This window comes from Alnus glutinosa, chromosome 14, assembly GCF_958979055.1.
Source record: "Alnus glutinosa chromosome 14, dhAlnGlut1.1, whole genome shotgun sequence".
Taxonomy (NCBI): domain Eukaryota; kingdom Viridiplantae; phylum Streptophyta; class Magnoliopsida; order Fagales; family Betulaceae; genus Alnus; species Alnus glutinosa.
Genome location: NC_084899.1, coordinates 6,421,000 through 6,673,005, shown reverse-complemented (window position 1 = coordinate 6,673,005; position 252,006 = coordinate 6,421,000). Strand labels below are relative to the sequence as shown.

Genomic DNA, 252,006 nt, shown 5'->3' with positions numbered 1-252,006 from the left:
ATAGTCTTTGATCTATGACTCATTTGAAACGAACGAATGGAAGGTAAATATATACTCTTAAAGTGATTGGTTAATATATATATATTAGAACGGCACGCAACCCCAATAGAACAAATGTTATGTTTTCCAATTTAGGTTGGTTTAAGAGTTTTTTTAGCAATCCAGCTTGTTAGGTTGCTCTGATGCTGAAAATCATGTTCTCATTATTCTTGATAGCAACAAATGCATGGGAAATTTTAGAACATAACGCTTCTAAACTCTTCTCACCTTTTTGTTCGAATTTAGACTTCCCATTTTAAAGGATTTCAAATATAAATTCACTATAATACCTGATAACAATAGAAAATAAGTTTACATGAATGAAATTTATTTATAGAAGCGAATTCAAAAGAGAAACGGAAGTTTTAGCCTAAATAGTTAACTATCACTACAAATAAAAAGCAGATCGATTTATCGGCGGCTTTAGGGCCTTAGGCCGCCAACAAATCTACATAAAACGCCGGCCAAAAGAAAAATACACGTGATCTTTTACAAGCACTAACTTGCAACGCTAACATTTGCTTTGTAGAAAACCAACACAATGCTTCACCCAACCACAAACAAAAAATTGGACAAAATTTTTTTATAAACTGGTTTGTATGAAATTTCCTACAACCTACATATAAAAATGACATGTGTCCTTTAAACATATGAGAAGTACATGTTTTTTTATTAATGCTATTAAAAAAGTATGTAAGAAGCATATGCTATTTAAATAACATGCATTTCTCACATGCCAATGAACATGTCAATCTGATATATGGGTTGTAAGAAATTTCTTACAAACTAATTTGTAGGAAATTTTTTATCCAAAAAAATTTAACTGTTATAAGCCTAGGTTGTCTGAGTCGAAATGGGAAGAAAAAGGGTGAATTAAGTACAGCATCAAAAGGGGCAAGAATTCATGAATGGAGTTTTGCATTTGGGGCTTGATACTTGCACAACAGGTTGTGCACAACTGTGCACCAAGCTTTTTCCTTCGCATTTTCTTGCTACCACAGTACCGCTAGCCTGTTAAATATTTGACTCAACACTGACCGAGTTTAAGACTAAAATGCATTGTTTGTAAAGTCTACTGAACCAACACTTGGTCCAAGCCTTTCGACGGACTCGTTTGAGTATACGATTTTATTTTTTTTGTATTGTTTTTCAAATTACGAATATCGAAAAAAAAAATTACGTTGAACGATTTTAAAAAAAAAAAAATTGAGAAAACATGTTTAGGTGTGTGAATTAAATTCAATATAATTCAAAATATATGTTTGGTAATAGTAGTTTTACAAAATTATGTGTTGTTTCTCTTCATCCAACTAAACGGCGATGATGAATTTGTATTTCAACTAAAATTGTCCTTCAAACTTTCAGATTTGAAAACGTCACACACCCAATACACCTCCCATCTTGTTTTTGAGAAAAGTCTGACGGTAACTAAGAGCATTCCTGTGGGACTAGTCAAACTCATTTTTCACCTACTCTATCGATGGTATATTAGGATCTCATTGGTAAGGTCTCAGCCCATTGGTGCTCGACATATCTACTTATCCTATGGTGTACTTACTAGGTTTTACCACCGGGACAATATACTCAAAACAGACAATTAGTCCATCAACATGTTGTGTTAGGATCGTAAGAATCTTCTTTCAGTTCTTTGATTCACCTTGGCACTTCTCAAACTGAGGGAGCTCCACATATTGCTTCACACATCTCCTCCTTAATTAGCACGCTACTGCATGCTTTTCTTCTTCCACCTCTTCTCTCTTCTACAAACTTCTTCTATCCTCGATCTTCTTTCTTCTTCATGCCAGAGAGAGAGAGAGAGATGCAGACTGAGAAAATGAGAGAGAGCTTCCGGTGGCGAGGAAAAAGAAAAAGAAGGAGATGCTAAGGAGGAGGTCCGGCCGTTTGGAGCTGGCGTCGCGTGTCTAGTATGTGCACCTTATCGAGAACATTGTTGGCTTCAATCTTGAGGCTACACGCTGTGGAATGCTTTGAGCTTGAGTTGAGTCGAGCTTGTCGAGTACTCAGCTCAACTCTACTAATCGTTTTCAACGAGCTTGAGCTCGAGTTAGGTTAAGCTCCTAGCGAGCCGAGCTCGGACAAGCATTTCTTAGCCTGGCTTGAGCTCGAGCATAACTCAATTAGGGGCCTTCATAAATGCATCAAACCCGAAAATTCAAAGCTCGGCCCTATTCAGCTCGATTACAACGGTAATTGAATGTAACCAATAAATAAAACTAACACAACCAACCAAATAACACGAGGGTGATGGGGAGGTGCACTCGCCTCACTTTTACCTCCTTCCACTATCCCTCGATCCCTCCACCTAATTAATGTGAACTTCTAAGAAATAGAGATCATTAAAGAAAACAGATGCAGTTCCTCTTATTGAACAAGCTAGTAGTTGTTCCACAACAGAAATATATGTGTTACAAACATATATGGCCGGGGAATGTACCCAGGAAATGAAATACTTTTCACTTTCACGGGCAAAAAGGAAAATAACGTTGGTTTGACTATTATAAAATGATATTTGTACATACATATTTTATACACACATCGTACACAAACTCAAAATGGATGTAGGACCATGCATGTAAGACCTATCCTACATGGATTTCACATATATGGGTCCCACACTCATTGTGAGTGTATGTACAATATATGTACAAGATGAGTATGAACAAATAATATAACTATTGACTATCACACTTTTTCTTTACCATTTATCTTCAGATGAGCATCTTCAACAGGATTTGGCTTATACCATGATGCCAAAACCAGATAAAATGCCAAATCGATACACCCTAACACAGCCAGCAGTGCATAGAAACAATCCAATCTGCTATCATTTAACCTGGAGAGTAGCCAACCATGCCCAACTTTTTCCCCTGTGACATTCTTTATGATTGTGACCAAAATGCTACTTCCAAAGAAACCAAGGGCGTTGGTTGTGAGGAACAGGCCGGTGCTGATTGCTTTCATCCCTTTGGGTGACTCGGTTATGAAGAAATCAAGCTGACCAGTGTACATAAACCCGTCCCCGATACCAACCAAGACGAATTGTGGAAGCAAGTAGAAGGCAGTTATTGGTAGAGTACTCGAGGTGCTACCTCTATTGGCTCTAACAACATCTAATCGTTTCATTTCCGCAAATGATGCAGCTGCCATTCCTAAAATGCTTAAGAATATGGCTATCCCTATTTTTTGCAAATTTGTGAAACCTGAAAATGGAAAACAATTTACTTTACACCAAATCTTCAAATTTTCCGTTTTTCAATATTAATTTAACTTTTCCACCACACAATGGAAATAATATGGGGTGTAGGGTATAGTATATGATTAAAAAGCATGCATGTATTAATCAGACTTGATCCTACTAATCTTTTAAACATATACATAAACAAGTTCACAAATTGATTTCATAACAAATTTTTCCTTTAAATTGAGCTGGAAAAAATTACCTCAATCAAACTAAAATTTTTCCTTAAAGCATGTGATTTTCACATGCATTTTTAATATGATTAACTAAGCATGTAATTCTCAAATGTTCTAAGAACAAATTAATGTCAATGTAATCGCTAGCATCCTCTAACTTAATTTGAAATAAACCTTTGTCAGGAAATTATACTAAAACATAAACACACGTCATGCATGCAAATTAAAGACTGAAAAAGTTTTCAATACACCCAACAATATGCCATTTTCTTTGTCAATAAATATCAATTTGCCTATATAAGTTGTTCTTTTCATTTTTTAATTAGAAGAGTGTTTTAAAAATTTTCTCGTACCGTGAACCCCTTTGGCTGATTGTCTCCAGAAAGGCAGTATGCGGTCATATATGATGAGAGTGATAATTGTGGATCCAACGAAGAAGCCGTTGAATGAAGCTGGTGGGATTGGGAAATTTCCGATCGATCTCTCCATGGTGGCAGCTTGTTGCACTGAGAAGCTCAGCAGCTGTGCACGTATTGTCCAAAAGATTATCGTTGCAACCATTATTGGCAATATTTTTATCAACATTTTTACTTCTTCCACCTTGGTGACTGTACAAAGTCCCCATGGATTGGAAATCGTTAACCCGTCAGGTCCGCGATCCATGCCGGTTATGATTGCTCCCTTGTCTAAACAACTGTCATTAAAATGTTAAAATATAAATTAAATGATTAAATTAATTTATTTTTATCAACTTAAATTTTTTAAATAAGTAATAATTTAATATGATGTCTACTAATTTCGAACCTTAACAATATTGTCAAAATTTCAATCAATACGCATATATAGTCAGCATACCAATATTTATTTGTATGAGAGATCGTTGATTCGTTATCAGAAGCTTTCTCATACAAGAAGCTAAGATCAGGTGGAAACTCGGCCTTCCTTTTCCTTATAGCAGCCACAATAACTTGTAGAATTTGAATGATAGGGCTTCCGGTACACTCCCTGTACCTATATCTTTTAGTCCCGATAAGGAAGGCAAATATTGAGAGAAACATGGAGGCCGAGCAAATCCCATATCCCCAGCTCCGTCCCACTTGGTCTTGTACATAAACAAGCACGGTAACGGCTAGTAGGGTTCCGAAGCTGATGATGAGGTAAAACCTGTTGAAGAAATGGGCCATTTCAGCCAATTCTTTCTCATCGTTTTGATCAAACTGGTCTGTTCCAAACCCTGAAACACTAGACTTTATTCCACCGACTCCTAGAGCCATTGAGTAGAGAGCAGTATACAAAATGCCCATTTGGAAGCTGCTGGGCTCTTCACATTTGAAAGGAAAATCATGGTTGCAAGCAGGAGGGCGTAGCTCTGGCAGTGCTGCCGATATGGCCAGCATGCATGTCCCCTAGTCATCAATTCCAGCTGCCAATCTTAGTATGATTATCAAATAAAACGACGCAGTAATTGACTGATATATATTCTGGAGGAATATTACCCACCAGTGCATGAATTACAGAGAAAATGGCGATTGTCCAATATCGGCCAAGGAAAGAATCGGCGAGAATCCCTCCAAGCAAACACAGAAGAAATGATGTACCTGCTACATTTGATGTGATAGTTGAGGAGGTTGTACTAGACTGATGCATTGTGCCATACAGATACGTCACAAGGTTCACAATTATTCCCATTGTTGACAGTCTCTCGCTTACTTCAATAACTACACAAAATGATGTCCCACCAAACTTAAATTAAATTAGTGCACAAACTCGTAATCAATATATATATATATATATATAGGAAATTAAGTTATAGAATTTAACTAATTAAGGATGTGTCTGAAAGGAAAATGATCAACTGCGGCTTTGTCGCTTTCTTCTTACAAATAAATAGTAAATTAATGCGTCAAAAATTCTATCCTTTTTTTTTTATATACGAAAAATTCTAACCATTTCTCTATTCTTTCCTGCAAAATTTCTGCAGCTGTATTCTTTGATTGGCCTTTGTTGTTTGGTGCCTTTTAGGCTTGCTTGGGCGTGTATTTGCCCTTTGTGCAGTTTGAGTTTTGAGCTTGGGCTTGTGTGTTGTTTTTGTTCCCCTTTGCCAGTGAGTGGCTTAATTGTTCCTATTGGTGGGATACTGTTTTGGTGTTTGGTTTTATAAAGGTTTCTTTCATAAAAAATAAAAGATAAAAAATTATAAAGTTCATGAAAAGCTGTAAGCACAGGATATATAGAGGAGGCTGGTCGTTCGAGTAATTCTACATGTCATATAAATGTTCATCAAGTGTTCATTAAATAATGATGTGGCTTTTAAAATCACTATTAGACATGAGATTGATCAAATAGTGATTTTAAAAGCCACTTCAATATTTGATGGACACTTAATTAACATTTATATGACATGTAGAATTACTCGATCCGGTCGCTCAAGGTTTAATTATATAATACATCAAAATAAATAAAGACTATGTTTACTAGTATATTTTCATAATGTTTTTTGTTTTCAGTTTGAAAAACACACATTTTTTCAAATACGTTAAGAAACAACTCAAATATATATATATATATATCTTTTCAAAACACAAATTAAACATTTTACAAATCTTTTCACGCTTTCTTGTAGTAATACTTTGACAAAACATGTGCTTAACTATTGTATGATGGGAGCCAACTTATTATTATTATAATAAAAGAATAATTATTCAAGTAGCCATGTGGCCACCCAAACTAGATCGGGGTGGGCACACAACCATCCCTCTCCTCCATTGAGTGGCCATACAACCATTCTTTTTCAATGATCTTTTTAAAATTTAAGTAAAAAGCCAAATCTACATGTATTTTTCTTTTTTCAAAATAAGCAGGTGTATTTTATAAAAAGATATTTTCTCAAATGTAAATCGTACCAAGAAAACACTAATCACCCATTTTTTTTCAAACACTACCAATTAGCCATAGGCTACTTCTATTCAATTTTCTTTTTTCTTTTGTTCCTTTCTTTTTTTTTTCTTTTTTTTTCTTTTTTTTTTTTAATCTTTATATGTACTCCGGCTTGTTAAACTCTTTATTTATCATATGTAAAGTATGAGTAATTATTTATCATATGTAAAGTATGAGTAATTATAAATGTGTATTAACTGTCTATCAAATGTCCATAAAAAAAAATGAGATAGCTTTTAAAATCACAATTTGATCAATCATACACTCAATTGTGATTTTAAAAGCCACCTTAATTTTGTATGGATACTTAATGAACAATTAATGTACATTTAAAATTACTTGTAAAGTATGACAGAAATGGAAACAATTAAGGGAGTAATTCTACATGTCATATAAATGTCCAGAAATGAAAACAAGTATGAGGTGGCTTTTAAAATCAATATTGGGCATGTGATTGATCAAATGATGATTTTAAAAGTCACATTATTATTTGATGGATATTTATATGACATATAAAATTACTCCAATTAAGGCTATATTATGTTCCTTAATTATTTTTTCGAATTTGCAATTGAGATCCAGCAAAGTCTCCCATTTGTATAAACCCCCAAACAAACACTTTAGAAACTGAAAGAACCACCGTAAATATATATATACTTATAATTTCTCAAGCTTGCCTTCCCCCTCCCCTCCCCTCCTAGAAAAAAGATCCAGTACTATTGGACTTGTACCTGCTTCATCATTGATCTTCGGTTTGCAATTGAGTATATGCATTATATGAAAAGTAGATAAACAATTCATCCAAAAAACAGAAAAGTACATAAAGAAATTTAATCACAGGAAAAATAAATTTTCGGGATTCACCTACGATTAGAGCCGCAGGCACCCAACCACCCGTTGTGTTCCTATCGGCAGGGTCACCCTTGTAGTCAACTCTATCTAAGATGAAGGAATTCTTCTTGCTTTCCTCCATGAAGAACTATCACAAAGAAAATTGTGTCACGTTTAGCACAGCCAACTTCATGCAACCCAATTTATATACATTTTTAAATATCCAAAGAACCTTAAACTAATCAAAAAAATCCTAGGATATGTGACATTTTTTTATCAGAAGTCGTAAGAGGTACAGTGCGGAGAATCTAATTATTCACGTCCCTTACTTGATCATAAGATGAGGTCCGATCCTTGCAAGTGGGTCAATGCTATCCCTTGGAGTTCTGATAATTAACATTTTCTTTTAAAAAATGAAACTGACAAATATATCTCTAAAATTAATTTCGACAAGGAAAATCAGGTAAGTGGTACGTTCTTGGTTTTATATATACATTTTATTTTACATTGTCTTTTCATAACTTACATAAAAATAAATAATAAAAAAGATTACCATATATAATTGTTTTCCCAGCCAGCCATCCAATTCATTTTGATATGAAATGTCCAGTGGAGTTGTCAAAGATTGTCATTATGTTTGCATTGGCTCTTTATTATTATTTTCTTTCTATTAATATATTTCATTGTAAGCTTTCAGTTCATCTTAAAACTATCCTTCCAACGGTGGATCAGCTCAGCCACCACAGTCAAATAGCACGTTTAAGTATACTTTTACTGCAAATTCAGTTCATGATCATAAATCAAAATTTTGGACGTAGTAACAAATTGGCCGACCCAACTTTTTATGGTAAGGGACTTTTGGGGGCTGCTTCTTTTTCTTTTTTTCTTTTTTCTTTTTTTTTTTTTTTTCTTTTTTTTTTTTTTTTTTTTTATTCTTCTTCAGGAGGAGGCTACCAACTGTGACCTACTCTACTTGGACATTACTACAGTAGCACACCTATTCGCTAGAAATTATATTGTTCGGGATGGGCCTAGACGGTGAAGAACCGCAGGCACCCCCTCAAGACCAATTGAGTCATAGTCTGACTCAACCCCACCAGGACATCAGATGACTAACACTAATAAAAAATAGGGAAAACTGTAATCTACCCCCCTAATGTTTACATCAATTTGCAATTCTGGTACCAATGTTTAGATTGCTTTAATTGCACCCAAGAAAGTTGCAAAAATTTGCAATCCACCCCCTTTTGTCCAATTGCTCCGTTTGATGAGACGGAAATGCACCCACGAGCGCGGCACGTGAGTTTTTTGGGCCAAACTTGACGAAAATGCCCTCATCAAAACACCGCGTTTTGGTCATCTCCTTCAACAAATTTTCTCGAAGGTGTTGGTCGCCGATGGGTTCCTTGAGCTCGACTGGGCCAAATCAAAGGATCGGCTACACAAGCCAAACACTCTTTACTGATCAAACCCATAAAACACTCATAATCAATCCATCAAACACCACCACCATTCGACCATCAACACACACACACAAACAAACACCACCGTTCGGCCATCAGTACACACACACGTCACTGGCTGGAAAACAGAGGTACACGGCCAAGAACAAACGACAACCCATAAATATCCATCTTCAAAAATCAAGCATATAATTGGTCAAAAATCAAGCAATTCCCAAGGTTTAATCACATTAAGGAATTCTACCAAAATCCACCAGAAAAATCCTACTAAAATGGCCGAAATCCGTGCTCTTCGACAGTCCACCGTTGACCTATCGGAAAACCCAGCTTTGTCTTGCCGGAAATCGCTCTGGGTTTTGCCGGCGACCCCTGGTCCTGCTCGGGTCCTCTACGATCAACCCCTCTCGACCCTCGCCCGAGCCAGCTTCGATCTCCACCGTTCGCTCACGCAGGAGCTAGACGAGCCACAATCCTACGGCTTCAGAGCCATCATCACTCTCATCCTTTCCGTCACCGAGTCCCCAAACCCTCTCCCTCTGGTTCCTCCAATAAAGTCTCAAATTGGGTGACCATCGGAACCTCAATTTTTGCGAAAATTCGTTGAAGGAGATGAGGGTATTTTCGTCAAGTTTGGCCCAAAAAACTTACGTGCCGTGCGGATGGGTGCATTTTCGTCTCATCAGACGGAGCAATTAGACGGAAGGAGGTGGATTGAAAATTTTTGCAACTTTCTTGGGTGCAATTGAAGCAATCTAAACATTGGTACCAAAATTACAAATTGGTGTAAACATTAAGGGGGTAGATTGCAGTTTTCCCTAAAAAATAAGTGATTTCCATTGCTAAATTTGAACTCATTTCCCAATGCTTGCCTAACATCACATGGATTCTTTGAGACACTAGTGGTACTTTTGGGGACTGTTAATTCGCTCATCAAGGTCACATTCATCGATGTACTGTACACCCATAGTACTTTTCATGCATTTGAATTCTCTTTAGTTCTGTCAGTTTAAGTGAAAGGGCAAAAGTGTAAAAAAAAAATATGAAATAACAATTTTACCCTTATTTTTATGCTAACTGTAATCGTCATCGACTTTATATGGTAGTTCTTTGTTTGTTGCCATATTAATGTTTGAAAACCATTGTGATGACTTTTTTTTTTTTTCCACATCTTTAATTTGATTAAGAATCTAGAGGTACTTGGAAAGCCATTTGTCTCAAGGAAGGACGAAAGGGTAGTGAATTTTTTTTTTTTTTTTATTTTTTTTTTTTAAAATAATAATCTTTTAGCTAGGAAAAAAAAAATTAAAATGATTTTGCTTACATAGCCCTTGGCGCTAGTAAATTAGCACAGTGAAATTTTTTTAAAAAATATATATATATTAATTGTACTAGTGTAGCTGATTGTTACATGTGATCATCCAGAAGTTTTTTTTTCTCCCAGTTAGCATTCAACTCCACGTTCTTCCTTCCCATAATGTTCTGGAATGAAGGACGTTGGTGGACAACATCTTGTAAAGCTCGAATGCCCTCATCAGTATGGTCTGAAAATAGGCCACATGCTCTTCATTCATGAATTCTCGCCCCTTTTAATGCTGAACTTAATTGACCCTTCTTCTAGGGTTAGCAATTTTTGACACGACCCGCGAACCCGACACGAATACGACACGGAAAAATAGGGTTAGGGTTTACTGTAATCAGGTTCAGGTAATAATCGGGTCAACCCGGTTAAGTTTGAAAAAAAAAAAAAAAAAAAAAAAAAAAAAAAAAACTAGTCTAACTCTAACACTAACAGTCTAACACGCTAACCCGACTAACCCGACTAATATGAATCTCTGATATTCTGATTTCTGACTTCTGAGAAGTAAGAAGTGAGATTCGAGAAGTGAGAAACAGAGAAAGGGCCGAAAGTTCGAAACGGTGGAACCCTAGCCTAGTAGCCTGTCTCCCGCCCGCCCGCCCACCGCACTCCGCACGCCCGACCGGCGCGACTACCAACCATCCGGCCTTTTCCCCCTCTTTGGTTCTTTCTACGCCAAACTTTTCAGTTCCTCCTCAAGGTATGGGTGTTTTGGTTTGGTTTCCTTTTGAGATTTAGGTTTGATTGGTTGGTTGAAGAAGCTCTAACCGAATGGTGTTTAAACTTTAAAAGAAAATATTGTGGGTTCACTAGGTTGTCTATTAATTTGATTTTTCTTCCCTGTTTCGGTTGGAAAAAATATGACCACTAAGTATCAGTGTATCACCGACACCGATTCACCATGTTTTTTTTTTCGCTTAATTTATCCTATGGATCTGATTTGTTCTTGTTCTCTTTAACTTGAATTTCGTGGCATACTACACTGTAAATCAGCTGGCTGCATCTTTTGAACAGAGGTAGACTGTAATTTAGTTCACCATTGCTCTGGTTTCATGTCATATCCTGCATTTCAATACTTGAGATCAGTTGAAACAAAAGTGGCAGAAGAATGCACATTGGAGGCCTGCATGAGGTTGAGTTAGGAATATTTAATCAGAGGGGGAAGAGAGAAATTCTTGCCGAAGATCTTATGATCTTTGCCCCTGGAGGCTGGAATTTTCCTTTTTCATTTTTCTTTTCTCTTATAAAAAATCATAGTTTAAAATTGATACCTTGGGGTCAGCCCTTCCATCACAAATATCTGTTCCTTTTCAATTGCAGTATATATGTATTATGACAGCTAAAACAGGAGCTCTTTTGGCTTTAGAATTTTCCATTTAGATCTTAACAGTGTAAAAGACTAAAAGTTGGTCTTCATTTGACATTGATATATACCACAGGTTGTTTGCTGGTTCTTCTGTTTGTCTATGTGTTTTCTGTGTGAGAATTGCTAGACATTTCTTTATAGCAGATGGAAGTTTCACCTGCTTAATTCACTGAGCTTAGTTGCTTGGGAATGCATTCAACTTTTTAATTCTACAAAAACTGTGGAACTTGATATGTTATTTGCAAAAGCATTAAGCTAGGGGGCTGTAAAATTGTTTTATCTTCTTTATCTTCTTTATCTATTTTATCTCACATTAGTCCCAGTTGAAAACTCCTTGTTGCTCCTTCCTTCAGTTAGCTCTCGGATCCTAAAAATTGTCAACCCAGAACTAATGTGTCAATGCAGAACTGGTTTTGTCCAGTTGATTGTTGGTTTGTTTAGGTTTTGAGCTAGTTTGCTCTTTAGTTTTGTTGGTTTGAACAATTTTGTACAATTGCTTTGTTTTCAATATAGATCATTTGAATATAGCTTCTTTCTTTTTTCTTTTTCCAATAGAACTTGTAGATATACATAGAAAACGAAATGATTCTTAAGTTGTGCATTCACTCATAAAACAAATAATTGAACTCCATTGAACATATCTGCAATTCACATAGACACATAAAAGGCCCATGTTCAATGTTTACATCCACTTGTAAAAATGTTTTCAATTAATTTCATCCAACTAATGGATTCAAAAATCTTGGTTTCTGAAATATCAGGTAGACTAGATAGTATGCACTCTTCATATAGATATATGAGTCTGTGGCGCACTAACCATGACCTTGGTATTTGATGAAATTTTTGGCAGGTTTCAAGTCTCTTTGTACTTCTTTCGATCGCTAGCTTATAGACGGTCATCTATTGTGTGACTTGTGTCCAATCATGAATCAAGATCAAGAGCAGCCTGAGCAGGTAAAATTATTAGCCTTTGAAGTTTCAAGTTGTCTTTGTGAGCTAGATTTTATGTACTATCTAATTTGGATTGAAGAACTAATTTACTAATAATGATATCTGCAGATGAGTAATGAAGTACTTGGTGATGATGATATTGTTAGAGACTTTGAAGATGATGTGATTGAATTGACTACGATAGAAGAAGAAAATGACTCTGTTTGTGCGGAGAAGAAGGGAAAAATTTGAAAAAAGGCCACAAGAGTAGAAAGACTTCAGCCGTTTGGGATCATTTTGATGCCATTCATGGTAAGGATAGTGAGAAGTTAAAGGCAAAATGCAAGTTGTGTGGTACTGTATACTTGGCTCCAAGTACTTATGGAACTGAAAATTTAAAGCGCCACATAGAAAATTGTCCGAGGAGAAGCACTTGTGATGTTGGGCAGATGCTCTTATCTAGAAGTCAGGGATCTCTGTCTGTAAGTAACTCTAAATTTTGTCCCAAAAAATTTAGAGAACTGTTGGTTGCTTTGGTCATTAAGCATGATTTGCCTTTTCAATTTGTTGAGTATGATGGTTGGAGAGAGATAATAAAATACCTGCATCCTGATGCACCTCTTATCTCTAGGAATACCCTTAAGGCTGATTTGAAAATTTTGCATATGAGGGAGAAGCAAAAAGTTAAAGTTATGTTGAATGGTTGTCCTGGTAGGATTTGTTTAACATCTGATTTGTGGACTTCTTTGACTACTGATGGATATATGTGTCTCACAGCACATTTTATTGACAAGAATTGGGTTTTAACTAAAAGGGTGTTAAACTTTTCATTCATGCCCCCACCACATAATGGTATATCTTTGTGTGAAAAGACGTATAATTTGCTAGAAGAGTGGGGGATTGAGACCAAGGTTTTCAGTATAACATTGGATAATGCTTCTTCTAATGATGTTTGTGTTGGTTTATTAAGAAATCAATTGAACATAAAGATAGCCCTTGTTTGTGAGGGCGGGTTTTTTCACATTCGTTGTTGTGCACACATTCTTAATTTGATAGTTCAAGATGGTTTGAAAGAGATTGATAGTGCTCTTCAAAAGATCCGTGACAGTGTGAAGTATGTTAGAGGATCACAAATGAGAAAACAAAATTTCCTTTTGGCTGTGAATAAAATGTCATTGGATAATAGAAAGGGGTTAAAACAATATGTGCCAACCAGATGGAATTCTACATATCTTATGCTTGAGACTGCTATTCATTATCGGAGTGCTTTTAGTTATTTAGAGATGATTGACTCAAACTATAAGCATTGCCCTACTGCACCTGAGTGGGAACAAGCGACTCATATATGTTGTTTTTTGGCTCCTTTTTACCATGCTACATGTGAGTTTTCTGGTACCAAGTATCCCACAGCCAACCTCTACTTTCCTGTGATCTATGACATTTATGTAACCTTGAAGGAAGAAGTTGAGAGCGAAGATGAATATAAGAGATTAATGTCAACACAAATGCTCTCTAAATTTGAGAAATATTGGTCAGAATTTAGTGTAGTATTGGCTATTGCAGTTGCGTTGGATCCTCGTTACAAGCTTGAACTTGTAAATTTCTGTTATACGAGGCTTTATGGAGTTAATAATTGTAGAGAGTATTGTCATGTTCGTGATAAAATGATCTATCTTTTTTTGGAGTACGGTGGTTCCTCATCTACATCTTCAAGTGCCATATCTCTTGATACAAGAAATGTTAATTCTCAAGCATCCCAACCACAAGTCAAGGCTGTCAAGCGGACTTCTGCAACGATGAAGGTAAAATTATATGTTTATGTTGTGATTTATGTGTTATTGTTAGTAACTTAGAATATAATATATATACTTTTAACTACTTAGTAAATTATGTTCACGTTATCTTTTTAATTGTAAGCATTTTTTAATTCTGGCGGGAATAATGCTCAAGCAAATAAGAGTCAATTAGAAATTTATTTCGATGAACCCAGACTGATAATTGCTGAGGATGGAGATTTTGACATTCTTTCCTATTGAAAAGGAAATGAATGTCGTTATCCTATAGTAGCTGCTATGGCTCGTGATATTTTGAGTATTCCTATTTCCACGGTTGCTTCAGAATCTACATTTAGTGTTGGTGGACGTGTAATTGATCAATATAGGAGTTTGTTCAAACCTGATATTGTTGAGGCACTAATATGCACTCGGGATTGGTTATTTGAAGAGGAAGGTAATATTTGTTATTTGTATATTTATTTTTTTCATTAACTTATATTATTATTTTTTATTACACTAATTCCTCTTATCTTTTGATGTAGAATTGACACAAATGAATGTTGAAGAGCTTGAAGAAGATATTTTGACTTTGAATCTCAATTCCAATGATGTTCCAATTCCAAGTTCATCAGGAACAGCTTCTATTAATATTCCTTGACATTGGCTTATATGTGGATGCGTTCTTTTTATAGGGTTTGTTTTAATTATGGGTTTTGTTTTGCCCTTACGAACTGAAACTGAATTATGTAACTTATGTTTTGCCCTTAGTAGTTGTAAAAATTTTAGTTATGTTTAGTTAACTTAAGTTTAACTTGAGAGGAATAGCTTAGCATTTTTCTTTTTGTATTCCTCTTAAATTTTAACAAAATATAGATAATTAAATATTAAATATTTGATAAAGAAACTTAAATATGGTTGATGGGGATATAGCCGATTATTAACCCAGAATTGGCCCCCCTAGTTGGTAGATTCACTACCTAATGTTAGTAAAAGAAAATGCAATTAAGTAGAGTAGGTTTCAAATTTTTTCATTTTTTGGTAGTTGGTCACTTTCACAAGGCATGCAGAAATTTGGTAAGATAAATATGACAACTTATGCGTTATATTTTGTGTAAACCATATACTACAATTCTCGTAATATTCTAACACTATGGGTTGCTTGAGAAAAATTGATTAATTTGTTGGACAATTGAAGTAATGGAAATAATGTTGATTTAATTTGATGACTAATTGACTAAGAAAGAGCGAGAGAGCAAACAACTGAAACAAGTAAGCACAACTATGATTGATTTATCTTCCTTGGTAAATGTAGGACAGAAGAGAAGCTTATTAGTTATTACATTTTCCTAATGAAATAGACATTCTGCAAACCAAACGAGGCCTAAGTGATCCCTATAAAGTTTGAATAATTCCAAACATAGATTATTTCAAAAAAAAAAAAATCCAAATATTGATTAGAAAAAATATAATCCTAACATTGATAGATCATAATTGATTGTAATTTGTTGATTGAATTGTAGTTTGTCCAATTCCTACATTAGAGAGGGCTCTAATGAGACATACCATACTCGACCTCAAACGTGTTGGTCATGTTGGAACTAATGAATCCTATCAAAACTTAACCTCAATTTAACTGCTCAAATTAAAAATTTCGATCCATACCAATGTGACACGACACATGTAAAGTAATGTATGGTTTACCAGAAAAGAATGGAATTTAGTAATTTACAAAGAAGTTTTACCAGAAAAGATTTGAAGCCAATTATACTGATGTGCTTTCTATTGAAGCATTACAAATCTTTTCTTGAAAAGTGACCTACTCTATTTCTTTTGGTAACACTTCCAAACACATATACTATCTATCAATGTCATATAAATATGTTTTCCTACCATTTTTTTTAAAGAGAAATGATACTTTTACATTTTTTATATATTTTTTTATATCTTATTTTTAAATCCACATTTAAATTTATAGGACCGATGTAAAGTTTCGCAAATTCAATAATAAATTTAAAACTTAGTTGTATGGAGACATATATATATATATATATATATATATATATATATATATATATATATATATATATATATATATATATATATATATATATATAAGAAAGTAAGTGTATTTTTTTTTTTTCTAAATGGAGTGCTAAGATCTCGGGAGAATATGAAGTCTAAAGATGGATCTTTGGAGAAACTGTTTAGCTACCTCAGTTTTTATTTTTCCCTTTTTTTGTTTTGTACCTTTTTGCTAACCAAATTTCAATTTAGGAAATTGATGTCGGGTAAACGGGTGACACGTTTATTAGTCGTGTTTGTCGGGTCTTGTTCGGGTCGCGTGTCACAACCCGATTAATAATCGGGTCGGGTTCTTGTCGGACCCGTTTATGTAATCGGGTCAGTCGGGTCGACACGAACCCGGCCCGTGAACCCGAATTGCCAACCCTACCTTCTTCTTCCTATTTCGACTCAGACTACCTAGGCACATAACAGTCAAATGTCTGCGATTGGGTGAAGCATTGTCGTTGGTTTTCTACAAAGCAATTGTTACTGTTGCAAGTTAGCGCTAGTAAAATATCACGTGTATTTTTCTTTTGGCCGGCGTTTTATGTAGATTTGTCGACGGCTAATCTGCTTTTGAAGGCGGAGTCAAGCGAAAGTATCAGAGATACTTCATCATTGATCTTCGGCTCCAAAGACAAAGAACATCTCTTGATCATCTTCAAAGACGAAGAACTTTTCGTCTTCGACAAATCTCATTTCTAGAACCTACACAGAGGTGGGGAGATGGCGTCGACTGATGAAAAAAGAAGGTTCGAGAGAATAGTACTTGAGCTAGGACTGCGAGGACCTTGATGAGATGAATGGATATGCCCACAAAAATGATGTTGTTATCTTAGTTGAGTCAAAACTAATGTACAAAATGAAGTCGTTATAGTAATTTTTTTTGTTTATCAAATTTTTTAATGTTGAAAATGCGGATTCGGATGTAGTTATTAGTAATATTCGCATATGTATCAGTATAATGCGGTCATCACTTTTAAGTATCCATATCCACATGTTTATTACGGTTATTAAATATAGTTATTATCCACTATCTTCATATGCGGTAATGACTATTTTGAATTACTATCATATATATGCAAACTTAAATGATGTGGCATGGTTATTACTATATTCAAAATTAAATAAATTAATATTTCACTTGGTATACAATTCATGATTATTAGCCATATAGAGGGTTATTGTTTCATAAGTAAACAAAATTTGAATTACTCAAAGCAAATACAAATAAAAAAGTAAATGTAGTTAAAGAAGCGGCTGACGAGCGTCGAGCGATCAGCTAGATTCACTTGAAAAGAGCTTTCAGGAGGAGAAAAAACTGGACCCTGACAAGAAGATGAGGCTTATGCTTCTCGATCCCTTGGAGAGCTTCATCTTCCAGTCGCTCGTCAGCCGCCTCTTCTTATTCTGGCAGCTCCCATAGCTATTGTTCTTGTCCATTCCCGGCACAATCATGTGCCCTGAGTCCACCAATATTGCCGAGTGCTTCACCTCCATTCCTGAAACAAGGAAAGCAAATTAAAGGTTTGCTACCTAGGAAGTTGAAAATAATGCTTTTCTTAACCCCAAGGGGTTGGCCTAATGGTTAAGCTTATGCTTTCAAGAGAATATCACCTCCCGAAGTCCCAAGTTTGAATCCATTCAAGTGCAAACAATCTCTTGGGACCAGGCACCCCAGTTGTGTGTATGTGTGTGTGTGTGTGTGGGGGGGGGGGGGGGGGGGGCGGCGGTCTTCAGGCCTCTAACCATCTGCTGGTGATTTAAGGCTCAATGCCTGGTGTGGCGTCGGACATTGTGCCGAAAATTAGTCATTGGTTTCTGGCAAGCAGTCACTACGCTTGAAAGGTTTGACTACCACCTTGGCGGGCCAGTCGTTCAGCGAACGAGGTACATTGCAGCTATAGGGACCGAGAGATACCTCGCATGAAAAAATAAAAATAAATAAATAAATAATGCTTTTCTTGCATGCCCATATTTAAGCAACACAAAATTTGAAGTAATAAAGGTAAGCAACTATAGTGAAAATTCAAAGAAACAAAGAAGACCACGATTGAGAAAACAGTCAACACTAAGAGAGTACTGATGAGTTCACCGGGATATGGGTTGTAGTTATAGCTGTAGAGGAAGCTTAAAAAAGATTCTAGTCGAGAAACAAAGGGTCTTAAGCTCCCATTCCAGTCCATTTTTGCCTCCACCTTCTGTCTCTTAAGCAAATGGCTAAATCGCAACTCGACCTATAAAATTGCAATTTAACTTTTAAAATTGTATGTTTTCAAAAAAAGTACATATTGCCTACGATTTGAAAAGGCATAATTTTTTTGTGTTTTCAAATCGCAATTTTTTAAAAACCCAATTTCAAATGATTCAGCTTCTGCAATTTAGTTTAAAATTGTATTTTTTATCTACAAAATCGCAATATCAAATGCACTCTTAATAGAAATAAGTTTTATATATATAGTATGTTATATTATAAGGAAAAATACAATTTAGCCCCGCCCCCCACAAAACTACTACTCTTTCTTCGGATGGCCCCCCAAACTACCAAAACCTTTGAAAAATGTCTCTTTTGGCAAAATATCCCCATAATACCCCTGTCACGTGCCATTTTTAATTAAAAAAACAAAAAACAAAAGATTAAAAATAAATAAATAAATAAACAAAAAATTTTATTTTTTTATTTTTTTTTAAAAAAAAAAAGGTGTTTGGGGTGGCGTTATTTCCCAGTCGTGACCCGATCTTCCAGACACCCCTCCGATCACCGTCCATTTGCAACACCGTGATGACCGATTTTATAGCCTAGCTCGACAAATTCCGATTCGCAATCATTAGCTCACCCCGCTCTAGAAAATATCATCCACCTGAGAGAAAAGCTTGTGATCCTTGAGCCCTAAGTAGTTATTGGCCAACGTTTTGAATGGCAAAAAATCACAGAGTAGAAAATGGGTATGAACATCAACGAACAAGCTCACGGCCCTTGATTTCTCTGTCAGAAACCAATCGAGGTCTTCCACAACGATGATATACTTGCTCGTCATTTGTAATAAAACAAAATTCAAATTGGAATCATTCATAACCTTCTAAAGATAAATATCATAGACATCGAAGGATAGAAAATTAGTCATGTCCGCGTTCAGAGAGGCGGGGATGAGTTGGCCAAACTACAGGCGTGCATCGATCGTGCCCAACAACGATGCTTGAAAGAAGCAGTACGTCTTCCGATCAATCGTATTTTTTTTAAAAATAAAAATAAAAAAATAAAAATAAATAAAAGAAAAAATTGTTTTTTTATAATAATTTTTTTAATTTTTTGAATTATTTTTTAGGGTTAAATACTCCATTGGTACCTAGGTTTAAGCATTTTTAAATTTAGTACCTAAATTTTCATTTGTATCATAGGCGGTACTTGAGTTAGTGGTAAAAACTCATTTGATACCTCTGTTAGATTTTTCGTCCAAATTTTAACGGCTCGCCACGTGTCAACAGCTGAGGTTGATATGTGACACTATATAAAAATAAATAAAAAATAAAAATCCTTAAAAAATAATTTAAAAAAGAAAAGGAAAAAAAGAAGAGAGGTGGCTGAGCCACCCGCCTTGGCCAGCATGGGAGTGGCCGGCCACCCCCATTATGTGTCCAAAAAGTATTTTTAAGTTTTTGGAGATTTGGTAGACTTGTACTTAGGTTTGCAATTGAAGTCTATGAAGAATTGCTGCAAAAGACAATTACAAGAAAAGATGTCTGGACAAGTATACATGGGTCCAGACATCGTAGCTTCAAGGAGTTATTGTTCCCTAAGTTTTGACATATCAATGGCAATAACCCTATTAGGTAGGTTGATGTCCGAATAGGTGTATGAGTGTCTGGACACATTGAGCCGCATAAAGCTTATTTTTTCTTGGACATTTGGATGGTGCTGCAGACAGAAGCTCTCCGATTATGTTGTTGTCTGAACATACCAAATATTGGTCCGAACATGAACCTAGTCAATATGCGTATTTCGAAGGAGATGTCTAGACATCAAGGATGTCAGTCAGGACATGGAACGCGATTAGGGTTTCTAACCTACATGTTCGGATGCCGCCGCGTAGATTACTCATTTTCCTATTTAAAGCCTATTTTGTGAAGCTCTCAATATCTCTCAAAGACACAATTTTTCGAGCCTCCATTGTGAGAGTTGAGAGATCAATCCCGAGAACTTGATACAAGTTCTTGAGTGTGATTCAAGAGTTTGTTCGTGTGAAAATTCTTGAACTGGATTCAAGCCAAAATGTTGTGACTGCACTTTTGAAGTTACAATGTAAGTCTATTGATGGTCATCGATAAGGGGTTCACTCATTGAAGAATAACCAACTGGGGAATTGGAGCCAAGACACGTGAGAAACAGGTCGTCCTATAGATTGTCTTGGTAAAATTTCATAGGGTTGTAAGTTTTACTGTTACCTATAGTTAGTTCTTATTTTAATTAAGTGGAATCATAGGTTTGGCTACTCGGAGAAGTTTTCCATTGGTGCAACGTTTTTCTCTTTGTGAATAAAAATCTTGTGTTGTGATCGCTATTTTAGTTTTTGGCTTGATTAATTATAGCTACAATAGTTTTCATTCATTATTATTAATAATTGTTATACGTTGTTTGCTTTCTCTACTGTGTGTGGGGTCAAAATTGGTTGTTTGCTATTTCTAGGGTTGTCTTCGAGCCTAGCCTACCTGAGCCAAGTTTGAGGTTGCCAAACTCAACCCGAGCTCGAGGCAATTTCTTAAAACTTGTTCGAACTCGGCTTGTTTACAAGCTACCCATGTTTGGACTTGGCTCGAACTTCGCTAAATCCACAAGCCAAGCTTCCACTCAAGCTCGAGTGGGTGAAGCTCAATTGTGAAAAGTTATTTTTACTCAATTCTCACCAGTCAGTGTGGACTTACGAAAGTCGAATGTCAAATCCTTAATAAGAAATTTTACTTAGTCTCATTTTGTCAGCCTAAACCATGACATGAGAGGCAATGTGTACAAAAAGCACAAGCATCCTTTGTATAGATTAAGGGGGTGGAAAACTCTTTGTTCATTTTGGTATGGAAGAAGAAGGCATTAGTTGGTAAGCTAAAAAGAACTTGAGTAGAAGGCGTGAATCCCTTTTCAGATGTTTGGCAAGTGGCAGGTATATTTCATTTGTTATAATTTTTTTTTCTGAAATTAAATATTTCATTTTTCATTGTCAAACAAATTTAAACAAAGTTCATTTGTTCCTCTTGGCTTTAAAAAGTTCATATTGTTCAATTGTTAAACAAATACGTTGATACATACTAACATCAATCACGTGAATTCTAGCAAGTGGAACTTCAAGGACTTCCCATGGCCACAAACAAATTTACATGTAACCTATTTGATTACCACGAAATCAACTTGCAAAAGTATTTCCTTGATTTCAAATAAACTATATGCTTATGCACCCATATTCAAATTGACTAATGCTCTAGTCAAAACTAGTTCCTACTAATTCTGGCACTGTCATGTTGGATCTTGAGCACTATTGTTAAAAATGACGATTCCAAAAATTTGAAAAAATAGTGAAAAACTATGTCTTGTATTGTTCTTGTCATGTCCATATAGAAGAGTCATGACCACATTCATTTTGAAAGTAAACAATCACATGCTTAAGCTTTGTGTTAAAGTTTAGGGAGAGTGTATTGGATGAGGGTGTCTAGGACTTAGCAAAAGGGTTTGAATTTTGGCTAGATAGCTTGTCAACCTTTCTCATGAGGTGTCGTATTGCATAGTCTTTTTTTTTCTTTTTCTTTTTTTTTTTAAGAAAAGACGAGATCACATGTCCAATAGTGATCCCGGCCCAAATTTATTAGATAAAAGCCTCACTTTTGGCGGAGGAATACCATGATAACATCCAAAAATCACAGGATTTACAAAGAAACTATCCCATGAAAGACATAACACAACTTACTTTATTCTAAAGCAAGGTAAACCACATTTATCTACCCGTAAAATCCCTTTGAGTTCCTTAGGAATATTATTCGAATTATAATCATGCGTAATCCCCGCACTACCACGTTTACTGAGCCAATCCGTAGCTTGGTTACCCTCTCTAAACACATGGTTAAACCGAGTATTCAGGCCACTGAGGAGAAGAACTATTTCCTCCCAAAAATCCTCCAAGTACCAAACCCGACAACTACCTTTCTCGAACCAAGTCACAATCAGAGATGAGTCAAGTTCAACAACAATATTACGTAAACCGCCTTACATTTTCGTAAACCAATTAGAACCCCCAATAATTCTACTTTATTATTAGAACCAATACCATTATACTCCGAAAAAGCAACAATTAGATTACCTTTATGGTCTCTAATCAATTCCCCCGCACCTGAAATCCCCGGATTCACCAAACTACTACCATCCATATTTAATTTGAACCAACCCAGCTCTGGCTTCTCCCAAGAAACTGCAATGAAATTACTTTTCGAAAGAGAAATAGCCGGCAAATTTAAATCTTTAAGAATTGCATGATCCCACATGTATAAGATATACATGTGGGATCATGCACACACTCACAATTCATGAATCATTTGATTACATCATAATTACTTGTGTGCTTAATTGAAATTGTCATATCATTTTTCCTCACGTGTATAAAATTGTTATGTGATAATATTCATACTTGATCATTGACATGTTGATGTGATATTTAATTGTGCATGTTGTTGAGGGTATTGCACTCGGGGGGAGAGAAGTTTTTTTTTTTGGAAAGAAACTGAGTGAAAAATATTTTATGGGCACTGATTTTCAAAAAACTCATAGATGTGTCCGGACAGGGCATTGTGATTGAAGTATGAGGTTGTGATTGTTTGTTTGTCTTGATTCAAACATGTATAAAGGATGCTTTAAATGATTTCACATGATATTGTTTGGTTTATATTTTGTTATCCTCATAAGGTGCTCGATAAAATGTTTTAATGAGGTATTTGCATGAGTTTGGTTCCATAGTTTTTTTGGTATCAACCATATATTGTCCTATGTTGATATGTGATTCCTTTTGAGCATTATGAAATCATCAAAGTGTAATTTTTGCTTAAGGATCTCACAAATTTCTTAAGCATAATGTTTGCATGTTAAGAAATTCTTGTGAGGAATGTAGTTGTTTGATGGAAGAAATAGGCATACGTAATTGCTTGGTTGACATGTCATGCATAGCATCTCATGTTCATGCATCTCATTCCTCTCATTTTCTAGGATGGGAAGGTGGGTGTGAGTAAAGAGTACACCATATGATAGCATGTTCTCCTTGTGTATTCTTACTCACTAAGTCGTAAACTTACACTTGCATATTTTCTATTTGTAAAATATGTGTTGTTTTATAGTTAGACTACCTTTACATGTCAAATTCAAGAAGGATCTCGAGGCAATTTCAGCTGTGATAGTGATCTAGTCAATGCTTGAGGACTTGTTGCAAGATTTGTTGACTACTCATAGTAATTAGTACTTTTGGGTGACGTTGCAGACTTAGTATTTTAGACATGTTTGTGTATTAAGGTTTAGTTTGGCTCTTTATCAATGACGTGTATAGCATAATTTCAGTTCATGACATGGTTCTTAGTAGATGCTCTGGTTGAAATGATTAATGTTCATAGAATAAAAGGAAGAAAAAAAAAAAAAAAAAACATATATTTTCGCTACTTAGTACTCTCTTTTGAGAAGTAGCAGATCCCTTATAACTTATTTACTTGATAAATAGCTTTGGAGGCACACGGGAATTAATTACAATTCTTAAGTGTGATTCAAGAGTTTGTTCATGTGAAGACTCTTGATCGGGATTTAGGCCAACGTGCTATGCGTACACTTGTGAAGCTACAACAGAAGTCTACTGGTGGTGATCGGTAAGGGATTCACTCATTAAAGAACGGCCAACTGGGGAGTTGGAGCAAAAACATGTGAGAAGCGGGTCTTCCTACAGATTGCCTTAGTAAAATTATATTGGGTGGGTTGTAAATTTTACTATTGCATGTAGTTGGTTCTTCTTTTGAATGAGTGGAATTTTGGGTTTGGCTACCCTGGAGAGGTTTTTCCTTATTACAAGGTTTTTTTTTTCATCAATAAAAATCTTGTGTTGTGTTTTCTATTTTTCTTAGCTTGATTAATTATAATTGCAGTAGTTTTTTTTTCATTATTATTATTAATTTTTTCCGTGTTGTTTGTTTTTTCCACTACGTGTGCGGTCAAAACCGGTTGTTGAGATTATATATAAATATATAGACACACACATATATAAGTCACCTTTATAAATATAGTTACTAGTTCCTTACATATTATTTATTATAATAGCTATTGTATAATATATGTACTAGTAAGTAGTAACCATATGTATATTGTACAATATGTATACTAATACTATCATATAGTATGTATACTATATATATATATATATATATACTACCAGTCATTTTCAATAAAGCCCCACAAAGTGACAGGCGTGACAGTTTGATACATCAAACTATCATTTTGTATATAAAAAAATATATTAAAAAAAAAGCCACTTTTCTATCATTCTTCCTAAAACACCCCTACTTTCTTAAAAAAATAAAATAAAAAATGAATTTAAAAACTAAAATCAAAATCATAGTAAATAACTAAACAAACAAACGAAATTGAAAAAGAGGCCTTTTTATTTTGTTTTTTAAATTATTTTTTGTTTTTGTTTTTAAGAAAATAGAGGTATTTTAGGAAGACTGGCAAAAAAGTAGCATTTTTTCCATATAATGGTAGTTTGATGTATCAAACTGTTATGCTTGTCACTTTGTGGGGCTTTATTGAAAATGACTGACAATTGAGGCGGCTTTATATATATAATAGTGCCACATATTAACTAGTAAATAGCATATAACTAGTTACCCTACATGACTATAGTCATATACGATATAATTATAGAACATATATTAATAAATTAGATATGGAAGATCTGAGGTCTAGGGGTGGTTAAGACGTTTTTATGGAGGACATGTAACAATATCATTCCAACTAAAGAAAAACTCTTCAAAAGGACAATAGTTCAGGATCCTTTGCACCCCATTTGCGGTTTGTCAGCAGAGACCATTGGTCATATTCTCTAGAGTTGTATGTTGTCTAAAGATGTGTAGGCTAAATGCAAGAGGAAGATTCAGAAGTGCTCCAGTGACAAAGAAGATTTTCTAAGTATCCTTGAGAAGCTGATGGAAGATTAGATAACGAGGAGTTGGAATTGGTGGCTATGGTAGCAAGGAGAACATGACTTCAGAGAAACACAGTGGTCCACAGGGGTGGTTTCTTTCATCATTCTCATCTACTTAGTTGTACAAGGGTCGAGGAATAATGTGATGAATGACCAAGCAAATAGGATGTTGAATTGGGAAAAGCCTTCGAAAGGAACGATAAAAATTAACTGGGATATTGTTGTAGACAAAAAATAAAATTAAAGATGAAAAAGAAGAAAATGGGAGTGAGAAGAATAGCTAGAAACCATGAAGGGAAAGCACTAGCATCAATGTGTGATACAAAGGCGTAAATTTCTGACCCGTCTACATATCATGCATAGGTTGTGGCGGCTTGAAATGTTGTGGAATTCAATAGAGATATGGGGTTCCAAAATATTATTATAGAAGGCGATGCGTTGGAAGTAGTTAATGCCTTGCAGAAAGGATATTGTTGGAGCAAGTATAGGCAACTAATCGAAGATGCAAAAGTTATCCTAAATAGTCTACAGTCATAGACAGTAGGGCACATAAAAGCAAGCGAATGAAGCTGCACATAGACTAGCAAAGGTGGCCATTCATCAAGATTTGGAACTGGTTTGCATAAAGGACTTCCTTGCTTTTATTTGCGACATTGTACTTGATGAGCAAGATGTTTTTCTTGATTGAATAATGAGAATCTATAATACTTCCTTCAAAAAAAAAAATTGACGATCAACCCCAACAAACTAACTAGTCATATAGTTAGCGCATTCGTTATCTTTTTCTGCCATTTTGGAAGGAATAGAGAAAAGAAACATCGGAGAAAACTGAGATTGAGTTATGTTGGGAATAATCCCACTTAGACCGGCCCATCTAGAGAGTCATGGGCCTTTGGGGCAGAATTGGCCCAAAGAGAGCTGGCAGTTGTAAAGCCAAGACAACAGTTCTCCCGGTTAGTCCTGTCCCAAGAGATAGACGCCGAGTCAGCAAGAATTCTTGGTAGTCCTATTCCCAGGACACGAGACAGGAGGTACATTTTGATGGAGTCTCGAGAACGCAAACATCCTTGGAACAAGAGTTAACTTAGTCAGCTAAGGCCCGGGACAAGCGTATCACTGGAACTCAGTTGTCTAGCCAAGGCTCTTGCACCTGCAAGAGCAAAGGAATAAACAGGGAATAAAGATGCCTTTCTCGATACTTGAAGGGCACAGCTCTCAAACCTAAAGGTAGGGAAGGTTTCTTGCTTCCCACCCCTAAGTCAAAATGAGTTCTATAAATACATCCCATACCCCAGGTATAAGTGGGGACTGAATTTTTTATTCATAAATAGCAAACTATATTTCTCATATACTAACTTAAGCATCAGAGTGAGACCCCCAGAAGGGTCTCCTAACTCTAGTTGTTTTACAGTGTCCCTAAAAGTGTGAAGAACATCAAAGAACGTGCTGATTTACACCATATCAAAAACTGTGCCAACAGTTTGGCGCCGTCTGTGAGAACGACTATTCATTTCTCATAACAAAAAATTTGTCATGGTGATGAACACATGCTTTGAAAGCCAAGCTAACCGGAAAAGGAGGTCCAAGTCGAAGCAGATTCTTTAGCCCAACCTAAATCCAAGAGTTCAGAACAATCAACTACCTCCATCATTCCCTCTCTCGGGGAACAATCGGGATGAGCAAGAAGAAGAGCATAACAGCCATGCCAATGTCCGCGATCTTTGGGAGGACAATCGCAGAGAACAAAGAAACGGAAGGGCCAATCATCATGGAGGTCAACAGGAAGATGCAGGAGATCTTAGCAGGATTGTTGCCGAGCTGGAAAGAAGGTGCACGTATATGGAGATGGAATAGGAGGACAAAAGCAAGTCCATAATGGTAGACAAGCTCTTGTCAGGTACCGGCTCACCCTTTACCAGCCGGGTAGCAAACTATTGACTACCCGAGAAGTTCAAAGTCCCTCCGATCCTGAGTTATACTGGAGAAGGGGATCCGCTTTATCACTTGGAGAATTTTCTGATACATTTAGACCTTTACGGGACACTCGATGAAGCAGCGTGTTAGGTTTTCCCACTTACTCTCTCTGGAATGCCCAGGACTGGTTCAGAAAACTGCCCCCCAACACTGTTGACAAATTTAAGGAGTTGAGCAAGATATTCTTGACGGAATTTATGGCTTTCCGGACACTATAGTGCCCTAGATTTTAAGACATAAAATATAATGCCTTAAATTAGAATTTAAGACCTGATAATAATAAGGCAAAAGAATATATATAAATATTTATGAGAATAAATATTCATTGGTATTTGACTTTACTATATGAATATTTATAGGATTAAATATTCATTAATATTTGAGGCATATTTATAATTCCAATTTGATAATAAAAAATAAAATTTTAATTTTTTTTTTTTTTAAAAAAAAAAAAAAAGATGCTTATTGGAGCTTAAACTTTGGAATGATGAAAATAGGGTCAAACAAACTCCGTTTTAATTGATTCGAAAAATAAAATCTCTACTCGGAGTCCTCTATCTACCCTCCAAATTTCATGATTTTTAGACTTTGTTAGGGATGTGAAAACACCCGCGAAATATACCACCCTTGGACTAAACGAAAATACAGCATGAAACAGTGTTAACGTCCAGCACTATTATTCTTATTGGACCTCTGATTTTTACTAAAATCATCATTACCCATTGATAATTTTTAGTCTACGTATGAACACAGCCCGTCTCTTAAATATTATGAAGAGTAAAACAATTAAACATAATCTAGTTAGTGACTTAACGTTCGTATTGTTAGAAACTTATTTAAACTCAATTTCTAGTTACATAAAGACATGAGATATTAAAATAGTGATGACTTACCTTGAGATAGAAAGCCTAACCTACACGTTGAACCCATCTTACACGCCCAACTTAGCTTGACTGACCACAAAGAGACCTTAGATATGTTTAGTTAGCTTCCTAAGTGAGAAGAAGGAGGAGGAGAAAAAAAAAAAAAAAAATCAGTTACTTATAGATAATGGATATTTTAGAATGATGATTACTTCATAGCTGGCCTTGAGACTCATCAAACACTGTAGACTTCCCCAACCTTCGATCAAGTGCAACCAAGTAAGATCCTAACCCTTGTAAACTCTTATAAATGGAGGCCTGCACTGATCATCCATCTCACTTGGAAAACAAAATTGGAATCTCTCTCAATCACTCTCTGCATCCCTTCCTCCATCACGGTCCCTTGCAGCAAAACAAAAGAAGCAAATAAGCTCCCTTTCTCTTTCTCTGTTTCTCAGTTGACAGTAGAATTTTCTAGCTATGTTTCCAGCATCTCTACCTTGTAAACAGCAGCTGCTTCCTCTCTTCTTTCTCTAGCTTTCATTCGGATAGCCTTGTTTCAGTTCAGCACCCTTCCTTTAAAAGCAAAGCTGCAAAAATCTCCCTCTCTTCCTCTTTGTTTCAGTCATTCCAAAGAAAAAAGAAGAGTCTCTCTTCTTTCTCTGTCCCGTCTCACTTCTAGAATCCCAAATGGTAAAAAAAAAAATAGCCGTTATGATGCCCCTTTAATTAAAAGGCATTCTAAATAAATATAGTGGAAATATCTATATTTAAATATGTGGTGAAAATACCAACATAGTTTATACACCAACCTAATGTTTATGGATCTATAAATTAATTAGAAGCCCAAAAGTGGTAAAAAAAATTAATAAAATAACCTTCTTAGCATTTTGTGCTAATTTGATATCGCATGTATATAATTGTGCAGTCAATAATTGTGTGGAAATCCTTTTGAAAGCAGAAAATTGCATAAGTATAAAATCATTACTAAGAGTAATGCTGATTTCTATAATATCACGTTTTCAAGTTTATTTATTTGTATTTGTGTGAATGAAACATTGCATATTATACAGTAAGTATAAATTACTTACTGAGAGTGATGCTGATTTCCATAATATTATGTTTATAGATTTGTTGAATTGTATATGTGTGAATGGAACATTGCATTTTATGCATGCTGTTGTGATTAATGAATTGCTAAATGAAAAGACCGGCGGTTAAAGTCTACGGCATCAATAAATGGAAAGATCGGAGGTTAAAGTCTAGGGCATCAATAAAGAATAAGACCAAAGGTTATAGTCCACGACACTAATAAATAAAAAGACTGGAGGTTAAAGTCCACGACACCAATAAAGAATAAGACCAGAGGTTAAAATTCATGGCACCAATAAATAACAAGACCGTATCATGGGTTAAAGTCCCACGACACCAATAAATGAGACCGTGCATATAGAACTGTAATAATATCATTGCATTATGTATTTTTAAAGAAATCGTAATCATTATATTGTTGAAACAATTGACTCACTTATATGTATATGGGATTGTGGTTTTGTTCATAATCTTATAGATGAATGTGCAGAAATGGAAGGAGTGGAGTACCAAGAATGTCAGGATCCTTTTACCAACCCCAATATATGTAGATGAGGCTATCTACTGTCTCTTTTGTGTGATGGACTACCTTACTTAGTCTATCTTTTTATATTTATGCCAAGACTTATCTTTATGATTTTCTTTGGTATGTAATAATTTGCATTATGGTTTGTGTTATATTAAAACAAGGGTTACGTAGTATTACTGCTACATGTGGCACATATGTTACTGCTTTAGTATGTATTTATTATATAAGAATACGTTGTTCGCATTTATTTATATTGAGATATTTTATACAAGCTCTAATGTGTTATAAGGGAATCGTCCCTCTTGTTTAAAAATAAAAATAAAAAATAAAAAATAAAAAATAAAAAAAAAATAAAAAAAAATAAAAAAAAAAAGAAGAAAAGATGTAATGTCACGTGACTTATTAGATATAACCATTTACGCCTTTTTGTAAAAGGTAGGGTGTTACAAACATGAAAGAAGCCGTCCGGATATTTATTAAGATTGCACCAGAGTAGTAACGAAACTCTTAAGGTGTTTGTGACCCAATTCAATCGAGAGAAGATGGCGGTTGAAGATCCAACCGAGGATATGGTTTATGCTGCCCTCTATTAGGGCATTTCACCAGAGGAGCTTCTGATGAAGAAGTTGGCTCGAAAGCAACCGAGTACCCTGCAAGGCCTGATGGATAAAGTAGAGGAATACATCAATCAGGAAGAGACACTAAAGGCTATGGCCAGCTCAAGGTTGTCCCGAGGTAGGTCCTATGAAAGAAGAAGGAAAGAGTTCAGGAAAGTTGATGGAGAAGAGCATAGGTCGGTAAAGAAGTTTAAAGATTACAACTTTACACCTCTCAATGCTGAGATATTAGAAGTCTTCATGGAGATCATAAGAGATTCAGAGTTCCGCTGACCGCCAAAGATACCCGATAATCCACCTCAAAAGAATGAAGGCAAATATTAAGATTTCCATGAACAGGTAGGTCATCACATCGAAGGGTGCATAGCCCTAAGTTTGTTAATCGATGAGCTTATCAAAAATGGCAAGTTGGCTTAGTTCTTGAGAGAGCAAAGGAATCGGCTAGGGAATAACAGGCCCCAAAATCGTACTGACTATCAGCCCTGGGGCTAGCAAACTCGGGATTATTATCCATGAGACCGTTAGCTAGAAGAGATGGATCGAGAGAATGATGCCCGAGAGTATGAAGAAAGAAGGGAGGACCGGAGAAGCAGGAGTCCACGACATGGAGAGCCAAGGCAACAGTGTATTATAGCCGAAATCAGGTAGTCAGGCTAGTCAAGAGCCCCAGGTGAGACTTTTATTTTTTTCGCATTTATGTTTGCAAAGAACTAGGCTATTGTTTTTAAACTCAGGTTAATTATATTAAAGACAAAAGATTCCCCATATTTTAGGAGTAGGTATATTCTGAATAAAATAATAGACCTGACTTAAGTATCGGAGCATTCCTAATCTAGAGACGGGGAACCCATTGATGTCACTTTTTTTTACAGGAAACGAAGATGGAAGAAAACTCTAAGACAAATCCAGGGAGACAACCCTGCAAAGAAAACAAGGAAGCAAGACTCCCGGCTAGTCCTATACCAGGAGCCAAGGAGACAATCCTGCAGAGAAAACAAGCAAGACTCCCGGTTAGGCCTATACCGGGAGCTAGGGAGATAACCCTGCAGAGAAAACAAGCAAGACTCCCTATTAGTTCTATCCCTAGAGCCAGGGAGACAACCCAGCAAAGAAAACAAGGAAACAAGACTCCCAATTAGTCCTATCCCGAGAGCCAAGGAGACAACCCTGAGAAAAAACAAAAAGATATGGGGGGTCCATCCCTAGAGACAGTGAGAAACAAGAAGGCATGGGGGATCGAAGTCAACCCTTAGGTTTGCAGGTTTCTGGTTTTTCAAAAATCACAAGGAAATTCAGGGGTAACTATTGGGAATAATCCCACTCAGAGCAGCCTATCTAGAGAGTTATGAGCCTTCGGGTCAGAATCGACCCAAGGAGAGTTGGCGGTTGTAAATCCAAGATAGTTGTACTCCCAGGTAGTCCTGTCCATCCTGAGTAGTCCTATTCCTGGGAACACGAAACAAGAGGTACATTCTAATTAAGTCCCGAGAACGCAGACATCTGGGGACCAAGAGTTAACTTAGTCAGCCAAGGCCCGGGACAAGCGTGTCCCGGGAACTCAATTGTCTAGCTAAGGCTCAAGACAAACATGTCCTAGGAACTCAAAAAACTCATTTGGCAATGCCGAAATACAGGGGGGGCAGCGATGGTGCAGAAAGGATGTAAGCGCCACAATGCCACATGCAGAGCACAGAGAATATTGGCATCGATATACCACCTGTGGTGTGGGTGCTAAGATGCCTCCTGCACCCGCAAGAGCAGAGGAATAAACAAGGAATAAAGATGTCTTTCTCAGTACTTGAATGGCACAACGCCCAAACCTAAAGGTAGGGTTGGCAATTTTTGATACGACCCGCGAACCCGACACGAACACGACACGGGAAAATAGGGTTTGGGTTTAGTAAAATCGGGTGTTCGGGTCATAATCGGGTCAACCCGGTTATGTTATATAAAAAAATAAATAAAAATAAAAATAAAAATGAAAGAAGAAGAAAGAACTAGAAAGTAGAAAGTACCGGAACGGCGGAACACGAAATGCCAGAACCAAAAAGCAAAAATCGAAAAAGCTTTGAGACTCAGAGAGACTGAGAGAGTTGCGAAACTTACGATCGCTACAAAGTACAAAGCCTACAATCACAAATCAAAATACTTCCGCAGCCTGCAAGTACGTCTCTATTTCTCTCTGAGATTTCTTTCTTCAATGCGTTTAAGATCCTCTGTTTCGGTTCGATTCTTGAAGGTAAAAAGCAAAACTGAAAAGTGAAAAGGTCAAAAACAGCAACCATACTATGAAATTGATGTCGGGTCGTGCATGGTCGTGTCGGGTTAACGGGTTACACGATTATTAATCGTGTTTATCGGGTCGTGTTCGGGTTAACCGATTATTAATCCGGTCATGTTCAGGTCGCGTGTCACAACCCGATTAATAATCGGGTCGGGTTCGTGCCTGACCCGATTATGTAATCGGGTCGGCCGGGTTGACTCAAACCCGACCGTGAACCCGAATTGCCCACCCTACTTAAAGGTAGGGAAGGTTTCTTGCTTCCCACTCCTAAGTCAAAATGAGTTTTATAAATACATCTCATACCCCAGGTATAAGTGGGGACCGAATGTTTTATTCATAAATAGCATACTATATTTCTCAAATACTAACTTAAGCATCGGAGTGAGACCTCCAGAAGGTTCTCCTAACTCTAATTGTTTTGCAGTGTCCCTAAAAGTGTGAAGAACATCGAAAAACGTGTTGATTCACACCGTACCGAAAATTGTACCAACAAGGTAAAAGAAATCTCAAACCACTATATTGATATACATACTTGCAGGAAAAAAGAAACCAAACCCAAGCCATTCCTTAATGTACAACATTAACTAGGAAGCAAAGAGCCATAACATGCTTAATTAACCCTAACGACTCACTAGCACTTCTCCTCCCCCTTAACAATATTCCCCATCTGCAAAGAAGATTTAGGTTTCGCTGCCGTGTACCAAGCCGCACAAAAAAGATAGACTACAAAATTTATGATACCAAGTACGGCTAGGAGTGCATAGAAACAATCAAGCCTCCCATGATTGATGTTGTCTGCCACCCATCCTTCCTCATCCTTGCTTCCAGTTATCCTCTTCACGACCGAGACCAAGAAACTACTGAAAAAGAAACCAAGCGACAACGTTGTGAGGAAGAGACCGGTGCTCATGGTTTTCATTCCTTTGGGTGATCCGGTTATGAAAAAATCTAGTTGGCCAGTGTATATGAAGGCTTCACCAGAACCCACCAACACGAATTGTGGGATTAAGAAGAAGACGCTTATAGGCAAAGTGGCACCCGCGGTGGTGCCGCCTGCGGCTTTTGCCACCGACAGCCGTTTTCTCTCGCATAGGACCGCAGCTGCCATTCCAAAAACTGACAAGGCGAGTCCTATTGCCATCCTCTGAAGATTCGTAAAACCTGTTAATTAAAGAGAGAGCCATAAATCATATGAGCAAGAGAAAACGATTTCAAGAGTTATTATAGTTTTAATTTATAATAATCGAAAGTTATATTAGTTGGATACTAATATTTAACCTCTATGGTAATTGATAGACTAATATGGAACCTCATCAACTAAAGAAATTAAGAAACTCAGCTAAAATTGATCTATAACTCCTATTTTATTATAGAAATGAATAAAGATATAATTTCAACCAAATTGGATGAAAATCAGCTCCGATATTCTTGAACCATGTGAAAATCCCTTCCTTTTATACTTTCACGGTCGGAAATCAGAAGAAAATCTACTCAAGCAGCACTGCATATGGATTGTCGTGATCGCACTCCTATTCGACTATTTGAACGTGGGTACGATCGAACAGTTCGGCTTTGACTCCCAAACGTACCGATCGCACTCTCGTTCGAATATGAGTGCTATCGGCCTTTAGACCTTGTCTTCTAAATGTACCAATAGCACTCTCATTCAAGCATGGGTGCGATCGGGCCATTCTACCTCGTCTTGGGGGGAGGGCAGTTGCTGTCCTACATCACTAAGATTATAATTTGAGAGGTAGGGTAAAATTTAAACTTGCATAATATCTATATACATAACACTTGGGACTTGGGAGGCCATACTCATAATAAAAATAATATTGGGCGGCCTGGGGACAAGTAACAGATTTTGTGGAGGCCATGCGGAAAATCAAGTAATCTATAAAAGGAGTTTCAAATCATTAATATATACCTAGAGTACTCAAGATCTGTATATAATAATATAAATATAAATTAATCGAGATTATTTATTACTGCATGTAGATTCTTTAAATATTTAATTATACCTGGTTTCCCAGTCCATGTCTTCCAGAGAGGCATGATGAGACGATCATAAATAGCCAAAGTGATCATTATGGCAGCAACAAAGAAGACAGTAAGCGAGCCTGCTGGAATTTGAAAATTCCCAAACGATCTTTCCATAGTCGATGCTTGCTCAACTGAGAAGGTGATCATCTGCGCGTACGTGGTCCAGAATATGATGGTTGTGGCCCATATTGGTAATAGTCTTATCATCATTTTCACCTCCTCCACCCTTGTCACAGAGCATAGCTTCCATGGATTTGGAGCAGATCCAGCGTTCTTCTCATCATAGTCACCTTCCGCAACAATGGACGCCTTGTCCAGCACACTATAACATGACAAGAAAATAGCCGTTAAGATTTTGGAATATAAAATCATACAAGGAAAAACTCCACATTAATCATATATATTAACCTCCAAAGTATAAGCGCTTAATTTTACGCTACACGTGCAATCATACTGTCGAAATTTAAAAATTTGCAACATGGTATGTATCTCAAGAATTTTTTTTCTTTTTAATTTACCAATTTTTTGTTTATTTGCCCAAAATGCTCCTTAAAAAAACAAAACAAAACAAAACAAACAAACAAACAAACAAAAACAAAATTTCACCACATGCATGGGCTGCATGGCTGTGGATCTCCTAGCAGTGGATAACTAACCCTTAGGAACTTTTAGGTTTTTCTTTTTTGTTACAAAAAAAAAAAAAAAAAAAAAAAAAAAAAAATGGAGTATTTGGGACATTTTTCACAAAAATAATTTGGTGAAATTAATAGGAAAAAATTCTTTTGATACCGATATTACAAATTTTTAAACTTTGAGGGTACAATTGCAAAAACGCCTATATTTTTTGGGGTGTAAGTAAAGTTTTTCATATAAGAAACAAAGAGTAAGGAAAACTTCACTTAATTTTCCTGAACTTTCATCACTTTTGTATGCAATCCCCCAAAAGATATTTAAAAACATTCAATTTAGTGTATCGAACTTTTAATTTTTGCAATCTCACCCTTCCCGTTAAGATTTGAAGCTAAGTCAAACAGTCAAAGGGTAAAATAACCATTATGCCCTTATAAACTTTATAAAATTACAAAATTACCCTTTAATTACATTTTTGTTTAAAAAAAAATAATAAAAAAAAAAAAAGAAGTTAGTTTTGAAATTTCTCACTTTTCCATTAGGATTTAACAGAAAATCCTAACAAATGTGTAAGATTACAAATTTTTGAAAGTTCGATAGGCGAAATTGAAAGTTTTTAAACATTGGCGAGAGATTACAAAAGTGATAAAAGTTTAAGGGCGGTTAAGTGAAGTTTCCCTTAAGAGTAATTCTAAATACACAACTCTTATTTTACTTGGCTGATGTGGCAGTACTGATCATCAACCTTAAATTTATTTTATTTTTTTTAACTGAATAAATAAAACAATTTTTTTTTTTTTTTTTAAAAAAAAAAAAAGGAGGTTACCGGAACTGCTCCGTGTGATGAATTCTTGAAGCCTCAGGAGAATTGTCGTATAACAAGTCAAAATTAAAAGGAAGATCCATATTTCTTTTCCTTGTAGCGGCTACAACAACTTGGAGAATATGAACAACGGGGCTTCCCGAGCTTTTCTTGTATCTGTATCTTCTAGTCCCAGATACGAATATTATGATGGCTATGGACATGGAAACGGAGCAAATCCCATACGCCCAGCTCCGACCCACTTCATCTTGCAAATAGACAAGCACCGTCACCGCAGTCAAAGTTCCGATGCTAATGAAAAAGAAAAACCTGTTGAAGAAGAATGCCATCTGAGCCTTCTCTTTCTCATCTTTCTCGTCGAATTGGTCAGTTCCAAATCCTGATACGCTTGATTTCAGGCCGCCGGTCCCTAATGCGATCATATATAAGGCCATGTATAGAATTCCCATTTGGAATCCGTTGGCTTGTTTGCAGTCAGTGCCAGTTGCTCCGCAAGGAGGTGGCCGTAGCTCTGCTAATTTTGTTGCTATTGCTAATCCGCCAGTGCCCTAAATCACCATGCATGCTCATCATAATTCACACCATAAACAAAAAACAAACAAGTAGTACTATACACGTTCACACACATTTATACATTTTTCATACTTATTTTACACCTGTGTTTTAAGCCGATGAGAGTGATGAGTAGCATTACTCTTTTTCTTATATTTTTGTTTTTTATAAGTGGCTAAAATGGAAAGCCACTTAAAACACGTCGCATCAACTTGTGTAAAATGAGTGTGATAAATAGGTGTAAAGAGAGTATTATTCAAAAGAAACTCATTTAAAACACGTTATGTCAGCTGGTATAAAATGTGTGTGAAGAATAGCAACATTACTCAATAAATTTAGGGTGAATATTGATTGCATTCACCGTGAAGGCAATAAATATGACGAACATAACATTAATAAATAAATAAATAAAGTATAGTCCGTACTTGGTGAAATAATTAAGAGTGTATGATTGACGAGATTTTATGCTTAGTTACTTATATCACCAATATTTATGGACCTCGCATCAATTTGTAAAAAAATAAATAAATAAATAAATTAGGAAAAACTTCATTTACCCCTAATTTTTCATATCCTTAAACTTTTAAAAAAAAAAAAAATCAAAATTTAAAAAAAAAAAAAAAGAAAAAAAAAAAAAAAAGAAAGAAAGAAAGAAGTGTCAATGTAGTGTATATATCAATCTTTCAATTTTCTTCAATTTTAACCCACTATTAGGAATTTATGTTAAATTCTGTCAAAATTTTCAAAATAAGCCTGTGTTTTTTTAAAAAAAAAAAAAAAAAAAATTATAAAATTTTTCAAAGATTCAGGCATGGGTAGTTTTGCAAATTCTGTTAAATCCTAATCAACTCCTAAATCCTAAAAAAGTGGGGTATTTTAAGAACTTTGACTCCCCTTATTAGGAATTAACGAAAAATTCTAACAGACTGTAAAAAAAAAAAAAATTTGAAAGACGTATACATTAAATCAACACTTTTTAAAGTTCAATGATATAAATATTATAAACGTGATAAAAGATCAATAATAATAAATGAAATTTTTTCTAAAATTTATAATAAAAAAAAAAAATTAAAAATTGTAGTACCCCTTCCCCCCTAACACGTACGACTCTTAACTAATTTAAACTTACGAGGGCTTGAATTGCAGCAAAGATTGCAATTGTCATGTATCTGCCGAGGAAAGAATCAGCGAGAAAGCCTCCAAGCAAGCACAGAAGAAATGAGGTGCCCATAAAGTCCGTAACGATATTGGCGGAAGTGAAACTAGGCAGATGCATTGTTCCAATCAAGTAGGTCACTAGGTTAACTGCTATTCCCATTGTTGAAAGCCTCTCACATACTTCAACAACTGTACGTACAAATTCAGGAATTAATTAGTAGCTAGCTAGCTTTAATTTAGATATTTTAATTATAAATGATCGAATTCTTGATTAAAGTAAGATTAATGGAAGGAAAAAAGTTCTACTGCCACTACTCATAACAAAACAGATTGTGATTATTAATTAACTTTGATGCTAGCTAGCTAGCTAGAAAAGGTTCGCTAATAAATAAATTACTATTGAAAAGGTAAAACTTCAAAGTTTAAGTAAAATGAAACGTGTTTTCTATGTACTAATGGACGTAAATTCAACTTACAATATTCTATGTACCAGGAAATATCTTTTACCATGAGCTTCTAATTTTATAGGAAAAATTTTACTTATAATTTTTTGTTTTCATCACTTTTAAAATAAAGTATTCAAACTTTAAAACGTGGCAATTTAAAGTATCAATCTTTCAATTTTTTTCAACTTTAACCTTCCGTTAAAAATTTCTGTTAAATCCTATCAAAATTTCAAAAATACTCCTATGTTCTGTTTTTAAAAATATTCAAAAATTCAGTCATGAGTATTTTTGCAAATTCCGTTAAATTCTAATTAACACCTAAGTCCTTGCAATTTTTTTCTTTTTTTTTTTTTTCCTAAAAGAAGGGGAGGGCTTTTTTGGGATTTTTGACAAAATTTAATGTAAAATTCTAACAGAGGGTTAAAATTGAAAAAAAAAAAATTGAAAAATTGATACTCTAAATTAACACATTTTAAAGTTAAGTATATTATTTTAAAAATGATGAAAGATGAGAGATTATAAGTGAAGTTTTTTCTATTTTATTTTTATTTTTTTATGACAGAAAATTCATTCAAGCGTGGTCACTTTATTTACTATTCCCATCATATAAACTCATAGATGATCTATGCAAAACGCCCTGGCCTCCACACGGCTTCGCCGGTGAGCTAACCCAAGGAATTGTTTGCATCCATAGGCTTTTTTACATCTAAAAATAGTAAGTTAATTGGTTCAAGAAATGAGGTGGGGGAAAACAATGGATCAGAGTGAAAACAGTTGAGGGGAACCCTTGAAAACAAACCTAGAATAAGTGAAGCGGGCACCCAACCGCCAGTTTTAGATTTGTCAGCAGGGAAACCCTTGTAGTCCACAGCATCAGCTACCCTCCAAGTCATCTTCCCCTCCTAAGAGATTGAGAAACAAATATTTTCGAAAATCGTTAATTAGTACTACGTAGTAAAGAGGGAAAGATTTCCAACTGCCATTGACAAAACTGTCTAAGAAACTACAGGTCAAAATTACTTCAATACCAACCATTTCCTACGTCTTTTTTAGCAGGGAAAAGAGCAAAAAAGAAAACCAGGAAACAAAGAAGTTCCCACTCACAACTTAGCTGTGTCTTTGGAGCTCTAGATCCTCCCCTTTTATAGGCAAACAGTCTAAGTGAACCCTCGTTATAGAATTGATAAAGGTAGGGATTAGGTTTATCGCACATTCAGTGGAAGGCCAGGGTCTACGACTGTTTGAAACTTTGTTTTTCATAAATATTGGGCTTGTTTGACAAAGACATGTACAGAACAGAACAGAGTAGTGGATTATTAGTTTTAAAATTAGTAAAAAGTGATGATGTGATATAAAAATAAAAAGAATTTGTATAAAAAAGTAAAAGAAAATTGTATTGTAGTGAATTTTTTTATTTGAATAATAATAAAAAATTATTGATATGATATAAAAAATTAAAAAAATAAAAATATTTTAATATCAATTAATGGTAAAAAATATAAAAAAATAAACAGTAAGAGCATTGTGCTATTATGTAACTTATCAAATAAGCCCACCGTTTAGAAATTAAAACAAGAACGGTACTGCAAAAGTTGATGTTGATTGAGGATGCATGGTTAGATGAAAGTTGGAATCGGGGACATGAAACGACAACAGCTTTTTCTGTCTCAGCTCTAGTTAATTTGTGGTAGGCCATATCAATAGATAGGTTTCGGTTACAAAGGTCGTGAACCACAGCAACCTGGGCATTCCAGCCTTTGTAGGTGCTTTTACTACCCCACAAGCAAAGCCTCCACCTTTTGCTTTTTTTCGTTTTCGGTGCCAATTACAGGCATCTTTATAATAAAAGCAGTGGAAAAGAAAATTAAAATACATGAAAACAACTTTATCAATCCATACGATCGATAGATCATCCGATCGATCATGATCGATCATTAAGATTAATAGATCATTCGATTGATCGTGATTGTATCGATCAATAGTATTGATAGATTATCCCATCGAAAGTGATAAATCAATAGAATTGATAGATTATCCGATCGATCGTGATCAATCAATAGGATCATTAGATCATCCGATCGATCGTGATCGATCCATAGGATCGATAAATCATCTGATCGATCGTAATCGATCCATAAGATCGATAAATCATCCGATCGATCGTGATCGAACAATAGAATTGATAGATCATTCGATCTATCGTGATAGTATCGATCCTATCCGATCGATCGTGATAGTATCGATCCTATCCGATCATCGTGATAGATTAATAAGATCGATAGATAATCCGATCGATCGTGATAGATCAAAAGGATCGATAGATCATTTGATCGATCGTGATCGATCAATAGGATCGATACATCATCCGATCGATCGTGATGGATCAACATAATCGATAGACCATCCAATCGATCATAGTGCATTAATTAGTCCGATCGATCGTGATAGAGTTCGATCAATCGTACTTGACATAGTGAATATTCGATCTAACGTGCGATTGATTCTAATAAGTACTAGTCCAATCGATCATGACAGGATGGGTCATAGGATCAATATAATATCTGTCACTAATTAGTGATGTGTCAAATGTAAAACATCACTAATTCTTTCATTTATTTTTATTTTTTTCTTCCTCCTCCCGTTACAAAAACGTCTACAATTGGATGTCTAATCAATCGTAATAAGATCAAATGATCGATCAAACTTGACACAAGTGAAGGTTTGATCAAATATCTAATTCATCCTAGTGCATCGGCCCGATCTATTGTGACAGGAACATCCGATCAATCAAACTTGACACAGTTATAGGTTCGATCTAACGTGCGATCGATCGTGATCGATAAATTATTCGATCGATCTTGATAGACCAATAGAATCGATAGATCATTTGATCAATCGTGATAGAGGTCGACTGATCAGACTTCACACAATGAAGGTTTGATCGATTAATATGATTGATAAACCATCTGATTGACCATAATGCATTAATTATGAAAACAATTTTTTTTAAAAAAAAAATTAAAAAAAAAACTAGTTTTCTATTAAACTTTTTTTAAAAAAGAAAAAAGAATGATTTTATTTTTTTTTTTTGTTGAAAGAAAAACCAAAACTTAACTTTTTTTATTTATTTAAAAAAAAAAAAACCAAATTCTCGAAAAACAAATTTAGCTTTTACAAACAAATTAAAAAAAAAAACTGGAAATTTTGAAAACATAAAATAAAATAAAACGAAAAAAGTAAAAATATTATTAGCGGCCACTTTTTTGGCCGCTAATTGTTTTATTATTAGTAGTTACTAATGAAAATGATTTTTTTTTTTTAAATAAAAACTGGAAATTTTGAAAACATAAAAAAATAAATAAATAAATAAATAAAATGTAAAAATATTATTAGCAGCCATATAAAAAAGTGGCCGCTAATAATCAATTATTAGCGGCCACTTTTTTGGCCGCTAATAGTTTTATTATTAGTGGTTGCTAATGAAAATGAATTTTTTTTTTTTTTAAATAAAAAATGGAAATTTTGAAAACATTAAAAAAAAAAAAAAAACACGAAAAAAGAAAAAGGTAAAAATATTATTAGCGGCCATATAAAAAAGTGGCCACTAATAGTTTTATTATTAGTGGTTACTAATGAAAATGATTTTTTTTTAAATAAAAAATAAAAACTGGAAATTTTGAAAACATAAAAAAATAAAAAAAAAAATAAAAAACGGAAAAAGTCCTCGAAAACAATTTTTTAAAAAAAAAAAAAGAAAAACTAGTTTTCTATTAATCTTTTTTAAAATATATATATATATATATATATATATATATATATTACAAAAAAAATTAAAGAAAAACAAAAAAAAAATTAAGAATGAAATATATATATATATATATATAAAATAAAAACAAAAAAAAATGAAAATTTTGAAAACATAAAAAAAAATATTAAAAAAAAAAAACGAAAAAAGAAAAAAGTAAAAATATTATTAGCGGCCATATAAAAAAGTATTAGTCGCCGCTAATAGTTTCCCGGAATTTCCCGCAACTCCCCGCCAAGTTATTAGCGACCACAATTAGGTGGCCGCTAATAGTTTACAAATAACGGCGACTATTAGCGGCCAATTATGTTTGGCCGCTAATAATATGATCATTAGCGGCCACTATGCGTTGGCTGCTAATAATGTGGCCGCTAATGATCAAATTTCTTGTTGTGAGAGAAAGTAAACATAATCCTAATAGTAATAGTAAACCTAATCCTAACAAGGAAAAGATAAATCAAGTCCTAGTAAGTAAAGAAAATAAGTCTTAATTGTAAATAAGAAAATAAAATCTTAGCTTGGCGATCAAGTATTTTCTTTTATATTTCCATTTGTTTGAAAATAGGTAAACTTCTAACCAAACAGTGCTGCTCCAATATTATTTTTGACATTTTTTCTATTTTCGTTTTCACCGAAAATATCAATAAATTCCATCTTACATCAGCTCATAGCACCCATTAAATCAATCTCACTTATACTCCTTAATTAATACACGTATTGGTTCTCTAATCATGGTTTTCTCTTCAGGAATGTCAACAAGCTCTTCAACCAAATTGATAGGTCTTCTCTAACACCCCGCCCTAAATTCAAGGGCAGAGTGAAAAAATTTCTGAATTATCGACGATACGCTACCACAAAATCCTTAAACAATTATCGCAACAAAAATACCTATAATAACTTTTGCCTTTAAGTTGACCTAATAAACATATGAAATAAACTAACCAACACTTTTATATCACTACTCAATATCAATACATCTTAAATTACTATCACAGTGTAAAAGTCACTACCATAATGATGTTTAGTAAACATTTACATCAGTCAACAACATATAGAGAGATTGACTTAAATCAAGCGAGTGCCTCACCAAACAACAACATGAAGGAATCCCTTCAATGACCTCTATGCTCGTACACGATCTATGACATTAGACGACAAATCCTGCAATCACGAGCAACATCTGCAACTCTTATGAGTCCACGGTCTCAGCAAGTATAGAAATTACAAAGTTTTCGCAATGAGTTGACTTTTATTTCTTTCTACCATGTGTTTAACAACTACTTTATGGATTAATACTTCTCTTTTAAAAGGTTTTGTAGTTGATGAGGTAAACACTAGTTACCTCACCTAGATATATATGAGCACCGGCCCCGGCCGTTGATACAGTTACCATGCTTACCAGCTCTTACCATTGTCGCCTATAGATATAGATGAGAGGTAGGCGAAGGTAGCTTGCTTCTCACCGCGGAGTCAAGATGAGAACGAGTTCAGTCGAATAGTGTATATTGTAAATAGAAGTTGAAGAGTGTTTCGTTTAGAGTCGTTTAAAACGAAATGAGCCACCACAGCTGAAAAACTACAAGGGCAGGAAGAAAACTTCTTGCCTAACAAAAGCTGCAACCTATTCCTTCTCTAATGCGCTTATCCCATCTTGTTTATGTCCTTCCTTGATAAGGGATAGGATTGGTAGGGAAAAAAAACCTTGCATTCGTCTATTCTGTTGCATATTTCTGCAACTCAACAAAAGAAAGTAGAGGTGTACAAACGGAGCGGTTATAGGGTTTGAGAAAAGCAGTTAATAACCGCTAGCCGCTTATATATATATTTAAAAAAAAAAATTAAAAACCTGGGAGGCTGGAAGAGGGATGTCATTTTGGGCATTGCTGAATACCCAAAACGACGCCGTTTTTTAGAACATATATAAGCATCTTTTAGGTTTTAGGGTTTCATTGACTCATTTAGATTCATTTCCTTCAAAAATCAATCCAGTCCGCTGCTCGCCCACGACACCCAACCTCTGCCTCTCGTCTCCCCTCCATTCTCCAACACTGTTCGAACCTCTTCGCCCAACTCGTCTCCACTGCCACTCGTCTCCACCGCTGCTACACTGTAAGCTTATCCACTCTTTCTCAGTTTCTCTCGCTTTTGTCTCGGCTTTTTTAAGGTGTGTGACTGTGTGCGATTTTTGTTTGTTTTAGGGTTTTGGTTTTTCATTTTGGATTGATTTTAAACTTTGTGTATACACTATATAATGTTCTAATTGTTCTCTATTTAGTATTTACTGGATGTTGGAAGAGATTATTTCTTCATTCTAGGGTTTCAGTTTTTCATTTTGGGTTGTTGTTTACTGGAGAATGATCTGATTAAGACTTTGAGGCAAAACAAAAACTACAAAACCAAGTAACTAATTGTATAAGGGGTACTCTAATTGGCATTCGGGAGCTTGAGGAATTTGTGGAAAGCTTTGATGAAGGTAAATATTTGTAAATTAGTTGAAACTTTTCATTTGTGCAATTATTATTTTTGAAACTTATTTTTCAATTAACTAAACCTTCTTCTTTTGTAGATGGCGCTCAATCAAAGACCGAAGCATCCTTGGACTTCTAGAGACTTTATATCTAGAAGGATGTATGCAATGAAGGGTTATTGTAATGTTTTGGTTTTGGTTATTTGGAAATTTGTATTTTGATTTGTGATGTTTTGGTTTTGGTTTTGGATTTGGAAGTATTTGGTTATTTGGATTTGTAATGTTTTGGAATATTTGGTTATTTGGATTTGTTTGGTTTTGGAGGTTTTTTTTTTTTTTTTTTTTTTTTTTTTTTGAATAATGGTTTTGGAGTATTTGGTTATTTGGAATTGTATTTTGTAATGTTTTGGAGTATGTGGTTATTTACTTGTTTGGGTTTGTATTTGGATTTGTAATTTTTTGGTTTTGGATTTGGTTATTTGGATTTGTAATGATTTGGATTTGGTTATGTGGTTATTTGTTTGTGTTTTGGATTTGTATTTTTTTTTAATAAATATTTTGGATTTGTATTTAGATTTGTTAATTTTGTACCAAAAGGGAAAATGTCCAAAAATTCTGCACAAAACAAGCCCAAATTAAGATGATAACCGCTAACCGTCGGTTATAAAAATAACCGCATCCGCTTAGACAGTTAGCGGTTGCAGTTGGTAAAATGAAATAACCGCTAGGCAGTTAGCAGTTAGTAGTTTTAGCCAATAATTGCCGGTTATAACCGTTTGTAGACCCCTAAAAGAAAGGCTTTTGTGACAAGAAGCTTAAGTTGCTTTTTTTTTTTTTTCTTTTAGTTGCAATAGCTTCCACGCCAGCAAGATACAGACGGCGAAGCCAAAGCAATACTAAGAGCACTAGTAGTAGATGCCCTATAATGGTTTCCTTCCCTAAATATAGGAAAAATTTCAGAAAAAATAAAAATTCAAAATAGCTTCCACAGCAAATGTCCTAAATATACATGTTTCCTTTAGGTAACTACAGTGTTTCCCTATGTATTGGGTAGCACTGTAGCTACCCAATATACTTTATAATAATAAAAAATTGATACAAAGTAAGAAAGAGAAAAAAGAGTTGATTAGTTGAATAAAATGACAAAAAGTAGGAAAGAGAAAAAAGAATAAAATAAGAGTAAAAAGTAGTATTTAATTGATATAGGGAAAGATAAGGAAATCTATTGTGAAATGTTTTTTTATAGGGAAGCAAAAAGTAATTTTGTTCCCTAAATTTAGGGAAAATGGTTAGGTAAGAGCACTAGCAGCAGATTCCCAACCATTTTCCCTATATTTAGGGAACAAAACTACTTTTTACTTCCCTATAAAAAAATGTCTCACAATAGATTCCCTTACTTTTCCCTATATCAATTAAATATTATTTTTTTACTCTTATTTTATTCTTTTTCTCTCTTTCCTACTTTTTCTCTCTTCCCTATATCAATTAATTATACTTCTTTTATATTAAAATAATACATAGGGAATGAATAGTAGACATGTATATATAGGGAATCACTATTCATTCTCAACTCCCTCATCTAAATATAGGGCATCTGCTGTGGGAGGTTTTTTGATGTTTTTCATGAAATTTTCCCTAAATATAAGGAAGGGAACCAATATAGGGTAACTGCTACTAGTGCTCTAACTGCTGCTAATGCTCTAATAATTGGTCAAAGTACCGCCCTGTCAAGGCAGAAGCTGTGGGTTCGAGCCCCGACGGATCCAAATCCAATAAAAAAAAATACATGAATTCATCTATGCATTTGCTGCGTTTCCCATTTTTATAAGGACTTCTATACCATAAACAATGGTATCTCCAATTATAGCCCCTCTAGAATGTAAAATATATCTTTTCTCACCATCCCCATAGTGTATCAGACAAACGTATGCATTTCAATTAGGGTCGTATTCTATGGTTACGATTATACCAGGGAAGGGGTCAAATTTATCCTGATGGTAGCAAGAGTAACAATAATGTTTATAATGCTACAACAGTGGGTATAGTAAGCAAAATTATACGAAAAGAAAAGGAGGATACGAAATAAACATAGTGGATGCATCAGATGGACGTCAAATGGTTGATATTCATCAAGACGTGTCACCCCTATTCCCTCTAAAGCCCTTGCCTTAAAGCACTTTCAGATTTCCTGCTAAAGACAGATCATATTCAGTCCTTAAGTCCGAGAAGTTTGCTAAAGAGAGGAGAGGTCAGATTTGAAAACACAAAGAAGAGTCCTTCCCCCCAAGCCCTGGGCCCTGGGTCCTGGCCTCTAAAGTACTTCCTTGTCGCTCCAATCCTGTAATTTGCACAATTAAGGCATTCATCCTATGGCTGAAACAACATCACGGCATTCAAACTGAGACAGACCCAAACACCCTACCTCAGGAAAAAGCTCCAAAAGAAGTTGTTGAAGATGGCCTTACGAGAGCTAATCCTAGCTTCGACTGCTCTTTTACCCTAGCTCTAGAGAAAGAGGTTTTATTCCTCAACTGGATAGAGAGAGGGAAGAAGAAGCTGCAAAGCTCTGCTGGTAATTAGCAGATGATGCTCGATTAGGTATGCCAATCCGACAACTTGAAGGCGCATGTCTGATGTTTCGGTAGGATGTTGCTATGTCCGCTTTCAGCCCGTAAATTGAGGGTTATTCTTCCCATTTCATAGAAGTTCATTGATATCTTCTTTTTATAAAGCAAATCGACTTCGATTCTTGAATAACCCACATCACTTCTGCTTCAATTGTAACAAAAGATTCCCCTTATATGTGGGAAAGGCCCGTGTCAATAATTATGATTTTACCTATGGACAATTCCTCAATATCTTGTTCATTCGCAACTTGCCAGTTTTATAATAGGATTTGGCATTCTCTTTTGGGCAAGTGTAATTTGCCCTGTTCTTATTCCTGTTGGGAGGATTTGTTTCTAGATGTCGCCAACAGATTTAAAGGTAAGTCTCTCAGTGACCTTATCGTTAAACTCATGTTGGCTGCTGGATGGGATCGGATCCTACTCGAAGCACTCCACCACGAATAAGAGTCTTCGAGTTAGATAGGCAGTAGAGATAGGAACTCTTATCTGTAGGGAGGGCTTTCAAGACAGAGATGCACTACTCCAGCTGGAAAGGGCTTTCCCTCATGGTGAAAGAGAAGAACCTCTTATTTAAAGGTAAAGGGGATGGTGGATCAATAATAGGCCTTTCTGAAGGCATAGAAACTACATCTAAGGAAGATGCAGATATACAAATAAGGTAGAGGAGCTCTACCCGGCGGGGTTGGCGTTCATCCCGCAGTTGGAGCGAATCACCTTTATTAGCTTAGTTCGAAATCCCCTTCTATTGGTTTGAGGGTGCGCCACATGGGAGGCCTTACCGCTTGGTCGGTCAACAATTCTTTTATGTAAATGTGTTTGTTGTCCCGGAGCCAGTAAAGGGCATTAACATCCTAAAAAATTTACTTTTTTGAAAGTGTAGAAACACACTTCGCAATCAATGAAAAAACTTACTTTTTTGGGAAAAGTACACATAACCCCTTCAAACTACTACCCCATTGTCAATATCCTCCCCAAACTACTAATTGTGTCAATGTCCCCCCCTAAACTACAAAAAACTGTCAATGTCCCCCTAATGACAAAAATGTCCTTAATAAAATTATTAAAATAAAATAAAAACTAAAAAAATATTTTAAAAAATATAAAATAACAAAAATTTATACAAAAATAAAAATTAAAAACTGGTTTTTTTTTCGTTTTTTTTTTTTTTTTTGTTAAAACAAATTATTTTTGTAAGTTTCAGTTGTTTTTTCGTTTGGTCTTTTAAAAAAATAAATCATTCTTTTTCGTTTTTTTAATTTAATAAAAAACTGGTTTTTCCTTTTTCTTTTTCGTTTGTTTTTTTTAAAAAAAAAAAAAACTTTCTTTTTCGTTTTTTTATTTTTATTTTTCGTTTTTTATTTAATTTATTTAATTTGTTTTTTAAAAAATAATTTTTTAGTTTTTATTTTTAGTTTTAGTTTTTTTTTCGAATTTATAAGGATATTTTTATCTTATTCAAAAAAATTTATGGTTATTTTTGTCTTTTTGTTAGTATTAGGGGGGACATTGACATTTTTTGGTAGTTTGAGGGAGGCAATTGACACAATTGGTAGTTTGGGGGGTACATTGACAATTGAGTAGTAGTTTAAGGGAGATATGTGTACTTTTCCCTACTTTTTCCTACTTTTTTTTATAAGACCAAATGCTATCTCAAAAGAGTACATAATACTGGAAAGCAAAGATGGAAAAAACAATCAGTATCAGTACGAGTGGGGGGCCGAAGATGATCAAAAGAAGAGTCCCTACAAGAAAAGAAAGAAGTGCAATATTGGATGATCAAACTAATGCTTCTACGCCGTAGAAAAGAGAGAGAGAAGGCACGAAAGCTGGCCGAGAAAAGAGGTCCGGCCATGGATAGGCGTAACCTTTGGCATGAGATTTATCAACTAAGCCTGGCTATTTGCACCCCTTGTCTTAAGGTGGCAGTAAGCGGGTGCCCTTGACCCTCATTTGTTATCATACTAGTGCACTATTGGGCCTAATATATGTTCTCTTAGTTTCATAAAAGCCCTTTCTACTAGTAGGATAGGAATGATGTGTGTGTGTCTATATATATATATATATGCTAATCTCCTGCTTGAAAGCATACACGTATAAATCCATCTACATTATACATATTTGTATATCATATAAATTAGCTATACTCATTTTCAAGCAGTGCATATTCCAATATCCCGCTTGAAAGCATACACATATAAATCCATCTACATCATACATATTTGTATATCATATAACTCAGCTATACTCATTTTCAAGCACTGCACAACCTTCAGGGAATATAACCATACATGCACATCTAAACAAGAAACACATAGAAATCATCATATGCAAACCTTTTGTAATGGCATACATATGATTTGTCTCATTCAAGCACATTTGCATACTAATACATCTAGCATGAAATACCATATAAAACATGTCACATAAATCATCATCATAAAACTTCATCATAAAATTATGCCATGCATGTTGTCATATTATGGCACCTTCGGCTTCTATTATTTATATTATGGAGGCACCTTCAGCTCCTATACTTTCTTTATGAAAACATCTTCGGCTCCCTTTACATCATACTTTGGAGGCACATTCGGTTCCTTATACTTTTACTATGGAGACACCTTCAACTCCCTTTACATCATACTATGGAAGCACTTTCGGCTCCTTATACTTTTATTATTACTTGTCATAAAGGACGTGTGGGGCGGCAGAAAAGAAGGAGATGCGATTTTAAGACCTATAGGATACACGTCCGGACGCACAACTTACCCTTCCGGAAAATCACTGCCATGTCAACCCTTGGCAAAACCGCACATGTCCGGACGTGTCACTTGATCGTCCGGCCGTCAGAGCCGCACTTGTTCAGAAGCAAGAGAAGAACGTCCGGACGTTTCACACTGAAAAATAGAAACTGAAGGAAAATTTGCAGAAAAATTATTTTCCCTAAAGTTAGTTTCAGAACACGCATGTATAATCAACTGATAAAACAGTTAAATAGCATTTCAAAAATATGCAAAGACATAATTGAGAGTTAAGAGTTTAATTAGCACAAATTTTCCTACATATAGAAATTTTAAATAGATTACTCAACTCATACAATGCGTGTGTGTGTGAAAACTTTCTCCATAAGGTATGAAGTTCACTAATATGACTTAAAGCAACTGAATTTTCTAGGAAAGAGAGAAAATCAAATAGATCACTCAAAAGTCAAACCTTATTTTACTAGGGCCTAGCCACCCTCATCTGATACACTCCCCCTAAGATGCAGTACTTTTCTTTTACTTAGTCCTTTAGTGACCGTCTATTTCCGCAATGATTTGGTCACTGACTATTTCTATAGGGACAAATTTAAGAACAGATTCACTTATCCATATTTATTGATTTTTGAATGTTTTTTATCACTTGGTGCTACAACTTAGAAAGAATGCCATAATTTTTAGGTCCTAGGTTCAACTAGCGAGTTGGTCAATTTGACCATCTTAGCAAAAAAAATCTCTCATCGAAATTTTCAGAAGCAAAACGTCTGAGAAAAAAAAAATGTACCTTAAGGAAGCCTTGAATAGTGCAATAAATTATCGCATGAGAAAAGTAACTATCTAGCATTAAGATGCACATGAAAACTTAGCAGATATCAGTTATAAACTCTCAATCATATATAAGCATAGTCAATCAATGCACAATGAACTGAGATATCAGGTAATAATACATACAATATCTGCAAAGCTGTCAAAAAAAAAAATGAATTCTACATCTTCTCTCCCAATTTTTTTTTTTTTTTTTTGTGTTGAAAAAAATCCAGAAAAACAACAAAAATATGCTAGATGATAATAAACACAGAAACACCTCCTAGCATGTTTGATAAAATCAAACTTGTTCACACGAAAGGTTTAGAATTTACCAAGATAGAAAAACAGTAGCCTGATGTGCTTTTTCTGTCATCCACAAATAGTGCCTATAGAAATTTCTCAAACAACAAGAGAAAATATGGGGGATAAAATAAGATGGTTCCTCAAACAGAATGCAAGGCATGGTGTGATATGATAAACAATGCAATGCAAACATACCTGACATGCACTATGATTTATGAACCAAAATCCTAGGCATGGTGAGACTTCATCTTTAATTTACTAGGTGAGTCCACTCCCCCTCAAGGGGTGAATGGTCTCATCATTCTTAACCCATACCTGCTTGACCCGTGGAGGTGATTTGTGGGTCTTGTCCATGTTGTCCATTCTTCTTAGCATACCTTGCATCAGGCTCAGCAATCCTTCATAGCCATGGTTGCTATTGAGCTTCTACGGCTTTCTCTTATAGCGCCTTGATTTGTTCTTCTTTGGTTTGCCACTCTGATTGGTAGGAACAAACTTCTGTTCATGCCGTAGAGCTTGTTGTATCGTCGAAGGTAGAATGCATGATGTAGTTCTTGTTGGCAGCTCCCTCTGAACCTTCGACTTCTAAGCTTGGAGCTGTAGACATTTGGGTCGGATGTGACCGGTGATGCCGCAGTGATGACAGGTGGGCAGTCTTTTTATGATTGAATGCTTCTTGACAGTTTTGCAGATTTTAGGTTAGCATTTTTACAAATAACAGTCCTTACCTTTTATATGTCTCATATGTGGAAGGACATATTTGGATGAGGAAGGTTCTTCAACTTTACCTTTCCTCAGATCATCCTGCTTAATCCAAGATCTGTGAACTTTTAACATAAAACAATTTGGTCTAATATAACCAATCTTCCCACAATTATGACAAGTAGGGACAAACTTATCATGAGCTTGTGTACCTGTATCTTTGGATTTAGGTTTCACACAATTTTTTAAGCAAGAATTTTCATAATTATCCAAACAAGCAATGTCTACTATCACATCCTTAATAACAATAGAATCTAATTCAGAATCAAAAGCATGTGAAGTAGAAGCACTCAAATCATCAACAATTAAGTCGGGCTTGTTAGAAATATCTGAATGAATACAAAGCATGCTTTTTAAATTATCACTAGAGATTTTTTTTTAAGAGATCTTCAGATTCTTTTAATTTATTCTCAAGAATATCAATGATGTCAAATAGTATGGTATTCTCTGATTTTAAAGAGTCACTCAAAGCATGTGATTCAGACAATTTAATAATTAAAGACTCTTTTTCTTACTTAACCTTTTTGAACTCTTTATTGGAATTTTTACTCAATTTAAGAAATTTCTCAAGAAGCTCATTATCATAATTCTCTTCAGACAATTTAGAAGAATTCATAATAAAAGAAGTCAATAGAAACAAAGGATCACACTCAGGAAATTAATCCGAACACAAGTGAACCTAGCTCTAATACCAATTAAAAAAATAAATGACTTCTAATTTACCGTGTGTGTGTGCACAATGTGTAACAAAATATTATAAATGCGGAATTTAAATGACACAAATATTTTGTTAACAAAGTGAAAACTCAATGAAGAAAAAAACTATTCCGGGGCAGCCAAACCCAGGAAATCCACTATCATAAGATAAAGCTAGTACATAGACAATGACACTCACATACCCAATACAGCGATCGTATCTAGCACTGTGACACGTAACCTAACGTGAACGCCTCCCAACCAAGTCTCCTACTTGAAGGGGTCTTCTATGGATTCATTTACCTTAGGGGTCCTCCCTAAGATAGACTTCAATAACGATCACAACAATAGCACAATGGCAACCCTTAGAGAGCTAGCAGATCTTCACAATATCTACCTAAACACCTTCGCTAAGTACAGAAGAATTCAATACTGAATTCATGATTATTACATGCCTAGAGGTCTCTATTTATAGGCTATAGAAAACCTAAATCGACTTTGATTCAATTTCCCTAGGCAGTGTCCAGACACAAGCTAAGGCCGTCCAGACGATGAACTGTGAAACCGGCTTTCCATAAAGCGTTGAAAATCTTTCCTGAATAAGGCCGCGTCCGAACGGTGTTGCCCTATCGTCCGAACGGTTGAACCTCTGCTGCACGCAATTACCATAATAAGGACTAGCGTCTGGACGGTGTTGCCCTGACGTCCAGACGGTGTTGCCCTGACGTTCGGACAGTTACAATTCTTCTCCACGTCTTGCCTAATTAAGGATGGCGTCCGGACGTGTGGACAGTATAGACCTGGCGTCCGGACTTATGCAGCTATCTTCCTATATTCGTGTCTAAGAAGGAAAACCTAATTCTCCTCGAACTCTTACTGGCGTTCGAACAGTATTGCCACGTCGTCCGAACAGATTCACTGGAACGCTGAAAACTTCTCGAACTCTGATGGGAGTCTGGACGGTATTGCCACATCATTCAGACGAATATTGCTGACGAGCGTCCGAACTCTAGACATGGGTGTCTGGACGGAATCTTGGGATCCGACTTCTCTGAGTTGGAATCTACACATAATCTTCCTAGAACTTCTGAAATAGCCTTTTTCATGCTTGTGACACTGAATTTGTCATAATAAGGCTATTTCCATCTTTAGAGAAATAAACTCCAATAAACTGAAGACTCTGAAAAATACGGTATCCCTGTGAGAGTAGCAACAATACATGATAGTGATTTTTGTCAACAGAATGTTGCCAATCAAAAACTAACATATTTTTCCAACATCCGTTAGGGTGAGTCACCATTTATCCATGTAGGCATTGACACATCAAGTAAAACGACGTCGTTTTAGAATACAAATTTATTTGCAAGCTTTTGGCTTTACACGTCAGTCCCCAATCATGCGAAATTTCAAATGGGCGGCAGTTTGAAATTTTTTCTCAAAATCGAGGAGGAAATATAGAACAATCTGGAAAAAGTAAGGACCTATCCTATACATTCACCCAAAAAATTTGATACCTAATCATCGTCTCCGTCGTCTTTGGCGTTGATGTGGAAAATCTCGTCGTAACCATTCAGTTCTGTTCCTATTGCGAGTACCAAAAATCTCATTGTCTCTGTCATCTCTGGCATTGCATGCGTTGAAGGTAATATCTTATTCATTCACAATTTTTATGTTGTTGTTTCCCCAATTTAGGGTTTTGGGTTATTTTGTTCCAAAATTATGAAAATGATGTTGTTATCATGGAATGGCTAATTTCAAATCCGCAGCAAACTTATGCAGTAAAATTTGATTTTTAAACAGTGAGGAATTGATTTCAAATCGCGGGTTAACTCAAGGATTTATTAAACATTTACCCCCTTTTTTCTATGGCTTGCAATTAGAAAAATGCTACCCAAGATAGATTGGTCGCTATTGGCTTACTTCAAGAGATGAAATGTGTTTTATATGTAAGGAGAATATTGACTATCTTTTTGTTTGTTGCCTATTCTTATAAAGTATTTGGTATAATATTTGAAATATATGTAACATTGCTTGAGCTCGTAGGAACTAGGAGGGTTTATTCGGTGGATCGCCTCCTGCTTCAGACGCAAATCTTTTCTCTTCAATGTGGTTTAGAATTATGATGGCTGCTACAAAATACGCTCTATGGCTTAATAGAAATGCTAAATTGTTTTACCCACTTTCCAGATGCATTGTTTCAGATATTATATTTTGGGTTAGATCCAAATTAAGTCAATTCTTTTAAGAGCGTTCATGATTTTCTCGTTAATCACTCTCTAGCTCGATCTTAAGATTTTTTTTGATATAATCTTCTACTTTTATGTGCCCATGTTTACCTCCTTGTAGGTGCATCGTACGTAGAGAATCCATTTATAGCTTTTGGAGTGCAAATGAGGCAATGAATGAGATTGAACAAGGAAATTATTGAGAATTGGGGTTGAATAAAAATCATTATAATAAACTCAGGAGAATAAAGATCAGTTGGCAAACACTCCCATATTGGACCATGTGCTCTTCACGTGCGTACGTGCCAACTGACACCACTAAGCTTAATCATACCCACCGGCACCGGCCATTTAGGCATTATATCAAGCACGTAACATGGAAAAGGAAATCCCCCCAATGTACTCGGGAAGAGAAAAGCCAAACATTACCCGAAATGGCCATAACCTCACAATCCATATGTGGGTCCGTCGATCTCTTCCCCCTTCCTTCCACTAACACGCAATGTGCAGCCGACCTTTCGTTTGATTCCTCCGGCTCTTAACGATTACGTAGGGCCGACATAAAAACTGTGTGTTTATCTTATCTATTTCTCTTGGCTTAAAAGAAAGTGCTCGTCGTTTGAATCTGAAAGGGAAAAAAAACGACCAAATGGAATTGGCATGAATGATTCGCAATTATTGGGGTTGTTTGTCGAGGAACAATACATTACAGTACTGTTCATGTACTTTTCTTTTTTTTTCATTTTTCTATACTTTTCACTACTAATCAACATCAAAGCATTCCCACTTTTTTCACTTTTTTATATCACATCAATAATTTTTTATTACTATTCAAATAAAAAAATTCACTACAATACAAAACTTTTTACTTTTTTATACAAATTCTTTTTATTTTATATTACATCATCACTTTTTACTAATTTTAAAAACTAACAACCCACTACTCTGTTCTGTAATGTCACTTGCCAAACAAGCCCATTGTTTCATCTTAAGTCGCCAGGGTACGTATCTTTTTGTCTTTTCACCAATTTGTCTCTGTTTGACTGTTTCTACTTCCTTTTCGGCCACCCTGTGGGACCAAATGGCATGCATATCACCCCCTTAATATTTAGGATAACCCCCTTTTGATTATATGGACAATGATCATCTCAATTTCTAAGTTAAATGGATAAAACTATTTTATATATATATGATCGAGATTTTATTTTGTTTCATCGAATGGTGTATATGATATACTACATAAGAAATTGAGAGTTTTCAAAAACTCAGCATCTTCAATTAATGTTGTGCCTAACCCTTTTTATAGAGTTGATAATTTTTTACACGACCCTTGAACCCAATACAAAATTAAAGGGTTAGAGTTAAGGAGTTTGACATGTTTAATTAAATGAGTCGAATTAGAATTGACTTTGTAGTCTTATACGCATATTTTGACATGACGTCACATAAGAAATTAGGAATTCAAAAACCCAGCATCTTCAATTAATGTTGTGCCTAACCCTTTTTAAAAGACTGTCAATTTTTGACACCACCCTTGAACCCAACAAGAAATTAATGAGTTACGATTAAGGGTTCTGACCTGTTTAATTAAATAGGTCATGTTGGAGTTAACTTATATAGTCTTATACTCATATTTCGACATGATCAAAACCCAACATGCAGCATTTAAAACTAAACATTGTTTACATGACCCGCGTATCCGAGACAAATCCAACACGTAATTAGTAGGTTAGGATTAAGGGGTCTAACATATTTAATTAAATAGATCGGACTAAGATTAACTTATATGGTCTTATAATCATGCATTTACACAACTCAAACCCTACACACAAAGATGAATATTTGCCGCCCTTACCTTTTTGGTCATCTTAGCCATGGTTATATTTTTGGGAAAAATTTACTTATAACTCCTGATCTTTCATTACTTTTGCAAAAATGTATCCAAACTTTAAAAAGTGTCAATTTAAGATATCCGTCTTTCAATTTTTATTTTTATTTTAATTTCAACTCTATGTTAAAATTTTCCGTTAAATCATCAAAATACCTATGCATTTATTTTTTTTAAAAAAAAAAGAAAAAAAGAAAATTATAAAAATTTCAAAGATTTAGGCATAGGTAATTGTACAAATTTCGTTAAATTCTAATCAACACCTAAATCTTAGCAGTTTTTTTATTTTTTTCATTAATTAAAAAAAATAAAAAAAGATATTTTAGAAGTTTTTACCTGATTTAACGAAAAATTGTAACAAATAGTTGAAATTGAAATATAAATATCATAAATTAATACTTTTTAAAGTTTAGGTACTTTTTTATAAAAATAATGAAAGGTCTAAAGTTTTTTTTTTTTTTGAAAAAAGAAAGATCTAAAGTTATAGATAAAGTTATCATCACCAATATTAAATTTCGTATTTGTTTACAGCGATGCACATGCAATTATATATGAAAGAGACCAAAACAATCGGCGTGGACGAATGATTAAGAAGCCAAATTCAAGCTTCTAACTTGCCTTCACCTTTTAACTCTAAAGAAATGCACATTAAACAAAGATGCCAGCACTAATGATGGTGAAGTGAGCGGACCGAAGAGATAGGAGATCTTGCTATTTTGCGCTTTGATCTTACTTTGTAGGCTCCTGTAATCAAATTTATGTTCATTCTTTTTAATTTGTTGTTGGAGAACTCTGAACTCACTCCATTTTTATTTTTAGGATCACTAATTTCTTTTCGGATCAGAGGTGAAAAAGATCTTCCCCGATTTACTCTTTTCTTATTCAAAACAAAAAAAAAAAAAAACAAAAAAAAAAAAAAAAAAAAAAGGGAGGGGAGAAAAAGAAAAGGAAAGAGGAAAATAAATAAGAATAGAAAAAAAAAAAAAAAAAAAATTAAACGGGCCATACCACTCAACTCTTACCTGATAATTTTGTTAACAGACCCATCAATCTTAACTTAATAATTTTGTATTGAATTCATATCAAGTTTATAAGTCGTATCAAAAATTGATCAGATTAGTTGTGTTTATCCATTATGCGGATTAAATATATATATATATATATATATATATATTAAAAAAAACAAGAGTCATGTCATGTTAAATAAATAGATTATTTGACCAAGTTGGTGGTGGGCAAGCAAGAAAAAAACTGTTCTTTAGTGCGATATGATTCGCAGTGAAGATGCGCAATCAGAGGCCTGGATCATGCGTTATGGTGCAACATGTCTGGATTGTTCTTTCTGCCCGACGACATGTATAGTTAATTTTATGTGCTCCATGATTGTGACAAAATCTTTGAAGAGGTCGAAAAGCCTTGGCGGCTACCATTATTAGTCAAATGTTTAGCGTTTAGCGTTAATGACCCCAATTTCCAAACCCTTTTTCAACGATACCTTCCATGAGGACGACGTCGTTGATCTTTTACGATGTAGGAAGGCCAGAATTAGAACAAAATGCTCTGTTTCAACCCAGGTTCGGGTTGAAAATGGGACAACCGACAATTTGAGCCCAGTAAGAATGCTGTGTTTGAAATTACGTTTGAAGGTGACTGCAAACACAGACATTTTGAACTGAGACAGAATGCACTGTTCGAATCTTGCAAATGAGATAAGGCAGAATGCTCTGTTCCAATTAGGTTCGAACGGGACTGCAAACGCGACATTCTAGAAATCGTAACGTCAATTAAAAAAAAAATATATATATATATATATATAAAGAAATCGAACAATTTGGATCGAACGAAAACAATATCTCCGTGTGGGATTAGGTAGGACGAGACATCGTCTGACAACTAGCATTTAATGTGCGTTCGATCAAACGAAAATAATATCTCTACGTGTCACACGACATGTGGAGTTCGGTGAGACACAACGTTGTCTAGCGTCATTTAATGACAAATTCGATCGATTGAAAATTGTTTTGATCGCACGGACTGAACAGTAATCGTACAAAAACGTCTATTTAAAGGGCAGAAAATGAAGAAAAGTACATTTGGTTAACATTTTGTTTCGTTCAGTGACATTCAAAACGTCCGTTGAACTAACAGGGGGATACACAATGAGGATCAAACTTGATTCTCTGTAGCTTAGAGTGATAAGTCACATATCATAACATAATATGAATTATAATAAAATCTACAATTTTAAATGAACTATTAAATATTAATTTTAGAAAAAAAGAACAAAAGAAGTGAGAACATTAACATCAACTAAAAAAATAAAAAAATGTAATATGACGAAAAATGGTTCTCTTTCAATCACAAGGCAATGAATGTTAAAGCCTTAAAAATCTCAGCAGACGCCAGACGGTAGAAAAAACGTGGGCGGCAGGATTCGAACCTGCGCGGGCAGAGCCCACATGATTTCTAGTCATGCCCGATAACCACTCCGGCACGCCCACTTGAATGATGATTATGCTTGATAACCTTTTATAAATATTACTATTATAAGTCCACCACCCCATTCATAATGTTACACATACCCTTCAAATTACTACCCTATTGTCAACAGAGAAATGATTATTATACAACTCTAACAATTTTTTTTTATAATCAACCATTAGATCTGTTTTTCTACATGTTCTTGTCAAAGTACTGTTATTTCTTTTCCTTTTCCCTTTTCTTTTTCTTTTCCTCCAAACAAATATGGTATTCTTCATTTTCTTTCATATTGAGGGGTGCTACACATGCACCCCTCATCCCCCTCTCATCCTCTCTTTTCATTAAACAAATTAATTTTAATGAAAAAGTAGTCTCTGATGTCATGAAGGCATGTTTTTTAGCATTTCCCATTTTAAGGTTAAGTAGAATTGTAAAATTTTATGGATGAAAGAGTAATTTGGGAGACTTTTAAGGAAATGTGTTGATATTTATGGTGATGGTTTTTAGTTGGTAGATTTTAGTTTATAAGCTTTGATTTTGTTATTAAGAAATTTATCCTAGGTTTTAATTTTATAAAGGAGGATTTGAGGATATTAGGGGATTTTATTTCGACTAAGGGAGATTTTCAGAAGTTTATTTTATATTTTAAATAACTGAGAGATAAAATCGAAATAATAAAATAATAATAAATAAATAAAGGCACCTATGTGGATGTGGTTTGATGGAGAGAAGATATTGGGGTGTTCAAACTTCAAAGGCGGCTTCAAAAAATAGGATATGAGAGGAGGAAAACAATCGGAGAAGAGAGGGGGAAGGGGGATGCTAGCGGTCGCCGCCCTCGGCGTGGACCGCCCCTAGAGAAGTGAGAAGGACAAGAGAGAGAGAGAGAGGAATGAGCTATGTTTAACCAAAATTGCCAATTCCTAATCCTAAATGACGTTTCAGAGATTATAGTTATTGATAATGTCATAATGATTTTTTATTTTTTAATGTCTATGTATTTCGTTCAATTCCGTTTGTGTTATTATTTTTATTCTGAATTAAATTTGGGAATCACTAAGCTGAGTCTTCTAAGAATGTTGTTGATTGCATACTTTGTATTGAAATGTGTTTTGAGAAACTATAGTTATTTGGTTGCATACTACAATGTATTTTTTTTTTTTTCTAATTTACTACAATGTATTTTAATTGTTATTTGATAACAATAGTAGTTTTTAGTTCTCGAGAAACAACCAAAATAAATAAATAAAATTGAAAAATGGCAAAAAATTGAGAAAAAAAGAAAAAGAAAACTCAGAGAACTGCAAATTAAAACACCAAGAAACTGCAGAAAAAAAAAAAAAAAAAAAAAAAAAAAAAAAAAAAAAAAATTATACACAAAAGCCAATGCTATTATATTTTGAAAATAACTTTTATAGGAACTTAGCATAAACCAAGCTCTTTGTACCCTCCAATGAGAGAATGACACGTCAACGTGGACCACCAACTCATCCTCAAAAATACTGTCCAATACCTCCAATCATATTGTGTGTGTGTGTGTGTGTGATGAGAGCCCCTATTTACTTTAAAATGTTTCTCTCTTTTTGTTTATCAAAATCCTTTAAAATACAAGTCGGTTCTCAAAACCAAAGTAAACTTTTTCTTTCATAATAAACACATTTCTTTTAGAAAATTATTGTGACAACTCACATTTGCAGAAACGTTAGTGTAAAAACTCATATCTTAATTCTTAACGTTAAAATTGGAGAGAGACTTTTCTTTCGTAATAGATTCTAAAACTGGAAATCCTTAGCATTTTCTTTTCCAATATCACATCAGCATAATGTGTACATATTCATTTGCTAACAAATAATAATGAGAAATCATATAGAAATCAAATCATACTCGTGGTACAATTCATATACATAATCTGAAATTCTGAAATATAGTCTTTATCTGGTATTTTTGTTATCGAAATTATACTGAAATATACATAATAGTCATTGTGAAATGATCACTGCCAACCGACAAAAACATAGCCTAGGCAGTTCCACAACCCCCACCCCTAAATATCTTCAAACCCTTTCAAGTCCCAACCCAAATTTTTTCTCTAGTTTCGACGCTTGATTGCTAAAAGCCTCTTAGATTATGTTACCAGCCCTGCTTATGAAGGCAAATCCTCTTACTAATACTATTTAAAATTGGTATAAATTGCTCTCGAGAGTATTTAAAGAGATGAAAAAGATTCATCTTTCTAATGTAATAGATATATGTGTTTATTTATGAACATCCATATATCCTAAAAGAATATACTTATATAAGCACAAGATTAGATCCTTTAAGATTATAAGGTCATAAGATTTTAATATAAACAATATATTTCATAAAAGAAAACTGTAATCGATTTGTTACATATACAAAATTGGTGAAATTAATCTTTATAAGTTCATTATTAAAAAATTAATTTACCTAGTTAACTCAAACTACATAAACTTAATAACAATAAAACAGTGTGGTGAATAAAACGATTGCAAAAACATCAAATTAATTAAACGATTGCAAATACAAATATGCCAAACTGAAATATATAATCTAAGATAGGTGATAAACTCAAATCCGACTCCTACTTGAAACAATGAAATCAAAAGCTTAGTTCAAATTAAGTGAATAAAAAAATGTTAAATACCACACAAATATTTCACTTTATATATATATATCAAATAGCTACTACTCTAACAAGTCAAGATAATAAGAAAAAAGTGTGTATTGAGTTACTCATAACATAATAACAATAATAATAATAATAAAACAGAGGGAAAAAAAAAAAAGGGACGAAACTCATTGGGCTCTTTAAACTGCAGCCACCAGGCAAACAAATTACATTAAACACGTTGAAACAGTTCCCGCAAACTACTAGCAAATATAATTTTAAGAATATTTTGCTCACAATACATAGAACTAAAAATCTTAATATACGTCACTAGTAGCACAACTTCATCAGTCAAAGCCTCTAAAGGAGCGACCACTATGATCCAAGAAGCCCATCATACCGAACATGCACGCCATACCACTCAGATCAAGAGCTTCTCAATGGCATCCTGCATTTTCACAATCAAAATCTCAGAATCCATGACCAAATTGAACAATGAAAGGACACAAGGCATTATTGAAGACAACATGTCAGAAGGCAAACAGTACAATAAGTACCTTGAGTTGTTGTATTTGGGATTTCAATTGGCTTCCCTCATTTGTTGTGACAGAACAGGCAATAACAGGTCTGGTGACTCCACAAGCTCGGCCAAGAGCTTGTTTTGAACTGACAAATACATAGGGCACATTCTGCCAAATTCAAGTAGAATTGTTACATGGATCTGAACACATTGAAGGAATCAAGGAAAAAATCCAACAATATATATAGTAAGCTATAAAATCCTAAAACTCAATTTTTACATTTTTTTTTCTTTTGCTTTAGGAAATAAACCAAAGTAGCTAAAGGTCAAGCTCCATGTCCTCGACATGAAGCAAAAGTTGTAGGGATTGGTGGGAGCACGTCTCAAACTAAGCCCACAACTCAAGTCAAGCAAGAAAGGTATGAAAACCTCTTTATTAGTAGCAAACCAGGATGGAAGGGTTACTGTTAATCAAGACTGCAATATGCACATGACCTGTGCCAGGCAGCTCATGAATTACTTCACTTTGTAAACTGAGTCCAATAGCAGCCATTCTAGAATCAACAGCATATATTTAATTTGCATCTTAATAACATAAAACTATAAAAGAAGTTCATAGTTCATAACCAATGCAAGTTAGAAGTCACAAAAAGCCACCATAAATACACAAACCAAATGACCCTTGAAAACAAGAGCTCAAGAATCCATTAGTATTATCTTCTGGATGTAGGGTACAGCAGATGATAAAGATATGAGTGACCATTAATAAAGTATACCGTATCTTTATATATAAACAAAATGAAAGCATCCAAAAGATTAAACAAGTTAGCTGCCACATTAGTGCTGCAGATGCAACCAGGCACACAAATTCAAGATCCATAAACCTAATAGGTTAAAAAATCTGGTCTGGAGCCATTTCTAAGTATGATAAATCCTGGGTTAACACACTTGCTTTCAAAGACCATTTTTCGGCACATAATATAATATATCTTCAAAATAAACACATTACATCCATATAAAAGAAAAGAAAAAGCCCTACCTTTTTCTTTTCCTTTCAATAAGAAAGATAGCTTATGACCATGTACCAACCTAGAGCCAGAAATATACTTCTTCCAGGTCTTTTGCCCAATGCCCCACCATTCACCTTGTTTTTTTTTTTTTTTATAAGTAAGAAAATTTCATTAAAAAAAGCGTAAGGCGCCCCTAAGTACACAGGAAGTATACATAGAAGCAAACTCAGCTAACCCACATAAAAACCCAAGAAAACCCACAAGAAACCCACAGGAAACCCACAAGAAAACCCCTAACAAGCATATAAGGAACACCGAACCCAACCCCAATACCCCAACAGGACCCCCAAAACCCAAAGGAAAAACCCCAGAACCCGAGAAAAACCCAAGAGAAACACTCCTCAAAATAAACCAAGCAAAAACCGAACCCGATGGATGACCCACAAACCCACCCAAGCAATAAAGGCACACAACTCTACAACATAAAGTCCTTTCCTATCCTACACCTAGCGGAAGATTTATCGTCGCCATAGTTGATAGAGCTATGCAGATTTAGAAGCTCCCTCTTTCCTTTAGACTTTTGGCGCGATATCATCTTGTCACGCTGAAATTCTTCTTCCATGGCATCCCGAATAGCCAACGCCTCGTCCCCAAAAGCATCCTCTAGCGCCCAATCCAAAGGCGACACATCCCAAAGATCAACGTCCTCCTCCCAAACCACAATCTCCCCGTTATGATCAAAACCGATCGGCCAATTCCGAGATTGGGAGAAGCTATTACCCTCAACGGATGAAGAAGTGGAGCAACCTCTAGGGGGGGAGGAAGGCCTGACCATCCCTACATCGATAACCTTCCGAGGCAAATCCATAATGGCTGGCTTATTTGGGCGGGGGTTAAGAAACCCTTTTTTGAGAATGCCCGTCTTCACTGGAAGCTCTGCAACTTTCTTCGTTGGAGTCTATCTTAATGGAAATATTTACCATTGTATAGCCTCTGTTTAGATGTAAGAACCTTCAAAGACAAAGTTCTTTAGAATGAGGCAAACTGAAATATAGAGTGGGAACGTGTCCCATGACTTTGCAGCCTGGTGGTACTCCCCCTAAAAAAGGTGAAGTTTTTGGGTCCAAACCCCTCCCAGGTGTGAGATTTATGGGGTAACGGATTATTCTATTGTCAAACCAAACAAGAAAATTAGCAGTGGAAAAATAAAGAACATTATTTTCCCTGTGATTAAAAAGTATCAGGAAAAGCAGGAAATAATGGCAGAAAACTGTCAAGGATAATGTTGAAAGGAGGGAATCAGGGAAAATCAGAACAGGAATTAAAGATGAAAAACTAGATATCCTAATTCAAACAACTGATTTTTTTTTTGAACCACATGAATGATCTTCACACTAATCTCTTTGCACTGCCTCATTCCAAAAGCTTAACAGCTTCTTTCCCCCAGACATTACCCAAAGAAACCATAATCATAAAACGTGACAACACTATCAATTACAGGGAACTATTTGCTAAACTCATACCTAAATCAGTCACAAAGTTAAATTCCACCAAAAGCCCATGACATATCATAATTAAACACTTCAAACGAGTACATATTCCATGGGGATTAAGAATATAAAAAAGCTACCTTATCTTCAGCAAGCAGTGGAAGATGGAGAAGGATCTCAAGCGGCTCGGTGTCAGCGGCCATGACTACGAACTCAGAAATACCCCTGTTCAGTGTCTTCGTAGCTGAAACCCCAATATAAAAAGCAAACCCAATATCAACAAAATATACCCAAAAGCCAAATATAAAACGAATCGTTCGTCTAGCACCTTATTATATCATCCCCATCATTAGAAATCAAATAAAAGTTCTCTTTCTTTTTTTTCTTTTGTATCCAAAAAGTGCAAAGCAAACAGCCATCAAAATGGTGAGAAAGCAGAGACCTTCATTAGCGCCCTTCTTGAGCTGCTTGTAGTGGGAGGCTTGTTGAATAAGATCCAGTATTGTGATTGTGAGCTGCGAATCGGCCAGAGGGTACGCCTTTGGATTCACTGCCTCTCCTGTCTGCAAAATGTATATCAGAACACTACGCATAAGCAACGATCAGATCGTATATCAAATTATTCACACAGAGCAATAGAGAGAGAGAGAGAGAGAGAGAGAGAGAGAGAGAGAGAGTACCATTTTTGGTGCGGACGATTGGTGCGAGGAGAGGAGGGGGCTAGGGTTTTTGCTGAGACGAAAAAGGATGCACACAGATTAGGGTTTAAGAGGAAGCAAGATCAAATATATAGTGAGAGACTGAGAATTGAGAGTTGAATTTTCTTACAAAATGACGTCGTTGGGGCCCTACCCTACTCAACGCCCTAGAAGAATAGGGCCTAGAAACCTGTGGCCCGTGGGATCGAACTTTTTGGGCCTAGACTGAGATATGGAATTCAATTACGCCTTGCCCGGCCCGCACCATAAGGCTTAATTTGTAAAACAACATAATTATTGACCCAAAGTTTAATTCTCGACCAAAAATAAAACAAAAAATAAAAGTTTGATCTTCTAAAAAAAAAAAAAAAATTCTTTAAGTTTTTCCATCTTCATCTTCCAAATAATTGTTATAGATGTTCCCAGAATTTTAACAAAACAAAAAAAAAAAAAAAAAATGTTTCCCCTGTTCAGCCACAGTGGTTGTGGCCTTTTATTTATTTTTATTTTTAGCACTTTACCCAAAAAGTCTTAGGCCTCGTTTTGTTTGCGGAAAGATTTTTTTTATTGAGAAAGGGAATAGTAATTATTGAGAATAAAAGAAAGTGGAATAAAATAGTTATTCATATTCCTTAGCTTGGTGAGAACACATATACTTTAATTGGAATCAAATCAAAATTACTAAAAAAAAAAAAAAAAAAGGTGAAAACTAATGGGTTGTCAGCCACCCCTAAAGCCCATCGGGGGTGGCCCAGGCAACCCCCAATGCTCTGGGGGTGGTGCGACTACATTTGGCTCCATATGTGCTTGGTCAGCCATCCATTGGGGTGGTCGGCCAGCCACAATATCACGTTGGTTTGTTTTTTTTTTAAAAAAAAAAAAAAAAAAAAAAAAAAAAAAAGATTAAAAGAAAATGCAAAAATAATATGAGTGATTTTTTCTAAAAAATAGTTTATTCCTTTAGGAATAGTTATTCATCTCATTCTTTTTAGAGTAATAGGTTGGGTGGCTAACCGGCTACAGTATCACATTGGTTTGTTCTTTTAAAAAAAAAAAAAAAAAAAAAAGATTGAAAGAAAATACAAAAATAATATGAGTGATTTTTTCTAAAAAATATAGTTTATTCATTTAGGAATAGCTATTTCTTTTATTTTTTTAAAGGAATATGTATTCATCTTTATAAGGGAATAGAATAACTATTCCAAAGAATCGACCCCTACCAAATAAATGAATGATTATTTCATTCCAGTGGTATATTCTATTACAAATATATCTTAAATTTATTATTTTATCCATAAATATTACAATTATGCCTAAATCTCAAAATTAAACCCCGTCCCAATTTGAAGATTTAGTAAAATATGAAAGGATAAAAGAGGAACAAAAAAAAAAATCATATAGTCCTTAGAACTAGCTTCATCAGATTTTCTTTTCTTTCTTTTCTTTTTTGTCTTTTTTTTTTTTTTAACAAATAGCATGTGCTATTATAAAATCTAAAAAGCATACATCTTGAGAAATAAATGGACAAGACCCCCTACACTCTAAGCCAGAAGGATCTGACTTAAAAAACAGCTGTCTGTGCAAAGACAACAAACCTTACCAGAATTACATTTGAGTCTCTCTTACATTACATTAACGCACACTCTCAAATAAAAGAGGGTCGATCAAAATCTAGCCAACTAAAATTTCAATAAAATTTGAACAATACACAAGCATACTATACATAAAAAATAAGAGGAATACACAACACAAAAGCACAAAAAAAAATCCCAAAAAAGGCTACTGGCAAAAGAGACAGGGGTGGAATCCGCCAGAGACGGCGGCACGTGGAGGACACACACCGTCACTAGCACTATCCAACCGTAAATCGACCACCGTTGACCCCATCTCCCACCGTGCACGGCCAGAAAATGCGAAGCGTGGCCATCACGCGTGCCAAAGAGCAAAAGGCTTTCTAGCGCATGCAAGCCACGCGCTGGGCACCGACGACCGACGTGGCCTGTGCTTCCGGCGGCTGGAGTGGACAACGATGGGGAACGCAGCTGAAGGGCGCATATCTTGAAAAAAACAACAGAGGTGTGTAGATCTAGCTCCAAAAGTCGAAGAAAAACGTATGAAAAACCAGCCAAAAAAACCATCTTTAAACGACACGATCCGCCACTCCCCCAAACTGGACACCTAGATTTGAGCCTTCCTACCTGAACAAAAGAAAGAAAAAGAAAAAAAAACATACAAATACAAGCTACCATAGCCTAACAAGGCTAGGGGAAAGTGAGCCACCACTGGATCTACCGGGGGAACAAAAGCTTCACAGCCCTAATGGCTAAGAAAAATCTAACCTCCACTGACAAAAACTCAGGAAGGAAACAAAACACATCTTGGAAAGACAAGAGCCTGGAGGGAGGGAGGCTAACCCCCTCCCCCTGGGCAACAAGAAGTTTTTTTGGGGGGTTCTCTGGAGAAAGTCGAGAGAGAAAGAGAGAAGTAAACTAATTAGATTTTCTTTTAATTCCCCGACAACAAGAAGTTTTTTTTTGGGGGGGGGGGGGTTCTCCGGAGAAAGTCGAGAGAGAAAGAGAGAAAGGTAAACTAATCAGATTTTCTTTTAATTCCAAAAAAGAGTTCAAGTGATAAACTAAATATCCATAAACATTTTTCATAATATATGTCAATAATTCACCACTCTAGGGTCCGATATGACCTGATTGTCTGGTACATATAAGACAGGAGAATTAGGTGTCCCCGAAAGAATAATTAGGGCAAAAATATAATTTACTTTTCTAATTTTGCTTTATTTTTTAATGTAATTTGCTCGTAAATAGTACGTATTTGAGGAATTTTATGAATAAAATTGGTGTTAGTTATGACTAATTCGAGATAGTCAATCTCCAAAAAAGGATTCTTGATTACATTGGGCCTTTGGGCCTTTTATACAAGAACTACAAAACAAACTCTAACCTTTTGTCACCAACTAAACTAACTCGTTTATTACAAGTGGGCTTCAGCCCAACAACCCAACTACTAATGTAATGCCTCCAAAATAAATACATTTATTTAAACGGTAATAGTAATTTACAAAAACCAAAAGACTCTTAGTTTAAACCAAGTAGGAAAGATTTCGAATAAAGTGTTTATAATACGGGAAATAATAAATATACAACACCATCACAACTTTGGCACAACTCCCACTCACAATGAGGTAGGGTCCACGTGTATGAGCCCCACCTCATTGTGAGTGGGTTGTGCCAAAGTTGTACAAAGGGGTTGTACCCCAATCATCTCCCTTATAATACTCTCAATTAAAGCCCTCACAAATATTTTAGCGAAATATATGTTTTAAAGTAAAATCCTAATTTTCAAATGTTCAACTTTCCTCTCGAACGAACGGACTTTCCTACCAAATGTTCGACTTTCCTCTTGAACAATAAACTCTTAAGTCTCATTTTCGTCACATTTCGCACACCAGAGAGAGAGAGAGAGAGTGTGTTCTTCAGAGAAAATGTGAGTCTTGAAAGACTTTATCTTTAAGAGAAGGTAACCCTTAAACCCAATTTCGTTCTTGTATTTATATTAGCCATTTATCCTATCAATAATTTATTGTTTTTATGATATAATAAGCATCATGTAGATTTAAAGCATTTGGATTTACTATCTTAGGGTCTTATGTTTGATCATGTATGGGTATAACATAGATATGGTTGGATGTGTTTGTAAGAAGTTATTTTTGTTCGTTAAGCCTTTTAGGATCATTAGGAGCTGTGGTTAAGATGGGTAGTAGTTTTGTGTAGGAGATCTAAGTTATTCGTGCATTCTGGCCGTCATCGAACATTCCAACCTCAAGATCGAACAATCGACCTCAACGCCAAATGTTCGATGTAAGCATTAATATGCATGATTAGGGTTTTATTACGTGATTAGGGTTTTACATGTTTTATTGAGTCTAGTTTAGAGTATATCTAATACTAAAGTATAATTGCAGTGACGTGAAGGTTAAGATGTCTGAGAGTAAGGAGAATCGCCCAAAGTAAGTAAATGCTTATAGAATTATACTTTTCACCATGCGATGTGTTAATATATTGAGCATGCTTTACTTTTCAATATAAATATGTCATGAGCCTTATAATAATATCAAATGTTTATAAATGTTTCTATGGGATAAATTGTATCGTATGACTCGATACACTAGAACTTGCGGGATAATGATCATGGGCTACCATTATATGTGCTTCCTTATGGTCAAAGAGATTTATTTTATTATTTGACATTTGATCCAATAGTTTTTTGTGACGGGCACACCATGTACTGATTGGTTACCATTACGACTTTGTTACTAACATGGGCCACCCGATGTTAGATTCAATCGGACTGCTAATATATGACAGTGCGCTGCAATATCCAAGGCACCAGAATTGTACTATAGGCCTCTCAGAATAGAGCAACCCTATGAATAAGGAATTAAGGACTTGGATAGAGTACACAAAAGATAGCTATGAATACTTATATTTTAATATTACATAATTTCTCAGCATTGAAATGAGTCATATGTTGCTAGGATTATGTCTACCCTATTTCAAAATAAACCAATTTCTTTGTACTGACATAATAACAAAGGCAACACATTATATTTTGTAAAACACCATAATGTTTATGAGTTACCAATTTTGAAAACCCGAAACGTTATTAAAAACTCTTTTTATATATATATATATAAAGCATATGTTGTCAAAAATTAAGAATAGGAATAGCCATTATACTCAACATTCTTCCATCCTTAGTAACGGCTATTCATTATCCTAATGAAAAATACTATTTTAAATTCTCATCCTTCACATATCTTTCTTTTACTATTGTGACATTGTAAATTCACCATTGATTTTTTTTTTCTTTTTAATTAAGATTAATCTAAAGGTAGATTGATAATGTCACATCAACAAAAAATGATAAAAAAAAAATGATATGAAAATACCAAATAACATATCTCTTTTCCTAATGAATTGTTAGGGTTGCGCTATCCAACCTGCCCCAAACGATATGCTATTTGGGGCAAACGTGCCCCAAGTAAATAGCTCATGTATTTTCCACCTTAATCTCAAAATGAATTGTTATAAAAGCAGTTAATAACGTAACTTGGAAAAACTATTCCCAGTTGATCGTAATACGACAGTCATTTTTCAGTACTTTCATTTTGTAGCACATCGTCCTCCGCTTGACCAAAAGAAAAAAGTGAGGCCAAGCAAATCAAGACATCTGTAAGGATGAGACCCACTACATCGAAAACAAACTTTGGAGCAAATAACCCCCATACCTGTAAAGGATATTAAGCACTAAACATCAGCATGGCATTATATATATACACAGATAGATAATAGATTGATACAAATTAAACTTGCAACATTCACCATTAAATGCCGCCTGTGAATCGTGACACATAACATCGTTACAGTAACCGTTGCGGCCGTGATGAGCCCATACATCATATACACCTAATACATTAAAAGCAATAATCAATCACCATTTACCAATTAAAACAATTCTCTTTTACCAAAATCTATATATATATATATATATATATATATAATAAAATAATAAATAAATAAAGACCAGGTAATTTGACTTACTTGAGATAACCGCATTAAAAATGATTTTTTCTTACTCAACGTATATTGGTGAGCAACAAGAAATGGGAGTCCAAGTATCGGAAGGACGTGAGAAAAACCAAATGTGTCAATTGTGAGAAAGATTGCTTGGCGAACTAGGATAAATTCATCAAACCTGAAAGCGAATAAAGTGTCAAATCATTCATCAACATGATAATGGCAATTATACCAACCATTTCAGGGCTATAACATTGGCATAAAAACTGCATCAACAGTGGGGGGAGTCAATCATTAATGAAATCTCATGCTCAAGAAAGCCCCTGACTCACCCGATAAATGCAGCACCATATCGAAGGCCATCGAAAGCACACCTAAAGAAAAATTTATCGCAGGTTATGCAATATAAATTCATGAATGAGTGAATACTCGCCCGCACATCTATTTATGTAAAAAAAAAAAAAAAAAATGGCCTATTGGTGTGCAAGCAAATGAATTTCTAGACAAAACATAAAGCATACCAGAAGTAGAAAAAAGTGGAGAACAAGCAACATACCAGTGACCGGTGCAGAAAAACAGACACACAGCTAAAAGGTTCCATTGTGTTACAGGAAGAGGATCAACGGCCAAAACGTCACTGATTCCATCCTGCTCTATATTGTCCAACCTAATTATACAATAACCTGAAAAGACATAATCTACATATAAAAAATTCTTTGAAAAAGCATGCTACAGTTGAAAAGCTCATGACACCTAATATGCACAGAAGTATTATCCTCAGAAAGAAAATTCTATGACTAAACAAATACAAATTCTCTAAACTCAAATAAGCGGAAAATCCCTTAAATTAATGTGAATATAAAATTGTAAAAAGCATCTTTCTAACCCGAGTATAATACAACCTAGGGCAAGGAGAAGCTACAAAAATAACAATCACCTGCAATTATGGAGGCTAAAGCAACCAAGGCACCTTGTTTCCCTGAGAGAAGAATGACTACTGGACTCCAAGTAGATAGCATCCCCACAGTTTTAATAACTAAGTTTTTCTTGCAATCTAAACATTTATCTCTGTTGAACATCTGACCAAATGCCAGTAGTAACAATTGTCCAAACCCAATAGCATAAATAATTTGTGGAATGCAATTTCTGCCAATGCCATAAGAAACCAGAGGCAGACTCCATATGCTACTTTCCGAGGCCCAATGCACTGCTATGAGCATATAACTTAAAATGGCTCCCATGATCACGTACTTCGAAACACCTTCAGAAATGATGCTGGAAAAAGTCTTGTATAGCAAGTATGCCAATAAAATCAGCACTAGCAATGGCACAACTTCGGCTGCATATATCCAAGCAGGAATCCCTGAGGCAATACTCATCATCCATGAAGGATATACATTCAGAAATTGAGATGTGGCAGCCTGCTTTGATAGCCCAACTTCAATAGTAAATCTGCAAAAGGTGATCAAGAGAAGGAAGACAACTGCCTGCAATACATACCTGAAACATTAGCTTCAAACGAAACAATCTCAAATAACCTTCCAACCATACATTAATCACAATCATCAAATAAGTATGGGGGTGTCTGGTGAACCACATAAGCGAGGCAAGCATAATTTCAGTAACTGATTTTAATTTACTATTACTTAGTAAACTTTCTAAAATCATGAAACAGGTTCGTAATTTGACATTTTTTTAGTGAAAACAAAAAAACAAAAAAACAAAAAACAAAACAAAAGACCTTCTTAAACAAAATGCTTAGTTTGTCAAACACCAAACTAGTTCACTATCCAGTCTTGACCAAATGCATGTAAAATTGTGTGTTTAAGTTTGACTTTTTCAGTATGGGCTCAGGACCAAATTAATCAAAATCCTATGCTTTGTGAACACACCCCAAAAGAAAAAAGGTTACTGTAAAATGAAAATCACAAGAAAAGCAAAATACCTACTTCTAATAGCATCCTCTTCTTCATGATGGAATACCGTAACTTAACAATGCCAGTTGTAGCCAAAAGAAAACTTGCAACTTTTCCTTCCTCCACTGATCCCAAGGTTCCCACAATAAAAAGAAAAACAATTGCAAATGTCAGCATACAAAACAGAACATGCAACCATAGAGCATTGCAAATTCAGAAACTGAGAGCTTACAAATATAACTATTTGAGAGGAAGCTGGCTGCACGTATAACCACTACAAAACATGCAACAATTAAGCCAAAGGAAATCCCAGAATCTCCACATGAAGTTAAAGAAGCACCATGCTGCCTTGTCACCCGCTTGATAGAAAATAAATGGATAAGGAGTGATACTAACATGATGCCAAAACCAATACCCATCATCTTTAGATTAAACTCGGTCCATTTTGAGCGCGCTAGCTCAGCAACCCTTGTTTGGAAATTAACAAATAAATCAATTTGCGTCTTAAGAGCAGGCAATAATGAATCACTGCATTCATTTTTATTTAACAATCTCTTTGTACTTTGTGACCAATTCTCCTCTGCTTGAGCATATATGTCTGCAATTTGCAACAAGTCTTCATTCGAAAATCCAATGACAGATGAAGCTGAATATACATCAATATACCTTTTCACCTAAACAAGAAGAGTCCTTGTGTTTCTGAGAAGAGATAATGAACCCAAAAAAATAGTGTCTAAATGAAGAACTTCTAGCCTACTTATCATTCAGAAAATAAAGTAAAATAAAATTTAAAAAAATAGGCCACAAAACTTTGGGCCTTATTAATACATAAAGGTCTGAAACTAATTTTTTAAAAAAAAGAAAAGAAAAGAAAAAAAGATATAGATCTTTATGCATTTTGAAGATATTTTGGACACTTGGTTTTTTTTTAAAAAAAAATTACATGTTCTGTCAATCCTTTCACATTCCTTCCTAACTCTCTTGCAAAAGGTGCAATAGTTTTGATGGCATAACAATATTAGAATTGGAGGCATTTGGGAATGAACAGGAACAGGATGGCTGGACTAAGTAGTGCTTAGGAGCATGCAAGTTAATTCATATCTCTTTGTACAATCTCAAGCCTGTAATCAAGAGGTTGGAAAAGCTTATCATAGACATTCTCTTGGCTCATAAAATATGAATTGAAGTACCATAATGTGGTGTGTCAATGATGGTGTGCACCACCACATGGGTCTTGATGTAATAGCTCAAGAAAAGCATTAGTCACATCTGTGCTATAACTCCAGAAGGACTGGTCAAGTTACAATTGGAGGTCCCTAGAATCATTTATAAAGCTCAGTCTCACCTAATAAGGAATAAATGTTGAACTTTGCACCCATAAGCACCTTTATAATCCACCCACTCAATGTGGGCAACCCATATTCCTAATGTGGGATTAACTTTCTAGGGTGTCACAATCTTCCTTGATCAAATCCCTGATGTCCTCGTCGGAGCTCAAGGCATGCAGTAGGTTGCTCTGATACCATTTGTATCAACCCAAAAAAAAACACTAGCCACATCTACACTACCACTCCAAAAAGACTAGTCAAGTTGCAATTGGAGCTCCCTAAAATCACTTATAAAACCCAATCGCACCTAGTAAGGAACCAATATAAGACACCCATGACCATGAGCACCTTTACAATCTACCAACTCAATGTGAGCAATCCATCCTCCCAATGTGGGGCTACCTTTCTAGGGTGTCACACTTGCAGTGAAGAGCTGGTTGAGAATCAACTTGTCTCATAAGCATGATACCAAGATTGGGGGGATGCTGGACAATTAAGGTGCCACAATATGTGCAGGATTAGCCTTTGTAAATTTGTTGTTAACGGTCATAATGATTGTGTAAAAGGGTTAGGGTTCAAAATGGGAGGTGAAGGTTTCTAGAAGAAAAAAGAAAAAAGAACACCGGAAACTCTCAACAGGGAGAAGTTACCAAATCTTTCAGGGATCTCAGAGGACAAAGAGCTCAAGTGTGGAATAACAAAAGAGTTAGGGGAGGTGGGATAAGATTGATTGGAAGCTTTTTCCAATATAAATTTCCATGCCAAGAACTAGAAAGTGTACTACCTTTCTTCAAAATGCTTTACTTGAAAGTCATGTTGTGAATACCAATAGCATCCACAAAATAATTTGTTAAAATCTTTTCCAAGCTAAAACTCCACCATCTTGATTACATTTTATAACCCATTGAATCATTCATCAAAAAAACAATTTTATAACCCATTGATTAAATTGAAAGGAGATGAATCATTAAATCTTCATTAATGATCTCAGTGCAACAAGATAAATACCTGCCAAGAATTGATGCAGAGCACATTGACATAATTTTGCATCCATTGTTCCAATTTTGAGTGATTTTCACAATTTTCTGTATTAGTGCCTTCCAAGTTCAATGTACCAGCACCTAAAGCATATAGATCGGCATTAACACGCCCAATGCTGGACAAAAAAAGAATGTCATGAGTATTATTCCTAAAAGAGAATTTTTTTTTTTTTTTTTTTTTTTTTTTTTTGATAAGTAAGTTTATTAAAAAGCGTAAGGCGCCCCTAAGTACACCGGGGGTATACACGAGCAGCCAAAGCCAGCACAAAAAAAGAAAAAAACCCAAAAAAAGAGAAAATTTCCAAAATAACATGAAAGCAAATTATAAACACAATGTATTAGAGGTGAGGTAATGGTCAATAATACATTGACTATTGTCATATATATTAACAAGTTTTATGAGGAATAAGAGAAAAACAAGATAAGGTTTTGAGCAAATGTAAATTCAAATGGCTACTTCCACAAATATATCAATTTAGGTTGGCCAGCTTCACTCTCAAAAAGAATTGTCTTCACAGGGACACAAACTAAAAGTCATATTAACAACATATAGCACTATCATAAAAGTAAGCTAATATGGACAAACTATTGTGGTTGACTCATTCCATTTCCCAAAAACTCATCTAAAATTAAAAGAGCCCCTGTAGAATGCAACGCTGCACATCTGTGGACATCATAGAAGTTCGCCACATTGACAGCTTTGTCTCATTAGATTACAGAAAAGGTATTTTGCAGTTTCAGAAAAGAGAGTGAATGCTATTACAAGTATGAGCACCAGGGGGTAGATTAAGATAAACAATTGAAGAAAATAATACAAAGAGAGGGAACTAATCATGTTTTAAGAACATCCTTTTAGCATATCACCGATGAAAGTATCCCACAAACATTATTGACTAGCAGATGGAGCATGGATTGTCGTGATTAAGTGTAATTCATATGACTTCTGATTCGCTGGAAGCAGTGATCCAACCTGAGTTTTCAAAGGAAAATAAGGGGTAAAGAGAGAGAGAAGCCTCAGGTAATCAGTCCTTAAATACACCTTCTAGCGAAGCTTCTAAGCTCCAGGAAGTTGGTTTTCCTTGTTTATTGGACTAGGATTCCTGAACTTGAAACTAAAAGATCTTAGAAAGTTTGATTGTTAAAACAAGCTCTAAACCACTATAGGCTGGACATAAAGTCAATCAATCACACATAGGAGAAGAAGAAGAAGAAGGATAAAAGCCTCAGGTCATCAGTCCCTGGTTTCCTAAGCAATCACACATCGGAAAAGGAGGCAATAACACCTTCTAGCAAAGCTTCTAAGCTGCAGGAAGCTGATTTTCCTTGTTTATTGGACAAGGATTCCTGAACTTGAAACTAAAAGATCTTAGAAAGTTTGATTGACCCATTCCTGCCCTCTTAATGTGGAGCATTTGGAGAGAAAGGAATCGTCGTATTTTCAAGGATAGTAAGACAAACGTGCTCTTTCTAAAATCTTCTTTTTTGAGATCTCTCGAGTTGGGTTCTTGTTAATGTTCCTAACTTTGTCTCTACAAATATGGTTGATTTGATTTGCTTTTAACATTGTAGCAGGTTATAGGGTTAAGTCCCTTTTGTATACTTTTCGTGTACGAGGGTTTAACCTTTTTTTCACAATAAGATCTGAATTATTCAAAAATAAAAAAATAAAAACAAAGTTTGATTGTTAAAACAAGCTCTAAACCACCATAGGCTGGACATAAAGTCATGGGCTATTACTAGAGCCCGTTCTAGTAAATATGGAAGTTATAACCGCTAACACAATGAAAAATAGTTGGAACCTAGTTGGCTTTATATCATCATTATCTATCCCAAACTAAAACTTGAGTGTTGGGACCAGTCTTTGCCCCTCTCTCAAAAAGTCTTGAATGGGTTGCCAGAAACATTCTATGTCAAAACTCTACCCCACCAAACTGTAACAACCCAGCCCCTCTACATCAAACCTAAACTTTTAATATCCAATTTATAGTTCTTAATCCAACGGATCCTGCATCACTGGCCCAAAGCATATTAGAATGAAGTGAGGAAAGGTGAAGTTGAGGTTAGCAATCCATTACAAAATTCATAACATAAGTGTTCGAAAATAAAATGAACATATAAAAAAATTGATGTTCACACGATGCTTACACTGCACCTTCCAAAAGGAAAGGGGACACCAAGCAGCGCAGACAGTGTTACTGCAAAGTCAAGCTGCAGAGAGTGACTTAACTAAATAAAGGTCATAAGAGAAATATATAATTATATCAAGAGAAAAGATGTTCCAAACATATGCCATCAGAAAGATAAACCATTTCAACCTGTTGGATAGAGCTGATGCACATCTTCCTCCTATCCTGAAATTGGAAGATGAAAAAAAAATTATTCAGAAAAATTAAAAAAAAAAATCACGAAGAAGAAAAAACCAAGGGCCTTGACTTGTAAAAACCCAATATTTTTTATCTGCTGATTCATCAAAGAAGTTTCATATTTTTTAAATTCAGCAACAAATAATAGGGATTGGCGCATCATATAAATCAACCTCTATATGGAGAGGCATTGTATAAAAAATAGAAAGGCGTTTGGCTAGTTGGAAGAGGTTTTATTTGTCAAAGGGAGGTAGGTTGACCTTGATTAAAAGTACATTGTCCAATTTGCCTGCGTACTATTTGTCCTTATTTTCCATTCCGATTGTTGTGGCTAAAAGGCTTGAAAAACTTCAGCGAGATTTTTTTATGGAGAGGAATAAATGATGAGTTTAAGTTTCTTTTAGTAAATTGGTCAAAGATTTGTTCTTCAAAGCAAACGGGTGAATTGGGGGTAAGAAATCTGTCTCAATTTAACCAAGCTCTTCTAGGTAAACCGTTATAGCGTTATGCTACGGAAATGAAGGCGTTGTGGAGATTGGTGGTGGAAGCAAAATATGATAGCATGAGTGGAGGTTAATGTTCTAAGGAGGTAGTGGGACCCTTTGGAGATAAGAGTGTGGAAATATACAAGGAGGGAGTGGGGAGTTTTTTCGAGATTTGTTAGATATGAAGTGGGAGATGGAACCAAGATAGTGTTTTTGATTTATGGTGAGGGAACCAGCCACTAAAGGAAGCTTTTCCGAAGTTCTCTAGTATTGCTTGTTGTAAGGAGGCGTGGGTGGCGGATCATTTGCAGTTTTCTAATGAAAATGTTTAGTGGAATTTATCTTTTATCAGACCTGTGAAAGATTGTGAGGTAGACTTGGTGACGACGGCATTTTTTACTGTGTGATACTCTCTCAGAGTGAGATAAGGTGGTGAGGATAGTATTTCGTCGATCACATTCAAAGGGCAAAAGATTGAAGTAAAGTCGTCTTATCAAGTGATATCCATCCCTGACGGTTCATCATTTCCTTGAAATAGTATTTGGAGAGTTAAAGTTCCATCAAGAGTGAATTTCTTTGTGTGGACAATAGCTCTAGGGAGGATTCTGACTTTCGATAACCTAAGAAAGAGGAAAGTCATAGTGATAGAATGGTGTTGTATGTGTAAAAGGAGCAGGGAATCCATAGATCACCTTCTTCTCCATTGCGAAGTGGCAAGAGTATTATGGACTTGGGAATCCATAGATCACCTTTTTCTCCATTGCGAAGTGGCAAGAGTATTATGGACTTCTATTTTTCGTGTTTTTGGAGTATAATGGGTCATGCCTAGAAGGGTGATAGAGTTGTTGGCTTGTTAGAGAGCTCAGTCAGGAAGTCGTACCATTTTATACGCTTGAAGAGATCGAAATGCTTAATGTGGTGCATATGGAGAGAATAGATTGCAAGGTATTTTGAAGATAGATAGATTTCGATGGAAGAACTAAAGAAGATCATGGTCAAATCGCTTTATACATGGACATGGGCATATAATATCTCATATTTTTTTAACTTTTCTGAATTTGTGGATTTTTGTTCTTCTTTTTCTTCTTAAAAGAGATTTTATCTTGTATACTTCCTTTGTACTAGGGTTGTGCATCTTTGCGCTTTTAACGAAATTGCATTGCTTATCAAAAAAAAAAAAAAAAAGGGATTGGAACAGATACATATTCTCTATGACTCTACATAAGCCACATCTAATTATGTTTCATCCATCCATGCAACTTTCTTTGTTTTCTCTTTTCTTATTTTCAGTGTCTTATTTTTGGCAGAAGAAACATGAGCATAGAAAAGAACCAACACAAAAATTGAAGATATTCCTAATCCTGCTAAATTAAAGGACAAGCAAGCCAAGTAGAAGCAACAAATTGAGGTGAGAATTCTTGAGGCCATCAGCATGTAAGAGAGGCAATACCAAATCTTGTTCACAAGATGAACTATCAAACTCAAATGGTATTGACAATGGAGGCTTCTTAAAATTCATGGCGAATATTGATGTTTCCACCTGCACTATGTGACAGGAGTCAGCATGAGCAAAAGATTTAATAACTGTAGATTAAATTTTGTAAAATAACATGATATATATTACACCTCTTCAGGACTCCCTCCACCATGATCACCATTTAGGGTTTGTCCGTGGTCACCCATCACAAGAAGAAATGTATTATCATGTAAGTCACCTGGTCCAGACTGGTTCTGCAGCACTTCAATTACTTTCTGAAACAAAATAAGTGATGGGTCAGTTGATGTAAGTGAAGACAGAAAGAAGATGAGGTCAAACTAAAGCAGGATTTGAGGTAATTTAAGAATGATAACAGCAAAGTATAACCTTACAAAATAACTTCGTTTTTTTTTTATAAGTATAAAATAACTTCTTATGCTCCTAAAACTTTATATTCCAGGAAAAGCAACCCCTGAATAATTTAATCATGCAAGTATTTAACAAACAAAAGAGAAAAAAGGAGTAAACGCTCCACTATTTCCAATAGTTAATTGTAAAGTAACATCTACCAGTATAAGAACCAGGAATCACTTCTCTGACTCTGGTGGGAAAAATTATAACTTTAAAAAACATGAAAATCTTTGTCACAGCGACTTGACGTGTGCCAACAGCAAACAGAACATGGACCCAGAATTCATGGAAGCAAAATGCAAGATCAAGAATAAACTACATATGTATACGTTAAACAAACATTATGTTCATCAAACATACCTCCAAAATGTCATTGTATTGCTCCAACTTTTCTATCATTGGACTGGAATCAACACCAAATATGTGGCCTGCATGATCCTGAACCACATAAAATATCATGAATATAAGTTTTCCCATACAGCCTGCAACAATATGAAGCTCCAAATGACTTGATGCAGCTCTTTAGGAAAATAAAATAGTAAACATCACATCATTTGCATCAGCGCATTATAACAAAAAGGTTGAGAAAAATGTGGGGTCTAGGAAAAGATGATACTAAATGACAACATATCTTTCTTCCAGCTCTTTAAGGGTGAGCAATCTGATCGACTAAGCACCAAGTACAAACCAGGTAAAGCTTGACTTCAACCCTCAAAGGGAATTGCAACAATCACATATGAAGATAGCAACTACTGGTAGTCCAACATCCCTCCCCAAAAAGCATAGTTGGTCCCATTAAACCTTTAAGTGGCTTTCAGTTTATTTTAGAAATCATGCAGAATGTGAAATTTCAAAGTAAAATTCCCTTTTTAGCCACGCATCTCTAAAGATATAAGCAACACGATATGGCTTTATTTATTGCACCTTCTTGGCAAGGTTGGCTTTGACATGATGTCCATATGACAGTCACGTTTTGATCATTATAAGAGGCTAGTGTTCATGTCTGGTAATAAATATCAATAGTATGCAGCTTGGACCATCACCCATCAAACTTTCTTTCAGAGTGATAATCCTAGTACACTTCCTAACAACCTTGTTCTCACCGTACAATCACCAATGTCCTATTCTTTTCAGAACACCACCATCACTAATGCAAGTTTTGACACAATCAACAAATTTAATAAGTTATCAAGGCTCAAGCCCAGGGTCATATTGCAGCATCTTTGAGCAGATATGTTCAATAGTATGAGAAAACTTCAATCAGGTAAAAACTGATTTCCCAGTTAAAATATGGTCAGCTAGTCAATACCCACCAATATTAATCCTAATTGTGCCCATAAGATTAGGAGGATTTTTTTCTTTTTTTAAAAGTAATTCAATCTTATTAGAAAGCGCAAAAGGCACAACCCAAGTACACAGAAAGTATGCAAGAGAGACACCCAATTAGGAAGAGAAAAAAGAACACAAATCCAAAAATTCTAGAAAATTAGAAAAGCGAGAACTGTTGTAAGCAATCATCCAAACATAAAGAGATTTGAACATAATAGCTTTTAACTCTATCACCGTTCTCTCACAATCTTCAAAATTTTGAGTATTGTGTCCTCTCCAAATACGCCACATTAAGCACAGAGGAACCATGCTCCAGACTTTTATATTGCAGTGGAGACCTCCCCAACTAGCCAACAGCTAATACTTCAAGAGATTTTACCAAACTGATCTCAGGAGGAAAATTAAACACGGAAACAGAGATTTTACCAAATACCTTTAACAGCAGTTTTACAACCACACACACAGAAAAACAGAAGATATCGTCATACCACACCAAGAAAATGTGCTATAAGAACATCCCAATCTTCTTCATACAAGGTTGGAAGTAGGTGGTCAATGCATCCATTGTCTACCTGGAAGACAAATTTCATTGACTTTTAGCAAGTGTAATAATTCATGAACAACATATTACTCAATCAAATATTACAGGGAAACTTGAAACTCAAACATGCATGGAGAGCTGATGCATACGGTATGTAGATCTTTAACATTAAAAGAGGGGTACGGATAAGACTTTTTGAAATGATTAGGGAACAGCTGTGTCCATGTATCATCGCCCATCATCACTACTCGCTTTCCATTTTGAACCAACTGCAAGTGGGCCTCATATTAGATTTACATCATGGTAAAAGTTAACAAACAAAATAATTTTAACACTAAGAAAGCCAAATTAGCAAATAAACATGTGCAAAAGAAATCAAAAACCCAACCTGATGTATAAAGTTATCTTCAACAATTGCTGGAGCACCAAAGCTATTCCCAACATCAACAAAAGTTGGCAGTCCACCGGTTGTCAGGCCCTAAAAAATCTCAAGAGGAACAAGATATCATTAGAGACTAAGCTCATGCTTCACATGAACCAGAATGTAATGCCAAAACATAAAAACTCTAAACTTTGCCCGCGTCCTTCATAGTTGGAAAGAAGTATGAACTAATGTATCTGAAAATATTTACTGCTGTAAAGAAAATCTGATTTCTACATGGTTGAATTCCAATAATAACGATAAAATGCACAAAACCAAAATTAGAAGGAAAAAAACTCACTTTCAAACGCTGCAAACTCGTGGTAGGTGGATCTGCTATAGCTTTGAAAATCCTGGCAGATGATCCTCGCTCAGAAGCCAGCTTTTGTAGCACTCGTAATCTGTCCATCCATGGTTTCGACTCTGTCAAATTTACACGCACTCAATCAATCATTAACTATTCACAGGTTAGTCACATAAACCGAAACACGAGAAAATGCAAACCTCCGAAAAATGAACTGGGAGCAACGAAGTCAAACCTAAAACCCAAAAATATAAACAAACATAAATAATAAGAGTGATTCAGAGACAAACGGAGAGGAAATAGAAAGGGAAGGATTGGAAGTGCCTGAGGGCGTCGAGGACAATGATGACGACACGATCTACAGCAGGCTTGGTCCAGCAACGCGAAGAGTTAGAAGAAGAAGAAGAGAAGCAAGGTGACTGGGAAAGATCGGAGCAATGGCTGTAATAGGGGAGCTCAGTCCGGGTGAGTAGAAAACCTCGGGTGAAGATAAGAATGGCCGCGACGTGAAGAAGTAGTATCAACCATAAGACTCGAGTCTGCTCCCATTTCCGACTCCGCCACCATTTCTGCATCTCGCCTGCCTTCGTCTGGAATAGTGAGTCACCTTAACTGGGCTTGAAGAAACCGAATTTCATCGAGTCGCCCTCAAAAGGTTGGAAATTTTCAGACCGAAGAGAAGAATAGTCTCATAGGATCTCTAGCAACATAAATTATAAATATTCATACTTTTTTTTTTTTTTTTAAATGGTAAATATTTAAACTTGCCATTGAAAAAGTAAAATTATCTATTTTTTCTTTGTTTTTTCTTTTAAGATAATAAAAAATAAAATAAAAATAAAAAAAGTTGTAACTCTCTGCTTTAAATATTTTTTTCTATTCTACTCTTTACTTGCATTTAAATATTATTTTTTATTATATTTTTGTCAACACTCAATGAAATAGAAAATATTAAATTTTCACATATTATTTGAGCTACACCATACGAATGTTGTATCAGTTCAATATTTTAGCAAAATTACATAATTTATGAAAGCAAAGCAACCAAAAACAAAGCAATTGATCATTTAAAAAAAAAAAACAAAACAAAACAAACAAACAAAAAACAACAATGCAAAAATGAAAACATAACGGTAACTAAAAACATACAATAAGATCAATAATTCTTAAGATTGATTAAGCAATTGCCATGTGTGCTTAATACAATCAAATTGTAGCTGAGAATGAGTTTTACCGTCTTTAATATTCATACGTCTTTCATTGAACTCTATAAATCCAGGGATAAGCTTGTGAGAAATTTGTACATAAGGAGTTTCATCGATTGGTTCATATTCAATGTCACTAGTATCTTCAGTATTTCGTTCATCTTCAATAATCATGTTATGGATTATTATGTACGCTTTTATAATGAAAAGTGTGTGAGAAAAAGAGTGGGATACATGAGTATCATATTGTTTTAGTTTAATTTTTTTAAATATTTTATTAGCTATATAATGAATAGTGAATAGGCTATAAAACCTATTCTCTATTATTCTATAAGGAAAATAGTCACTTTGTCTCATTTAGATTGAAGAACAAAAAAAAAAAAACTTGATAATAGTCAAATTTGATTATTTTGAGGCTTTTGACTAGCATGCTTATAGCATCTCCAGGCTAAAATAGCTACACAAAAAGTAAAATTGTATACTTTAACTACTTATTTTTTTATAAACACTTACATTTTTTAGATTATTTTATATTTTCTTTAAATATTATTTTAGGTACGAGGGAATGTGAAAGAAACAAAAAGAGAAAAAATAATAAAAAAACTTTTTGTAGTGTGAATAATGAATAGATAGAAAAACCTATTTACTAGACACTGTAAATATTGTTCATGCAGTAAAAATGTTAAAGTAGCTACCCTGCTGGACACAAAAAATAGCTCATAATAATCAAATTTGTCTATTTTGTTGAATATTCTCTAAACAATAGGTTTTACGAACGAGCAATTAATGCTACGTATGATCGTTTTGTTATCTTCTTATTTTTAAAATAGTGATAATCTATAATCAAATAGTAGTTTTAAAAGCTACATAAATTATGTAGTATTACTCTTTACTGACTTGCACATAAATCAATGTCGACTTTAGCTTTAGGCGAATTAAGTGGCCGCCTAAAGCCCCCAATTAAGAAACATTAATGGAGATTTATTTCTCAAAAAAAACAAAAAACAAAAAATGAAGGCAATATTATTTAATTAAGCCCCAAAAGTATGGTAAAAAAATAATTAAGAAATGCATTAATATCATTGTATGATATAAGGATTTGTTTATCTCTCTTACATATGTTGCTTCAGTACACACACAATGTTCAAAAATAATGCATTTATGATTGATGTCTAACGTTCAAAATAAAATGGAAAAAAAATAATAATAATAAAATAAATGGTAAGAAGATGGAAAATCTCTAAATATTTTATTCAATTACAAACCCCTCTCTTTATAAGTTTCTATTTTTCTCTCAATTTCCATTTTCAAGTCTTATTCAAATTTGAATTATTCTATTATTCTGAATTTCATTATTTCCTAATAACTTACTACAAAAGTCCTTAAAATCATTCCATATGATTAAAAAAAAAAATGTTAATTACTTAAAACTCAACCAATCAATTGCATTAAATTTTTTATTTGATTTTATGAAATATTTTTGCACTAATTTGCCTTTCTTTATTTAAGTTAATTTTTATTATAAATCATGTTTATTTAATTTATAAACATTTTTAGTTATAGATGTATATTATAAAATATGCTTATGGATATGAGTACCTTTTTAATGAAATTATAAATGTAATTAAAAATTTTGAACGGAATATTAATGATATATGAGGAATAGGATACCATAATGGGTCTAATATGAAATGAAAAGAACTGACGGGTACAAAAAAGACATTTTGATATTAATCCTAAAGCGTTTTACACATCATGTGATTGTCAGTCTTAACCTTGTAATAAGTGATATGACCAATTTTTGTTCTAAAGGTCAGTTTAGGTTTGCGTTTTCAAAAATTACAATTTTAGAATGTGCTATTTGAAAATGTAATTTTTAAATGCAATTAGGGTGCATTTGGGATTGCGACTTCGTAGACAAAAAGTATGATTTTAAATCAAATTGCAGAAAACAAATCATTTGGAAATTACATTTTTAAAAAATTGCAATTTAAAAAATGTAAAAAACTTATTTTTCAAATTGCAGTCAAAAAACGCAGAATTTTAAAAGTTAATTTGTGATTTTAAAAGTCAAACTGCGATTTTGTCAAACGCTTAACTGTATTTTTAAAAATCACTTTTTCAAATCACATATTTTAAAATTATATTTTTTGAAATTATAAACCTAAATGAATCTTAAATCTCAAAATGTGTCGAGCGGGCCCCACGTATTGTTGAGGTTAACTGTTTTTTTAAGGAAAAAATAATAATAATAATTGAGTCGGCAAATTGGCTCATATTTCCCACCAGAATCCACGTGTCTCAACAGCACTCGCTGTGTGACGTCCGACGTTATGGACCCCCCAGATTCTACGACTATATAAGTACGAAACCTAGGACTTTCAATTTTCAAAAAATAACCCTCCGCAGTCCGCACCTTATATATATTTAAAATAATCTAACGCGTCCTCACGCAAGCCATTCAAAAGTCTCCAAAGAGCGCTTCAATTAACTAGGAAGGACATGGGATTGATCGGAGACACCGTCGACTCTGTCAAATCCATTCAGATCAGACAGCCTCTCTCTCAGGCCGTCAATATTGGTCCGTGCGATCCCTGTGTATCACTACTGAAACTGGTTCTTGAAATTCTTATAGACTTATATTTTATACAAATATTGCTTATTTGAATTCCTTTGAATCTTGAAGAGGAGCTTTACAATAAAATTTTTGTTTGTATAGGAATCACCAAAGATACTCTCTCTGTTTGTGCTTTAATGCAGTCATATAAGTGAGAAACCAAACTGTAATTATGGCTGATTCTAACTCAAACAAACAAGAAGAAAATAACCAAACAGTGTCATACTATCGTTCTATTTGTTGCGTATTTTCAATGGACTACTTCGTTTTTAGGTGGGCTTGGGATTGTCCATCTCAGTTATTTTTTGAGGGGAAAAAAGAGACATATTCTTCAGTTTTGCTAAGGTTCTGTTTGATATATATATATATATATATATATAAAAAAAAAAAAAAAGGTTTTTGTTGTAAATGATGTTCAATTTACAACCAATATGATACAGTTTTTGTTTACTACTTGATGTTCTAAGGGTCGTGTTTTTTTCCAATTACAATCTTTCTTTTTTTCTTTGTTTCTTTTTTCAGGCATACTTGTTACGTCGGCGCTAATTATATGGAAAGGACTAATGTGTATAACTGGTAGTGAATCACCTGTTGTGGTTGTGCTCTCCGGAAGCATGGAACCCGGCATCAGAAAAGTGAGTCCTTTAATTAGTAGAACATGACACTTTCTGTTTCTGCGCAATTTGATTTGTAGCAAAGTGCTTGATGTGTCTTGATCTCTCTATTCTGATCCAATGCAGCAGCATTTGAAAGCTGTGCATCTAATAGTTCGTTGTTAAATGATGACAATTTCTTGCTATAAAAATCGTATTGCTTCAGTTTTGCTTCTGTTGTATAATGATCAAACCGTCTAGAATGGCTCTTGTGTCACTTTAAGCCTGTTCATAGACAAAGAACTTGTATCTAATCTTAATTAAACTTAACTTTGCATAATTATGGATATGGAAAGATTACTAGTGTTTATGAAGTTATGATAGGAGTTACTGGCAGGTGATGGCCATGCTTTAGCAGTTGTATGAGTGATAACTTGTTGTTTTAGCTAATTCTATTATTTGTCTATTTGCTGAAAAAGATGTATAAAAGGTTTATTGGATGATGTATAATTGAAAGTAAAAATCTAGGAGTGAATACCTACATTCATGTGATGGTGGAGGTTCTGAATACTTTTATACATGGTGCTTAGTTCTTTGTGGTAGTTTGTTTCATTATTTATTATACCATCCATATTGAAGATATGTACTGAAGGGCTTACATGTGAAATCCGTGTATTTGGCTTAATTTGGTTTATTGGCTTAACTTTCTGAATCTCTTGCAGGGTGACATTTTGTTCTTGCATATGAGTAAGGATCCCATTCGTGCAGGAGAAATTGTCGTGTTTAATATAGATGTATGTTCCTTTTTTCTGCTACCTATTCATTGTTCTTTAACTCTACTTGACATTCTCGTTTGTGTCTACTTAGTTTGAGTCAGTCAGACCCGTCTATCCGTTAACCATAATTAGGTTCTATTTCTATTTAGGCATGGACTGGACTTGAATGGGGCTATTAGGAGAAGTTCCATATTGGTTGCATATTGTAAATTGATATGAGTTTATATGCTAGTTACTGTTAGTCCCACTTACAAGATTAAGTTTTTGGATTCGATTCCTCTAAAAGTATTCTTTTGCACATTGTCCAGGGACGTGATATTCCAATTGTCCATCGAGTAATTACGGTGAGAATTTTCTGTTGAAATTTTGTTTGCCTTTCATTTCTATGTTTGTTTTATTCAAATGTCACCCGGACCCTTCATTTTGCCCTGCTATACTTGTATCGACCCAATATGACATAGTTAAGACATAAATGCCTCCCAGACACTCTAGAATGGTTGAAAATCTTTGGGAAAACAGGCAAATCTGACACTTGGAACATTCTTGCACCAAATACCAATACCAGAGTCCATGTAACATGAGTTTAACTGTTTTAAGTATAAAATGTCTTTCACAAAGGATGAAGCAAAGCTAACTTTTAGGAAGAAGGTAAGACCAAACCAATCATATTACCTACTGTTGCAATTTCTCAAGGACTTGTGCTCTATCTCTACCTGCAGTTGGCAGTTTGTGATTTTTTTTTTATAAGTTTTTTTAAACATTTTTTGTTTTATTTTTTTTTATAAGTGTAGGCAGTTTTTTATTTTGTATGAAGTTGTCAACTATTGTTCCCAAATTAATCTTGAAAACCACTCAGAATGGAAGATTAGCTAATATGTCGCAATAAGTTTCAAATCTAAACCATACGGAATTTTATGGGAATATCTTGGTATGGTTTGTAACCAATTTCTTACTAGGGTTAAATCCTATTTTGGTCCATGTACTTTGGACCATTATCAAAAAGCTACCTAGGTTTCCAAAAGTATTATAAGTGGTACCTGAGGTTGTCTAATTATCGTGTTCCGTCCAAAAACTTAACGGTCTACCATATCAGGGCCTCTTAGAGACCAACAAGTGTCCCATTCGTCACATCAATTTGCCACATCATCATAATTTAAATAAATAAAAAAGTAAAATTTTGTTTTTTTTTTTAAAAAAAACAAGGAAGGGGAGATCATCCCTTGCCTGCCACCAGCGGAGGAGGTCACACCTCTGGTGGGTGGAGGAAAAGCCACCTGGGGGTGGGATATGCCCTCGGACCCACCCTAAGCGTGAGATCCCACCCGCAGGGAAGATCTCCCCTGCCGGTGGCAGGCAGGGATGATTTCCCCTACCCTTTTTTTCTTTTTTGTTACTTTAAATAATGTTGATGTGGTGAATAGGACACTTGGACGGAGGGACTAACACCGATTATAAAACAATCTCAAGTATTACTTATGATACTTTTTGATAATCGTCCAAAGTACAGGGACCAAAATAAGAATTAACCCTTCTTACTATTATGAATAAAATTTTACTCTTACATCAGTTGATGAATGCTTTTAGGGTTGCTTTATGGTCGGTCGGTCAGTCAGTCGTTCCTGTCTCAATATCTTAACATCATTAACTTTTTCTTTGATCAATTAAGTGCATAACTTATTGCTTCTGCTGCCTCAGGTCTTATTCCTTCATTGTTGTTTAATTTAATTTTAACAATGTGTCTGTACTTTTGATGCATCTTATATACTCTGTTAGGTTCATGAGAGGCAAGATACTGGAGAAGTTAATGTCCTAACAAAAGGTATTATATTCTTGACAATGCTCAATATTAAAAATTTTCTTAACGGTCTTCATTTATCAAAGAATGGAAGTGAAGGATATAATTAATTCCCTCGAGTTCATTAAGGGATTGCATAATCTTACACCAATCATAATTAGGAGGCTCATTCAAGTTGAAATTTAGTTTGTGAATTTAATTATTACGGTTCTTGTTTTAGCAATTACCACTCGCTTAGTAACTTTGACTTCTCTTGGCCAATTTTATCAGGAGACAGCAATAATGTGGATGACAGGATGCTGTATGCTCAGGGCCAACGTTGGTTGCAACAACACGATGTCGTGGGGAGAGCTGTTGGGTAATGTTCATGTGTCGAATAAGACTTTTTTCTTTTAGTATGACCTTGTCAAAATATCAGAGCAATTCCAATATGTTACATAGATTTTAGTTGTGTGCAGCATAAAGTTTTAGAATTGATGAACATTACGTCACAACTAAACTTATTTTATGAGGCACCATAAGTTGATTTATATGCATTTCAGCTTATGCCGATGTCTGCCATTTATCTCATGTCATGTAACTTGATGGGTAGGCTTAATAAAATTAATTAGCATATCCATTTCCTTAGAAGTGTGTCTTACAAAATTAATCATTCCCCATCAAATTTTCTGTGCCTATATGCCTTTTAATTATGTCAAACCATAGCCTGTTTAGTTAAATGTCTCAATTATCCATGAGGTTTGATCATTCTGCCATTTGGATCCATGTGAAGCGTACACATGCTAATTTTTTTTACTTAAAATGCCCTAATTACCCCCACAAGCTATAAAAATGAAACAAAAAAAAATCAAGAAAAAGAAAAAAAGAACGATGAAGGGGTGGCAAGGCTGTTGGTGTGGTTCAGCCATCCTTATACTAGCGTGTGGAGGTAGTTCGGCTACCCTGTCAGCCTTCCTCTTTTTCTCTTTTTTTTTTTTTAAATTTTTTTTTATTATTATTATCTTTTGGGGATAATATAAGTATTTCAAGTAAAAAATTAACACCTGCTCATCATATGTGGCATTGTTGGTTCATTTTAACGTCAAATGCTTAGGAAGGTGTAATTTGCAACAAAGTGGTAGGTTGAAAGAGTCAAGTATCACTTTTTAAAGTTTGGTTGTATAAGTGCAAATGGGGTATAAATTCAGGGGATTAAGTGTATTTTCCATTAAAAAAACATATACTGAATGAATGATTGCCTTTGATATGAAATTATGTTTCTTTTCCACGCAGGTTCTTGCCTTATGCTGGTTGGGCAACAATTATCATGACCGAGAAGCCCATAGTCAAGGTTTGCTTGTGTTGAAATTTCTAAGATTTTGCACCATGCTAATTTTTATTTCCACAAAAGTTAGAAACAGTCCCCCAGAACTCCTTTGAATCATGCATTTCTCCTTTTATAGAACTGTTGGATTATGTGAATATTTCTGCAGGCTAGGCACTTGTACTGACATTAAATTGTTTCTTTGCATCTCTCTCTCTCTCTCTCTCTACCCATCCGCTTACCAGTAGAAACTTGTACATTTTGATGGTAATTTGTATTGTTTGCTTGCAGTATATACTTTTAGGCGCATTGGGATTGCTGGTCATAACCTCAAAGGATTAGGGTTACAAATTTACAGTTTCACTACATGGTTCTGATCATAACAGATTTTCCTTCCTAAACAGAGATTGAAAAAGAAGAAGGATAGTTGACATAGTCATACTCATACAAATTTTATAGATCAGAGTACCCTTCCTGTTCTGTAAACCGACTCTCAACACATAATGTTTTATCTGCAAATTGGATTAAGTACTTGTTCAGATATTTAATATCAATTGGATGAAATGTTTCTTTTGTTGATTCAGCTCAGTGCCTTTGATAAAATGTCTTGTCTGCAAATTGGATTAAATGTTTGTTTTTGAGATTATTCATTGTTGAAGGTGTGGATCTAATCTTTTGTGCTTACGAGCACCAAGCTCTTCCTTCTCGGTGGAGCGGTAAGCAATGAGCATTCACAATTTCCCTAGCACATTCGTAGGAAGCTATTACATAAAACTCAAATCACATTCAAGATGCCATTAGCAAAATAATGCAGGAAATGAAAATATTGGAAAGGGAAGCTGAAATCAAAAGACCACCCCCACAAACCCCCCACCCAATATTAATAAACAGTTCAACGATTAACATTGACACAAAAGCATCTCTCTCTCTCTCTCTCTCTCTCTCTCTCTCACCAATTGGATTGGCCCTGCTTTGCCTTCTTTCGGTTCGTGAACCCTAGGTTTCGTCGCCGTTTGATCGGCGACTTGTGCTTTTACAGGCAAAGAAGTAAATTGGGATGCAAAAACCTAAAAAGCATATCCTTCATAAGAAAACCCTCAATTGAAACTTCCTAATTTCACGGAATGACCCGCATGCTTTCCTCCGCTAGAAACCAATTTCATATGGATTACAACCTCTCTCTCTTTCTCTCTCTCTCTCTCTAAAGAAGTACTTCCAGTTGACGCCCCTCACTTTTGATTGGTGGTGTTAACAGTGAATTTGTCAAGGTTGTTGAAAGACTGAAGAGATTAGGGATTGAAAATAATTGGATTGGAGGGTATTTATCTGGTAAAAGCACCTACAACTGGAATAGAATGTGTATTTATCTGGGAAGAAGGTGTATTTGACTGGTGGTGTTAACAGTGAATTTGTCAAGGTTGTTGAAAGACTGAAGAGATTAGGGATTGAAAATAATTGGATTGGAGGGTATTTATCTGGTAAAAGCACCTACAACTGTAATAGAATGTGTATTTATCTGGGAAGAAGGTGTATTTATTTATTGTTTGGTCGATTACTCAAATTGGATCTCAAGAATACTCAAATTGGATCTCAAGAATCCTCAAATTTTGTCAGGTGAGCTTGTAAAAAATCTTCTACTAGCAGTTAATTTCCTGCTATATATTGAAATGGGGTCAGAGGACATTGCAAGCAAGCACCATATCTGCCCATATATCCAAACAACTCTTGGGGTTCTAAAGCGAAAATGAAGGAATTGAACATGATGAAAGTTGCATTACGAGCAGGATTCGATGCTTGAATTTGATTATACTGGTTATCCTCGCGTGGCATTAATTGAAAAAAGAAAAAAGAGTTATAACATAACCGTTGATGTTTTAAAAAATAAAAAATAAAGAAAAAAGTCCATAAAAATGTAAATTAAAATTGTGTTATAAGGGCGTTTTACAAAATTTGATTATAACATGATTCAATTAAACAACATATTGCACTATACCAAACAGTAAAAAATACATATTCGGGATTCTATTCAAATATTACAATCAAATTAATGAATAAGAACAACTATTTTATTCTTAATAATAGCTATTCTTTTTCCTGTCCGAAGCTTTCAATTCTGGGAGAGAGAGAGAGAGAGAGAGAGAGTAATGAAAAAAACTATAGCCAACATCGTATGTATAGAACCTTAAAAATGGATTAGGTTTTAAATTCGCTGGATATGTTTATGGCATTCAAAGAGAGTTAAAGACAATAATATTACAAAATTCATGGCGCATGGTATAATTACACCAGAAGCTTGTGGCACTAGATATAAAAAGCTAAAGGCGGGCAACTGAAATGTCACAACCATAACCCTTCATCTCTTGTGCAGTTTCCAGTCCCCAAGCATTCTTCAGAGTAAGAAATATTAATTCTAAACCAGTGGCAATGAACAAACAATCTGCAAAAAGAGAAACAAATGACTCTCCTATATTTTACTCATTTGACCATAATAATGCAAAACCAAAAAGTATTAAGTGAAAATTTTGAAAAAAGAAAAAAAGTAATGATAATAAAATAAATCCTATGAGAGCCATCAAGAGCAGGCCAAAGAGAAGACAGTCATACGTCTATGGCAACCCCAAGCAACTAACACCGTAGACTGCATGGTTAGAATGTAATGGTCATTTCAACGCGAAGACCAAAGGCACAAAGATGTTGCGTAATTAATCTTCTTGCAAACTTATCTCATCCTTCTAGCCATAATCATTTTTTCTTTTTCTTTTATAAGTGACTGAAATTTTATTAAAACGAGAGAGCACAACCCAAGTATATAAGAGAAAGACATAATTAGAAAAAGAAAAAAGATCAAGGAAAGGAACTCATAATATCTAGAAATATGAAGACAAACATAGGCGGTTGTCCATTGGTAAAGGGTTTTGAAGAAGGTCTTCAGATCCGCCACTAATCTCTGGTCATTTCTTTCTCTCCAGATATACCACATCAAGCAAGACAGAATCATCTTCAACAGGGCTACCTTTTGAGAAGAATCTCGCTGCCCTCTCCAAAATGCAAAAAGCTCCACTATCCTCCAAGGCATAACCCACTCGAGCCTATAAAGGTCAAAGATAGAACTCCATGAGGCATATGCAGTCTCACAATGGAGTAAAAGGTGATCTATACATTCCCAACTCTTCTTGCACATACATCAATTTACCACTATTAAATTTTGTTTCCTAAATTGTCCATGGTGAGGATTTTCCCTAAAGCAGCCAACTGAGCAAATAACGCCATTTTGGAGGAAACCTTATTCCGCCAAATACTCCTCCAAGGGAAGAAGTCACTATCATGGATTGTAAGGGCATTATGAAATGATCGGACATCAAACAACCATCTCTTGAAAGGGACCCAACACAACTTGTCTTTCTCCACCCCATCTTCATCTGATGGAGTACAAAGATCGAAGAACGTGGTAAAGAAATCAACCTCTCAATCCTGTGTTGCTCTGATAAAACTGACATTCCAGTAATGAGAGTCACTAACAAGCTGTAAATGATCTGTCACATAAGCATCTTTGAAGCGGGCTACACTAAATAACTCCAAAAAAGCTACCTTAAGGATTTTCTCCTCACATAACATATCATGCCAAAATCGAATCTTAGAGTCATCCAACACTTCAAATCTAGGATTAATGTCTTGCTATCAAGAAATTCATTAGTAATGAGAACATAATCTAGGATTTGCCTTCCCCCAACGAATGCATTCTGAGAGTTTGATCTTCTCCAGAACCATTTTCAACCTGGTGGCGTGAACTTTGGCTACAATTTTGTAATCTCCACCCACAACACTAAAAGGGAAAAAGTCCTTAATATCAATATCTCCTAATTTTTTCAAAATAAAAGCAATAAAGGTGGAATTAAGACTTCTTTCAAACTTACCTCTAGCATGGCAATTATGCAAGACCTTCATTAAGTCATCTTTTAGAACATCCCAGCAAGCTTGGAAGAAAGACATAAAAATGCCATCATGGCTTGAAGCCTTATCATTGTTCAAGGCGTTCACCACCTCAAGAACCAAACCCTCCTTAAATAATCTCTCCAACCAATCGGCCTAAATCTCACCAATGGAGTCGAAAGAAATACCATCTAGCTTAGGCCGCCAACCGAACAATTCAGTATACAAACTACTGTAGTACTGCACAACATGATCTCTAATCCCACCATGATTTGTAGAAACTATACCATTAACAATTAAAGACTCAATGGAGTTATTTCTTCTATTCGAGTTGGGCACTCGATGAAAAAACTTCAAGCAATTGTCACCTTCTCTTAACCACAATGCCCTCGATTTCTGCCTCTAGCTCATCTCCTCCATAAGGGCGGACCTCTCCAAATCGCTGATAATTTTAGCCTTCCCCAACTTCTCATCACATAACGTTCTCTCTTCTTCCAAAAGATTGAGATCTCGTAATTCTTCCAAAAGCTACCTTTGTCCCTCTATATTGGCAAACACCTCCTCATTCCAAGCTTTAAATCAGCTTTCAAAGCCCTTAGTTTACTAGCTATAATGAAGCTGGGAGAACCTTGAAAGTGATAGGATGTCCACCATTGCTTCAACTTATCCACAAAACCCTCTGCTTTCAACCACATATCTCAAACTTAAAATACCTTTTACCCCTGTGGAAGTCTCCGCAATCAAGAAGTAAATGATCTGGGCATAGCCTTTACAACCTCTTCTGAGACACTTCAGGAGATTGGGCTTCCCAACCAAGAGAGACAAGAAATCTATCTATTTTGGACCAAGAGGAGGGATCCCGGTTGTTCAACCACGTAAAAGCTCTGCCTACAAGAGGAAAGTCCATAAGACCCTCATAAAAAATGAAATATGACAACTCACAAACGGGCTTCACCCAATCTCTCGCTAGAAGAACGTGTGACGTTGAAATTTCCCATAATGCACCAAGACAAGTTCCACCAATTGAGTAACTCATCCCATAAGAACCTTCCATCACAATCATAATTAGGACCATAAACACTAGCAGAAGCCCAAGTAAATTGATCTTCAACAACATGCAACGTATACTCCCCCACACACTCCTTCACTTTCTCCACCACCCTCATATCCCACATAAGCACAATCCCACCTAAAGCCCCACTAGTGTCTAGAAAACACCAATCCACATGTCGGCATACTCATAAACTACTCACAAGGCTACAAGACATGTGACCCGATTTAGTCTCCTAAAGACAAATAACATCAGCCTTCTATTCTCTAAGCATATTTCTACCCTTAGGCGTTGATCCCCCTCTCACATTCCAAAGAAACCCCTCCACTTAACTCTGCCTCGACTGGCACTTCTACCATTGGAATCATAATTAATGGAACATGATAATCATTTTAGTTCCCTGTTCCCTCTATTATCGTTTGGAACTAGGCACCGAACCCTCTTGGCAACGACTCGCTTCAATGGCTGTAAAAGCAAGGCCATAAACTACTCTTCAAAACCCTCACACGATAGCCCCACTATATGGCGGAAACCCTTCACTCTCCGCAAAACCCACTCGGAGATCATTGATCCTAAACAATCCAGCACCTCATGCACAACAGGGCGACAAGAACTCAACAGCTTACAACAGATTGGTTCCTCCCTTAAAAGATCCACATCCCAACCAAGTGGGGACATACTTTCAAGGATATTAAGCCCTTCTTCACTAACCACCTCAAGACCTGCCACAACCAAGGATTCCAAGCCATCCCCTTTAGAGGGTACTTTGTGTTTTTTGTTTGAATTAGTTTTTTTATTTGACATAAAAGCTAAAATAGTTTTGTGAGTTTTTGTGTTTTGAATTGTTTCTTAATGCTTTTGTTATTTTGTTAAAAAGCAAAAAATTTGGGCAAAAAGCCTTACCAAGTGGACCCTTTGTTTTTGCATTCATCCCAACACAACACCCAAACTCAAAATAAAAAACAGAGCCTACGCTACAAATAACCTGCCATTCAGCACCCTAAACCCTAAACTTAGAAGCCTCTTCACTTGATACGGGGCCCGGTCCATGAGCCACATGCTTCTACGATAACCCAGCGCCTATTTCTGCCACCAAACCCTCACAACCCACTTGCTCAGTTACCACGTCAGTGCCAATGCTACATCCAACCTGATCACCTACCTCAGGTAGCCCAATGCTGAAAACAGCCATAACAACATCCCCATCAGCGAAATCTGAGTATAAAGATTAGGGAAATAGTTTCTATTCGTTGTTTGGCAACAAAACCGAGGACGGGAAACCGCCACGACTCTCTCTCTTCCCTTCCGATTAACTTCCACACAGACGGCGGGGCTAGACGAAGGGACAAGCGGAGATCCAACACGTTGGGCTACACTTGGGCCAGCACCCGCAAAGCCAAAACCCATACCTAAGTCCTTCCCCGACGAAGGTTTCCATCCCGCTTGTGTTTTCTTAACCCACTTAGGGGTGGATTTTAATTTGGGCCACCTTCTCACCTGAGAGGCACCTGGGCCTTTGCCCCTATTAAACACACCCACAACTCATCCTAAAAGTTTTGGGCCTTTACCCATAACAGATTTGCGAACGTGAACAACCCTCTCTGAACGAATGGGCTTTGACACAACTGCAGCCCGCTTTAGGCCAGCTTTGCTCACCAACCCAAATGTCTTTTTACCAGTCACCCCATCTTGCTCTTTGCTACCTGACCCAACTGGCTCCGGACCCGGGTCTAGGTCCACACCTAAACTTACAATGTGTCGATCCACATCCCCTCTTAAACGATCTAGCTAGCCTTTCAAATCCCGAAGAGCACTGATGACGTCCACGTCTTTCCTCAATTCACACAACAAGACTACACCACAAATTGAGCTGGCAGAAGGCCTGGAATTCGTACCTTTCCCAAAAGTTACATGACCATTGCCATATTGCCCTTGTGGTACAGAGCCTTCGAGCTTTGCAAAACCATCGCTATGAGATGAGGTATTAACCAGTCCCAACCCCTGCCCAACCAGAGCGTTTGTGTATGACCGATAAGGAGTATCCTTGGTCAGCAAGCAAGGGGCTTTAGGAACTACACCGTAGGATATCTGAAAAACTTCTAAAATCTTCCACAACTTAAGAGTGAACCCCAACTGACCCTACCGCCTCAAAACCCTCTTGTCCACTACCACCGTATTCCGCAACTACCAAGAAACGACTGTGACAATTCGAACAGTGCTAGGCAATATAAGCTTTGGCACCTACCCTAGATGATCTATAGAACTCCTTCAAGCCCTCTGCTAGATGCCAAGCTTCCATGGTCTCCAACAACCATTTCACACTAACAAAGCCCAAAGAAACATAATGCACAAGATCCCTGTGCTCGTTTCGAAAACTCAAGCAACTGATACCCCCTCTTCACAACTAAGCTTGAAAGACTTAGCTTCCACGTAAATTCTACTTGAATATTCCATTGCACAACCCAACAGGATGACTACGCTTACAACAATACCGAAACAACCAACATACAAACTATAAAAGACGAGACACGCCCAGGCGCGCCGTCAGTAGATTGAGACTGATGATGATCATTATGCTAACCTTCTAGCCATAATCTATTTGGATTACTTGTCATATCTGATAACCAGCTTGTAGTTTAGACAAGAAAAATCCATTTTGTAGTTACAATGTTGTGCTAGCTGCGCACTATGTTAAAGGGATTATCTAAGACTTGAGCAAGCAACTAACCATTACAGTTAACCAGGCCCCATTTTGGTCTCAACGGTGTTGTTTCTTTATCCAAAGTTAAGCCTCTATAGTAGCAAGTTTAGGAATTGCATTTCTAATCATTATAACCGTTATGCCTGCAAGCTAACCCCTCACCCCTCCAAAATTGGGCTGAAATAGCTCTAAGCCACTTGAAAGTAAAGCATATCTTAAATCAATGTTGTAATATATAATACCATGTAGTCAATTGCTCATGCAGGTGTTGATCGTACCAGAACAGGGTACTGAAAGGGGAGGGTGAGAAAGGATCCTAACCTTCACCATTTTTGCATGTAATAGCGGTTCTTAAGAATCAAACTTGACAGCTAAGACATTAAACATTGCAACAATCAAAAGCTTTCCTAGATTAGCTTACATGATAAAACAATAATTATTGTTTTGAAGCACCATATTCAAAACTTTGATTAAACAGATATCCAAACTGGCCCTCAACTAGCTGCCTTCAACCACTTTTAGACAATATAAACATTGTGTGAACTATTGCCTACAAACTTACCCAACAAGATACCACAGCTTTTATTTTAACTCATTGAAAATAGTTCCTTCACATAACTACAATCAACAATTGGCTAACCTAGGATGTGGTAGGTCACAGCCCTTGAAAATTCACCAGAACCTTTTTACCTGCCTTATGGTACAACTTCCCTTTTAAAATATTACTTCAGAAGCATTAAACAATTGCATCTCTCTAAATTCCAGACAAGTTTAGCAATTGATAACTATCTAGTTACAGAAATTCAAGGACATGTAATTTATCTACCTAAGGTAATGCATTTGCCAATGCAGAAAAGGAGAGCTAAGGTCATTGCTTTTGATGAAAAAATTATCTATAACTTGTGGATAAAACCACTTCCAACAATTAAAACAAATAACTCGACAAGTGTACAACATTTAATAGCAGAATACTGAAAGTTACAATCCTTTTATGTCTCAAAACAAATATTTTGTCATACAAAAGCACATTAGTGAAATATCTATTCCAAATTTTCCTGCTTATAGTCTGCCTAGCAAGAAGAGGCACATAATGACTTATTCAGCATTGCTTTAACTAATATTCCATAGACTGATCCAAAACCTATGTAATACAGTAAATTTGAAACAAAGCATAAGAAGAATAACAATAACCTTGATCCAATTCGTCAAGCCACAGTCTCAAACTGCTGTAACCTGTCACAATGCGGTGTCTCACGAATAAATCCCCACTGGCGACGCTGAATCTCAAGCCGGCAATTCTGCGCCAGTAAAGCAAAAAACTCCCTCTCAACCTTCCCTTCAAAGGACACACGTTCCCCGCTGCCCGAGGGGTAATCCTGCTCAAACTTGGTCGACTTAACATAATAATTGACACCCTTTTGCGTAGTAAACCGGTACTCATATGGATAAGACCGCGTAAGCGCATAAATGGGGTCGGACGATGGCAAGAAGCTGAGAAGCACAATAAGCAGCACGGGCAGCAACTGAATTAGCATCCTCACATTGAACCCACCACCAGAGCCGTTATCAGCGGTCCTAGGCCCCGTTCCAGGCCCGAAACTAAACCCGCGAAACTGTGTGGTCGCTGGAGCCATTCCTCCAAAGAAGTTCCTAAAGATCTCGTCCGCATCAAACTCATCATAGAACCCATTGTACCCTTGCGGAGCGCCACGATGGGCGGCTCGCCGCTCGTAGACGGGCTCGTCGGACCCGGAAATGTCGTACTTTCGCTTATTCTCTACGTTGCTGAGACACTGAAAGGCCTTGGAAACGGCCTTGAAGGCTTCCTCTGCACCCGGGGCCTTGTTTTTATCGGGGTGGACCTTCAAAGAGAGTTTTCGATAGGCTTTTCGCACGTCTTCGACGGTGCAAGTCCTCTCCAACCCCAGAATCTCGTAGTAGTCCTTCTTCTTCTTGATCTGCCTCACCACCGCGATTTGCTCCTCCGTGTACGAGGCCGAGGCGGACGAAGACGGCCCCGCCGGAGGCACTCGGTGGCGGAGCGAGGGCTGATCGGCCGGCTTCGATGATGGCGGCGACTCGGATGGGCCTTTAGCGGGTCCATTAGAGTATTGGGCCGGTCGATCGGCAGGCCCATTGGATTCGTTCTCTATCGCCGATAAGAGATCGTCGACGGGCAGCGCGGGATCGAGACGGCGAGCTTTGGTGATGAATTTGAGGGCCCGCGTTCGATCGCCACCTTCCAACGCTTGTTTCCCGATTTTCAAGCACTTCACAGCCTCGTCTTTGTTTCCGTCCATTTCGAAATGGAAGAAAACCCCAGAAATTTAAGGGCAAAAGGGAAAGAAGAATTGGGGATATTGACTCTTTGAAGAGTATCAACGGGTATTCATTCAAATCGATGAGAAAGAACAAGTAAAATCAAGAAATTTGTGGCAGGGGTTTTTACTCTTTGTTCTATTCTGTAAAATATCATTTGCTCAGGAAGAAAAGAAAACTAGGGGTTTCTTCCGTTGCCAAACACTCCTTTGACAACAAGTAGTTCTGCTCTTTCCAGGAAACTGTTGGAGACAGTGAAAAGTCGAGATAATGGGGTGTTTGGTAACCAACACACCATTCTCCTCCCCTATTTTCTCTTTTTCTTTTTCTAAATAACCAACTTCAAAACATTTTAATTATTTTCACTTTTTATATCATATTAATAAGTTTTTATTATTACTTAAATAAAAAAAATTCACTACAATATAATTTTATTTTATTTTTTACTTTTTCATACAAATTTTTTTTACTTTATATCGTATCAATTACTTCTTACTTCTATTAAAAAAAAAAATACCAACTCAACATTCTTTAACAAACCCACCCGCCGTTGCACTTGTATTTCTTTTCTTTCAAAACTATAAATTAATTTTTAGGGAGAACTTTACTTGTAAACTTATCATCTTTCATTACTTTCAAAAAAATGTACTTAAATTTTAAAAAGCGTCAATTTAGAGTATTCATCTTTTAATTATTTTCAATTTCAACTTTCTGTTAGAATTTTTTATTAAATCCTATCAATATCTTCAAAAAAGCGCTATCTTTTTTAAGAGTAAAAAAAGAAAAAGAAAAAAATTGTTAGAATTTAAATGTTTGTCAGAATTTAATGAAACTTGCAAAAATGTCTATACTTGAATTTTTGAAAATTTTAATTTTTTTTTAGAAAAATAAACACATAAATATTTTATAAATTTCGATAAGATTTAACAAAAAAAAATTGATATTTTATAAAATATCATATGCTAAAAAAAAACTAGGTGTCTCTTCCGTTACCAAACACTCCTAATATTATTTTTAACAAGTAGTTTTGTTGGAGACAATGAAAAGTCGAGATGATGTTGCACTTGCACTTGTATTTCTTTTCTTTCAAAACTATAAATTAGTTTTTTTACATGTTATATCAATATATCTTCTATACTCTGTTTTTTTAAAAATTAATTATTGGATCCGTAAATTTCATACGCTGCCAATTTTGATGGTTATTTTTTTTAAAAAAAAATGTAAAAAATAAAAAATTATTTATCTTAGTTTTTATCTCAAGTCTGTTAAAAGTCCGCGGCCGAGTCAAACCCGGGTCTCAAGGTGAGTGGCTCACGGTGAACACGTTTGAATGGGAATTGTTGTTGTGTCATGACTCATGCGGCTCTTGGCCTTGTCGGTTGTTATATCTCACTTTTAAGGTTATTCTAACTTTTCTTTGGTAAAATCTGCATACATCACTCAAACTACTATTCAATTGATAATATTTTTTATAAAACTTTTAATTTGAACAATATCTCTTAAATTATCAAAAATTGTCAATGTTTCCTAAAAACAAAAATATTGGGTGACAATATTTTGATAGTTTGAGAGATATTGTCAATTGCAGGTAGTTTAAGAGGGGGTATATGAATTTTCTCCCTTTTTGTTTTTTGTTCTACCTTCAAAAATAAAAGGGAAAAATATATTAATTTTTTTTTTTTTTTTTTTTAAAAAAAAAGGCCCACTCAACTAACAGCCGATTTTAAAATAGTCCCATAAATTTTCAAATGTGTCTTAAAAACTTAAAAAAAAAAAAAAAAAAAAAAAAAAAAAAAAAAAACTATTTTTTTTTCAAGATAAATGCATAATCAGTCAATGTAATTGACATAAATCACAAATCGCTCCCTACTGTATTAAAAAAGAAAAATTTAGAGGTCATCTTGGTATGCCAAAATAACAATTTAGTTCATCTAGTCAAAATACTTGACAGATTCTGTTAATATCCATATCATCACCAATAAAATGATGACATATGTCACTCTTAGTAAAAAAATATATATATAAAATTAGTTAATGCCTTATTTATAATTAACTCTATGCAATATCAAAATGAACTCATAGGTTCATGTGGTATGCCAAAAATATAATTCACTCCCTCCAATCAAATCTGCCAAAACACTTAATGGATTCCGTTAATGTGTCACATCAACGCCAATACAATGACAACATGTCACTGTAAATAAAAAAATATAAATATATAAAATGAAAAAAAGTTAAAGAAGGGAAAAATTCATCGTCAGTCCATGTTGTTAACATAATTTACAAATAACTCCAAGTGGTATCAAAGTGAATTCAGAGATTCTTATAGTTAGCTTAATTTACAAATTTGTTAAATACCACAGTGATTAAATATCAACAAATTTGTTAATCACGATAGCAACTAGTAAATTCTTTAACCTAAGTGACAATTGGAATAGATAAGTTCTTTTTAGCTATTTTTTACTATAGAACTTCCTATTTCTTATCCAATTTGTAAGGTATAACTTATATATATATATAGACACACACATAGAGATTATATAATTTTTTATTATTATTATTTTTTATAAGTACAGTATCAGGAAAAAAAAAAAAAAAAAAACAAAGCAAGGGAACAAAGAAAATGAAAGGGAAGTCTTTTCCAAAACAGGGAGGAAAAGAACCAGATAAATGAGAGAGAATGAGAATGCAGTCGAAATGTAGTCTGGTTGTGGCCCAATTTGTCACACGATGAGTACAGAAGTTTATATCGTGTACAGAAGTTTATACTTTAGTTAATGTGACTAGCTGTCCAACTAGCTATTAGTGGAATAATGGAATGAATACGAGAGATGGTGGAAGCACTTCTCCAATCTTGTATGATGGCCGGCTGTTAAAGCACAAAGGAGGATTATATAAAGTTAAATGTCTGCAAACTGTGTTTTGGACAAGTTAGGTTAATTATTTGATTTAGTTGTGTGGAGAAGGGTCATAAACCTTTGAAGAGGGATAGTTCCATACATGTGTTTCGCAAAACTTTAGTGAATTTCTGTATGAAATGCAAAGAGATTGAGCTTGTGAATACGCATTCAATGATATTCCTAAGAGAAACAGGGCTCTCTTAGATAAACGAAACATTAATAAATAATTTAATCACAAAATACTCTTAAAAACATAAAAATAGTTTTAATATTTATGTCATAGCACTTTTTCAAAAAAAAAAAAAAATAAAGAACCCTCAAGGAACATTAATAAGCAAAGTGTATGTGGAATATGATGATTAATTGTATGCGAAAATTGGTTTGAGTAATGACAGGGGCTGCTCAATAAATATTGGATGAATGTTACATATCACTCTTGTGTCTCTCTTTTCTCCTCCAAAATTGATATGACTCTTAAAATTACCATTAAATTTATGATAAATCATTATTATGAAAAATGTTAGATTTACAACACCAATACAACAACTGCACAACAACCCCTCATATGAAGGTGGGTCCTACACACTGGGGCTCACCCTAATGTGAGGGGTTGTTGTGCAATTGTTGTAATGGTGTAGTACAATAATCAAATCCCATTGGATTTTAATCCAAGAGAAATGATCAAAATACTCACAATGTACAACAATGGTACAACAACAAGACACATTGGGGTGGGACTCAATATACAACAACAATTGTTGTACCCCATTAAAATTACCAATGTGTCTTGTTGTTGTACCATTGTTGTACCCCAAGAGTGTAAGTATCATTTCCCTTAATCCAGTTGTGATTTTAAAAGCCACATCAATTTTGGGGGGACAAAAATGAGACACAAGGGTCATATGTAGCATTATTGAGGCTTTAGGCAAAAAGGTTAAAATGGGCCATTTTTATTTTAAAATTTTAATATTAAATATTTAATTTAAAAATCGTTCTTTTAACTTTTTGAGATGTAAAATTACTAATCAAATTTTTATATTAATGTTTTGTTAATAATTAATATATTATTCTTAATAGATAATATGATTAATCTATTTTATTTTTCTTGTAAGGTAAATGATTGTAAGTATGATTTAATTAGTTGTGTACTTAATATTTTTATATTAATGATTGTAAGTATGATGAAAGAAATAAGAGAAAAAATAAATACAAAAAAAAAAGTTGGCCGTGCTTTGGTTTTGAATCTTTTAAGATTTTAAATATACTACCTCATTTTTTATTTTTTATTTTTTATTTTTAACCCTCGTATAGGGATGTAAAATAAATCAGTCTGTTCGACAACCCACTCGGTTTACCCCGATCCAAACTTGAGCTCGATACTGTAGAAACCCACTCGATTAGTAAATGATACATACCCGGCTCGCTCAACTAAACTCGATTGGGGCTCGCGAGCTCAGCTCGTTTATAGTTCGACCAGTTCACTCGCCCGACTCGTTAGCTCGTTCATATCTCTTATATATTACTAAAAATAAGTTATATAAATTTAAACATGTATATTAGTAATTAAGTAATATATGTTATATATGTTACTTAATATTTATATGTATGTGTGTTAGTTAACATACTAACATACTTCGGGTATTCCTCTTGAGGTGTGGAGCAAACTAAAGATGGGATGGATAAAGTTAAATTGGGATGTGGCCTTGGACATTCTAGCAAAGAAGTTGGGCCTAAGAGTGGTGGTGCGTGATAGCTGTGGTGTTTTTGTGGTAACAAAGGCAGCAGTTATCCCTTTTATTAGCGACCCAACTATAGGGGGAGAGCTTCTACACATCCTCCCCTCATCTCCCCTTATCACCCTTTTATAATAAAAATCAATTTTTTTAAGGAAAAGAGGGTGATAAGGGGAGGATGAGGGGAAGATCTTTAGCATTTCTCCTACAGGGAAGGCTTTGGCAGCATGGTCGGCAATAACTTTGGCTCATGATTTGGACTTACAGAAGGTAGTTTTAGAGGGAGACTGTCAACCTGTGATAGCTGCTATTTGCTCAGATTCTTTTAGCTGGAATAGTTGGGGTTAGATCATCCATGATATCAAGTCCCTGTTGGTTTTTTTCACAGACTCACAAGTATGTCATGTACGCAGATTAGCCAATCAAGTAACACACTTGTTGGCTAAAGCTGCCCTTAATTTGTCTATTGATTGTGTATGGATGGAGGGATGTCCTCCTTATATCCACAATGTTGTACTTGCTTAGCAAGTTTGATTTTCGTGATTAATGGAATGCTTTCCTTGATTCAAAAAAAAAAAAAACTAACTAACTAGCTAGTTCATAAACTAACATATTATCTAGTTTATTAACATATACTAAGTAAATGTAATTAACTATATGTTACTCGATATTTTTTTGTATATCACACACACACACACATACACACACAAAATAAGCATATAGTATACTAGCTAAGTAAATATTGTATTACATATTAATTATAATACTTTGATAATAGTATTTAGTATGTTAAACTAACATATTAAGTTATTAATAGTTAGTATGGAGGTTGTTCATAAATTCGGGTTTAAACTCCGCTTTGATCATACATTGAAAAATTTAATAGCCTACTTCGAGCTCTAGTTGAACCGAGCTTGTCGAGTAACCTAGCTTGGCTCGAATGTCACTCTTAACGAGCTTGAGCTCGCCCAAGTTTTAAACGAGCAAAGCTTGAACACGCATTTTATAGCTCGGCTCGAATTTAAGATAGACTATTTAAGCTCGATTCATAAACGAGTCAGTCTTGAAATCTTAAAACTCGGCTCGATTAGATCGCTATGACCTCGTAGCATGCCGAACAGCCTCATGTTTTATTTTTCTAAGATATTTACTTTTTATTTTTAATTTTTTTTGTCCGATTTAATATAAAAGGCTTTTTTTAAAAAAATAAATAAATTGAAGACCTTTAACGAGGCATCCATGGTTAGTAGGGCCGACTTAATAAATTTTGAGGCTTAAGGCGATAATTTTAGGTGATGCATTTTTTATATTTAAATGATTTTGATTTTAAATCATTCTTTTTGCTTTTTTCCTTTATTTTATTTTTCAAACATCTTGCAAATTTATTTTTGTTAGGAGTTCAACAATATTATATTTTGTATTGAGTTACATATAATTATTTTTCTGTAGAATTTAATTTGCATAAAACGAAATTAACTTTATTCTAAAAAATTATGTTAATAAACAATCTTAGTCAATATGTTGGTTTTAAGTTCATGTGAAATTATGCATGTAAAAAAAAAAAGTTATTGTGAAATTATGAGTTAGTAAATGTTTCAAGGGTGCAATTAATGTAACTTTCTATTTTTATTTATTTTCCTCCGTAATATCTTAGAATTTAATTATTTGTATTTATTTTTTACGTAATTGAGGCATTAATTAAAAAGCACCGACTACATTTTTTTTTCTTTATAATATTATTTATTTACCATAATTGAGGCGAGTATTGACTAATTTTTTTTTTTTTGGGTCATAAATAAAGCTTTAATTTTTTTAATAAAAAGTTTAATTATACTATATTTTATTTGGGGCCTTATTTAATTGGGCCTTAAGATTGTCTATTTTGCAATAGCAATGAGCTGGCATTGATGGTCAGCACCGACCATTCCCAAGTCATGGTAGTTGGGGAGATGATAGTAATTAGTAGATAATTGAGGGATGGATTGGTGGCATTATGAGTTGTTGAGTTGGAGAAACAGAGCGAGTTAATTTTGGTCCGTTAAATTTGTGATTTAAAAAAAAAAAAATTAAAAACATGTTATTTAAAAACATAGTTAAATGATTGATAAAATTAAATTTTTAGTCTTTTAAAAAATCATACATTTTTAAAAATACATTCTCTTACTTATTATTTAAAAACACACATTTTTCTAAATTTTTAAAAACGCAATACATTAATTTAGACAGTTGGATTAAATTTTAATGACGTCAATTAGATGTAAACCATCCCCTTTGGAGATCAATTCAGATTTTTTTTTCCTTTACTCTTCGATTTTTTGGACAGTTAGGTCAAATTCTCAATAGTGCTTCCAAATTGGCGCTTCTAGTCCACATAAGACTGACTCTTCTTGCTCACAAAGGGACAGCTTTTGAATGACAAAGCAATGCTGGTAGAGTATTGAAGATTTCGCCACCCTTTCTCTTCTCTGCACAGAGGCAGATAAAACCATCTGCTGATCTCTATAAATCGAATATTTTAGATACCTTTATTCATTGTTCTCTCTACTGGTACGATTATTTGCTTCATATTCTCCAAATATTCGTTTTTTGGCCAATTCTTTTGATACCCACTTCCTAAAGTTGCGTTTTTTGGTGCCCATTTGATTAAAAACCGCTCATTTCCTTCTCAAAATTCAGACTTTTGCAGTGCTATAAGCAAAAGTGGTTCTGGGTAGATTGAATACCTTGGGAAAAAATAACTTTGTTTGATATTCATGGGTAGAAGAGGATTGCAAAGTTTTGTACGAAGTAACAAAGATGTGGTAGTTTCTAGTTCCGGAATTAAGATTCAATGGAGTTCTCAAGAGGGTAGTTCTCGTTCTTGTGGCATATTTGCAAGCGTTGGTCAATCAGGAATGGGGTTTGGGATTCCATCAAATCCTAAGAATTCTATAGAGAAAGGCATTAAGTTCCTGTATAGTACTTCACACATGATGTATGTGTCAATGCCTGAATCAGGGTTTCGGTTGTGTGGGCTTCCGGAATTGGTGACAGGCGAGTCATTGGAGATTGGAGAGGAAGGGCTGGTGAAGAAGAAGAAGAAGAGGGGTGGTCTTAAACTGAAAATTAAGGTTGGTAACCCATCAATGAGGAAGCTGATCAGTGGGGCAATCGCTGGTGCGGTATCAAGGACTGTGGTTGCACCACTGGAGACAATAAGGACACATTTGATGGTTGGAAGCTTAGGACACTCGACAACTGAGGTGTTTCAAAACATCATGGAGAGTGATGGATGGAAGGGCTTGTTTAGTGGTAATTTGGTTAATGTGATCCGAGTGGCTCCAAGCAAGGCTATTGAGGTATGCAGTTGATAACTCTTAAGTTTTATATTTGGTTATTGATGCATGGAATGATATTTTTGAATGTTATATAATATATACTGATAGTTGTTTTGATTGCTAAATTTGGCCATTGCTTTGCCGGCTAAATTTTTTTAACCATTATCTGTCTTCTTTCGATATATGTATGATTTTTTTATTATAAAATATTGACTTGAATTTTAGGTCTTCTGTTTTGGCCGTCCGGGACACTGTAGGGAAATTTTCAGCTTGAAACTATTGGTTGATTCACTTGCTTGTTTCATTCTATCATGGGTTTTGAATGATTTACTACATTGTTTGTGGTCCAACAATATCCCTATATCCCAAAAGGATGAAGGTGACTGCCTTCTTTGGGAAATAGGGAGGCTTCGGCGGTGCTACTTAACCTCAAGGTCCCTATGACCTACTATGGCACTAATTAATTGATGCTTTACTATGCTTGCTTTTGGGCACCATTCTCTCTTTAATATATAACCACAGATAATTCATTTGTTTGTTCTTGTGTTCGTAAACCAGGTTATCTCATTGCATACCTGGTTTTCTCCATTAGTCCAGGATAATTCTTCATACCTTGCTTACTTTTTCTGAATCAGTCTATATATACATACTGTTTAGCTCCCTCTTCCCTACCCTGATCCCCCATGAAATAAATGTAGTTGATTTTGTGCTCCTTCCTTTCATCAGTTCTATTTCACTTTCCATTCTCCCTGGTAAAAATTAAATGGATGCTGAACATCACCCTCTATGCATCGGATAATTCAGATTTTCTTCAAATTAGTTGGGTTTGTCTCCTAATATGCTCTTAGTATTCAATTTCAAACAAGGTGCAAGTCCTGTTGGTGTTTTTTTTTTCCTCTTATCTTTTCTAGTCTTCTGCCTTCTCTATTGATTGGAGTACATTCAGCAATTTAACAATGCCCATGGAATTGTTTGGCAGTTGCTCGCTTTTGAGACGGTTAAGAAGCACTTGACTCAACCTGGGATACAGCCCAAAATCCCAATTCCTGCCTCATTAATTGCAGGTGCTGTTGCTGGAGTTAGCTCTACCTTGGCTACATACCCTCTTGAGTTACTCAAAACCCGATTAACTGTCCAGGTAACTCAAGCCTTTAAAAACAATTTAGGAAAACTACTACACATAATCTTCTTCAATTGGAGTCATTCTAATCATTATCTAATATTTCTTATTTTAACTAATTCTAGAGAGGAGTGTACAAGAATCTCTTGGATGCATTTCTAAAGATTGTGCAAGAGGAGGGGCCTGCGGAATTGTATAGAGGCCTCACCCCGAGTATAATTGGAGTAATCCCATATGCTGCCACCAATTATTTTGCTTATGATACGCTACGAAAAGCTTACAAGAAAGCTTCCAAGAAGGAGGAAATTGGGAGTGTTATGACTCTCTTGATTGGATCAGCAGCTGGTGCAATTTCCAGTAGTGCAACTTTCCCTCTTGAGGTGGCTCGGAAACATATGCAGGCCGCCGGAGCTATCAATGGAAGGCAGTACAAAAGCATGCTTCATGCTCTTGTGAGCATACTTGAAAATGAAGGGCTCCCGGGTCTGTACAGAGGATTGGGTCCTAGCTGCGTGAAGTTGGTCCCTGCTGCTGGGATATCTTTCATGTGCTATGAGGCATGCAAGAGAATACTGATTGATAAAGAAGAAGATGATTAACCTTTGCAGGAAAAATCTATGGTCGTTGAGTTCATACAGTTTCAAGATAAGAGGAAAGTTCAGTTTTACTTTCGGCGAAATTGGCCTACATTTTCCATTTTTTTGAATTGCGTTTATTTTGAGGCTTTAGCTGCAGGATCTTTATTTGAGATGATAATCAAAGTGATTTTTTTAGCATTACTGTTTCTTAGAATTGTCTTTGGTTTTTACTTTGTATTGTGGTCAGGGAGCCACGGTTGAAAATTGAAACTTGGCTGGTTTCCGAATTCCATTATATCCAAGACTGAGAGCTCATTTCGTTCCCAGGGGTTGGTGAATAGCTCCAGTTCGATCCCATTATGTAGACAATACAAATAAGAGACTGGTTTCAGGACGTCATGCTGGGAAGAGCTGAAAGCCATATGAGCATTTCAAACTTGTGTCCCTTCAAGCATATATCCAATTGGATTCGGCTTAAGTGCCGAAATATATATATATATATATATATATATTTTAACGGTCCAGATTTAATCCCTCTCTTTCTTTCCCCTCCACATGCCCCATGAATACGTTTGAAGGACTCAGAAGCAGAGTCACTAAAGGTTCCACCAATGGGCCGTTATAACCAACTTTGCTGGCAACATTTCTGCTCGATTTTTCACCAATCGACAACTCCCTTTAGGGCAGTGGGTGGTTAGCCTTCAAGATTGAGTTTTTCTATATGGTTTGTATTTGGCTATGGTGTTTTCTGGTTTTTTGTTGTGCTGTACGTAGTTTTCTGTTTGTAGTTTCGTCTGATTTACTCAAAAAAAACACACACAAACAAGTACATTCTCTGATTATCATTTATTTCTACACATGTTTTTATTTCTCTTTTTTTTTTTTTTTAATTTTTTGCCGTACATCCAGGCCTCACCAGTGAAGAATCTACCGGTTTTCATCACAGCAAGATGGACTAGAATTAAAGTGAGAAAACTAGTCTTCGGTGAATAACCAAGCATTGAGAAACATGTTGAATTTTAGTTCAATGAGATATCCATTGCATTTTGAGATTATTGTTTTCCTTACAGATGAATAAAATCTAATTAATCCCATCCTTTTGGTGATTGTCAACCTCGTTCTGAGTTTCACTGCAATTTACGTTGCAATAAAAGAAACAAATTTATAGGAGACATTTGCATCCAGTCCCAGGGATGTACAAACAATAAAAACATTGTAAAATCTTATAGCAAAATCAACAGCATTGCCCATACTAGGGAAGAAGTAAGGCCTTGTTTGGTTCGCAAAGGGGTGGGCAAATTATCCGATTACTGCCTATAGACCACTTACCGAACCGCAACCGAATCGACATCGACTGCCTACCGACTCTATTGACAAAGTTGACTTAACCGACTCAACCGCCTACCGAACTGACGCCCTCCCCTATTTACGGAATACAAAAAAAAAAATTACTATTTTTTATTTTCTTTCAATTTTTTTTTTTTTTAAAAGAAGAAGAAAACGAAACCCAATCCCCTACACAGTGGCTGACCGACCACCCATTGAGGTGGTTGGCCAACCACAAAGGGCGCCAGAGGTGGCCGCACCACCACCAAAACGCCTCGTGGTGGGATGGTTGCGGCCACCCACCATTTTTCAATTAATTTTTTTTTATATTTTTTTTTTATATAATTTAAGTTTTTATATATATATAACATGAGATTTTTTTAATAATTTTGATTAGATTTCAATTAAAGTGTATATGTCAAACTAAATATTAGGAATAATCATTCAATTCCACTCTCTTTTATTCTTGAGAATAACTATTCATTTTCTCAATAAAATACTCGTTTCACAAACCAAACAAGGCCTAATACTCTATACAACAGTCTAAAACTTTACCACCATTCAATGTCCACGATGTAGACATCAAACCACACATATAATAGAAATGACAACATCATCGATCCCTCTTGTTAAAACACTATCAAAGAGCATGTGCAGAAAATTCCCCTAAAGAAAAACCGTGTGAAATGCATGTTAGTATCAATTTAATCTCAACCACTGAACCTAGAACTAGTTTGGGGGTGTAGATGCGAAGCTTTGAAAACCCAGATCAAATTTCAAATACATTACTTCTATTAACCCAAAAGAAACCTCAAGTAGCAGCAGTTCATAAGCTTTTTTCTTTTTAATGCTCATCTTGTTGGGTTCACAAAGTAAATATTAATTCACCATAATCTTTCAAATGTGATGATATTTCAAACAGCATAGACACCAAAAATTCTGGTGAAAAAAATCGAATTTTGAATAACAAACAGATTTGGTTTCTACACTCCAAAACAAAATTTTCACGTTTACCAAAATCATTAGGACCAGAATATCTTAGATAGCTACAAATCTCCTGTAAATAAAAATGACTGATTAAGTGCATTCACCAGTACTAGGACGACAAAAACAAAACAGAACAAACTAACTCTGACACAACCCCCTTCAACTTTGCTCTTCAACATCTCCTCCAGCTTCCCTTTCCTCTGCAGCAGCCGCCATCAATTCATCGAAGTTTTCAGTCTTCCCCAGCAATATTTCGATCTGATGGCAGAACAAATATTAGCCATCTGTAACCAACCTCTCAATGGAGATTCAAAAAATTTCCAAAATTACAGTGACTATACATTGTGGGAAATTCACCAAGATGACATATCGATACAAAGTATACACGTGTGTGTGGTGTGTTTATGCACACACATGTTTCACTAGATCTAACACCCAACCCTCCCCACCTGAATATAACAATGTAGCAGAATAACTACAAATACCCAATTTGATTCCTTTGTGGCTAAGACAAATGCATTAAAGGGACCTCACTCTGCAACCCCCACTTGACATGTATGTTGGGTAAAGTATTGGAAACAGGAATTGTGAAAACATATTCATATCAATTTTACCTTTGCTTTTTGGATGGGTCTTCCCCTAGAGTCATCCTTTATATCGACAGTTGAGGTCATGATCTCTGCAGACAGTGAAAGTTATTTTCTATGTGAATTAGAAGTTCACTGTATACTTAAAATATTACACAAATATACCAAAGACAGAAAATATTACTCTTCTCAATAGCCAATCCGTTATTTTTCAAAATTTCTGCTATAGTAACGACCGTGGCAATAGCTGCAAATATAACAAAATAAACACATTAACAGATGCACGGCCGCAATGAAGTACTAAGATTTGTCATTTCAAAGCAGAAGAAGCAACATCCTAACACATACCACCAAGGACAGTTACATGCAAATTATCCACATAGAAAGAATTTCAACAACTTAAGCTGAGCAAAGCATATCACCATCAGTTCTATTAAAATTTGGATCACCGATCAAGGAATATAACACATCGGATGATATTTAGCTATACAAAAGGCATATCAAATAAACATGATCATAGCCCAAGAGTAACGGAGCAGTCCCTTGAACATAGATCTGGTAACTGTTACCAAACCAGTAGCAGCAATCATCAGAAGCAAAAAAGGATTAAAATAACAAAGCAGAAAAAATCTTTCTTCCCAGAAACCAAGGCAGATAATGCTTAAAGGCATATGAGAAACTATATGCCAATTTATTACAATTGAATTACATTACTACTTTTCTATATAAGTAATTAGCCCCAAGGGGAGGGGGAGGGGAGAGGAGAGATTCGAGCTACATAAATATCAAGAGGACAACCCCAAAACTACAGATGAACCACGACCGTAGCATCATATTTAGACAATGAATCCCACTCTCTTACACCTCAACCTATAATTAGGTAAACGAAAAAAAATCAGAGCACAAGGAGATTCATTATCAATATGATAATGGGAATGGGAATGGGAAGCAGAACCACCCATGCTTTTTATGCTCATAATCAGGCCCATATAAATAAGCATCTACTAGTCACTATTTACTAACTCAGAAATAAACATTTCGCAGTTTCTACGAATATACATATATTTACACACAGACATAGGATTACATAGTTGTGCCATTTGATTCCCAGGAGAGTTGAAAATAAGTGAAGGGGGTAATTTAGGAAATGAAGAAAACAGAATAAATAGGTTTTCAGAAATATGGATATAACGAAATGCAACATTACCCATTCCAAGGGCAGACAGCTCAACCTCGTTATGCTGTTGCATATACCTCTGCAACACAAAATTGAAGATCAACGACACCCATCATTAATCGAATATAAGAGGCAAATCATAAACTACATTCCAATAGTCGCAAAAAGACAATAAAAAGCACCAAGTTATGCAGATTTAGTAACCGTACCAAATACCTAAAACCCAGATCGCAAAAGGTACATGTACTTAACGAGAGAGAGATAGAGAGAGAACCTTGGCGAGATTGACGTAGAAGAACAAGGGTTTCTTGGTGTTGGAGACTTGGATCCGGTTCTTCTTGTGGGAGTCTCCGCCCAGGTTTATGGCATTCACTCCCTCCGTGATATCTTCCATTGAGCTCCGCTGACCTAAACCCTAAACCTAAATTTCTGTCTTTATCCGATGAGATTCGAGATTGGAATCAGAGGGGAAAGGAACAACGCTAAAGCTAAGCAGTTGAGTAAATAGGCCAAAAGGTCCCCCTTTTTGGAACACGGGTTTGGTTATATTAACTATCGAGCGAACGGAGGATAAGCTAACCGCCCTATTCCTAAATGTGTCATAAAATAAAGGGTTAAATACATTTTTGTCCTTCAATTTTAAAATCTTTATTTTTTTAGTTCTTAAATTTTAATGCAAATTATATGATACTTCAGTTTTAAAAAAAAATCAAATTAATACTTCAGTCAAAAATTATAAAAATAAAAAATCTTTAAAAATTAATTATAATAAAAAAATTATTAAAAACTTAAAAAAAAAAAAAAAAAAAAAAAAAAAAAAAAGGAAGAAGAAGAAGAAGAGGGTTCCCTTGGCCACCATGAGGGTAGTTCGGCCACCTCAGACTGGTTATAGGGGTGGCTATGGGAGTGATTCAGCAACCCCATGAAAAAAATAATAATAATAATAATAATTGAAGCATTTTGGCCCATGGGGGTGGCCAAACCATCTAAAAAAATTTAGAGGGTTTTGGCTCTTAGGGGCCAAAACCCTTGAATTTTTTTTTTATCAAAAAAGAGGGCATGTCTTGCATTTATTATGGAAAAACTCTGTCAATAGAAAAATGAAAGATAAAACACGCGTCTCTCTTCATTTAATTTATTCTCACGTTTTGTCTATAAAATGGACATCCTTTGTCTATGTTTTGATAAACTCAAAGTATGCATACCACCTATAGGTAAGATGAGAAATAAAAGATAGGCTGCATTAAATGTTTGGTAACCAAAGAAGCCAAAAAAGATCAAATATAGGAGGAACAAATCTAAGTAAAATCGTTCAATAATTCTAAGCCCTTGGCTATAAGAGTAATTGTTGCCTTTTCCTGTATTGACCATCATTTGTTTGGCTTTTGAGTGTTCTTTTTTCAAGATACAAAACAAAAGTATTTCTTTTCTTTTCTTTCATCCATTGCACACACAAATAAAAAAAGTAAGATAAAGGAACGAAAATGAGTAGTGATTCTTTTAGTAATGGAGAGTACGTAGTAAATATACAAGGGATCATTTCAGGATAAAACTTATTGACCCTACACTTGATGTTTTATTGCATAAATTGTACAATATTTTTAGTGTAATTATAAGCCTATATATTTTGGAATATAATTATGATAAATTATGCTGATATGATATATTTCATGTGTTTAAAGAAACATAATTTTTAAAGGAAAATAAATTTCAAAAGAAAATGAGATAGGATTATATGTGATATGTGAAAAGATTGTAAAAGATGGGCACCCGGCGATTAAGTGAGGTTATACACTTAGTACCCCAATGCTAGTAAGGGGGAAATAAAAATGACTAGTAAACCCAGTAGTTAAGTGGGGTTATACACTTAGCACCTCGAAACTATAAGAGAGATAAATTAGTAGTAACCTACCAGTTAAGTGAGGGTATACACTTAGAAAACTTCAGTGGCCAAGTGGGAGTATACACTTGACTTATGGAAAATATGAAATGAAAAATGAATATTTAAATGTCTGAAATGTAATAAATAAATTTGTTAATGCATTTATTATGTGAATCAAACATGTGATATAATATATACTGTTTTATGTTTTTAATTATCGTTTTTCATTAACTTGTTATAAATTGTTTTAATATTCCATGGTATGAGATTTAGGTTTGATATGTATTAAATGCAAATAAAAACATTTGGAGTGTTTATTAAGTATGCCTTAACAAAAAAACTATAGGCTTAATTTACAAAACGACTATGAAATTTTATAAAGTAAACACTTTTGTGAAAACGTTACAAAAATAATTATTTAGTAAATTTAAGATATAAATTTTCAAAGGAAAAAGTATGCTCACATCATACATGTATGGTCAAGATATTTTATACTTACTGAGTGGTGGACTCACATTTTCCCCGTAAATTTGTGGTAATTTTACAGATACTGCTGAGGATGAGATATATGATAACCCTTATACTTGTCTAGGATTTTGTTCATGAGGCATACAGGAGGCCTCTCACCTTTTGAATGACTGACTCATGTTGAGTCAATATTTAAAATTAGGAGTAAAAATGACATTGTGGCATCTTTGATTTTATCTCAAAATAATAGTAGTTTCATGTTGTTGTAATAATATTATGTTTTATTTATAACATGTTATTTTAGATAGAAGCTCCGGTATTATGTGATAGAAGAATGAAATGTGATTCCTTTTAAAAAGGAAAAAAATTATACATGTTTTTTTTTTTTCCCGCTATGAGTGTATGTAAAGGTAGTAGCGCCATGTGGAATTATAATATTTTTGCTTTACGACTTATATAAAATTCGAGGAGTTACACCTAGCTTCAGGTTCAAGTTGGAATCCCTACAACACATCAAGAAAATTGTTGGAAGTTATAAGAACACGACATTTAGTTTGAAGCTTGCACATTAATGTTAAAGCTGAAAGTTAAAGAACACAACGTTTAGTTAGAGTCTTTTACCTTTGAAGTTCCAGCATTTTTTATTTTTTGGCCTTCTACTTATTTGGCTTTCATCTATTTCGGTCTGGTTCAAAGGTAGATGACAGCCTTTATAATTGTGACTTGCACCCCTACAATTTCCAAAGCTCACAGCATATCCATTACATCGTATCTTATACGAGTTAGAGGGCTCATTTGTTGTCATTCTCCTAGAAATATTTGGTCTATCAGGAACCCCTTCTAACAATATGTGGTTGAATTTCGTTGTCACTTGCATCATCAGCTGGCCATGTATTTTGGACCTTGCATTGCGTGTACTAAAGGTGCATATAACTGCATGTATTTCTCTTGTGTATGTATATTGCATAACAAGCATGTGCGCAAGGAATTTGATTTATCTACCATCTCCCACATGTGCATGTATTCTCATCCAATCTGACTATTTGTCTTGCGTTGTAAATGTGGCCTGCCTCAAACTCTAATTCATTCTGCCATCGACCTATACAAATTATTGCATTACTTTTCAACCTCTCCAATTTCTTCTAAATCTTTGGGCATATTGAGTTTTGTGATGCTTGGATCCCATCCTCTCTTTTTTTTTTTTTCTTTTTGCTGAAAGCGTGCCATTATTTGCTGCTGATAACTTCTAGCATAGTAAGGATAGGCTTGTCCCTAGCATATTTGATTCAGGCATTGAAGGTCTTTACTAAGTTGTTCAACAGTATATTTCTTTTGTTGTAACTTCTGAAAGCATGTCTTGACTAGCTTGCACAAGGTACATCACTAAGGTACTTGTGTGCATCATCATCCATCTCCATTATTTTCTTAATGTGGTACTCGAATGCATGAACATTTGATGCCCGTGCAGCTTTCCACAACTCATCTTTGACGGCTTTCTCCTTGTAGCATTTTCTTTTAAAATTTGTATGTAGGTGCCTCACACAAAAACAATGCTCAGAATGTGGCAACACAAAGTCAACTGCATCTCCGAGCCCCTGCACACATACAGATAACAATCCATATTCTAACAAGTACTTATATAATAAAAATAAAACCATAGTAGGAGTGGATAAATTTGAAATACACACCACCTTCTGTCTAATAAACATAATAGTCCAACCACATCCCCCTTCAGATCCAGCATATATATCTTCAACTAGAATTCATTTTGCACAACAAAAGGGGATTTTCTCGTCCCCCAACAGACCATTTGTTTTTTTAATAAAAAGAGGCCGACAGAGGACGGTAAGTGTATCAACTCTCCAACAAAAGTTTTAAGCACCCTCTTAAAGGCACAAGAATTTGTAAATAACAACCCGCACTCCAACTCAATTGGTACTTTCAAGTCATGAGGCTCATGAAACTCCCTATACCTCTTTATTTTAGTGACTGCATCATCATCACCGCTGCTGGCTAGACTTCTCAACTCATTATTGTCTGCATACTGTGACTCATTGTCATTACCGACTCCTTTAAAATGTGTGGTACCCTCAAACTTACTCCCACCAATTATCTATGTATTTCTTATCTGAGTTGGGCAGGTCAGAATAAAACAAGTCATCATCAGTCTCATTGAAGTCACTCAACTGCAATTCTTGGTCGTCATCAACAAAATCATTGATAGCTCTGCTTCATCTAGCACCCCTCTCCCATCGAGCCTACCAACACCTCTCTTACCATACCTACCACTACCTCTTTTTTCAACTAGCCTCGGTGTCAGCAATTCTACGAGTGGCACCATCAAAATCCTCATTATCTTCATCAATCAAATCAAGGGCAGTGACATGAGCACTTCTTTTTCTTTGTCCAGTAGTGGCAGCCCTGCTACAAGTTGTACCCTTGCTAGGAGTGGCAGACCTAGTAGCAGTCCCTTTAATAGTAGAGCTCCAAGTTTGCCAACCTTCTATTTGGTTGAAGTTTCAGCACTACTAGTGGATTTCCCACCCCTTTAATCTCTACCAACCCTAGACCTTGGTATTTTTTGCCCCGCGGGGGTTTATCAACCCTTGCTGATTTTCCACTCTTAGACCTACCAACACTTGTTAGGTCATCCCTATTCCTCAAAGTATCTGTAGCATGTCCACCACGTTCCTCATGTCCACCATCCCCACAATGTCCCCCAACTCCACCAGGTCCACCATTTTCCACATCTCTGATTCTCCACCATATCCATTAGGAGCTGGCAGCAAGAAGATCTCATATACCACAATAGCTTGATCCACCATATGTTGAACATATAAATGAAGTTCTTGTCAATTGTTCCTTTCTAAGATGTTAACCAAGTCCACCACGTTTGCATCTCCTCTCAAAGGTCGAGCCTCCAAATCATCCTCGTCGAAATTGTACCAATATCCTCTCTCATTTCTATATCCTAGATCTCGCACTAGGTCCTCAATTTCTCACTCACTAAGTTAGTCCATATCATACTCTTCGACCTTATCAACTTGACTCTAATATAGATTGAAGAACAAAGACAAAGATCAATTATAACTTGTTTCTCACAATAACTAGGCAATTATTTGAACAAAGTAAAATACTAGAAATTTGCACACCAATTAGCACTCATAAGAAAAATAAAATAATAAATACAAACAAAAGTGGTCCGTAACATTACTCGATGTGAAAATTGGTTGGGGGTGGGGCGTTGACACCCCACGTGATATTTTATTTTATTTTATTTTTTACTGTATATCCAAAATCACGTCCCATTAGGGCCTGTTGTATTCCAATTTTGCCTCTTCAACTTTCCCATTCAATGCAACATTTTCCAAATCTCATTCAATTTCGACATACTCAAGATTACTCTTCATTTCTCACAATTTTCAATTTCCTCTTCATCTACTAGCGATCCTCAGCATTTTCACCACCATATACCACCGTTCTACCGATAGACCGAAAACCGTGGCCATACAGAAGAAGGCATTGAGGAGAAGCTGTTGCCCTGCGGTGGTGGTAGTTCAAGGCTACTTTCGTACACACCCTGTGTAGTAGTCGTTTATGTAAGTTTTTATTTTTAATCTTGTAAGTAATTCAAGTTTTTTAATGAAATGAGTTAATGCTTTTCTTAATTTGTATTATTTAAAATATGTTTATTAATTTTTATTTTGTTAACACATTTTTAACTCCGCTCGACTTAATACTCGGAAAAATTACTAAAAATAAAATGGAAAATATAAAAATACTTACGGTACACAAGAAGTGCACAACAGTAAGACACAATGAAGTGGAGCTTACACATTGAGCTCCACTCTATTGTGTCTTGGTGTTGTGCACCTGTTGTGCACTTTGAGTGCAAGAATCATTCTTCAAATAAAATTAGTGCACAACCTCAAGTCAAGACCCCAAGTACATCGGGGAGAAACCACATATTTTAAAGTTGTGCATTAATTGTGCATGTATCATAAACCCTAATAATCGAAACTAGTCGAGTTGACCTTATCGAGTACGTGGCTCAGCTTGATTACGGTCCAGGGCCTAGGATCTCCTCACAGCCGTCCGATCTAGGGCATTAAACACTCAAACCCTCGCATATATTTGTCGCAGTTCCAAGCCTCCACCTCTGCCATCGCCCAAAGCCCTAGTAGAGAGATTCTCAAAGATGGTTCAACGTCTCACATATCGCAAGCGTCACAGCTACGCCACCAAATCCAACCAACACCGTATCGTCAAAACTCCCGGTACGCCGCCCTTCATCTCTCCTTCATCCTTGGTCTATTTATTTTTCTAGGTTTTATATATTCAGTGTATATGCTAGGGATTTGGTTTGGGATTTTGATTTTCTTTGTTGGGTTTTTGTGTTCGATGTTTTGGGTGTAATAGGAGGGAAGCTAGTGTACCAGACCACTAAGAAGAGGGCGAGTGGGCCTAAGTGTCCTGTTACTGGCAAGAGGATCCAAGGGGTATGAAGGCCGTCTCTATTTTCTCCAATTTTTTCTTGCTTTTTTGTTAAATATAGAGATCTGCACCTGTCATTTTGTGGAGTTTATGCTGCATTAATGTGATTCCTTCCTTGTTTGGGTGAAATCTTCAAAATAGAAATAAAAATTGATTAATGTGTGAAAGCAATTGAAGATGTAGAGTCCGAGTCCTTGCTAATCTTGGGTATTGCAAAGCTGTACCAATTTAACGGTTTTATTGTTAGGTTGGTCAATAGATGAACGAGCAGTAGCACAGTTGAATTGTTTGTTTGATGACAATTTTTCAACAATTGATAGTGTTTGCTACGTTTCTTCATTATTCTAATAGGGTTCTGTTTTGCAATGTTGCATGATCTCTGTACTTTGTTGAGAAAAGAAATTATTTCTTTCTTGAATTTAAGCATTTTTACTTTATAGGCAGTTAATGGCCAAAAAAGCATGAAACTCATCTTTATGGTGTGCAAACATATGAATTTATCTCAAATCACATATTTTACTAAATGGGATAATTCAAGTTCTGTAGAGTGTGTTGATACTATGCTTTGTTTTTTTTTTTTATTTTTTTTATTTTTTTATTTATAGCAAGTTATGATTGATATTGTTATAATGCAATTATGGAGATAATGTGTGATTTATGTCTGCATCCATGCATAAAAAATTACTAAGTAGGGTCCTCGAAGCCCGCCCGCCAAAGGGCCAAGTCAAGTGATTCCTCTTGTAGGGGATTGTAACTAGCTATAGTATCACATGATTCTTTCATCTTCTTTTCATATTCATTCTCGGTGCAAAACCGTGACCACCTGAATTTCATTTTCTGCTATAATACAAAGCTTGCTGCTGTGTTTGCAGATTCCTCATTTGAGACCTGCTGAGTATAAGAGGTCCAGGTTATCTAGGAATCGGAGGACTGTTAACAGGGCTTATGGCGGAGTTCTTTCTGGTGGTGCTGTAAGGGAAAGGTTTGTTTTTTCATACAGTTACTCTCTTTCTTTCTTTCTCTTATGCGAGTGCTTGGGTTGTATTAATATTAAATGAGCATTCGAAATTTGTTCCAACTGTTTTGTAGGATTGTTCGAGCCTTTTTGGTGGAAGAGCAAAAGATTGTTAAAAAGGTCTTGAAGATTCAGAAGGCAAAGGAGAAGCTAGCCTCAAAGAGTTAAGAGATTCAAGAGCTTATTGAGTGTAGTTTTTGCTATGGCTGAGCATTTAAAAGTTATTAAGAGATTTTCTGATCTGGATCTTTTATCCTTTTTGTGCGTTTTGCGTCTTAAACCATGATTTCTATTACCCACCCCATTTTGTCGACAAATCCATTATGCTAAGATTTTTATTGTTTTAATTATTTTTCTGTTGGTGATAATATATATATACTTCATTTTAGATTGTTATTATGTGGCCAGAATGACCTTGAAGACCTTTTATGGTCTTGACTAGACCCATGGCTACCGTTGCATCCAAAAGCTTTAAACGCCTGTTGAAACCCTCATTGGAGAAGAAAGATGTTCTTGGTTGGCCCAAGATATCATCTATTCTTTGAGAGGGATTGTTTAGGTCATTCATAAAATTAAGATCAAGTTTTGATAAAATTATGTGAGACATGGTGATGATCAGGAGAATGAGGGGCAGATTATTATGAGTTGGCAAATACTGAATTAATGTCGGGGAAATATTTTCGCATATAACACTATAAAAGAACATCTGGCGTTTTTAAAACATGTAGAAATGATAAGAAAGGTTTCTTGGCTTTTAATCCACGTTCAGACATTCATTCGTAAAAGAAAAAAAGAACAATAAAAAAAAAAAAAAAACTCGTGAAAACATAAATATGATATTCAAATATTCAAACTCAGTGCCTAAGTCGATCTAAACATTGACAAAGTCACAAAGATACCAAATATGCATTTCAAACTCACTAACAAAGATACCAATAACTGCTACGAATTCTTGGTGTTTTTCTAACTAATTAAACGCCAGGATTTTAGCATATATTTTTGCTGTGTATATATATATATATATTGTTGAAGTCAAATTTTGGCTAATGACGTGTCAACCGGTACCTGGATTGTTGAACCGAGATTGACACGAAGATTGAAATCTTCGATCCTCGTCTCCGGCTCCAAATCTGCAAAATAAAGGTGTGCTGGAGTTGTGCTGGCGACGCCTCCTCCGACGATTAAGTTAGATAGCGATTGTAGAAAGATACTATTTTTTTTTTTGTCTTCTTTTTACTTTTAATAAATGCTTTCCTTATATATCACCTGCACTTCTGTACTCTCATTTATGGCTGGCGAATATTCTGAATCTTCTCCTTTAATGTTTTTCCATACAAATCGCTTTGGAAGTGAAGATCCGATGCCACTTTAATTTTCAGTCTTACTTTCGAGAATAAGTCGAAGATCAAATCATTTGCTCCCGGTTGTACTTGTTTTTTATGTCCAATGACAGGAAGCAATAAATCCTTAAGATCTTAATAAATGAAGTAATCTCTTATCATTAACACTCATGTCCTTCTCGGTAAAAGTCACCTTTTTACTGGCATCGAATTATGGACCCGGATTCCGGTCGATTAATTCCATAGCTTTATTTCATCAAATTCTATTTCTTTTATTACGAACAAAAGGAAAGGAGTCTCCCCAACATATATATATATATATATATATATATATATATATATATATATATATATATATATATATATATATATATATATATATATATATATATATATATATATATATATATATATATTATTCTTGGTGTTTGCTTCGTTACATTGGAAATTTTACTACTGGCTAACAATAATGTCGAGAAACCTAATTTTAGTGGGGTTTTCAGGAAACACAAATAAATTAAACACTAGGAATCACCGTGCTTTGTTTTGTTGTGTTTTGTGTGTTTTTTTTTTTTTTTTTTTTTTTTTTTTTTGGTAGTGGAATACTAATACAAGAATGCACAATTTGGTGTGCAGTAAAACAGGCATAACTTTTGCTACAAATATTAAAATTGTGCATGAGACTCTGATCAAGAAAGCTCTTTTTAGCACGCATGGCGAATGAGCATAGTTCGTTAAGCGTGATTTTTGGGCTAAAAATTCACTATTTTCCCTTCAAATCAGCTTTTTCAGGTTTTTTTTTTTTTAGTAAATATTTCAGTTTACGTTTTAGTAGTGATTTAATTACTGGACTTCGCTAGATTTTCGGTAAAATATTTATTTTGATTTTATGTAATAATTAGATTTTCGCCATTTTTGGCAAAAGTCGGTTTTCCTCGGCTAAGGGTGCGTTTGACATTGTAATTTTGTGGATAAAAAATGTGATTTTTAAACTAAATCCCAGAAAATAAATTTTTTAAAATTGAGTTTTTAAAAAATTACAATTTGAATACACAAAAAATATGTATTTTTCAAATCATAGGAAAAGAGTGTTTTGAAAACATATAATTTTAAAAATCAAATTATAATTTTGTTAAACACTTAAAAAAAACGTTTTTAAAAATCAAATCACCCTTTTTAAAATTACCATAGTAAAATCCGGCTTATATGCTTAGTTCAGTACTTTTGATTGGAGAATAATGTTTTCGAAATTTCAGAGCAAACCTCTGCTTTTCTTAGGCAGCTAGGGTTTTTGCCTACCCTATCACTATTTGCAACCTTCGATCCATATTTTGTGTCCAATTTTCTATGCTGTTAGAACAATCTCCGATCTGTTCAGCGTCACATGTTTCTATGCATCCAATAAAAATTATAAAATAGAGGTATAAAATTAGGAAAAGAATAAATAATTATTAGTTTTCATCACAAAATTGAAAAATAAATATAAAAAAGACCGGTAGCTATACGTGGACATAGGGGTGTAAACAAGCTGAGCTACTCGAGATTGACTTGAATAAACTTGACTCGTGTTCGAATCGATTATTATATGAGCTACTCATGAACACGAATCAAACTTAATTATTAAACGATGCAAACTCGTATAAACTCGGCTCGACTCGATTAAAACTCGTGAATCTGCTCGTATAAGGATCGACTTATATATATATATATATATATATATATATATATATATATATATATATATATATATTAATTTGTTAATATATAACTTATTTATATAATATAGTATATTAATAAACAATATATTATATGTAAGCATACATTAAGTAACAAATAAAAATTGTCAGTAAGTAGTAATTGGTTATACTTGCTTGGTTATATAAATATGTATATAAAATAATAAAAATGAATAATATCAATATTTAATTGTTAATCACTTAAACATATGATACAATAACAATTTAGATACTTAAACATAGGATTCATATTATATCATTCATGTAATATAATAGGATTATATGATCATATAATAATATAACATCGTGTCATATGACATGTAATCACTAATACACTATATCTAATGTTATAATTTATAAGTATTATCATTCAATACTTATGAATCATTACATCACCGTCATCACGTGGTCTAAGATTTAAGATCAAATGAATTGTTAAATTGCATGAATCATATGGTCATACATTCATACGATAATACTTATATCATACGATATAAATGTGGATTAATTATTTTTAATTGCTAAAATAAATAATTTAAATTGTATGATACAGGTTGAGCTCGAGCCGAGTACTTGAGCTCGGGATCGACCAAAATGACCGAACTCGAGCTCAGATAACAAATTTTTTGAAACGAGTCGAGCCCGAACAGTCAATACCCGCTCAGAATCAGCTCGTTTACACCCATATGTAGACAGAAGGCTAAGAAAAGAAAGAGCTGTAAGAGTACCAATAGTAAAGGATCCGGTTTCCCAATTCTGACTCTTCATTTTCTAAAGTTCATTCAATTTCAACAAACACGAGATTATACTTGTGAAAATTCACGCATACTTATTTTCTCGTCATTTTCAATTTCCTCTTCCGCTACAAGCGATTCTTACCATTTTCACCACCTATAGACCGAAAAAAAGTAGCCATACGATACGGAGGAGAAGTTGTTGTCGTGTAAGGGTGGTAGTTCAAGGCTACAGTCGTACGCTGAGTACTCATTTATATTTTATTTTTTATTCTTATCTTTTATGTAATTCAAGTTTTGTAATGAATGAATTAATGATTTCTTAGAGGGAGAAAGTGTCTCCATTTGAATGCTTCTTCGCCGGGGGAGGGAGGCTACTTTAGGGCTATAGAGTGTCTTTGTCCTTTTTTTGTGAGAACCAATGGAGGTTATGTCTCTACCAGCTATTAGGGCTGTGGAGTTTTGTTCTCTCGATAAATCTGATAGTGGCTAATCTTCCCCTAGTCCTCTCAAAGTTATGGTGGTTTGTGTTTGTGGTTTTTTTTTTTCTTTCTATACTTTCGTTCATGTAGGAAGTCTCTCTTTGAGACGTCCAATGGTGGAGAGTTGTTCTGGTGCGTGTTGTCGGCGAGGTGCATGGCCAAACGTTCATATACTTTTCTATTTTTTGAAGCCCTATTTACGCATTTTTGTCTATTTCTGAGAGACGCGCTCCTCAAAAGTCATTTTGAAAGAAGTCTTCTCCATCGTCTTTTGAATATCGATGTTAGAGAATTTGTGGTGACTTTAGAGTTTTATTTGTTTGCTAATGATATTTCAACTCCTTACTCAAAAAATTAATGATTTCTTAATTTGTATTATTTATAGTATTTTTATTAATTTTTTTATTTTGCTAACACATCTAAAAAAAAAAAAAAGGAAAAAAATTCACGTACCCCTCAAACTACCACTCAATTTGACAATGTCCTCATAAACTTTCAATTGAGACAATGTCTCTTCAAATTACTAAAACATTGTCAATATATATCTCAAAGCCAATAAAAAAACAAAAATGACTTTACAAATTTTTCAATAAAACAAAAATACCCTATAAATTCAAATATATATATATAAATGAAAATTATAATTTTGTTTAAAAAATGATTTATATCTTATTTTCTTAAAAAAACAAAATTTTAATTTAAAAAAAAGGAAAACTTTTTAATCGTAAAATTTGGCTGTCATTGATTTTATTTTATTTTTTAATTATTATTTATTTTATTTTATTAAGGATATTTTCGTTATTAGGAGAACATTGACAATTTTTAGTAGTTTGAAAGGAACATTATCCAAATTGAAAGTTTAGGAGAATATTATCAATTTGGTGGTAGTTTGAGGGGTACATGAACTTACCAAAAAGAAAAAATGAAAAAGATAAACGAGCCCAAGGTGAGCCAATTTACACTCTAACGGACTTTTTAACTCGGCTTGGCTTATGCTCCGTTTATTTCGACGTAAAATGATTTTCTTCGTAAAATATTTTTGGCAAAATCATTTTAAAAGAAAATAATTTTCTCGAAAATAGTTTTCAGTGTTTGGCTCGCACGAAAAAATTACGAAAGGTGAAAATCAAAGTCTGGCAACGTCCAATCGCCACTGCCGGATTCCGGCGAGCATTTTTTGCCGGATCCAGCAGGATTCCGTCCATTTTGGTCGGATCCGGCCGGAATCTAGTCCGCCAGCTCTGGCGACGTTGACCGAATGTCGCCGGATTCGGGCGTCGTCAGGTTCCTTGTGGCCAGATGTTGCCGGATTCCAGCGCCGGCTAGATTTCGACAATTGATTCTTGTCAGATTTCGGCAATTGGATATTAAACGTGCTTGCAATGATGAAAAGTTTAATTTCGGAAAACGATTTACGATTTTTTTTTAAAAAAAATTAAAGAAGTTTTTACGGTCAAACTGAAAATGATTTTTGTTGATCATTATTTTCACCTCTACCAAACATCATAAAATGTCAAAATTATATTTTAAAAATTATTTTACGTCAAAATAAACGGAGCATTAATATACTCGAGCCCTAGTCGAGCCTACCTGACTCGGCTCAATAATACTCTCCTCCAGGGTCTCCTCACAGCCGTCCGATCTAGGGCATTAAACACTCAAACCCTCACCCATATTTCTCGCAGTTTAAAGCCTCCCTCCTCTGCCATCGCCCAAAGCCCTAGTAGAGAGATTCTCAAAGATGGTTCAACGTCTCACATATCGCAAGCGTCACAGCTACGCCACCAAATCCAATCAACACCGTATCGTCAAAACTCCCGGTACGCCCTTCATCTCTCCTTATATTTTTCTAGATTTTATATATATTCAGTGTATATTCTAGGGATTTGGTTTGGGATTTTGATTTTATTGGTTGGGTTTTTTTTGTTTGATGTATTGGGTGTAATAGGAGGGAAGCTAGTGTACCAGACCACTAAGAAGAGGGCGAGTGGGCCTAAGTGTCCTGTTACTGGCAAGAGGATCCAAGGGGTATGAAGGCCCTCTCCATTTCTTCCAATGGTTTCTTGTTTTTTCGTTAACTACAGAGATTTGAACCTGTCATTTTGTGGAGTTTATGCTGCTTTAATGTGATTCCTTCCTTGTTTGGGTGAAATCTGCAAATAAAAAAAAAAAACTGATGTAATTTGTGAAAGCAATTGAAGATGTAGAGTTCGAGTCCTTGCCAATCTTGGGTCTTGCAAAGCTGTACCAATTTAACGTTTTATTGCAAGGTTGGTCAATAGATGAACGAGCAGCAGCACAGTTGAAGTGTATGTTTGATGACAATTTTTCAACAATTGATAGTGTTTGCTACGTTTCTTCATTATTCTAATAGGGTTCTGTTTTACAGTGTTGCATGATCTCTGTACTTTGTTGAGAAAAGAAATTACGTCTTTCTTGAATTTAAACATTTTTACTTAATAGGTAGGGAGTTAATGGCCCAAAAAGCATAAATCTCATCTTGATGGTGCACAAACATGAATTTATCTCAAATCACATATGTTGCTAAATGGAATAATTCAAGTTCTGTAGAGTGTGTTGATACTATCCTTCGAGTTTTTATTTATTTATTTATAGCAAGTTATGATTGATATTGTTATAATGCAATTATGGAGATAATGTGTGATTTCTGTCTTCTCCATCTGAATTACATTTTCTGCTATAATATAAAGCTTGCTGCTGTGTTTGCAGATTCCTCATTTGAGACCTGCTGAGTATAAGAGGTCCAGGTTATCTAGGAATAGGAGGACTGTTAACAGGGCTTATGGCGGAGTTCTTTCTGGTGGTGCTGTAAGGGAAAGGTTTGTTTTTTCATAGACACAAGGATTAACAGATTCTCTCTCTTTCTCTGGTTGTATTAATTGAGCATCTGAAATTTGTTCCAACTGTTTTGTAGGATTGTTCGAGCCTTTTTGGTGGAAGAGCAAAAGATTGTGAAAAAGGTCTTAAAGATTCAGAAGGCAAAGGAGAAGCTAGCCTCAAAGAGTTAAGATTCTAGAGCTTATTGAGTTTCAAGCAGCTTTAGTGTAGTTTTTGCCATGGCTGAGCATGTCAGAACCATTTAAAAGTTATTAGAGATTTTCTGCCATCGATAATTTCTATCTTGTAGTGTTGTGATTTGTGATGAAAAGTAATCTAACAGTGCTGTAAAGGTAATGGTTTCCACCTGTAGTACTTAATTTACTGTAAATAACCATCCTAGGTCCACTTTTGCAGTCTCTACTTTTCAAGACCACCCCTTATCACTTTTTCTTTTTCTTTTTATTTTAGATGACAGTTAAGTTAACCAACTACAAACAAACCAAAAAAACAACCAAACAACTCTAGATAATTGTTTTATGTTCCTGTAACTCTTCAAATGAATAGGCTCTAAGTCAGATTGTAAGGAGAAAATTTCATGCGGATGATTGAGGTCGACGTTCACCTTGCATACATTGGAGTTACAAGTTTTAAAGTTGTAAAATATTAGGCTCCAAAAACCCTTCATGATTACAATATTAGAACTATCAAAATTTAAGGGAGACGTATAGAGTTCCACCCTTGAATTGCTTCAATACTTGGTCTGTCTCTTGCTACATATTATTTGTATGCATTGAAGTGTGCCGCAGGTAGACATGGCAGGTTCCCAACTCAAGAAGTTGGAGTACGGCAATAAAACTACTCCAGAATAATTGGGATTGAGCGACTCTTTTGGGGGGCTTTTTTGCTCTTTTTTATATTCTTGACGTGACTCGTTCCCAATCTTTCATTACAAATGAACGGTTGAGATCGAGAGAATTGCAAGATATTGAGATGGAGAGAATCCTTAAAAATTGATCTCAATCCTTGTTTGCCTAAACTATGTCTAAATGGACTATTTTTTTAATAAGTAATAAATTGGTCTTATTAAAAGCAGAAGGCGCCTCTAATACATACCTAGACTTGAGTAGCATATAGATTACTTCAATTGCTTGACCGTACTTTGAAGGAGAGAATTCAAGGATTTGTGGATGAAAACAATTTTGTTTTCATTTATTAAAAAAAAAAATTGTTTTCCAGAATGGACAAAAACTAGTTGGGATAATTCTTAGGGATAATTGCACCATTGTTCTTGTGGTATGCCATAATTATTTTTCACTCTCTATGGTTTAAAAAGTGCATGGGAGGTCCTTGTGGTATGCAATAATTACAAATCGATTCTTGGCGTCAAATTCTGTTAAAATTTTTATTAGATTCCGTCAAATACCACGTCTGCGCCACGTGTCCCCATCTTATTGCCCAATTTTTTCTTTTTTTAAAAAATAAGTATATTTATTTATTTTTTTAATAAATTTATATTATTTTATTAAGATGTGCATGTCAGCGCTACGTGTCGCCAATAAGATGACGACACGTGGCGCTGACGTGGTATTTGACGGAATCTGTTAAAAATTTTAACAGAATTTGACGTCAGGGATCGATTTGTAATTATTGCATACCACAAGGACCTCCCATGCACTTTTTAAATCATAGGGATGAAAAATAATTATGGCATACCATAGGGACCAACGGTGTAATTATCCCTAATTCTTATATATAGATAATCAGTATCCACCCCTTTTTTTTTTTTTTTCAATTTTTTATTTTATTTTAAAGCTGGACAGAAAGGAAAACAACAAATATAAAAATAATTCTTACGTTAATTTAAAGTCTTATCAAAATAACAATAATAAATGATTGAACCAGAGTCTCACTGGCCTTAGTAGCGTTTTACCACCAAAAGAGGAGCAAACAAAACATCTGTAATCCTATGAAGGTTGATAACGGGGATGTTGGGTCTCAAGGGGGGGTGATTGTAACGTCTCATATCCATTGGATATGGGAATGAAGGTGTACTTATACACATTAGGGTTATAATTTATTTTCAGTCTCTATTTTAAAATGCTCTTTGTACTCCTATGGAGACAGATTATGATGAATGAAAAACAGTTGTTTTGTTTGAGAGTTATTATTGCTCATCTTTTAGTGGTGAGACTCTGCCAAGAATTATCTTTATTTTCTATTATCTTCCCTTCTGTCCTGTATCATTTTTATTCTCAATTATCCCCTTGCATATATATATATATATATATATATATATATGCTTTGTCCTCATTCTTGGGTGACCGCTAGATTGAGAAACGAATATTATATATATTTTCCCTGGTGACTAAATAACCAACATGGCTTTTAGATTAGGGTAAATGTATGATAAATTTATGAGGAAACATACGATTTGAATTCACTCTCACTTTTTAATTTAAAAATTAAATGCATGAGTTGTAGGTTATTCGCAATAGATCCCTCCGTGAGTTTTGCCTTCCAAGTTTACTCTAGACCATTAGTGTCATGCCAACATTTTTGCTTAAAATAATATTTTTGTTATTTTATTAAAAATTAAAATCTAAAATAAAAATAAAACCTACAAAAAGAAAAATGCTAAAAAGAAAAGAAAAAGTCCACACCCAACTCTCATCTTCTTCAACCTGATCAATTTGTCTCAAATGTTGTTCAGAAGTTGTTACCTCTACCCACAAAAACGTAAAAGAAATCAGAGCCCAACATTGAGAACCACTTTCAGGAAATCAGGAGTGAGCAAAAAAAATTAAAAACAAAAATTAGTTCTCTATGTTTCATAATTTCTCTCATTATTAAAAATTAGGATTTATGAAATATAGAAAACTAAAATTAGGATTTAGAGAAATATAGAGAACAAAAATTAGGATTTCAAACAAAGCAAGATTCACACTAAATTATTAAAATATATATATATATATATTAAATTTCCTTTAGCCTCTGTTCTTTGCTCAAAAAAAAAAAATGGAAACAAAATCTTGGAGATCCGAATGGCAACAAGCTGAACAGTACAGAACCCCCAAGATTAAGAAAAACACCCACCGGATCGCAATCCTCATCACACTCCATGGTCTGTCACTTCTGCTTGTCTCATCTCAGCCGTTGCACCATCAATCTCCAAAATCAATTTTTGGGTGAAAACTACAGGCGGCTGTATTGGCGAGATCCAACGGTGAACAGCTGCCACTTTTTAGTTTTTATCCCAAGGCCTCCTTTTCGAGGGAGGCCCATAATACCCCCACGCCACTTTGCAACCCCCCTTAGACGCATCAACACCCTTTCAAAGAAAAGATCACGCCCCTTTGGCAACTCCCTTCACTTCTCCTTCTCTTATTTTTATTTCTCTCAAAAAATATTTATTTTAAAACACTAACTTTTTTGACTTTTTATATGCATCAATAATTTTTTATTACTTAAACAAAAAAAACTTGCAATCCAATTTTCTTATTTTTTATTTTTATTTTCCATATAAATTATTTCTACTTCATTTCATATCAATCACTTTTTCTACCTTTAAAAAAAAAATATCACCTGAAGTATAAGGGAAAACAGTTGCCAAACGGGAAATAAAACCTGCTCAATACCCGATCCCCATCGTCACTGTCACCTGCAATGTCTTCAAAGATAAACCACCAAATCAATGGCCAGATTTTTCCTCAAACTTATCCCCCACCTCACTTCTACCATGGGCTGACTCAAGGGTTGAAGAAGTGGCTTAAAAAAAATAAAGTGACTTTCAAAATCACAAGCTCAATAGTAATTTTAAAAATCACATCATTATCAAGACATACAAGAGAAACTTATAGCATTACTCATATACGAAAACTTTTGCACCCAAGAATCTAGAGGCATGGAATTTGAAAGATGCGTGTGATGGGTTTGGGAGGAATACGAAATTCTTGCCGTCGAAAAATATAAAATTGCCACTAGAAACAAATTTACCAATGAGAAGTTGATGGAGGAGTTCTGAGGTTGGGGTAGATAGAAGGGTCCTCAAGGTTTGGATGCACAGCAGCAAGAATCCTTTTGAGGCCGAGAGAGATGGGTTTCGGTCACAATGGTAATGGGAATGGTGACAGTCAGCTTTGAGACCAATGCCTATTGCTGCAAGAAAGAGGGCGAGTACAATGGAGGTGGCAGTGTAATCTTCGTGATTCTGCTAATGGGTCTTCTTCTCCATCTTGATCAGGGGAGGGAAAATGTGGAACAGAGAAAACCGCATCACCCCAAGCCCGGATAACATGCCTTGAAAATCCCCACACAAGTACCAATTCAACCGTGCAAATGTGTACTGCAGTAAATTGCATACAAATGACAAGTCTAGAATGAAAACACAGACCACCTGGCAGAAGACGTTAGTTTAGAAGTTCATATCCAAACAAGAAGGGAATCAATCATCCAACCCAAATGACATTTTGGCTGAATTTCCAAATTGGTTGCAGGCGAATACTGATACTGAAGTCAATACAAAATTAACAAAGATGAGGCTTTACTTGTATTGCAAAAACTTTCGTCATTACAAACAGCTATAAGGAGAAGCTTGATACCCAACTGGTGAGAAATTAGTTGAACAATGAAAAGATATCCCTGATAGGCAGAGCATTTAATAAGGTCAAAACCTGACAAGTAAGAACTAGGACGCATCCCCCAACCAAAAAGCTTCAACTACTTGTATAGAAAAACATCAACTAGATTGCGGTTAGTCTTCAGCAACTATTTCTATGTAAACGTAAAGATATATTATCATATACCATATTAAGAGGGATGAGGCTCTACTCAAAACCACTGGCACCAACAGATAGTGATGAAATCCATATCCATAAGAACCAGCAGAATAAGAATCAACACCAGCCAGTGGCATAGGAATCAGCACAAGTAGCTGCACAATCACCACTGCCAGCAACAGCGTGAGAAAGAGCATTAGAGGAAGCAGCATAAGCGTCCACATTAGGGTCAGTATTGCCATAAGTGCTTGAATGATAATAGTTGTCACTCTCAGATCGGAAGTCATTGCCGCCAAACCTGCTGCCCCCAAACCGCTGGGACTGACCACCATTGCCAGTAGTAGATGCTCTCTCAGCATAATTGCTGAGCCATAGCGGAACTTCTTGATTTGCTTCCTGCATGAGTTCAACAAGTGCCTTTGCAAGAGGCAAGTTCTTGTCACCAAAGAAAGCAGTTGCCAGACCAGAATTACCAGCACGACCTGTTCTCCCTATCCTGTGGACATAGTCGTCTATATCTTTTGGCATGTCAAAATTGATGACATGGGCAACATGCGGGACATCCAAACCTCGCGAAGCAACATCTGTTGCCACCAGAATGGGAGTAGTACCACTTTTGAAGGATTTCAAAGCCCGTTCTCTCTCCTTCACAATTAATAAGTAAACATGAAGATACAAGCCAATATATAAATAAAAAATAACTACAAAGTCAACCAAGATTCATCAAGCTAGTTTTTGACAAGTATTATAATTTTATTTTCATCCTTTCTGTTATAATGTTGGGATGTATATTTAGGTGAGTAACCCTCTACTGCAAAAAGATGAATAAACAAATTTTAATTTTGTACTTAAAAAAAGAAAAGAAAAAAGAATAAGACTTTAAATACAACACAAATTACAGTAATTCAATATTGAAGTTTAAAGATAATGTAGCGGTATTCTCTCCCTCAATCACATGGCTGGCACTCAACATATGGGAGCCAAAACCAGTCAAAAGAGTTCAAATTTGCATAAATATGAAGGAAATCCATATCTATGCTCAACATCGAAGTATAAACAGTAATGCTGCACCGAATTTATGCAACATAGCCATAAGATAACAGATACAGATATTGCTGATATACAAAACATTGTAAACGGGGCACAGAGAGAGAGAGAGAGAGGGAGAGAGTATCACCCAACCATTTGAACTTTGTCACCATGTATTGCAATTGCTGGAAACCCATTATTGGACAACCAGCGTTCTAATGCATCTGCTCCTTTCTTTGTCTCCACAAATACTAAGGTCAAAGCATACTGTATAAAAAATACATAAAATAATGATTTATGATCATTAGCTCATGATAACAGACAAGATCAAATATAAACTATAAAAATTAATGAATTTAATCATTCAAATTTATATTTTAACATTTTTCCTCATGTGTGGACTCAAACTCTATTAGTAAGTGAAGTCCAACACGTGAAATATTTAATTAAAATAAGAGGTGAAAGACAGAGATAAGGTTTGAACTCATAACATTTGCTTTGATATCATGTTAAATCACCACTTATCTCAAAAGCTTAAGGTTGACTGGGAGGAATAAATTTACTCATTTAATTTATATTTTAACAAATAATACGGCTATACTTTACACATATGTGCATGAAACCAAGGCCAAAACTGGGCAACTACGAATCAAAGGAATATGTAATTTGAAAAGAACAAAAAACTGTCAATCCACCTTGCCATGGGTTCCATTTTCCCTTTGGCCTCGAAGAAGGTTCATAAGATGACGCCTTTTGTCCATATCCTGAACAAATTCGACTCTTTGAGCAATAAGATCAGTGCTGGAACCAACTCTTCCAACAGCCAGAAATATGTAGTTTGAAAGAAAATCTGATGCAAGTCTCTGCAGATGAAGCAAATTATAATTGTTATGAATGATGAGTTCCCGAGACATTCTAAAATTAATGAAAAATGATATTTAACTAGAAACCAGTCCTGGACAAACTAAGATTAAAAATGCATAATTAAGTATGGAAGTAGTAGTCAACGGATCAGCCTCTGACTCTTGAAAGAGCAAGCAAATAAACAAGAACCAGAAAAGATCACAACATGCTCATTTTTCTAGAGGAAAACCTTGCATTTAACCCAAATAGATAAAAGAGATTTTCAAGCAGATCAGACATACAAGAGAATCTTTGGAATTCTGTGTTTTATCTGTACAAAAAATTATCTGATATTGCTTACATATGTCAGCATTATGCAGAACATGAATCATCTGATTCACTGCCCACATGGAAAGACATCAATGGCAAGATATGGCCAAAAAAAAAAAATCAAGGGAAGATATGGCCAAAAAAAAAAATCAAGGGAAAGAGTCAAGTGACCTGTATCTCATTTGGGAATGTAGCACTGAAAAACATTGTTTGTCTTGCACCACTTGGAGGCATGTCCATTTGCTCAACAATCTTCCGGATCTGGGGCTCAAAGCCCATGTCCAACATCCGGTCAGCCTCATCTAATGCCAAATACTTTATCATCCTAAGTGAAACTTTTTCTTTTTCAATCATATCCACTAACCGCCCTGGTGTGGCCACTAAAATGTCAACGCCTCTTTCCAAGTTACGGAGCTGCAGAGTCAAAAGTTAGAAGGAAAGCAGAAGTAACAAACACAAGGAATTGAACTCATTTTAACCAAAGATTGGAGGAGGGCTACCTCCTATGGTTGTAGCCCATGGAGGCTTCTACAATTGAGAAAAAGAAAACGAAATACAGGGCAAATGATTGTAAGTTCAGAAGTCTTGTGATAGTGTTAAATGAATTGAGAACACAAACAGAATAGTACATGTGACAGACACAAGGAATGTACAGAACATGTGTCAATAGAAACACATGGACTTGATCCAACTCACAATCTGACTAGATAAACAATATAACTCATTTGCAAACTATGACAAATTGGAATAGAAAGTGAAATTAATCACCAACACCATCACCAATACAATAAAAACTAACAAGAGCTCCCTATGACAAAGCATGGTAGGACATGACAACAAACATATAAGAGAATCTATGAAAATATTAAAACAAAATGAAAATTGAACAAGGAAAAATAATTCCTTATTTTCTGTTAGAATTTTATACATACCAGCTGTTTGCAATGTGAGATTCATTAATGGCGGGGAACAAGGCAAAGAGGAAATAAGATACAAAAACTGGGACAGCATGTAACATAATTACACCTTATATCCCATCTCCAAACATCCACAGTTAGCAATCGTTTATATATATATATATATATATAAAATAATAATAATAATAATAATACTAAAAAAGGTAATAGAATAACACACCCACTCACAACACTTCCTAAACCCCTCATCTGGAAATCTACAACTACAATATATTGGCAAACCAGGTCATGTAACGGGCCAAAAATGGATTGGACGGGTTAAAACCAACGGAAAAGCAATCCATAGGAGCGTAGCACTTAGCCCTTCATGGGTGATGATTACATGACTTCTAAATCATCGTAAAAGATAAGAAACCTTGAAATTGTATGTCAACAGAAGCTCATCCTTCACACATATACTAACACAATAAAGTCAAAACATAACATTCAAATTTCTGAGATATTTTTTTTCTTTTCCTACATTTTCCCACCAACCAAAAAGAGGGCGATACAATAATACTATAATCGACAAAGTAAAGAAAAACCAAAAAAACAAACAAACAAACAAACAAACACAACGTGGTAAATACGCATGTACATCACCATTATATGAAGGACCAAAACAAGCTTAAACACAACCAAGAAGTACCAAAACATGGAAATTTTTGAAGCAGCAAAACCGCGAGAATCTACGCACCTGGCGAAACATCGGAGCCCCGCCATACGCAACAACAATCTTGAGCCCGGTTTGATCCGAAAACTTCTTAGCCTCCTCATGTATCTAGCACACAAAATACAAGAAACCCAAACTTAATATTCAATCTCGAATCCAAACACCGGAACCAATTTCACATAGAACAAAACGAAACGCAAAAAAAAAAAAAAAAAAAAAAACCTGACTAGTCAACTCTCTAGTCGGGGACAGAATAAGCGAAAGCGGGCACGCGACCGGACCCGGCCTCGAAAAATGGTTCCGTTTCAGAATCCCACAGATGATTGGGAAGCAAAAAGCAGCGGTTTTGCCAGACCCAGTCTGGGCACAGGCCATTAGGTCGCGCCCGGCCATGGCAATGGGAATGGCGTGGCGCTGAATTGGAGTGGGCCTCACGTAGTTGCACCGCTTGATGTTCCGGTTCAGACCCTCGCCTAAGTCGATTTCCGCGAAGCTACTGACCGGTGGAGGTACGTCCGAGCCACTGGCCTGGACCGGAATGTCGTCGTACGCCTCGAAGTTGATCGACCCGGACACGGTGTTTGTCTCCTCTTCATGATCAACGACCTCTAGCTCGTCGAATCCAAATGGGGCATTGCTTTGGTTTGGGGTCCAGCGCTCGTTTTGGTTAAACCAGCCACGCCAACCTCCACGTCCACGTCCACGTCCACGGACTCTGCCGCGGCTCGCACCGGTTCGACCGAGCCTGGGTTGATCCCAGTCGGCGGGGACGGAGACTCCGTTGTTTCTGAGGTGTGGAGGGACGTAGGTTGGTCGAGACGGGCGAGTTGGCTTGTGGGTTGACTCAGCGCCAGCATCAGACCATGTCATCGTCGTTGCTCTCAGTGGCTCACCTTCTAACACACTCAAAACAGTGAAAACCAACCTAAAACCCTAAGCACAAAAGCGCTCTCCCTGTAAAACGGACAAACAAAACGAAAGTATGATCACATAGAAGTACCCTTTTACAACTTGAAAGAACAGAGAGAAATGCGTCGGTTCATTCTGTGAGTGTCAGGTTATGTATAGGCGTAGGCATGGGTGGAAAGCTGCAAAACCCTAATCACTGAAGAGAGAGAGAGAGAGCTTGCAAATTCCAATGGAGCAGAAGATACTCACGTTCAATGACGAAACAAACGCATGGACATTTTGCTGGACCAAATTGTCCTCGTAGTTAACTTTTATGTTGAAAATGTCCCGGGATAGTGCGACGTGGGGAGCGGGGAGCGTGTGGGGGAGGGTTGCACGAGGTGCAGAGAGGAGGTGGTCGCAGAGGATACAAGTATCAGAGAAAATATCTTGCGGTTGGTGAGGACGTGGTGAATTGGTATTTGTTGGAAAGCTGGTACGTAGTGGGCCCTATGGGGGGAGTGGGGATTGTCGTATCGTGGGCTGTGAACACGCGCAAATCATGCGCGTGGACTGGTACCTTTGAGAAGCTCAACGGCCGCGAGGGTAGAATCGGAATGTGCGAGGGGTGGTAACGTAACGACCAAGTTAAGTCCAAGATTTTTTCTATAAAAAAAAAAAAAAAAAAAGTCCAAGATTTTTCGTTATCGTAAAATTATGGGCAAATTAGGGTCCACCAACAAAAAGGCTTTGCAACGAGAAGGGTTGTTCTTTTCGTTAATTTATTAGCACTTTTTTTTGTGAGGGATGGCAATGAAAAATTGAAAAGTGGCATTTGGATCCTCTCCGGAGATCCGATTAGTGTGTTATTTAAGGGCCAACACAGGGAGGTTGGGGTAACGGACCGGATGGTCCTCCTTCCATTTTCTATGGAAAAAATATGTCTGTTTGTCAGTTTATTAACTGTGACCCCGTGTTACAGTTACCAATAAGCTTCTTTAAATGTCATTTCTATTTTTATAAATAGAGAAAACAAATCATAATTATGAGATACCATTTTCGAGACCTACTTAATAAGTGGTTGGACCTTTTATTTGGTCGTGTGAGTCTCATAAGTGAACTATTACAATCACATTTCTAAATTCTCTTAAATTCGACAAATAATTTGAGAAAATCTTAATTCGGAGAAAATTCTTAAAAAATCTCATTGAATTTAATTTCCTTATTGAAACTCAAGAACCTCTCATATTATTTTACCGAATTTAAGAACTATTTTAAATATTCTTTAAATCAACAGGGGATTTACAGACTGAGTAATTCTATATATATATATATATATATATATATATATATTAAGTGGTCATCAAATGTTCATAAAAAAATGAGGTGATTTTTAAAATTATAATTTGATTAAAATCATCGTTTGATCAATCACACGTCAAATGATAATTTTAAAATACACCTCATTTATTGATGGACACTTGATAAACACTTAATATACATGTAGAATTACTCTTCATAAACCTATCGGCACAAAAAGTGGGTTCCACCCTAATTCTAGGTATACACACTAAATGTCCATCAAGTGTCTATAAAAAAAAATGAAGTGACTTTTAAAATCACAATTTAATCAAAATCATCATTTGATCAATCACATACTCAATAGTGATTTTAAAAGCCACCTCATTTTTTTTATGAGCACTTAATGTACATGTAGAATTACTCAGTTTAATGATGTCAATCCCATATCAGCCTTTTGTCTATGTCCAATACATAAATATGATTAATATTAGGGTTGTACAAGCGGTTACAGTTAGCAGTTATTGGCTAAAACTGCTAACCGCAACCGCCTAAGGCGGTTATTGAATTTTAACAACCGTCTCTACCTATGCAGTTAGCGGTTATTTTTATAACCGCCGGTTAGCGATTATTATGTTTATAACCATTGGTTTGAAAACTTCTTTTTAATTTGGGCTTTAGGTCGCTTTTTGGGCAGGTTTTAATTTTTTCGGGAAAAAAAAAAATAATAATTTTTAGACATTTTGGTACAAAATTAACAAATCTAATTACAAATTCAAAACACTACAAATCTAAATAACCAAATACAAACAAATCCAAATAATTAAATACAAACAAATTTTTAATATGTGTATATTAGAAATGTCTCCTGCACAACAGAAATCATGTCTCTATGTATATATTTTTTTTTCAATATATTTATATTAAGGTAGACAATTAATAATTACTAACTGTCTCCGCGTATCTTTAAAATCGCTTATATGGTTAGCGGTTATAACTGCCGGTTCATACATGCCTAATTAATATCCCATATCAGCTTTAATACGCCAATCCCATATTAGGGTAAAGTGGTAATATCACCACCCTTCGCTCGCATCAGCTTTTACATGAAAATGAGGGGTCACTTCAACTATACTATAAAATTGTTTCTTTATCGCCTAATTGTCATCACATGATAAATACCACTTTACCCTTCTTCCCCGAATAAATTAATAATGATTAAAAAAAGGCCTAAACTGCTGTTCCCTAATTTATCAACTGTTATTGATCTGGGATCGCTTTTCCACCGGAAAAACATGCATATGCTCCATCCTCTACTTTCTGCCACCCATGCTCAACCTCACACTCTCGCTAATTATTATTATTATTTGAAAAAATTTATGTAACTCTCTAAACAATATTGATTTTGCAATCTCTTCTCAAAGTTTAAAATTTTTTAATTTAGTGTATTTAACTTTCAATTTTTTACAATCTCACTCATCCATTATGAATTTCTATTAAATCCTAACTGAGCACATGAAAATTACTAAAATACACTTTTTTTTTTTAAAAAAAATAGTTATAATTTAAGGCTAATTTTGTAATTTCATTAAGTTTATAGGAATATAATGGTCATTTTACCCTTTGATTATCTAATTTAACTCCAAAACCTAACGGGATGAGTAAAATTACAAAAAATTGAAAGTTTGACACATTAAATTGAGTTTTTTTTTTTTTTTTTTTTTTTTTTAGGAAAATATTGCAAAAATGATAAAAATTCAAGGAGATTAAGTGAAATTTTTCTTTTTATTTTAAAAAAAGAAAGGCTTAGGACCCTTGCGGTCACTACCACCAAGAAGCCGCGTAGTCTAATCTGAATGCGCATAGGCATGCATGTATATATTTGAGAAGTAATGTTATATTACACCTTCATCTAACTCTTATCTCTTTAAATTAGTGTGACAATATCCATAAACATTTGAATATATATATATATATATATATATATATATATATATATATATATATATATATATATATATATATATATATATATATATATATATAAAGTTTAAAATGTTTTGAAATTGATGATTTTTAGGAAAAGTGAAAATAAGAGACGAGAAGAAGAGGAAATTACCAAACGGGCCACTAGTATATCACATTACTCATATTTGAGTGCGAAGGTGTGTGAGTTCCGGTACAAATAACCCTAAATGATATATTGTTTTAGATATTTAAAACCATCCAAGAAAAGGTGTAGTCTAGATTATCACATCATTAGATGCTTGCTTCATTAAAAAACCATAGTAGCAACAAAAGCTATTCATCTTCTTCGTTGACAAAAATGCCTCTATGTATCACCAATTAGTACAACATCAAATCCAGTGTTCAACAAGACAGTTGAGTTCCCCTAGGCACAAAATGGAGTCATTTCCAAACCATATCTCTTATTTCAAGATTATACAAAAGATTAAACTTTTACACGAAAGCAATGCTTCCCTATCAAAATATCCATGACAGCTTGTTACTCTAGCCTAAATGATAACAGGATTATCTGAGTCATGTACAGCTCAGTATGTCATCCAGCAAGTATACGTTTCTCTTCCTCCTCAAGTCTATTCAACCATTTCAGGCCAAGATCACATCCCGCTTTTGCTGCTATCTGGAACTGTTCTTTAGCCATCTCTACTGGATCCATCACAGGGCTTTCTGCATTCTTCCTTGCTCTGGTAGAGGAGGAGGCCCTCTTCGAACTGAGTTTCGCAAGAGATTCGGGGACTTGAACACCTGTTACATGCCAGTATGCTCTTAAAGTGAAAGCTTTCAAATCGGAAAAGAAATTATTTATTTTGAATAGTGGTGAGCCACCATTGTGTTCATCTGAAAGATTTCCCAAAAATAAAAGAAAAAGGGAAGAAGGGCGACCCCAGCAACTGCAACTGCTGACACCTGCTGGATTGGGGTGTTGTGAAGGTTTCAAAACAGATAATAATGTCTTTTTCTTTTTTAGGCAGCTAAAATTTATCATTTTTAATCTGAGTGATCTTCGAGGAGGAACCTTATGGTGATTAGTCTTCCAATAACTCCGCCACCCACAATTGTCAACTGTATTAGATGATCCACAAGTCTACATATATAAGGTATGATCCACAATCCAATAAATGCCAATCACAAATGTGGTCACTTGTTAATCTTCATTACTAGTGTATGCAAAAATAGAATTAACTATGAACATAAAATCTCAATCTGAAAAGAAACCTGTATATTAAATGAAATCCATTTGAAGTAAATATTCAAAGATCTTAAAGGATTGAGATAATTAACGTAACATGAGAAGGAAGGGTGGGAAGAACTAACCTCTAAGCAAAAGGGCTCCATATGCTATAGCAGCACCAGCATGTCCCTGCACGTGAAGTACAAAACTGAGAACAGTTCAACATAGATGTGCTAGTTTAAACCATATATGTGGGTTAATAGTAATAATGAGATCTCAAGTATATGGTAAACTTCTGCATTTTTCAATTTTTGCTCATAAGACAATGAAACGATTATATATCTACTTTTGCAGACATTACAGTCTCCTTTGGGCAAAGAGCATCACAACCGGCTTAGCCAGGAAGGATTCTGGCAAAATCCTTCAGAATTATCCACAGGAAAACACCCTCAGCATACAATCTTCCATAAAAAAGAAATTTTGTCAAAACCTATCTAAGAACATACCTCATATCTATATCCAGCCAAATAACCAGTACCTATCAATTTCTTGAAGGATTAAACATTCTGCAGAAAATTATATAGAACTTTTTCTTTTTTTTTTTGATAAGTAATGTATATTAAAAAAGCGCAGAGGGGCGCAACCCACGGTACACAAGAAGTATACATGGAACTCCTAATTTAAAGAAAAAAGAGCACCTATCTAGAAATTCATAATAAGAACACTCAGACATAGACTGTAGTCTCTCTCCACAAAAACAACGTTTGCATCACTACCTTCTTCAAGTTCATCAAACCAATCTCACAATCTTCAAAACAGCGTACATTCCGTTCTCTCCATACACACCACATCAAACACAAAGGAATCATACGCCAAATCAATATCAACGTCCGGTTGCCCTTTTGCCCCCTCCAACTCCCCAACATATCTTTCACCGATCACGGCATTACCCATACCACCCCAAACAATTGCAGGATCATACTCCACAACTCTGTAGCAACCATACAATGCAGAAAGAAATGATCAATGGACTCTCCAGAAGTCTTACACATATAGCACCATTCCATCACAATAATGTTTCTCTTTCGTAAATTGTCCAAAGTTAGGATTTTTCCTAAAGTCGCCGTCCACACAAAGAAAGCCACTCTAGGGGGAACCTTCACTTTCCAAACGTCAGCATGTCGTATTATATTTTTAATGGCGCTTGATACGAAGTAAGATCAAGGAATTGGTGTTTATAACCAATTTCATAGTTTAATCAATTACCCTTCAATGTATCATATATTTGATTTCACTAGTTTTCAAAAGAACAAATTAACTACAATTAACAAAGTGATAAGGTCTGAATTTCTCAGCTTCACAGCAAAACATACTACCATGTCGAAAAGTCAGCAGTCTCAGTCAACTAGTTTTACATATATAAAAATCTCTACGGACTAAACAAATGGCACTCAAAAAAAGCCAATGCAGACTTACCTTCCCAAAAACATTCGCATAGCTGAATAGCATCCAATTTAACTAATTAATCTGGGTGTTTCTATTTCAAAGCTCGCCAGTTTTGACCAAGCAATCTGAAAGACTAATTTGCCACAATTTCTACTTTCAAATATTATAAATACGAGTGCACAATTTTAAGTATTAAGCCCGAGAGCAAGTTGTCTCCTCTTCAACATTTCCACTACTTCCTTGCCTACCCTTATCAGAGTTTCGCACCTAATAGATAGTTTTCACCCACACAAATATTCCCTATTTGAAATTCATTGATCCATGAAAATGAATGCCATTACCTTCTCGGATGCCCTGTGGAAACACCATAGTGCTGAGGCAATATCTTTTTTCACGCAGTCCCCAGTTAAATATACCGTACCAAGAAGATAAAGAGCACCTGGATGCAACTAGAACGTAGCAAGCTCCAGTTAAGTTTTGAAACATATTCTGAGAAAGCATCATTGAAATGCATCTGCCTTCTGAAAACATACCTGGTCAACAGCCTTTTCCAAATAATAGAAGGCTTGCTGATCCGATTGGACATAATCATTCTATCCAAAAGACAAGCCAAAGAACGTTACAAAACAATAGCAAAAGCATTTAGAAACTCAACTGAACCCAAATAGACCTCAACCCCAACCACTTAGGTCAACTATATTCAATTTCATTATAGTTCAAGAGGCTCAACTAATTCCATGGCACTGCAGGCTCAACCAAATCCATGGCACTGCAGGCTCAACCGATTAGGGTCAACTATATTCACATATTTACATGCAGTGCAAAGTGCAGGCAGCCTAACCTCTACTCTCAAACGACAACCCAATTCGTACTGAGCATCTGGATTACCCATATCTGCAGCTTCAACTAACAATGCGGCCCCTCTGTTATGATGAAAATTCAAACAGTAGCAGTAAAAGCACATTTAGATAATATAAACTGACGACAAACAAATAAAGAAAGTGTTCTGAACCCAAACAAACTAACAGAAAAAAAGTGTTAAAGTAACATTAGATAATAACACTGCATGTCATCAATGAAAATCAAGATAGATAATTGAAAAAATAAAAAATAAAAGTAATAACTTGTCTCCGATTGATAGCACTAAATTAACTTTAGATAATAATACTGCTTGTCACCAATGAAAATCAAGATAGACATTCCAAAAGCTTTGGCCTGGTGTTTTAATGTGCTAGCGACAGCCAGAAAGTTCACGCTAAAGCTAAACTGATTCCAATTCCCTAATTTCATAAACTAGGTATGCAGCTCGGTTCAGATCGTTTGGTTCTAGGATACTTAAGAATCAACCAAACTAAATTTTGTTCCATAAAGTTTAACCTAGAATTACAAAACAAAAAAAGTACTACAGAACAGAACCAACCAGACCAAATATCTTTGTGTTAGTTCGATTTGGCTCTATGGGTCTCTTTTCACTTAAAAAACAAAACAAAAGACTATGCAACAGAGAAAAGAGGGGGAATGATAAATGTAGAGGAAAAATGAAAGATAATGCAGATTGTTTGAAGAGATGTAGGGTTTTTTTTGGTTGAGAAAAAGTGATGCATCCATACCTTCATATCCCAATAATATATAATAAAATACATTTTTTTGGTTGAAAAAAAGTGATGCATCTATACCTTCATATCCCAATAATATATAATATAAGACATGTACATGATTAAGATATTACACAAACAAATTTCGTTCGAGTTAGATCGGGTAACACAACTCTTAACCCGAGAGCTGAACCAAACCGTTGGGTCTAAAAGTTTGGATCCACAACCAGTGGCAGAGCCACATACTCACCAGTGGGTGGAATTTTAAAAAATGCTTGGGTATATGTAAAATTTTATAAATTTGTGAAATATTTCTAATACTGAACCTGCTAAAACAATTTGTGGAGTCAATTATAAGAACCCTTTTTATAGTTGCAGGCGCACACAAAAAAAAATTGTGGGGTCAATTATGAGAATTGTAAATGAACAGAGTCGCTCATGAACATGCTTGAGCTCGACTCGGATAGCTCTAGCTCAGTTCATTTATTAAATGAACAGAGCTTGAACAAAAAATTCAAGCTCGTATAAATTTAGGCTCGGCTCATATAAGCTCGTATAACTTCATTTTTATTAATTTTATAATATTATTCTTCACTTTGTAATGAGAACATGTCAAGTATTTTAAAAATTAAAAAGAAATGTTCTTCATAATGTAATAAATATAAGTTGAATTGTTGTAATAGTAAGTTTGAATATAGATATATCATATATGTGTCTTTGTGTGTATATGAGTGAGTTCATGTGTATGTATATATATACTATAAGATAAACATATAAAATTGAGATTAGATTATTTAAGACTTGAATTAATTTCTCTAGTTACTCAAACAATAAATCTTAACCATAATTAAATAACTAATAATTAGTATGAATTAAAATAATTAAAAAAAAAGGCATGAAACAATCATGACATTTAATTTATATATAGAATGGCTATATAAATTGAGTAGCTGGTAAATAAGCTCAAGCTCGTTCGAAAAATAAATGAACAGAGCTTGAACATATTATTTAGCTCGGTGATAAGCTCGAGTTTGACTCTTGTTCGAAAAAAATTAAACGAACCGATCTTGAACATTCAGTACTTAGCTCGGCTCGGCTCGATTACAGCCCTATTAAGAACCCTTTTTAAAATTTTAACCATTAAAAAATTGTTCTCTCACAAAACAAAACAAAAGTAAAATTTATTTACTTAAAAGTAGTCCCACACTGTCAAAAAAAAAAAAAAAAGTAATCCCAACTCCCAAAACACCCTAACCGATTAAAAAAAAAAAAAAAAAGATTTTCCCTACCCAAAACAAGAGCACCGCCACGGAAGCCAAACATAGAAATCCTTGCACCAAATCATTTCGGCTTCTCTCAAAAACTTTCAGCTTTGCTATTCAATAAAGGTTGATCCATCTTGCTCATTTATTTATTTTTTCATGAATTTTCAGCAATAGATCTCATGGAACTTAATAATCAGCTGGATACATATATCCTTGATGTGCACTCCAACAATGAGTTTTCAGAACTCAAAGGGATAGGTGGCCTTGCTAAGAAACTAATCCAAAAAAAAGAAAGAAAGAAGATATTGTGTACCCATTGGTGTATTTGCTTGTAAAGCTGCCATTGATTTTACCAATATCGACTGGAACTGTAGAAAGGGTTGTTTCAGCATTGAGTATTGTAAAGTATCGGTTCAGTAACAGAATGGGGATGGTTGGATGAACAATTGTCTTGTTACAAATGTTGAGAGAGATGTTTTTGATAGCATTAGTAATGAAGTGAATATTTCATTATATGAAAACTTGTAGAGGAAAATTGTAATGTTTTTTTATTGAAGTAAGAAGTATACCACAAAAAATAGTATCCTATCAATTTTTTTTTTTACTTATTTATTTTAGTTAGACTTTGCACCCACTGACGTAAAATCTTCGCTCCATGCCACTGCCCACAATCAATCCAACTTAGTTAAGAACTGAATCAAACCAGGTCTACAAGCACCCAAAAACCTAGTTGAACCACTAACCATAACTTTTTTTTCTTCTTTTTTGCAAAACTAGGCACCCTTTGATAATTTACAGCAAAAATGATTTCTGGAATGAACACCATCATCAGGGTAGTAATCAAAAAGAATGAAGAAATTAGTTACTTTAGGAAACATTAAAAGTTCACTTACATAGCTTTACATTGCCCTGGGACATGGTATTTCAAATGCAATTTGGACAGCCAATACCTCGCATGGGTGTTTAAGTTATCAGCCTCTAGAGCCAACTCAAAGTTCTCCTTTGCCGTCTGATATGAAACACACAAAAAAAATAATTTTTTTTATAAGTACACAAAATAATAATAATAATAATAATAATTTATATAAGATAAGCACAATATTGCCATATCATGTTTGAAATTCTCCATATGAAAGTCAACAATCTAAAAAAAAAAAAAAACTAATGATCTGAAACCTGTATAACTCATTTATCTGGTTAAATTCTCTACTAAACTCAATATCAAAGCAAAGCAACCAAGTTGATAGAGCAGCAATAGGATTTAAAATTAGGAGCTCTTATGCACATCTATGTTGCTTGACTTCCAAAGAAATGAAGACCATTAAAATAAGTTTGGCGGAGTCTAGTATTGTAATAATTCAAATGTTAATTTGTTCAAATTCAACCGAATCAAACACATAATCCTAACCCTCTTCATTTAATGGTACATAGGATTCCTGACTGGATGACTGAACTTTAAGACGCTTCCCGTTTCCTTTCCTTCATTTTCTCATAAACCAAATAGATAGAGAGGAAAATGAAATAAAGAATACTAATGAGAGCGTGGATTGTTTCTAGCTATCAATTCATATATTCAGTACCCTAAGGAGAGGGATGAGACGACGATCATTGCGCTCGCAGTAATCAATGACTCTATCAACTTCCTTGAGAGCACTCCACCCTTTGGCTATGAACTCCATTGCCTTCTTGTTCCTACTGTGCAGCTGTCTCTGAAGGAGATGACCAAAATGTAAATAGCACTAATGAATGAGGGTATCTTGGGAAACTCGGCATGACTTACCTGTTGATTGAATTGAAGAAGAGCAAGAGCAGTGCCCTTCCCAGTAGGCTTCTTGAAGAGCGGGCTCAGCATCTTTTCTGCATTCAGCGATATGTTACTTTCTTTTTTTGTTAACCATTTTCTCAGCAACCAAACAGAGAGAAAATGATTTTACCGGTTCCTCCTGGAGCTGGGAAAGAGCTCCGTCTGATTATCTGTTGGAATGTTTCTTCGGCAGCAGCAAGCGCTCTTGAGAACGCTTTTTCATATAGAGCATTCACAATGAACTAGCTATTTTTTAGCTAAAATTTGGCTAGAAAACTCACATTTTCTAGTTAAGCTAGCCACTTTCCAAAAGCACCCCTTTACACCCTTAGCCCAAACTAAATCAACTGTATAGTCTTCTAGTCCTGCTTTCAGTCACAATTCGAGGGCAGCAATGGGTTCAGTGGCAGAACAAAATGGACTGAAGAAACAACATTCTTTCAGTCAAAAGAACAGACCAGAATCGGATAGTGATAAAACCCATTCACAGATTGAACCCAAAACAGACATTGATATTCCACACACAATTTGAAACAAAACTCTTGACATGCAATGTGTGGGTACACGGGTTTCCTTTCCAATTTCACCAATTCCCTAAACAATTTGTTAAATCTTGAATTAATCATCAAAATACGATTATCCATTCATTAGTAATCTTCAAAACTCAAACTTGAAACAAATATTGGGAGAGAAACGGAGCGAGTGAGCGTGAGGGAGAGAGAGAGAGAGAGAGAGAGAGAGAGAGAGAGAGAGAATACCTCAAGCAGTTCCCCACCGATTCCTCTTGGTTGTCTGCCTACTGGAAAGGAGAGAAGAAACTTTGTCTTGTTGAGGGGGGGAGGGTGAAAATGAAATTCATAGCGGCACACGCTTTTTTTTAATAATAAAAAATAATAAATAACCTCATGCTTATTTTCTTACATTTTACTGATGAGGTGGTACAAAAATTTTGGGCCTCTTTTGGGCAAACTCAGCCCATAAGAAAAAGATTATCTCCTCCATGTTTGCTTTAAAAAAGTTTTATGGTACCAATATAAAAATAAATAAAAAATACACATAATTATCTCAAATTATCACTTCATTATTAATGTCTTCACAAACTACTAATTATGTCAATTTTCCCTCCTAAACTACTGAAAAATGTTAATGTCCCCACTAATAATAAAATACGCTTCATAAAATTATTAATTTAAAAAAACTAAAATAACAAAAAGTTATAAAAAAAAAAACCAAAATTTTTTTAAAAAAAGTAAACAAACGGGTTTTTCTTCTTCTTTTTTTTTTTTTTGTTTGTTTGTTTTTTTTTTATTATTTTTTTATAATTTCAGTTATTTTTTGTGTTTTTATTTCTTTAATTTTTCATTCTTTTTCGTTTTTTTTTTTTTAAAAAATTCCTTAATTTTTTTTTAAAAAATTATATTTTTGGTTTTTGTTTTTATTTTTTGTTTTTAGTTTTTTTTTTTTCGAATTTATAAGGACATTTTTGTCTTATTAAAAAAAATGATCATTTTTGTCTTTTTATTGGTCATAGGAGGACATTGACACAATTGGTAGTTTGGGATGAGACATTGACAATTGAGTGAGATATGTATACTTTTTTAAAATAAAAAAGTTTTATCGGCATTCTAAACTTCAGTGATTGATCATTGGGCTACAATAATCGATCACAGCCCTCTAGTGATCAATCAGGGCTTGTTCCAAACCTTATTTTAGGCTTTCCTTAGCCCCTAAGCACTCAATCTAACCAAATTACTGATTGTATGCTGTCCTAAAGTCCCCAAAACATGCACTCAACAAATCTAAAACTCATATAAGTATCAAAAGTTCTACCTTTAATACAAATTTCTTAGCATTTTATTTTTTCAATATTATATCAAAGCATAATATGAAAAATAAAATGCCGAGAAATTTTCAATTTTAGAATATACTATAAAAGAAATGTCTCTATATCATTTTGACATTTAGAAAAGGGTTTTAAACTGATGTTTCCACAAATGCACGTTGTCGCAATGATTTTCTGAAAACAATGCATTTGTTATGAAATAAAAGTTTATCTTGATTTTGAGGACCAACTTGTATTTTAAACAACTTTATTAAACAATAGAGATATAAATTTTAAAGTAAATAGGGACTCACATTATACACAAAATATTGGTCAGAAGTATTTGCTTAATGAGTCATAGACTCACCATTTTCACTTCTAAAATTGTTTGATTTTACAAATATAGTTGTTGTAGGCAAGGAAGGGCCCAATAAGCACTTGAACTACTATCCTTAGGATTTGAGGTGGTTCAACTTTTGAGGTCTTAGCTTTTGGAGGTCGGTCTAGGCTTTTGTGTAAAGTATTTTGGGCTGAGATATGCTAAACTATACACTACCATCCCGCTCTAATCCCACCCCTTCCTACTTGGACAAAAAAAAATGCTAAAAAAATTGGCTCTCTCTTTCTCTCTCTCTCTCTCTCTCTCTCTTTGCTATCTCTTTGCTACCTCTCACAAAAAAACTCAAAAACCAATATAAAACAATTCAAAGCAAAAATCGGTCCTCTCTCTCACTTTTCGCAAGAAAAAGGTCTTCATTTTCGCCGGGAAATCTCTTTTTGAACTCTCTCTCACTTTTTGCCGGAAAAATGTCTCCATTTTTGCCGAAAAATCTCTCCCTCGCATGAAACGCTCATCTCTTGCCAGAAAAGCTCTCCATTTTTGCCAGAAATGCTCTCCATTTTCACCGAAAAATAACGCCCTCGTCGAAAACGCTACTCTCTCGCCGGAAAAGTGCTCGTTCTCTTTCTTTAGATGAATATTTATATTGATTTCTTTTCCAAATATAGTCTTAAAAATTGCCAACATGTTGAAATTTTTTTATCAAACGTCTCTATGTGTGTGTGTACGCATGTTTCTGTGTTTGCTGGAGACCATGCCCATGTCAATGGATATCAGAATTTTTTTTTACTTGCTACTATTTGAAGGACTTTTTGAATTTTTCATTGTTTACATAGTAATATCAAACTTGAGTTTTCTTGTGACAACCCAGTTGGGTTGACTACAAAGAAGGTCTTTTAGTTATATCATGGTCCATGTTTGCTTAAATAGGAGGTCAGTAGTTCAGTAGTTATAGTGAGTTAACAATTTCTCATCTACCATTTTTGTTCGCCCTGCTATCCCTTTTTTCGAAATGCAGTTCCCCACCCCTTTCTTTGCACTCTAGATGTTCACAATTTTGGGGTTGTCTTGTTTTCAGTTTGCTTAGGAGCTTCTTTTATAAACATTAAATGTTCATGGATTATGTTTAATTTTGGCACATTAAAGTATTAAACTTCACAAAGCCTCGATTTTCTACTTTTTAGTAGCTCTATATGGATGATCATACAATATATGATCCACATAATGAGCATAGAGTTGATGAATAATTTGGTGGGTTAGTTTTTTGCTAAGGTCTTGTAATTAGGACCAAATTCTGGTTTGAAGCCCACTTGTCTCCTAGTCAAGTGCTATTGCTTTCTATTTAATGTGGGGGAGGGGGGGAGGGGGAATGATAGGCACCTATTTGTCTAGTTTTTCGATGTTATATATATCATTTTTTCTCTTAAAAAATTTCATTGTGTTTCCCAATATTATCTTATTATTATTGCATTGGTAATTCTAGGCCACATTTTGTTCTCCTAAATGGAATTTTCAAGCTCAAGCTTAGAGAATGAGGGCGAAGTTGAATATCTGTGTACACATATTCCAAATGACGACGATTCAACCAACGAAGATGGACTTAAATTTGGTTAGGCTTTTAACTTTTGTATTATTTATCTGAACTCTGTATTATTTATTTAATTTTTTTTTTTTATATATGTGATTTAGAGTTGGATGATAAGGAGGTAATGATGTTTGATTCGTTAGAAGAAGTTGATGACTATTATAGGAAGTATGGTTAGCAAGTTGGTTTTGGTGTGGTAAAAAGAACTAGGAAAAAGGAGAAAGATGGGAAGTCACAAGTACATAACCCTTGCATGTATTTGCCAAGGCAAGCTAAATAAAGGCAAAAGTGATGGTACAAAGGCAGTTCTAAAAATAATTAGAATGCAGTGTAAAGCCAGGGTTTGTGCGACATTATGTGCTAATGGAAAATGGTTTTTGAGTAATGTTGTGGTGGAGCTTAATCATTGTTTAAGACAATAAAAAACTAGGTTTTTTAGATGCTATAAGAATATGTTGGGTTGTCTTTGGCCTCTATCCACCCCAAAAGTTAAATCATGAGGTGTGACTTTCCCTCACACTTATAAACTGACCACCCAGCCCCTTCCACAACCGATGTGGGATAAACGCAACAATCTCCCCCTCACACATCGGGCATTGGGTCGGAGCAGCAACAGCCCGTTTCTCTTGCAGATTGTTGGGCCTGAGACTAGGCTTGACAATTTTTGACACGACCCGCAAACCTAACACGAATACGATATGGAAAAACCGGGTTTGGGTTTAGCATTTTCGGGGTTTGGGTAACCCGATTATGACCCGTTTATAATCGTGTTTTGCGGGTCAACCCGAACACGATTATGACACAGTTCTTTTTTTTTTAAAAAAGAAAAAAAAAGAAAAAAAAAAAAGTGAAGTGAAATAGTGAATTAGTGAACGGAGAAGGAGAACCCTAGCTAGTAGCCGCACGCCCTTTTCAGTTTTCAATTTTTCATCACTTTCACTTTTTCAAACTTTCAAACTCTCTCATTTCTGCCTTCACTCTTCACTCTTCAGTGCCCTTCACTCATTCACCACTGCACCGTTCACGCAGCCGGCAGCCATGACGTCTCACCGGCTTCAGCCTTCACGCGGCTCCCTTTCCGTCTGAGACTCTGAGTCTCTGACCGACCGACACATTACAGGTGTGTTCCTCTGTCAGTATTGTACATCCCACAGTTTTATTCTGTGTTGATTTTTTGGTGTACTTCACTACGCGTACGAGGAGAACAATGTTTATCTTCTGAGGAAGAAGAAGAAGAAGGAGGAGGGATCGTAGCCTTCGGGGCACGTTTGTTAAATTTTGTAGAATCTTAGGGTTTGAATGGAATTTGCTGTTTCATTTTTTTTATTATTATTATCTTCTAGAAATGATTTGCTAAGTAAATTATTTGCTAGATGGTGAAGGATAATTGTATGAATCAGCTTAGGATTCCATGTTCTTGGAGTAAAGAAATAGGAAGAAAGTAGAATTGAAATGATCATGGATTGTCCTGTATTCATTTTCTGGTTATCATCTTCTTCAGGTCCTAGCAGCTCTATTACTCTAGTAGGATTTTGTTCCCTACTTTGTAAATTTTGTTATTTTCTAACTTTTCGATGGATCATCTGATTTTCCATAAGAAGTGATCAGAAAAATTGTGTTTCATACTAGGTGGATCATCAATTATTCAACTTTTATAAAATTGAGCTGCCTTGGCAAACTATGGCATCACCAAGTTTTATTAACTTGCTTTAGTGTAAATATCTAGTACCTAGTTTATATTGTTCTTATTTGCATTTTTGGTTGGTAACTACAAGAACACGCTATGCATTTGGTAACTCAAATGATTGTAGAGAAACAAAAATAGGACATGGATCCAACTTTTACAGACTTTTCAATTTACTGTTGATGAGTGTGGACCGAGTAGTTAAGTTGTAAAAGAGTTTTCATCAAGTTTACATCTTACTTATAGCCCAACATTATGGTTGCTTATATGATGTAGTTAGACTCTTATTAATTCTCGTACATCTTCTATTGTCTAGATCACTCGGATTCCAACAAAGCTTACCATATATTTTGAGCTGCTCATCTATTGTATGACTTGTGTCCAATCATGAATCATGATCAAGAGAATGTAAGATTGTTAGCCTTTTAAGTTCCAAGTTGTCTTTGTGAGCTAAATTTTATGTACTATCTAATTTGGATTGACGAACTAATTTACTAATAATGATGTGTGTAGATGAGTAACGAAGTACTTGATAATTATATTGTTAGAGACTTTGACAATGATGTGGTTGAATTGACTACAAAAGAAGAAAATGAATCTGTTTGTGAGGAGAAAGATAAAAAGGGTCACAAGCGTATGAGGACTTCAGCCGTTTGGGAATATTTTGAAGCCATTCGTGGTAAAGAGGGTGAGAAATTAAAGGCAAAATGCAAGTTGTGTGGTACTATATACTTGGCTCCAAGTACATATGGAACTAGATATTTGAAGTGTTACATAGACACTTGTCCAAGGAGAAACACTTGTGATATTGGGCAAATGCTCTTATCTAGAAGTCAGGGATCTATATCTGTAAGTAACTCTAAATTTTGTCCCAAAAAATTTAGAGAATTGTTGGTTGCTTCAGTCATTAAGCATGACTTACCTTTTCAATATGTTGAGTATAAGGGCATAAGAGATATGATAAAATACTTGCATCTTGATGCATCGCTTATCTCTAGGAATACTCTTAAGACTGATTTGAAAATTTTGCATCTAAGGGAGAAACAAAATGTTAAATTTATGTTGAATGGTTGTTTTGGGAGGATTTGTTTAACATCTGATTTGTGGACTTCTTTGACTACTAATGGATATATATGTCTCACAACACATTTTATTGACAAGAATTGAGTCTTAACTGAAAGGGTGTTAAACTTTTCATTCATGACCCACCACATAATGGAATATCTTTGTGTGAAAAGACGTATACTATGCTAGAAGAGTGAGTGATTGAGACCAAGGTTTTCACTATAACATTAGATAATGCTTTTTCTAATGATGTTTGTGTTGATTTATTAAAAAATCAATTGAACTTAAAGAAAACCCTTATTTGTGAAGGTGAATTCTTTCACATTCGTTGTTGTGTTCACATTCTTAATTTGATAGTTCAAGATGGTTTAAAAGAGATTGATAGTACTCTCCAAAAGATTCGTGATAGTGTGAAGTATGTTAGAGGATCACAATTCAGAAATCAAAATTTTCTTCAGACTGTGAATCAAATGTCATTGGATAATAAAAAGGCGCTAAAACAAGATGTGCCAACTAGATTGAATTCTACATATCTTATGCTTGAGACTGCTATTCATTATCGGCGTACTTTTAGTTATTTAGAGATGACTGATTCAAACTATAAGTATTGTCGTACTGCACTTGAGTGGGAAAAAGCAACTCATATTTGTTCCTTTTTGGCTTCCTTTTACCATACTACATGTGAGTTTTCTGGTACCAAGTATCCCACAGCCAACCTCTACTTTCCTGTGATTTTTGACATTTATGTAACCTTGAAGGAAGAAGTTGAGAGTGAAGATGAGTATAAAAGATTAATGGCAACACAAATGCTCTCTAAATTTGAGAAATATTGGTAAGAATTTAGTGTAATGTTGGCTCTTGCAGCTGTATTGGATCCTCGTTACAAGTTTTAACTTGTAAATTTCTGTTATTCGATATTTTATTGAGTTAATAATTCTAGAGAGTATAGACATGTTCGTGATAAATTGGTCTTTCTTTTTATGGAGTATGGCGGTTCCTCAAATACATCTTCAAGCACCATGTGTCTTGATACAAGACATGTTGATCCCCGAGTACCCCAACCACAAGTCAAGCAGACTTAGGCAACGATTAAAGTAAAATTATATGTTTATTTTGTGATTTATGAGCTATTGTTAGTAACTTAGTATATATACTCCTAACTACTTAGTAAATTATGTTCATATTATCTTTTTTTAATTGTAGGCATTTTTTAGTTCTAGCGAGGATGATGTTCAAGCAAATAAGAATCAATTAGAATTTTTTTTGGATGAACCCGGGATAATGAATGATGCATAGGGAAATTTTGACATTCTTTCATACTGGAAAATAAATGAATTTCGTTATCCTACAGTAACTGCTATGGCTCGTGATATTTTGAGTATTCTTATTTCTACTGTTGCTTCAGAATTCACTTTTAGTGTTGGTGGACGTGTGATTGATGAATATAGGAGTTTGCTCAAACCTGATATTGTTGAGGCACTAGTATGCACTCGGGATTGGTTATATGAAGAGAAATGAAATATTTGTTATTTGTATATTTATCTTTTTCATTAACTTATATTATTTTATTATTACACTAATTCATCTTATCTTTTGATATAGAATTGATACAAATGAAGTTTGATGAGCCTGAAGAAGATATTTTGACTTTGATTTTCAATTCCAATGATATTCCAAGTTCATCAGGAGGAAATTCTATTAATATTCCTTGACATTGACTTATATGTGGATGAATTCTTTTTATATAAAACTTTTTACTAAACTCTTGGTTGTTGATTATGGGGTTTGTTTTGCCTTTACTAGTTGACTGAAATTGAATTATGTTTTGCCCTTACTAGTTGTAAAATTTTTAGTTATGTTTAGTTAACTTAAGATTAATTTGAGAGGAATAGCTTATCATTTTTCTTTTTGTATTCCTCTCAAATTTTCAATATATGTTTATATATTCAATTTTTATTTTAATTCAAATGTTTTTTGGATTGTGTGGATGCAGACTAGACAGTAGGCATTGGAGAATCGAGATGTGATTTGGTTTGTAATTTTAGGAAATGCCAAATTGCCAATTGATGAGATGAGAGGCAATAGAATTCCAACCAGGTGTACAAAGATAAGACTTTAATGTCTATGTTAAAACTTAACCTTGTTAAGCTAACATCAGCCTAACTGCCTAAAGCTAGATGAGTTTAGAAAAATCATTCTAAAAAGTTAAATGACAAAAAAACCAACATTTAAACAATGGTATTGGCGACACTTGCAGTCCTTGGCCATAGATCATCACACTCCTTTCCAATTGGCCCAGTAATAGCAAAGTCAGCAGACCCTACAACTAGAACGGATCATGCATGCACAAGGGGGAACTGCAATTAAAAAAAAAAATCCTCAAGTAAATGAATTCCATTAAAGATCTCCTGACTTAACATAATAATAAAAAAGATGAAACAAATAGTAACTTTTTACTAAAATTAAACCAGCAACATCTCCCATAGACCATGGGCTTGTTTGACAAACCATTCCCAACTCTCCCTCTTTTTCTTTTCACTTCTTTCAAAAAAATCAAATCATAAACATTATAACTTTTTTACACTTTTTATATCACATCAATCATATTTTATTACTATTCAAATAAAAAAACACACTACAAAATAAAACTATTTCACTTTTCTATAAAATATTCTCAAATTTTATATCACATCAATCACTTCTTACTATACAACACACAAATATTCTACAACACAATTACTTACTAAACAGGCCTCATATCGTTCCCAAATGCAACCGCTCAAAATGGCTTGTTAGAATTGATATGCCAATTTAAAATGATGCAGCTCAAAGTCTCAAACAACATTCAAAAAACTCGAGTCGTGTCGGGTTGACACGACCCATTAAGTAATTGTATTTATCGGGTCATGTTTGGGTCACAGGTTCCAGCCTGATGGTTCGTGTTGGACCCTTTTGTATAATCGGGTTGGTCAGGTTAACACAAACTTGGCCCGTGAACCCAAATTGCCAAGCCTACCTGAGACTTGTAGGTAAACCTGGCTCTGATACCAGTGTTGGGTGGTCTTGGACCTCTCTCAACCCCAAAAGCTAGCTCATGTAGCTCATGAAATGAGGCTTTTCCTCACACTTATTAAACTGGCCACCCAGTCCCTTCCACAACTGATGTGGGATAACCCCAACAATCTCCCCTTCACACATTGGGCATTAGGTTGGAGCAGAGACAACCTGTTTCTCCCGCAGACTGTTGGGCCTGAGACTTGTTGGTAAACCTGGGCTTTGATATCAGTGTTGGGTGGTTTTAGGCCTCTCTCAACCCCAAAAGCTAGGTCATAAGGTGAGGCTTTCTATCGCACTTATTAAATTGACCACCCAGCCCATTCCACAATCGATGTGGGATAAATCCCAAAAATCTCCCCCCCTCACACATCAGGCTTGGATCGGCTAACATCTATCCCTTCCACGGATTGGGTTGAGACTTGTTGTAACCTAAGCTCTGATACCAGTGTTGGGTGGTATTGGGCTTCTCTCAACCCCAAAAGCTAGCTCATGAGGTGAGACTTTTCTTCACACTTATTAAACTGACCGCCTAGACCCTTCCACAACTGATGTGGGATAACCCCAACAGAATATAGATGCTACGGTGAAAAGAAAGCTTGAGCCAAATGATAGAGCTAGAATATGTACGAATAAGAATTTTAATTCTTTTGTTACTGAAAAATGGGTTATGAGTATCTTACTTTTGGAGAGAAAGATTTTCAGAATTATATCAAAAAGGCAAGAGACCTTCGGCTTGGCAAAGGAGGTACTCAAGCACTTCATGATTATTTCAGTAGAATACAAAAGCAGAATGATGTGTTCTATTGTTAATGGATGTGGATGATGATTGTAGGTAGGGCTGGCAATTTTGACATGACCCGACAACCCGACACGAAATTAGCGGGTTTGGGTCTACCTTAAACGGGTTTGGGTCATAACTGGGTCTACCCGTTTATCTTGTTACTGAAAAATGGGTTATGAGTATCTTACTTTTGGAGAGAAAAATTTTCGGAATTATATCAAAAAGGCAAGAGACCTTCGGCTTGGCAAAGGAGGTACTCAAACACTTCATGATTATTTCAGTAGAATGCAAAAGCAGAATGATGTGTTCTATTGTTAATGGATGTGGATGATGATTGTAGGTAGGGTTGGCAATTTTGACACAACCTGACAACCCGACACGAAATTAGCGGGTTTGGGTCTACCTTAAACAGTTTTGGGTCATAAACGGGTCTACCCGTTTATCTTGGTTTGGTGGGTCGGGTCGCAGGTCACCCGCGGGTGACCCGCCAGACACGATTAACTTCTTCTCTTTTTTTCTTTTTCTTTTTTGGGTTAAAAAAAAAAAAGGAGAATGGCCTAATGGGAAATTGTCAAATTGGGGGGAATGATCTGAAAAGTGAAAAGTTGAAAACAAAAGATTCAAAACTCAAAAGAATCAAAACAGTAAAAACACAAACAAATATATATATATATATATATATATTCATAATCACTTACTAATTTTATGTTTATTTTATCTCTTTTTATGTAGAATTTTCTAGCATTTGATGGAGTTGATCCTGATGCACAAAAGACTAAATTAAAACTTTATTTGGATGAACCCAAGTATTTGGAGAAGAACACGACATTTGACATCCTTTTATTTTGGAAAGGAAATGAATTTCGTTATCCTGAAGTAGCTGCCATGGCTTGTGATGTTTTGAGTATTCTTATTTCTACTATTGCTTCAGAATCCTCTTTTAGTATTGGTGGACGTGTGATTGATCAGTATAGGAGTTCACTCAAGCATGATATTGTTGAGGCATTGGTTTGCACTAGAAATTGGTTATATGGAGAGCAAGGTAATATAAGTTATTTGCATATTTAATTTCTTCATTTACTTGTATTTTTTCATCTTATTTTAATGAAATTAATTTCTTTTATCTTTTGATATAGAACAAACTTCAATGAAGGTGGATAACGAAGAAGATGATGTTTTGACATTGGATAGTAGCGGTTCCTGTGAGATCCCCTATTCTTTCTTTTGTTCTTATGTTATTGTATATATTTTAGCATGTGAGGCAGAATGGTACAATCTGTTAGATCGATATTGAATTGTAGAAAGTAAATGATGTTAGTTGACATCTTAAACTTTTTCACCTCCCAATATAATTATTCTGTTTTTTTCCTTTAGGTATTGGAGTTGAATGACAAAGATGGGCATGTCAAACTAACCTGCTTTGGACCCAATCTGATGGACAATGAGCATATGTAGGTCATTCAAGAAATCAAGACTCAAGAGTGGACAATTATGATGCAGTTTTTTGTATTTGTAAATTTGTAATGATGATGTAGTGTTTTTTTTTTTGTTATTTGATTAGACAATTAAACATATTAAGTGATTTGGTGCTAGCCTACTAGGAGACTAGGAGTAGGAGTTTAGAGATGAATTGCTAAAATTATTATTATTTCATTTAAATACCAACAAAAAACCCCCCCAAAAAATAATAATAACAATATATATATATTAAAATAAAAAAAAAAACTTTTAAGCTAAACGGGTCGTGTCGGGTCGTGTTGATCCGATTCGACCCATTATGTTAACGGGTCTCACGGGTCGTGTTGGGTGACCTGTGAAATTATCGTGTCGTGTCGTGTCTGGAGCCCCGACCCGTTAACATAAACGGGTCGTGTCTGGGTCTAGTCTTAACGGGTCGTGTCGGGTGACCCGTTTTGCCAGCCCTAATTGTAGGTTGCAAAATGTGTTTTGAGCTGATGCACGAAATAAGGCAGCGTATGAATTCTTTGGGATGTTATTACGTTTGACATGGCCTGCTTGACCAATAGATAAGACATGCCATTTTCTCTTTTTGTAAGTGTGAATTACCATGGTCAGTCAATACTTTTGGGGGCATGACTAATATCAAATGAGAATACTGAAATTAGGGGTGTAAACGAGCCGATCCTGAGCGGGTATTGGCTGTTCGGGATCGACTCGTTTATGTAACAGTGAAGCTCGAGCTCGAGCTCGACACGAGCCTAACTTTGGTGTGCGAGATCGGCTCGCTAAGAAAGAATTGCTGATCGAGCTCGAGCTCGAGCTCGATCATTTTGGTCGATCCCGAGCTCGAGTACTCGGCTCGAGCTCGACTGGAGTGAAAAAAATCCTAACACAAACAAGTAGATCGAGAACTCTAAAATCAAAACCAATCAACCAACAAATCTGACTTAAAAAAAATAAAAATCAACCAACAAATCTCATACACAAAATCCAAAAAATCAAAGGACAGGAAAGTAGAAAACAAACCAGATGGAACGGGGTTGAAGCCAGAAGCGTCATTCTCAATCTTGAAAGCTTGGAAAGAAATGATTTTGAAGCAAGTCCATTTTAAGAGTTGTGGACTGTTGTTGCTGAGATTCATAAGTCATACCGAGATTTGGTTAGTTTTTCAGGTGATTTCGTCAAACCATTAAAATTTGAAAGCAAAAAAATCAAGCAAAGGAGGTTGAAGAAGATGCACCTTGAACTTGAAGGAAAGACGAGACAGTGTCAACCACGATGGGGGGGTCGAGAGGGGTCAAGCACCCCCCCCCCCCCCCTCACCTTCCAAAAGTTTCCTTATCCCTTGTAAAAAATTCCAGTTTTTGTGCTATCCTTAGCCACTATCACAGGTATTTTCTTGAAGCTTGCTGGTGGAGCTTTGGGAATGAAACAGAAGGATGGAAGCTTGGAACTGAAGTGGTGAAGTCGTGGAAGCCTGGAGAAGAGGGAGATAAGGCTTAGAGGATAGGGGTACGTGGCAGCAAACATGTGGAGCCTTGGAGATAATGTGAGCCAGCTGGGTTCAACTCCTTTAGTGCTAAACGACTGCGTTTGGGAGCAATGTTTTAGTGCGTTTTTGTGAAATTGTCAGGTCTGAAGCAACAACTTGCAAAGTTGCAACTTTTAAACTGTCAAATATATCATGGCCATCAAATAATTGCGACTCTTCTTTTAGTAGTCTTTTTTTGCCATCAAATTTGTCTTCTTCTAGCCATTTAATAATTATTCTATAAATTTTTTAGTTATTTTTTTGAGAGCCCGAGAGTTTGTATTCAAAAAAGAGCAATTTTTTTGTTTTTTTTACAATTTTTCTTTCTTGAAATTTTTTAGATATTTAATCAAACTTTTTCATTAATTAAGCTTTTATATTTAGATTACTCTTTTAAATTTCTTGTTTAAGAATATATATAGTTTTTATTCTTTTTTTTTAAGTTTTTATTATAAATTTTTATTGTATGAAATATATAATTGTAGTTACCTGAGATTATGAAAAACAACAATAATTCTATTTAATTTTTTAAATTACTAATTTATTATATTTTTTAAGTATTTTTAATCTATTTTTTAATCTTGACCCTCTTAAACCAAAATTCTGACTCCGTCACCGATGTGAAGAGTTAGTAGAGAGAAGATGCGATATTTGTTGAGGATAAATTTGGAATAAAAGTGGCTGATATTTTTTGGAGGGAAATGTTTACATTAGGCGAATAGGCGTCATTATTGCAAGTGATAGGCGCACTGCTCAAAACATTTCCTGACACACGGACAATTGTGTCAAAGCCAAAACACCTCGTTTGACTTAACAAAGGACAAAGCTTTTTACCATTTAGGAAAAAAAAAAATGGGAGAAATGCATTTTCCTTTAAATCAAGAGTTCGGATGTGAATTGTTTTCTTGTTTTTATATATATTGGTTGAAAGATGGGTCTTAAGTTAGACAAGTCAAAAATGAGATATGATGTTATAGTGTATACGGTAATATTAATATAAAGAGGAGTATTATATATATATATAAAGGGGAGTGTTTGAAGGAGTGGTATGTGCATGGTCTCTAACTGAGTGGTTTTTTCGATCATTTACTTAATATAAAACTCCCTTTACACAAGACAATGAGAAATGTAGTACTAGACACCTCTTTTTTTTTTCTTTTTCTTTTTTCTTTTTCTTTTTCTTTTTTTTTTTTTTAAAAAAAAAAGTCTTAACTGACTAAAACTTAGGATAAGCATAAGAAATTATGGGTAGGTGGGACTTGTCTAAATGACTAAGAGCATTTTCAAAGTTTTATGTAAATTTTTATATAAAATAGCTAACTAAATCTCAATTTAAAATAGCTAATTAAATTTCACTTTATCTAGTTTAACTAATAACTTTTAAAGGCACCATAGATCCGATTATCTATTTTTAACTTTATTTATTTTTTTATTCTTTTTTTATTTATTTTTTTATAATGATTATACTTTTTTTTTAAAGTCGTTTGATAATACTAATTAGATCATATCTAACGACTAATGGTTATATAGCACAATGTTAAATCATATGATCTAAATTATAAAGATAATTCATAACTTGTGAATTGTGATTATAATTAATATGTAAGTAATTCTAATCCTAATAACTTAATTTGGGATTGTATGAATTACATTATTATTATATATGAATAATATGATTAAGTTTCATAAGTGTCATTATATCATATGAATAATGTGAATTCATACTTACTGTAACTTACGTATGTAATCTATATACATAGTCATCGCATCTCAATATTGCTAATAATTATTAAATACTTAAAATCATAAATTATACTTATTAAGTGTATGAGTGTATCGAACTAAGTATCTAAATACTAAATCATTATATTAGTATGAATTTGTATACTATAGTCTATATCATATATGACACTATATATGTAGCTATAATTATATATGTTACTAATATGTATATATATTTATGATTATGAATTATGAATCATATCATATCATATCACTTGATTTATGAGATTATCAATGAATCTATAACAAGTAATTAAGTATGATCATTATAAATTTACAAGTCATAAATCATAATTATCAAATTTATCATAATTCATAACTACCTACTAATAATACTAATATTATATGATCATATGATCTAAGTATTATCATATGATAGTATATTTAACATGTTAACATGATCTAACAATCCGTATGTAATGATTATTAAATATTTAACGACAATACTCATAACATATAGTAAAATGATTGCATATTTTATATTTACATGTCATATGGTAGTATGGTACAATGTTATATTATTATATAGTCTTATAAATTATAATTCTATTATATTACATGAATAATTTGATTAAATATCTGGATTGTCATTATATTATATGACTAACAATTAATTATTGACATTATTCACTTTTACTATTTTATATACATATGACCAATTAATATATATTGACTAATAACTATTGTTATTTGTTACTTAATTTATGCTTACATAATACACACAATATTATATATATATATATATATATATATATATATATATATATATATATATATATATATATATATATATATATATATATATATATATATATATATATATATATATACGAGTCGAGCCTTAATAAACGAGTCGATCCTTATACGAGTGAGTTCACGAGCTTTAGTCGAGTCGAGCCGAGTTTATACGAGTTTGTATCGTTTAATTATCGAGTTTGATTTTCGTGTTCACGAGTAGCTCATTTAATAATCGATTTAAGCACGAGTCGAGTTTATTCGAGCCGATCTCGAGTAAGCTCACGAGTAGCTCAGCTCGTTTACACCCCTAACTGAAATATTTGTTTGGTTGTTTAGTACTTGGTTAGAGTGCATGAACGGCAAAGCTCCAAGTGCAATTATAACAGATCAAGATAGGGCAATGAAAATGCAATTGCTATAGTTTTCGCAGAGAGAACTCGACATATATATTGTTTGTGGCACATTATGAGAAAATTGCCAGAAAATTTTGCAGCACATGCTTAATTCAATGGCATTAAGAGTGCCCTTAGTGTTTGTTTGTATGATTCTCAAAGTTGTGATGAATTCGAGGAAAATTGGAAAAGTTTACTTGAGACTTGTAAACTTCAGGACAATGCATGGCTAAATAGGTTATATAATGAATGAACTTTTTGGGTGCCATCATATATGAAAGATACATTTTGAGCTGGAATGAATACTACGCAGGGAAGTGAAAGTATGAATGTGTTTTTTGATGATTATGTGCACTCATAGACCATATTGAAGGAATTTGTTGATCAATTAGATAATGCTTTGAGGGAAATGGTTGAGAAAGAGAAAAAATCTAATTTCGATTCTTTTAATAGCATGATTCCATGTTTAACCTCCTATCCTTTAAAGGAAAAATTTCAAGATGTGTAGACCAATGCAAAGTTAAAAGAAGTTTAGGGGGAGTTTATAAAAGTTATGTTTTGTAATAACTATTGTCTTAAAGATGAAGGTACAATTTCTACCTATCAAGTGATTGAAATTGGTGTCATTAATAGAAACATGAAAGACGTGTCATATTGTGTTTACTACAATAAAAAAAAGGTAGAAGTGAAGTGCACTTGTGCATTGTTTGAAACAAGAGGTATCTTGTGCAAGCATGCCATTTCTTTGTTAGTCAAAAAAAAGTTTCAACGTTGCCACCAAGATTATTTCTTACGAGATGGAGGAAGGATCTAAAGCGAACATACACATTGTTAAAGAGTAATTACCACAATTTTGGTGGTAACTCTAACGACGAAATATATGACAGCTTGTGCAAGAATTTAAATGAATTAGTGTCGCTCGGATCAAAAGGCAAGTACATTTACACTAAGGTAATGAAAGGAGTTGATGCTTTAAAAGATAAATGCCGTAAATTAATATATGAGCCATTTATCCGTTCACATCACATTTATTCGTTCACATCACATTTCAGTCGCATCTTCAAGCTGCAATGAGGTCGAAGTAATGAAGCTTTGGCATTGCAAAGTAATAATTTGCATAGTCTTGTTAAGATTAAATGTAAAGGGAGACCACTGATTGGAAGAATGATGTCAATAGTTGAACATGCGACGAAGAAGAAGTCACAAGTAACAAATGAACCATTAAGCGACAATATATAATGCCAAAACAAGTAAAACAGAAAAAACAGTTTCATTCATTTTTTTCTCCCATAATTTTAAAACACATACATGCCTTACCTAAGTTTATCTTGCATTTTATTTGAAACACGTGAACCTAACAATTTTTTAATTGTAGATCTCAAAAGCAAAGCAAGATCAAGCAAACAAAAGTCAAACTCCACTACCTTTGGTAATTGATGATCAACACGGTCATTTAGTTTGTACTCAGGTATTTTCATAAATATGTGGACAAATATGACGATTTACTTGATGCCATTTTAAAATTATTTTCAAACCTTGGGTTGTCTCATTTGTGTATTAGGTTGGGGTGCCCGTTAATCCAACAAGGGAGTTATCAAGATTGGTATATGAACACAATTTTGGACGGGCTTTCCACATAACTCTTTCAAGATGTGATTTGTCAATTGTATCTTGGCTATGTACATAGGTGAATTTATTTCATATAAACAATGTGGACAAACTCAACAATATGTTTATTTTTTATTTTTTTTTTAAATTTTTTCTGTAGATACTCTTTCTTTGACATTTGAAGTGTTCATTTAAGATATGCATGTGATTAATGCAACTAAAGCTTTCTTTTTGGGTTGATCTACGATGAATATTGTCTGTAGTTCCTCTCCCTTTGAGCTAAGGAGTATTACTCCACCTTCTGTGGCAATTAGTTTGTGATATCAGTAACAACTCATTCAAAAAACTTGTTTGAATGACAGTCGTGGCCAATGCGATAATTCCTACCGACCCAACGATTACTGTGCATGTGCAACACATCTTATTTCAAGTCTATAACATTCTCAACCATCAAAGTACTTTGCCCACATGAGCTGATATTGAGCTTTCAAATATTCATTTTTTTTTTTTTTTTTATCATTGTCATCAATTCCATGATCATGACCTCTAAATAGTTCTAAAGTTATTATATTTGTATTTTTATTATAGTCAGGTTATGTAATTTTGTGATTGTGAAATATTCTTACTATCATGGCCATGACTCTTCACAACGTTTCAACACTTCTTTTTTTATGCACCAAATACTTTGAATTGTTGTTCTTATTTTAATGATGTTTGTTTTTTGGGGAAAGTACACTTTACCCCCCTTGATGTATTCACTCATTGGCAATCTGACGCCCAATGTTCAAAACCAGTCCCACTACTTTGACCCAGATCCCGACCACTCCTTCCAAGCCATACGCGAACAAATTTTCGGTTCCGATAACACCGCCGCCGATCTGGCTCCCATGAACGGCTTTGCTCAACAGGCCTACTCTATGGATAACACCACCAACATGTCTCAGAGTGTCATGACTGGCTTCCAACCCGACAAGGTCGCCGTGTATAAAGCACTTGTTTCCGAATTTGCAGTGCTTGACAGGTAATTAAGTTCTTTTTGTCTTCTTTTGCCGGTGTCGCAGCGCCAATGCTCTTGGGTCTTCGTTCTTTTTGGATGCCTTTTGGATGCCTTGGCCTCACTTACAACTGTCAGCGACATACCTGAACTTGCCTTTAGAACCCCACTTTGACTCATATATTGACGACCATCAGGGAGAACTTGCCAACCTGTGCATAGCCATAGCCATTTGCAGCAAAGTTGAAGAAGAAAGGTAGAAGACAACGACAAAACGCACCGTTTAACTTAAAGTTTTGAAACACTAAAAAAGACATGTACACTTGTAGAAAACTAGGTGCATGCAGAAAACCAAGTTGGACAAAAACTAGTTGTAACAGCACAAGAAGGGAAGGGGAGTAAAAGAAACAGATCGATCATTATAAAAGATGGCTCAGAGGAAAAGAAAAAAGCTTCACTGTAAAGTAATGGATATTGAAAAAAGCTTCAATATACTATATATATATATATATATATATAGGATATTGAAAAAGAAAAAGAAAAAATAAGAGGCTGGAGTAAAGTAATGGATATATGGAGATATATTTGGAGGCAAATGGAAAAAATAGTCAAAGACATTGGATACATGGACCAGCTAGTCTTCTGGCTTCTGCATTTTATATAGCTACGTATTCATGTTATTGCATTGAAATTTCCTTGTGGCTTCTGCGTCGCTGCGTTATTGTACACGCATGAGTCAGGCTTTGTGTGGCGCTGCACAAACGGGGAGTCGGGAATTATCTTGCTTCGTCCATCCTAATTTTTAAGGAACGTACAGATGAAGTCGGCATGCCCAACGAAAGCAAACATTATAGAAACATGGGCATGGCCAAACTTGGCCTTAGGTCACTGGCCATGGTGGTTTTGGTCATCCATGACGTGCATGGCTTCGATTTTCTTGATGGGTGTGTTGGCATGGATCCAGTTGGCACAAAAGGAGGTTCTGGATGCCATTTGCCACATGCCAAGGACAAGGCTCCCAAGCTACACATGGTGAACCAAGGACCACACGTGATGAACCAACTTTTCTTTTCATTATAGTAATTCTGGCTGTACTATTTTTATCTCTGGTCTACTCCACCTTGCAGGAACATAAGTATATATGCCATGACATTGACATGTAATTATCTGCAATTTATCACTTGGCGAAGAAGCAGGAAAACAGTAATTATATCTGGAGAAAAGTAGTGACACTTGTTCTTCCACGCTATGCTTGGTCTCCTTGGCCTTCTTTTGAGTTGAAAATAAACAATATGGCTATCAAATACACTTTCAAAATAGCTAATGCTTCCTGTGATGACGATGGGCATCCGAAAAGAACTGGTAAAAGCTTTTGTAGTAGTAGCATTCACTAATTCCTTTAAAATTCACTTTCAATTCATCTTGAAACTCAAATCATCAGGAACCTTATGGAGTTGTGCTCATATCATTACTATTGTTATTGGACCTGGAGTTCTGTACTTCACAGTTAGGATTGATAGGAGGGCCAGTTTCCTTACTCTGTTTCGCAATTATCACCTATATTTCTGCACTCCTCCTTTTCGATTGTTACAGGTCTCCTAACTCCATAACCAGAACACGAAACTACTCTTATATGGATGCTGTTAGAGTGAACCTTGGTCGTATAACCCTGACCTCTTTTCTTCTCTTAGAAGTTCTACCCTGTAGAGAAGAAATAGAATTCTGTGTTTATAAACAGAACAAGAAACAGAGCATTGAGAACAGTACAAGAAAAGGTCCTCTGTTTGACGTTCAAAAAACAGAGCATGATACATCCATGTGATATTTACATGCATACTTGCATCTTCGAACCATAGGAAAAGGAGGAAAGCCACATGCTCTTTCACGTTGAACGGGTCGGGCTTGAGCTAAGATCGACGCGATTGAGAGTGGCTCTCGACAGTACCAGAAGAACTGGTTGAGGAAGGAGGAGGACGCATGCTGTCAGACGAGGCAGAACATCTTCACCAAGGGACTTCCACGTAAACCACGCACACCCAGCTACTATCCACGTTCCTAGTGGTGCTCATGCACACAGCCACACAAGTGTGTGCGATTCCGATTCACGTATTTCTTTCAGGGACACAGATCGTGATCTTCTCGGTGACTGGATATTTGGCGCCAACGATGACAACTTTGGACGGGGAAGAAACAGAGCAGCGGCCGACGATCCTTTGCTGCCAGTCGTTGGTGCTGGCGAAGAAAACCGGTGAGGAACGATGGACCCCACTCGAAGAAAACCAACGGCGTTTCTCTGTATTCCGGCAGCTCTGGGGCCGCTCCGTTGCCAGAAGCCGATGAGATTTTCTTGCTTGAGTTCGGTTCGTGTGAAAGACGCTCATGTTCGGTTTGGAAGAGCTCAGAAGGTTATGGGGAAACTGTGTGTTTTGAAATTTTGGAATTATGTGGCCAAACTCACCGTTTTGAACAGGGACAATTTTGGAAAGTTTAGTTTTGAAAGGTCACGTGCGTTGCACATGACCTCTTTTTCGTCTCTTTGGACGGAAGGTCCAACGTGGAACAAGTGCACAACATCAGGGGGGTCATCTACCAAAAATTGAATATTGGGTGTCAGATTGCCAATAGGTGGATACTTCAGGGGGGTAAAGTGTACTTTCCCCTTGTTTTTTTTTATTAATGCATATTTATTTTGTGTTTCTTTCTTTATTTTTGTTATTATTTTGGTTTTGTATTGAAGTTTATTTGTAGCTTATAACCTATAAAGGTTTTGATGTTCCGTAACAGATGGGTATAAAAATGAAAGAAAGAAAATGTTGACATTTTGTTACATAGGTTTTTACGTTTTGAATCATCACTTTTATTATGTACAAACTATTTTAAGGTACAAAAAATACAAAGTGATGGACATCCAAGTTAAAAGTATGAAATTAAAACATTAATTTTTAAAAAAAGTTTATAGTAACCATTTTTATATAAAAAGGAAAAAAAAAACATTTTTTTAGTTTTGTTACCAAACATAAGTAACATCTTAAAAAACACGTAAGACATGCAGTTATTAAACAGGTAAATAGCTTTTCAGTTGTTGTACTTTTGACAAAAGCTCACAAGCAAAAGCTCTTTAAAAAAAAACTTTGTTTTCCAACGCAATTAAAAGAAAAGAAAAGAGAGAGCTCCCCTTGTTTCATGTTAGAAATAAATAAAAGAGGCACATGTGCTTTTTTTTTTTTGTTTGGTTATTTCTCCCTGCTCTACTCCTACACACGCACACACACGCACGCACGTACACACACGCACGCACGCACAGAGTGTGTGTGTGTGTGAAGAAGGAGGAGTGGCTCCTTTAGCAAAGGTATAAATCTCTTATTTTATTCGATTTCGTTTTGGGTGTTTGAAGCTAATGGTTAGATTTTGATTTTGGTGAAATTTCAGGTATGGGTTATGCGATTTTTAGAGAAATGGCTCCTTTAGCAAAGGTATAAATCTCTCTCTCTCTCTCTCTCTCTCTCTCTCTCTCTCTCTCTCTCTCACACACACACACACACACACACACACACACACACACACACACACACACACACACACACACACACACACACAGTGTGTGTGTGTGTGAAGGAGGAGTGGCTCATTTAGCAAAGGTATAAATCTCTTATTTTATTCGATTTCGTTTTGGGTGTTTGAAGCTAATGGTTAGATTTCGATTTTGGTGAAATCTCAGGTATGGGTTGTGCGATTTTTAGAGAAATACCGAATGAGTGTTGAAACTTGAAATTTCTTTTGGATTTTGATGGGTTGCTCTTTCGGTGGAAGGAAGATCGAATGTGTGATTGATTGTATTGAAGGGCATGAAGGGCTTGGAGGAGGGGACTGCGTTTAGAGGTGACGTTCAACAATGTACGGAAGAAGGGGAGTTGGGTTTGGACGGGAGAGGGATTCTGAGTATTGCTAGAAGTTCCTCTTGTGTTAGCCTTGCATCCCTCTAAAAATGAGGTGGCTTTTAAAATCACTGTTGGACTTGTGATTGATTACTATTGAATTTTAATCAAATAGTGATTTTAAAAGCCATATCATTTTTGGAGGGATATAAGAGTGACACATGAGGGACTTCTAGAATTACTCGAGGGATTCGACATTCAACGTTTTCTTTTTTTGAGATACCGTTGAAATTCAGCTTTGATTTTTTGATTGGCGTGGCTCATTTTTAATCTTAAATCTTTGAAAAAAAAGTACACATATCTCCCTCAAACTACCATTCAATTGTCAATGTCCTCCCAAATTACCAATTGTGTCAATGTCCCCCTTCGAACTACCAAAAAATGTCATTGTCCCTCCTAGAGTAATTCTAAATGTTATACTCATGTCCCTCTTGTGTTTCTTTAAAAATGATTTGGCTTTTAAAATCACTATTTAATCAAAAATCAATTTTGATCAATCATAAGCTCAGTGGTGATTTTAAAAGTCACCTCATTTTTAGAGGGACACAAGAGAAACATGGTATGACATATAGAATTACTCTCCCTCCTAAGACCAACAAAAAGACAAAAATAACCATAAATATTTTTAATAAGACAAAAATGTCCTTATAAATTCGGAAAAAAATAAAAAAAAAAAAAAAAATTTAAAAAACAAAATTAAATAAAAATAAATTAAAAAATAAATAAATTAAAAAATAAAAAAAGGAACAATTATTTTATAAAAAAAAAACTGAAAAATTACAAAAACAATTTTTTTTTTAAAAAAAAAAACAAAAGAAAAAAAAATCAGCTTTTTATTCTTATTTTTATTTTTTGTATAAATTTTTGTTATTTTATATTTTTTTAATAAGTTTTTTAGTTTTATTTTCTTTTAATAATTTTATGAAGGGTATTTTTGTCATTAGGAGGACATTGATATTTTTTTGATAGTTTATGGAGAGACATTGATACAATTGATAGTTTTGGGAGGGACATTAACGATGGTGTGGTAGTTTGAAGAGGGTTATGTATACTTTTTCCTAAATCTTTTTAAGTCTATCTTAACTGTGAACTAGGGCTGGCAAAACGGATACCCAACACGAAACGACCCTTTTAGACCCGCGACCCGCTTAAGCTAGACCCAAACACGACCCGTTTATATTAACGGGTCGGGGTTCTAAACACGACACGAACGCAATAATTTCATGGGTCACCTGACACGACCCGTGAAACCCGTTTAACATAATGGGTCGCATACACGACTCGTTTGACCCTAACCTAATAATCTAAGCTAAACAATGTAAACATCCATAAACACTCGGTTTTAGGGGTTTTTCATTCTCTGAACTCCATATGGTATTATACATTCAGATTACAAACCATCAAATTGGGAACTAAAATATGATTTACAAGTTATGTCACTCGGATACCCATTTCTCAATTCATTCAATCAATTTTAGATTTGTCCATAGATTTAGCAAAGCCAAGAAAGCTAATAAAGAAAAGTTGATGAACTTCGAACACATATCGTACGCCATTGGCGTACTCGTCATCCAAATCACGTCGCTTCCTCGCACCACCGCCATTAGCACCACCTCTACCACGACCGTCGTGATTTGCTCTCATGTCCAAACTCATTGGATCACTCGATTCACTCCACGAAACGTCCCGATTCGCACCGCTAACGTCCCTGAATTGCGCGCTCCCCAGCCCCAATCCCTGTCCAAACTCCTCTGCTGCCATTCATCGGGAACTGAAGAAGAAGGGGCGGTGCTGAAGAAGAGCAGAGAGAGAGCGTCGTTGCGTCAAGCTGGTCTAGCGGGAGGAAGAAGAAGAGGGGGTGGCGACGGCGACGGCGACGGCGGCAGCACAGCGTTGAAGAAGAAGAAAATGGAAGAAGGGGTGGCGCGGCGCTGAAGCTTGAAGGAGAAACCAAGAAAGAAAAGAAGACGGAAGGGGGAAGAAGTTAGGGCTTTTCGGCCCTAACCTAAATTACCCAAATAACCTTATATAATCAAAATCAATAGACAATAAATCTATTCCCATTTTTTTTTTTTAATAATAATAAAAAAGGGTAATCGTGTCTGGCGGGTCACCCGTGGGTGACCCGTGACCTCGACCTGCCAAACTGAGATAAACGAGTCGATCCGTTTATGACTTAAACCTGTTTAAGGTAGACCAAAACTCACTAATTTCGTGTCGTGTTCGTGTCGTGTCAAAATTGCTAGCCCTACCATGAATTGGAAATCGGTCTCGGAGAGATACAACACATGAGGATTTTTGTGGTGTTAAAAGAAAAAAGAAATATTTAAATAAAATAAAAAGTGAAATAGATAAATTGTTGAAATTTACATTAAAAAATGAGTAGACAATATAGAAAAATGAACTTTTTAACTAACTAAAGTAGCTATTTTTTAGGAGATTCTCTTATTAAAAATGAAAAAGCAAAAAGTTTTAACAAATGAATCCTTTGTGTTCTGTTTTTTAATAAAAAGCAAAAAGTTGGCCCAAAAAAATTTTCTAAAAATTATTTTATACGGGTAAAGTGAGAACCAACTCTTTGTTTGACTCGGTCGTCGCTCAAAACCGACATTGTCAAAGGGTGTGCCGTGTCAGCAAGAGTGAGGTCGTATGACTCGTATCCACATTTCGTAGGTGCGTGCGTGTGAAAGGCCCTGCCGCTATTATTAAGATCAAGGCTCTATATAATATTTGAAATTTCATTTCATTCTTTAAGTAGAGGATTTTTATTTATTTATTTATTATTATTTAAAAAGAAAAAAGCCTCGTGCAACATACTACATGTGTTTTTTAAATCAAGGAAAACCAAAAGAACCAATTTCCTTTACTTCCATTATTTTATTAAAAAAAAGTTTTATATTTTCTCTATCTTTTTATTAACATTTATTTAAAAGAATATTTAAATAACTTTTTATTTAACATTTATTTAAAATAATATAAAAAAATGATAAGAAAAGCTATTGTAGTGTTTATTTCAATAGGGAAGTAAACCGCAGCTTTTAGTTCCTTAAATTTAAGAAATTTTTTAGAGAAACTGCCGCTAGTACTCGTAAAAGGCCATCGTCATTTTTGAAGAGATATAAAAGTGACACATGAATGACTTCTAGAATTACTCGAGGGATTCAACGTTTAACGTTTTCTTTTTTTGAGATACCTTTGAAGTTCAACTTTGGTTTTTTAATTGCCGTGGCCCATTTTTAATCTTAAATATTTGAAGAAAGTACCACTCATTTGTCAATGCCTCCCCAAACTACCATTATTTTATTAAAAAAAGTTTTTTTTTCTCTATCTTTTTATTAACATTTATTTAAAAGAATATATTTATATATATTTTTTGTCTAGCATTTATTTAAAATAATATATAAATGATAAGAAAAACTATTGTAGAATTTATTTGAATAGAATAGTAAAACACAGCTTTTAGCTCCCTAAATTTAAGAAAAATCTTAAAGAAACTGCCTCTAGTACTCGTAAAATGCCATCCTCCTCATTTTTCATTTTCCAATAAAAAAAAAAAGTAATGTTATATACTACACTAATATTTCACTATGCTAGAATGATATTGCTAGTTTATCATTTATTTTTTTAACAAAAATTATTTTAAAAGGTGAATTGACAACGTCAAATCAACACACTGAAATCGTCTATACATAGCATTAATAATGTATTAGGAAATTAGTTATATTTGTATTGAAACATGAAAAGTCATTACCATTAATTCTCTCACTCTCTCCCTCTCTTTTATTTTTTATTTTTCTTTGGTGATGATTGTGATTATCATGACATAGTTTACTTGTTGATTTGTTTATGAAATGTCAAAATTACTTATTTATAGACACGTGCTAGATATCCAATTAGCAAGGAAATCACGAAAGCGGCTTGCAACGACCAAAGGGACATATTCGCCATTGTATATTATATATATTTATTTGGTCCTTGTCCGTTCTCTTGGGCATGCCCACCCTATAGAACTTACCGGAGTATCTGAAAATCGGATCCTCGCAAAAAAATTGCGTTTGAATTTAGCGAATAGAAGTATCTGGGAAACGGAGAGAAGAATAGTCAGAAGCGAATGGGAGCTTTGGAGATCTGGAACGCCATGGAAGTAGCACGGGGAGCTCGAGTCTCCGACATTCTGTCTTCGTCTCTCACCATCGATCCCTCTCTCTCGCTCCCTGAAATGACGCCTCGCATCATGTTCGTCTAGATTCTCTCTCTTTATCTCATATGCATTTCTGTGGCTTTGATTTGAATTCCAGAGGCTACAATAGTTGTTTTGGTGGCTCTCGATTTTCATCTTCCGTTCGGTGCCTGAGAAACCGTGGGAAAACAAGCGAAAATTTGAAACTCTCAAATATTATTTTGAGCTAAATGCAACAAATTCTTCTTGCTATTGCGGAAGACAAATAAAACATGAAGCATGAAATTGTATCATACTTTAGTTCGGTTATGCTAGTGCTCTCTCTCTCTCTCTCTCTCTGTCCGAGAAATTTGATTCGATTCGCTTCTCTTTGCAGAGAGTTGTGCAAGGATCTGTTCAAGAAATGGTCGAAATTGGAGGATTCTCGCTTTTCTGTAGAGACTGTTTCTGGTGGCATAACAAATCTATGTGAGTATTTGACTTGATTATACTAGCTCAAATTGATATATAACAGAAAGAGGCATACTTTTTCTTTGATTTGTTGTCGTGTTGGTTTTTGAAGTATTGTTCGAACTGAAATTGGTGGCTGATTCGTGTAGTGCTGAAGGTTTCTGTTGAGGAAGAAAAAGGAAACTTGGAGCCGGTGACAGTTAGATTATATGGGCCTAATACTGAGTACGTTATCAATCGCGAACGGGAATTGCAGGTTGTTCCCTAAGCTTTCTGATATTTATGTGTAATCAGTGTAGAAGCACCAGAATTCCAATGTGCCAACCAAATGGTTCTAGTGCCACTTGTTTGAGCTCAATTACTTCATATTATATTGGGGATTGGTTTGTTCTGTTTTGGCTGTAATTTTTTTGGAGCTGATTCCCTATCGAATTGAAAAGGTTGAGGATTTCATGTTATCTTAAGCAAGTTGAAAATTGTATATATTTTTATGCTACTATAAGGACTCCGTCACTCAAGGGTAATTGGACTGTATAAGCTCCCCGCACTTGTTTGGGAGTTCGATCACAGAATCCGTACTAAAAAAGAAACAGAAAAAAGCCAAAAAATTTAGAGCTATCAGATGGATCAGACAGCTGGATGGGGAAGTCAGTAGTTGTTAGGTTCATGACAAATGTTTATTTTATTTTATTTTCTATTTTTTCATCTAAAAAAAAAATGTTTTTTCTTTTGATGATTATATTACATTGCTGAAAGATGCTTCACACAGTATCCTACCTCAGTTTACCTAGTTTTATGTAGTTGATGAGTATCCAAATGCATGTTTCACTTTGTAATTGCTCACCACGTATTGTGTTTAGGCCATCAAATACCTATCGGCTGCAGGATTTGGAGCCAAGTTGCTTGGAGTTTTTGGAAATGGAATGCTGCAATCTTTTATCAATGCTCGTACACTAATTTCATCAGGTAGACATTAGAAAGATATATGTCAGGGTGGGACTACACTATTGGTTTTGGTCAAGTTAATTGATACTTTATTTTTACTGTTAGTGACTCTCTGCCAAGTAATTCATTTATCTATCGATCAATATAGAGTCTGAGGAAAAATTGCTGGAAGATTGTATGATTGTTGTTGCCCTGTAGTGAGTTTCACTCAGAAACAGACTTCAATTTTCAGCATCAATTCTAGGGTTTTCCCCATGTACAAAAGACTTTTGAGGTAGCAATAATAATTAAAATTACATCCCCCCCCCCCCCTTTTTTTTTGTATCATTTCGATTTGAAATCCAAGGTGACGAGTATCTATGCCAAACCGCCCCCCTTCTCTCTCGGAAAACAGAAAGAATGTTCCTTTACTTGTCTTTGAACTTTGAAATAGAGATGGGTATCCCTTAAACTGTAATGGAAATTTGTTCTTTTTACAGCGTCATTTTCTTTTTCAATTTTCATCTTCTTTATAAGCGTATGTATTGCCATCCTCATCTGCCAAATAATCTTTCTTTAGGTGTGGTCTGAAATGGTGACTGAAATAAAAAACTAGAGAAACTTTAGGCTATTCACATTTAAATAGTATAATTATACACACACATGCATTTCTCATTGCATATGCATTTTCAATATGTCTGATGATGTGCAACCTTTGTAGTTACATTATTTAAAGCATACACACATATTTTCCCTTGGCAGACATGAGAAAGCCAAAGCTAGCTGCTGAGATCGCCAAGCAACTACACAAGTTCCATGAAGTGGAAATTCCGGGTTCTAAAGAATCTCAACTATGGAACGACATCTCCAAGTTCTTTGACAAAGGTTTTCTATCTCCCATGATGGAGGACTAGCTATGCCTTCTGTCAATATATACTGTTTGAAGCTAGTTTACTTGGATCTGGTGTTCAATTTTCAGCTATTTGACCTCCTCTTTCCCTGATTTTTTGATAGTTGATATTTGAGTTGCCACCTTCTGTTGCAGCATCTGTTCTTGAATTTGATGATGATGAGAAGCAGAGGATGTATAAAACGATTTCATTTAAGGAAGTTCATGATGAAATTTTTGAGCTCAAGGTAGTGGTTGTTTCATAGATTTTATTTATTTAATTTTTTTTTTTTCGCATTTGATTTCTCTGTTTTGCTATCTTCTAGGAATTTTGAAGCTCGTCTTCTGTACCTGTCCTGAACTAGACATGAACCTAGAGGTTTCATTACCTCCATATTGTTCTGACCTTCCAACTAAATAACAAGATATAACCTTTTGAGAAGCCCAACTTTTCGGCTTCATTGAAAAACAGGTGGAGGAAACTAAGTCTAGAGAATGCATAGTTAAATACAGTATTTACCTATTAACTAGCTGAAGAGATCTTGCTACTATTGTACATTGATATTGTAAATCTGAACAACCGAAATCATATGACAAAAAGTTTCCTCAAAAGTAGACACATAACTGGTCCTTTTTCAGTTTTTACCCAATTAATCTGGATGCCAACCTTGAGGAGTTTGGTAAAACCAAATCCAGATGGAGCTATAATATGAGAATATGCTACATCGGTATTTGGGAATCCAGAAGCACAATTGGAAGATGCAATTTGTGTCCAGACTTATAGTTACAAGCCCCTGGCATCGTCTTAATTTTGTTCTTTTTACCTTAAAATAGTTCTTGGTGGGAGGAATCCTCACAAGACTTCAGCAAATTGAGCTAATGTCATGGATAAAGGCTCTTTATGTTGATTAAGGTGAAAAAGACTTTATTTCTCTTTACGATTGTCTTCTGATAATGAAACAGGAATTGACAGGCCTTCTTAATGCTCCAGTTGTTTTTGCTCACAACGACTTGCTTTCGGGAAATCTGATGTTTAATGATGAAGAAGGTGTGTATGACCCTCCCTTTTTCCAGTTCATATGCTTCTTTCCCTCTTTTGTTGACTATAGCCGAACTGTAGTATGTTCTATTTCTGTTACATTGTTGTATTGCTGTTTGGTTTCTATTACAATGTATATGTGCCAATTTTATGTACAATTTTCAGGTCTATCTCTCTCTCACACACACATGCACTCTTAACACATGGAGAAGCGGAAAAGCACACAAACAGCCCTACACCCACATCCACCAATCTTCTCCTTGAATTTTTTTGAATACAAAGTTAATAGGCATGTTTTGTTTTTGCTCTGTAAAGTTATTTGCATGTGCTAATTACACAGCAGTAATGAGCAAACCCAAAGTACAAATTGCACATACCGAGGAAGTTTAATGTATGAGATGTGTATGGGGGTAATCTTTTAGGATTAGATTACCTTGTTTGATTGCACTTAACTGGAGCGAATCTAAATACCCAAGGGAATGTGGATTCCCTTGGCTTTGGGAAAGTTTTCTTCCTTTTAAATGACAAAAATGCCCACATCCCCTTACCCATACGTTTTTATTAATTTGTGTTGGGATGGAACTTTTGGAATGCTTTGAAACAAAGATTTGGGATTTACGTGTTCTATTGGAAATTGAATTTAGAATTGAAGGTACGGAGCGAAAATTTTGTGTTGGGATGGAAATTTTGGAATGTTATGAAATGAAGACTTGAGATTATAAGTGCTTTGACATTTTATTTCTATTTTAGAATTCTTGGGCAATTTTTGTTAATTACTGTGTTACTGTTTGAAGTTAGAGTGTGTATGTGGAAGCATTTGCGTGTTGTTATTGCTTTTGTCAAAGACTTGAATGATACTTATGTTTTGCTTTCTTGAAGCAAAATTTGCTTCAAGTGTTGTGTTTTTGGTAAACAGCAGAAGAGAGAAACATAAGGATATTTTGGGAAGATTGCCTAGGAGTAAACCAAACATGGGAATCTCATATTCTCGGGAATCCTATTAGATTCCTAATCATTTTCAAACATGAGTTTAGTCACATTTTTGGGAATTTGGATTCTCAGGCATCATATTCCTAGGAATTTGGATGCCAGGGGAATGTTTGATTCCGAAACCAAATGCTACATTAATGGTTTTCTATCTCTTAATTTGATGGGTCCCTAAATGGTTGAGTACTAGAGATGTCTTGTGCGGAAGCCTGTGTTGTGAGATTGCAATTATTCAGGTGCACTGGATTGGAGATTAGGCTTTGCTGATGCTAATCATGTGGAATTGTTGGGGATGAGACTTTCTTGGTGCCATGAGTAGATAATGGGTTCAATTTGAATAGTTTTGAACAAAGAATGCCTATGGTCTGTGTAATGGGTTGCTACAATTATCTATTGCCTAAAAGGTGTTTAGCGAGGACAGTTGCGTGCTTCTGGCAACTGGAATGATTGACTTAATGAAATGTCCAAAATGGGACTGCAAAACAGGAATGAAATGCGATGTTGGTGCCTAAAATGCTGTCCAACATCCATAAAGGAAAACAACAAACAACTAGAATAGAATGAGTTCTTGGTTAGCTGATACGGTTTTACATTTTCTCCTTTAACGTTGTTTGTTTGGTGCATGTTCAGAGAAACTCTACTTCATTGATTTTGAGTACGGGTCATACAACTATAGAGGCTTCGACATTGGAAATCACTTCAATGAATATGCAGGCTTTGATTGTGACTACAGCTTGTACGCTTTTTAACTTTTGTTTTCTGCTTGCTTCTCTCTCATTTATCATGATGACTTAAGCAACATACTATTTCTGAACCGTTCGAAATGATTTTATTGCAGATACCCTAATAAGGATGAACAATATCATTTCTTCAGGCATTATTTACAACCTGAGAAACCGCATGAGGTACATAAGGATTGTGTTCTACTTCAGCTTGAAAATTTTAGTATTCAACTATGTTTTTTCCTTCGTTTGGCCCATAATTGTCACGGCCTTCAAATCATTTACAACTTTACTATTACTCTTTTGCGGTTAGAATGAAAATCATTCAATTACTTAGCTTTTGGGTTTGAACATCTAATTTGTTGGAATCTTCCATTGGTTGACCCAACTCCATGCTTTTTCACAGCTTATATAACTTTGTGTGTGCACATGATATGGCAATAAAATGACGTGTTGGCTGATGTAATGGACATCCTGATATAAGCATAAAGCATGTATCCTGTCCTCATGATTTCACAAAAGAAAATCTTTACTTGTTTTTCATTCTTTAATAATTATAATTTGGACATCAGGTATCCGACAAAGATCTTGAAACTCTTTACGTCGAGTCAAATACGTATATGTTAGCTTCACACTTATATTGGGCATTGTGGGGACTAATCCAGGTATCTCTATTCCTCCTGCTTTGCTAGTGAATACTCCCAAGTCCCTGTGGCAGCTGTGACTCACAATCTATTTGTGTCTATTGTTTATAGGCAAAGATGTCACCAATTGATTTTGATTATCTCGGCTATTTCTTTCTGCGATATAATGAATACAAAAGGCAGAAGGAAAAGCATTTCTTGCTAGCACAATCTTACCTCTCGGGATTTGGGGCTGGGTAGATATTCTTGTTTATGCTTTGCTCAGGATATTTTCTGTATCTTATGAATTTGTTATACCGACTTTTAGGAAGAGGCCCTTGGTTCCTCTAGTTAGATATTGTTGTAAAATGTTCTTTTATAGCCATAAATTATGATAAAGGAAATTTGAAAACAAATTTGAGCAAATAATTGCTGCCTAGGGCAATTTGATATGTTCTTCTTTTTTTTTTTTTTTGATAAGTAATTTGATATGTTCTTTTGTAATTCTGAAACATGTATTTGATAATTTTTTTCTTTGCATAATATTGTGTTCATCTTATTTAGTTGCTATTATTTTCACCCAGTTTCACTGGAATTAGGATCTTAATCTGTTTCGAATTAGGATCCTCTCAAATTATTTGTCCAAATTTGAGAGAATTCAGGAAGATGATTATGAGAGACTACTTATAAAACCTATCTGACTAAATAAAAATTGGGTTGTCCAACCATTTATCCGGTCAAGTGGGTCCCATAAGTAGTATCTCATAATTATTTGCCCAAATTCTCTCAAATTTGAAAAAATAATTTGAAAAGATCATAATCTGTTTCACTATTGGTTACAGTTTGTTTGACCTTCAGTAAAAGCAAGTGAATACCACTTGGCCAAAAATGACCGCATGTGTTTTAATTTTTTTAATGGTCCAGAGTTAATTCCATTCAAGTTTTCTAAGAGAAACAGTGAAAATAAATCTGGATCATTGAAAAAATTACAGCACCCAAGCCAAATCTAGTTATAGAAGCCTACCTTGTGGTTAACCGGTGGGCAATCATCCCTTGGTCATGGAGGATAAGGATCTTTAGTAATTTGCAGCCCAAATTGTAGACAGCACATGTGAGAGAATTTTCATGAGACCTTGCTCGAGTAAGTGGCTGGACATTTCAAAATTTATTTGGTCATGTGGATTTCATATGTGCTCTCTTAAAGCATTTTCAATGGCTTATGCATATTTTTATGCAAAATAGCTAACTAAAATTCACTTTATCTAGTTTAGTTAATGAATTTTAAAAGACATCATACGTTTGATTATTTATTATTTCTCTATATAATTTAAATATTATTTCTTTATTATATTTTAGACTAAATTTCTTTAGTTCAAAGACTTAGTTTTTGGACTCCAAAGAAATTAGAATTATCTTTTCTTCAAATTTCAACTATACTACTGCAATCAACTAATCAAACCATACGGCAACCAAAAAAAAATAAAATAAAATAAAACCATAACCATTAAAATTTTTCTTTTGCCAATCATTCGATCATCTGAGGGTGGCTGAACAGCATCCGCGGCCGAGGAAATGGTTCGTAATCCCTCCAATCAAACCAATCACTCCCAACATAACAATCCACCCTCAATTCTTTGTTTTTGATCATTCAGTCACCACAAGAATCACCATATCAAAATTACACGGTTTAATCCACAAAAATGAAACATTGCACATTTGGAGAACCCAACAATCCATAATCAATCCTTCGAACTTCTTCCAACAAATAAAATCCCAACATAATCACCTTCCAATTACCAAAATTAACGAATATTATTTAACAAACACCACAATCGAGCAACTACCCAAAAATCACACAAAACTACACCCATTCGAACCCTCCTCGAAAATTTCCAAAGATAAAAATTCCTAAAAATACCTTGAAAATCAACCCACAACACCCAACTCAAACTAAAACTAAAACACAACACCCAACTCCCAATCGATTAGACTGCATCAGAAATACCCAAACAATTTTTACCCATTCAATCCAAAGGCTACAGTATCAAACTCAAGAAAAACCCAGCAATTTGCACATCAATTACAGATCAAAAAATCTGCCCAAAAGCTTCAGTCATTTTTTCAGCTAAGATAGAACAACCCCTTCTTTTTGTTAAAGTATTTTCAAAATTAATATGTATATATATTTATTTTGTGTCTTGGGAATGATTTAAAAGGAAGGTGTAAAAAAACATTAAATGAAGATAGTTCCATATGAGTTATTTCAATATTATATAGAAGTAACTGCCGTCCAGTTATCAAAAATATACAGAAATAACTGTTGTACAGTGTTTAATAAAAGAAATAACAAAATTTATTTTATCTTTAATGCTTTTTCTGATACCTTCTGTATTTAAAATTAAAAAAGTCTCTCTCTGTTTCTTGCTATAATAGAAAAATCTGAAAGTGTTCGAGTTTAATTTTTCGTTAGTGCAAAATGCAATTAAACAAACAGAGGATTCTGGGCTCCATTGTATCCTGGAGAAATATTTCTTGTAACCTTTTTGCATACCTTTCTGGTGGGGGCAAATAATTTCTTAAGGAAAGCGACGTAACGCGCTCTAGGAGCATTTCGTTTTTTTGCTTTCGTTTATCTTTTCTAACACTTTCCCCCCAATTATGACCATTTGGCCAACACCCACGATTCTTGAATTAGAACAGAAAAGAGAGAAACCAGAGAGAGAAGAAAACGAGAGAGAAAGCTTGGGAGACACGGAAGTTTACCTTGGAGCAGATGAGAGAAAGAAGCGGGAGAGGCCGGAAGAAAATATGAGGGAAAGAAAAGATGGAGAGAGAGAGAGAGAGAGAGAGAGAGATTCGCCAGAGAGAAGGACTAAAATAATGATCCATTCGTGAAGAGTGGCGTTACACTGTTTACAAATGTAAGAAAAATCTATTTTGCATGTTAACTACATAATTCAATGGAGCGGTGTTTTTAACCTTTTGCTTAGCCATTCTAGTCTAAAGGTGTCGATGGCTAGTTTATTGGGAATGGTCTTACAATGTGCTGTCCAAATTACGCCCAAATTGCCGAAGATCTCAATCTTGAACAAGGATTCTAGGATGGGGCATACAGTTTAGCAATTTGAGAAAAGAAAAATGGAGCAGCAATTCCGGATATTCCTCTATTCCCTTTCTGATGAGGAAAAGAGGGAATCTGGGAATCTCATATTGCCTAGTTCAATTGAAAAGCAAAATATTCAGCCATTACTTTAACATGTTATGTAAGCTTCCCATGGGATAAAAATCAAGGTGATGCTAATTGAATCATGTCTTGCCTGCATAGGTAATGTGCCAAATTGTCGGACAGTGCCCAACTACATCATCACTAAGAGTTTTTGAAGTTCATAAAAAGCCCATCGGACCGATGTGTCCAATTGACTGCATGTCCATTAGAGTATTCCAGCAATATTAATGCATTTTAGCTAATAAAGAAGCATCATTTTCACCTTATCATTTACTTTTTCAATACAAATTCTACTTTAATTTTAATTTTTTTTTTATTTATTCAAAAAATATATATATTAATTTTTTATGAGAGGGAGATGACTGTAGCAAAAAGAGAGAAGGGAGAGAAATGATTAAAAAAAAGAATACATTAGTTATAGTGGTTGTCTAATCAAAGAGTAAAATATGTGTTATAGATAAAGAAAAGACAGGCGGCTGGACGTAATTTTTGCATCATATTAATTAAACAAACACAATATTTAATCTTGATCTTGATTGGTGATGACTTCAGTACTTTTTTTTTTTTTTTTTTAGAAAAAAGAAAAGAACAGAGAATCTAGGACAATATAACAAGAACTAAACGTAGTTGGGAAATGGGTCTTCAATTTTCAACTTGTAAGCTGTGTATAATATATATATATATATATATAGATATATTTGTAAAACTAGCAAAGTCTAGCAAAACAAACATCCTCATCCATCTAGCATCCCTCATCACGGTAAACATGATCTTTCTACTTCCAATATGAACCTACGACAGATTTATGTGCATCACCAACACGACGAATCAGGCAAGGTTTCAGCTTTACATGCATGTTATAGCCCATAAAATGCAAAAAGGGACGCTAAAAAGTTCTGACCCACCTTTAGTTTTGATATACAGCCTCTTAGCTTCAAGCTTGAAGAACCTGGCAGTGAACAATGTGGCTTTTCAGGCGGTTCCTGCCGGCAAGGCTGGACAAGAGATTTGTGACCAAAGTCTTGAACTGTCCTCTCCCTGCTATAGTTTCCCATAAATGTTCAGCTGTAGTCCCCCTTGCATCTTCTGATTTCGAAACGTCAACTAGAGAAATGCTCATATTGTTCCTGATGATACACAGTTTTCCATTGAGGGGAAGAAGAGCAGCTGCCTCCAAAGCCTGAGAATTCCCCAAATGCATTTTACTGTCAATATGCTTGCTCCAGGAGTCACTCACTTCGTCATAAACCCTAAGTTTGCACCCATCCTTGCAGTCTGAAGCATAAAGGTGCCCATTTAGGGAAGTACTTGGGTTCCTCCAGCCTGCAACCATTCCGTCATAAACCGAGTACCAGCTGTCAGTTTCTGGCCGGTAGACCTCACTTAGAACCTGCCGATGAGATCCGAGCCCCTTCAAGTACCACTTGCCCTCATAGACAACCCCAATGAAGGGAACCATTGCAGTGCTCATGTCCGAAATAAAGGACCACCGGTTCTTGTTCGGATCATAGACTTCCGCTGATCTCAAGGATCGGTGCACACCCTCATTCTCTCCACCTGCTACGTACAAGCAATTGTTTATGACACAGGAGCCAAAAAAATGTCGCCGACGAAGCATGTCTGGGGCACGGTGCCATTTATTAGTGCGGCCATTATAAAATATTACTCGCCTCATTGATCCCTTTAGCGGGTCTTTGCCACCAAACAGATAGAGGTGACAGCCACTAAGAACAGCACAACCAAACCCAAGGGCTTCAGAATACTCCTTAGGGACAGGAGGGAGGGGCTGCCACAGCTGGTATGTAGGATCAAAGGCGTGCCATGATATTTTCCCATCTCGGTCTCTTTTGATTACATATATCCATTCTTCCGCAATACTAAGGCTCTTGCGGAGTGAGTAAAAGAAGTTGCCGGCCAAAAGACGATACCATCTTTTGCAGACCAGCCGAAGTTTACGATGCTCAGCCCTGGGGACCCGGATTAGGCAAGCAATAGCAAGATCATCAGGAAGTCCTGGAAGCAGAGGGGATTGGTTTCTGCTCCTGTCACCCCGTGATGGCTTGGTCCTTGTTGGGTGAATGGATGGTTTAATGTCAGGCTGAAGACACAGTTTTGACCCAGGAACAAATCTTTTGGCACCAGCAACAGTTTTGAGGCCTGCATCTACCCTACATAAACATGCTGTTGTATCAACCTGCAAAGATACATGTGGACAATAATTAACGTTCTCACTCTTCATCTCTACCATAGTAGGAAATTCAACATGACATGTTATCTTGGTGTCTGCATTAACGAAAACTGCAAAAACTTGATGTATCAGTGTGCGACTTTGTCTTCTGATAAAGAACAAGATGATCAACTAATGTCAGCAGGCTCCTAATCTCCTCGTTGGATTGCAGTAGTACAAAAGATAAAAATTAGAATAAAATATATATTGCGTAGCATTGCTAAAATTTGTAGTTTCACCTCTAATGAATATTTTTGTTTTTGCATAGAAATGTTTAAATTTTAATGGAAGTAGCTTTTTTCTTTTTCCTTATTCTATATGCGAATTTTTGCATATAAGACCACTTGATGAATGAGATAAAGATTCCAATACGATAAATCGCAGCCTAGAGGCTAGTAAAAGACTTTTAAAGCCTATTGAATGATTTTTTTTCTTCTTTTAATCCACAACTAAAAAATTATGTAACACGGCTTGTAACAAGGTGACGACTGTCACTGTCAGGAATATCATGACACAACTTAAGAAACTCAAGCCTCAAAGTTAAAGGACTAGATTAGTAGTTACCTCATCCATTGAAATAGAAAGTTATTCCCTAACCACAAAACGGAGCAGCATGAGAAGAAATTGGAATAATGCATAACTTTTGAACTTAGCAAAGATGTTAATGACGTGCACTGATTCCTACACTAGGAATCTTGTCTTTAATGTCATAACTGGAGTGAAAGGACTCCATCAATCGTGTGGCTTTACTTTTTTGCTTGAGTTTTCAACTTCAAGACCTGCCCACTTAAATAATCCTGGACAAGAAAGCATTTTTTTACTTTTTATGCCCCAGGCAAAGCCACAAGGGGTTATGGCTGACGAAGGAGTAGTTAGGACTCTCAGGATGCATTTAGAATCAATCCATTGTACCATTTATATATCATTTTCTTTGCCAAAGAAAGCAATTTGACTTGAATGAAATCACAAGCATTCCCTAATATCATCATCTAAAGTAACAAACAACATTATTTCCTAGATTCAAGAAGTGCAGCTGAAATACCTTATCTAATTATCTTTATCAAACTCTTTTAGCGAGATTTTAGCTAAAGATCCGCGGTCGAGAGAATAAATACTAGAATAATTATTGTACAACAAGTAACTCCGTTCATAAAAGAGTGCATTTTCCAATTTCTGAAAAACATTTGAAGATCGGAGTAGTCTCATTACTCATTATAGATTTTTTAAGCACCTCACCAACCAAATCATAATTCAATTCGAATAAAACTCAACAACAGGAACAATCAAGAAACACAAACTTATACACAGGCATGAGAACAGAGCAGTTTCAAAGAGAAGAACGATACACAGGATACCCAACTTAGCATTGGATTCCATCGCCAAAAAAACAAAAGAATGACATTTGATGTAAAATAAAGCAGAAATTTCAGCGGTAAAGGTAAATAAGCAAATTACCAAAGGAGGTTGAATCACTCTGTTCATTTCTCTTCCTTCAGGAATCAGGACTCGCCAATACCAGATTTATCAGAACCACACCTCCCAAATCAAGTACTTATCTCTCAACCATCATCTCCCACACGAAACACATAGATGTAACAAATGCATAACTCATCACAAAACCTACCAATCACTGTCACTCGAGGTCCAAAATTCACCTTCAGAACAAAAACTCTAAAATCACTTTTTTGATTATTCAGCCAAGTTTCCTCTTAATCTTGCAAAGCCCACCTCCAGAACTCAAGAAACGTCACAGGCAGCTGAAAACCAACCTCAGGATCAAGAGCTAAACACATTGAAGAGGCAAAACCCATAAACCAAAGTCAACCGAAGTTGACCAAAACACAACCCCAAAATCATTACCACATTATCTCCAAAACCAATGACCAAAATAAGAAAACCCGTGTGCCAAAACCTCAGAAAGTCAGCTCCAATGGCCTTCAGACAGAGAAATCAGAAAGCCCAAGTTGTTCTCTTTTTAGAGAAAACCCCAAGAAACCCAAATGCGGGACAGCGGGAAAATGGGGGCAAGGAGAGCACTGAGAGATGGAAAGAGACCCCTCCCACCATTAAAATCTTCAGTGGAGTTTCGGGCCCATCTCTTCAACGGCACAACCTACCAAGCACAAGAGTGTGTTCAAGAAGAGAGAGAGAGAGAAAAAGGCGAACCTAAACCATTAAAGGAAGAGAGAAAGAGGAGGCTTTGAATGATGACATTTTGGTGGTTGTTTTTCTGGAGAAGAATAAAGAAGAAAATTCGCACTTCAAATTGGAAGATAGCTCTTGTTTTGAGACTTGGTAGAGAGAGAAGAAAACGAGGGTCAAAACTCTTAAAAATGGCAAAGCGATGCTTTTTCTTTTTCTTTTTCTTTCTCTTTCTCTTGTTATTTATTTATTTATTTATTTTAAAGAAAAATAGACAAATATTCAAACAAATAAAAAATTAATTTTTTTTTTTTAAAAAAAAAAAAAAAACTTTAGGTGCCCCCACCAGACGCTCTTAATCATAAAAGATTTTCTTGTACGTGTTGACCCACCACATCTCATCTCACAGTTCCTACTCCACAAAGGGTATTTTCGTAACTGTCGCAGTTGGGCCCTCTCATCTTTTGCCTATGATCGGAATGGGCCCCTTTTGTTATAATTAAGATGATCTCTTCTCTACTCTCACTCAGTTTTTTTTTTTTTTTGATATATATATATATATACAAAGGGAAATAAGCCTACTGTGATTAGATTATGGGTGCGTTTAGAATTGCGATTTCGTAGAGAAAATTAAACCATATCGCAGAAAATGAACCGTTTGAAAATTGTGTTTTTAAAAAACTGCGATTTGAAAACGCAGTATTTTAAAAGGCTAACATACGGTTTTAAAGGCCAAACTATGATTTTGCTAAACGCTTAATTGCGTTTTTAAAAATCACTTTTTGCAATCGCAAACCCAAACGGATCCTATGATAGCCCATGCCATCTAATCACGGGGGAGCCAACTTTTACATTTGAATGGTTAAATTAAAAAATAAAAAATAAAAAATAAAATTGAAGGTGAACATTTTTTTTTTGAAAAACTTTGGGGCTTGCGGGGGGAGGCCCCCCAAAGCCTCATGTAGCTCCACCATTGCATCAAATTTATTCTCGATCTCCTTTCTACCCTGGCTCGAAAAAAAAAGAGAAAAAGATAAAAAAAAAAAGAAAAAAAAAAAAAAAAGAGAGGATAAAAGGGATAAAAGGAAAGGAAATAAGACTGCTGTGATTAGATTATGATAATAACCCAAGCCATCTAATCTATGTTTTACCTTAACCATCTAATATATTCTGTACTTCATTGCATTTTTCCATTCTTTTTTAGGTGGAAGGGGCATTATACCTAGAATGTGGATGATGGGATTTTAACCATTAATCAGGTTCTTTTTATTAGGTAAATTTCTTGGACCTGACTGTAAATGTACTTATTTGGTGTACTAGATAATAAACCTCTTAGAGGTGGGCTTTCCTAGCTATTAGACTGGCCCATTTTTGGTACAAACTTCGGTCGGCCTATTAACGATGAAACCTATAGGCCGACCAACCATTATCCACTCCCGACCAATCTAGCTTAGGCCGATCAAACCTAGTTCGATTCAGGAAAACGAGTGCACAAGGCCTAAAGAGGAATTGCACCAATTATATCTTGACCCTCGCCATCTAAATTGTTAACATTTCTTTATTATCGAAAAATGACGAAAATGTGTCCAGCGAAGTGGGGGCTACGAAATCAAATTCTATTAGCCTATAAGCCTCTTTCTCAACAAATAATGCGTGAGAAACCACTCGTTAAAATAGAAGGACACTAAGTCATTTGGAGGTTTGTTAATTTTCTAGTCAAACACTATTTTTTCTTCAAGCTACGTTCTTTTTTCATAGTCGATTCTAATTTAGGCATTGGAGTGGCCCATAGCTAGACTTCTGACGAAATACTTTGAGCTTTTTTTTTCTCTTTGCCTAACTTGACTTATGTTGTTAAAACAAAACTATTACCAAATAATTCAAAACACAAAAATACTCAAAATATTTTATCTTTATATCACAGCAAAACATTTTTTTCAAAAAAAACAAATAAATTTAAAAACGTCTCAAAAACACATTAAAAAACATGCATTTTTCATCTTTCATGTGTATAGTAGGCAGGCTTCTAAGTTCAAATTTTGAAATCCTATTAATACTCATGGAGTTTCGTTTTCCCTTTCTTTTGTTTACCCTCTTTTTCTGGATTGAATAATTACGAGTTGATAGTTGTGGAATGAGAATTATGAGCTACAAATATTATCCTATGATGCCCTACATCCGGGGACAGCATGATGACTCCCACCCCTAACTTGATTTAACCATCACCCTCTAATCAGGAAAGTATATATATATATATATATATATATATATATATGTACTTGATAGAGTATGTATGGTTGATCAATGATATAAATTTTCTACGATATGGGTTTTAACGCGGAAAAAAAAAAAACGCTAGTTATATCTACATTATTATATTAAAATGATTAGTCAATTTAGACATTTCCTACAATTTCTTATGAAACCCAATTTTACCTAATAATTAAACAATACGGGACTTAGTATTCATAGCCATATTTATATACTACCACTCTGTCCGTGCTACTCATCTTTTTAATATGAGACCGGAGTGTTACACGAATTGTCAAAATTTCTCAAACTGAGTCTCCAAAAATGTGATGTTATTAAAAAAAAAAAAAATGTGCTTCTCATGTGCTAAGGGGCGCGCCTACAGGCTACAACCCAATTTGTAAGAAATTTTCAGGGTTAAGTATTATTTAACTTCCTCAACTAACAATCATTTTTTTTTTATAAGGCCACTCCCTTGCTTTTTTCATTTTTTTATTCTTTCTTTTTTGTAAAAAATGAAATAATAATTTGTAAGTTTTTAATTTTTGGTTTTATATATTTATATTTTTAATATATATAAGGGTGTCACATGTCATCATTCTATTAGTAATGGCATGATACACTAACGGAATCCGTCAATTGTTTTGACGAAATTTGACTGCAGAGACTAAATTGTTATGTTGGCCTATCCCGAGGACATCTGAATTATTTTTTATACCTCAAGAAGTGATTTGTAATTTAAGTCAACTATATGAATTGATTTTACATTTATACCAAAAATTAATTTGTTAAGTTTTTAATTTCTATATATCTATATATTTAATTTATTTATATATATTTTTTAAGAAAGAGTAACACGTGTCATCATTATATTGGCGATGACACGTGATACATTAATGGAATCAATCAAGTGTTTTGATGGAATTGATTGCAAAGACTAAATTGTTATTTTGGCTTACCCCGAAGACTTGCGAATTATTTTTTATACCACCATGAGCGATTTGTAATTTTGTCCAACCACAAAGAAAGACTGATTTTGTATTTATCCTTATAATTTTCTCTCTTTTTTTTTTTTTTAAAAAAAAAAAAAATAGTATTTTCCTACTAATTAATATATATATATCACATGTCATCATTCTATTAGTGATGATATGATACACTAACGGAATCCGTCAATTGTTTTGACGAAATTTGACTGCAGAGACTAAATTGTTATGTTGGCCTATCCCGAGGACATCTGAATTATTTTTTATACCTCAAGAAGTGATTTGTAATTTAAGTCAACCATATGAATTGATTTTGCATTTATACCAAAAATTAATTTGTTAAGTTTTTAATTTCTATATATTTATATATATATATATTTTAAGAAAGAGTAACACGTGTCATCATTATATTGGCGATGACACGTGATACATTAATGGAATCAGTCAAGTGTTTTGATGGAATTGATTGCAAAGACTAAATTGTTATTTTGGCCTACTCCGAAGACTTGTAAATTATTTTTTATACCGCCATGAGCGATTTGTAATTTTGTCTAACCACAAAGAAAGACTGATTTTGCATTTATCCTTATAATTTTTTTTTTTTTTTTTAAAATAGTATTTTCCAACTAATTAATAAATATAAAGGGCAATTTTGGTTTTTCAATGGTCAAAATAAGTGTATTTTTATTAGATTTTGGTCAAAATTGATTTTTTGTCCAACATAACGGTCAAGACTAACGGATGGAGTTAAGTTGTAACAAATTGACAATTTAAAAGGTCAAAATATGACACTTGTTAATTTGTAGTGCTTTATAAAAAATGACTGTTAATTGAAAAGACTAGTGCTAAATAATATTTAACCTAAATTTCTATCGACGTCTTAATCTTTGAAACAAGTGGCATCCACCAAAAAAAAAAAAAAAAAAAAAAAAGGTTATATTTTCCAAGATTTGGAAAACCTCTTACATCTTTGAAGTTTGAACCCATCCCTCACGTTAGATCTTCAACAAAAAGTCATCCCTAACCATCTGTCTAAACTCTTTTGTCTGATTATTATATTATCTTTAAGAATCAGTGTCATGCTCAGACATTTTCTTTTTTGTTCCCATTTGAACAATGATTCAAAACACCCCAGCAGGACACTTCATTTGAGGCTAATTGAAATTGACATTATCTTTTTCCACAAGTTACCAAAGTTTTAGGCAGATTGGGAGTAGAATATTATGTTAATTATATTCATTTACAATTGGTTTCTACCTGAACTGCTTGACCTTCCTTGTGTACCTCTATTATACCATTAAAAGGAAGCCAACAGAAATATTATAGTAACTCTTTTTCTGCAGAAAAATAAAGAATACGCGAGTCTTTTTGTAACGACTTAAAAGAAAAAACTCGGTTTCGCTTAGCAAGGAAGCGATGTGGGACTGAACGCACGTGAACATCTCTTATAAATAACTTACACTTTATGTGAACTACTCATCTTCTCAATATGAATGCAAATGTGGTTAATGCTCGCTTTTTCGAAAGTCATTTACACCTTTTGTAGTGAAGATATGCTTGAATTGATTGATGTAATGGCATTGCTGACTGAATTTGTCGATTAATGTTTAACTTATTCATGATTTAGAAAATTTAAGAACACTAGCTCACGTAAGGCCATGTGCATCCTTCAAAAGGGCTGCTGCCTAGCTAAATTCAATGTTATCTCTTTGCTTGGAAGTCATCAAAATCCTCTACTTCCATTTCAACACTGTACTCGACAAAACAAGAGTTTTGGGATAAACAAACAGGTTAAAATGTGCGGCGTAATTAGTCACAGTCACTTTATGCTCTGCATATTCAATAAGAGGACAGCATCTTAAACAGTCTATGGCATCAGAAATTCAGTGTGTCACAATGATTTCATGCAAACTCACAAATTATTCTGAGCACTAAGATTAGAATGATTAGGCTACTTTTCCTTTTTGGAGAATGGGGGATGTTGAAAGATGTCTATCCCAACTTAGGGGACAAGGCATGGTTGAGGTCCTCTTGAGGATTAAGAAAGTCAAGCAGTGGGGTTCACATTAGCTTTCTCATGCACACAATTGCATTGGTAAACCACATAAACAAGAAAAATTGCAGATATAAATCATAGAAAGCAGCCTACTCAGAAAATCGTAGAAGATTGTGGTTGTGTAATGCAAATCAAATTCCAGTCTATCAATCTATGCCGCCGTTGAAAGCTACCAAGGAAAATCTGTACACGTTGCTGAAATGCGTGTTCATGTCAGAGACAAATTCACAACAGCAATACCAGACAGGTTGTCAATCTTCCCAGAAGAAGGGAACCGCAAAGCATAGATTGAGGGTGCTTCAAGCAGCTGTACTCAAATAGAGATCAAGAAATACTTACCTTCTATTTCTTCAATATTCAATGGAGTGAACTCTTTAACATCTAAACAGGGGTTATGTCATTAAGGCTATAAAGTTTGGGCAAATAGTTCTACAAAGGTGAAAATAATGTAAAACTACAGTACCCTAACAAGTGAAACAACTTATTCAGGGATAAGAAAAAGAAAATCAAGTGATTGACCAGAAAATGATGCAAACTCAATTATATAACAAAAATGATATCGCAAGTGCCCATTCCGAAGATGCATTCTGAATAAAGAAAAGCATCAGATGACAAAGATTTGACTAGGTACCAAATGAATAATTATCCCAAAGATGTGACTATAGCATGACTCACTGGCATCTAATCAATACAAAACTAATTTCATTTCAATGAGACCTTTAGTTCTGGGTATACAAAAGAAATTGACGTGAGACTATATCATCAGTGTGTATCAATCATCAAGGTAACGTTGATAGGTAAAATAAAAGCCGACTGATTAAAAAACAATCAACTTTACCATCATTAGCACCAAAATGGCCAAAATCAGAAAGGAAGACAAAACTTCAATCTATAGGCCCTGCTACCAACGTCCCAAATTTCAGTTAGCAACTCTTCATCTATGTCAGTATTGTTTCTTGCTTGCATCCCAGGAGGCTTAATCTGTACGTAAGATATCATCTTGAGGCCTGAATGTCCCAATCAAAATGTAGGGAAATGTAACCATGCAAGCCATAAACAGTGTAAACTGCAGCAATGAGAAGAGTAGTTAGACAGTTGCCACATGTAAAATATTGCACAACAAGGCATTACAAACCCAAAAGCATGTGAGATATACCAGAAGAGGAAGAGTCAGGAAACTCCATATTGGCCATAAAGCAAAAGAGAACCTACAAGAGAAAGACTCAGCAAAACAGGGGTAATTTTAAGCACATCATGCGATAAGTTTAAAAATATTAAGCATGATGGTTCCTCTTACAAGCAAAAGGAGACAAGTCCAAGAAGGGTAACGAATGGCAAAGCAGATATACTTGTCAGTTCCCATTTCTCATCAAACCTCCTGACACTCCCAACTGACATACTTGAATAAAAGAAGATGAGAGCATTCAAACCAAGACCCACCATCCCAAGGTACAAAGGCATTCTGCAAGAGAATTATAATATATAAGATTGCAGACTAAAAATAAAAAATAAATAAAAAATCTGAACCATGCTCATTAATAAATGACCTTATAGCCTTATAGCCTGATGGTACTTCTCCTTTCATAGACAGAGGTGTGGGCTTCAACCCGCTATTGGAAGGTACTTATGCAGTTCTCCATCATTTGTCCAACACACACGCATGCACGCACTATCTACACCCAGTAAAAGTATTGGGAGTGTCTGCTCGCATTCCATTGGTTATCAGATCTAATGCTTATTTACAGAATACTACTATCCCACTAATGGCCTTATAGCCTAATGGTATTTCTCCTTTCAAAGGCAAGGTGTCGGCTTCAACCCATTATGGGAGAGTACTTATGCAATTGTAGGTTATTCTATCATTTGTCCAAAACACACACACACACACATACATACCATCTCAATCCAGTAAACATATCGGGAATGTCTGTGCTTTCAACCATTGGGGCATGAGATCTAAGTCTCAGGAGCCCACCATTTATTCTAAAAAAACAAATAAAAATTGCAAAATCATTCAAATTAATAGTGGAGAAAGATGCTAGCATGAACATAGTTAGGGAAACAAAAACAGAACAAGTAAAGAAATACACTACATAATTTTTTTTTTTTTTTTTTTGAAATACACTACACAAATTGTATGAACCTAATAATTTTGAAGTCTAAGTTCCCTAAGAGTATCCATAATTTTTGTTACTGCATAATTGCAAACTTCAGCAATGCATCTTGACCTGTTATGAACCCTAAAAGTGCCTCATTTTTTAAATTTACAGTGGAGGCCCCAATAATCTTGGAGGTTTTGAACAAGTCCCTAGGCATAATCCTAACATAGCTATTGACTGAACATAACAAAATAACTTCAAGAAAACATGAATTCATGTAATTGTATGCACGTATAAAATAGGTGCTTAGGTAACCTTACCAATGTCAAAACTTCACTTTGAATAAAGTTAACAGTGCTCCAATCATTGGGACTCACTTGTCTAGAGTTATATGACCAAGTTATTATGAATATTGCAATTATGCAGAGACTAAATTACCAGACCCAGTAATATAATAGTCCATGCTGCTGAGGAAGGAATTGTATTAGCGTTTTTTTTTTCATTCCCTAAAACTATCAAATCCTATTTCTTGTTATTTCTTGCCACAGATATAATATGGCAAATACTTCTGATATAAAGTAGACTTCAAAATCAAATTAGAGCCACAGTACTACAATATAAAATTTGGAAATATGTTAAAAAATGAAGAAATAATGATATAGAGAAGACTTCTATACATACATACTGTCTACTCCATCACCAACCCAAAGAACAACCTGTAAGGCATTTTAATAACCAAATAGAACCTTATGATCTAAATATGACTTTCAAGATGCTTATATAATTATTGAGTCTTGTTGCCTTGGCCTAAGAATTGGTCAATTATGCATCAAATGAATCTGGAAGCTAAGGGAAAGAATCACACCAAACCACAATGAAATTTATAGACTTTTACGCAATAAAACAATGACATTCAATGAATATGACAGACCAAAAGATACTAATTCCATCAAATAAACAAAAAATTAATATGTACTCAAATTTCACAAAAGAATAGGCAAATTTTTTACCTTCTGATTCGCTCATCATGCCACAGGAGATATATCAAATTGGAGTGGCGATCACCATAGTATATAATGAAAGCTGCCGAAGCAAGCCAAAGCAAATTCTCCAAAATCTCAATCCACGTCCGTCTTCTCACACTTGCAGGTGATGTAGGACGTGACCTCGAGCATGCGTCATCCTCAAGGTCATCACCACTTGATGCATACCCCTGGCTGTGCCTCTGCCTCATATATCCGCCGCCAACCGGCGTCCCACCCGACATAATGACACTCAAATGACAACCAAACAAACAACATGCAACACAAGAGTCTGCCCCCTGGAATCAACAAAATCACTCCAATCCCCAGACTAAGAGATGAAACAATTCTCCAGGAACCTAGTAGAAGATAACCGAACTCACAACTCGTAAAACAACAATCTCGCTGCAGTATCAACAAAACCTCTCCAGTACCACAATCCACTAATGAATTCAATTCCAAAAAGAATCTAACAAATATTTGTACCACTTCATCACTCTTAAACTCGAACCAACATCACCAAAAAATAGGTTTGAAATCTGCTATAATCTCCGAGAATTGAATGCACAAACGACAATAGGTGCAATAAACCACACGTCTCTAATCACCGATTTCCGTATATCACCTCAAATCAAAAACCCACATACTCATTGAAACAAAAAACAAAACAATGGAATAAAAAAAAACCCGGGAATCAACAAAACCCAAATCCAAAATCCGATATTTTGCTAAACCCTTATCACGAATTTATTAAACACACAGAATCAAAGACCGAGAACGAGATTTCCACAAGCAAACCCGTTCAGCGCCTCGCGTAGTCCGCTCCAAAGTGAATGCCTCTGATTCTTCCAAGCCACATTCCGATATCAGCATCTCTTCGATTCCCACACAGCAATCCCTTGGGCTTCTTCAATTCCAGTCATCAATACAGAGAAGTACAAGTAGGAATTAGAAAACAAGAAGTGTAATAGTTGAAATCCAAAAAGGGTATTATGGTCGTTTGGTCAGGAGTGTGTATGTGTGTGTCCGCGTGTATATGCTTGTAGGTTGTCTGGTTGACGAGAGGGATCTGTGTGACAGAATGTTCAATCATCTACAAACCTTTAGACACTCCCCCAAGTGTGCAAGCTATTCCTTTCGTGCAAAGAATGTAGGATTATTAGAATTTAGAATCTTCTTTTTTTAATAATAATATATTACCATTTTTATTTTATTTTATTTTATTTTTGTAAATTTCTTTTGTACTTTTTTTTTTTTTTTTTTTGGTTTGGTTTGGTTTGGTTTTTTACTTTTCTACAACGGCTATTAGTGCTTAGCAAGCACGCAATTTTGTGGATATGAACAGTGCTTGCTCACCACTCAAATGGGCCTGGCCGCCTGGGGGTAGATAACTTCCAGCTCAAGCTTCCAAAATAAAGGGAAAGGTTGCCTTTTCAAGGGGGTGGGATGACAATCACCAAAAGCATTATATAACAACGACGTTGAGGAGATTGAAAGCATTGATGAAGATGATAATCATGCCTTCAAAAGCACATATTGCCAGAATTTTAGCATCTGAACCGAATTAATCATATGATTAGAAAAAAGAGAAAAAAAAAAAGGATAAAAAGAAAAGAAGAAGCACGTCTTGGACCATTATGCGCACGCAATTGCATCACTGGAGTTGTTTATCATCTAGAGCTACAGGTCAGCTTCAATACCCACGAATTCAGCATCCCATTGGTGTTTGTAATTGATATTAATTCAAATGAAAGTGACCTTTCCTGATGATATTTCCAAGAAGGATTCTTTTTGAGCTAAGTTTTAATACAACCAGTTGTTCCAACAAATATCCGTTTGTCGTCTTAGGGAATTTTCTTATGCAATAATCTATTTAATTAAATTATGTATTTTTATCTTCTGAATCACCTACTCACCTGTCCAGTCAAATAAGGAAATAGATTTCCTCCAAATTCGGTTGAAGAAACTTCCTTCAACCCATGTGTGAAATGCATATGTTTTTTAAATATTCTAATAGAATTTCTTCCAACTTTGTCATTACTATTTAAAAAGCATGTGCTTTTCACATGCTTTTTAAAGAATATGTTGGAAAAAGTTCTTCTAACCCAGTTTGGATGGAAGAAAACTATGTCCGTAAAATAATTACCTAGCAAATGCGAGAAAACGAGTAACTTTGAAATTGATAAAAAAATTTAAGGCTGAGAGATTACATGCAACATCTACCTAAAAAGGCCAACAAAAGAAAGGATATGATAATGGTATTCGTAGGTCATTGGCTACCACCTCCACTGCACAAGCTCACCAAGTCCATCAGGGTTGAATATAACACATCCAGCGACAAATGGCCTAAGAACTTCCTATATTCTGATGCACCATCAGAAATGTCCATATGAAGTTTTCGCTCCTCAGCGAAACCATCCTCCATAAGCAACCACCAGGAGATGCATCCTTGAGTATCTTCAGGGTCCACATGAGCCACCAGGCTAAGTGTTTCGCCCTGCTCCAGCTCAAAGGACAAGCATAGGAAGTCTCGGTTTACCTTTATTCCCACCAAAAGAGCTTCCTCATGAAGCCAGCCAATAACTTGGCTTGCAGCCTGTTTCAAAAATACAACATTGTTTCAACATCGCAAAAGAATTGCAAGGTCTATTCTGCACCTACTCTATCATGAAAAGTCTACCTGTTGCAGAATTATCGAAGGAAGATCTGCCAAGTCACAGTCATATCTGTTCATAGAAGAAATTTCCCCTGAATTCCCTTTGAACAGGCCAACAACATTAGGAGCACCTTCCCCTTCTACGTTGATGCAATCATCATTCACCACTATCTTAGTCCGGAACTCTGACTTAATGACATTCCTCATACGACGGTGGGTTGATGGAGAGGCTTGGCAACCTGCATGAAGAATGGACTGAGGAACCTTCATGAAGACTGTCCATGAGGATGACCGAGAAAGCCAAGTTGGATTACATAACAAATGGAGATAAGGGACCCTGCAAACCTACAGATATCAACTAAAATTTACTGAGAAATATGTCCAATCATATAAAATCAAAGATTGTGTTTTATACATGTCAAATGAGGAATACGTCCATACCACATTTTCCAGCTCCATAAGAACTTTGTTGGAAAAGATTCTATGATCCAGTGACATACAGAAATGACCCAGAAGGCTGGGCCCATCCTTTGCCCCTTGACCAGATCCTCGCGCACCAGTGTAAACGGGTCTATCCTTTGCTTTCATGAAAACGTGCTCATGGAAAATCTGTTGTAGGTATATTTCATAGCTAATACAATTGGGAAACCCCCACTTTTTCCTAGGGGTATCTTGTTCTTCCTCTGGTAACTTCACTCCATCCAATGTGTCCAAGGGTAAAATTGCATTTTCTATATTCTGGGAGCTTAAACTTTCAACCATTTGATCTCCTTGACTAGATGGAGCTAGTGATACGAACACACAGGTTCCTTGACCTAAGCTCAATTGCAAATAATTTTCTCGTATACCAGTCACATTAACTCCTAAAGATGGGTTAGATGCTTCACGATTGACCAAATCAAACACCTGGACCACAAGAACCAGGGGGTAAACAACAGTACAAAGAAGATGAATGAAATACAAAATAAATGATGTATGGGAAAAGAAAAAACCTGCTCATCAAAGATTGCTCGATGAACTTCGCGAATGAGCGAATGTGTTTCTTTAACATACTCATCATCACTTATGGATTCTTTCTCACTTTCTCTAGAGTGATTGTCCACTGAGGGATAGGTTTTGATTTTATAGGGTTCCTTCACAGTATCATCTGAGTGTTGACCAAGAAAGCTAAATTGAATAGAGCGGCGTGAATTTGGAGGTAAATTTATTGAAAGCATGCCAGCTGAGTCATGGTCAAGACGAACAGTAGATAAAGATGATGGACGAAATACAGCTGCTGGATCATAGAGTGAATTGTCAAACAGATCAATTGTGAAGCCTTCACTTCCAGGAGCTGAAGCTGCCCCACGCTGCCGTTTAACTTTCCAGTTTTGCTGCAATCTATCCGCTTGTCAGGAAACAAGGCAGGGGATGTTGTAGCAGAACTAAGCTTACACGGGATAGGCATTTTCAACACATTTATAGGAATGAGTAAATTGAGAAAAGATCTTTTATCGTGGCACTATGTTATAGCAATATATTCATTCTGTGAGTGTGCACAGAGAGAAAGAGATGGGATCTCAAATCCTTCAAAATCATGTATTGCTAGCCTATAACAGCAAGCTTTTTTTTTGGTAACCCTATAACTGCAAGCTAAACAAGGAAAAATAGTTATAACTCCAGTTATCTCCAACTTGTGTTTACAACTTTCCCGCAGTGTGATTTTAAAGCAACGTAGTGTAATTATTTAATAAAGTAAATGAGACAGAGCCACCTGATTAGAGCACCATAAAATCTTGCTTCCCTAGTAACTTGCTGTTCCAAAGTTTTGGCAGACTGCTTAAAATATTTACCAAGATGCTGCATCGGAAACAAAAAACAAATAAGAGATTTTCAACAATTATCTGAGACAAGATCAAGATGAACAAGCAGTTTCTTCACACATCATTTCGTTGGAGAGCAACTGTTCCCAAATCCTACATCAGTGACTATGGACAAAATTAAATCGGAACATTTACATGAATTGGAAGGATAGGAAGTAAGACATTAGAGAGAGAGAGAGAGAGAGAGAGAGAGAGAGAGTACCCGGAAGCATTGTAACTTGGTTGCTGCAGATACAGAAAGGTCAGACAGGATTTCATTTGGCAATGGCTTTGGCCTGGTCATACTGGCCACTGTTACTGCATCATTGGCTTCCACCTACACGTTAATATAAAAACAAATTACACATACAAAACAAGTCCACATTCATCTGTGATGATTAGTAAATTCTTTTTCCATTGAGTATTGCTCACAATGCTTGTGCGTCCATAACATCAAGCCAAAAAGTTATCTGAAGCTTTTTACTTTGTGGCGTTGATTGGGCTTTGATTGTAAAATCTAAAATCCCAACCGTCCATTTAGTTGCAAAGACAATGAAAGGAAAAAATAAACGACAGCATTGAATTTTAAGTTTGTAACATTTGTCGTTCCCCAGAGGGCGGTAAAGAAAGAAGTGATATGTTCAACAAAGCAAAATAGTTTTTTAGGCCCTATTGAGTCTTCGGTTTTGTAGAGTTTCCCAAATAAAAGATCTACTGGGCTCTGTCAACAGCTATGTTTATAGCAATGCCACATGCTTTTCAATGACAATGTCCTGGTACATTAAGATAGAAACAACATTATTTATGCAAACTTATAACGAAAATTTAAGAAGACCTACATGGAGTTAAGTTAGAGTTGCAACCAACTGATCCAACAGAGATGGCTATTGATGTCATTAGAAGACAGCATGATATGAATCACATGCCTTGTGACAGGGATTTCTTCCCTTTCACCTCCTTTAATTGAATGAAATGTTAATAAATTGTGGGGATAAATTATAAAGCTTTTCCATTAAGTCTTCTGTTCATCTTGAACAATCATCTCCAGTTTCTGGTATATCTTATGATTTATTATTTATAGAACCTATGTGTTCAATGGCTATGTAATTTTCCCTTTTTACTTTTATTTTTTATTACTTTGCCTGCAGCCGCGGGGTGGGGGGTGAAATTGGTATGGCAGACTTGCTGCCCAACTTGATCCTTCCTGGGTTTTGGCTTTCTCATGATAAGAATTGTTTAGTTGGTTTGAGGATGGAAAGTTTCTTTGTTCCCTCATTAAAGTTTTTATAAAGTTATCATGTTAAGCAATTGCTACACAATTTAAATTTGCGAACAACCGCCAATGTGGTGTTGAAAAACTGACTAAGATGAACATCATGTTCATTAGCATTCACTCATCTCGTGGTTGCTATGTAACAAAAGAATGTCAATCACGTCAAAGTTACCAGATTGTTTACAATTGGAACTTTACATCTCATGATTGAGCCCTAAATTCTTTCTTCAATTATACATGATCAGAAACCTAACAGTTATCTCTACTATCTATAAACTTCACAGCGCCATATGAAACTAGAGTCAACTGTAAATGTAATATGCGTAACTCACGGTGTTAATGAGATCCATAATGACAGAGAGCTCCTGATGAGCCAACTGCAAATTCTCCACCATGCTCTGCCATTGCCACGGCGCTGAGCTCTCCTTTGAGCTCTTCTTCTGCTTCTTCTTATCGTCTTTCTCCACCGCCCATGCAAAGTCGATTCGCCGAATCAGCGAAAGCCGCTTCTCATCGTAATCTACATCTCTATGTAAAATACAAAAAAGAAAGAAAGAAAGTAAACCTTCCGTTTGGTAGCTGAGAATACTGTGGAAAAAAACTAAGAATTAAAATTTTATCAAAACTCAACTACTTCATTACTCGACTATGTTCCTTAGGGTTAATCTTATAACCTAAATCACAGAATAAACATGCAAACAAATTACAAAAGCTGAAGAATATAATGCACCTAATCCTTCTCTTTAGTAGCCAAAGAAAACTGAGGAAAAAGGAGTACCAAAGTAATATTTTGAATCTTAAGCAAAACAATTTTTTTTTTTTTTTTGGGTTATATTTTCTTCTCCTACATTTTCTCTAAAGCTAAACGGGGGTTTCAGCAAGGGAAAGAAAGAACCGTACGAAGGGAAGCGTTCGAAGCCGTTTTCTTCAATGGCGTCCAAGCGCTTGACGGGAAGCTTGTCCAGCGAGACTTCCAGTTTCCCGTCCATTTTCTCTCGGCGAATTTCCCGGAAAATTTTTGGGGAGAAACCCCGCAGTTGGGCTTCACTCTTCAGCGAGTTTGGTACCTTGAAAGACCAATCTGTCCCTGAGAATCAAGAAATTGACGTGGGGAGTTGGTTTCCATGTGTGTGATCAACGTGGGCAAGATAGTCAAGAAAACACTTACGTTTTTTTCGGTCGTTACGATTTATAATATACGGTTCGAAGGTGAAGGCCCAGTTTGGAAACGAGGCCCATACAGAGGAGATTACAAGGCAAGCCCAAGATCTTGGCCAAGTATGGGCTTTGCTTATATTGGGCCCTGCCTCCATAAACTCCTCTACAAATGCAATCATTGGATACAGTTGGGATATGGCCCAAACATATTCTACTTATTTATTTTTTTTTTAAAAAAAATTAAGAGATAATTGCACCATTAGTCCATAGAGTTGGCCTAAATTACAAATCACTCACTGTGATACAAAAAGTTCATGGATGATCTTTGTGGTAATTTATAATTACGAATCATTCCCTAAACCTGTTTTTCGTTCACCAAGTTAACAGAATCCGTTAGTTTGCCAAGTCATACTCAATAAGAAATTGACACGTGTCCAATAAAATAAAAAATATAAAACTTGAAATTTAATTAATTATTTTTTTTTAAAAAAAAATAGAAAATAGTGAAGGGGTGGCCAGGCCACATCTATTGGGTAGGCCACCTCTGGGGGTGGCTTGTGATGTGACAAACTAACGAAATTTGTTAACTTGGTGGGCCAAAAAAAGGTTTGGGGAGTGTTTCATAATTATAGTTTACTACAAGGACCCTCCATGAACTTTTTGTATCATAAGAAGTGATTTGTAATTTAGACTAACCTCAAAAACTAATGGTGCAATTATCCCTAAAATTAAATATTCTAATATTCTTCTCCTTCTCATTTCATGCCTTTGCCCTCTTATATGATAATTTTGTTTCGTGGATCAACTAATTTCTTATAAAAGTTGTACCATAACTTTAAGAAAGCAAAAATGGCTCCCTTATCATTATTTTAATAGAAAAAACTTCTAATTTCCTCTCTCATTACTTTAATATTTATTTGAAACAATATTTAAATGATTTTTCTTTTATTTCTTTTTCCCTTAGTATTTAATTTAAAGAATATATAAATAGTATAGGGAAATGATAATGGAAGCTATTGTAGAGTTCATTAAAATTGGGAAGCAAAAAGTAATTTAGTTTTATAAATCAAAGAAAAGGTTTTAAAAAAACTGCTACTAGTGCCCTAAGAGCATTTCTAGTAGCATCATCAAATTTTACTCCTCAAAGTAGCTAAAAATCACTTTTCTCTATTCTGGTGAGCCACTTTTTTAAAATTCTCATAGCAGCTTCACTATTTTAACTATTTATTATCATTATTCCATTTAAATAATATTTTTTTATTCTTTTTCTATTTAATCTTTTTAATCTTATTAAAAAGAATCCTTCATGTCCATGAAATAAAGACATTATCGTGTAAGAGAGATGAGAGATGAGAGAAGAAAATGAAAGAAAAAAGGAAAAAAGTGTGCTGATTATGTGAGAGAGAAATGTGAAACAAAATGAGTTGATGAGTGAATATTACTCATCAGAATTGGTGAGTAATTTTACTCATCAAAACTTTTTGGTTAAAATGGTGAGGCTGCTAGGAGTGGTTTTTTAGTGTTTTCGTCAAATTAGCTCATCAAAATAACTAAAAAGCTATTTTGATGAGACTACTAGGAATGCTACTCTAACACCTAAAACGTTCTAGCTCCCGGATAGAGTCACATTAGCCAAATTCATTTGATCTCTTAATTAAGAGGATTGACTCTGCCATCTATGTAGGCTTAGCAATTCGGGTTGGCGGGTTGAAGTACAACCCGATTAGCAACCTGAATACAACATAATTAATAATCGGGTTGGAACAGGTCAACCTGTCGGATTGGCATGTCAACTCGATTGTGATTATTTTTTTAAAAAAAAAATTCAAAAAAAATTCAAAAAAAATGTCATAAACGAGTTATCGGGTCATAAATGGATCGTAAACGTGTCATAAACGGGTTGATGAGTTGGAAATAAATTTAATTGGGTCGCAATCGGGTCATAATTGGGTTGACCCGATTATGACCCGAACCCAATTAGCCCAAACCCAAACCCTATATTTTTGTGCCGGATTTGTGGGTTGTGTCAAAAATTGTCAACCCTACCTCTATGCCATTATAAAACTGAAACTGCTCATCATTGCTTCTTGGGTGCTTAGTGGCAAGAATTATTTGGAGGCAATCATGGTGGCAATTGATGCTTCGATTCAAATTCAATGTTTGAAGATCTTCCCATAGCTCACTGGATCAAAGCTATTCTGGATGTAGGTAATACCTTGGCGATTTTCCGATTATAATAAATTCATAATTTGCAATTGTTTGCAACAACAGCCATTGACACCATTCGGCTAACAAGAAGCCAGACCATCAACAATTCATCAAAACTAGACATTAATTGAAAAAATTCTGCAACTCATCCATGCTACCTCCTAGTTTGTGTAATGAGTATTCAGTGATGGAGCTTCGACGAAAGAGGAAGGTGAAGCTTCGTTGGAGACACGTGAGACAAAAAGTGAGAGAAATGTTAAAAAAGATGGAAAAGGGATAACAACAAAAAAGATAAAAAAAAAAAAGAAGAAGAAGAGGAGTCTGAGAGAGAGATTTGTAGAGAAAGATTAAGGTCCGTTTGAGTTTGCGAAATCAAAAAGTTCGATTTAAAATCACGATTTGAAAAAAGTGATTTTTAAAAACGCAGCTAAGCATTTGGCAAAATCGCTTTTTAGCATTTAAAATCGCAAATTAGCCTTTAAAATTCTGCGTTTTCAAAAAAACACCATTTTACCTGCGATTTGAAAAAGCAGATTTTATGTGTTTTCAAATTGCAATTTTTAAAAACGCAGTTCCCAAACGATTTATGTTCTGCGATTTGATTTAAATAGCACTTATTGTCTACGAAATCGCAATCCCAAACGCACCCTAAAGTAACGATGCATAATCGGATAGAGGAGGTTTTTGAGCTTTGGTCTATTCTAGCCTAAAAGTGAAAATGACTAATCTATTGGGACTGCTCTAATTAAGTACTCTTTTGTATAATCTATATGCATAAATATAATGAATGGACCATATAAGGACAGGAAATAAAAAATAAAGAAATAAATCTATGCTTGGTAATTACCTTCTCCTCCCTTCTCCTTATTTTTACTTTTCAAAAAAAAAAAAAAAAAATCAACTTCAAAACATTTTTAACTTTTCTTTTTAATTATTTTTTTATATCACATCAATTATTTTTTTTATTACTATTCAAATAGAAATACCCACTAGAAAACCTTTTTTTTTTTTTTTTTAACTTTTCCATACACATTCTTTCTAATTTATATCACATCAATCATTTTTTATTATTACTAAAAAATAAATTCACCTAATTTTTCTTTCTTTTTTTTTTTTTTTTTTTTTTCGCCAAACACACCCTAATTTCCTCGTATATACCTTGGTTACCCTTACCCTTTTTTTTTTTTTTTTTTTTTGATACCACACTCTCATAAAGTTTAATACAAAAAAATAAAAAAATAATAAAAATTTCCATGTGTCTTTTTACCCTAACCTACCTCAACCTCACTCTCATAATTAGGTTTATAAAACAAAAAATAAATAAATTTCCATAATTAATTATTCCATATACCTTTGTCACCCTTTTACGGCCTTACCCACTACATGCACGTCACGCTCATAATTAATAATTTTGCACGTTCTTCGCCGTCATTTTTCTGTGTCTGTTGATCGAGTGTTGACTGCTTCCTTCTCTTGGCAATTAATGTAGTTGGTTTTAATTGGCGAAGAAGGAAGACAAGCCTAGATTGAGTCAGCTGATGATCGATCTGTCAATATTCTTGTAATTCTATATATTGAGTTGAATGGTGAAGCACCAACTTGAACAGATCGAGATCGAGAGTTGACAGCATACATGCATATATATCTTTCATGATTATCTAAGAATCTAAGGTGGAAAATTTGTACTTGTACTTGTTTCCTTTATCTTTACGTCTTTCCCTGTACATGAAAAACGTGCAAATTAAAACCATACATTGGAAACGACCCAAACTATGTTCAAACGTCAATATGGGAAAATTCGCAGCAGACAAAGATCCTACATATGCCAAAAGAAGCATGGGGGAAGACACTCAACGTTGTGCTTAATAATAATATGGCTTAAAAAAAGTTGTTTTTACATGTCTTTTTGATCAGGGTACGTTAATTTGTTAATGTGTTTTTTTTTTTTTTAATCTTTTTGTTTGAAAAGTGTTTTCATACGACAGAAAAATAAAAATAATTGACTGTTTTGGCTCCTAATTAGGCTGCTGCATGTTGATCAAGTTAATTATAAGGACGTGATAATTATATTAAAACGTCCAGCAGCCTAATTAAGGACTTATTTCTTCTGCATCATTTATTCAAAGATAGAACACAAAAGCTAGGGCGATGCAAAAACAATCATTCGTGACGTGTGGAAACAGAGAATCAAGCAAAAAAATCTAGTGTTAATTTCAACGTCGATTTCCTTCTTGATTGCGATGGTGTAGACTCTTGAAAATTACATGCACCATCAATGACGCCTATCATGACTTGAAGTGTATATATATATATAGAAGTGAAGTTGAACTTGAATTTGCTGAGGAAAATCGATGAGATGCCGCAACGTTCGTTTGTCCATGTCGCAGTCTTTTGAGACCAAAATTAACCAACTACGTACGTACAGTGCTTCCTACTTTTCTCAAGCCATGATATTTCAGTAATGATGATAACTTCATCTGAGGAAAGTACAAAATTTAATGGTAGCAATTAAATTTAATCACGAAGTAATATAGTTGAAGTTTAAGAATCCAAGCTATAATTCAATGAAGAGCGGCTAATCTGAATACAATAATAAAGGGCTAGTTATAAATCCTTATTCAATATCCTACTCAGATTAGCCCTAGCCTTCATGATTAGAGCCTACTGTAAGCCAGCTGCTTGCATGGTTACATCTATAATTAAACCACTTCTCTAAAAGAGAGCCAGATTTATCATGGAATTTTTTTTTTTTTTTTTAAGCACATGGAATTAATAACTTCGTTGTTGATAGTTGATACCTCTTTCAGCAGACCAATTTATCCATTCTCAGTGCACATTGTGAAAGATAATATATATATTAATGTAATTGACAAATTAATATAAAGCGGAATAGATAAAGACACAAAGAATTACGTGATTCGGTTTATGACTTATAGAATAAAGTCCAAATGACTAGATACATTTTACTCTTATTTTTTTTGGTGATGTTTACAATATGAGAAATATTGTTTCTTGCACACATTTTGTACACAAAGTCCTACGTGGCAAGATTTTTTTGCACACACTTTGCTTTTAAAAAAAATTAAAACAAAATGCCACATATATGTAGGACTTTGTGTACAAAATGTGTGCAAGAAACATTTCTCTTATAATATAACAGGCTCATATTTATAGGAGAATTAGGGTAGATGAGAATAATACAAATAGACTCAACTGTGACTACGTACGTTGTAGACTTCAATGGTAGGTAGGTCACAATCTTCAATTATGGCTGTGCTAGTTTTCAATTGTAGCTATATAATAGACGTTAACTATAAGTAAGTGAGAGTCTTCAATTACAGCTTGAATTCTTGAACTTCAACTATACTCTTGACAACTTGCACCTTTGCCGCCCCCAAACTTTCCTCGTTTGCTTCGGTACAGATCGAGGATTAAGATCTAGTGCATTCGATCGGGTGGGGGCAACAACCTTCAAGAGGGTGCTCGGCAACCCATGAGAAAGACCTAAATGAAAATGACTTTTTGAAATATTATTTTTAAAGTTATTCAATTCTTGGGGAAATGTCCATTCTCTTCATTTTTGGAAGGAATAGTTTGAAATTCGCCCATTGACCCCAAATAACAACTACGGTGAATTGATGTCTTCCAATGAATTCAACTAATTTAAAATTGCAACCATGCTCACACAATCACCAAAATTAATAAAAAAATAAATCAAGCACTTTAGGACAGTCAAACTTAAGAAACCGATCAATTATAGAATATTAAAATTACAATTAATTTATACTTACAAAGCTTTTGTATGTAGTAAAGACCTAACTTGTATACAACAAACGATTAATTTGTCTTTCTACTGCAGTAGCTCCAAAACTCCAGTCAATCTTCTATTTAGTCTCATTTACAACCCGAAACCATGTGGCTTCAAGATTTTTGTGAATTTGTGTGGTTTAAAGAAACTCTAGGAGAGATAAGGAATTGAGAGCATAAGGATGCAAGGGTTCTCTCTTAGCTCACAAAATATTAGCCTCAAGGTCTATGAAAAATCATGCAATATGGTGTTTATGTAGATCTTAGGAAAAGATACAGCGTTTTAATGTAATTAAAACACTGAAAAGGTAATTTTTGAAGTCAGTGTTTGAACGAGTAAGTCAGCTTGCTCGGATGCTGCTAGGGTTTCACGAATTTCTTCTAGCAGCGTTCGGATCTGGCTCGACCAAGTTTCTCTACTTTATGTGATCATGTACTCGTTCGGACTAGTTGTGATCAAGCCTACTAACTGATCTTCTCAGATGTTCTCGATCTAGGAATGAGTACAAAGTATCCTCGTTTGATCGAGCTCCAAGTAAGCCTTCCAATCGACTGTTGGTACGGACTGAGTGCCTTGGCAATGCTCCATGTTCAATTCTGAAACAGCTCATCCCGACGGAGCTCCTTGGTTCTTCAACATTAACCCGACTTTAAATTCTAGTTTAAGTACAAAACTTAGCCTATCAATAATAAACTTATACTACATTGTAAATTACCGAACATAAAACCTAATATAACTATTTCTCATTTTAAAGAACTGTGAAACAACTAAATAAGGGAAAATAAATGTTTATTCACGAGTCTATTCTAGCAAAAAATAAAAATAAAAGAAACTACTTGTCAGGCGTCACTGTCTGAAATCTGTGAAATAGACAGCAAGCTAGGGAGGGAATAAGTTGACTTGTCATGGTTTGACTTGATTGATGCACGCGGACAGTAAAGAACTTGATTAGATAGACAAAAAATAAATAAAAAGAATAAAAAATAAAGATAAAAAATAAATAAAAAGAATAAAAAGTCATGGATTGAAGGATAGACGTTGAAGTTAACTTGTTAAGATCCATATATATATCATTACTAATTATCATTTGTTAGGAGAGTAATATGTAAGGAAGTTCTTAAGTGAAGCCTTGAGATCATTATTTTGAAGTTTTTAATCTGCTCAAAAGTTCAAAGATATTGGTAGCTTTGGAGCCACTAACATTATTTATAGCCGCATTCATGTCTCTAATTGAACCCCATTAATTCCATTGTTGCTAGCTTGCTTCATAATATATCTTGTTTCTTCATCTTCATTCTTCCACCATTTCTGACTCTCTGTTTTGCTGAATTGTTGGAGATCGCGCGAACTGGTTTAATTTTTGGATTCTACAGAAAGATCGATCATGCAGGAAAGCATGGGAAATCCCCTGCGCCTGAAGTCCTTAAATCACATCTCGCTTCTGTGCAGATCACTAGAGAAATCTCTTGATTTCTATCAGAGTGTTCTGGGTTTCTTTCCTATCAGAAGGCCTTGTTCTTTTGGCTTTGATGGTGCATGGTATAATCTGAGTTTCAAGATATTTTCTTGAAAAATGAATAAAATTTAATTTAATTTATTTTTTATTTTTTATTTTTATTGATGAAGATTAATTTTGTGATGGTGCGCGCATGCATGGTGCAATTCAATTAAACATTCTTGAAAACATGAATACAAATTAAGAAAGAATCCTTGAAGATTTGTTGGAATGTTTTATATGCTATGAAGTGACATTGACCAAGATTTTTGATATTCTGCATGCATGGTGTATTGCAATTCAGCTTTTTTGAGAGTATCTTTCGTCCCTTAAATTTAGAAAAGTGTTAATTTAGTATATCAAGTCATCTTTCAATTTTGAACATTTTATTAAATTTTTTTGTTAAATTCGATCAAAATTTTAAAAATACCCCAGTTTTTTTTTTAAAATATATATATATATATATATATTAAAAAAATTTCAAAGATTTAGGCATAACTATTTTTGCAAATTATGTTAAATTTCGACCAACACTTAAATCCTTGCAATTAGGAGTATTTTAGTAATTTTGACACTCTTCCATGAAGATGTAACGAAAAATTCTAACGGGTCGATAAAATTGAAAATTATTAAGAAATAAATATACTAAATTGATACTTTTTAAATTTTATAAATATGATTGTAAAAGTGATGAATAATTAACAATTTTTTTTATTTTTTATTCTCTCTCCTTGAATTGAATGCTAAATTGCTAATCATTTCCTTATGGTTTTGATTCTGAATAGGCTATTCAATTACGGTGTCGGCATACACCTCATCAAATCTGAAGACCCTGATAACATGCCCAAGATCAGCCACATCAATCCCAAGGACAACCACATTTCTTTCCAAGTTTGTGATCTCTCTGTCTCTCTGTCTCTCTCTTCTCTGTCTATCTGTGTCTCTGTTTATATCTGTCTCTGTCTCTGTCTCTCTGTGTCACTGTTTATATGCACTAAATCAGCATTTGTCGGCAGTGTGAGAGCATGGCAACCGTGGAGAAAAAGCTAACGGAGATGAAGATAGAGTACGTGAAGAGTAGAGTAGAAGAGTGCGGCATTTACGTGGATCAGCTTTTCTTCCACGACCCAGATGGCACCATGATAGAAATCTGCAACTGCGACAACCTACCGGTGATTCCTCTAACTGCACGGCGACACCGGCCGGCCTTTGACTAAACTTCCTGGCTGAGTGAGTTCAAAGGCGAAGATATGGAGAAGTGTATCTTTTGAGTGCATTTGCTGGCAGCTGGAACGAGTCTACCAAGTACCAAAAATGCAATATATATGTACGTAAATTTGGTTTGGTTCATTGGGAAATTCAAGGGCTAGCTAGCCTCGTGAGAGTGATTACGTCAAATTACGTTCATTAGCTTAAGAGATTTTGATGGTGCGGCACGTCGGAGTTAATAAAATGTGGAGTGATTCTTGTATTTTTTATGCACAATAATTATATAACACTAAGGCACATTGGGATGGGACACAATATGTAGACCCCACCCCAATATGCCTTGGTGTTGTGTCATTATTGTACATTATGAATGTTTTAATCATTTCCCTAATAAAATTGTGACACGTGTCTTATTTAAGTCAGTGTCACACTAATTAAATATGTTAAGTCAATGTATAGAATTTAACTGTAAAGAGTAATTTTTTATTTTTTATTTTTTTTTGTTATATACTTCAAGAATTTTTAAGTTTATTTTGATACCGCATAAAATTAATTGTAGATCTAATAAATTCCTGATTTTGCATTTTTCCATAGTAATAATACAAAACTACAATATATGCTAAATGCTTTCAGCCAACTTTTACAACTCATAAAGTCATAGAATCTACGGGAACCATTAATCCACAATGGTCTAAATTAAGGGTCAAGTTAAATGTCTTTTTTGTACTTTTTGGTAACTGGTAAGGGTCATTATCAAACGATAACCTTAGATTAAAAAAGTAACACAAGGAGTACTTGATGTTAATCGAAATACCCATTTAATAATTTCGTCCAGTTCCATCCAATTTTTTTTACAAAGATCCACCTCACTTCACTTAAAATCGTGACACCTGTCCCATATGCTACATATGGGAGACAACTTAGCATAGCTTATGAATCATGATATGTCACTATATCATAGCTGATACCTGTGGTATTTATGCCAAATCAAATATCAAAAATAATAAAAAAAAAAATTACCTAAACTTTATTTGTTTATTTTTTAAAAAGTTATAGATGTAAAAATGGGGGTGGCCGGTCGAACCACCACTAAGGCCCCTAACTTGCAAAATAGGGGCGGCTGAACCATGTTCATGGCCCTTGAGCCACCCCTAAGCTAGGGGCCAACCCTCCGTATTTTGTTTTAGTTTTTTTGGCCTTTTTGGGGTAGCCGAAACCACCCACATGCTAAATGGGAGTGGCCACTCTCATTTTGCAAGTTGAGGATACACATCATAGGATATGATGAGTTTTCCCCCACCTGTGATACACGGGACATGTGTCACGATTTTAAGTGAGATGACGTGTGTAACATCTCGATCATATATTAGAAAGAGATGAATAGCTTATATAGAGTGAGTGGTTTATAAAGATACTCATGGGTGCTAAGTCTCTCATTGCCTAATTACAATGTGAAACTGAGTTTTATAAGGGATTTTATGAAAGTTCCAAATTAACTAGTTTTTTTTGGGTGAAAGCGCAAATGTGGTTAGCGTTTTTTTTTGAGTCGTTACAACGTGAATCTCTGTAACAAATTTAGATGAAATATGGGTAGGCGGTATAACCGCTAACCGCCTCTACCTAGACAGTTAGCGGTCATTTATAACCACTTTCGAAAACGGTTATGCGATTGCGGTGAGGTTATAACCACTCCGTTTGTACCCCCTACCTATGGCTAGTTAGGGGGTGACCAAACTACTCCAAAGGGCCAAGGCTAAATTGGAGGTGGCCGGCCACCTCCAAAAGGCCAAAAAAAAAAAATAATAATAAATTGAGGGTTGGCTCTTGGGGGTTGGTGAAAAATTGTCTTTTTTTTAAGGTTGGCCTTTGGGGGTGGCTCGGCCACCACCAGCAATTTTTTCTTCCTATTTTTTTTTTAATAATTTCTTCATCCTATGTGGCATTAAAACTCTAAGTTTCACCTGTAATACGTGGGCCACATGTGATGGTAATTCGAGTTGGACAAAATATGTGGAAGGAAGGACATATGTCAACATTTTACGGGTTGACGTGGACGACCGTTAAAAAAATGGATTGAAGTCAGACAAAAGTATCAAATGAATTTTTCATTAACGATAGGTACCACCTATGACACTTTTTAAAACCGATGCAACTTTACGATTTTGGGCTTAGCTACATATATGTGTAAGGTATTTGACCCTAAAACAAAAGCAACAACACCCCATATAAATGACATCAATTTCCAGCTAGAAATGGTCTTTTCAACTTACAAAATCAAATATATACAGGTATCAACTATCAAATCATGTAAAACAGAAATAGCGTGCATGATTGGTAAATGATTTTGTAGTATAATTTTTGTTTGAATAATGGTAAGAAATAATTGATGAGATATAAAGTAGAAAAAAATTAAAAAAATTTTGTCAGGAAAAGTAAAAATTATGTTTTTTAATTAATTTTTTTGTTTAAATAATAATAAAAAATTATTGATATGATATATATATATATATATTTATTTATTTTTTTTAATTTGACTCTTTTCAAAAAAAACATTAAAATGATGATGTTGTGATATACTGAAATGCAAGTCGGCCAATAAAGTGGACAATGAAGAACGTACGTGGAAAAACCTGCAATTAGTGAAACAAGTATGTAAAACAGAGTATGATTGGCTAGAAGCATTACAACCCTTTTGGTTGTTCTTTGTATTTATATATTTTTGTATATTAAAAAACAAAAATCATCTAAATTGAAGGAATTATTATTATTATTATTATTATTATTATTATTATTATTATTATTTTGATATGTCCACACAAGAGGGGGAGGGAGAATTAAAACTAGTAACATCCGCTTCATGATGCGTGGTCCCTAGCCGATTGAGTTATCTTTTAGTACTAAATTGAAGGAATTTAAATCCAGTACTATTCGTGTAATTAGATACAATAGAAATAATTTTTTTTTGAATTTGAATAACACCAATATCATAGAAGTAGCGAGGGCCTTCAGATATTAAAAAAAAAAAAAAATTGTATAAAATATATATAAATAAAGTACAATAAATACAATAAAGAAAAATTAAATAATAAAAAAGGAAAGGGTGTTGAGGTGATAGCCGACCCATCCGCTCGCCCCCTTAGGTGGTTGGCCACCCCCTTAGCCGATTGACCACCTCTCAACTTTCATTCTTCTATTGTTTTCTTTTTAAAATATAAATATTTTTTAGAGGTAATTTGTGCTTTCATGTAAAAAATTAGCATGTGTGCATCGATCATGTGTGCCACTCTCCATCCATTTTAATCGATCTTAAAAATTAACAGATGATGTAACTTGCAACAAAGTGGTTGTTTGGGAAGATCATCAAGTGTAACTTTTTGAAGTTTATAGTTAATTTAGGTATTTCAAGTAAAAAAATTAGCAAGTGCGTCTCACATATGCCATTTTTCATCCATTTTTAATGCCGAAAGCTAACAAAAGGTGTAACTTGTAATGAAATGGCAGCTTGAAGGGGCGAAGTATATAAATTTTTAAACTTTGGAAATGTCTTTGCAAAAGAGTGTTAGTTTATAGGGTAAAGTGTAATTTTCCCTCTAAGAGAACTAGTATATTTAGGGAAGGAAACCCTATAGGTGGTTCCCTTCCCTAAATATAGGGAAAATTTGAAAAAAGTCACAAAAAATCGCCCACGTGATCAGTTTCTCTATATTTTCCCTAAATCCTTGGGTAGTTATAGTGCTACCCAATGAATGATATAATGATAAGAATGATAAAAAGGTGTTTGATTTTTTGTTCAGGACCATTATAGAATATGAGGCCTTAAACAACTGCACTAATTAATTGTTTACTCCTTTGAGCCATTCGTGTAGCAAATGAAGATTCAACAGGGACAGCGTTGCATGTAAGGAGGAAGGCAAGACTGAAAGCAATTGCCTGGAACCCAATTTTAGGTGGCCGGCTTACGTACGTGACCCGAAATTCAGTCCTAGGATTCGGTTTAATTGGTTGTCCCGGCCCCAGATAAGCCAAGCAGATTTGAATATTAATGATGCTTAGGTCAGTAGGGCATTTTTGGAAGAGAAAACTGAAGAGAGGGCTTAGGACCGTTGATTACCTTCATTTGTAAGGCCGTTCGTCAATATGGTAATTAGTAGACTTGATATGACAGGGACTAAAGGTAAACGGACCAATCTGAAAGGTGGCATATACTCATGAATTAATGTTTTCCTTCGGTTGGGATACTCCAAGCCTCCAACCGCTCGTTTCCTTACGGAGTTGAGTTTAAATAAGCTAATAAACAGTAAATAAGGATATCGTTCCTTTCATATATGGTATATCGACCATTTAGGGGCATAAGCTTGGGGGTCCGAAAGGGGAGGACCCCTAGGAATTAAGCATTCTTCAGTCGATGGGATGGACGAGGGTAAAAGCCCATTTGGATGGGACCAGAATCCTCTTCAGTTGAAAGAAATCGGAGAGGAGCCGATATTTTATATAAGGGATATTTTTATAATTTCACATGGTATAAAATTACAAAAATACCCATAAATATAAAGGATCGGCTCCTCTCCAATTAATTCCTGATGCTATTTGGATGATGGTTCAAGGGTAAAGGTCATTCCGATACGTACTGCTTGACAACTGATTTGTAGCTTTTGTTCATTTTTTAAGTAAGGGCTGATTGAGTGAGCCTATAATAATTATTTAGTGTATGATCACTTTTCCTACTAAAAAATTGTACTCCACAAAAATAAGCTTAAATTTTTATTCGATTGGAATCAGGACAGTACAATAAAATTGCCTATTTAAATAAGTTTTAAATACCTGTCCAAACAAATGGAGCGGTCCATTTTCTCGTATCAATTGGGAATTCTTGTCATTGTTGTCAAGTTCCAAGAAAACACATGATATTCAATTTAAAACACATGATACTCATTATAAAATAAATTAATTTAGTCAAAATCGGGGGCGCGCTGAAAAAATAACTAAAAGATGACGTGGATTCGACTCACAATAAAAAGTTGTGCAGTACATTTTTCCCGTTTAATTTCTTGTTAATTTAAACGATCACACTTTTCATATGAAGATGTCCGTTGGTCTGCAACAGCCTGGTACCGACAGCAAATATTTAGCTTGCAAAAGGAACATCAAACTATTTTATATAAATAAAAGTCTAGAAGAAGAAAAAAAAAGAAAAAAAGAAAAAAAAGAAAATAGAACTTGTCAGAATATATAAAAGGACAATGCTAATCTTGACAGGTGTGATCAACGACGTAACTACGTGTAATATACATATATCGCTATCCGAAACCAAATAGGAAACGTGCCCGCAATCCAAACCTCGGTGTCTGTCGCTCTGTTTTGTCTATATATCTGAACAACGCAGAGCCATGTAATATCTCGGCAATCTTCACACTTTCTTGATTTATATATACCAGCATTTGTAGCTCCTCAACCCCATTCAAATTTTGCCTCATAATCTTCTTCAATTATCTTCCTCTGGTAATCCCACTGTTTCTGACTCTCTGTTCTGGAGAATTAATTGGCGGAACGACTCTTGTTAATTAGTTTGTTGAGAAAGATGAAGGGAAGCATGGGAAATCCCCTGTGTCTTAAATCCTTGAATCACATCTCGCTCGTGAGCAGATCATTGGAGAAAGCTCTTGATTTCTACCAGAATGTTCTTGGTTTCTCTCCTATCAGAAGGCCCGGTTCCTTTAATTTTGATGGTGCATGGTAATTAATTAAGATCACAGTTTCAACATCCTTTGAGCACATGAATAATTCTTACAGTTCTTGTATTTTGTTGATGAAGCTTTTTTTGATGGTGCGCGCATGGTGCAATTCACTTTGATATTCTTGAAAACATGAATAATAGAAAATAATCCTTAACAATTTGTTGAAATTTTTTCTCTGCGACAAAATGATATTGTGCAAGATTCTTCACGTACGGTTCATGGCGTGATTCAATATAAATTCAACCTTCTTGAAAGAATCTGTTTTCTCTGTTTTGAAATGACACTGAATGTTAATCATTTCCTTTTGGTTTTGGATTCTGAATAGGCTATTCAATTATGGTATCGGCATACACCTCATCCAATCTGAAGACCCTGATAACATGCCCAAGATTAGCCACATCAATCCCAAGGGCAACCACATTTCTTTCCAAGTTTGTACTCTCTCTCTCTCTCTCTCTCTCTAGCTCTCTCTCTCTCTCTCTCTCTCTCTCTCTCTGTGTGTGTCTCTGTTTATATGTACTAAATCAGCATGTTAATTTCGGCAGTGTGAGAGCATGGCAACCGTGGAGAAAAATCTGAAGGAGATGACGATAGAGTACGTGAAGAGTAGAGTAGAGGAGGGCGGCATTTACGTGGATCAGCTTTTCTTCCACGACCCAGATGGCACAATGATAGAAATCTGCAACTGCGACAACCTACCGGTGATTCCTTTAACTGCTGACACCGGCCGATCATCATGCTCACTCGTCCATTGCAATGTCCAGCAGCAACAGCAGCAGATTCAGCAAATTATCCAAATGGCACCGCAGCAACGATTGACATGCCTTCCTTCTCTTCACTTAACGGAAGATTATCTTCACTGTGCCTAGCTAAAATAAACCTCGAGAACATTTCTTTGTTGTTTGTTTGTTTTTCTTTTTTCTGGGCCAACATTTGTCTTTACTTTCATATTGTATACAGTAGCTAATACTTGAACCTGGAATTTGTAAGTGAGAAATTTCACCAAACCCGGTGTTTTAGGCGTTCTTGCAATCATATTTTTAAATTTTAAAAATTTAAAATGTCGGATTCTCATATTTTAAAATTTTGCAATATCACTCTTGGTCGGAGGAGGCTAAAATACTTTAAATACCCATATTTTTTTTTTTAATATGGGTAATTTTGTATTTTTTTAAATTTCTCTTTACGGTTCGATTTAATCTTAAACTTGTAAGAGTGTAATTAAAAGGTTTAAGACATGAAAACCCGACATTTTAAATTTTAAATTTTAAAAATATGAGTGCAAACTCACCTAAACATGAGGTGAGTGAAGCTTAGTTTACCTTTGTAATTAAATAATTGTTGTGTGTATGTGTGTATATATATATATATATATATTCGCAGTTAGCTCTTTGTAAAACAGTGATTTGCCTTCTTTTGTCCTGATGGTGATCCTTTGAGCAATATGCATGTTGAGGTGACGGCGCGCGCGCGGTGGGCCGGGGTAGTTGTGCATGTGTTTTGGCGAAAGATGTTTTGCAGCCGCCTTGCGTCCTTTTCTTTAATTTGACTGATTTTTTAGGCTGCCCTCCACAAAACCTAACCACCGTGAGTTTTGAGAGTATAGTCCAACACCATAACCCACAATGAACGAGCTAAAACAGTCGCTTATTTTAGCTCAAGAGTCAAGTCAACATACGTGGATGACTTGAAAATATCATCTATATGCATAGGTTCATAGCATAAGGAATAGAAGATTGTGGTTGTCGGCTTAAGAGATCGTTTTCTAGTTTCAAACAGTCTTTTTAACAATCTTTCTGAGTCATAGTTATGCAAGAATAAACTATGATAGTTAGTGCGTATTAAATGTGATTGTTAGAGTGATTTTATTTGGTAAACTCTTGTATAATATGATTGTCATATGATTGGATATGTGGCAATAAAAATCCGTTATTGGAATAACATTTGATTTTTTTTTTTTTTTTTACAAGAGTTGATTCAATGGTTGTTTTTGATTATTACATCATTCAGCTGTTATATGGCAGTTGTAGATGAGTCAACTAAATAATACTATTCATTATTTGATGGTTTGTTTGCTCTATATATTGTTGCGAAAAGCATCTTAGAGATTAAGAGATTGAAATCTCAATTGGGTGATAAGTTTGAAATGAAGGATCTTGGTGCTGCGAAGAAAATCTTAAGGATGATGATTTAATTTATAGGGATAAAAAAGAGAGAAAGTTGTAGCACTTGTCGCAGAAAAAATACATTGAGAGAGTACTTGAACACTTTGATACGCAGAAAAAAGGCACAAAAGCTAAATTTTGGTTAGTCCCCGAAAATACTCCATGTACTGATCGAGCTCTTTTATGCTATTAAGACTTTTGGATTTCAATACTCTTGCTTGTCAGAGGTAGCGAGCAGATATAGCCGTAAATTTAATCACTTAATCAATACTTTAACACCCCCCCTCACGTGTTGGTTCAAACTCCCTTTTAATAGATGAGGTCTAACATGTGAAATATTTAATAGAAATTGGAGGTAAATGAAAGAGATAGGCTAAGGTTCGAACTCAGGACCCCTGCTATGATACCATGTTAAATCTGTACAACCAAACGACCATTGTCTTCTTCCTCCTTCAACAAATTTCTCTCCTCCTTGCACCGCCATAGGCGGCCTTCCACTGTGTTACGTCTATATCCTATGGCAGAAGAAGTCTTGTAGTAGCAAGACTTTCTTAATTTAGAATAAGAATGCATAAATTCATTAGGAGTTTAAGACTGAAATAACTTGGAGATAATAAGTTATTTTTGTTAATAACATTAGAATTAAGATTAGATTAGAGTTTAAATGTTATAGATAATATGTTATCATTATTAATAACATTAGAAGTAGTTTTTATTCTAGTTAGACTTTTAGTTCTACTATGTATTGTAATTGTCTATTTAAAGACACCATAAATTCTTTAATATAATTAAGCAAAGATTAATATTATTCAGTTTTAGAGTTGATTTGTGAGGAGTTAAGGTTCTTCGAATTACCCTTCTTCTATTGATCTATTATGTGCTTGAGAAATTAAGCCCATAACACCGCTTCGCCAACACCTTGTACAGCCACTGCAAACTGCCCTCTACCACTGAGCACAACTACACAGAGAACCCATCCATCCCGTCACAAACACCCACTGGAAGAGCACTGCACACTGCACTAACGTATTCGAGATTTTGCAAAAAGCAAGTGAAGGCGCTCGAACTCCATAGGTGCTTGATCCCTTTTTATCTTGTGCTCGAGCCTTTTTATTTGCTTGTGCTCGAGTGCTGTCTGCACTCGAGCTTCGATCGCTTAAATGCTATCGTGATACTCGCAGCCAACGACACCACCCACAAAACGTCAGTTAAGCTGCCCAAAAGCGATGATCTGGTACCATATAATAGAACCCAAGGGTTTCTATCGATTGAAAATAAAAATAATATATATATACATTGAAAGGATAAATTGACCACTTTGAGCGATCTACATCTTATGATCTATAGGGGCAGAATAAGCCCAATATAGAAATAAACTCAAAACAAACGTAATAATATTCAAGCAAAATCAAGAGAAATCAAGGAGGAAATCAAGGGACATAGATTATTCGAGAATCCTATCATTTAGCTTATAAAATTATGTAAAATTGGTGGTTCTTGGACTATAAGCATGTTAGCAAATGAATGAAAGATTCAGCAGGGTGGGCCTTGTTGCGGGCAGGGGCTCGACAGGCAGGCAAACGGGAATCCTTAGACTGAAAAGGAAAAAGCCTGGAACCCCATTAACTTAACGAAACTTACTCACCAACTAAAACTGAAATTCACTCGTAGGATTCGATCTGAGAATCCAAGCAGATTTGGATAATATTGTGGATGCTTTATAGGTAGAATTGGTTTTCCGCAGAGTCAGCTAAGTCTTTGCCTTAGAGCACTCACATTGGATCGTGTATATTTCAATCTAAAATAGCTAATCAAAACTCACTTTATCTAGTTTAGCTAATGGGTTTTAAAGGCACACTCCATCCAATTATCTATTATTAACTCTATACTCTTTTTTTACTCTTATTTTATTCTTTTTATCTCTTTTCTACTTTTTGTCTTTTTACTTTTTTCACTTTTTGTATATACAAAACAATAAAATAATGGATAGATTAGTGAATAGTGCAACTCCACATGTAGAGTTGCACTATTCACAAATCTACCAAAACTCTATTTTAGATTTATGATAGATAATCCAATGGAGGGGTGTTTTTGTGAGTTTGTTATCTATTATAGATTTAGAGGGGCTTTTACATGATCCAATGTGAGTGCTCTTAGGCCAGTTACCGTTGTTTCTATTTACCCGTAGCCGCCATAGGAGGAATTGTAAATGAACCATGAACAAGGTCTAGCATGCATGTCATATTAACCTTTTACCGCAGTATCGTTATCGTGCACAATAATAATGAATAATATGAAATTAAAAAGAGACAGCCAATAAATAAATAATCAAGATACAAATTTACATGGTTCGGCAATGTGCCTCCGTTCACAGGAGTGCGGCTATATTTTAATAATAATGATTTAGAATTTCATCTTAACATATTTTATAAGTAAACTCTAATTGTATAGACGTGTTTTGAAAAACTCTAAAATATCATGTACCGTACTGCAGGTTGACCACTATATATATACTGATATTCTCGTATTACTCTCTATGCCTAAAAGAATATCGGCCGCTTGTTCCAATAAACAACCTGTACAATATTGTAATATATGAAGAAACTCCTACAAGATTTGGAGAGAAACTCCTAATCTTTATTTACCTTGTGTTTTGTAATTTTTTTTTATTCTTTATTTACCTTGTGTTTTGTAATCAAAGTTCATGGCACTTTTGATCTGTCAGATATATATATGTTGGGGAGATTTATATCGCTAAGCGGTTCTTTCAATGAGTTTATAATTAATATAACATATGAAAACATACCTACACAATCTAACCCAAAAGTTTAAGTAAATAGATTTGGGCTCAATCTTAAGATATTTTTCTAATACGGGACTTAATTATTTTTCAGTCATATATATATATATATACTCAACAAGATAAAGCGAATAATAATATATCGAGAAATGATTCTCGTACACAATTGTTACAACAATTCTACAACAGCTTACGTGGAAAGTAAGCTTTTCATCCTTTTTCTGAATTTTTTTAATATCACAGTAAGAGTCAAAACCGGTTGGGGGGAAATGAAAATTTTCATTTCCCCCCAACGCTGAACGCACCCCCCCCCCCTCTCTCTCTCTGAATTCTCTCCGTACAGTCCCCGTCCCCAGCCCCGCTCTCTCTCCCGCTCGCTCCGGACCGCCGCCCCCAGCCCTGCCCGCTCGCTCCGGTTTTGACGCCCCCAGCCCCGCTCTCTCTCCCGCTCGCTCCGGACCGCCGCCCGCAGCCCCTCTCTCTCCAGCTCGCTCCAGCGGACAGGAAAGAATAACTGTTGGCAGAAACATTCTTTCCTAGTCCACCCATTCCAATGGTTTCCTGTTATTCCTTCGTCTACTTTTGGTTGATTGCTCCGATCTGGTAAGTATATCCGAGCGTTACCTCTCCCTTTTGTAATTTCCATTACTCATCTGCCTGATTACTGATTAACTGCTTCAAAGATTTTTAGATGTATGTTTATATAACACCTTTTAGCAGCCGGATGTTATCTGCGGGTTCCACAAAAGTAATGATTCATCCATTTCATTTCCGAAATATATAATTTCTGTTGCTTATTTTAAGTTTTTGAAGATCTGCTAGTGTACTAGTGTAAAAATAACAGTCCATTATTTGGATCCGACGGCGATTTTCACTGTCAAAAAAGTGTGCACCTAAAAATTTGGTAATATCATTTTGTGAAGAACTGGATCACCCTTCTCTTTGTTTTTATCTATTGACTCTGGAGCTTCATTCTCTTTGAGAAGAACTTGATCTTCTTTTTCTGACTATTTTTTGTTATGATTTAGTGTTGCAATAAAACATGTTAAAAGAGCATTCATAGTGATCTTTCTCTACTTCATTTAAATATTATTTTTTTCTTTCTTACCTCATTTCTAGCCTACACAACCAAAAAATGCTGCAACATAATCAAAAGAACAGGGGTTTACGGAAATCCCAGATTTCTCAGATTTCTTCACTGAAATCACGTAAATCAGATTTCTCTCAATCAAAACTCATCAAAATAAGTGAAGTACAATCAGATTTCTTCACAATAAATCGTCTAAACGCAAAACCCAACTTACCCTCAAGAGAGAGAGAAGAAAGGGAGGAAGTGAAAGATTACCTCTAGAAATTCTTCTGATCTTTGAGTCTCCTTCGTTAAGAAAGACGAGAGAGTGAGAGTCAGACATGAGACTTTGAAAGAAAGAGCTCTATGCTCTGTTTCTTGTGTAGGGAGGAAGACGGATGGTGGGCGGGAGAGAAAGAGGACATGCATATAAAAAATTCCTTTGATTTATTATAATTATAATTATTGTTTTTGGTGTTATTATTATAAATTCTCTTGTTTTCTTTTCATTTTATGGGTTCTATTATAAATTGTTTTTGGCTTGCACACATCAAGATCACTCAATTCAAGTACCGAATGGGTTTGTGGAGGATTTCCTCATCAATCTCAATCGATCTGCATCAGAAAACACTAGAATTCTATGAGCTGAACTAAAGAAACAGCAGAATTCTATCTTTTTTTTTTAGTAAATCTGAATGTACTTAGCTCGCAAGTCTGGTTGGGTTAGGTTAGGTTTTTCTGAAGTTTTTTGGTTTTGTTTCTTTGTTATGTTTTGGGTTCGATTTGCTTTTTCAACATTCAATGATCTGGTTTTTTTTTTTTTCTTTGTTCTGGGTTCTCTTTGAATGGACTAGGATTTGAAGACAACCAAAATTGGAGCAGGCTTAGGCTGGAAAACCTTGCATCTAGAACATTAGCAAAGGAATGTATGTTAGCCTCTTGCAAAATCATGTTGTAATGTGCTTATATTGCCATGGCATTCTTCCAGATAGGCCTCCTTTGCATGCAAGATCCTTTGCTCATACATGCCATTCAATATGATAGTTGATTTATTAGATAATTGCTTGACATGCTTAAACTATTAGAGAATATTCTTCCCTAAAAAAAAAAATTGGTCAATATTCCTATTGGTGAATCTTCAATTGTCAGATTGTTCATGAAGATGAAGGCTTTTGATAATTGTTCTGTTTATATTACTTCTTTGTATTTATGTTTTACATAAGAAGAATGGCTGTCTATTTTTCTATTGTTTGCTGTTCTCTGTTGCTTGGCCAGGTTGGTATGGCATGAATTCTCTGTTTTTGGAAAAATTGAATAGGCTAAATTCTTTGGTCCATGCTTTACATGTGGGTTTGGTTGCTTTAAAATAAATATGAGGATCTCGGCATTGAAAAAAGGGCAAGAGTAGTTTACCCGATTGGCATGATTATTATTATTATTATTTGATTATTATTATTATTTTTTTTTTGAGAAATGCATTTGTGGTAGTTGCATAGGGGGTTTATGTGTGCAAAATTCCATTTCTTTTAATCTTTATTGGCAACCAAATGGAAAGCCAAAGAGATTTTCCCAGTTACATTGATGCTTGAGCAAGGTATGTGCAACTTTATTTTTATTTTTATTTTTTGTTGGTCAATTTTTTCCAGTATTAGTTTACACCTTGAGAAATTTTTGTCAGGTTGAATGTTACGGTGGTCTATTCTAGCTTGTCAAATGGCTTCTGATCAGGTGGGCAACATTCAGAATGGGGTGAAGGCCAATTAAACTATTTCTTGATGGCATTTTTTGTTTTTTCTTAAAATTTGAATGGTGTTTGTTGGAGGTAAAAAGGAAAACGTTATTGTATTGTATATGAATGTTAATCTTTTGTTCATGGTTGGTTTCATCTTGTTTAATCTTATTGTAGTTTAAGTTGGTTGATACTTGCCTTATGGAGCATTATGTTATTTACTTTAACTTTCGATGCTACACCTATATATTCATTCAATAGGTATACGGTTTTCCAGTTGTGTTGCGTTACTAATTGAATAGTCTCGTGGCAGTAAATAATGGGACTTTTGACTTGAATATCAGTTAAAAAAAAAAAAAAAATCTAAACCCTTTGAAACTATGAAACAATATTGTTTTGTTTTCAAATATTGTGTCTAGTTTTTTCCTGGCATGCGTGATTTGGGTGTTGCCATTGAAGATGAACATGACATTGGTTTTCATTAACTTGATTCAATTTTCAGACAGAAAAGCAGGGGTGGAAAGTAGGCTTTGATTAATGTAATTTCCTTTTCACGATGTGCCGGACAAGCAAGAAGTTTCATGAAAGTAAAAACAATTTCCTATGAGATTTCGGCTTTTATATGTAAGCTCTATTGAGAGCTGCATCTTCTAGTGAATGCTTGACGACTTGTAAGATGACCCTTTACACGATTTTGGTAGCAAATAGATTTTTAACCAACACAACAGTAACTCACCATTCAGTTGAGCAATCAAGAAGAAATGTAAACTGACCACAACAATCGATAACCACTTTTTAACAAGGCACAAAACTGCACAATCACATAGTAACTACTGTACTGAAATTTTCAAATTTACACACTCGAAACAAGGCCTTACAATTTCATGCTTTTCCTTGCTTTCTAAATAGCATTTGAGTGGGACAGTTTCAAACACTAAAATACAGAAGGCAAAATAATACATGCCAGTTGTGGCTTAACTAATACATGCCATATGGAAAGCTATGAACAGATTGTTATAAACAGTATAAGCTCCCAATTTGGAAGAAGAATCCTTGTCATTAGCTAAGACTACATTAAACAATTCCGCCATCAGAGCTGCTGCAGACTTGATTTGGAAGGACAGCACTTCCGAAGTCTCCATCTAAGCTCATTTGCTGGACTTCTTGAAGGGACAGGATCTTGATGCAGCACCTTCGGCAAGGTGCATCCACCACCAACTACAATACCTTCCTCAACAGCAGCCTGAAAATCATTCAAATTGTAAAAAACATTGATGCTGCATTGGTGGTAGCAAAAAACCTAACAATACAGGAAAAATAACCATAAAGATATCAATAAAAGGAACTTCAAGATAAGAGCAAGGGCAACAACAACAAAATTAACTTGGATAAGTAAAATGCGCAAAGGCTATTAGCTACAAAAAAAAAAATTAACTTGGATAAATACTCTCAACAATCACCATTGTATGGTCAGATTACTACTTAATATTTACTGCTCACACATGAATATCATTGCTGGACCAACTGCAACCATAAAAATAAAGCAATTTCATGAAGATCCACCATAAAAATTTTCAAGTCGAGATACATAGCCAAATAATTAAGCCATAATTATAAAGCATCCCAATCCTCATCAATGGTCATTGTATATGTATTTACCAACAAAAAATCACAAACTTGCAAGAAGCAGTACCTACCTTTAAGAGAGAAATACTAGAACAAGAACAGTCATTGCAGAAGTTATCGAACTGTTTACTTATCAAAAAAAAAAGTTTAATATTTACCATGAAAACAACTATTAAAGCAAGATGATCTGTTGACAATTTTAGAAATCTAGATTTGATTGAAGCATCTAGGAGGCAACATGCAACTGTTGTCCTGCAAGCAATAGTATACAAATAAAGAATTCAACGGAACAACTAGTTGATTGATTGCAGATAAATCAGAATTAGATAAAAGTTTCCGCAAAACTATTAGCTAAACGCTTTAAACTTTCTTCACTATTAACTCAGTGCCTTAAAACATCAATACAAAAGAAAGTCAAGAGCTAAATAGAAAAGATGAGATCAAAAAAGGGTAAAAACACGGCATAAAAAGAAATGGTAATCTTCTAGCTCATTGCAATTTGATTTCTTGCATTCTAAGTTAGTAAACTGAGACAAAACAAAACAAAAAGGAAAAAAAAAAAAAAAAAACAGGGATATAAATGGACTACCACAAACAGAAATCAAAGATTGAGAACATGTTAAGAGCATCTCCAATAGCTAAAATACCAAGTGAAAAAATACAAATTTCTATGTTAGAAAATGTTTTTCTATACACACTCCAACAATTATCTATTCTACTCTCTGTTTTATTTAAATATTATTTTTCAGAGTTTTTTTTTTTTTTTTTTTTTTTTTGTAAAGAATAAGAGAAAGAAAGAATCAATATTTCATTGATGGAGTATTGGAGTGGCTATTCCTGTAGCACAAAAGGTATTTTGGTTAGTCCGGAGAAATATGGCTGATACTAGTTTAGTCTGCTTAAGATGCTTACATTGCAATTGTTCTTTCAATCAAAGATACAAACTATACTAAAAGAGATTCTAAAGTTTCATTTCAAAAAGGCTTTTGAAACTAGAAACAACATCTATTTCCAACACCACCTCCTATTGATAATAATTTTCATTGATAAATCCTTATTTATTTTTTCTCTCTGTCCCAATCACGCAAGCGAATAAGCTCCAGCAAAGGAGATATAAAAAGAAGTGAAAGAGTTGAAAGGTCATCAAACTTATAATGAATCAAAAACAAGACAACCCCACAATAGCAAAACAGCCAAACTCGATGATCAACAAATGAACAAAAAATTCAATAGAGAAGATAAAACTAAAAAATAGTAATATTGATAGAAACTCACAGCCCACAAAGGCAAAGTGGGAGATCTGCCAGTGACAACGAGTACCTTTTTTAGCGTCGACGGATACAGATCCGGCCGCCAAATCCGCCGGAAACAGAACGCCGGTGAAGGATGGCCCGGTGGAGGGTGGCCGACCACCAAGATAGAAGCCGACCGCCGAGAGGGTCGGTCACGACCGGTGAGTGAGCGAGCGAGCGGGAGACCAGCGGCGGTTTCGGACGGAGGAGACCGACCGCCAGTGAAGCGGCGCCGGGAAGGGGAAGACCAGCGGCAGCAACGGTAGTTGGAGAGAGAGAGAGAGAGAGAGAGAGAGAGAGAGAGAGAGAGAGAGAGAGAGAGAGAGAGAGAGAGAGAGAGAGAGAGAGAGAGAGAGCTGCGTTGGAGGGGAAATGAAAATTTCAATCCCCTCCAACCAGTTTTCAAACCCAAAAGAAAAGAAAAGAAAAAACAAAAATAATAAAAAATCACTTTCCACGTAAGCCTGTTGTATCGTTGTTGTAAGTTTTGTGTACGAGAATCATTTCTCTAATATATCACATAGCATTAGAGATTTCTATAGATCTAAATCTAACCAAAATAAAAGCTGTACTCACAAAAAAGTTCCTTGAAGAGCTCACACATTTGGTAATGATAGAGATCGATACCACCAACAATTCTTCGAAGCTGAGAAGATGAGTGGAGGAAAGGAGAAGTGGGAGCTCCCTTCAGTCCAAAACACCAAGCCAGAAGTTGAGCAGAATGTTTTTGGGCTGCAAGGACCCCCCCATTTCTGCTCTTTTCTCATTATTCTTATGAAGAAAGAAAGAAGAGCTGAAGAGGATAAATTGGAGAAAACAAGAAGGGAAGGTAATTTTATGGCCTACAGTTATAATTAAGGAAGCATCCTAGTAGCCTAGTAGGCTAGGACTAAAGTCTAGAAAAGAACTGCTTCCTCCTGTCCACCCTATATTCTTTACTTGAGCTTGAAGGGAAGCTTTGTCGGGTGAAAAATGTTACACATACTCTGTTTTAGAGAATCAGACTTAGTATTTGAATAATATCTTAGAATAAGAGCAGCACAAGAACGGGAAGAATCTAGCATAATATTTGAAGAAAGTTTATTTGTCTACAAGAATTTTATTGTCTCCAAGTTTAAGGACATTTGTGTATTTTTTTTTTTTTTTTTTCTACAAGTATTTTGTTTGAAGAATACTCAAAACCAGGGTTGAGCTAGCATTTGAAATTTATAGGGGCAAAATTAAAAAATAACAAATTTAGTGGGGCAAAACAAAAAAACTAAAAAAATTATAACAATATTTTAAAAGAATTTGGGAAAAACATGGTGGCTTGGGAGGCGCCACGCCCCCAAGCTACCATGTAGCTCTATCTCTGCTCAAAACCTAGCCTATATAAATTTATCTAGTCAATGTTGTTTTCCAATTCGCTTTTGAAATATCAATAAAAATTTCAATATTTTAGAATTATTCTATGTTTGCTTCTTTTGGGCGAATAAGGTATTTCTCTTATCAATTCGTTATTTTTTTCTTTTTAGTTTTTAATTTTTAGTTTCTGTTGTTATCATATGCCGTCAGAACAATCAAAGTTCTGCTCGGTGTCACACTCTTGTTTCCATACTCTCAAGCGCACACTTTTTGATGTGACAGTGAAAATCACAATTGGATCCTAAATCTAATAATGATAACCCACAATTTAATAGTGATTTTTACTGACAAGTCAATGAGTGAACACTTCTCCCATGGCCATAAGGCCCAAACTTTAATGGACCATGGCTCATGGTTGGTTCAAACCTTTCAAGCACCCTGGCTAACGCATAACTGCATACATGAATGACAGGAACAAGATGAAATGGTTGGTCACATAATAAAACGGAGCAATAATAATTAGGTTAAATTATTTACATAGATTTCCACTAAGTTTTCATTTCTTTCAACAAAAATAGGAGCATATATTTTACAAAACTTGAGTGTGCATTTCTTTATGTTTATCTTTCTTGTAGACCATTGACTAGGACAGCCAAAGTTTTTGTTTTGGGGAAATAACCCTCTCAAATTATTAAATTATCCAATTTGTAATGTTTTTCTAAACTTTCAATTGCAGCAATGTTTTCCCAAATTAAGTTACAAGCCATACAAGAAAATGACATAAATACCCTTGCTAATTTTTTTTTTTAAGAAAATAAAAACAATGGGAAAAATCTTTTTTTTTTTCTTCTTCATGAAATGCAAAGAAATAATAAAAAAAAAAAATTAAAAAATTAGGGCTCATTTGCTAATCCTTTTCTTGATTTTTCTTTTAATAAAAAAACAAAACCATTAACAAACTTAGCGCACAAAACATCATAACCAAAAAACAAAAATCACATTCTAAAAATCAAAACAAACGAGCTCATAATTTTTTATTGGTTTTTTTTTTTTTTTCTGAATTTTTTACCAAATGCATTTTTTTTTTCTTTCATTTTTTGTATGGAATAGGTACATTGCAACCCAACTGTAGTTTGGGGGGCCGGGACGGGGACATTGCTGCAATTGAAAATTCGAGAAAAACATTACAAATTGCATGATAACTAGAGAGGAGGTTGTATGTACTTTTCACTTTTGTTTTTATTCCCCTGAAGGTATGAGAATGGCATAATTTGCATTCATTTACCATCATGATTCCCTCTTATGAGCAGATGATAGTGAAACTACATTTTCTTCCTATCCAATATTTATGCCTTTCATCTTTCCCTTTTTCTTTCTATGACTAATTTGATTCCCCTTTTCTAACTAAAACTTAGATAGATAGTGAGATTAACTAATTAAACTGTTGTAAGACCTAATTCTTATTCCGATAATCTCTTTCTTTCTCTCGCTCACTCTCACTCTCACACACAAACAAACTAACAGGCACACAGACACGTTCGCACACATGTACGCGCCTACACCAAACATGCATACATATTAAGGTAAATAATTTTTTTACAGAATTTACGAATCCAACACGAACTAAACACAAAATTTACAAGTTAGGTTAAAGAGTCTGACCCGTTTAATTAAATTGATCGAGTCATGATTGATTTATATAGTATTATACTCATGCCTCAACACAACCTGAAACCGACATTACCCTTACTATTACAAATTAAGCAGATATTGTTTGCGCGCACGCACTACCACAAAAATCATTAAAATATTGAATGGGGGCTTCTCATCAATTAATTGCTTCAATTATCAGCAATTGACAGTCTCATTGAAAGGTTTGTTGCTCAGCTTTTAGCCCACAAAAACCCTATAAAAGGGGTAAGCCACTGAAAGCTTCGAAGCCCATATACCACATGAAACTAACACTTTGTTTATTCCAGGGAAATGAGGAACTAAAATACAAAATCACCCATCAATGTCTACATGCACTCTAACAAACAGACCAGATCCACCCCCACTATTTAGGCCACATTTATTTGGAAATGGATCTAACTCATTCAAATTGACAAATTTCAACCAATAAATAAATAAATAAATCACAAATTATATGACACCATTGCTAAAACATAAGCTCAAAACTCATTCAAATTCAAGCATACATTATGGTCGAAATCCTTGATACAAGTTTCAAGCCCAATTAGAGGAGCAAGAACTTCTATTATTGAGTATTCACATTCGGTTTAGCTAAAATTTAGTTAAAGAACACATTTTTTCTATTATAGCTACCCACTTTTTCAAATCAACTGCATGCGGCTTCACATTTTAGCTAGACACTTTTACTATTCCCTTTAAAATGTTCTTTTATTTATTTATTTTCACTATTCCTAAAGAACAGAGAGAATCGGATTGATTTTTCATTAATATAAATTATGCATTGATGTGCTAATTTGCTGAGCACTATACAGCAGCTTAGCAAATCCTTAGCTAATGGTGTGTTTGTTTTGAATAATATTCAGAATAATATTCAACTTTTTTCAAAAATAAATTATATTTTATTCAACTTTTTCAAAAATTTTCAAATTTTTTCAAATTTTATCTCACAAAGTCAAACCTCGTAATTCTCGCAGTGAATTCGAATAATATTCGGATTCAACACCCAAACGGACCATTAGATAGCCAGATGTAGAGCTTTTTTGTGAATTTTTTGCTACAGCGCCAATATATACTTGTAAATGAGGACCATACATATGTGGATTTCTTTATTTTTCTAGGCCATACAAATATGGGTCCTTGCTGCCGACAACATGCACCCCCCCCCCCCCCCCCCAAGTCATTAAAATAAATTACCCAAGTCAAGAGAAAGATTGCACATGTTGAAGCTAGCTATAGCTTCAAGGTGGTGCTAAACATTTACTAATATAATGCTGAAAGACTTTTCTTGAACGTAATTAGTGAAACAAATTTGTATGCATGGCATGGTAACTGAGGGCAACAGAAGATGGTAAATGTAGAATATTGTAATGGTATAAAAATATTAGAAAAATTATAGCAGAAGCGGAGAGAAAAAAAGGCAGCGATTTTCGGATAATTTAGTGTTAGACGCTGAAGTACACTTACTAGGGAAGAGACTATATATATATATATATATATGTATGTATGTCTGTCTTCTGAAACAAACATAATTCATCTGATTTTTGCAAGTTTTGATTGGTTGGCAAAACATTTCCTCCTAGTCAATTCTCTCTGTCGTCTATATAATGATAAGATAATGATAATGATCCTTTTGTTTGGTACCACAAAAAAATAGACTGTGGATGGTAGGGGTCCTTGTGTGCTGGCTGTCCAGAAACAAACCATTGGAGACAAATATGCCCCAAAGGCAAATAATCATCGATCAGTCTCCAATCACAAGAAGCATTATTAATTTGAAGCAACAACCATATATATCAAATCTGTCATATAGCAAAGGACCACCTTTTATTATCCATGGCTATAGCCAATTACACATGGTTCACTTCTTTTCTTTATCTTTTCCCACTTCCTAATCAACATTAGTTTAATGGGTCTTCCTTGTGGTCATGATTCCAAGCATTATATATATATATATACATTTTGTACCTTATGACCAACAGCAAGCAATGGCTGCCACCCATGAGAAGCAAAAGAAAGGATTCATGTCCATTTACAAGTCGACCGCTGGAAATCATATAAGGCAGCCGGTGCCTGAGCTGCCGGCTGTACATGCGGTGGACAAAAGATCCGTTCAACGAAGTTGGTTGTTGAGGAAATCGAAAACGTGCAAGGAAATTGAGCGAGGTGGCCGGAGAGTGGCGGAGGATGGAGGAGTTAAGGGAGAATTGGTTGAGGCAAGGAAATCGGTTTCCCATGTGGAAACGAATTTGGCATCGGTGGCGACATTTCTTCAAGTGAAGGTGCTTGTCTCCGACATGCCTGGATTCATGCAAGTGCATGCCTTCCGATGCGCAAGGCGTACTTATGACAGCTTGGACAAGTTTAGCTCCAAACACATGGCCTTCAACGTAAAGAAGGTATGCTTCAAAGATTTCATTCATTGATTCATTGATACTTCTCTGAAAGTTGTTCTTAAGAAATTCATTACTCATGCAACTTCAACACTCGATCGTTGGCCGGAATTCCCTCCCAATAAACAAAACAAGGTATTAAATTGTTATACGAAGGAGAGGTGGCAATTCGTTTTCGCCTGTCAAGGCATCGATATAAGATTATATAAGTAAAATTTAGCTAATCCGACCTTAATCCACTAATTTTGTATTGAGTTTGTGAGTATAAAAAATTGTTAGCTTTAAATGTCAAGTTCGAGTTGTATCGAGACATGGGCATAGGACAAAATAAATTAATTCTAACTCTATCTATTTAATTAATTTAACATGTCAAATCCATCAACTCTAACCCACTAATTTTATGTTGAATTCATATTGAATTTGCGAGCTGTATAAAAAAATTGTAAGATTTACTAGCAAGCATTGTGTCCAAAATAAGCTCCAAATTATCGTGGTCTTCTTCAAAAGTGACATAGAAAGAGGGCTAATGATGCCAAGCCAAAAATGTGTCTTGTGATCGATTATTTAACTTGTTGGAGTTGTTTATTTTGATATTTTCATTGTTGGATGATTGATGTCCGTCGACGGAACCCCATATACAGGAGCGGAACTGCTTGAGGCTTTGGGAGGCCTGCCCCCAAGCCCTAAGGTTTTTTCAAAAAAAAAATTAAAAAATTAAAATTTTACTCCTAATTCTGTTTTGCCTCTCCAATTTTTATTTTTATTTTTTTAAATTTAACCCCAAAATTGTAATAGTTAGCTCTACCCCTACCCCTAGATGATCCATGAATTAGAATTTTCCTTTTCATCTCTTTTTCTCAACACCTTTTTGGCTCGTCTATGGAAATAGGGGGAACATGGAATAATATCTCTCTCTCTAGCTTTCTCTCTCTAGGTGTGCCCACTCATGAACAGTCCCATTCACAAGATCTCACGATAGAAACCATTAAAAGACTTTTTAAATTCAGGACCATTTAATCTAGACCATGCTCCACATCTAGCTAGGTTGTCCAGATAATTATTAGATATTCAATTGGATAAAGAGTTCAACACCCCATGTGTATGATGAAGAAAATAAACTTATTGAGCTAATCATGCACTAAATTACTACTATAATCTCGGTCTAAGCACATCTATACTACGATTTATAACAAGAAGAGTGCTACACTTTTTTTTTTCCTTTTTTTTTTTTTGAAAAAAAATTTGTTTTCGAATGATGTGTCACAATCTCATACAATCGAATAATTGATTCTATAGGATTGTGACCCGTCATTTAAGAAATAAATTTTGGAAGAAAAATTTGAAAAATCTGGCATTTCTCTTATAACAATATTAAGGAAAGATCGTTATTTAGTAAACTATTAATGATCATTATATAATTGAGATGATGTGACAGTGAAAATCAGTCTTTATTATTTTTTTTTCCTTTATATGTGGATTCGATGGCTAATTTTGAACGTTTTTTATGGGGCACAGGAGTTTGATCGAGTCTATGGGCCGGCCTGGCATTGCATCGTGGGCTCAAGTTTCGGGTCCTTCGTTACCCACTCAACAGGTTGTTTCCTTTACTTTTCAATGGAAAAGCTATGCATTTTGTTATTTAAAACGAAGATCCAAAAGGCTTTGGATTGAGTAATATTATATATATATATATATATCCAACACTAATTCATGCGAGTACTATGATGCCTTTTACAAGCTCTCGCTTTGTATTTGATACTTCAATTTGATCCTTTCTTGTATTGATCATAGGTCTGAATATATATATATATAAAGGGCATTGTAATATTGTGTAACATAATTATTTTAACTAGTTTTGGTTCCCGTCACATTTTTTGGATGTGTTGTTGCATAATTCGTACTGACGTATTGGATTTGGGTTGTATTGAAGTATGAGTATAAGATTATATAGGTTAATCATAACCCGACTTATTTAATTAAATGGGTCAGACTCTTCAACTCTTATCCGCTAATTTTGTATTGGATTTATTGATCGTGAAATTTTTTTTTGGCTGTTATGTTGCATATCGGGTTCGAGTTATGTGAAGCAAGGATATAAGAATATATAGGTCAACCCTAACCGAACCCATTGAATTAAACGGGTCATACTTCTCAATCTTAACTCGCTAATTTAGTGTTGGATTCGTGAATCGTGTAACAAATTGTCGGCCACACTCCTTTCTACTAGGAAAAAAAATAAAGGATATGCAGGCTATCCTGATCTATAATAAGCTACAGTCTCCAAGTGAAATTATGGGAGAACTTTACTGATAATCCATGATTTTTCACCAGTTTTGAAAAAAGGTACCCAAACTTTTAAAAAGTGTTAATTTAAAGTATTCATATTTTATTTTTACTTTTTTCAATTTCAATCTTCTGTTAGAATTTTTTGTTAAATCTTGTCAAAATTTTCAAAATACTCCTCTTTTTTTAGGAAAAAAAGAAAAAGAAAAAGAAAATTGTTAGGATTTAGGTGTTTGTCAGAATTTAATGAAATTTACAAAAATACCTATGTCTAAATCAAATCTTTGAAAAAAATTATAATTTTTTTTAAAAAAAAAAAAATACATAGGGATATTTTGAGAATTTCGATCGGATTTAACGGAAAATTCTAACGGATGGTTAAATTCAAAAAAAAATTAAACAATGAATACCCGAAATTGACACTTTTTAAAGTTTGAATACCATTTTTTAAAAATGATAAAAGATTATGTATTATAAGTGAAGTTTTTCCAAAAATTATTTTAAGCAAATGACCTCATTTATTTTTTATTTTTTATTTTTTATTTTTTATTTTTTTTATTTTTTTTATTTTTTATGTGGTCATGCCTTTTCCAAGCTCTTATTAATTATTATTAGTACATTAACAAAACCTCGGGGAGCCGGTAGTGCGAATATTCCTTGCCATTAAATTCTATATTATATAGATGGCTCCGGTGATTTTGCCTTGTTTACGACATTCTCCATTTAATTTAAAAATAAAATAAAATAAAAAATTAGGGGGTAAAAAACTTAATTTTAAAAGGTTTACATTATAAAAAGTATTAAATTTAAATGTATTTTGAAAATTTTAATAGAATTTAACGGAAAATTCTAACGGAATGTTGAAATTAAAAAAAAAAAAAAATTGAAAGATAAACACTTTTTAAAGTTTGAGTACTTAATTACGAAAGTGATAAAAGATCAGAAGTTATAAATGAAGTTTTTTCAATAAATAAACTCTTTATTGGAGTATCTAATGGTAGGATATGGATTAAGTGCTGTAAAAAAAATTATAAAAGATTTTTTTTTTTGTAGTTTTTCAATGGTTCAGATTTAATTTTATTATCTATCTCTTCTCATTGAAAACTTAAAATTTAAATTTGGACCATTAAAAAACTATAAATAATGTGTTACTTATTTTTTTGTTTTATGCTAGGTACTTGAAGGCATAGGTAATAGATATTGATTCATCAGTCCTTCCCTAGTGAAGAAGGCACTAACGGTGGCAATTCGTATTTTAGTTGTGTCAAGGTATGCGTATAAAACTATATAAGTCAATTCTAATACGGCCTATTTAATTAAACGGGTCAGAACTCTCATCCTATCTCACTAATTTCATATTAAATTTCTGTTAAGTTTGCAAAACGTATTAAAAATTATTAGTCTTAAGAGTTACGTAATTGTACCCTAGCCCTATGGACAAGGGGGGAATATAGTGGTTAAAAAGGTCTTACTTTATTCTCTTAATTTACTATTTCCTAATAGGTATGACCCCAGCCAGAAACAATATTAATGAAAATCAACCTTTTAAGCATTTTAATTATCATAAAAAATTAAAAAAAAAAAAAAAAAAATCAATGTAATTGGACCAGAAGAAAGTCGACATGTGCATAAGCCTAGGCATGACATTATCTTAGCAAGGACCCTATGGTTTATTTATTTTATTGCGTATTTTTTTATTTAATTATGATTGCTACTGAGGCCACCTGTATATACATATCACGCTGCAAATCTTTGATTAATTGTATTTTCTACCCTAATAGTGCTGTTAATGAGAATTGAGACATAGAATAATGGTTCTATCACACAACAAGGGGTAGACATCAAATGGCCCAAGAGTAGGATCAAAATGGACAAAGATAATGACTGATATTAAATTATTAATATAAATATCTTTGGTTTAAAATATTTCTTTTATATTATCTTCTTGTAAGTGTTAGGCAATAAAAAAAATAGAGAATATATTAAATAATGACAAGAAAAGGAAGGACAAAATTGGTTGCATCGCAACCAAAGTTGTCACAATTTTATTATTCATAAATTTGATTTGAAATTCCAATTAGCAAAAAGAAAAGAATCATGGAAGCTCCTATCTCACTTCAAATATTTCTCTCCTCAACTTCGGATGTGTGTCGGGAATTTCAATGAAATTGTAAAGCAGTCGGAAAAGTTTGGAGATGCACCGAAAAATGAAAATGGAATTGTTTAGAATAACACTAGACGATTGCCAATTATGCGATTTGGGGTATAAGGGGTCAAATTAATTCCAAGTTTTCCACAAAAGAAAAAAGAAGAGTGAATTAAATTTCGACCGTTAAATAAACTACAGTTTCTTTTACAACACATAAGCCAAGTCCCTTACCATCATTTACAATCTTTTACAGTTTTCCTTTTACTACTGGCCAAGATTTTCTTCTCTTTTTTTTTTCTTTTTTTTCTTTTTTCTTTTTTTGCTTTTTTTTTTTTTGTTTTTGTGGTGATGGGGTGTTTTGAGGGGGAGTAATGGGGTGCCCATTGAATTCATGGATGGAAAGGAGTCAAATTAATTGCTTTGAGAAACGCCCACCTTTGAGGAATAAATGAGATTACAATAATTGTCACTCGTTTTCAGGCAGCTATGGTGGTAAACATTCTTCCACTATCTCCTGAGGTTCATAGTAAACATTGAAGAGAAATTGGCACTCGATCGTTTTCTTTTTGGATGAACAGATAAAGTAATTAAAATAGGGAAACTTTCCATTAAAAATCCAAGAAACCAAAAACCAAACGTACACGTTCCATCGGTTTGTGCTCTTTGATCGTAATTGGACCCCAGTTTTTTGTTGTGATTAATGTAATTCAACTCCTGCTAGCTACTCTTCTATATACACACATACATTAGAACAACCCAAAACCAAATACACCATCAAAAGGAGGACAGTAAACAAAAAAAGGTGGAAGGGAATTAGAAAAATAAATTGGAATATATATATATATATATATATATATATATATATATATATATATATATATATATATATATATATTACGGGACAAAGTCACTTTGGCCTACTCTTATTTGATTTGGGTTGATGGATCATCACTGACTTTCCGAATAAGCCACAAAGGCCGCAGCCGGCGAGCTTAGGAGAAGGCGGGTCCAGGGTTGGCGGTTCAACCTTGACAGTCAACCGATACGCAGCGTGTCCTCCGCCTCCGGTGGATTGGCTACGCTCCAACATACCGACTGACCCGACGCTCCGAGATGGCCTAAGGTCTCTGAATTCCACCATCTCTTTGTCTTTTGGGTTGGGCCTCGTTTTGCTCAAGTCCCCTGATAGAAACCTGTCATCCCATACCAAACCTGACGACCCTTGTCTTCTAAAAGATGTGGTAGACCTTTGGAACCCAGCCATCTCTCTCCCTCTAGAGGGTTCTCTGCTGGAAGGAAATATGAATTGCAAGTAGCTTTATACATAAACGGTGTTAGACTTTTTCTTGTGTATTATAAATGCACGGGGAGAAGGGAAAATGACAAATGAAGAATAAAAGGGAAGAGACGTAAGGTGGTATATATATATGAGGTAGATAGGATGACAAATTAGAGAATCCTCCTTTAAGATTTGCAAAATCTAACAACTTCCCCTGGGGATTTTAAGTAATATTGCTTTTTTGAATTGAAGATAAGGTCAAATTACATTTGACTGGCGAGTTCCACAATAAGTAGCAATAATATCGAATGACTTTGGAGATTTTCTGGTTATTTATCGTGAAATTGGGGATACGTCAAAATCTGATGCCATATAATCTGATTTGTTAAGGTCATGAAAATGGCCAAATCTACCAGCGGTTGTTATTTCCCAACTATTTTTGCTTTGCAGGTATAGTAACTACACCGTTATAGAGGTTAAAAATTGAAGCTATATATATATATATATATATAGTCTTATTCTATATCTAGTAATTAACCTTCTTATTTAACCCTTGCTCAATCTTGATGTTTTAGGAAATGGTTTGACAAATCGTATCTAATAATCACATCATCATCATCATCATCAATCGAATGCCATAATCACATCAAATCACAGGAGGAAGTGGGATGAACACCGAGAGCTTCTGGCTTTCGTAGTCCTCCCATCCAGCGTTTCAGCATTTCTAGGCCAACAAATCAACAAAATAGACGGACGAGAATAAAAGTCAAGAGGCAAATCACTACTCACAAATGACTGACAAAAACAAATCCAAAAGAGAACTAACTCCATCATTGTTATGCAACAAAATGGATACCGTCAAAGAGGGGTTATGCACATTAACTTTTCTAATACAAAGGCAAAAATCACTACGTGACTATTCATCAGCACCTCGATCTGTACAAGAAATCAAGACAAGCTTTGATAACACTGATCTAAGATTTTTGTATAAGGGTGTAAAAGCAAAAGCCGGCTAGCTGTAGCCTTTGAACTTTCAGAGATTAGGAATAATTGGGGGCTACAGAAGTGATCTTGAGGTCTGAGAACAAGTAAAGGTAAGCTTCTCCTCAAGGCCCTCATTACCTTCTTTATAATGTAAATTACAGAGTCCTGCACATCCAAGGATCACAAAATACTGCTAGAGGTCTCCTTAGGCCATTTTTTTGTCTTCATCGTCATCTTCTGTAAGATTACCACTGATTACTAAATGTTGATGATTGCTCTGTAAAATTACTACTTATCACTAAATGCCCATGATTCCTCTCAGCCCCAACAGCTCATTTTTTAGTGGCCACTAGTATCACCGTCCCTGACAGAATCCAGCCTACCTTTGCCCTTGAGGATTTCACTCAAGGGTTTGGGACCTTGGAAGTTAGACAATGTAGTTCTGCTTGAATTCCCAACTTTCCACATGCAATCCCCATTGTCTTCAGCTTTTTTCTTCTCCTCTTTAATCTGGGCAAGGGTCTTGGGTCCAGTAAACGTAGTAGACTCCTGAGTCGATCTCCTCTCTCTTTCAATTGGTTCCCTTGAAACTTCACTTGAGAAGTGCCGTTTAGGTAGCCTTCTTTTCCTGAAATTCTTCTTTGACCTATCTTGCAGTGAGTGCCTCAGCAAACCATGTTGGTTGGCACCATTTAAAAAGGTCCCATTCTCACGATGTGATTCAATAGTATTCTTTCCCACTTCCGATGCCAATCTTCTATGTAGCCGTTGACCCATACCATGCCGCCTTTGAGGCCTTTTCTGGCTACGATCAATTAGATGGGCGGAGCCATGCCTTCTTGATGAGCTAGTAATTCGACAACCATCAATCACCCTGCGTTTTCCCAGATGGTCTCGAAGATCCATGCCGTGACAGTCACCAACTGTCAGTTCCATTGGCATGAATTTCCTCTTCCCAGACAATATAGAACCCAACATTTTGCCTCTTGAATGACCAGGAACTCTTTTGACATTAGTGAAAAGACGGTCATCGTCCAGATGGTCAAAGCCATCACATATATCACGTTCACAAAGAAGTTCTGCATCAGGGTACGTGTGATCATACTCAACTGAATCTTCAAAATCACACACCAAGAAGTGGCTATTCAGCTCTCTGTGTTCCCTATCAAGGTCCAGCAAATACTCTGGATCATCCTCATAGCACAAATTCTCTGATTTATCATCCACAAGAACATCAAAGCCAGGGGATGATTCCCACCGTTCCTCTGGCTCCTCAATATGGTCTTCCACTTGCTCGTCTGAACTCTGATCTGTGCATATATGAGATCTTCCTTGAATAAAACCTTCTGCTGGAATCAAGGACTCTGACCTAATCACTGCATCATCATACTCACAAACAGCAATCTGTGGAGAGGCACTTTGCAGGAAGAGAATTTTGGGTACTGCTTGCTGAAGTTCTTCCTTAGGAAGAAAATTCAAATTGACTGGTACCTTAGAAGCACTTTCAGATGGATTCAGATGTGTTTCTGCTGGTGCTGACCCTGTCTCACTTCCGGCAGATGTCTTGTTTTCTAACGCAGGTGTATCACTGCTTCTAGAGGCAGTCTTAGTAGATTTCCCAGCAGGTGCATTACCATCAGGACCATGCATAAAAGAGCATCTGTCACCTTTATTGCAGAACCCATTTAAGTAAAAGTAACAGGGAACATTGGTCTTGTTCACAGGTGTCGAACAGTGGGCAGATTCAGGTGCCGCTCCAGCATGCCCATCCAATGGCTTCAAAAATAACAAACTTTAGCTCAAATGACATAAGCAAATGCCAAGAGATGATGAGACTAGTAAAGACACTAATCCCCTGGCATATAATTCAAACACCAAAAAAAAAAAAAGAAAAAAAAAAAAAAAAAAGGAATGCAAAAGATGTGCAAAAGAAAAGCTCTGATACGGTCAAACATGATAGAACAAGTTTAAAATACACCTTAAAAGTAAGATACTATCAACAGATTGAGAATAAAACAGGTGTAGTTCTGGGCATAAGTGCTACAATATCTCTGTGTTCCATTCGTTAACTTTTTTCAGTCTCATTTATTACTTACACTCAATTTCTCTGCAATCATACATAGACTCCAGTCTTTACAGAAGTAACATGTTAATTAAAAGACCCAACCTCCATCCCCCTTGTCTAAATGGAAAAGTAAAATGATCCTTTTCCCTTCTGGAAAGGATCCAGCAAGTAAGAACTCCCATAGTTGAATATTATAGATTTGAATGTGGCACTACACTTATCATCCATGATCCTTGCACTAAAAACTCTTATCCACCCTTGCTGGATCCGCTTAGACTACATCATTCATGATGTCATGCCACTGGAACAAGGACCTTGCTACAAGACTACAGACTGCACATGCAAATACTTCAAAGCACCAATTTCCTGCCGATCAGCCTATAAATTTAAACAACCCACATTAGCTGTCTTCTAGTTTGTGAGTGTCCAAGGGTGTCACTGTAAAACTCATCACAATCTCATCAATTAATCCTCATCCAACCACATCAAATCAACTACTAACTCCCCACATGAAAAGCACAGAAAAGTAGTCGGTATGAAAGAGGGTAATAAGTCAATTACAACGTCTAGGTCATATTAGTAACAACAAAATTCATCTACTTCATAATGGTGGGTTTCTCATAGTACGCCTCTTCATTACTACATAATTTAAAACTTGGATTTAGCAACATGCAGGAATGCAAAGGCTTGACATTTTTAATGAAACCCATGATATCTATCATGATGGAAACTAAATATGTGAACACAGGTATCTCAAGGTATATATCAAAATAATAATTATTAATTAATGCATATAATAGATATGTTTCTCAAGGTGCAACTGCCTTATCTTAAAGATATACCATCCAACATAACTTATGCAACCACCTATAACAAGGCAAACTCATCTGCAACACACACAAGATAGCAAAACTGGTGGAAAAGAATGCATAACCACCCAGGTTTAGGTTATTGAATGTGCAAATGATATTCGGAAATAAATTAAGGTTCCTAACCAAACTATATGGAGACGATTTAACCCAAAAAGAAAAGGAGAAAGAGAAAAAGAATACAAGCTTACAGGGTGTCTAAAAGCACACGTAGGATTAAAGCAGTCGCCAGACAACCAGTACCAGCAATCTCTGGGATTGAGCCTCGCAATCTCACTGTGCCGATACTCACAATCAATCCCCTGAAAAAGAGAAACAAATTAATTAAAAAGAACAAAAGAAAGAAAGATCAATCTCACCATGAAACAGAAACAAATATTATGGCATACTAACGACAAAACCTGACTGCATAAACGCCTAAAACTAGACCCTCCTTACAAGAAACGCAAACGCGTAGAATTCAATAAAATCTACACTAAAACCCAGTTTTAGACAAACAACATTTCTACCAATAATGGTGCAACATTCCAAACACCAAGAAGTCACTAATAATAACTCCCCTATCATCCGCAAGAGAACTCACTGCTCCCTAATAACAAGTCGAATACATGGAACATAAATTAAAAAATCGTCAAAATATCAAACACAACATAAAAAAGATCTAAATGCCAGATTATCTCCAAGTACAAGAACATGAAAATTACGAGTAATTCGATTCAGGTAGAATCCAAAACCCTAAGTCATCCTTCGTTTCAACAAACCCTAACACAGCATATGAGCCTTTCAAATGTAGGTCCAATCCAACAGACCATAGAATATGAATCGTAAGACAAAAAAAAAAAAAAAAAAAAGAATTTGCAGCATAAAAGCACAATCAGGCGCATCAAAAAACTCATGTAAGCAAGAAATATTTCGTAGAAACAAACGAAACAGCCGCATTGCTTTTCACGGACCTTCTTACAGGTGAGGGGTGAGGCTAGAAAATACACGCAGTCGGTGTTCCTTTTTTGCAGTTCTTCGTCCATTTCCAAAGAGAATGTGAGTATTTGAAAAGCGAAATGTGGGAAGAGAGATCAAGAAAAGGCCATGAGCCTTCGAATTGTGGTGCGGATCGTAAACAAGAGAGAGAGAGAGAGAGAGAGAGAGTATGTGATTGGGTTTTATTTTGGTGCTTTGTTAGGGGTTTGAGGTACTCTTAAGTCTCTAAAGGCTATGTATTGTTTTTTTGAGGGGAGGTATTTTAGAGTTAACTACATTGCATTTCCAATAAATAATAATATTATGGGTTAAATATATATATATATAAAAAAAAAAAAAAAAAAAAAAAAAAAAAAAATAAAAGCCATGTGAACTATAACACCCGATTGTAGAATAGCTTCTTGAATGTTTTAAGTGTACTGAAGTGATCCATCAAATTATTTTTTTTGTTTCAAAAAAGTTGCTTTTTTTTTTTTTTTTATAATACCCTTATCCTCTAAATACAAATATAAAAATTAATAAAAAAATATTTTTACACAAAAAATAAAAAAGAAAAAAAAGAAAAAAGAAAAGAAAGAAAGAAGAAATCTAAAAAGTTAAAGATATTGAAACTTTAAAAATTATTTAATTTAATAAAAAAATAGAAACAATAAAAGGGATGGTTGCAGGTTAGGCAGCCACCCCCACCCATAGGGGTGGCCAAGCGCCACACCCCCAGAGGTGGTCGAGGGTGGCCTACTTTTCTTTTTTCTTTTCTTTTTCTTTTTTTTCTTTTTATTTTTCCATGGAGAGTTAATTGTAAGTCAAGTAAACTACATAAACTAATTTTGCATTGTTTTTCCCTTTTTTTTTTTAATAAGAGTGACACATGTCATCATTTTATTGATGCTGATATGAACATTAACGGAATCTATCAAGTGTTTTGACTGCAATGATTAAATTGTTATTTTAGCCTACCATGATGATTTATCAATTATTTTTATACTATATGAAACGATTTGTAATTTCGCCTAATTACAATGATTGATTTTGCATTTATCTGAAGAAAAAAAATAGTTTTTTTTCTCTTTTTTTTGGTTTAAAAAATAGTTGTTTTTATTAATTTTTAATTTTTGTTTTTTTAAGGATAAATGTATTATCGAAAAATGTGGTAGTTTGACGGGTCACTTCGTCAAACTTGAAAATTTGGTGGGCTATTCTAAAATCAGCGATTAGTTTAAGGTTTTTTTTTTTTTTATATATATATATTTAACCATAATATTATTAGGTAGACTCATATACAATTGTCATAAAATTAGATTACATGACAGTAAAAACCAATTATTGGATCGTGTAGCCATTGGCCACCCTCAACAGGTGTGAGGTTATTTTGTGGCCACTTATGTTTTAGCCAGAGGTGGTCGTGCAACCACGCCTATTCTGGTTTGATAGTTGAGGTGGTCACTCAACTAGTACTTTCCTCCACTAAGAGCGGTTACACGGCCACTCTTTTTTTTTTTTTTTAATTTAATACCTTTTTCATTTTTACTTTTTAAGTAAGTTATAGAAAAATACTTCTTAAAACGCTTCTTACCTTTATCTTACGTTAAAATACTTTTTGAAACTAAAAACAAAAAATACTTACACAAATACCCTAACAAACATGACGTTAAAGTTACATGCAAAAACATAAAACGTTTTAAATTATCTTATTAGTAGTAGATCTATATTATACGGTGTCATTTAAACTAGAACACATTTTTTAGACATGAGCTGAAAATGCAACTTTCTGCCAAGCCCGTCCATACACAATATTTGCCCGTCGGACACTTGCCAAGAAGTGAACTTACTGCCAAACACATCCGCAAGCCGTCGGACACACCAGATGACAAGACTCTACTGCATGACCCGTCTGGACATAGAATTCAGAAACTCAATTCTAAATGTTTTCTTAATGTTTTTTTTTCCTCATTTTACCTAATTAATTACTTAATTACTCTAATTCATATTTTTAACATTTAATTAACATCTTAGACATTACAATAACCTGTTAGAAATAATATAAACAATTATTTTAACCTAACATGCGCAACGGAAATAAAATAGAACAGTTTTAGGCATACCTCCGGCCATTGTTGCTCAAGCACTTCTCAAGAACTTTTAAGAACAAAATTATGAGGTGTCTTCTAACCTATGCTTATTGCTTGATGGCTGTACTGATGGTGTACACAGGCACTATATTTATAGGCTAGGTTAGGGACCCTCAAATGGTAAACACCGTATTGTTTCCTTCCATCAAGGAAACAATATTGTTAATTGATTTTTGAAATCAATTAACCGATTCCATATTTACGGTAATCTAAATTAATAGAAATAACCATAATACCGTATATGTTTATTAAAAAATAATAAACATAGCAAACACCGTAAATGTGATAAAAAGGCCACAACAAAAAGAATAATATATTACATTCTCCTACTTGGACTTTATAACACATGACCATATGGTATTAGGTTCTTTAGTTTGGCCAATCTTTTATGGAATCCTCCAACTCAGTTAAGAAATGTTTCACATGAATCATGGCGGTAAAACCATTATAAAAGTAGGTCGTCCCTTCCATGTATCACAATGTAAACCATTCCTTACGTGAGTACCTTATGGATAATTAGGCTTTATGAATGAACTTCCTATAAGTTATTCGGGTCCAACTTTATTCATCCTCATGGATAAAATAACAAATGTGCACAATAAACTTTATTACAATAACTTTATGTCTATAGATCAAAGATGAGTACAAATTGAATCAACAAGTCCCATATGGTCCACATGACCTTTAAACTGTTTTACCGGTAAACCTTTTGTCATGGGGTTCGTAACCATTGATTCTGTACTAATATGTTCAATGAAAACTTCATGTCTCTTAATGTTATCTCTAACACTAAGATACTTGATGTCGATGTGCTTACTTCTGCTTCCACTTTTGTTATTCTTAGAGAAGAAAACTGCAGCAGAATTATCGCAAAAAATCTTAATGGGTTTTGCTATTGAATCGACAATCTTTAGTCCACCAATGAAGTTTCTTAACCACAATGCCTGTGTAGTGGCTTCATAGCATGCAATGAACTCTGCCTCCATGGTAAATGTAGCAACTATAGTCTGCTTGCTGCTTTTCCAAGATACAGCCCCTCCAGCTAGAAGAAAGATATATCCTGAAGTAGACTTTCTGCTATCTACACATCCAGCAAAGTCTGAATCTGTATACCCAAAGACCTCCAAACTATCAGCGTGTTTGAAAGTCAAACTGTAACCCTTGGTTCCTTGCAAGTATCTCATGACCCTCTTGGCAGCTTTCCAATGCTCTAATCCTGGATTACTTTGGTACCGTCCCAGCATTCCAACCGCTAATGCAATATCAGGTCTGGTGCAGACTTGAGCATACATCAGGCTTCCCACTGCAGATGCATATGGGATACTTTTCATCTGCTGTTGTTCCAACTCATTTTTGGGACACTGGTCTTTACTGAATCTTTCTCCTTCAGAAATAGGTGCCACACTAGACTTACAGTCACTCATCTTGAATCTCTCTAAAACCTTTTCAATGTAGGCCCTTTGAGACAATCTTAACATTTTCTGTTGTCTGTCTCTGTGAATCTCTATGCCAATGACATAAGACGCTTCACCCAAATCCTTCATTTCAAAGCTTTGAGAGAGTAACTGCTTAGTTTCATGTAGCAAACCTAAATCATTGCTTGCAAGTAAAATATCATCTACATACAGGACTAGAAATATCACTTTACTCCCACTGACCTTAAGGTATATACATTGATCAATAAGGTTCTCAATAAATCCAAATGAGGTAATAACCTTGTGAAACTTAATATACCATTGACGGGAGGCCTGTTTTAGTTCATATATAGATTTCTTTAACTTGCAAGCTCTCTTGCTATCATCATCAAAGCCTTCGGGTTGTTTCATATAAACCTCTTCATCAAGATCCCCATTTAGGAAGGCTGTTTTCACATCCATCTGGTGTAACTCTAAGTCAAAATGAGCTACTAATGCCATGATTATCCTAAATGAATCCTTCTTTGATACTGGAGAGAAGGTTTCGTGATAATCAATGCCTTCCTTTTGAGTGAAACCTTTGGCCACAAGTCTAGCCTTATATCGTTCAACATTACCAGAAGCATCCCTTTTGGTTTTGTAAACCCATTTGCAGCCTATGGCTTTAGCTCCCTTTGGTAAGTCAACGAGATCCCAGACTTGGTTTTTAGCCATGGATTCCATCTCTTCCTTCATGGCATCGTACCATAATGTGGAGTTATCCCCACTCATGGCTTGTGAAAACATACTTGGATAATCCTTAGGTCCAACATCAAAGTCAGACTCTTTGAGGTATACAATATAATCTGTAGAGATTGCTGGTCTCCTTATTCTAGAGGACTTTCTTAATTCCACTTCCTCTGCATTTTGCAATGGGAGAGTAGACTCATTCTGAACCTGTTCTGTATGAGTTGGTTGTTCTAGAACTGGTTGTGGCTCAGGAGGATCAAATTGATCTCCCTGTTCTTCATGAGCCGGCTGTTCTAGAACTGATTGTAGCTCAGGACAATCAATCTGATTTTCCCTGAATACAATCAATCTTCCTCTGTGAGGAGGAGATTTGGTCAACTCCCGTGCTTCCACTAATTCTATTCTTTGTGGATGAGCACTCCCACTAGGTTCAGCATCCTCCAAAAACTTTGCATTCATAGACTCAACAATCCTAGTACTGTGTGAAGAACAGTAAAACCTGAATCCTTTTGAGTTTACCGCATAGCCAATAAAATGACCGCTGGTTGTCCTCGGGTCAAGTTTCTTCATGTTCGGATTGTAAATCCTCACTTCAGCAGGACAACCCCATATGTGTATGTGATTTAAACTCGGTTTCCATCCTTTCCATAATTCAAAAGGTGTCTTGGGGACAGCCTTGGATGGAACCCGGTTTAATACGTACACAGCAGTTTTTAAGGCTTCACTCCACAAAAACAAAGGTAATTCAGAATTACTAAGCATGCTCTTGACCAAGTTTCCACTAATTCTATTCTTTGTGGATGAGCACTCCCACTAGGTTCAGCATCCTCCAAAAACTTTGCATTCATAGACTCAACAATCCTAGTACTGTGTGAAAAACAGTAAAACCTGAATCCTTTTGAGTTTACCACATAGCCAATAAAATGACCGCTGGTTGTCCTCGGGTCAAGTTTCTTCATGTTCGGATTGTAAATCCTCACTTCAGCAGGACAACCCCATTTGTGTATGTGATTTAAACTCGGTTTCCATCCTTTCCATAATTCAAAAGGTGTCTTGGGGACAGCCTTGGATGGAACCCGGTTTAATACGTACACAGCAGTTTTTAAGGCTTCACTCCACAAAAACAAAGGTAATTCAGAATTA

General features: G+C 35.1%; 22 protein-coding genes, 2 long non-coding RNA genes and 1 other non-coding gene across 32 annotated transcripts; 10 read left to right on the top strand and 15 right to left on the bottom strand.

Annotated features, from left to right (window-relative positions):
- Window positions 1-2,396: 2,396 nt before the first annotated feature.
- Window positions 2,397-7,434, bottom strand: LOC133856507 (protein NRT1/ PTR FAMILY 6.2-like). 2 transcript variants are annotated; one of them, XM_062291553.1, is made up of 5 exons: window positions 7,276-7,434; window positions 4,975-5,192; window positions 4,330-4,880; window positions 3,828-4,168; window positions 2,397-3,260 (listed from the first exon to the last, which is right to left on the bottom strand). In XM_062291553.1, exons 1-5 carry the CDS (start codon window positions 7,382-7,384, stop codon window positions 2,743-2,745), a joined length of 1,737 nt encoding a protein of 578 aa, XP_062147537.1. In that variant the 5' UTR covers window positions 7,385-7,434; the 3' UTR covers window positions 2,397-2,742. The 2 variants fall into 2 exon arrangements, with proteins under 2 accessions (XP_062147537.1, XP_062147539.1); XM_062291555.1 differs by having other exon boundaries at window positions 7,280-7,433.
- Window positions 7,435-13,084: 5,650 nt separating this feature from the next.
- On the top strand, window positions 13,085-14,900 carry LOC133856590 (zinc finger BED domain-containing protein RICESLEEPER 2-like). The gene is made up of 3 exons (XM_062291651.1): window positions 13,085-14,160; window positions 14,349-14,587; window positions 14,676-14,900. Exons 1-2 carry the CDS (start codon window positions 13,123-13,125, stop codon window positions 14,361-14,363), a joined length of 1,053 nt encoding a protein of 350 aa, XP_062147635.1. The 5' UTR covers window positions 13,085-13,122; the 3' UTR covers window positions 14,364-14,587; window positions 14,676-14,900.
- An 18,360-nt stretch (window positions 14,901-33,260) lies between these two features.
- LOC133857135 (protein NRT1/ PTR FAMILY 6.2-like) lies at window positions 33,261-39,602 on the bottom strand. Of its 2 annotated transcripts, none has more exons than XM_062292265.1 (6): window positions 39,450-39,602; window positions 39,217-39,319; window positions 37,943-38,160; window positions 36,265-36,809; window positions 34,787-35,130; window positions 33,261-33,926 (listed from the first exon to the last, which is right to left on the bottom strand). In XM_062292265.1, exons 1-6 carry the CDS (start codon window positions 39,450-39,452, stop codon window positions 33,397-33,399), a joined length of 1,743 nt encoding a protein of 580 aa, XP_062148249.1. In that variant the 5' UTR covers window positions 39,453-39,602; the 3' UTR covers window positions 33,261-33,396. The 2 variants fall into 2 exon arrangements, with proteins under 2 accessions (XP_062148249.1, XP_062148250.1); XM_062292266.1 differs by having other exon boundaries at window positions 39,522-39,551.
- A 19,570-nt stretch (window positions 39,603-59,172) lies between these two features.
- TRNAS-AGA (transfer RNA serine (anticodon AGA)) lies at window positions 59,173-59,254 on the bottom strand. The gene has a single exon. It is a non-coding gene; the product is annotated as a tRNA-Ser (tRNA).
- A 2,788-nt stretch (window positions 59,255-62,042) lies between these two features.
- LOC133858032 (uncharacterized) lies at window positions 62,043-65,701 on the bottom strand. The gene is made up of 5 exons (XM_062293443.1): window positions 65,564-65,701; window positions 65,326-65,446; window positions 65,024-65,127; window positions 62,421-62,552; window positions 62,043-62,311 (listed from the first exon to the last, which is right to left on the bottom strand). The coding sequence occupies exons 1-5, from the start codon at window positions 65,564-65,566 to the stop codon at window positions 62,285-62,287; spliced, it is 387 nt and encodes a 128-aa protein (XP_062149427.1). The 5' UTR covers window positions 65,567-65,701; the 3' UTR covers window positions 62,043-62,284.
- A 4,818-nt stretch (window positions 65,702-70,519) lies between these two features.
- On the bottom strand, window positions 70,520-83,473 carry LOC133857728 (uncharacterized). Of its 2 annotated transcripts, XM_062293056.1 has the most exons (20): window positions 83,115-83,473; window positions 82,991-83,025; window positions 82,788-82,909; window positions 82,454-82,543; window positions 82,215-82,334; window positions 82,013-82,096; window positions 80,556-80,633; window positions 79,934-80,059; window positions 79,758-79,847; window positions 77,775-77,810; window positions 77,612-77,667; window positions 75,428-75,575; window positions 73,324-73,765; window positions 73,125-73,216; window positions 72,113-72,662; window positions 71,732-71,858; window positions 71,508-71,549; window positions 71,200-71,353; window positions 70,981-71,064; window positions 70,520-70,886 (listed from the first exon to the last, which is right to left on the bottom strand). In XM_062293056.1, exons 1-20 carry the CDS (start codon window positions 83,363-83,365, stop codon window positions 70,746-70,748), a joined length of 2,868 nt encoding a protein of 955 aa, XP_062149040.1. In that variant the 5' UTR covers window positions 83,366-83,473; the 3' UTR covers window positions 70,520-70,745. The 2 variants fall into 2 exon arrangements, with proteins under 2 accessions (XP_062149040.1, XP_062149041.1); XM_062293057.1 differs by lacking the exon at window positions 82,991-83,025 and having other exon boundaries at window positions 83,115-83,254.
- A 2,929-nt stretch (window positions 83,474-86,402) lies between these two features.
- LOC133857646 (uncharacterized) lies at window positions 86,403-91,662 on the top strand. The gene is made up of 8 exons (XM_062292932.1): window positions 86,403-86,576; window positions 87,135-87,247; window positions 87,928-87,999; window positions 88,290-88,325; window positions 89,755-89,800; window positions 90,047-90,134; window positions 91,049-91,106; window positions 91,371-91,662. Exons 1-8 carry the CDS (start codon window positions 86,498-86,500, stop codon window positions 91,419-91,421), a joined length of 543 nt encoding a protein of 180 aa, XP_062148916.1. The 5' UTR covers window positions 86,403-86,497; the 3' UTR covers window positions 91,422-91,662.
- Window positions 91,663-93,049: 1,387 nt separating this feature from the next.
- Window positions 93,050-101,326, bottom strand: LOC133856583 (chaperone protein dnaJ 49). The gene is made up of 2 exons (XM_062291640.1): window positions 99,953-101,326; window positions 93,050-93,516 (listed from the first exon to the last, which is right to left on the bottom strand). Exon 1 carries the CDS (start codon window positions 101,059-101,061, stop codon window positions 99,967-99,969), a length of 1,095 nt encoding a protein of 364 aa, XP_062147624.1. The 5' UTR covers window positions 101,062-101,326; the 3' UTR covers window positions 93,050-93,516; window positions 99,953-99,966.
- A 6,752-nt stretch (window positions 101,327-108,078) lies between these two features.
- On the top strand, window positions 108,079-110,929 carry LOC133856581 (adenine nucleotide transporter BT1, chloroplastic/mitochondrial-like). Its single transcript, XM_062291639.1, has 3 exons — window positions 108,079-109,051; window positions 110,010-110,168; window positions 110,276-110,929. The coding sequence occupies exons 1-3, from the start codon at window positions 108,467-108,469 to the stop codon at window positions 110,747-110,749; spliced, it is 1,218 nt and encodes a 405-aa protein (XP_062147623.1). The 5' UTR covers window positions 108,079-108,466; the 3' UTR covers window positions 110,750-110,929.
- Window positions 110,930-112,991: 2,062 nt separating this feature from the next.
- LOC133857265 (uncharacterized protein At2g34160-like) lies at window positions 112,992-115,342 on the bottom strand. Its single transcript, XM_062292464.1, has 5 exons — window positions 115,080-115,342; window positions 114,836-114,884; window positions 113,813-113,875; window positions 113,656-113,720; window positions 112,992-113,299 (listed from the first exon to the last, which is right to left on the bottom strand). Exons 1-5 carry the CDS (start codon window positions 115,197-115,199, stop codon window positions 113,201-113,203), a joined length of 396 nt encoding a protein of 131 aa, XP_062148448.1. The 5' UTR covers window positions 115,200-115,342; the 3' UTR covers window positions 112,992-113,200.
- Window positions 115,343-121,274: 5,932 nt separating this feature from the next.
- On the top strand, window positions 121,275-123,060 carry LOC133857275 (large ribosomal subunit protein eL34-like). The gene is made up of 4 exons (XM_062292478.1): window positions 121,275-121,432; window positions 121,575-121,654; window positions 122,522-122,631; window positions 122,739-123,060. Exons 1-4 carry the CDS (start codon window positions 121,354-121,356, stop codon window positions 122,830-122,832), a joined length of 363 nt encoding a protein of 120 aa, XP_062148462.1. The 5' UTR covers window positions 121,275-121,353; the 3' UTR covers window positions 122,833-123,060.
- A 5,556-nt stretch (window positions 123,061-128,616) lies between these two features.
- LOC133857317 (large ribosomal subunit protein eL34-like) lies at window positions 128,617-130,213 on the top strand. The gene is made up of 4 exons (XM_062292535.1): window positions 128,617-128,776; window positions 128,905-128,984; window positions 129,687-129,796; window positions 129,892-130,213. The coding sequence occupies exons 1-4, from the start codon at window positions 128,698-128,700 to the stop codon at window positions 129,983-129,985; spliced, it is 363 nt and encodes a 120-aa protein (XP_062148519.1). The 5' UTR covers window positions 128,617-128,697; the 3' UTR covers window positions 129,986-130,213.
- Window positions 130,214-134,343: 4,130 nt separating this feature from the next.
- On the bottom strand, window positions 134,344-139,520 carry LOC133857762 (DEAD-box ATP-dependent RNA helicase 52C-like). 2 transcript variants are annotated; one of them, XM_062293098.1, is made up of 6 exons: window positions 138,626-139,520; window positions 138,428-138,511; window positions 136,946-137,188; window positions 136,297-136,464; window positions 135,755-135,868; window positions 134,344-135,217 (listed from the first exon to the last, which is right to left on the bottom strand). In XM_062293098.1, the coding sequence occupies exons 1-6, from the start codon at window positions 139,271-139,273 to the stop codon at window positions 134,690-134,692; spliced, it is 1,785 nt and encodes a 594-aa protein (XP_062149082.1). In that variant the 5' UTR covers window positions 139,274-139,520; the 3' UTR covers window positions 134,344-134,689. The 2 variants fall into 2 exon arrangements, with proteins under 2 accessions (XP_062149082.1, XP_062149083.1); XM_062293099.1 differs by lacking the exon at window positions 135,755-135,868.
- Window positions 139,521-142,879: 3,359 nt separating this feature from the next.
- Window positions 142,880-150,775, bottom strand: LOC133858132 (uncharacterized). Of its 4 annotated transcripts, none has more exons than XM_062293581.1 (10): window positions 150,655-150,775; window positions 150,027-150,261; window positions 149,873-149,949; window positions 149,673-149,801; window positions 148,986-149,101; window positions 146,074-146,155; window positions 145,766-145,825; window positions 145,574-145,681; window positions 143,930-143,975; window positions 142,880-143,359 (listed from the first exon to the last, which is right to left on the bottom strand). In XM_062293581.1, exons 3-10 carry the CDS (start codon window positions 149,942-149,944, stop codon window positions 143,151-143,153), a joined length of 822 nt encoding a protein of 273 aa, XP_062149565.1. In that variant the 5' UTR covers window positions 149,945-149,949; window positions 150,027-150,261; window positions 150,655-150,775; the 3' UTR covers window positions 142,880-143,150. The 4 variants fall into 4 exon arrangements, with proteins under 4 accessions (XP_062149565.1, XP_062149563.1, XP_062149564.1 ...); XM_062293579.1 differs by having other exon boundaries at window positions 150,027-150,490; window positions 150,655-150,765; XM_062293580.1 differs by having other exon boundaries at window positions 150,027-150,317; window positions 150,655-150,757.
- A 10,392-nt stretch (window positions 150,776-161,167) lies between these two features.
- Window positions 161,168-161,808, top strand: LOC133856987 (uncharacterized). The gene is made up of 3 exons (XR_009898274.1): window positions 161,168-161,272; window positions 161,367-161,432; window positions 161,605-161,808. It is a non-coding gene; the product is annotated as an uncharacterized LOC133856987 (long non-coding RNA).
- A 14,838-nt stretch (window positions 161,809-176,646) lies between these two features.
- On the top strand, window positions 176,647-183,028 carry LOC133858059 (probable ethanolamine kinase). Its single transcript, XM_062293486.1, has 11 exons — window positions 176,647-176,907; window positions 177,228-177,319; window positions 177,451-177,557; window positions 178,162-178,267; window positions 178,988-179,110; window positions 179,271-179,362; window positions 180,078-180,162; window positions 181,771-181,876; window positions 181,979-182,045; window positions 182,435-182,527; window positions 182,618-183,028. The coding sequence occupies exons 1-11, from the start codon at window positions 176,783-176,785 to the stop codon at window positions 182,744-182,746; spliced, it is 1,125 nt and encodes a 374-aa protein (XP_062149470.1). The 5' UTR covers window positions 176,647-176,782; the 3' UTR covers window positions 182,747-183,028.
- Window positions 183,029-186,335: 3,307 nt separating this feature from the next.
- LOC133857406 (F-box/kelch-repeat protein At1g55270-like) lies at window positions 186,336-190,245 on the bottom strand. Its single transcript, XM_062292667.1, has 2 exons — window positions 189,394-190,245; window positions 186,336-187,905 (listed from the first exon to the last, which is right to left on the bottom strand). Exons 1-2 carry the CDS (start codon window positions 189,418-189,420, stop codon window positions 186,646-186,648), a joined length of 1,287 nt encoding a protein of 428 aa, XP_062148651.1. The 5' UTR covers window positions 189,421-190,245; the 3' UTR covers window positions 186,336-186,645.
- Window positions 190,246-196,007: 5,762 nt separating this feature from the next.
- Window positions 196,008-199,588, bottom strand: LOC133857038 (uncharacterized). The gene is made up of 4 exons (XM_062292138.1): window positions 198,482-199,588; window positions 196,670-196,834; window positions 196,529-196,580; window positions 196,008-196,438 (listed from the first exon to the last, which is right to left on the bottom strand). The coding sequence occupies exons 1-4, from the start codon at window positions 198,736-198,738 to the stop codon at window positions 196,349-196,351; spliced, it is 564 nt and encodes a 187-aa protein (XP_062148122.1). The 5' UTR covers window positions 198,739-199,588; the 3' UTR covers window positions 196,008-196,348.
- A 1,059-nt stretch (window positions 199,589-200,647) lies between these two features.
- Window positions 200,648-205,339, bottom strand: LOC133857037 (mediator of RNA polymerase II transcription subunit 17). Its single transcript, XM_062292137.1, has 8 exons — window positions 205,164-205,339; window positions 204,596-204,791; window positions 203,214-203,327; window positions 202,903-202,988; window positions 202,142-202,529; window positions 201,591-202,055; window positions 201,174-201,494; window positions 200,648-201,089 (listed from the first exon to the last, which is right to left on the bottom strand). The coding sequence occupies exons 1-8, from the start codon at window positions 205,250-205,252 to the stop codon at window positions 200,763-200,765; spliced, it is 1,986 nt and encodes a 661-aa protein (XP_062148121.1). The 5' UTR covers window positions 205,253-205,339; the 3' UTR covers window positions 200,648-200,762.
- A 7,362-nt stretch (window positions 205,340-212,701) lies between these two features.
- Window positions 212,702-214,459, top strand: LOC133858092 (glyoxylase I 4-like). Its single transcript, XM_062293536.1, has 3 exons — window positions 212,702-212,976; window positions 213,718-213,823; window positions 213,949-214,459. Exons 1-3 carry the CDS (start codon window positions 212,822-212,824, stop codon window positions 214,147-214,149), a joined length of 462 nt encoding a protein of 153 aa, XP_062149520.1. The 5' UTR covers window positions 212,702-212,821; the 3' UTR covers window positions 214,150-214,459.
- Window positions 214,460-219,527: 5,068 nt separating this feature from the next.
- LOC133857363 (glyoxylase I 4-like) lies at window positions 219,528-220,897 on the top strand. Its single transcript, XM_062292610.1, has 3 exons — window positions 219,528-219,874; window positions 220,202-220,307; window positions 220,422-220,897. Exons 1-3 carry the CDS (start codon window positions 219,720-219,722, stop codon window positions 220,743-220,745), a joined length of 585 nt encoding a protein of 194 aa, XP_062148594.1. The 5' UTR covers window positions 219,528-219,719; the 3' UTR covers window positions 220,746-220,897.
- Window positions 220,898-228,451: 7,554 nt separating this feature from the next.
- Window positions 228,452-231,177, bottom strand: LOC133858031 (uncharacterized). Its single transcript, XR_009898413.1, has 2 exons — window positions 230,586-231,177; window positions 228,452-228,882 (listed from the first exon to the last, which is right to left on the bottom strand). It is a non-coding gene; the product is annotated as an uncharacterized LOC133858031 (long non-coding RNA).
- A 4,369-nt stretch (window positions 231,178-235,546) lies between these two features.
- Window positions 235,547-237,748, top strand: LOC133858101 (uncharacterized). The gene is made up of 2 exons (XM_062293548.1): window positions 235,547-235,989; window positions 237,499-237,748. Exons 1-2 carry the CDS (start codon window positions 235,579-235,581, stop codon window positions 237,652-237,654), a joined length of 567 nt encoding a protein of 188 aa, XP_062149532.1. The 5' UTR covers window positions 235,547-235,578; the 3' UTR covers window positions 237,655-237,748.
- Window positions 237,749-241,322: 3,574 nt separating this feature from the next.
- Window positions 241,323-241,679, bottom strand: LOC133856681 (uncharacterized protein At1g15400). Its single transcript, XM_062291739.1, has one exon. It carries the CDS (start codon window positions 241,677-241,679, stop codon window positions 241,323-241,325), a length of 357 nt encoding a protein of 118 aa, XP_062147723.1.
- Window positions 241,680-242,454: 775 nt separating this feature from the next.
- On the bottom strand, window positions 242,455-246,807 carry LOC133858048 (zinc finger CCCH domain-containing protein 34-like). Its single transcript, XM_062293466.1, has 3 exons — window positions 246,566-246,807; window positions 245,804-245,914; window positions 242,455-244,454 (listed from the first exon to the last, which is right to left on the bottom strand). Exons 1-3 carry the CDS (start codon window positions 246,635-246,637, stop codon window positions 243,018-243,020), a joined length of 1,620 nt encoding a protein of 539 aa, XP_062149450.1. The 5' UTR covers window positions 246,638-246,807; the 3' UTR covers window positions 242,455-243,017.
- Window positions 246,808-252,006: the final 5,199 nt, after the last annotated feature.

Excerpts from the sequence above, each read along its gene's own strand:
- LOC133856507 (XM_062291553.1), bottom strand. The coding sequence starts at position 7,384 with ATGGAGGAAAGCAAGAAGAATTCCTTCATCTTAGATAGAGTTGACTAC. Across the intron at positions 4,169-4,329 it reads TCTCATACAAATAAATATTG|TTGTTTAGACAAGGGAGCAA; the intron begins GTATGCTGACTA and ends TTTTAATGACAG. Across the intron at positions 3,261-3,827 it reads ATCAGCCAAAGGGGTTCACG|GTTTCACAAATTTGCAAAAA; the intron begins GTACGAGAAAAT and ends TTCCATTTTCAG.
- LOC133856590 (XM_062291651.1), top strand. The coding sequence starts at position 13,123 with ATGTGTCTCACAGCACATTTTATTGACAAGAATTGGGTTTTAACTAAA.
- LOC133857135 (XM_062292265.1), bottom strand. Across the intron at positions 35,131-36,264 it reads CATCACACGGAGCAGTTCCG|TGTGCTGGACAAGGCGTCCA; the intron begins GTAACCTCCTTT and ends GTCATGTTATAG. Across the intron at positions 33,927-34,786 it reads GACATGGACTGGGAAACCAG|GTTTTACGAATCTTCAGAGG; the intron begins GTATAATTAAAT and ends TTTAATTAACAG.
- LOC133858032 (XM_062293443.1), bottom strand. Across the intron at positions 65,128-65,325 it reads CAAGAAGGGCGCTAATGAAG|CTACGAAGACACTGAACAGG; the intron begins GTCTCTGCTTTC and ends TTGGGGTTTCAG. Across the intron at positions 62,553-65,023 it reads CACTGCTTGCTGAAGATAAG|AATGTGCCCTATGTATTTGT; the intron begins GTAGCTTTTTTA and ends TGAATTTGGCAG.
- LOC133857728 (XM_062293056.1), bottom strand. The coding sequence starts at position 83,365 with ATGCAGAAATGGTGGCGGAGTCGGAAATGGGAGCAGACTCGAGTCTTA. Across the intron at positions 80,634-82,012 it reads TAGCACATTTTCTTGGTGTG|GATCATGCAGGCCACATATT; the intron begins GTATGACGATAT and ends TATGTGGTTCAG. Across the intron at positions 80,060-80,555 it reads AATACAATGACATTTTGGAG|AAAGTAATTGAAGTGCTGCA; the intron begins GTATGTTTGATG and ends ATTTTGTTTCAG.
- LOC133857646 (XM_062292932.1), top strand. The coding sequence starts at position 86,498 with ATGGGATTGATCGGAGACACCGTCGACTCTGTCAAATCCATTCAGATC. Across the intron at positions 87,248-87,927 it reads TGGAACCCGGCATCAGAAAA|GGTGACATTTTGTTCTTGCA; the intron begins GTGAGTCCTTTA and ends AATCTCTTGCAG. Across the intron at positions 91,107-91,370 it reads CCGAGAAGCCCATAGTCAAG|TATATACTTTTAGGCGCATT; the intron begins GTTTGCTTGTGT and ends GTTTGCTTGCAG.
- LOC133856583 (XM_062291640.1), bottom strand. The coding sequence starts at position 101,061 with ATGGACGGAAACAAAGACGAGGCTGTGAAGTGCTTGAAAATCGGGAAA.
- LOC133856581 (XM_062291639.1), top strand. The coding sequence starts at position 108,467 with ATGGGTAGAAGAGGATTGCAAAGTTTTGTACGAAGTAACAAAGATGTG. Across the intron at positions 109,052-110,009 it reads CTCCAAGCAAGGCTATTGAG|TTGCTCGCTTTTGAGACGGT; the intron begins GTATGCAGTTGA and ends ATTGTTTGGCAG. Across the intron at positions 110,169-110,275 it reads AAACCCGATTAACTGTCCAG|AGAGGAGTGTACAAGAATCT; the intron begins GTAACTCAAGCC and ends AACTAATTCTAG.
- LOC133857265 (XM_062292464.1), bottom strand. The coding sequence starts at position 115,199 with ATGGAAGATATCACGGAGGGAGTGAATGCCATAAACCTGGGCGGAGAC. Across the intron at positions 113,721-113,812 it reads CGGATTGGCTATTGAGAAGA|AGATCATGACCTCAACTGTC; the intron begins GTAATATTTTCT and ends CACTGTCTGCAG. Across the intron at positions 113,300-113,655 it reads GACCCATCCAAAAAGCAAAG|ATCGAAATATTGCTGGGGAA; the intron begins GTAAAATTGATA and ends TTCTGCCATCAG.
- LOC133857275 (XM_062292478.1), top strand. The coding sequence starts at position 121,354 with ATGGTTCAACGTCTCACATATCGCAAGCGTCACAGCTACGCCACCAAA. Across the intron at positions 121,655-122,521 it reads CTGGCAAGAGGATCCAAGGG|ATTCCTCATTTGAGACCTGC; the intron begins GTATGAAGGCCG and ends CTGTGTTTGCAG. Across the intron at positions 122,632-122,738 it reads GGTGGTGCTGTAAGGGAAAG|GATTGTTCGAGCCTTTTTGG; the intron begins GTTTGTTTTTTC and ends ACTGTTTTGTAG.
- LOC133857317 (XM_062292535.1), top strand. The coding sequence starts at position 128,698 with ATGGTTCAACGTCTCACATATCGCAAGCGTCACAGCTACGCCACCAAA. Across the intron at positions 128,777-128,904 it reads CCGTATCGTCAAAACTCCCG|GAGGGAAGCTAGTGTACCAG; the intron begins GTACGCCCTTCA and ends TGGGTGTAATAG. Across the intron at positions 129,797-129,891 it reads GGTGGTGCTGTAAGGGAAAG|GATTGTTCGAGCCTTTTTGG; the intron begins GTTTGTTTTTTC and ends ACTGTTTTGTAG.
- LOC133857762 (XM_062293098.1), bottom strand. The coding sequence starts at position 139,273 with ATGACATGGTCTGATGCTGGCGCTGAGTCAACCCACAAGCCAACTCGC. Across the intron at positions 137,189-138,427 it reads GGGCTCCGATGTTTCGCCAG|CTCCGTAACTTGGAAAGAGG; the intron begins GTGCGTAGATTC and ends TTGACTCTGCAG. Across the intron at positions 135,218-135,754 it reads ATGGTGACAAAGTTCAAATG|GAGAGAGAACGGGCTTTGAA; the intron begins GTTGGGTGATAC and ends TTAATTGTGAAG.
- LOC133858132 (XM_062293581.1), bottom strand. The coding sequence starts at position 149,944 with ATGCTGAGCCCGCTCTTCAAGAAGCCTACTGGGAAGGGCACTGCTCTT. Across the intron at positions 149,102-149,672 it reads GTCTCATCCCTCTCCTTAGG|ACGGCAAAGGAGAACTTTGA; the intron begins GTACTGAATATA and ends GTTTCATATCAG. Across the intron at positions 143,360-143,929 it reads TGGAGCCCTTTTGCTTAGAG|GTGTTCAAGTCCCCGAATCT; the intron begins GTTAGTTCTTCC and ends GGCATGTAACAG.
- LOC133858059 (XM_062293486.1), top strand. The coding sequence starts at position 176,783 with ATGGGAGCTTTGGAGATCTGGAACGCCATGGAAGTAGCACGGGGAGCT. Across the intron at positions 176,908-177,227 it reads GAAATGACGCCTCGCATCAT|AGAGTTGTGCAAGGATCTGT; the intron begins GTTCGTCTAGAT and ends TTCTCTTTGCAG. Across the intron at positions 182,528-182,617 it reads CATTGTGGGGACTAATCCAG|GCAAAGATGTCACCAATTGA; the intron begins GTATCTCTATTC and ends TATTGTTTATAG.
- LOC133857406 (XM_062292667.1), bottom strand. The coding sequence starts at position 189,420 with ATGAACAGAGTGATTCAACCTCCTTTG. Across the intron at positions 187,906-189,393 it reads GAGTGATTCAACCTCCTTTG|GTTGATACAACAGCATGTTT; the intron begins GTAATTTGCTTA and ends GTATCTTTGCAG.
- LOC133857038 (XM_062292138.1), bottom strand. The coding sequence starts at position 198,738 with ATGTCGGGTGGGACGCCGGTTGGCGGCGGATATATGAGGCAGAGGCAC. Across the intron at positions 196,835-198,481 it reads CATGATGAGCGAATCAGAAG|AATGCCTTTGTACCTTGGGA; the intron begins GTAAAAAATTTG and ends ATTCTCTTGCAG. Across the intron at positions 196,439-196,528 it reads TCCTGACTCTTCCTCTTCTG|TTTACACTGTTTATGGCTTG; the intron begins GTATATCTCACA and ends TCATTGCTGCAG.
- LOC133857037 (XM_062292137.1), bottom strand. The coding sequence starts at position 205,252 with ATGGACGGGAAACTGGAAGTCTCGCTGGACAAGCTTCCCGTCAAGCGC. Across the intron at positions 202,989-203,213 it reads CCAAGTTACAATGCTTCCGG|CATCTTGGTAAATATTTTAA; the intron begins GTACTCTCTCTC and ends TTTCCGATGCAG. Across the intron at positions 202,056-202,141 it reads GAGCAATCTTTGATGAGCAG|GTGTTTGATTTGGTCAATCG; the intron begins GTTTTTTCTTTT and ends CTTGTGGTCCAG.
- LOC133858092 (XM_062293536.1), top strand. The coding sequence starts at position 212,822 with ATGCAGGAAAGCATGGGAAATCCCCTGCGCCTGAAGTCCTTAAATCAC. Across the intron at positions 212,977-213,717 it reads TTTGGCTTTGATGGTGCATG|GCTATTCAATTACGGTGTCG; the intron begins GTATAATCTGAG and ends GATTCTGAATAG. Across the intron at positions 213,824-213,948 it reads ACAACCACATTTCTTTCCAA|TGTGAGAGCATGGCAACCGT; the intron begins GTTTGTGATCTC and ends ATTTGTCGGCAG.
- LOC133857363 (XM_062292610.1), top strand. The coding sequence starts at position 219,720 with ATGAAGGGAAGCATGGGAAATCCCCTGTGTCTTAAATCCTTGAATCAC. Across the intron at positions 219,875-220,201 it reads TTTAATTTTGATGGTGCATG|GCTATTCAATTATGGTATCG; the intron begins GTAATTAATTAA and ends GATTCTGAATAG. Across the intron at positions 220,308-220,421 it reads GCAACCACATTTCTTTCCAA|TGTGAGAGCATGGCAACCGT; the intron begins GTTTGTACTCTC and ends TAATTTCGGCAG.
- LOC133858101 (XM_062293548.1), top strand. The coding sequence starts at position 235,579 with ATGGCTGCCACCCATGAGAAGCAAAAGAAAGGATTCATGTCCATTTAC. Across the intron at positions 235,990-237,498 it reads TGGCCTTCAACGTAAAGAAG|GAGTTTGATCGAGTCTATGG; the intron begins GTATGCTTCAAA and ends TATGGGGCACAG.
- LOC133856681 (XM_062291739.1), bottom strand. The coding sequence starts at position 241,679 with ATGGCTGGGTTCCAAAGGTCTACCACATCTTTTAGAAGACAAGGGTCG.
- LOC133858048 (XM_062293466.1), bottom strand. The coding sequence starts at position 246,637 with ATGGACGAAGAACTGCAAAAAAGGAACACCGACTGCGTGTATTTTCTA. Across the intron at positions 245,915-246,565 it reads CACCCCTCACCTGTAAGAAG|GGGATTGATTGTGAGTATCG; the intron begins GTCCGTGAAAAG and ends TCTCTTTTTCAG. Across the intron at positions 244,455-245,803 it reads CGTGTGCTTTTAGACACCCT|CCATTGGATGGGCATGCTGG; the intron begins GTAAGCTTGTAT and ends TTATTTTTGAAG.